Here is a 288,358-nt window from a genome sequence, read left to right as displayed (position 1 = left end):
ACTTCTATTATGAATTAATTTTTGTGCAACACGGTCTCAAAGCTTGTACATCCTTTCACACCATAACTATACCTGATGAATATATATTTCTCAGCCTTGTTCTCCAACTTTTTTTTCTTCTCCTTTGACACGTTTGCATATGCCTCGCAACCAAAAACTCTAAGATGTCTTAATGAAGGCCTGTGACCCAAGCATGCTTCCATAGGTGTTTTATCGACAAGCGCTGATGTAGGAGACCTGTTAATTGGGTAGCAATCCATGGTAATAACTTCAACCAAAAATGTTTTCTCTGGACCAATACCACTCAACATATTGCTAGCCTTCTCCATCAGTTTCGTGTTCATTCTTTCTTCAACTCCATTCTTTTGTAGAGAATATGGATTTGTCATCTATCTGTTAATGCCACAGTCTTTACAGAATTCATCAAAATCATTAGAGAAAAATTCACTGCCATTATCAGTCCTCAAACATTTAATTTTATTCCCAGTCTGCAACTCAACCATTGCTTTAAATTCTTTAAATCAGCTGCAAATTTTAGATTTACTATTTAGAAAATATACCCATGTCCTTCTACTAAAATCATCAATAAATGAAACATAATATGTGGATTTTTGAATCAAAGGAACATCTACAGAACCAAACACATCAAACTGAATAAGATCCAAAAGACCACAAGATTTATGAGAACTTGAGTAAAACTAAACATGATTTTATTTTCCATAAATGCAATACTCATAGAAATCAAAGTCAAAATTATAATCATTCAAACCTTCAATGGGGTTTTTTATTTTTCAAGGTCCTTAGACCCTTTTCTCCAATGTGGCCAAGCCTTTGGTGCCATAACATATTCTTCTCTGCAGGTAACTTTGATTCAAAAGAAAGAGCACCCTCAGGTACTCAAAATCCATTTCCATCTGCTGAAGGTGAAACCCTCAAATCTTCTGATGAAGTATCCACAGATTTACTTTTTACAGAACTGCTATTACACTCAACAATGTATGCATCTAGCTTATACAAAGTGTCAAACCTCACACCTCTAGCAATTACCATAATACCCTTAATAATCTTACATCCTACTTCAGAAAAGACTACCTGCCTACTAGCATCTATCAGTTTTCTCACAAATAATAGATTTGATTTTAATCTAGGGATATGCACCACACCATTAATCCTTTTTATTCTACCATCAGAAAACCTGATCCTAACTTTACCTTGACCAATAATTTCTAAATGTGAATCATCACCCAAGTACACCTTACCTCCATTAAATTCTTCTTACTCAGCAAACCAATCTCTATTGGAAGTCATATGAAAAGATGCACCTATCTCAATTAACCAGACATCATTACCTGCATGAGTCGCTAAAGCTGTAATAAATGTATCACCATCTTCCTTCTCGTACTCAAAATTGGAATCAAACTTCTACTTTTTCTTCTTTTCTTCTTTGTAGTCCTTACTGAAGTGACCTGGTCTACCACAATTCCAGCAAATGTCTTTGGACTTTCTAGGAGATTTCGATCTCCCTCTCGATTTGGACTTATCGCGCTTGTCATTCTTCTTGCCTTTCTCCTTAGGTCTTCCACGAACCATTAGGGATTCATTTGAAATTAGAGATACTTTCCTCCACATCTCTTCAACAATTAGGGCACCCACCACATATTTAGACTTTAAAATAGTAGAAGTACTATCGATATCCATAACAAGAGAATCCCACGAATTAGGCAAAGAACAGAGCAAGATCTAGCATTTCTCCTCTTCGTTCATCTTAACATCGATAGATACTAATTGAGCCACCAACATATTGAATGCTTCCAGGTGGTTTGTAATTTCTCCACCCTCTTCTATCTTCAAAGAATACAATTTCTTCCTCAAAAAAATTTGATTTAATAAATATTTTTCTTGATACATTTCACCAAGCTTAGTCCATAGCGTCTTTGCAGAGTTTTCTTTGTGAAAATTGATCAGAATAGAGTCTTCCAAGCACAATCTAATTAGATCCTTGTCTTTTCAGTCCATAAAATCATACTAAGTCATCGTAGTAGGATTTGAGGGTCTTTGAACATTCCCATCAACAACATCCCACAGATCTCGATCTATTAACAGATCTTCAATCTTCAACTTCCACATCTCAAAATTTGTTCCATTAAATTTATCCACTTCTATTTTCCCTGATAAAATTTCCATCTAAAAATTCCTGCAACAAGATCAAAAAGTGTCTTCTGTAGGATCTCCCACTCAAATCTGGATTAATTCAAAAAACCCAACAACCAACAACTAAAACCAAAGGTGATCAAGCTCTGATACCACTTATAAGGAAGTTAAGTAGAAGAACAACTTCCTACACTAACCTTGAGAGGAGGGTAATGTAAAAGCATTTACAGATCATCACAACAGTTATAGAAACTTAACATAAATACTCATAAATAACATTCATACCACAACACAATGATTTATGTGGGGAAAACCCTTTTAGGAGAAAAACCCCACTCCAAAAGCCACCCAATATATTAATCAACAATTAAAAATAGATTATAATATACTTGCAGAGCAAGCTCTTCATAGGAGCACCACTAATCAGGGATTCAGAGGTAAATCAATAGTCATAAGACTCTTACACACAATCTCTATTTCACACACCTCATATATAGGAGATACAATACAAGAAACCGTCAAACGATATTACAAAACCATGGGCTAAAACCACCCAACAAAGTATAGCCAACCTTATCTCCAATATAGATACCTTATGACTTGTTAAAATGCATATCAACACATGACCTTCTCTTTTACAGCTCATTTATGTGTCCGATACAAATTATATTTGCTATTTCAGAAGTACAAACTTCTGGAGGTCATAACTTGTGAACTGTGTGTTTGATTGATAAAACGTTTGAAGTGACAGAAAGGTCGTAAAGTGATCTATCACCTCATAAATTGTGACATCATTTACACCCACTTTTTAGGATGTTTCAAGGCCTCTAAAGTCCTCAATATTAAGTTTAAACCTTTCATTCTAGCCCTCAAAAATGAAAACTTTAATATCTTCAAAACTACTTGTGATCTTGTGACGAAACTTTACTAGAATTCTTATCTAGCAGACCAGAAGCTTTGGGGATAATTTCACACCATTTTGTGCTGAAATGAAAAATTACTATAAATAGTAACCTCATGTAAATGCAAGGTTGAGACACCATTTTCATAACAAAAATTAGGAGTACAACGTTATCAACACATAAATCCTAAATCACAAACCATAAGACCAAATATTCAAGAATGGAGGAATGTGAAGAATTCCCCAAGATAGACTTAAAAGCACCTTTCTACACTTCCACGCTCCATCAACCTATAGAAACCTAAAACATCATTGTAGCACCATTTCCTTACATAGGAGCACCAAGAGAGATAAAACAATAGCTTATTGTATGCAAAATACATCATCACCATATCCACTTCATCACCATGATTCTTATCCTCATCTTAATGCTTATAATCCTCAACATAAAACTTCTAATCCTCATGTTAATAGGATATCACAATGTGAACATCTCTGTTGACAACAGACAAGGCATGATACCCAATCATGAACCTCATCAACATAACACATCATTGCATCATCAGTGCATCATCACCTCATAAAAAATATCAAACAAGATATAGACATCAAAAACATGAGGGTTGACATCCAAGCATGAAAATCAATGAAAACATACATTTGATAAAACAACTATCAACCATCTGCACCATCTCCCTAGCTCATATTTACATTATACAATAATGACAATACCACAGTTTCCAAAACATAGAAGGCCCATTGTGAACTGGAAATATTTGTGGCCATCACATTCATATATTATCAAAGATATTGATTAGATTTAGGTGAATCTTATTGTTCCTAAAAGACTAATAATAATAATGGTAGATAGAAACTTATAGAGCGAGAAGATTTTTAGAGAGAAATAGTTAACATGCTTTAATATGCTTGATACTTTGGGAGAATCGATAAGCTCTAAGGGATTTGTAGAGGTGGGAATTTGTTACCTCTAAGATGATGAATCTCAGAGAACAAACTATCCACCGCTACCTCACTTAAACTAGCGCTTAGGATGAGCCAAGGGATATGAGATATAGAACTAAGATAATACAAGACAGACAAACCTTCTAGATAGCTTTGGCAACTCTCTGTGACTAGGATGAACATGTGTTACTAGGACTCCAGCGCAGTGCACTACCATCCTATATGGACAAAAACCAAGAATTGTACATAGAAGGGACTGACAGTCATATAGATAAATGAAAGAAGTATGATAATATAAAAATATAGACAACTAGGAAATAAAGTGAAATAAGAGAAAATGGAAGAAAGTAAACAAAAAATAGGTCCATGTTATGAATCCTCTAGCCAGATAAATATTCTCTATGGCAACCTGTACACAAGCCAAAAAGGAAAATTTTTTGGGGTTGCTTGGGGACTTGCCTTAGTCAAATCCCTATTTTTGTATTTCCACCTCCATAGACAGCCATATATATTGATAGAATAAAAGATAAATGCAAGATAAGATAAATGATAAATGATAAATGATAGAAGAGGGATGTGATAAATCCCAAGATGTCCAAAGACAGGATAAATAGATAGATATTACCAAAGAGGCTTGAGAAAGCCATGAGAGATGCAAAAGAATATTGTGAGAGCTTGAGAGTGCTGTAGAAAAATAGAGACTATTGTAGCAAGCAAGAGAGAGCCGGAGAAAGTTGTGAGAGTCCAAAGAATAAGAGACATTGTCCAGAATCTAGAGAACTTGAATGAAGAGAGAGAATTGATTTAAAAGAGAGAAGAGGGAGGAAAAGAGGGTTGGCAAACCATTTAAGAAATTCCGGGCCATTTCCATCGACGTGTGCAAGTGACAAGTGGAAAGGCATTTTTAGAACTGTCATTCAAACATTAAGATGTCGTGGGATGAATGCATGATGCACAGTCATCCACATGACACGCTAGTGTCCAAATGAATCACGCTTGAAAACAATAGGAGACGAGGTAGACACATGCCTAACAAGACTGATACCATGAGGGAGCTACTAAAAATGGGTCTTAAGAATCTTGAGAGGGAAAAGGTTGATGCAAGGTCTGAAGTAAGACTACTCAAGTACTAGGGGAATGGACACGAAAGTGGTTACCAAAGATGTAGGTCAAAGTATAGAAGGGTATACAATTTTGACACTACAGGATTGAAAAATTACTTGGAAACCATTTCATCAAAATTAATCTAATAAAAGTGTGCCTAAAATTGAAATCTCAGTATAGTTGAGGTAGCATTTGAAAGATGCAACTATTTACTTGATGCAGGAGCATCCCCGGTTCACAACAATCTTGCATCAACCAAAAACATTTTCTTTTTTGTTTTATTTTTGTTTGCAGTTTCAGTTTTCCTTTCTCTGTGTCTCGGTTTTGGCTCACTGGAGTTCGATTATACTTGAGACTTTATCATATTTCTTTCTTTCAAACCGCATCTCAATTGGATCATTTATCAGCAAGATATCACTACCGGTTTTGATGATAGTTTCTTGTTACTAGTTGTTCCTTTGTTACCGATTGCCTGAGACCTATTCTAGTGATCTACCGGAGCCCATTCCAAAGCTTGCGGAGCCTTGGATGTTGATCTTGATGTTTCTTGGCATGTGGTTGACCTTCTAGATTCATTCTATGGATTTTCTAGAGGAATCTCTTGGCAGAGGCCGACCTTGTTCGTTTTGCACGTTAGGTCTTGTTCTTCGGGTTTTGATCCTTTTTGGTTGAATGGATCCTTTGGATTGATATATATATTTGAATACATTCTTTAGAATGTATTAGAATGAATTGAAGATCAATTAGAATCAATCAGAGATAGACTATGCCTAGAAGATGGATCTTTCGATTCAAGGTCCCGGTGTGACCTATTCTACCAAGTTTGTGTGTCGGTATGTTGTAACCTGGTTGTTACCGGTTGGATGTAATCAAACTTCATGCAATAAAACTATATGTTCTACATTGCCTGCATCATGTCTATTTTTTCCCATTGTGTTTACTCTTTCTAACCGGTTTGGACTGATCTTCTTGAGGTCCCTCATCACCAGTGACTGCTTCATTACATATGCATTGAATAGGTAGCAAGCAAGAAACTTATTATTATGTGTACAATATATTATTATTATTTTATTCTTAATGTCCATTCTCACCACCTTGATTGTGCATAGTATATATGGAATTCCTACATTCCTCGATAGGACCATGTTGCACAGACAATCTATCTTTTACTTTGCAATTTATAATCAATTTACATGTCAATTCTTTGTTGTATGTTGTCCCCTTTACAATATATTTTTAATTTGATTATGCATTGAATGACCAATGATGATCCCCAAGAAACTAAATATGTAATTCTACTTGAACGTGTCTCTATCAAGTAATCAATACACATTGACTCATACCTTCTGCATTTGAGATATTAAGCCCAAATTGAACTTTGAAATTGATTATAAGTCTAATAGTGAAATGTCCTAAAACATGAAACTGAATACATAATAAAAATATAAATATAAATCAAGAAAAAGAAAATTAAAAGACTTAAACTTAAAATATTAATAAAACTATTTTACAAAAGAATTCATTTAAAACTCCAATATCTAAATATCCATACAACTTGAATTGGCTTTTTATAAAATAACTTAAACACAACTAACACCCATAAATTAATACAATAATATTTTCCTAAAACCCTTCAACTAAATCTTTCATTCCTTATCAAAATTAAATTCAAAACCTTCCATCCAAAGCTTTAAAAAACCATAAGAAAACCATCCAAATGAAATAATATAGCCATCTCAATGTGTTTAGCCTACAAAATATTGTCAATTTCATACATTTCAGTTCTTAAATTAGTTACTAACGATTTATCCAGCTTTTTCATTATATAATGACAACTCACACAATATCAGAGGAGGAGAGTGAGACCCATCCCTGCAGGAAGACGCACATTGCATCCCTTCACTTAGTTTTTATAGCCAATTATAAACTCAATGATTGAGCTATATTGCATCCCTTCCCTCAATTTTAATATTCAATTATTAACTCTATGATTGAGTTATACTTCTTTTACAGCCAATTGCTGCTAGTAGTTCAGATCCTCCCGTGCATTCATATATAAACGTGATGGTTGCCATGACTTAAGCTGTTACAAATTTTTGATAGCCATGACAACTGCTAGTTTAGCAGCTCTTAATAGACTTTATCAACAAAACAAAATTGATAGCCATGACATAACACTTAAGCTGTTACAAATTTTTGATTTGAGAATAAGGAGGTCATTAAGAGCACAGTTGATTCAGAAAACATGTGCTCCAGATCGTCATGATGCTTCCCCCATTAGCTGCTCTTATGATATGCAAGTTTTTTAAGTTGTTAACAAGTTTGTGAATCGTTATCGTCTGCCACACGCTATATGTTAACTCACTTCCATTTTTCACCACTCGTTCTAGGATTAAATGTACTTCTAGAACACCATGCATGAAAGGCTAAAAATGTCGATTTTCACACATTACAATTATCAACATTAATTCAACTGAAAATATGAAGAATACAGCTTGAAACATAAAATAAAAACATCAAACTTCAGAAAAACTGTTTAAGAAGACCAGCTAATCGCAATACAATGGGAGTCTTATTTGGATCGATCAATTCATGTACACTTTATTTATGTACAGTTTAGGGCTGCCAAAAGTAATTACTCACGACCATATGTGAAGTAGCCGTCATGTGCTTTAGAGTTTAATGTTCATATGAAAATATCAATTGTGGAGGTAGCTGATGAAAATATCAATTGCTGATGAAAATATCCTTGAAGTATCTTAACAAATTTCTGCTAAAGCACTCTAACAAATATGGATATCCCATGCAATACAAAACCAACCCATAATGCTGTTATTGCTGCAATGGACTGTAATAAAATGGCCAAAGGAAGAAAGAAAACTATTACTTATGTGATTCAACGAAACTAAATCTTACAAGAAATTTTACATCGATTTTACACGCCACAAGGGAGGCCCCAACAAGAGAATATGTATCAAAATCAACTCACATTAGACATCAGCACTGTAAAAAATGTTGCAGTTGCAATGTAAAGATCAAAAATGAAAACATTTGTTTTTTCAAAGCAATATTAGTGTTCTCAGTACCTTCCAATATACTTACAAACGATTTCTTGTAGAAGGCCTGAACCTTCATAGGAACAGCCTCCAGCTTGATGGATTTTGTGTTCATCACGTGACCCCAATAGCTGCCCGGAGCTATGTGAAGGCAAGGCAAGGCTATGTGGATTGATAGCCCTGCTAGTTGAAGGCAAGGCGATAATGACATTGTTATTGGGAACAATGCTTCCATTTTCAGGCATTTGAGAATTGTTCTCCATGGGTTCTGGAGAGCTAGAGAGGTTTCTATGTGCCTCTCTATGCCATACATAGAAACCTCTAGCTCCTCTTGTTCGTCTAATGTCAGGCACTGGAGGCCTCGGAACAATGTCTCTACCCCTGGACTTGCCGCTACCTCAGCCTCTAGGGTTTGCAAAGGCGTCACCTGTCACCTGTAGATGGAAGGGTGATATATCAGGCACTGGAGGCCTGGGAACAATGTCAATGTCTCTGCCTCTGCCTGTACCCCTGGCCCTTCCTCTACCTCTGCCTCTAGGGTTTGCAGAGTTATCGAAGGGTGATATAGCAGCACTTCCTCCATTTGAAGTAATTGTTTGACGAACTGCAGGGACTGGAGCTCCAGTATTGTTAATGGCGGATTGAAGCCCCAATGAAGTGTTGGGTGCATGGTTCTCTAACTTGTCCATAGCACCCTGAACAAGATTAGGACTTGTTGAAATACAATCCTATCACCGGTAGATAAATGTTAAGGGTGATATAATAACTCTTCCAGTTATATAATCATAAATGTATAATATTATATTATTTTTTTTAAACCCTAAATCAAATGGAGAAGGATTCCATTAGTCAACTTAACATTACAGCTAATTTTGGTGGATCAGATTTTGAGATTTTTTTCGTTGTCAACTTAAAGCTCCTAAAGCTATTGTTTTAGCTTTTGGGGATTCACTATGCACACAAGGATCAAAATGTGGTCATTTTGTATTGAGGTGTCATACATATTCCCTATTGTCCCATTAATGATTTGCTTTGACCACAGCATTATTTGCACAATGCATGCAATACTTATGCATATATACTCCAACAATCATGCCTATTAGTACCAGTTAAATTATATAATTGATCTAATTAGTAACACGTTTTACAACTATTGGATATACCAACGGAAAAGTATTGACACAAGATGATTTTTTAGTGGGCTTTTAATTAAGCAGATCTAGTCAACACTAATTGAAACATAAGATGGCCCCTTCACCTTATAACTTTATTTTTTAGAATAAAATATCAGAAATTTAAAAGTATAATAGAAAAGATTTTATTATATTTCTTGCATAATCAATTTTGTGTGATAAAGATGAAGAAATCTTTGCATGATCAATGTTTATTCTTTAAAAATAAATTGTAGTAATATTTGAAAATATTTTTCCTATTCAATTGTATGGTTTTATCAATATCAATATATTTTTTGTATTTAAATAAAACAAATCTGTAAAATACAAATTTAAAAATATAATATAAATAGTTTTATTCTTATTATTTCCATCATCAATTTTGTATGATGAAAATGGACAAATCCTTCCAAGATCAAAGTTGAAGTTTTAAGATAAATATTTTTCATATTAAATTGTATGAATTTATGAGGAAAATTAAATTTTTTTTATTTAAGTCAAGCTAGAAAAATATATAAAGACTCATTCAATTCAATAGAATTGTTTATTTATTTGTGTTTTATTTTGATTATTTTATATTTTACTTCATAAATTTTGAAGAGCATTACTATCATACACATTATTTCATCTAAAATAATCATTTTTTTTTTTAAATACTAAAATTGTATGGTTCTAAATAATAAAAAGATAGTATATTTAAAAAATATACTATTAATAGTCAGTTTATTATAATCAAATTATATTATTTTCTTGCCACAAAGATACAAACCTCTATATGATTGCTATTGTTTAGTAGTCATGGTTGGGATGAAGTCATGATTCAAAATTTATCAGAAAGCAAAAAAATAGAGAAAGTATTTCTTTTTAATTTCACAATTTGATTATTAAAATTATGAAAAAAGTTTAAATATAATGAAAAAAATAATTTTATATATACAAATTTAAGAATTAATTAGAATTCTATTAGTTAGAACATATAATACACATATTGAGGGATATAGATCTAAACAAAAACAAAAAAAATTACAAAAAAAATTAAAAATCTGACATTTTGAATACAAATCTAAAAATAATACAAGAAATATTAACAACAATCTCTAACAATCTCTAATTTATGTTACTTTGGATTTGATTTTCTTTTTGTAATTTATAATGCTATCAAATTTTCTTGTCCATTCTAATAATAATATACCAAAATTTTTAACACAATACAAAAGAATGAACATTTGACTAACTTCTTTTTAATTAAGAAATTCTATTATTTATATGTCATTACAAAATTGAAATTTTAAAACAAAGTTTGGGATATTCAATTTTTAATATCATACCAATTAATGCCTTTACCTCTCATGTAATAATGAGCAAACCTTATAATTAACTTTTCTTATATATTAAATTAAATATAAAAAGCAGGATGATAAAATGATGATGTGTTGGTTAAGGATTATACATTGTTCTTATGAATGGAAAGAAGAATTTGAACAAGTGCTGCTAAAAATTATTGAAATCATGATGAGGAAAACGTAGACACCTAAAAGTATCCTAACCCAAATAAATAAATATTTATTATTTATTTAATTATTTTTCATTATTCTACTATTAATTAAAGAAGTATTTTTTATATATTTAATTAATTCATTAAAGTTTTCCACTATGAATTAAATATATATTTCTATTTATTAATTGATTTATTAGCCTTTTTCTATTCTAAATTGAAAAAATATTTATTATTTATTTATTCTCTCTCTTTCTTAAATTAAATAGATATTTTTTATTTACTTAATCTAACCTCCTTTCCTCTATTAATTAAATAAATACTTTTATTTATTTAATTAATTCATTATTTTATTCCTCTTAAAATCGTTGCCCTCCAACTTGTTCACAAGGATCATAAACTAAATCTATAGGCATGTGACAAGTTCCAAATTCCTCTTAACCTAGTTTTTCCCTTTCTTTATCTCCATATGACAACACATTTCTCTAGATTAACTATTCCTCAATCTCATCCCTACATTTGAAATTAACCTCTTAATCTTATTCATTTTCACCTACCACTCAACCTCATCCCTTTATCTCTACCTACCCCTCAATTCTATTGATTATCTTCTAACTATATGATCATGGCCATTGATCTTTTAACCTTTAATCTAAGCCCTTGATTCTCTTGGAGATTTCTATAAAAGACGGTTCTTCCTTTCATCACTTTCATTATCATTGCATCTTAGACTATCAAACCAATTAGACTCCATTATTTCATGACCTCTTGTGTTTGTGCTTCATAGTTGAAAGCAAATATCATTTTCTCGAGATCTTGGAGGATAGGAGAATAATGGAGTCAAGCATATTGTGTGTGTGAAGGTATATCTTTTGATTATTTATTTTTATTTTCATGTATGGTAGAATACTTTATTTGCATTACTGGATAGCTTTCTGTAGATCTAGACTAGTGGTTGGGTTCTTTAGGGTTTAAAAATAGATTCAGTTTTTAGCATACGCAGATATAACTTAGAATTGTAATTTTAAAATAAAAACTTGTAATGAGAGAGATGATATAATATATAAGTTATAACTTTAATGAAGATACTTTTCTTTATATTAAGAGTGTTGATATAATGTGATCATAGACTTTGAAAATTTAAAATAGAAAAAAGTAATGAAATTACAAACAACTTAAATTAGAAATTGTCTTTTATCTTTTGAATTTCTAAATATTAATTAAATACATAAATTTCTATTAAAATTATCTTACAAATGAAAACATAAGTTAAAAACCTTAAATTAAAAATTATTTGAAAATATCATCAAATTAAAATTAATAATTTTTTAAAATTATTAATTATAAAATATTTATATGGATTTGTTTGCTTATTATTACATGCCATTGGCTCCTTTAATATTAAAATTTAATATATTCCATTTTTTTAAAATTTAAATAAGGAAGTAACTTTTATGATGTTAATTGACGAATTTTTAATTTGACCTAAATTAAAAGATGCTACGAAGCCCTATTGCTCAATGGCTCAATGAGAGTTTAAGTCTTTCTTGATTAACCCACACATATGATTTTGCCTTCTTCACTTTTATATTTAATTCAATATATAAAATATTAATTATAATCTTTGGTCAAATGTAAAGGGATTAATTGGTACCATATTAAAAATTGGTAATATCCCAAAGTTTATTTTGAATTCTAAATTATGTAATGAGAGGGAAAATATATTATCATCATATAAAAGAATAGAATCTGCTAATTAGAATGAATTAGGTTAAATTTTGATTATTTTGAGTTGGTGTATTTTGATTAGACTGGACAAGCAAATTTGTCAACCACTTGAACTACAAAGATCAAATCAAATTAAGGGCAACATAAATTAGAAGGTACTTTTTTCCTTTAGATTTGTATTCAAAAAGTTAATTCTTCAATGTGTTTTGTGCGTGATCTTGTATCCATCTACCATTTTTTTTCAAATGTATATTTTCTGATCAATAGAATTCTGATGCACCTATTTAGATGAAATACTGTTAATTCTTAAATTTGTACATACAAAACTCTTACAACAATAAATAAACATTTTTCTTTTAATTTTAGATAGATTGGTAATATTATTATGTAAATCATTATAGCAATGTCAAATAAAGAAATAAATATTTTTTTGTCTTCCTTGCATGAATAAATATATTTAGAAGTAAATTTTATTATTTTCGATTTACATGACTGGCAGAGCTACTATATCACCCTTAATCTATATGCAGGTGACAGCTGAAGCTTCTACAGATCCAAGGTACAATGGACAATATGGACCAAGAATTCAACAATACAATGGAGCTCCACATTAACAATACTGGAGCTCCAATCTATTCAACTGGGTTGATAATTATTCCACATGGAGGAGCTGCAATAGCACCCTTAAATCTGCAGGTTAGAGGTGAAGCTTCAACATATTCTAACATCCTTGATGCTACAACAAGCCCTAGAGGCAGAGGCAGAGGGAGGGGTAGGGGTAGAGGAACTGTTCCCATGGAGAAAGATCCTCCATTGCCTGAAATTGATAGGGGCAGGGGTAGAGGTAGAGGTAGAGGTAGAGGAATTGTTCCTATGGAGAACAATACTCAAGTGCCTGAAACTAATAGGGGTAGGGGCAGGGGCAGGGGTAGAGGTAGAGGAACTATTCCCATAGAGAACAATCCTCCAATGCCTGAAACTAACAGGGGCAGGGGTAGGGGCAGGGGAAGAGGAACTAGAGGAACAACACCCATGGAGAACAATCCTCCATTGGACGTTAGCAGGGGAAGGGGAAGAGGAACTAGCGGAGCGATATCCATGGAGGAAAAACCTCCAACCAATCTACATAGCTCTGGGCAGATATTGGGCTCTAGTTTGGAACATGAAATACATCAAGCTGGGGGTTGTTCCTATGAAGGCTCAGGCCTTCTAGAGGAAATAGTTTGCAAGTATATATAGATTTGTTTTTGCAAGCTACATATTTTAAGTATTTTGGACAAAATGGTGAAATCTTGCTTGTTGTTTCCTTGATAGGAGCTGATTTGTGATATATAATGTAGATCTTTGGTTATTTTCATGTATTCTACAACTGCAAGAAATTTATAAGACTGGAGAAATAAGTTGACAGCACTAAGAAGACAGATATTGCTTTTACATTGAATTTTGAAAAACAAAAACTGTTAGCATTTTTGTTCCTCATTTTGCAAGTACAACATTATTTACTGTCTAATGTGAGTTGATTTCGATACATGTTCTCTTGATGGAGCCTTTCTTGTGGCTTGTAAAATCACTCTAGAATGTTTTATATAAGATTTTAGTTTTGTTGAAGCAGATAAATAGTAGCTTTCTTTCTTCCTTTGGCCATTTCATTATAATCCATTGCAGCAATTACTAACTATTCGTCAATATTTCAGCACTAACAGCATTATGGGCTGGTTTTGTTAGAATGTTAGCAGAAATTTGTTAAGATACTGCAAGGATATTTCATCATCTACTTCCACTAGCATTATTATCACAATTGCCAAGCTGATGAAAAAAATTGTCCACAACAATAAGACTATCACATGAACACTAACTCAGTAGCTCCCATATTTGAATAGACTATCACACCATTTATTTGACTATCACTCCAGCGGGCTTTCTGTGAAGTGGACGTGCATCTTATCAGATAAAATTCTAAGTAAAAAACATTTTCGTTTTACCTTCTTTATGCAAAAACCTTCCCTGACGTCAAAAAAATCAATGCTTTGCTGTACACAAATACAGTGGACATGTCGAACTGTACACAAATTCATGTCGTTTTTTATTTTATATTCAAACTGGCAATATAAAACCCACTAGCAGAGACCAGGTATTGCGGTTAGCCTGTCTTGTTATACAGTTTTCTGAAGTTTGATGTTTTTATTTTAGGTGATGTTTTTATTTTAGGTTTCAAACTGTATTTTTCATATTTTCAATTAAATTTATGCTGATAATTATAATGTGAAAGTGGAGATATTTAGATTTTCATGCATGGTGGTCTGTATAGATAAGTGGTAGAAGTAAATGTAGTCCGAAAACCCTAAAAACAATACCTAAGAAAACACTAAAAAACTTATCTAAGAAAACCCTAAGAACATATAGCATGTGGCAGACGTGAATTAAACTTATTAAACTTAGTAAACTTGCATATCATAAGAGCAGCTAATGGGGGAAGCATCATGACGATCTGGAGCAAATGTTTTCTGAATCAACTGCGCTCTTATTGACCACCTTCTTCCTCAAATCAAGGCTGCCAGAAATTTGTTACAGCTTATGCAAACCCCTTATTATGTTCATCACATAGTAGGTTGTCATGGCTGTATTTTTTATATTTTTTTTTTTAGAAAATCTAGGCTCTATAAGAATTTTCTAATTCAAAATAATACTATTTTGCTCTACAATCATAAAAATAAGGTAGAAAAGGTGTGAAAAGAATATTTCCATAATTTGAGACACAAAAATATATATTCATATATTTCTGTGTATGCACATAGGTGTATACACATGCACATATATGCATCCATATAGAGATATCAACTATAGAGTTGAATTTGAAAACAAGTCTACAAGTATGATATAGTTTCCATATATTTCATGTTAATGGTGAACAATTATCAATATAAGATGATTCCATTTTGATAATGTCTATAGAGATTTAGATGATATGCATAATATAGATTCACATACATACATGCATGTGTATATGTGAATACATATTATATATTTTAACAAATCGATTTTATAAAGACTAAAACAACTTTTTTGTCACCCTTGAGGTAAGGGACAAACCTACCTTCGCTCTACCTCACTTAAACTGGTGCTAAAGGTAAGCTAGGGGATGAAAATGCAAAACTAAACTAAACTGGGACACCAGCAGAGCGTGCTAGGCACGCTAACATTCTATATAAACAGAACACAAAAGTCGTATGAAAGAAACAAGTACGACTAAAATACTAAACAAATGATACAATAATAAACTAAGCAGACAATTCAAGATTTGAAACACCAAAATAAGATGAGAGGAGCAAGAGGAGCTTATAACCAGTCCATGATTGAAGCCTTCTCCAAGATGAGTATCTTCCTATGATCACAAACCTACACACAAATAAGAAAGGAAAATGTTAGGGGTTGTGTTTAGAGGTTTGCCTCAGTCAAACCCCTCTTTCAGTGTTTCCACCTCCACAATAACCTAGATAGTAGCAACGATGAAAATGAAATGATAAAGATAACAAATAAATAATTAGATAATAAACAATCTAGATGAAAGACAATAAAGAAATAAGCTAAGAGAAGAGAGTGAAATCCCCTCTAACATTTGTAAAAATAGCACCATGAGTTCTCCAAGGAGCTACAGCAATGGTGGTCTTCAAATGCTGGAATAACCTATGTTTGATAAAAAGATATGAATACCAAGAGATCAATAAACTTTCAAATGATCAAGAACCCTCAAGAAAGAGTCGAAATGCAAGAGATATAGCGTCCAAAGTGAATCTGGACATGGGTGCCCATGAACATAGGTGTTACAACTCTTCTGGGTGTAGGCGTAATGCTCAAATGGCCACCTATGGACTAACAAATTTGTGGGACACTAGCCTCACGTGTGGATGTCTCCGCGGTGTGCTAGAGTCCATAGGTCGATTGCTCAACATGCTCGATAAAAGACAAATACTAAGCTGGCAAGACAATCCATGTGAACAAACGAATAAACAAGCAATGATTGTTCCCAATCAACTTCAAGTGAAGTATGTAACATGGAATTACATAGGGTGCAATTTATGATGTTACAATATGAAAAACTGAAATAATCAATGCTCAAATTAATTATCCATATGCAAGTCAAGCTGCTCAAGCTTCAGCTTTTCTCATTATCTGAGACCATGTTCCTATCTCTGCTCTCAATCTCTTTGATTCTCTATACCTAATGGACTTGAGAAGACATATGATGAGTGGAAAGAAGAATTTGAACAAGTGTTGCTAAAAAAATATTGAAATCATGATGAGGAAAAGGTCACAGACACTGTGAGTATTCATTTGGACAGGTTATATGCACTTTAATATGGGATGAAATAGACCAATATTGTCAACATCATGTATGGTCAAGAATGAACTTATTTATCAAAAGATATGTTTGAGTAGGAGAAGGAAAGAATGCATTTGAATTATACTCTGCAGAATATAAAACCTTGTCAAACCTCTGGGTCATGAGTGCCTAGTGAGCTTCAATAGAAAGAGGGTATAGAGATTGCATTCTTATCATTTGTTCAGTTTCTAGTTTCTTTATGTTTCTTTCATGTTCTTGGTTATTGTTCATGTTCTTGGCTATTGTCATAGCTACGATTAAGCAGAGAATTACATTATATGTCGTTTATCATGGATGCGACTCTGATCATAGGTGCGCTAAAATTAGCAAAGGCAACCAAATATACGTAATCTTAGCACTAACAGCATTATGGGCTGGTTTTGTTAGAGTGTTAGCAGAAATTTGTTAACATAGTGCAAGGATTGTTACATCAGCTACTTCCACGAGCATTATTCTCACAATTGACAAGCTGATGAAAAAATTTATCCACAACAATAGCACTAACTCAGTAGCACCCTACTGAACAACTGCAGCAGGCTTTCTTTAAAGTGGACTTGCCAGGCCCAGCAAACTATATAATACCATTTATGTGATAAAATTCTCAGTAAAAATCATTTACGTTTAGAAGACCACAAGCTTGGGAAGTAAAAATCATCTGCGTCAAAAAATCTTCTCACGTCAAAAAATGAATGCCTTGCTATCAATACATTAATAAGGTATTCATAGAGTTTTGCTGAATTTCGATGCTTTTTACTCATATTTCAAACTGGCAATATAAGAAGTATACCTCAGTCAGAGAATATATAATTGGCTATAAAAACTAACTGAAGTATAAGCCAGTGATAGAGTCAGAAAATGAATGCATTGAAGAAGTTAATACATACACCAGCCACCGTCCAAAGAAAACTCCTTATACAGGTTTGCTGAACTGGGATGTTTATATTTTATGTTTCAAACTGTATTCTTCATATTTTCAATTAAATTTATGTGGATAATTATGATGTGAAAGTGGAGAATTTTTAGATTTTCATGCATGGTGCTCTGTATAGATAAGTGGTAGAAGTAAATTTAATACCAAAATGAGTGCTGAAAGTGGTAGGATGGAAGCAAGTTAACAATAGCGAAAACCCCAAAAACATATAGCATGTGTCAGACGATCTGGACCAAATGTTTTCTGACGATCTGGAGAAAATGTTTTCAGACGATCTGGAGAAAATGTCTAGGATGTTATGGTATATCTCTAGGGATATGCATACAAAGTCAAAAACCTCAAAATAACCCAAGAAACTTGTTTTGACAAAATCATTGTTTTGTGCAATGGAAATGTAACCCTTGTTGCAAATTCACTCAATATTGCAACAAACCCAAGATCACCCTAGCAAAAACATTATCATTGATCTAACAAAAGCAACAAAAACATCATAGTACATAAGACCGCAAGAATGTAATGCGTTCTTTTTAGCATTTTATCTTTCATTCTTTTTGTGTGGGATGGTACTGATGAGCCATGAGCCTCTTGATAAGAGAGGGGAATGCATGTTGAGCATTGGAGAGTTTGGAATCCTTATTGTAAGCCTTCTTTGGTGCATTCTTGCATGACCATGTGAAAGAGGAAGGTATTGAAGTTGCTGAGATTAAATGTAGTCATTAGTAGTTGTTGCAGCTCATTTTTTATTTTGCATATGCCCTAGGGTATTGTAGCACTTGTCAAAGTCCAAGACATAGTGGATTGTATCACTTGTCAAAGTCCCAGACATAGTGGATGAGAAGCTTTGCTCACTCTTACTAGATTTTTTACCCTATTCGAGGGTATCTCCAACAATAATTCATGTGTTTCAATTATGTCACAATGTATCTTTGTTTTACTTTGTTATGCTCTTTCATGAGTGTTGCAAGTTTGATTGAACTACAAATATTGTAGCTTTAAACATGGCTAATGGTGAAAACAATGGTGAACATGTGAAGAATTTTGTCCCTATTTATAGATCAATTCAAACTGAGTTTTTTTTAATATGAAGGGAAAAGATGGAATATTTTTTTTAAATAATAAATTTCCTTTTAACAAAGGAAAATATTATAATAGTTTAGAACACAAAATGTTTGGCCATCATTCTAAGAACAGCATACATAACAGTTGGGCAGCAAACATCACATAAAAGTTGATGGGTTTTATAGAAGCCAGATGAGGCATTATCAGATATTTGCAATGAGATAGAATTCCAAACATACGCATCGATTATTTGCTAATAAACCTACATCCCCATACATCCACATTCATACTGAAATGAATAGACATGAATGCTGGAAACTAATTATCATTGGACATACTTCAATGGTATGGTAGGCATTTTCTGCAATGACTTGGTTTCAAGAGACCACAAGCATGCTCCTTATGCAACGTACAAAGAAAAGGAAAAGAGGAAAAGAATTTCAAAATCACCAAACTACAAGATTGTAGCAAGAATTCAGATTGTAAAATGTTTAAGGGCAGCAATCAACAATAGAAAAGAACACTAAAAATGGGTTTTTCTATGGAGAGAAAACAAAGAGAACTCAATATGATACTACACTTGCTGGGCAAAGCAATATATATAGCGAGGAAGGTTTGCTGTCTAAAAAGGAATCATTCTTTAAAAAGAATTAAAGAAAGCAAAGATAGGTGTCACTCCAACTGTTCTGGGTCCAAATAATCCAAAATGTTAAGACGCTAATTCCTAAATGCCATCCATTTTTTATATGTCCATTTCAAGCTCTTGATAACGAGATTTCTAAATATAGTGAAGTTTTTATTAATTTGATTGTGTCCATAAATTAGAGAAAATATTCTGCAAACCATGCATGAAGATGCTATTTGTAATAAGACATCTATGGCAGATGTATACAAAAAATATTAAATGCTTTTCCCCATTTGAGGGTATCCATGTTACAAAAAAGAATTTATGCAGGCATAGAAGAGAACCATTAACTTTAATTCATAAAATAAGGTATATATAAAGTTTATATTGACAATTGTCCTGAATTGTCAAAGCTGACCATTATGACCGAGCTAAGAAATATGCATAAGAGGGGTTATATGAACAGTGATACTTCTAATATTGGATTATGCTTTAGTGTGCTGTTGATCACACCATATATCTCCATTAGGAGTATTTACAGTTGCACAACTAACAAAATATTTACTTCTGTACATTGTTTTTATGATTCGATGGTACTAGTATGACGACCACAAATCTTCAATAGATGCTTTTGGTCTACAAAGAAACGTCTACTTTATGAAATTACATGTTCTTCCATAGAGTTATAATGCAAATCACACATAACAACCTAAGGCCTTGAGCAAAACATATACAACAGTAAATAGAAAATATTTCAACAATAGAAAAGAATTCAGATTGTAAAATGTTTAAGGGCAGCAATCAACAATAGAAAACATTTGCTCCAGATTTTTATAGACTTATAACCAATTTGAAAGTTAGATCTAGGATTAATATTTCAAATGCATAGGATATGAGTCAATGTGGGTTCATGATTGGATACATGTTCAATAGAATTACATCTTTAGTGCCTTGGGGCTCACCATTTGTCATCCAATCCATAATCAAATCAAAAAATTATTGAAAAGGTGACTAAGTAATTGATTACAACTGGCAAAGTAAAAGATATATTTTCTACATAACATTGTTCTATCAAGGCATCTAAGAATTCTACATATACCCTGTGTAGAATCAAGGTGATGACAATGAACATTAGGATAAAAAAATATATTGTATATATAATACCAATTTTCTCGCTTGATAGTCTAACGTCGTAAATTGCACCCCACACAATTCCACACTACACAAGCGCCTCCTCTTTAAGCCGATTGGAGAACCCCATTAGCTTTTTCTTTCTTGCTCACTTGGCTTGCCTTGTCAACCTTGCTTTTTTCCTTGAGAGACATTCACGAATCACACTAGCATCCCACAAAATGCATTCCATAGGTGGTCGTTGGAGCATTATGCCTACGATTAACAATAGTTATAACATCTCCTGCAACACACACCTATGTCAATTTTCCTTCTGAGTTGCGAATCTAGCCTTTTTGGAATTCATTTTACAATTTAATCGCTCACTAATCAATCTAATTACTCACTCATGCATTCTAAATCTATCTTGGCTCTCTAGTTTCTCTTTGTGCTTGAGACTCCATCACCATCACCATTGCTTTGTTCTTCAAAGGGTTTCATAATTTGTTTTCACTCCAACAAGCACTCTACTTTTTGGGTGTGGAAGGGGAGTTTGTTCTCTCTTGCTATTTCATTTCATCATTTTTTATCTTCATAGCATATCAATTATCGCATTCATTTTGTATCTTGTTTATCATATTATTCAAGATCTATCTATTCAGTTGTTCATGGAGGTGGAAACACCAAAATTGGGGTCTAACTATGGCAAACCTCTAGAAAATAGCCCCAACATTTCTTTCTTTATGTCTTATATGCATGTTATTGAAGAAGAGTCATATTTGATAGTCTTCATTCGTGGACCCATTGTGATTATTTTCTTCCTTCCCCTTGTCTTTTCATTTCATATTTACAATTAGTTAACTTTTGTTATTTGGATATCACATTTAAATGCATCAAAACCCATGTACTTGTGATTCTAAATTTTCCGATACATATTTTCATACTCTGTTTGTACAAGATCCTGATGTGTCATGATTTTGTTCATGACCCACACATGTGTCCTTGGGTAGAGATCCAATAGAGGTCACTATAAAATATCTGTGACTTGTACTGTCATATTCTATAATTAAAACTTTGTTTTCTACTAGCACTTGCAGCAACCACACTTTGTAATTATCTTGAGTGGAGAATTAGATTAAGTGAGTCCCTGAGAGATCACCAAAGGCCTTTCAAGGTAGTTTACTTTTACCCCCTCTACAAATAGCTATTCAATGCATAAAAAAATAGTTTCATCTATAAAATGCTACCTCAACCATATTGCGAGCTCAATTTAAGGGACACTTTCATTATATTAAAATTGGGGAAAAGGTTTCCAAGGAATTATTCATTCCCTTAGAGCTTACCAAGTCTCACAAAATATCAAGCACATTAAAGAATTGAATGACCCTTTATCCTTTCCATGTGTATTTCCCTTGGTTTTGTTCCCAATTTTCTTTATTTTATTCAAGTATTTTTGTATAGATGTCTCTATATTCTTTCACCATTGATTAATTATTTGGGATTTTCATTCCATTAACCAAGGTTGGCATCTATTCTAAGCCTTTGTGTCATGTCCAAGCTAAATGATTTGACTAGTTTCTCTCCAATTTCGTCTCCTAGTAGCATGTGAAATCTATCTCTTCCTAATTAATCTCCTCTCTATCGTGTTAATGACCATTTCATTAATGATTCATTAATGAATTCTTCCTCATTCTTTTGGACAAGTGAGATAATGTTAGCTAATATTTGTAATGCTTCAACACTTTATTTCTTGTATTTGTCTCTACCATCTATTGGTAAAGAACACGGTGTTCTGATCAATATTTCTTGTTAAACTTTATTTGCTTTCAACTATTATGGATAGATATAGATTTATTAGGAAGGGTACTTATATTTATCAGTATCCAATTTTCTTTTCAATCTTCTTTCACGACTCTTTCCCAAATAATGATCTTGCATATTGAAAATAAGTGATTCTTCAATGTTTCCAAGCTACTCTTATAATGTTTAGATTTACTCTAAAATTCTCATTGTGACTCATGTTTACTACTCTTCCTATTAGTCTCATTCCAATACCTCCTACAAAAATATAGAATGATTTCTCATATATTTTATTTATTCCTCCTCATGTAGTGAATAAAATGATTATATCAAGTTGCCTAGAAATTATGTTGTCATTGCTATTATTGTTGTGAAAAAGGTATCTAACCTTACCAATTTTACTTTAGGATCTATAAATAGCTTATTACTTAAGATTACTCAGGTCATTTACTTTTTTGTCTCTGTTCAAGTGATTGATGCACTTTTCCTTATCTTAATTCGTCCTGGTGTTTCATTTAGGTTTGACTATTTCCTTTATAGAAAGGTTATCTTATTCTTTTAGATTGATTTCATCACTTGGTATTATTTTATTTTTTTAGATAAAGTGTTGAACAAAAGTTGTCATTGATGTCAAAAAGGGACTTATCTTAGAGGAAGATGGTTGGGTTGATGTCTTCAGTCCTGTTGCACTCATGTTGCTTACTTGTATTGTATCCAGATGGTTGGAGAATTGTGTTACTATCATTTTTATGTTAGAGAATTTTGAGTAATGGTAGTATTATCCAGTCTGATTGATTGATATGACTGCAAAATTATTTAGGATATGTCTGCATCTTCACAATTCATCTTTTCTTCTTGATGGAAGTGTGTTCCATAAAGTTGGTTGCAGTTATCCAATTTGTATGCTTGATTTGAAAACTTGCGTAGGTTCACATTTTCTAATGTTGGAGAGTTACAACTTACAATTTGAATGTTGAGTATGCCTACACATGCTTTCGTAGTGTTGGGTAAAAATTTTCTAAACTTGAAAGGTTTACAAAGAGTTTCAACTATAGTACATGAGATTTAATCTATCCTCATAGAGGGGATGTTTCCTTCTTAATTATTTATAGCAATTAACTCTTGACTAAAAAAAAAAACTAAACTAATTATTTGGGTGTTACAATCATCAATTCCTCTTATTTTAGGATTGATGTTTCTCTGATACTCTTACTTTAGAATAACTTATCTCTTCTCAAGGCTTAAAATAATAATTGATACCATGAGATTAACCGAAAGAGAAACCCCATGTGCACCAATGCAATATATAATTACAAGTGCTAGCATGAGGTCAAAGACTTATGCAACCCTTTTTGGGTGAGTGAACCAAGATGGGGAACCAAAAAGGTGCACATTTCCATAATTTGAGACACAAAAATATATATTCATATATTTCTGTGTATGCACATAGGTGTGTACACATGCACATATATGCATCCATATAGAGATATCAACTATAGAGTTGAATTTGAAAACAAGTCTACAAGTATGATATAGTTTCTATATGTTTCATGTTAAAGGTGACAAATTATCAATATAAGATGATTCAATTTTGACAATGTCTATAGAGATTTAGATGATACGCATAATATGGATTCACATACATACATGCATGTGTGTATATGTGAATACATATTATATATTTTAAAAAATCGGTTTTATAAAGACTAAAACAACTTTTCGAAAAAGAATAAATTATATATGTAAACAAGTGCATGAATTAAAGGGATAGATCTACATATGTGTAGAGAACTGGATTTGTCACCCTTGAGGTAAGGGACAAACCTACCTTCGCTCTACCTCACTTAAACTGACGCTAAAGGTAAGCTAGGGGATGAAAATGCAAAACTAAACTAAACTGGGACACCAGTAGAGCGTGCTAGGCGCGCTAGCGTTATATATAAACAGAACACAAAAGTCGTACGAAAGAAACAAGTGTGACTAAAATACTAAACAAATGATACAATAATAAACTAAGCAGATAATTCAAGATTTGAAACACCAAAATAAGATGAGAGGAGCAAGAGGAGCTTATAACCAGTCCATGATTGAAGCCTCCTGCAAGATGAGTATCTTCCTATAATCACAAACCTGCACACAAATAAGAAAGGAAAATGTTGGGGGTTGTGTTTAGAGGTTTGCCTCAGTCAAACCCCTCTTTCAGTGTTTCTACCTCCATGGATAACCTAGATAGTAGCAACGATGAAAATGAAATGATAAAGATAACATATAGATAATTAGATAATAAACAATCTAGATGAAAGACAATAAAGAAATAAGCTAAGAGAAGAGAGTGAAATCCCCTCTAACATTTGTAAAAATAGCACCATGAGTTCTCCAAGGAGCTACAGCAATGGTGGTCTTCAAATGCTGGAATAACCTATGTTTGATAAAAAGATATGAATACCAAGAGATCAATAAACTTTCAAATGATCAAGAACCCTCAAGAAAGAGTCGAAATGCAAGAGATATAGCGTCCAAAGTGAATCTGGACATGGGTGCCCATGAACATAGGTGTTACAACTCTTCTGGGTGTAGGCGTAATGCTCAAATGGCCACCTATGGACTAACAAATTTGTGGGACACTAGCCTGACGTGTGGATGTCTCCGCGGTGTGCTAGAGTCCATAGGTCGATTGGTCAACATGCTCGATAAAAGACAAATACTAAGCTGGCAAGACAATCCATGTGAACAAACGAATAAACAAGCAATGATTGCTCCCAATGAACTTCAAGCGAAGTATGTGACATGGAATTACACGGAGTACAATTTGCGATGTTACAATATGAAAAACTGAAATAATCAATGCACAAACTAACTATACATATGCAAGTCAAGCTGCTCAAGCTTCAGCTTTTCTCATTATCTGAGACCATGTTCCTATCTCTGCTCTCAATCTCTTTGATTCTCTATCCCTAATGGACTTGAGAAGACATATGATGAATGGAAAGAAGAATTTGAACAAGTGTTGCTAAAAAGATATTGAAGTCATGATAAGGAAAAGGTCACAGACACTGTGAGTATTCATTTGGACAGGTTATATGCACTTTAATATGGGATGAAATAGACCAATATTGTCAACATCATGTATGGTCAAGAATGAACTTATTTATCAAAAGATATGTTTGAGTAGGAGAAGGAAAGAATGCATTTGAATTATACTCTGCAGAATATAAAACCTTGTGAAACCTCTGGGTCATGAGTGCCTAGTGAGCTTCAATAGAAAGAGGGTATAGAGATTGCATTCTTATCATTTGTTCAGTTTCTAGTTTCTTTATGTTTCTTTCATGTTCTTGGTTATTGTTCATTTTCTTGGTTATTGTCATAGCTACGATTAAGCAGAGAATTACATTATATGTCGTTTATCATGGATGCGACTCTGATCATAGGTGCCCTAAAATTAGCAAAGGCAACCAAATATACATAATCTTAGCACTAACAGCATTATGGGCTGGTTTTGTTAGAGTGTTAGCAGAAATTTGTTAACATAGTGCAAGGATTGTTACATCAGCTACTTCCACGAGCATTATTCTCACAATTGACAAGCTGATGAAAAAATTTATCCACAACAATAACACTAACTCAGTAGCACCCTACTGAACAACTGCAGCAGGCTTTCTTTAAAGTGGACTTGCCAGGCCCAGCAAACTATATAATACCATTTATGTGATAAAATTCTCAGTAAAAATCATTTCCGTTTAGAAGACCACAAGCTTGGGAAGTAAAAATCATCTGCGTCAAAAAATCTTCTCACGTCAAAAAATGAATGCCTTGCTATCAATACATTAATACGGTATTCATAGAGTTTTGCTGTATTTCGATGCTTTTTATTCACATTTCAAACTGGCAATATAAAACCGACTCGCAGAAACTGGCAATATAAGAAGTATACCTCAGTCAGAGAATATATAATTGGCTATAAAAACTAACTGAAGTATAAGCCAGTGATAGAGTCAGAAAATGAATGCATTGAAGAAGTTAATACATACACCAGCCACCGTCCAAAGAAGACTCCTTATACAGTTTTGCTGAACTCCGATGTTTATATTTTATGTTTCAAACTGTATTCTTCATATTTTCAATTAAATTTATGTGGATAATTATGATGTGAAAGTGGAGATTTTTTAGATTTTCATGCATGGTGCTCTGTAGAGATAAGTGGTAGAAGTAAATTTAATACCAAAATGAGCGCTGAAAGTGGTAGGATGGAAGCAAGTTAACAATAGCGAAAACCCTAAAAACATATAGCATGTGTCAGACGATCTGGAGCAAATGTTTTCTGACGATCTGGAGAAAATGTCTAGGATGTTATGGTATATCTCTAGGGATATGCATACAAAGTCGCATACCTCAAAATAACCCAAGAAACTTGTTTTGACAAAATCATTGTTTTGTGCAATGGAAATGTAACCCTTGTTGCAAATTCACTCAATATTGCAACAAACCCAAGATCACCCTAGCAAAAACATTATCATTGATCTAACAAAAGCAACAAAAACATCATAGTACATAAGACCGCAAGAATGTAATGCGTTCTTTTTAGCATTTTATCTTTCATTCTTTTTGTGTGGGATGGTACTGATGAGCCATGAGCCTCTTGATAAGAGAGGGGAATGCATGTTGAGCATTGGAGAGTTTGGAATCCTTATTGTAAGCCTTCTTTGGTCCATTCTTGCATGACCATGTGAAAGAGGAAGGTATTGGAGTTGCTGAGATTAAATGTAGTCATTAGTAGTTGTTGCAGCTCATTTTTTATTTTGCATATGCCCTAGGGTATTGTATAACTTGTCAAAGTCCAAGACATAGTGGATTGTATCACTCGTCAAAGTCCAAGACATAGTGGATGAGAAGCTTTGCTCACTCTTACTAGATTTTTTACCCTATTCGAGGGTATCTCCAACAATAATTCATGTGTTTCAATTATGTCACAATGTATCTTTGTTTTACTTTGTTATGCTCTTTCATGAGTGTTGCAAGTTTGATTGAACTACAAATATTGTAGCTTTAAAAATATTGTAGCTTTAAACATGGCTAATGGTGAAAACAATGGTGAACATGTGAAGAATTTTGTCCCTATTTATATATCAATTCAAATTGAGTTTTTATTTAATATGAAGGGAAAAGATGGAATATTTTTTTTAAATAATAAATTTCCTTTTAACAAAGGAAAATATTATAATAGTTTAGAACACAAAAAGTTTGGCCATCATTCTAAGAACAGCATACATAACAGTTGGGCAGCAAACATCACATAAAGTTGATGGGTTTTATAGAAGCCAGATGAGGCATTATCAGATATTTGCAATGAGATAGAATTTCAAACATACGCATCGATTATTTGCTAATAAACCTACATCCCCATACATCCCCATACATCCACATTCATACTGATATGAATAGACATGAATGCTGGAAACTAATTATCATTGGACATACTTCAATGGTATGGTAGGCATTTTCTGCAATGACTAGGTTTCAAAAGACTTTCAAAATCAGCAAACTACAAGATTGTAGCAAGAACTCAGATTGTAAAATGTTTATGGTAGCAATTAACAATAGAAAAGAACACTAAAAAAGGGTTTTCCTATGACGAGAAAACAAAGAGAAGTTGATAAGATACTACACTTGCTGGGCAAAGCAATATATATAGCGAGGAAGGTTTGCTGTCTAAAAAGGAATCCAAATAATCCAAATAATCCAAAATAATCCAAATTGATAAGACACAAATTCCTAAATGCCATCCATTTTTTATATGTCCATTTCAAGCTCTTGATACGAGATTTCTAAATATAGTTAAGTTTTTATTAATTTGATTGTGTCCATAAATTAGAGAAAATATTCTGCAAACCATGCATGGAGATGCTAGTTGTAATAAGACATCTATGGCAGATGTATACAAAAAATATTAAATGCTTTTCCCCATTTGAGGGTATCCATGTTACAAAAAAGAATTTATTCAGGCATAGAAGAGAACCATTAACTTTAATTCATAAAATAAGGTATATATAAAGTTTATATTGACAATTGTCCTGAATTGTCAAAGCTGACCATTATGACCGAGCTAAGAAATATGCATAAGAGGGGTTATATGAACAGTGATACTTCTAATATTGGATTATGCTTGAGTGTGCTGTTGATCACACCATATATCTCCATTAGGAGTATTTACAGTTGCACAACTAACAAAACATTTACTTCTGTACATTGTTTTTATGATTCGATGGTACTAGTATGACGACCACAAATCTTCAATAGATGCTTTGGGTCTACAAAGAAACGTCTACTTTATGAAATTACATGTTCTGTGTATGCAATATCTTTAAAGCTTCCTTAGAGTTATAATGCAAATCACACATAACAACCTAAGGCCTTGAGCAAAACATATAAAACAGTAAATAGAAAACATTTCAACAATAGAAAAGAATTCAGATTGTAAAATGTTTAAGGGCACTAATCAACAATAGAAAACATTTGGTCCAGATTTTTATAGACTTATAACCAATTTGAAAGTTAGATCTAGGATTAATATTTCAAATGCATAGGATATGAGTCAATGTGGGTTCATGATTGGATACATGTTCAATAGAATTACATCTTTAGTGCCTTGGGGCTCACCATTTGTCATTCAATCCATAATCAAATCAAAAAATTATTGAAAAGGTGACTAGGTAATTGATCACAACTAGCAAACTAAAAGATATATTGTCTACATAACATTGTTCTATCAAGGCATCTAAGAATTCTACATATACCTTGTGTAGAATCAAGGTGATGACAATGAACATTAGGATAAAAAAATATATTTTATATATAATACCGATTTTCTTGCTTGATAGTGTAACATCGTAAATTGTAAGATAGAGTTATAATAGAAAAGAATTCAGATTGTAAAATGTTTAAGGGCAGCAATCAAGAATAGAAAACATCTGCTCCAGATTTTTATAGACTTATAACCAATTTCAAAGTTAGATCTAGGATTAATATTTCAAATGCATAGGATATGAGTCAATGTGGGTTCATGATTGGATACATGTTCAATAGAATTACATCTTTAGTGCCTTGGGGCTCACCATTTGTCATTCAATCCATAATCAAATCGAAAAATTATTGAAAAGGTGACTAAGTAATTGATTACAACTGGCAAAGTAAAAGATATATTGTCTACATAGCATTGTTCTCTCAAGGCATCTAAGAATTCTACATATACCTTGTGTAGAATCAAGGTGATGACAATGAACATTAGGATAAAAAAATATATTGTATATATAATACCAATTTTGTTGCTTGATTGTGTAACATCATAAATTGCACCCCACACAATTACACACTACACAAGCGCCTCATCTTTAAGCCAATTGGAGAACCCCATTAGCTTTTTCTTTCTTGCTTGCTTGGCTTTCCTTGTCAAACTCACTTTTTTCCTTGAGAGACATTCACGCATCACACTAGCATCCCACAAAATACATTCCATAGGCGGTCATTCGAGCGTTATGCCTACGATTAACAATAGTTGTAACATCTCCTGCAACACACACCTATGTCAATTTTCCTTCTGATTTGCAAATCTAGCCTTTTTGGAATTCATTTTACAATCTAATGGCTCACTAATCAATCTAATTACTCATTCATGCATTCTTATACATTCTCACATCAATCTATTTTCTCTTTTGCATTCTAAATCTATCTTGGCTCTCTAGTTTCTCTTTGTGCTTGAGACTCCATCACCATCACCATTGCTTTGTTCTTCAAAGGGTTTCATAATTCATCTTCACTCCAGCAAGCACTCTACTTTTTGGGTGTGGAAGGGGAGTTTGTTCTCTCTTCTATTGCATTTCATCATTTTTTATCTTCATAGGATATCAATTATCTCATTCATTTTGTATCTTGTTTATCATACTATTCAAGATCTATCTATTCAGTTGTTCGTGGAGGTGGAAACACCAAAATTGGGGTCTAACTCACTCTAGAATGTTTTATATATATAGGGGAGAGGCTATGAGGAATATTAGGAAAATGTAAAACTAACTATGACTTAGTCAATAGTACAATCCAAGTTAACTTTGACTTGTAATATGGCTACATGTAATTACATTTTTTTGAATGACATGTAGAATTAATTTCATCAAATTTCCACAATCCATAACTAAATCAGTAAGCTATTTCTGGATTTGATTGTGTGTATCTCTTTTGCATCAACATTTCGGATCACACTTTGTAGTCCATCATCAAGATGAGAGAGAGTGTCAAGAGATGTAAAAATAAATTGCAGACAAATGCTCACTTAAAGGGTAATTAAAGGGGTCAAACTAAAATTACATGAAGTATATGCTAAGAAAAATAATCTAAGTATCATGGGGTTCTTCATCATATCCATTCTTGACCATGAATTCCTCAAACTTGCATAGTCCATCTTGAATCACTACATCATCAGATCCAGATATGTGTTTTGCAATTTCCCTAACTCATGTGATGGTATCCTCCAAACCAATGAAAGACTTATTATAGCAACCCAAAATGCACTTCAAATTATCAAGAGCCACTTGAAGATCTACAAACTTATCAATAGAAGATATTGAGAAATCATCTAAATCAATCTCCTTTTGAATGAGAGATGTATAATATTATTGTACTATTATATCTTGAGGAAGAAGTTTTTAACTTTCATCAAAGATTTTACAAGGGATCTGTTCAATTTTGGCAACAATGTCTCGCCCTTTCTCTTCACTCCTCTCCAAAGCCAATTGCAAATATTTTGTCAATTCCTGAGTAACTAACTTCCTGTTTCTCATGAGTTCTCTAAACTCAATGTAATTTTTCCTAGATGGGATAACACCATTGTCAACTAGAATCTTCAAATCCATATCCTTGAATTCGGTCCAACTTGTTAGATCTAAGATTTATGACTCTAGATCTTGTGATGGGACTTCCAATGTTTACACAAGTTGGGATTCATTGTCTTGATTTTTCATCATCTTGAAAGCATTTTTTAATCTATGTGAGTGCCTTATTCCATCATTATTTCTGACCATACATCATCTATTGTTTCTTGGCTACCAACCCTTTCAACCTTCTTGATTGATTCCTCAGTAATGGATGTATTCATAGGCACGATCTTTTCAAAAGACAATGATTTTAACAAGCACTAAAGTAAGCTCCTTCTTGGTGTAAATAATTATTCATCTTGGATATTATTACACCTTACTTAACTTTACATAGGAAATGCATTTCATAGTAGTTTGGGTATGAGACACTTGGGTGTTTGTGCCACATTGGAATAGTGTAAATAGGTGAATTTCCACCTTTTATGGTGTTGATCTTGTTACTACTCTATCATATCCACTTATTGTGGAGTGATAATTCCACCTTCCATGGGTAATCCACCTCATGTGGAATATTTTATTTGTTTCTCCTACCTACCCACACCTATTTCCTACCAACCATTTCTTTTAATTGAGCCACATGTCATGTCTGTGTGTTCACATATCCATATAGCCTTGCCTATATATGCAGGCTCATATTTATTGTATGCAACATGTGATGATCCAGTTGATCAGTATTTTCATCAGTTTATTTATATCATCTATTTTGTTCTCTCTTATTTGTGCTTTTCATTGCCTCTAGATCTTGGCAAAATCTCACATGGTATCGGAGCCATTAGAGTGTCATTGGTTTGCCAATTGAGAGAAATTTGGGGTTTTGCATTTTGGAGCTTTCTATTGCAAGTTTTTATTGGAGCTTCTTGGGTTAAATATGAGGTCACCATTGGATTGAGGAGGTTTGATAAAGTTAGTTTTGCCTTTGGTTTCATCCAAATCGTACTTTAGAGGCTAAATCTAGAGGCATTTGAAGTTTGAAGCTGCGTCGGAAATTTTCCAAAAATTATAATTTTGCAGGCAATTTTCAAAAAGTGATATCTCACTCATCCGGAATCCTTTTTTTGAGCAATGTTTTTTGTTTTGGGGTATAATTTCATGATCTATACAGTGCTGCGAGAGTTTTTGTATTTTTGGATAGAGACTTTTCTAAAATCATGAAATCCCGATTTTTACAACTTTGGAGGCTTCGTTTGGGCTCATATGGACTCCTTTTCAGGTACCGTTTTTTTTGAAAGTGCATAATTTTTTTTCTACTTTCATTATCTGCCATTTGTTTGTAGTGATTTTGAGTAGAAATTGTACTTTTAGTATTTGGTCATTTTTCGGCCTATTTTGCAATTGTAAATGCTTAGATCTCAATTGGATCTTTTGCATAATTAATTTGAGTTTATGAGAGCTTCATTGGGGTAGTTGTAATCATTAAAATCAGAAGCCCACTTTGCCATTATTTGCAAGTGCCAACATGATCTTTTTATGGGGGGTCGGTTGTTCATTTATATCTCTTGGTGAAGTTTCATTCAGAGGCATCTTCATCTGCAATAATCTATAGGACTTCTTTATTAGTGGCATCATTTTCAAGTTTCCACATTGGAATATTTTATCATGATGTATGCTCTTGCTTGAGAATTGTTGTACTTGCACTATCATAAAGTGCCCCACCTCTTTGTATCTTGTCATTGTTGACTATTCGATGTAATTCTCTTGTACAGGTAGATTAGGAATATCTTGTGAGACTTGGTGCATGGATCCAGTTGAGACTTAGATTGTACACATTTGTACATTTTTCCTGTGAGACTTAGATTGTACTAGTATTTCTGCCATTTACAAGTATCAAAATGATACTCAAAGTAGTTTGTCTCCATGCCCAATCTTTATTTTGTTGAAGCGAGTGATTCATCATCATCGACATTGGTACCTGGTTTTGTCACACTTTGACATTATTGGTGCAACATATGCTCTCATTCTTCCTTATGGGGACATATTTTGGTCAATATCATAGACCATCCTTGCAGGAGATTTGACATTGAGGGGGGGGCTTCATGGTCTCTTCTTCTCTCTTATGGAGGGGACATCTTTTTGTTCTTCTCATTCATCATTTAGAGCATTGTGTGCTTTCATCATATCTCTTTTGAGGGAGGGTTTTTTCCCATTGGGTTTTTCTCTCTTTCTCTGTTTATGGGAGATTGCATTTGCATTTGTACATGGGTACCTAACATGGCCTTGTAGTCAAGACCCATATTGCATTGCTTAGTTGCATTGTAGAATTTAGTGCATTCCCCTAAGTTGCACTTAAGAGGGGATGTTGGTGTAAATAATTATTCATCTTGGATATTATTACACCTTACTTAAGTTTACATAGGAAATGCATTTCATAGTAGTTTGGGTATGAGACACTTGGGTGTTTGTGTCACATTGGGATAGTGTGTGTAGGCAAATTTCCACTTTTTATGGTGTTGATCTTGTTACTACTCTATCATATCCACTTATTGTGGAGTGATAATTCCACCTTCCATGGGTGATCCACCTCATGTGGAATATTTTATTATTTCTCCTAGCTACCCACACCTATTTCCTACCTACCCTTGTTTTTTATTGAGCCACATGCCATGTTTGTGTGTTCACATATCCATATAGCCTTGCCTATATATGAAGGCTCATATTTATTGTATGCAACATGTGATGATCCAGTTGATCAGTATTTTCATCTTGATAGAATACAGTTTATTTCTATCATCTATTTTGTTCTCTCTTATTTATGCTATCCATTGCCTCTAGATCTTGGCAAAATCTCACACTCCTCATTCCTAGGTTTTAATTTATCTTTAATGATCTTATCTTGATCATACCTATAAATCAATGCATCCATTACAACTTGGGAATCCTGCTTGGCACTATCATGTGTCTATTTTTTTATCTTAACCCTTCTTATCATATAGTCTAAAAGTTGTACATCTTCAATAGTCTTGTTAGGAGGAGGTTTAACTATCTCTGCATACCTTGTTCTATCTTCATCTATTTTAATCCTTGAGATAGTCTTAGCCCTATTAGCAACTTTAGCGTTGGTAGGAGTCAATTGACTAACATCAAAATCATCTGGGTAGATGACATGTTTCTTCCTTTTGAGTACAACGGTTTCCAACCATGGAGGAAGATATGATTTGTCTTTCTCTATACCTACAACTAGATTTTGAACAATATTGGTTTTATTTTGTACCTCAGTGGATACAATAGAGGGTGTCTAAGTTTAAATTGCAGCTATAGTCTCAACATTTGATACTTAAGGCATAAAAAAATATATTAGCTTATCAAAATCTAGAACATTAATTTATCAAGCATAGAAATGGAAAAATTAGACAAACTTGGAAAGGACGAGTCAAAAAAATTCTCAAGATTGTCATGAGGAGTGTCTAGGATAGACTTAGTAGTAGATGAAGAAGGAATATACTAGATAGAAACAAAGGGAGTCAAAGATTCTACAACTATATAGTGGAAAAGGTATAAACATTGGTATCGAGAGAAATAATTGAAATGACAATAGGAGTGGATATGATTATGACAACAAGAGAAGATATTTGTAGTGCTTCCGCAGGGATAAGTTAAATGTCTAGAATAGCTTGGGATTCTTCTAAATCCCCATCCTACACTTGAGCTTGTTTTCTCTTGTCAGAATTTTCTCCTTGAACTTATATATCAAAATCATTAGAACAACCAAGTGAAATAATAAAGATCTTAAGTGCGTCTGATTGTTCTCTATCTCCAAAGATCTTTCAAATCAAGGTGGCTCTCAGCTTGTAAGAGCACTTGACCTATAGGATGCCTACCAAAAGATCGAGGAATATGTGATAATTCTAAGATCAAAATTGATGTAACTATGATCCGAGTGAGTGCTCTAGATATGAAACTCGACAATGATATGGTGCAAGATATTGATATGAACTAAAACTAACATGAAAATGGTATTAAAATGACATTAGACTAGCATATAGATGAAACTAGCATGATATTGATAATATGATATTTAAAACTAAATGATCTAATTACTATTATCAAAGAGAGGTTAACAAGGCTTGATGAAATGAGACTATAAGTTTGATGCACAAAAGACTTGATTATATGGAGATTGAAGAATGAGAACTCTATTTATAGTCAAAATAGGGAAATGGAGGGTTGAGATTGAATAATATCAACAAGGGCTAGGATTCAAAGTTACTCAATCCATGTTTACAATTTTCACCAATGAAATGGTGACAATTGTCAACAAGAGGTGGCTTGAGAGGATATGCAAGAGGCATTAAATGCTTGAGAAGACATGAAGGTTAGCTTAGGAGGTAATGGTTAAGGTTAGGTTAGAGTTATCCATTGGGTAAAGCTTTTATCCAAGGGGTAAACTCTTGTGCAAGGGTTAATAGGATATCCAGGGTCAAAGCCATTAATGCTTGATGGGACCCATGGGTTAGATAAGGGTTAAGTTAGAGAGAAAGTCGCTAACCAGGGTGGGAGGGTTGAGTTAACCATTAATGGTTAGGAAGACTTTGAAGGTTAACTTGTTGAGGACATAAAGCCTTTAATGCATTTCAAAGACTTTGAGGCATTTTTGAGAGGTGACTTCTCTTAAGGAATTTGCAAATGTTTAAGAGATGAATTAGGCTAATTAAGATGATTAGAAGAATCTAGAAGGCTCTAGAAGAAATTTCGGAGGAAAATGGGAGATGTAGGATTTTGCAAGTGGGTGGGAAAAATGAATTTAATTAAAAAAAAAATTAATTTATTTTAATTATTTGTTAGAACTTGCATTTGTAGGATTTAAATAAATATTGATTTATTTAAATGTGATGTTTAATTTTGCAAGTGGGTGGTTTTAATTAAATGGACTAGAAGGGGGATTTAATTAAATGTAAATTTAATTAAATAGCTAGAGGAGGAATTTTCATTAAATATAAATTTAATTAAAAATGGTTAGAAGGGGGATTTTAATTAAATGCAAACTTAATTAAAAATGGCTAAGATAGAAAAAAGGGAAATATTAATCAAATATTTAATTTGATTAAAGGTCAAAATAGAAGAATAGGGATATTAATTAATTAATTAATTGGAAGAATTAAGGATAATTAAATGAATAAAATTCACTTAATTTGTTGTGCAAATTTTAGGTGTCTACATTTACCTCTCTTTGAGTTAATGTCTGACCACATGTTGATTCAAAGAAAAACGCTCAATTTGTCGTCAAAATTTTGCGCTATGATGATGTTGCCAAAGTTGTCGACATGATTCTCTGGATATGAAAAATTGATTTCATTATGAGATGTCGATATGGAACCAATGTCGATATGAAACTGATATGATAATGATGATATGCCCCCTTGGGTGATAAATTGAGAAAAAAGTGCTTTTAGAGGAGATGACATGAAGTACAATGACATTTTGGAAAAAAATGTTGATCATTTTGGATTTAAAAATGTTGATCATTTTGGATTTAAAAAATGTGCTTAGCAAGAAACAAGGATGCATTTCACAGTCAACAGCTGAAGCTGAATATGTCACTGAAGCATTGAATTGTACCAATATAGCATGGATCAAACAACTGTTGGAAGGTATGAATGAGATAGTTACCAAACCAATATCTATATTTTGTGATAATACAAGTGCTATTAACATTTTAAAGAATCTGGTAATGTACTCTAAGACAAAGCATATTTCTATAAAGTATCATTATCTAAGAGAAGAAGTTCAAGAAAAGAAAGTTGTGCTGGAATATGTTAGCACAAAGGAACAAATAGCAGACATCTTCACAAAGCCACTGCCAAGGGATACTTTTGAGTATCTTAGAAGCAAGTTAGGGGTCCTACCCCTATCTAGTACTCACTGACAGAGTTCGGTGAAAGCATCAATTCTATGACTCTACAAACAAATATTTATGAGTTGATGCTAATTTACACACTTTAGGTGGTTGCCTAAAGTTGTACAGGGAATAGTGAATGATTACAAGATGCCCTGATCGAGACTGAGATGATACATTTGTATATGCTTTAATAAACAAGGAAATTACTTCATAGGGGAAGTAATCATGGATCAGTTTTACTTTTGGCATTGTTATCAAAGGGGGAGAAGGCTAATGACAGGGGGAGAAGATTACAGGAGAAGTTTACAGCTCAAGGATATAGTAGTTCAAATCAATAAATCAGAAGTTGATATATATTGCCATCAATGCCAAAGGGGGAGAATGCAGGCATTGCAATAAGTTTGTTGGTATGAGGATATTGAGAAGGTTGTTGGAGACTGATGATATAATTAATAAAGGATGATTACTATCTTAATAATATTATTTTGTCATTGATGTCAAGCAATTGATTTTCTGATTCAATATGATGTTGCCATATCTTAAAGAGTATGTTTTGATGAGTATAAAGATGTCGGTAATTGACACAGAAAGAATGTGAAAATGAAGGGGAGTAATAAGTTATTCAATGGGCAACTATTACCGAGTTAGACAGTGATGAGATTATATTATTTTGATTGGTTTGATACCTATATATGTGTATTCGAAGACTGAATAGGAAGGAGAAAAGATTTCATGGAATAGAATGAGTAAAAGTTTGATACTATTCTATTTTATAGAGCAAGGAGCCAGTCAATAAATTCCAAGGTTATCGATGTCGGTTAAACAAGAAAAAAGTCAACAAGTGTCATCAGCAAGAAAAGCTACCAAGACAGTAACCGAGACGAATATAGAATGTCTACCGAGTAAAGTTCAGAATTAACCAAGCAGTAATAGAATGCATTGGATGAATAAATACATTATTAAATGAAGGATGCCAATGAACTGGAGATTTATAGAAGATTGGAATTTCATGCAAGAAGTTTGTTAAGGATCAATGCCAATGAAACTTCAAGAGTTAGATCTATAACATAGATTGAACAATCATAACTAATCTCAAGTACCAAGGAAGGAATACAAGTTTCAAGGCAAGATAAAACATTTTTTAGTTCGAAGGATTCAATGAACCTAGTCAAGTTTGAAGATCTGATGGCTAAGATTAATCATGGGAAATGTGATTAAGGAGATTAAGTGGTTAGGAATTGCTTATAAATAAGGAAAAATTGATAAACAATGAATGCAGGCAAATAGAAGAATAGTGATGCTGCTGAAGTGATTACAAAGTACAAAAGATTGAAGATCTGATTGAAGGACAGAGTGAGAAGCCCAACAAGGAGGAAGATAAGTCTTATGACAAGATGATTTTGAGCACATAGAGTCTACCATAACATTTCAGATGTGAAGTTGCAGATATATTTTATTACTGTTATTTATTTTTGTAAGTGACAGGAAATCTATTAACCGAGTGGACCTAATAGTCTTATTTGTAAATCCTCTAACAAGGTAACATTCTAATTGAGTATTTGAAATCCTTTGACAAGTTCACTTCTAACAAAGTGCAAGATTCTGATAGATCTAAGGGAAATCCCTTGACCAGGTCACATCTAGCAATGGGTTTATGTAATCTTTAACATGATTGGCTTTTAACCGAGCATACTCTAGAAGAGTATATTTTCTTTTTGGGTCAGAAATCCCACAGTGGTTTTTCCCTATTTGGGTTTCCACGTTAAATCTGGTGTTAAATGTGTTTTGATGTTTCAAGTTTATGAGTTTATGAGTTTGAATGATTTTCAGTCATAGTTGCATATCAAGTAAGTTCTACTGAGGTTGAATCTAATTAAGAGGATGAATTGTGAGTTTATTTGATTCACCCCCCCTCTCTCATTAAACTAACAATTGGTATCAGAGCTACAACTCCGAAAGAAAATTTTAAAGGAACTTGAGGCAAGATCCAGAGATGTATAAAAGGGATGCACCAAAGTTGAACAAGTCAAGTTTCTCCACATGGCAGAAAAGGATGAAGCTGCACTTATTAGGAATTGGAGAATATGCAACATATTATCTAGAGAATGTTTAAACTGCACCTAGCAACTACCCTATGACAATAGAAGAAATAAAGGCAAAGCAAGAACATATTCAAGCAATGATTGAAATAACATCAGCATTGACCGACTCAGAGTTTAATGATCTAGAAGGTTGTAATAATGCCAAAGCTATGTGGGATAAGCTTATGTCTATGTATGGTGGTGATGAACATGTTCAAAGAGAAAAAGTAGATAGTCTAAGAGGTCAAATTGAATCCATGAGAATGAATGAAGGTGAGAACATAATCCAATATAGTACAAGGTTAAAGTAAACTATCAATCAAATCAAAGGAGCAGGAGGAACTATTGAAGAAAAGGATGTAACAAGTAAGTTGTTGAGAACACTTCTACCTGCTTATGCCATTTGAGTCTCTGCAATTAATGAATTAAGGTCTGTACCAAACATTCCAGTCTCTTTGGATGCTACTATCGGTAAGCTACATGCTTTTGAGTTAAGTAATTTTGATAACAGTGGGTCTCCAGTAAACAAAGTTGAATCTGCATTTAGTTCTTTTCATCTTGGTCAATCTAATGATTACAATGATAGAATATATAAGTATGCTGAAGGAAATCACAGTGGAGCAAGTGAGAGATTTCACAAAAATATGGAAGAAGTACACAAACTATATGAGGAAATTAGAAAGCAAGAAGAGTTTGAAGAATTATTGGCCAGAAGGTTACCGAGAGGCAAAGGTAAGTATAAAGGAAAGTTACCTTTAAAATGTTTTAACTGTGATAAAATTGGATATATTGCTTCTAATTGTCCTGACAAAGAATCTAGTGAAAAGAGAGAATAATGAGATGACAAACAGAAAGACAACCAATACAAAGGGCACCGAGACTTCAAAAGGAGAGATAGAAAGACATTCGTAGTAGCCGATGAGGAATTCAATGATGATAAATCTGATGGGACTGAGACAGAGGAAGTTGTATATGTAGCTATCAAAGATGGATCAGATGTAGAAAGGTATGAAGAAAAATCCTTAATATAACACATAAATAATAATGATTCTTGGATCATAGACAGTGGATGCTCACATCACATGAGAGGTGATAAACATAAGTTTGTTAAATTAGAAGATTATGATGGAGGTTATGTAAGATTTCGTAATGATGCACCATCTCTTGTGAAAGGTAAAGGTTCTATCACACTTCTTGACAATGCTAGATGTGATGATGTATATTCGGTTCAAGGTTTGAAATACAATTTGTTGAGTGTAACACAACTAAAAAATACAGGATACCAAATCAAATTTCAGAAAGGAATTGTCAAAGTTCATGACAAAAATGGAAAGTTGGCTGCTACTAGGACTCAAACAAGAGGTAATACATTTCATCTTGACTCAACTTAGAACGATTGTCTATATGCAAAAATAGAAGATACCTGGTTATGGCATAAAAGGTTTTGTCATGTAAATTTTGATAACTTGATCAAAATAAGTAAGAAGCACCGAGTAAGAGGTCTTCCGAGCTTGGAAAAACCTATGAATGCAATATGCCGAGGATGCCAGATGGGTAAGATGACAAAATCAATCTTTACAAGTAAGTCTTACACTTCTAAAGGAATTTTAGATCTTGTGCACATTGATCTTTGTGGTCCTATGAAAGTTCAAAGTTATTATGGTGATAAATACTTCATATTATTTGTGGATGATTACTCAAGGATGATGTCAGTTATGTTTTTAAAAGAGAAATCATAATCCTTTCAAATGTTCAAATGGTATAAGGCAAGAGTTGAAAATGAAACAACAAGACAGTTGAAATGTCTAAGATCTGATAGAGGAGAAGAGTTCATTTCAGATTAATTTAATTTATTTAGCAATGATCATGGTATAAAGAGACAAGTGTCTACACCGAGAACACCACAACAAAATGGGATAGCTGAAAGAAGAAATAGATCAATTGTAGATTGTGCCAGAACCTTGATGATAGAAAAGAGAGTACCTCAAATATTTTGGAGAGAAGCAATAAGCACTTCAGTTTACACCCTGAACCAAGTACAACTGAAGAAAGGAACTATGAAGACACCGTATGAAATCTGGTATGACAAGAAACCAAATGTAAGTTATTTTAAAATATTTGGAAGTAGATGTTATGTTCAAAAATATGATAGAAATGAAAAATTTGATCAGAAAAGTGAGGAAGGAACATTTCTTGGTTATTCTTCTAGAAGTAAAGCATTTAAATGTCTGATAAAATCATCTAACCAAATAGTGGAAAGTGCAAATGTGAAAATTGATGAATTTGTAGAAAGGAATGATGTAGGAAATTCCAAATAACTAGAAGATTATGAAGAGTTTGTATATGTACAACCGAGACGTCCTACTGAGAAAGTCGATGAAGAAAATACTCAGTTATCGAGTGATGAAGAAGATCATACAAAGCCTACCGAGCCTATATTAGAAAAATATGTTAGAAGAAATCATGCATCAAGTTAGATTATAGGAGATAAGGATGCTCCAGTAATGACAAGAAACAAACTGAGACAGAACACATGTCTGATATCTAAGTTTGAACCAAGGATAGTAACAGAAGTATTAAGCAATGAAGAATGAGTGAATGCTATGATAGAAGAGATTGAACAAATCAAGAAAAATGAAACATGGACACTGGTCCCAAGACCAAAAGAGAAAAATGTAATTGGTACAAAGGGGATTTTCAGAAATAAGCTAAATGAAAAAGGTGAGGTCATTTAGAATAAAGCAAGGCTAGTTTGCAAAGGTTATGCTCAAGAAGAACGAATAGACTATGGTGAGACTTTTACACCTGTAGCAAGACTTAAGTGAATGAGAACATTGCTGGTATATGTTGCTTACAAAAATTTCAAGGTATATCAAATCGATGTTAAATCTGCATTTTTGAATGGTATACTAGAAGAAGAAGTCTATATTGAACAACCTGAAGGATTTATTGAAGAGAAGAATAAAGATCAGGTATGTAAGTTGAAAAAAGATTTATATGGCCTAAAGCAAGCACGTAGAGCATGGTATGAAAGGTTGTAGTACTCTTACTTAATAAAGATTAGATTTATAAGGACTAGTGAAAATAACAACATGTATATGAAGAATGATAAGGAGAATGGAATACTGATTTCAGCCATATTTGTTGATGATATTATTTTTTGTGGAAATGATTCTTTATGCAAGAACTTTGGAAATGAAATGTGCAAAGAATTTGAGATGTCATTAATTGGTGAAATAAAGTATTTTATAGGTTTACAAATATTGAAAATGAAAAATGAGATTTTCATTACTCAATCCAAGTATATAAAGAAAATCTTGAAGAAATTTGGAATGGAGGATTCTAAACCTGTAAATACTCCTATGACTACTAATTGTAAACTATCAAAGAATGATGAATCTGCATCTATTGATGAGACATTTTACCGATCTATGATTGGAAAGTTGCAATATGTAGTTCACAAAAGGCCTTATATAGCACATGTAGTACGTATAGGTACAAGATTTTTTGCAGATCCCAAAGAAACCCATATGACAACAATCAAGAGAATTTTCAGATACTTGAGAGGCACTGAAGATTATGGTATACTATATAAAAAGAGGAATGGTTTTGACTTAAAAGTCTATACTGATGCTGATTGGACAGGAAACATTGATGACAGGAAAAGCACAAGCGGTGGAGCTTTCTTTTTGGGAGAAAGACTAGTGAGTTGGCTTAGCAAGAAACAAGGATGCATTTCACAGTCAACAGCTGAAGCTGAATATGTCATTGCAGCATTGAATTGTACCAATATAGCATGGATCAAACAACTATTGGAAGGTATGAATGAGATAGTTACCGAACCAGTAACTATATTTTGTGATAATACAAGTGCTATTAACATTTCAAAGAATCTGGTAATGTACTCTAAGACAAAACATATTTCTATAAAGTATCATTATCTAAGAGAAGAAGTTCAAGGAAAGAAAGTTGTGCTGGAATATGTTAGCACAAAGGAACAAATAGTAGACATCTTCACAAAGCCACTGCCAAGGGACACTTTTGAGTATCTCAGAAGCAAGTTAGGGGTCCTACCCCTATCTAGTACTCACTGACAGAGTTCAGTGAAAGCATCAATTTTATGACTCTACAAAACAACTATTTATGAGTTGATGCTGATTTACACACTTTAGGAGGTTGCCTAAAGTTGTGTAGGGAACAGTGAATGAAGACAAGAAGCCCTGACCGAGACTGAGATGATACATTTGTATATGTTTTAACAAACAAGAAAATTACTTCATAGGGGAAGTAAACATGGATTAGTTTTACTTTTGGCATTGTTGTCAAAGGGGGAGAAGATTACAGGAGAAGTTTACAACTCAAGAATAACATGAGAATATTAACAACAGTTCGAATCAATAAATTAGAAGTTGATATATATTGCCATCAATGCCAAAGGGAGAGATTGTTGGCATTACAATAAGTTTGTTGGTATGAGGATATTGAGAAGGTTGTTGGAGATTGATGATATAATTAATAAAGGATGATTATTGTCTTAATAATATTGTTTTGTCATTGATGTCAAGCAATTGATTTTCTGATTCAGTATGATGTTGCCATATCTTAAAGAGTATGTTTTGATGAGTATAAAGATGTCTGTAAGTGACATAGAAAGAATGTGAAAATGAAGGGGAGTAATAAGTTATTCAATGGGCAACTATTACCGAGTTAGACAGTGATGAGATTATGTTATTTTGATTGTTTAGATACCTATATATGTGTATTCAAAGACTGAATAAGAAGGAGAAAAGATTTCATGCAATAGAATGAGTAAAAGTTTGATACTATTCTATTTTACTGAGCAAGAAGCCAGTCGGTAAATTCCAAGGTTATCAATGTCGGTTAAAGAAGAAATAAGTCATCGAGTGTTGTCGGCAAGCAAAGCTACCGAGACAGTAACTGAGACAAATACAGAATGTCTACCAAGTAAAGTTCAAAATTAACCAAGCGTCAACCGAGCAGTAAAAGAATGCATTGGATGAATAAATACATTATTAAATGAAGGATGCCAATGAGTTGGAGATTTATAGAAGATTGGAATGTCGTCCAAGAAGTTTTTTAAGGATAAACGACAATGAAACTTGAAGAGTTAGATCTACAACACAGATTGAATGGTCATAACCGAGCTCAAGTACCAAGGAGGGAATACAAGTTTCAAGGCAAGATAAAATGTTTTTCAGTTCCAAGGATTCAATGAACCTAGTCAACTTCGAAGATCTGATGGCTACGATTAATCATGGGAAATGTGATTAAGGAGATTAAGAGCTTAGGAATTGCTTATAAATAAAGAAAAGTTGATGAACAATGAATGCGGGCAAATAGAATAACAATGATACTACTGAAGTGATTATAGAGTACAAAAGATTGAAGAATAGAGTGAGAAGCCCAACAAGGAGGAAGATAAGTCTTATGACAAGATGATTTTGAGCACATAGAGTCTACCATAACATTTGAAATGTGAAGTTGCAGATATATTTTATTACTGTTATTTATTTTTGTAAGTGACAGGAAATCTCTTAATTGAGTGGACCTAACAGTCTTATTTGTAAATCCTCTAGCAAGGTAACATTCTAATTGAGTTTTTGAAATCCTTTGACAAGATCACTTCTAACAAAGTGCAAGATTCTGATAGATCTGAGGGAAATCCCTTGACCGGGTCACATATAGCAATGTGTTTATGTAATCTTTAATAGGATTGGCTTTTAACCGAGCATACTCTAGAAGAGTATATTTTCTTTGTGGGTCTGAAATCCCATAGTGGTTTTTCCCTATTTGGGTTTCCACGTTAAATCTGGTGTTAAATGTGTTTTGATGTTTCAAGTTTATGAGTTTATGAGTTTGAATGATTTTCAGTCATAGTTGCATATCAAGTAAGTTCTACCAAGGTTGAATCTGATTATCTGATTCACCCCCCCCCCCCCGCTCTCATTAAACTAACAGTTTTGCACCCTTTCAAAGTGTCATTTGGAATCAAATGTGTTGATTTTGGTCTTTAATTAATGTTTTTCATTATGAGTCTATTGTGTCAATTTGATTGTTGGTAAGGATCAATTTGGGTCAAAGTCGATATGAGTCTATTTGCGATATGGGTTCGATTTTGATATGGGTTTTGCTATCATTATGAGTCAGTTTTTCATTATGGGTCAATTTTTCGTTATGGGTCAACTTGTCATTATGGGTCACCTTGTCATTATGGGTCAACTTGTCATTATAAGTCTGATTTCCATATGGGTCCTGCTTTGTCGATATGAGTTTGATTTCGATATAGGTCCTGTTTTATTGATATGAGTGTGATTTTGATATGGGTCCTATTTTGTCGATATGAGTCTGATTTTGATATGGGTCAATTGTTATTTGATATGGGTCTGGTTTCGATACAGGTCCTGATTCAATATGAGTCTTGATTTGTCAATATGAGATGAATTTGTTTGATCTCTGATATGAGTATGGATTGATTGGAACTTAATTGATTTGTTTTTGAGATTGATTGTCAATATGGAACTTCATTTATTTGTTTTTGAGATTGATTTTCAATATGGAACTTCATTGTTTTAAAATAGTATTTGATTTTCCATATGAGCCCTGATATGAAGCATGTTATTTGAATGTCGATATGAGGTGTAATTGATTGATTGGATACTTGATTTGTTGATTGTTGGATTGTGTAGGATAGATGTATCTGAGAGGATGTTATCCATGTATTGATATAGGTCCATCGAGGAGAAATGATGATTTGGCAGTCATAGAGGCTTGCAGTCTCATCCACTTGTTACACTTGTCACCCTATCAAAAGAATAGGGCACTACTCACTATACTAGCCGAGAGGTGGCACAACGAGCATAACACCTTCCATTTACAGATGGGTGAGATCACAGTGATGTCGGAGGATGTCTATCAGATTCCAATTACAGTTAAGCTTGTGGAGTACAATGTGGAGAAAGACAACGTGATCAAAGCTCTGCAGGAGGTGTTTGTTGATCCCCATATTACAGGTTACTCAATGGCGTGGCAAGATATGGTAGACAACTATGCCCCACTCCCTTCCATTTTGGCAAGTTTGAGTGGCACCATCCTGATTCGGGACAGGAAGTCATATGGTTTATCAGTTGGATGGGGACGAGTGCTTCAATAGATGGTGCAATCATGCACATGATATGCGTGGGGTATTTTTTTAGTCACCCATTTATATCATGAGCTTCATCAAGTGGTTTATGATGATGCAACCAGCCTAGCTTACAGATGCACTCTACTATAGATTTGGGCATGGGAGCACATAGTCTTGGCCCGTCCACTTGGGCTGAGTTTTAGACTAGAAAGGGCACCTTTTGTGATGATGTACAACTAGGTTGCTTCCCAGCCGATGCTCGGGAAGTTAGAGTATTGGAGGCAGGCTTTATACGATATGGATACAGTGGTGTGGAGGCCCTATTGATTGTGTGAGCCATGGTTGGAGGATGCTTTTGAGGTGCCACATTTATTCATCAGCAGATTCCTTTTGGATCACACCCCGTATGTGATAGATAAGTTTATTGTTTCTCGAGTTTACTGATAGTTTGGATGCGTGCAACCGATGCCATAGGGGATGACTATGTACACTCGAGTATACAAGGAGAGGACAAATTGGGGACCCACATTGGATTTTGTGACACCCTAGGTTAAGTTCTATTCTTGGCTCTTTTATGTATGGAAGATGTTTGAGGATATAGAGGATGCAGGGATGACTATGGAGTATCGTATGCTAAAATTCATCTTGTAATCAACTAGGAATCAAAGGGAAATCACGAATCCCTATCTGAATAGAATTCAAACAAAAACATAATGCAAAAGTAAGAAATAGGAATGTAAAATTTATCAATCAATTCTCCCTATTCTATTACTGCATATAGCTTCCATTCCTCTTTTCCTCTTTGTGGTATGATGGCTCTCAGATATCATGCTGGCAACCTGCAAAGGACACAAAGATTCAAAGTTCGTGATTGTTAAAAATTCAGATTGAATGCTCAGTTTATATATAATTGGAGAGGATTGAATATGAGGTGGAACAGATTGATCAAGAGTTGGAACTCAAGTGAGATCACATGCTGATTGATAGTTGAACTACTGATTTGGAGGTGGAACTCAATAGGTTGAATAGATATATGAGTTAACTAATTGAGAAAAAAGTTGATTGAAAGACGAAAAAAATGATTGGGGGATAATTAATTGATGACAAAGAAAGCTTTATTTAAAAAAAGCTAACTAGAAGATAGAAAAAGAATGCTTAGAGAGAATTAAAGAAAATATGTAATTCATCAATAAGGATTGATAGAACAGTTAACTATGAAAGCTTTTTGAGAGATTTATTCATAAAAAGCTAACTAAAAGATAGAAATAGGAATTGGAAAGATAATGATTGAATTAATTAATTTAGCATGTGCATGCACTATGACTTTGATTTTTATTTTAATCTTTGCATGAGATTTAATTCTGTAGCATCCTAAAATTGTGACACTTGCAATTTTGACTGCATTTCGGTCTTCACGATGGCGACGCAACACGCAACCTGAATGGAGACCCCGAAACCTGATTACGACACTGAAAACTGCATTTTTCAAGCACCCTGGCCTGAACCTCCTTGCACCATGCTGTCCCGGGAGGTGGGACCAGAGCGCCCAACGCCCTGGTCCTTCAGGACGAGGGCGCCCAGCGCCCTGGTCCCTGGGTCCTATTTTGGGCCCAGTCTCCTTTGGACTCCGGGTCTTTTTGTTTGCAAATTGGAAATTAACTTTCCTGGTCGGCCTAAGGTCGGGAAAATTAGTCTATCAGCCCTAATTGACAAGTATATAAACTACATTTTTCTCTCTCATTTTGGCATGAAGGGGATATGTATACAAGCATGGAAACTATACTCAAGCATTCAAGCATTCAAACATTCAAGTATTCATTTCAAGTCTCCATTCAAGGCTAAGTGTTGCATTCAAGACAAGGATTCAACCATTGAAGAGGAGATCACATACTACATGCTACAACATACAACATCTATACCTTCGCACATAAGGATACAAACATCCTTAGAACAAGGTATTAGTACTTGTTTTACAGTCATTTACATTTACAACACTTGCTCATTTCTTGGTTAATTCCAAAACCGGGGTTTGACCTAAAGGCAAACCCCTAATCCCTAACCCCCCAATCGTCTTCACTTTTCTATGTGTAGGTTGCAGGTACGCAGCTGAAATTGAAGATCTGGAATCCTTGTGCAGAGACGAACAGATCCCCCTTCGTTTCGTGGATTTTTCGGAGGACCGTGGCACCGGGCGCCATCGTCCTGACAACTTTTGCTCAAATTTGCAGGACAGCGCCGTATCGACATTTTACTGCTAATTCCAGGTCCGCAGCTTCATCCTATATCCCTATCTCAGTTTATAAGCGAATCTTTGTCACTTTCTATGCATTCCTAGCTTAATTCTTCTATGCACATTCTTTACAAAAGAGGGTAGCCTTGCTTTCTTAACCCTTGAAACACATTTAGCATCCAATCTTGCGTTGCGTGGGATTGGATCTTGTGGGTTTCAACCCCTCTTTTGAATGTAAAGTCTCTCCCCTAAGTGAAAACCATCAACCCTAGTGAATCTCCCTTCTCTCTCCTCGGAGTTGGAAGAGGGGAGAGCAACTAGGGTTCGATCGCGATTTTCCACTTTACATTTTGGTGAACCCGACGTGAACATCCTTTCTGATTATTCATGGTTGGATCTAAAAATTGGATTCCTTGATTACATTTCCATGTTTGATCTTTTGCAAATTTTAGAGGTTAATTGCATAAAAACCCTAAATTTTCTTTTTAGTAATCAAGCTTGTGAAATGTCTAAATGTTAATGCTTGTTTCAGATCTGCCCTTCTATTACAAATTATCAATTCATATTTGTGCTTTAATTTTGAAAATTAAGTGGTTAAGTGTCAAAACCTTAATTTTTGAAACCCTCTTGATTCAACCTTTGTCCGACAATTTCACTGATCAAAACATCTCCAAATCAGCTGTAACTTTGGATTCCGCAATAAAATCGCAATATCTTTCATCCCTGAAAATTTGGAAAAAAGTTGCGAGGACCGTGTGCACTCCGAGTGCCATCGTCCCCGACATTTTTTCCAAAATTTCGGGAGCGAGATCTTACTGTATTTTCCTGCTAAAATCTAGAATTTTGGCTGATTTTATCAATTTTAACACCTTCAAAATTACAGTCAAAGTTGTTCTTGTGATTGCTTGGATTAAGGCTTCTAAACATTTAAAAATCATCGAAACTGAAATTTTGTGTCAAAATTGTGTTCTTACTGTCCTAAATCTGAAAAGTGTGTTATCATTCATTAAAAATTTCAGTGCTTTATTCAAATTCTTGCAATTTGTGACTTTTGAAATTAAATGCTTAATTACAACAACTTTGATTTCCGCTTTCAAAATTGAATTTTGCGTGAAATTGAGTCAATTTTCAAATTTCAAAACTTGCATTGCTCTTGGCATTCCCTCTAAAATCATAAAATTCAAAATTTCAGTTTCCCTCTCTTTTTCAAAATTCAAATTTTTGCATTTTTCGACAATCTTGGTAGGGTTCAATTTCGAGATTGCAACTTTAATTTGGCCTATCTACAGATCGTAAAATCACTCAATTTTTTCAGATTAGCTTTAAAATCATCATACCTTTCATCCCTGCAAATTTCGAAAAAAGTTGCAAGGACCGTGTTGCACTCCGAGCGCCATGGTCCTGGACATTTTTTCCGAAATTTCGGTAGACTGTTGTGATTGCATTTAACAACCTAAATCCAGAAGATTGGCTGATTTTACTGAAAATTGCTACCTCTAAATTCAAAATCTTCTCTCTCTCTCTAGTGCATGAGTTTTACAACAATAAGCCCTACTTCCACTATTCCCGTTAGACGAAGCTGTAGAATTAAGTCTTTCCGAGGTTTAATTACCGAGGAGATGGAACCTAATTTGAATACCCTTTTTAACGAGGACATGGGTAATTCCTCTAATCCTCCTAATGATGAAGAAGCTCTCCATGAGGTTTCTGTAGAACAACTTTCAAAATTGGATAACCAATTTGACGGTTTTCACCAATGGATGTCTCATGAATACCCTGATAGTCAAGCTCTTCCTTTAATTGAGGGTCTAAAACATATGCTTCAAAGTGATAAGAATGGAATTGATATTTTGCGTGGTATTGCACACATTGTGGATTCGAATGTGATGCCTATGAAGAGTTGTGCTGAAAATTTGGGTTATACACAACCTCCTACTCAAGTCAATCATTCTATTCCTTTAACAACTTCTATTGCTAGCATACCTACCTTTACATCAAACATAATGACTACTTCTATACAAGACATTCCCCCTATGATCACCAGTCATGGGGGCAATCCTTCTTCTTCAATTAACCCTCTTCCTTCATTTATTCCGACTTCTTCATTCATTCCTTCAATGAATGTTCCTATTACATCTCCACAAATGAACATGACGTAAGGGGGCAATTCATTTAACCATTCCATCCCTCCTTGTAGTGTTCCTCTTGTCCAATCATCTCCTATGACTGACTATCATAGGGTCCCACCACCTTACTCTTTACCTTCTTTCAATAACATAACACCTCCATCTCAATCTAACACATCTAATATGAATTCTTCGACTGAAGCGACCATTAACAATCTTGCACAAACTGTCTCTTCTTTACAGCAACAAATTGCCTCTATGAATCAATCTAAGTTTAGTGTGCCCACATTTGATGTTGTGAGCCCACTTTCTCTTGACATTGTTCGAGCTATCCCTCCTAAACATGTTGAAATCCCACATTTGGAGCTGTATAATGGTAAAGGTGATCCTCTAACACATGTTAAGACTTTTCAAACAATTTGTACTGATTTTGCTTATGACCAAAGGTTGCTTGCAAAATTGTTCACTAGAACATTAAGAGACAAAGCCCTACAATGGTATTTCTCGTTGCCTTCTTATTCTATTACTTCTTTCGAACAACTTGCAAATGCTTTCATTCAGCAATTTCAAAACAATATAAGTCCTAAAGTTACTTTGATTGATTTAATGCATTGTAAACAAGGTGTTAAAGAAAAAGTGACTGATTTCATTGGTAGATATAAGCATTTGTATGCTCAAATTTCTTTTCTAGTGCCTGACAATGATATTCAAAGAATCTTTATTTCTAATTTACAAAAAGATATTCGAGACAAACTTCTGTTTTCTGAGTTTACTTCTTTCCAATAGTTGTGTGCAACTCTTCACAATTATCAACTGACTGTGAGTCAAATGGAACAATCACATCCTATGGCTCTGAGTGATAAGGGTGATAGCAGTCAACAACCATTTGGGAAGTTTAAACCGAACAGAGATTCCATCAAATTCAATGAAAACATCATCAACAACAATGTGAATGCAGCATCAGGTGTGCCTCCTATTTCTAAATTTTTCAAGAAAGAAAGAAAGTATACTCCTTTGAATGAATCATTGCATAGTATTATGAATAAGTTATTGGAACAAAATGTGCTTACTCTTCCTCCTATAAGGCAAATTGATCCCGCAAAGATTAATTCACCTTATTTTGATAACAAAGCTTTTTGTCAATTTCATCGTCAGCCTGGGCATGATACTGAAAAATGTTTTTCTTTAAAGGGTAAAATTCAAGATCTGATTGATAATAATACTATTTCTGTTTCTGGAGTGAATGATAAAGGCAATACATCTGTAGCTCCTCCTAATCAAAATCTTCAGATTTTCACTGATCCATTACCTTCTCATACCTCTAATGCAATTGAGGCTAATGATTCCTCTCTCTCATCTGATGGTCTTGTGTCTATGGCTCCGAATGTGATTAACTTTGTAGAGCAGCAAGAAATCCCTAAAGAACCTTCCATCACATTTGATTCCAGTGAAACCATTAGGGCACCTGATGGTCCTTTATACATAGTTGCAAAAGTCAAGAATACACCTTGCCGTGGAGTGCTTATTGATCCTTCGTGCATGGTTAATGTTATTACTGAAGAATTTCTTTTTACTTTGCAATTGAATCAAGTTATTTATGACAAAACAGATGTGGTTTTGAAACTATTTGATGCATTTTCTTCTCCTACAATTGGTTCTATTACATTACCTATTGAGGTCCATAACAAATCTCTTGATGTGAACTTTGCTATTATTCCATCTTCCGAACAATTTCATGTGAAGCTTGGCTATCCTTGGCTATCTTCCATGAAAGCTATTGCTTCTCCTATTCACAAGTGTTTGAAATTTCCCCATAATGGTGAAGTTGTTACTGTCAATCATAGTCTCTTTAAACCAGCTGAAAGAACTTCTAGTGTTCCTATTGATTACTTTTGGCCTAAACAATTCTAATCTCTTCCTCTGTGAAGTGATCATCTTTTCAAATCTTATCAAAAGTGGAAAAAAGATATGATCCTATCTCTAAGTGAACCTAGAACACCCAAACTTGACATTCCTATCATTCTTGAGAAGGAAGTTCTTCCTTTGAAAGATAAAACTAATGTCTTTCCTCAAGAAGATTCCCAACCCATCCCTATGGATGTGACTATGTCTATGCCTAATAAACCTTCTAAAAGTAGACCTATCCCTCCTCATCATGATGGACTTGGTCTCCTTCCTAAACCGAATATTCCTCCCTTATATGGAGCAGTTCCTCCTCCTTTTTATAGAGAGAAGAGACCTTCTTCTTCTCCTATTATCCAGCCTAAGAGACCACAACTTAAACACCCAAGTGATAGGGATGAGAACATTCCTCCTCCTCAATCTTCGCAACTTCCTACTAAGACTAGACGAAATCATTCTGCACATGAACACCGGCGAAAGCATCGTCTTAGAGCTCAAACTTTGCAATCTCCAAAAACACCTTCAACAAGCATTATTCCATTTTCTCCTCAGCCGGACGTTGAGCCGAAATCTCCTAAACATAAGATGCATGATGGTCTTGATCCTGTGCGAGTTAAAGATCCTATTTTTATAAATCTTGATGATGATATAGATGAAAATGTTATTCATGATGAAAATGCTACTTCTCCTCTTGCTTCTGATAGTGAATATGAACTTGTTGATATTGATAACCATTTATCTAACGAATTTTCTAAAGCACTTATCCTAGCTCCTAGACAAGAACAACGTGGCTCGGAACATGAACATAGCCCTTGTTTGGATCTTGTGATAGCTCCATCTGTTGTGTTGGATGTTCCTCCTCTAGTGTGTTCCCTGCCTTCCCGAAACATTGATCAGCAAGATCGGGGGGTAGATGACGTGCTAGACTAGTTAAATTAGCATAGCAGATTCTCTCCCCCTCTCTTTTGTTACTTCTTCTATATGTTATTCTCATTCTTCTATTTGTTGTCCTTAGTGTTGTCTACTTGAGGACGATGCAAAGCATTGAGATCTCTCGATCTCTCTCATGTTGACTCAAAAGACACGTGTTCCCTTCTTCTAGGTGACCTTCCTTGATTGGGGAATGAAGAACAATTATGCATACATACATATGATATATATACATGAATTATCATACAACATACTGACCCCGAGGAAAGCGAAGTCACCTTGTGCTTTGTGTTTTGTGTCTATTATCCTTGGGCTTATCTCACACTTGGGGGCTAAATCCTTGTGATAACGTGCTCCTTTCTCATTTCTTATATGTATCACTACCTTAAAACAATCACCCCCGGTGAGGCGTGTGCGATCGCTTTAACGTAGGGGGGCATACATCCCGTTCATATCTTTTCAAGATACTGGAAAATTTCTTGGCAAATTTAACCTTGCCTTGAAAATTTTTGATATCTTTCTTGCATGACTCATAGTGAGGGAACCTTACTACTGATAGTCATGGTTCTCCCTCGTGATCTTCCCTTTTACTTTGTCAATCGAAGTCGTAAGATCCTTAGTCCACTGGGGGCTTGGTGTGTCTTGCCTCCTTGACGTGGTGAAAGTCTTTCAATATTGTTTCCTTGTACTTTACCGGAAGTATGAGCATACATACTCCCGCTAAAGTGGGGGCTAAATGTAGCGTCCTAAAATTGTGACACTTGCAATTTCGACTGCATTTCGGTCTTCACGATTGCGACGCAACATGCAACCTGAATGGAGACCCCGAAACCTGATTACGACACTGAAAACTGCATTTTTCAAGTACCCTGGCCTGAACCTCCTTGCACCCTGCTGTCCCGGGAGGTGGGACAGGACCAGGGCGTGCCCAGGACCATGGTGCCCAGTGCCCTAGTCCCTGGGTCCTATTTTGGGCCCGGTCTCCTTTGGACTTCGGGTCTTTTTGTTTGCAAATTGGAAATTAACTTTCCTGGTCGGCCTAAGGTTGGGAAAATCAGTCTATCAGCCCTAATTGACAAGTATATAAACTACATTTTTCTCTCTCATTTTGGCATGAAGGGGATATGTATACAAGCGTGGAAACTATACTCAAGCATTCAAGCATTCAAACATTCAAGTATTCATTTCAAGTCTCCATTCAAGGCTAAGTGTTGCATTCAAGACAAGGATTCAACCATTGAGGAGGAGATCACATACTACATGCTACAACATACAACATCTATACCTTCGCACATAAGGATACAAACATCCTTAGAACAAGGTATTAGTACTTGTTTTACAGTCATTTACATTTATAGCACTTGCTCATTTCTTGGTTAATTCCAAAACCGGGGTTTGACCTAAAGGCAAACCCCTAATCCCTAACCCCCCAATCGTCTTCGCTTTTCTGTGTGTAGGTTGCAGGTACGCGGCTGAAATTGAAGATCTGGAATCCTTGTGCAGAGACGAACAGATCCCCCTTCGTTTCGCGGATTTTTCGGAGGACCGTGGCGCCGGGCGCCATCGTCTCGACAACTTTTGTTCAAATTTGCAGGACAGCGCCGTATCGACATTTTACTGCTAATTCCAGGTCTGCAGCTTCATCCTATATCCCTATCTCAGTTTATAAGTGAATCTTTGTCACTTTCTATGCATTCCTAGCTTAATTCTTCTATGCACATTCTTTACAAAAGAGGGTAGCCTTGCTTTCTTAACCCTTGAAACACATTTAGCATCCAATCTTGTGTTGCGTGGGATTGGATCTTGTGGGTTTCAACCCCTCTTTTGAATGTAAAGTCTCTCCCCTAAGTGAAAACCATCAACCCTAGTGAATCTCCCTTCTCTCTCCTCAGAGTTGGAAGAGGGGAGAGCAACTAGGGTTCGATCGCGATTTTCCGCTTTACAAATTCAAATATTGAATTAATTTTAAATTCAATTTATTTTTTGAATATATTTAGAATTTGACTTTGATTTTCAATTTGATTTTTGAAATCATGCACATATATTTGAAATTAGAAAAAAATAGAAGAAATTAGAAGAAATGGAATATGAATTAGAATTTGAAAGATTAATGAAATTAAATGAAATTAGAATTTGCAGATTTCGAATATGAAAAATTAATTAGTTAATTAAATAATTTAAAGAAATTATTTAATTATTTAGAAATCAAATTAATTAAATAATAAAAATTATTTAAATTAAAGGATTAAAATCATAATTAATTAAATAATAAATATTTAATTAATATTTAGAAGAGGGTTAATGATTAATTGAATAGAGATAGAAATTGAAAATGAATTTATTTAAATAATAAAGATTATTTAAATTGAAGATTAAAAATCACAATTAATTAAATAATAAATATTTAATTAACATTAGAAAATGGTTTAAATGATTAAATGATGATAGAATTGAAATTGGAATAATTAGTAAGATGATGAGGAAATATGAAATTAGAAGAATAAGATTAATTAACTTAATTAAAGAATTAAAGAATTATTTAACTAATTAGAGGAATAATTAGTATATGATTAATGAGACATTTTTAGGTGTCTACATTTGCCCCTCTTTGAGACAATGTCGAAATGATGTTGTTTCAAAGATAATAAAAAAACAATTGCCCCAGTATGCCCTAGTAATACTTAGGGTGTAATGCCCCCCTCAAGAGATTGTTTATGCATTAAAAGTATGAATGATCTCTCGAAAAAAAGAAGAATGTTAGATAGAAGAATAGTTAGTTGATTAGAGATAGAGATAGGTGATTTGAAGATGATATTGAGATAGAATATGAGATAATGAACCTTAGAATGAAATAGAATAATGTTAGATGATAGAAAATGATTTAGAAAGAGATGATGAGAAAAGAATCAACCAACTAGCAATAATCAAATGAGATGAAATGTGAATGATTGATTTATGAACCTGTGTCATTATTTATTGCACAATATATATTCATCACTAAGCCTTATTATTTAACAATGGAGCTTATCACATTAGGGTATAAAGAACCAAGATGTAAAGATATCTCATTGAAGAAACAAACACATAGCTGACAAGGAGTGAACCCTCCATTCTAAGAATAATGCTAGGGGTCGAGGTATGTGGGATAGTCACAAGCATAACTATCCTTGACTTTTGCATAGGATATTTGCCGAATGAACTTACCAACACAGACACCCACTGGAACTATTACCCCAGAACTTCATTGGTTCACACCACAAATAACAAACAAAGAAAAAGATAATGCCCATCCCGACTCCTCTAGTCACTTGTGGACATCCTTGAGTAGCATAGGAACATGACCTGTCCCCAAATGATAAAAGATAAAAACTAACTAGGACAAAATCCAGCAGCCATATCGATCTGTGTCTTTGTTTTGATTGTTTGATGTGATAGTTGATAATGTTTGATCTCAGAAAGTTGCAGACCCCGTTTAAGACTAGCCTATTTGGTTTTGAGTGTATCCTCTTTTGTTTAACACAAGATAATGATCACTTGATATGGATATGATACAATTGATAAGACAGTTTGATCAGAGGACTGCAGATGTTTGACTGGATAGTTGTATCCTTTGTTAACTTCATGCAAAGTGTTTGCTAGATATCAGCTAGGGTATTTGTTTCTTGCGAGACATTTTATTGCAAGTTTTTTATTGATTTTTTATTGTTTTTGGATTATGTAGATTGATATTTGAATAGTTTTGATTGATTTCTTCAGGATATTATATGGATGTTTTTTGTTGATTTTTTGAGGATCATATTTGAATGTTTTTTGATTGATTTTTTGCTATTTTTAAATTTTTTTCAGGACTTTTAATGATTTTTTTGGATTTTTTTTCAAGACATTTTTTTAATCATTTTTTGGGATTTTTTCAGGACTTTATATGGATGTTTTTGATTGAATTTTTTGTGAATTTGTTTTGACTGTTTTTTGTTAATTTTTTTAGTATCGTATTTGAATGTTTTTGGATTGATTTTTTTTAATTTTTTGTTGTTTATGGATTGATATTTATGTTTCTCCAATGTTTTTGAATTTTATGTTTTTCCACTGTTTTTGAATTTTGTAGGACTCTATACGATTTTTAGGATTTTTTCAGCTATGCCCTCAGTATGCATACCTATATGACATGATGATCCACATAATACATTTGGAGACAATGAATTTTTAACATGACCTATGTTAATGCAATATGCATGATGAAGATGCATTTCCTATTCGAACAAGGATGATTATGTTTTTTTAGCATTTTGTAATAGACCAATTGAATTGGAGGTACAAAATATTTAGTAGATAAGCGATCAATCGATCCTTAAGGTCCCTTGGAACTTCCAAATTAACACAATTAGTGACTAGGATTTACAAATGGAGATGCGGAAAACTTCCCCATTGGTTCTTGAAACTTTGATCTTGTTTTGCCCATGTGTGTACAAATGAGTTAATTCCTGATCTTGTGCTCACTAAAGATCCTTAGCATCCTATATGACTAGCTATGTGGATTATTCTAACTTCAAAAGCATCTCAAATAGAGCCTAGCCACCAGTAAGCTTTAAGAGCTTCGACGAGGTTATAGACTGTAGTTTGTCAAATATTGCTCCATTGCCATTAGGCGTTCATAACCCTGATGGAGTTACTTGCATGTTCCCATAGTCAATTTTTTTGTCCCATGACTTTGTATGTGTGATATTTCAGTTATATATCATTGCTTTCTTGCCTTGAGATGAATACTTGGCATAGCACTTTTTCTTTTATATTTTCTTACCTTGACTTGTAAGTAATGGAACCTACTTGGGTGTGATAATTATAGGGGTAGTGAAGTAGAATTTTAGATTTTTCACTAGTCATATGATCAACTATATGTCTCAAATGAATTAGATATTTTGTTAATGTGTTTGAGATATAGAAATTGATAGATTTTGGCTTAACAAGTCTCAAATAGTGAAATCACTACCCAACCATAAGTAAAGCATCGTCATAGGGTAATGTTGAAAATGAATGACCTTGGGACCTCAAAGACTTCATGTCTGAATATCTAAGAAAAGAGATGACCCTTGTTTCTCTTGAATGTAAACAAATGATAAACTTGGATAGTTGCCTTGTTTTATTGATTCTGATATATGTAAATGCAGAAAATTATATGCCATGAAATCTGTGAATATGATGTGCTTGAAAAAGAAACTATATGTGATGTAGTTCTTTGAATAAAATGAGATGCAATGTGGAAAGAAAAAACCTAAACTAACCCAAACCTTAGATATAATATCGTTTAAGGTGCATGTTGTTCATAGGGTCAGAAAGTTTTGTGTAGGTAGTTCATTAGTCTTTGTTTGAAGAGTAGGATAAAGATATATTTTTCAGTAGGATATAAGGACTTAGCTAAGCATACATGTTCAACATCTCCAATGTTGATTTCCTTAGTTTTTGAATTTTGTGGATCATCAGAGGGAAATCTAGCTCTAGAACACATGGTTAATTAATTGAATAGACATAGAAATTAAAAATAAACTTATTTAAATAATAAATATTATTTAAATTGAAGACAAAAAATCACAATTAATTAAATAATAAATATTTAATTAACATTAGAAAATGGTTTAAATGATTAAATGATGATAGATTTGAAATTAGAATAATTAGTAAGATGATGAGGAAATATGAAATTAGAAGAATAAGATTAATTATCTTAACTAAATAATTATTTAACTAATTGGAGGAATAATTAGTACATGATTAATGAGACATTTTTTAGGTGTCTACATGGAGTATAAGCAATACTTTTTGACACACAGGGATTTTTTCTTGCTACTGCTACTAGTAATGATTTAGAGGTTGAGAAAATGGATGTGAAAACTGAATTGCTTCATGGTGACTTGGAGGAGGATATTTATATGACACAGGTAGAGCATTGCATGGTAAAATATAAAATTTATTTGGTTTGTAAATTAAAACAATATTTGTATGGACACAAATAGAGTCCTAGGATACAGTATGTCAAATATTTGATACATAGGTGTTGAGCTTTTGGATTTGAGCATTCTAAATCAGATTATTGTGTTTATTATAGGTTTGATAGTGAGAATTTCCTATACATTGCATTATATGTTGATGACATGTTATTCTTGTTAAAGGGAAAGGTATGATTTCATAACTAAATGAAAGATATTGGTGCAGCGAAGAACATTCTTGGGATGGAATTAAGAAGATATGGAGAACAAAATGCTCTGGGTATGTCAAAGTAAGTATGTGAATTCAGTTTTTATAGGATTTCAGCATTTTTTTTTCAAGGGAGAAAAATATATAAAGACTCAGTCAATTCAATAGAATTGTTTATTTGTTTGTGTTTTATTTTGATTTATTTTATATTTTGCTTGATAAATTTTGAAGAGTATTACTATCATACATTTTATTTCATTTAAAATAATTAATTTTAAAAAAAAAATACTGAAATGCTATGGTTCTAAATAAGAAAAAGATAGTGAATTTTAATAGTCAATTTATTATAGGCAAATTTATTATTTTATTGCCACAAAGATACAAACCCCTATATGATTGCTATTGTTTAGCAGTCATGGTTTGGATGAAGTCTTGATTCAAAATTTACCAAAAAGAAAAAAAATAGAGAAAGTATTTATTTTTAATTTCATAATTTGATTATTAAAATTATGAAAAAAGTTTAAATATAATGAAAAAAATAATTTAATATATACAAATTTAAGAATTAATTAAAATTATATTAATTGTAACATATAATATACATATTAAGGTATATAGATCAACTGAAAAATTTGACATTTTGAATACAAATCTAAAGAAAAAAAAATACAAGAAATATTAACAACAATCTCTAATTTATGTTATTTTGGATTTGATTTTCTTTTTGTAATTTATAATGCTATCAAATTTTCTTGTCCATTCTAATAACAATACACTAAAACTTTTAACACAATACAAAAGAATAAACATTTGATTGACTTCTTTTTAATTAAGAAATTCTATTATTTATATGAATAATATATTTTCTCTCTCATTACGAAATTGAAATTTTAAAACAAACTTTGGGACATTCAATTTTTAATATCATACCAATTAATGCCTTTACCTATCATGTAATAATGAGCAAACCCTATAATTAATATTTCTTATATATTAAATTAAATATAAAAAAGAGGATGATAAAATGATGATGTGTTGGTTAAGGATGGTAATTTGTTCTTACCAACAAGATTTAAAAACTATAGAGTTGGATTTGAAAACAATCTACAAGTATGATATAATTTCCAAATATTTCATGTTAAAGGTGACAAATTAGCAATATAAGATGATTGAATTTTGATAATGTCTATAGATATTTAGATGATATGCATAATATGGGATTCACATACATACATGCATGTGTGTGTATTTGTGAATACATATTATATATTTTAACAAATAAGTTTTATAAAGACTAAAATAACTTTTCGAAAAAGAATAAATTATATGTAATCAAGTGCATGAAATAAGGGATAGATCTACATATGTGTAGAGGACGGGATTTTTCACCCTCGAGTTCATGAACATCAATGGACAAACCTACCTTCGCTCTACCTCACTTAAAATGATGCTAAAGGTGAGCCAGGAGATGAAAATGCAAAACTAAACTAACAAGCAACAAACAAGAATTCTAGATGACTCTGTTAAGTCTCTGTCCTCAGGACAAACACGTAGAACTAGGACACCAACACGTCGCACTAACATCCTATAAAAACAACACAAAAGTAATATAAAAGAAACAAGTATGAATAAACTACTAAACAAATGATACGATAATAAACTAAGAAGACAATACAAGATCTAAAACACCAAAATAAGATGAGAGGAGAAAGAGGATCTTATAACTGGTACACTATTGAAGCTTCATGCAAGATAAGTATCTTCCTACAATCACAAACCTACACACAAATAAGAAAGGAAAATGTTAGTGGTTTTCTTTAGAGGTTTTCCTTAGTCAAAGATTTTCCAACGGATATGCTCAGTTTTGTCAACAATGTCTTGCCCTTTCTCTTCACTCGTCTCCAAAGCCAACTGCAAATATTTTGTGAATTTCTCACTAACTAATTTCCTGTTTCTCATGAGTTCTCTAAACTCAATGTAATTTTTCCTAGATGGGATAACACCATTGTCAACTAGAATCTTCAAATCCATATCCTTGAATTTGGTCCAAGTTGTTAGATCTAAGGTTTATGAATCTAGATCTTGTAATTGGACTTCCAATGTCTACACCAATTGGGACTCATTGTCCTTCCGATTTTTCATCATCTTGAAAGAATTTTTTAATCTATGTGAGTGCCTTGTTCCATCATTCTTTCTGACAATACATCATCTACCATTTCTTTTCTACCAACCCTTTCATCCTTCTTGATTGATTCCTCAGTAATGGATGTATTCATAAGCACGATCTCTTCAAAAGATAGTGATTTTAACAAGCACTAAAGTAAGCTCCTTGTTGGTGTAAATAGTTATTCATCTTGGATATTATTACACCTTACTTAAGTTTACATAGGAAATGCATTTCATAGTAGTTTACATAGGAAATACATTTCATAGACAGTGATTTTAACAAGCACTAAAGTAAGCTCCTCATTCCTAAGTTTCAATTTATCTTTCATGATATTATCTTGATCACGCCTCTAAATCAATGCATTGATTTCAACTTGGTCATCCTGCTTGGCACTATCACGTGTCTATTTTTTGAGCTTAACCCTTCTGATCATATAGTCTAAAAGTTGTACTTCTTGAATAGTTCCTGTTCGAGGAGGTTCAACTATCTCTGCATACCTTGTCCTTTCTTCATCTATTTTAATCCTTGAGATAGTCTTATCCCCTTTTGAAACTTTAGCTTTGGTAGGAGTCAATTGACTAAAATCAAAATCATCTGGGGAGATGACATGTTTCTTCCTTTTGAGTATAATGGTTTCAAACCATGGAGGAATATTTGATGTGTCTTTCTCTATACGTACTACTAGAGTTTGAATAATCTCAGTTTTGTTTTGTACCTGAGTGGATACAATAGAGGGTGTCTAAGTTTGGATTGTAGCTATAGTCTCAACATTTGATAATTAATGCATAAAAAAAGATATTAGCTTATCAAAATCTAGAACATTAATTTATCAAGCATAGAAATGGAAACATCAGACAAACTTGGAAAGAAAGAGTCAAAAAAATTCCCAAGATTTTCATGAGGAGTGTCTAGGATAGACTTAGTAGTAGATGAAGAAGGAATAGACTAGATAAAAACAAAGGGAGTAAAAGATTCTACAACTATATAGTGTAAACGGTATAAACATCGGTATCAAGAGAAACAATTGAAATGATAATAGGAGTGGATATGATTATGACAACAAGAGAAGATATTTGTAGTTCTGCTGCATGGATAAGTTCAATGTCTAGAATAGCTTGGGGTTCTTTGAAATCCCCATCTTGCACTTGAGCTTGTTTTCCCTTGTCAAAATTTTCTCCCGTTGTCTAGTTCTGATATATATATGTGTGTGTGTGTGTGTGTGTGTGTGTGTGTGTGTGTGTATGTATATACATCTATATGTATACATGTATATATATCTATGTAGTGTATATACATAGATATATATACATGTATACATATAGATGTATATACATATACATATATATATATATATATACATATATATGTATATTCACACACAGACACAGATATATATATATACATATAGATGTATATACATATAAACACATATACATATATACACATATATACATATATATACATGTATATACGTATATATATATGTATATACATATATATGTATATACATATATATATATATATAGATGTATATATATATATAGATACATCTATATAAATACATACATATATATATATATGTATACATGTATATATATGTATACATGTATATATATGTATATATACTTATATATAGATATGTATGTATATATATATACATGTATACATGTATATGTATATATATGTATATATGTATATATAAATATATACATATATATATATATGTATATGTATATGTATACATATACATATACATATATATATCTATACATACATATATATATATGCATATATATGTATATATATAGTGGTACTTGCATGACAGAGGCAAACAACACAAACACACTAATGGGACATTATGTTAGAGATTAAAATCATTAGAGCAAACATGTTAAATAATAAAGATCTTAAGCGTGTCTGATGGTTCTCTATCTCCAAAGATCTTTCAAATCAAGGTGGCTCTTAGCTTGTAAGAGCACTTGACCTATAGGATGACTACCAAAAGGTCAAGGAATATGTGATAATTCTAAGATCAAAATGGATGTAACTATGATCTGACTGAATGCTCTAGATATGAAACTAGATAATGATATGGTGCAAGATATTGATATGAACTAAAACTAACATGAAAATGGTATTAAAATGATATTAAAATAGCATATAGATGAAGCTAGCATGATATTGATAATATGATATGTAAAACTAAATGATGTAATTACTATTATCAAAGAGAGGTTAACAATGCTTGATGAAATGAGACTATAAGTTTGATGCACAAAAGAATTGATTATATGGAGATTGAAGAATGAGAACTCTATTTATAGTTAAAACAGGGAAATGGAGGGTTGAGATTGAATAATCTCAACAAGGGATAGGATTCAAAGTTACTCAATCCATGTTTACAATTTTTACCAATGAAATGGTGACAATTGTCAACAAGAGGTGGCTTGAGAGGAGATGCAAGAGGCATTAAATGCTTGAGAAGACATGAAGGTTAGCTTAGGAGGTAAAGGTTAAGGTTAGGTTAGAGTTATCCATTGGGTAAAGCTTTTATCCAAGGGGTAAACTCTTGTGCAAGGGTTAATAGGATATCTAGGGTCAAAGCCATTAATGCTTGATGAGACCCTTGGGTTAGATGAGGGTTAAGTTAGAGAGAAACTCTCTAACCATAAAGGGAGGCTTGAGTTAACCATTATTGGTTAGGAAGAATTTGAAGGTTAAATTATTGAGGACATAAAGCCTTTAATGCATTTCAAAGACTTTGAGGCATTTTTGAGAAGTGACTTCTCTTAAGGAATGTGCAAATGTTTAAGAGATGAATTAGGCTAATTAGGATGATTAAAAGAATCTAGAAGGCTCTAGAAGAGGTTTACGAGGCAAGTGGGAGATGTAGGATTTTGCAAGTGAGTGGGAAAAAAGAATTTAATTAAAATAAAATTAATTTATTTTAGTTATTGGTTGCAACTCGCATTTGCAGGATATAAATAAATATTGATTTATTTAAATGTGATTTTTAATTTTGCAAGTGGGTGGTTTTAATTAAATGGGCTAGAAGGGGGACTTAATTAAATGTAATTAAGTGGCTATTGGAGGAATTTTAATTAGATGTAAATTTGATTAAAAATGGTTAGAAGGGGGATTTTAATTAAATGTAAATTTAATTAAAAATGGCTTAGATAGAAAATGGGAAGTATTAATTAAATCATTAATTTGATTAATGGTCAAAATAGAAGAATAGGGATACTAATTAAATCTTAGTTTAATTAATTGGAAGAATTAAGGATAATTAAATGACTAAAATTCCCTTAATTTATTGTGAAACTTTTAGGTGTCTACATTTTACCTCTCTTTGAGTTAACTTGTGACCACATGATGATTCAAAGAAAAATGCTCAATTTGTTGTCAAAATTTTGCGCTATGATGCTATTGCTAAAGTTGTCGATATGATTCCTTGGATATGAAAAATTGATTTCGATATGAGATGTCGATATGAAACTAATATGATAATGATGATATGCCCCCTCAGACAATAAATTGAGAAAAAATGTTCTTTTGGAGGTGATTCCATGAAGTACAACGACATTTTGGAAAAAATTGTTGATCTTTTTGGATTTAAAAAAATTGTTGATTTTTTTTTAATTTTTAAAAAAACTTTATTTTTTTGGATTTTGAATTTTTTTGAATTTTTTTGGATTTTTAAAAATTTATTGCCCAATAGAATTATTAAAAATGATATGGAAAAATGGAGTGAAGAATATGTGGGTATAGTGCACGTACATGCCCCACACGTCTGCCGAGGCATCACAACTGCCTATGTCTGCATGGGCTATATAAGCCTCCAAGCACCCATTTCTACCTCATTTGCACACTTGTCTTTGGAGCATTGGACCTTGGAGGAGAGAGAGGATATGGCACCCCCCTATCACCATCACCGTTTTGAGTGAGTTCATTAATTTGAGAGGCCAGTGGAGTATGGCCCACTAGTGAGTTCAATTTTCTAACCCTGCTTGTTAATTTTTAGCTTATATTTTAGGTGTTTTTGCAAGATTTTCAAATTTTTTGGGCTAGTTAGCGTTTTTCTCACGTTTTTCTTTTTTCACTTCTGTTTTTGTGCATATAATTTTTCTTTTATCGCATGTGATGAATTTTGTTGCGCATTTGACAATTATCATAGCACATTGATTTTTCTCATGACGCATATGATGTTTTTATTAGTGCATAGGAGTTATAAATTAGCGCATATGAGAAATAGTATTGCACATATAGGAAATAGTGTTGTGCATACAACATGTATTTTAGCACATTTGATGATTTTAGTCGTGCATATGATGGATGAAATAGCGCATATGAAATTTTGCATTTGATGACTGTTTTGGTGCATATGAGACAGTGAGCATTTTGTTTGATTTTTGAGAAATTTGAACATGTGCAATTTTGATGTTTAGATTTGTTATGAAGTTTTGCATCCTTTCAAAGTGTCATTTGGAATCAAAGGTCTTAATTTCGGTCGTTAATTGATGTTTATCGTTATGAGTCTGTTGTGTCAATTCGATTGTTGAGCAAGATCAATTTGGGTCAAAGATAAATAATATTTAGAACTTGATTGATTTATTTTTGAGATCCATTGTCGATGTGGAACTTGATCATTTTAAAATGGTATTTGATTTTTGATATGAGTCTTGATATGAAGCATGTTGTTTGAATGTTGATATGAGGCGTGATTGATTGATTGGATACATGATTTGTTGATTGCCGAATTGTGTAGTATAGATGTATCTGTTGGCATGTTATCCATGTATTGATATAGGTCCATCAAGGAGTGTTGATGATTTGGCAGTCATAGAGGCTTGTTGTCTCATCCAATTGTTACACATGTCATCCTATTGGAAGAATAGTGTACTACTCACTGCGCTGACCGAGAGGTGGCACAGAAAGCATAACACCTTCCATTTACTGATGGGTGAGATCACAGTGATGTCGGAGGATGTCTATCAGATTCTGATTACACTTGAGCTTGTGGAGTATGATGTGGAGGACGCCAGTGGGATTGGTGCTCTGTGGGAGGTGTTTGTCAATCTCCATATTGTAGGTTACTTAGTGGCATGGTAGGATATGGTAGATAGCTATATCCCACTCCCTTCAGTTTTTGTAGGTTTGATTGGCAGCTTCCTATTTCCGAACAGGAGGTCACATGGTTTATCAGTTGGATGGGGATGAGTGCTCCGACAGATGGTGTAGGCACGCACACGATATGCGTGGGGTATTTTTTTGCTCGCCCATTTATATCATGAGCTTGATTAGGTGGTTTATGATGATGCAGCCAACCTAGCTTTCAGATGCACTCTACTATAGATTTGGGCATGGGAGCACATAGTCATGGCCCATCTACTTGGGCTGAGGTTTAGACCAGTAGGAGCACCCTTTTTGATGATGTACAACTACGTTACTTCCTAGTCGATGCTTGGGAAGTTAGAGTATTGGAGGCGGGCCTTGGATGATATGGATACAGTGGTGTGGAGGCCCTATTGATTGTGTGAGCCATGGTCAGAGGATGCTTTTGAGGTGCCATATTCATTCATGAGAAGGTTCCTTTTGGGTCACACCCCATATGTGATAGAGAGGTTTATCCTTCCTTGGGTTTACCGATAGTTTGGGCGTGTGCAGTCGATGCCACAAGGGATGACTATGTACACTCGGGTACACAAGGAGAGGACAAATTGGGGTCCCATATTAGATTTTGTGATAGCCTAGGTTGAATTATATTCTTTGCCTTTTTTTTTTTTGTATGGAGCATGTTTGAGCATATAGAGGATGTAGGGATGACTGCAGAGTATATGCAGTACTTTTTGACACATAGGTTCCCTCGATTGACAGAGCCAGGAGAGTCGATTCCTGCACTAGAGGAGGTTGATGTGTAATGCCCCGCCAGGAACCCTAAAGGAAAACAACACAACTAGGAAACTAAAGGGTGAAATGTATATTTTTTAAAAAGATTAAGTGCATTAATTATAACAATAACATGTTTAATAACACAATGGAAGTATAACACATGATTTCCTAAGGGTTACCAACAAAGATCAAATTCATAGATTATATTAACACCATGGTTAATCCTATTGTCCATCTAATTAGGAAAATTAAATGCTTAAGATAAAACCTACACATACATCTAAATTCCATAACGAAAGAATCAAAGTATTCCAATGTATTTATTTTCCCATAGATCATATATACAAAAGATTAAAGCAACTGAGTTTACATACATTCCACTGATATAATATTACAATATCCATAAATACATGGCTTCCAAAAATACCACAGAATCCAAAATTTACAATATCAAGGTTACATAAAAGTTTGATACAATGACCACATGGTCTCAACTGAACAATGATCATGAAAAAGAGTTGGTACATGAACCACAAACCAAGAAACACCAGCGAACCTTTCCTCATCTGAAGATACAATCCAAAACATCTGATGGGAAGTGGAACTAACACCTGACCATGTGATCCCAAAATAAAACCACTCCACCGTGCTAGGAGATAGTAGAGACCCTCAGGTGAGCAAAATAAGACAAGTACGATAGAACTACATGACTCTACAAACATCCATGTGACTCAACTCACAAACACTAGTGACTCTAAGGAGAGAGTGTCATAGCATGCCTTAAGGTGGTTACCCTGGTAGGCCTCCATAGGTCCTGGGCCCCATCTTGGGTTATCCTGGTAACCTCTCCTGAACCTCCGGCTCCATCTAAGCCTCATGCGGACCCTACAAATCCTTTCATGAAGACAAGGTGGTAAGTTTGCCATTCCAGGCCTTCTCACCACATCCTGAGCCTATACAAGCACTCAACCATGTGCGAGGTACATTATCTTAATTAATATTTTAACCTACCCATCCCTTAATCAATTATTAGGTTATCATTTCTTAACTGACTTTCAAGGGGTTATCCTGCCATCCACTTCGGGCATGGCCCCCACCCAAAAGACACTCTCTCTCATAGGACACTAATAGGAAAGGTTTCTCTATGAGAACTCTATGGCGAAACTGACAACCATATCTAATCTTGACAAATCACAGGTGAAGGATACAGAATCACTAACCCAGGCTTGACCATTTGGAAACATAACACACAATGACTCACATCAACAGGGTTATACAACAACACCTGACCAAGGAGATATATCAACATATGACATAACGACAACTCAACCAGAATTGCAACGAAATTAAGCTTGACTGTAAATACCATTTACACAAGATCCTAATATAGTCAATCTTTTCTTTAAATAGCCAAAAGCATAAAATTCTTGCAATTAAAGATTTTCCAGGACATAAGAAAATACAACTATACTAATACAAAGAAATCAATGTTGTCATTTGTCGAATAAGGTTAAATAAAATTGCATTAAAATTAAACCCCTAATGTATTTCCAAGCATAAATATAGAACCTTAAATTATAAGCTTTTCTGAAAATCGCTAAATTCTGAATTAATTATATATATATATATATATATATATATATATATATAAACTCATGAATTAATTTGTACAGTATTAAAATAATACTTAAATGATATAATTTTCAAAAAATAAAATAAAGTTATATATATATATATATATATATATATATTATATAATAAATTAATTAGAAACCAATTTTTATAACTCTGGCATGGAAATCCGAAAGTACCATATTTCGATTTGCACGAGAAATAACCAAGAAAAGTGAATTTATAATATAACCCCTACTACAACACAGTAGCAGGTACTACCATCGGTAGTACATGCTACCTTACAATAGTAGGTGCTACCATCGATAGTGATGCTACCGCCGGTAGCATGCTACCATATGTTAGCCGTACTACCGTCGGTAGCAACTCCTGACCTACCCTACATGCATTTTTTTATTTATTAAAAGGTTCAATAACCTATAAAAAAAAGTTAAATTTTAATAACCTAAAATATTAAATTTCAATAACCTAAAAACATTAAATTTTATTTTCAATAAAATTTATTTCCAATTAAATTTATTTCCAATACAATTTATTTCTAGGGAATTTAATTAATACATATTTTCCCCAAAATAATATAATAAAACATTTTTCCCTTACTTTTATTAACCCAATAAATTTAATTAATAATTAAATTTATTTCTATAGCAACTAAATAATTTCATAAAGATGCACAAATATTAAAAAGGACTGTCATAGCCAAATATCGAAACAAAAATCAAACAAGAGGGAAGATTTTCTCTGGTAAATCCCATTTCTCCCAAATCTTGCAATTTTCATGCACAATAAAAATCTTGGCAAAATTTGCCATATTAACTTTTCCCAATTTTCTCAAAATTTTAATCTACAAACACCCAGGAAATAACTTCTTTCCATAAACTAGAAACTAATTTTAGGAATGGACTTTAGCCAAGAACAAGAAATAACCAGAAAGGATTTTGGATTTGACAAATATTTTAACACACACGTCATTTAGAAAGAGGGAAGAAATAGAAATATTTTATTTTAAAAACAACCAGAAGAAGCCACCCAACCTGGTATAGCTTTCCTAGAAGACCTTTGTAGGAGAGATTTAATCCTTCAACAAGCTTCCAGTAATTTTTCTTCACCAAAATCTAAGCTTCCAATAATTTTTCTTCACCAAAATCTTTGCCTCTTTCTCGTGACTTTTTTCAAAAATAAAAAAATATATTCCCCTTTTAAACTAAAATTCTAGGTTGCATATATTTTTCCCCAAAACCCTCATAAACCCTCATATTTAATTTTAGTAATTAAAAGCAATTTTATTTTTCTTTTCTAATTCCTAACAAAGGAATAAATTAACATGCAATAAGCAAAAATCATTTTTTTTCTTTTCTTTTCTCATGCAAATTAATTAATTTCCTAAAAAAGGAATTAAAGCAATACTTTAATTCTAATTTATTCTTTTATTAATTTATTTATTTTGTTATTCTTTTATTTATTTAAAATTGTAGGAAACAATAAATGAAATTAAAATAATTTATTTTTCACTACAATTTAAATAAAATATATTTCTAATATCATACAACTTGCAACTTATTTTAATAACTTCTTTTAATTAGTTAAATTTATAATCTCAATGCATAAAATACATAATTGAAAAATACCAACTATGAGATAACTCTATAAATTTAATTAATTAATTAAATCCACTAAAACACACAAACTGAACAAACCCCAAGAAAAGACTCAAAAAAAGTCCAATGACAAAATATGAAGGCCGAATAAACTGATAAGGCAACCAAGTGATGACACTCACAAGAGTGTAACTGGGTAAAATAGGTTCAACTAATACCTCCTCCACTTCCATCAGACAAATATAAGGCACACTCAGACTTGTGAAGCCAGGTGGAGATGATAACCCGTACCTACCTGGTACTTGTGCCTGCAATATCTCGCATCACCGAACCACACATGCATATATACAATATAGAAAACATGACATGCACACCAATGAAGGAGAATCACGGCATTCCCTATCTCATCAGAATAAGTGAAGGAAAATCATCCCTTGCATCCAATACACTCGTAGACATGCAACATATAATTTCACATTGCATAGATAAAATAAAGTGTCAGTACATAGCAATAATCCATAAAATGCCATAAATCACAAGTACTAAAATACTGCAAATAAATTATGCATCTCATATCGAGGTAAAGCATGAAATAATGTCATATAAGTCTGAATAACACATCATGGTAATGTATCCACTAAAAGTAAACAATAATAAAATATGAGTCTAATGAGTTCAAACGAGGAGGGGTACTACACGATGATGATGATTAGGGTGGAGCTCGTCGAGGTAGGAGGAGGCATAGAGGGAGGATTAGAGGGAGGAGGGGTGGTAGGATTTAATTCCAGTTGTAAAGGGAACACATAATTGTCTATAATAATGCATGTTAATCCTATGTAAACTAAATTCACATACTACTTTGACATACCTAGAGTATTTTGTTCTCCATCTCTTCTTAATTCCATCCCAAGAATGTGCTTCACTGCACCAAGATCTTTCATTTAATTATGAAATCATACCTTTCCCTTTAACAAGAATAAAATGTCATCAACATATAATGAAATGTATAGGAAATGCTCACCATCGAACCTACAATAAACACAATAATCTGATTTAGAATGCTCAATTCCAAAAATTCAACACCTATGTATCAAATTCTTGACCTACCATGTCCTAGGACTCTATTTGAGTCCATACAAATATTTTTTCAATTTACAAACCAAATTTGTAATGCCCCGCCAGGAAACCCCAAAGGGATTAAGCCAAAACACAAGAATAGAGTGCAAATATTTCTTTTTAAACTTAAACACAACATTAAGATACGATGAGATATCAAAAGTCAGATTACATCAAAGAAGACATCAACTAACACCTAAAGGGTTTCCCAACGTGATTACTTAATTCACATTTCACTTAACTCACACAAATAAATCCAATAAGTTGATTATCTTATAATGAGATAATTCTTAAACAAGGATAATTTCTTTTAGAAGATGAAAATATATGGATTACAAGATAAGGTTCATCCATTAAGATCTATTCATATCTTACGTTCAATCTTTTCATTAAAATATAAGTCATGCATCTAATTTAACAACACACTTGAATTTCATCATATACTAATGAGAGATTCCCATGCATACTTAATTTCCTTAGCAATAACTAAATATTTTCCAATGTTCTAATCTACATTCATTCACGATCCAATCTATTGCATACATGCATTTAAGAATAATTTCTTCTAAACTACTTTAAACAATCTAACATGATGCCATCCATACATGCTATAATTAAATAGGAGACATAAGATAATAAGCATCACATAGAACCAAGATGATCTTAGAGTTCACCCCTAAAGGGATACATCTTCGGGTCTGCTCAACTGCAAGACCCCTCTAATAATTAATAAAGTTAAGAATACATGAGGTTCTCATTATTTACAATCTTGCCATCAAGGCGAACATAACCAATATACAAATGACCACATTGGTCAAAAAAATACATAAATGATCCCTGAATACAAAAGGATCCATCTGAACATAATAGAAGCAAATATAATGGTCCACTGGAGCATCCACAAAACTAAGTCATCGTAACCCAGGGACCAACATGACAATCAGGTACTCACAAGGGCATAAGCAATAGGACGACTCCACAAAAGTGCTCCTATCTAGACAATACAACAACAAACTAGCAAACGTAGTGACAAGTTTCATCACATGACCTGGTATGGCTACCATGGCAGGCCTTCATAGGTTCCAGCCCCATCCACTGGGTTACCCTAGCAACCTAATCCGAGCCTCATGTGGACCCACACATCCTTTCATGAAGACAAGAACGATGGTTTGTCATTTCAAGCCTTCTCACACCATGTCGAGTCTGTGTTAGCACTCATCCCATGTGTGAGGCACAATTATCTTACTTAGTGAATCATTAACAAAACTCTAATATACTATTAGGTTATCACTTATTAGACTCACTTTTGATGGGTTACCCAGCAACCACTTTGGGCGCGGCCCCCAATCGAAATCCACTTTCCCATACGACACTATACTATACTCTAACGAACTCAAAAACCAAGGAATACACATGGTCAAGCAAATGGAGTTCAAAATGGAGGAAACAACCATTTGGTCAAACATGGCTCCAATGAGGTGCATTGACAGACGATACTCTAACTAGAGACTTGACCTGCTATGGTCAACCACAAAACATCATTCAACACCCACATAAAGGATATGAATAATTACGACACCACCACAAAACAATAGTCAAACTCGAGAATGAGGATTGAAACAGGTACCCCAAATCAATCCATATGACAATGTCCTATCAAACAAAACAAGGCTTGCCATTACATAAGCAAAAGCGAATACATAAATGAAATTTGCATAGGCAACAGTTGGTAGATACAATCTTTTTCCAAAATGGTTTCAACATTACATGTCGATCAAATTTTCTAAATGATCTAAGTTAGATTGCAGTTATCTACTCATCTAGGTATAATTCATTCTTGGTTTTCTAACTCCCTAAGGTTCATTAGCATCGAACATACATAAATATGCCATTATGAGTTCTTAAACCAAGTTCACATGAATATAATGAAAAAAACATTATCCGAATAAACATGCTATTTAATATCTAAATGAAACAGCATGGCCATACTAGCACAAAAAACAATCTTTCCAAATTCGTCTTTTCTAGAGCCCTGTTACATTATATAGATCAAGGGAACATATACATATAAGGAACCCAAATAAAGATAGTTTGTTCCCAACTTAACAATTATTTCCTTATGCATATATAGAAAATTACCAAAATTAAATATTAATTACTATATATTTATTAATCCACAATTAATAAAATATAAACAATTAATAATTAATAATAAAATAACAAATTAAGTATCTAATTAGAAAAATATGCATTAATAATAAAATACAATTTGAAAATTAATTAATGTATATTGCCACTTATACAATTAATTAATTACAAAATAATCATAATTTATTAATTGAATGCCATATTTAAACTTTATTAAAACTTAATTTAAAAATTTACATTTAGTAATATTAAATCATTATTATATATTTTTTTTGATAATAAAAAAAAAATATTTATAAAAAAACAATTTTTTTTTTTTTAAATAACAAAAAAAGGGGGGAGGGTACCCATGTGGGGCCCCCTCAGGTAGCTCACGCTACCTATGGTAGCGCTGCTACCAAAAGGTAGCAAGCGCTACCCTTAGGTAGCACTGCTACCCAAATGTAGCACTAGCTACCAAGGGCAGCGATGCTACCCCAAGGAACACGCACTACCCCTCCACATGGTGGGGGAAACTCTGCCACGTGGGGGGGGTTTGCTATTTATTTATATTTTTGTTTTATTTTTATTTTAAATATTTACTGTCAAAACATACAGTAAAAAAAACAGTCTCCAAGAGACGTTAAATTTTAATTTTATTTTCAGAAAGCATGGGTTTCTAACATTTCCAAATACCCAGATTTAGGAAGGGTAATCTTTCCAAAACAATACCATATTGGCATAATGATAAGGATTAACATCCATTATCCAAACCCAGGCAGATTTCTCTGGTTGAACCTTGAATTAGAAATCATTAATTTAGAATTTTATCAAATTTTCATTGTAACCAGCCAATCTCAAGTTTATTTTTTATTTTAAAACAACTAGAGAAACCATAATCTAAACTTGGAATGGAAACAAAACAAGAGGGGATTGGATTGGAATTAAAATTACAAATGTTTCATTTCCCCCAAATAGATGAGATTTTTAATCTTCACAAACAGATTTCTTCAAAAATCCAAAACAAATTCTTTAAAACAAGAAGCCAATGAAATAAACCAGAGGCCTACCTAGCTCAGCAATCCTAGCAAGATTGAAGAAGAGCCCAATTCTCCAGCTCAAGAAATTCCTTCTCCTCCCAAAACCCCCAAATTTTCCATCCAAAAATATTTTCCAAAAAAAACAATCTCCCATATTTTTCCCAAAACCTAGGTTAAATGGGAGAACTTTGACCAAAATTTTATTTTTGGAATTAAAATATTTTTATTTAAAATCAATCACAAAATCATTATTTTCCAACTATATCAATATATTGACTTGCTTTTCAATCTAAAAATTGATTTTCTCAATTAACTGAAATTAATCTTTCTATTTCAAAAATTTCAAAAGATTAAATTAATTCTATTTCAATTAAATTTAAATCTTTCTTTTCCAACAACATAAACATATTAAATTTAATCATTAAAATTAACTATTTAATTGAACTTGCTCCCAATTTAAATCGAGCAATTCAAATTAATGATAATCGCATAAAGAAACCCTGTTTAATTTAGTCCCTTAATCTTTAATGCAAAAACACATTTTTAATCAAGTTAAATACTAAGAACTAATTACTCAATTTAACCATACACACAAAACACACAACCCAAGAAAGTCAACCAACCAGACGACATGCATACCCAACCAAAGGGAATACCAATGACGACTGATGATGCTCACTTGAGCACAACTATGGTCAAACGAGGATATCATGACCACCTAATCCAAATCTAAGGATTAAAGAGGTACAATCAAACCTACAAAATCATGTGGACATGAACCTTGCACCCATGCGATACTATACCTGAAACCTCCTACAACCAAGAGTCATACATGCATACATATATAAACTTAACGAAAGGGTTAGCCCGAGATTATTAACACGAAATAGGAAAACTAATCAACTTACATACAAACTGGTGCGAAAACCACATTAACAGATATGCACTAAATCAAAACATCTGACTATAACCTTATATTATGATAAACTAACCAAGGTTAAACCGAGATTAGAAACTGATTAGGACAGGGGTACTACATTCTTCCCCCCTAGGTTCCGACTTACTCCTAGAAGTCGTAAGGCTAGATAGTGAACATGTCGCATGCTTTAGCCTTGAAACGCATTCAACAAATATCAAATTGCACATAGGAATCTTTCCATAAATAAATGAAACATTATTGCTAAATCCTTTACAGATGCCATTATCCATTGGCAAAATGCATCTAAATCCATACATTTCTTAATTATTCTAGGACTTATCCACAATCATAGTAGGGAAACAAGAATTTTTTTCCTTTCCTTACACCAAATTAATGCATTACAAAAGGTAAACAAGAATTACCATACTCATATATCAAATATGACTAGAAAACATGTCATCATGATCAATTTCTTTTACCAACCCATCTCTTTTACAAAATTTTATCACCTAGAACTAGCTCCAAATATCAATTTCTACAACCAAGTTAACTTTCAATAAATAAGAGCAACATAGATAACTCAATTATTTACACTTACCAGACATATGAAAAACTTTATAAAGACTATGTCCCATAACATAGTGACAAGTTAACACAATTTAATCCATGATGCACATAATAACTATCCACATAACTGGAATGCACAACTCAGAAGGCCACATACACACTCTACCAAGACCATCTCATACGTCCTTGGAGAGGAATTTCACATTTCTGCACAAGACCAGCATATGAAAACAATAAGGATAAACCAGTTTAGCCACCAAAGTAAGATGAATAAAGATAATAAATCATCAATTCCAATAGTAAGGCAATAAAATAATCCAGAATTGCAACACCAAATCAAGTATGCAAAAGATCACAAGATCGTGGCTAAACCCTCAAAGTCAAAGTAAAATAAATTGGTGGTCCCCAAAGAAATAAATAAGAATATCACAATTGTACATAACAACACTATGTGACTAGCATCTAGCCACCAACAAGAAAGGAATGAATAATCATCTAGCTATCATAGTAGCTCATCATGTCGTGCGACATAGTCACACTACCCACATGGCATAGCAGTGTGCACCTTGACAGCACCTCGCATCATGTCATCACGTAGCATGGCAATACCCCAAGTGGAGAACTTTGGGTACTTGAACTTGGGGATTCTCACATGTGACCCCGTTCTTGAGCCTTGGGTTTCATCTCCTCCTATTGATATCACATCACCTTGTTGGCATTTCAATAGAAGGAGATTGTTGATATTCATTAAGGATATTGAGAAGGTTGTTGAAGATTATTTATATAACTGAAGAAGGATGATAACTATCTTTATAACATTATTTTGTCATTGATGTCATGAAATTTATATTTTGATTCAGTATGATGTTGCCACATCTTGAGAAGATTGATTTGAAGAGAATTAAGATGTCAGTAAAAGACACAGAAAGAATGTGATGAATAAGGGGAGAAATAATTTATTCAATGGGCAACTATTACCGAGTTAGACAATGATGAGATCATGATGTTTAGATTGTTTTGATATCCTACATATGTTATTGATTGTAAGGTTAATACTATACTATGTCACTGAGCAAAGAACCTAGTCGGTAAATCCTAAGGAACCTAGTTAGTAAACCCTAAGGTTATCGATATCGGTTAATGAAGGCGGAATGTCTACTGAGTGAAGTTTAGTATTTACTGAGTTTCAACTGAGTTATGACAAACATCATTGAAGGAATGAAAGCATTATTTAATGAAGGAAGTTGATTAGCTCGAGTTGATTAAATGATTGATATGACATGCAAGAAATTTGTTAAGGATCTATGGCTTTGAAAATTTAGGAGCTAGATCTACAACACAGATTGAACCACTTAACCTAGCACAAGTTCCAAGAATGGAATGCAAGTTCCTAGGCAAAGTAAAATGTTTCTCAGATCGAAGGATACATTGAACCTAGTGAAGATTGAAGATCTGATAGCTCTGATTGATCATGGGAAATGTGATCAAGGAGATTCAATGGTTAGCAAATTGTTTATAAATAAGAAATTATTGATGAATAATGTATGAAGGCAAGTATAAGCATAGGGATGCTACATAGTGATTACTGAGCATAGAAGCTTGAAGACCTGTTTGAATAATAGAGTAGGGAGCCCAACAGAGGGACAAGATAAGTCCTATGACTAGACAGTGTTGAGCAAATAAGAATTTGCTTTAGCATTTTAGATGTGAAGTTGCAGATATATTTTTATTACTGTTATTTTGTAAAGTGATAGAAAATCTCTTAACTGAGTGGACCTAATAGTCTTATTTGTAAATCCTCTAGCAAGGTAACATTCTAATTGAGTGTTTGAAATCCTTTGACAAGGTCACTTCTAACAAAGTGAAAATCCTAACAGATCTGAGGGAAATCCTTTAACCGGGTCACATCTAGCAATGTGTTTGTAATCTTTTACAAGATTTGCTTTTAACCGAGCATATTCTAGAAGAGTATATTTCTTAGTGGGTCCAAAATCCCACTGAGGTTTTTCCCTATTTATGTTTCCACGTTAAATCTGGTGTTACATGTGTTATGATGATTATGTGTTTATGAGTTAGCATGTTTAGTAGTTTTTGGTTATATTGCTGAAGTATAAGTTACCGAGGTTGAATCTGTTGATTTTATGGAAGATTAAGTTTGTATGATTCACCCCCCCCCCCCCTCTCATCTTATTAGCTATTGGCATTAGAACTTTACAATTGGTATCAGAGCTTTGGACTCCAGAAAAAAAGTTTGAAGGTACTTAAGTTAAGATCCGAAGATGTATAAGAGGGATGCCCCAAAGCTGAACAAGTCAAGTTTTTCCACATGGCAGAAAAGGATGAAGCTACACCTATCAGGAATTGGAGAATATGCTACATACTATCTAGAGAATGATTATGTTGCACTGATCACCTACCCGATGACTATGGAAGAGATAAGAGTGAAGCAAGAACACACTCCAGCAATGATTGAAATATCATCAACATTGACTGACTTAGAGTTTAATGATCTAGAAGGCTGTATTGATACAAAGGCAATGTGGTCTAAGCTTATATATGTTTATGGCGTTGATGAACATGTACAAAGAGCAAAAGTGGACAGTTTAAGAGGACAACTTGAATCTATGAGGATGAATGAAGGAGAGAACTTAACCTAGTATAGTACAAGACTAAAGGAAATTGTCGATCAAATCAAAGGAGCAGGAGGAACTATTGAAGAGAAGGATGTCACAAGTAAGTTATTGAGAACCCTTCTATGTGCTTATGCAATCTGAGTCTCTGCAATCAATGAATTGAGGTCTGTACCTAACATGCCAATTTCTTTAGATGCTACTATTGGTAAGCTACATGCATTTGAGTTAAGTAATTTTGATAACAGTGGGTCTTCGGTAAATAAAATTGAATCTACATTCAGTTCTTTTCATCTTGGTGAATCTAATGATTACAATGATAGAATGAGTAAGTATTCTGAAGGGAATCACAGTGGAGCAAGTGAAAGATTTCGTAAGAACATGAAAGAAATGCACAAACTGTATGAGGAAATTAGAAAGCAAGAAGAGTTTGAAACATTGTTGGCTAGGAGGTTACCGAGAGGCAAAGGTAAGTATAAAGGAAAGCTACCTTTGAAATGTTTCAATTGTGATAAAATAGGACATATGGCCTCTACCTGCCTTGACAAAGAATCTAGTGAAAAGAGAGAATACCAAGATGACAGACAGAAAGACAATCACTACAGAGGATACCGAGATTTCAGAAGAAGAGATAGAAAGACATGCCTAATTGCCGATGAGGAATCCAATGATGATAAATCTGATGAAACAAACATAGAGGAAGTTGTTTATGTGGCCATTAAGGATGGATTTGATGAAGAAAGGTATGAAGAAAAAGCCTTAATATCTCACATAAATAATAATGAATCTTGGATCATAGATAGTGGATGCTCACATCACATGACGGGTGATAAACACAAATTTGTTAAATTAGAAGATTATGATGGAGGCTATGTAAGATTTGGTAATGATGCACCATGTCTAGTAAAAGGTAAAGGCTCTATCACACTTCTTGACAATGCAAAATGTGATGATGTTTATTGGGTTAAAGGTTTGAAATACAATTTGTTGAGTGTAGCATAGCTAGACAACACAAGTTATTGAATAGAATTTAAGAAAGGAATTGTCAAAGTTCATGACAAGCATGAAAAGTCAGCAGCTACCAGGACTCAAACAAAACATAACACATTTCACCTTGACTCAACTCAGAATAAGTGCCTTTATGCAAAGATAGATGATACCTGGTTATGACAAAAAAGGTTTTGTCATGTAAATTTTGATAATCTGATCAAAATAAGTAAGAAGCACCAAGTAAGAGGTCTACCAAGTTTGGAGAAACTTGAGAATGCTATATGCCGAGGATGCTAGATGGGTAAGATGACAAGATCAAGCTTTACAAGTAAGTCCTACACTTCTAAGGGAATTTTAGATCTTGTGCATATTGATCTTTGTGGTCCTATCAAAGTTCAAAGTTATTATGGTTATAAATATTTCATATTATTTGTGGATGATTATTCAAGGATGATGCCAGTTATGTTTTTAAAAGAAAAATCAGAAGCCTTTCAAATGTTTAAATGGTACAAGGCAAGAGTTGAAAATGAAACAGGAAGACAACTGAAATGTCTTAGATCTGATAGAGGAGGAGAGTTCACCTTTGATGAATTTAACTTATTTTGCAATGATCATGGTATAAAAGACAAGTCTCTGCACTGATAACTCCATAGAAAAATGGGATAGCTAAGAGAAGAAATGGATCTATTGTGGATTGTGCCAGAACCCTGATGATTGAAAAGAGAGTGCCACAAAAATTTTGGAGACAAGCAATAAGCACTGTTGTTTACACCCTGAAACAAGTACAACTGAAGAAAGGAACTTTCAAGACACCATATGAAATCTGGTATGACAAGAAACCTGATGTAATTTACTTTAAAATCTTTGGAAGTAGATGCTATGTGCACAAAGATGACAGAAATGGAAAGTTTTTTCAGAAAAGTGAAGAAGGAACATTCCTGGGTTATTCTTCTAGAAGCAAAGCATTTAAATGTCTGATCAAATCATCTAACAAAATAGTAGAAAGTGCAAATGTGAAAATTGATGAACTTGCAGAAAGAAATTATGAAGAAAATTCCAAGGAACCAGAAGATTATGAAGAATTTGTCTATGTTCAATCGACAAGTCCTACCAAGAGAGTTACTCAAGAAAATGAAGAGAACATCCAGTTACTAACTGATGAAGAAGATCATACCGAGCCTACCAAGCCTGCACTAGCCAAATATGTCAGAAGGAATCATGCATCAAGTCAAATTATAGGAGATAAGGATGATCCAGTGATGACAAGGAACAAACTGAGACGGAACACATGTCTGATATCTGAATTTGAACCAAGAATAGTAAAAGAGGCATTTAACAGTGAAGATTGGGTAAATGCTATGATAGAAGAGATTGATCAAATCAATAAGAATGACACATGGATACTGGTCCCAAGACTGATGGACAAAAATGTAATCAGTACAAAGTGGATTTTCAGAAACAAGCTAAATGAAAAAGGTGAGGTCATTCGAAATAAAGCAAGACTAGTTTGCAAAGGATATGTTCAAGAAGAAGGAATAGATTATGGCAAGACCTTTGCACCTATGGCTAGACTTGAAGGAGTAAGAACATTGTTTGCATATGCTGCTTTCAAAAATTTCAAGGTATATCAAATGGATGTCAAATCTAGATTTTTGAATGGTATACTAGAAGAAGAAGTTTATATTGAACAACCTAAAGGATTTGTTGAAGACAAGAATAAAGATCAGGTATGTAAATTGAACAAAGCTTTATATGGTTTGAAACAATCACCTAGAGCATGGTATGAGAGATTGCACTCTTACTTAATCAAGATTAGTTTTGTAAGAACAAGTGAAAACAACAATATGTACGTGAAGAATGATGAAGACAATAGAATACTGATCTCAACCATATTCATTGATGACATTATATTTTGTGGAAATGATTCTCTATGCAAAAACTTTGGTAATGAAATGTGCAAAGAATTTGAGATGTCACTAATCAGTGAGATAAAGTATTTTATAGGTTTACAGATAATGCAAATGAAAGATGAGATTTTCATTACTCAATCCAAGTACATAAAGGAAATCTTGAATAATTTTGGATTGGAGGATTCAAAACCAGTAAGTACTCCTATGACTACCAATTGTAAACTATCAAAGAATGATGAATCTGCATCTATTGATGAGACACTTTACTGATGCATCATTGGAAAGTTACAATATGTTGTGCACTATAGACCAGATATAGCACATGCAATAGGTATTGTTGCAAGATTCTCTACAGATCCCAAAGAAACCCATATGACAACAATCAAGACAATTTTTATATACCTGAGAGGCACTAAAGATTATGGCTTAGTATATGAAAAGAGAAATGATTTTGATTTAAAAGTTTATACTGATGCTGATTGGGTAGGCAACATTGATGACAGGAAAAGCACAAGTGGAGGAGCTTTCTTTTTAGGAGAAAGACTAGTGAGTTGGCTTAGCAAGAAACACGGATGTATTTCACAGTCAATAGCAGAAACTGAATATTTTGCTACAACATTGAATTGCACTAATATAGCATGGATAAAACAACTGCTGGAAGGTATAAATGAAAAGGTTACCAAGCCAGTAACTATATTCTATGATAATATGAGTGCCATTAACATTTCAAAGGATCCGGTAATGCACTCTAAGACAAAACATATTTCTATCAAGTATCATTATCTCAGAGAAGAAGTTCAAGAAAATAAAGTTGTGCTGGAATATGTTAGCACAAAGGAGAAAATTGTAGACATCTTCACAAAGCCACTACCAAGAGACACTTTTGAGTATCTCCAAAGCAAGTTAGGGGTGCTACCCCTATCATCTACTCACTGATAGAGTTCGGTGAAAGCATCAATTCGATGAATCTACAAAATATTATGTGTGGATTGATGTTGATTTACGCACTTTAGGAAGTTTTCTAAAGGTGTGTAGGAACGTGACCAAGGAACATGATACAAGAAATAGTATTGAAGGAAAGATTGCTTTGATCGAGTTTTAGATGTTACATTTGCATGTGTAACTAAGCAAAAGCAAGCACTTCACAGTAGAAGAGTTCATGATTTAGTTCTTTTAAATTTTGGCATTGTTGTCAAAGGGGGAGAAGACTAAATGGTAGACTAAATGGTAAAGCCCTAAATGAAGAAGATAACAAGAAGGCTAATGACAAGGGGAGAAGATTACTGAAAAAGGGAGAAGACTAAATGCAAGATAACAGCTCGAAGAAGACTAAATGCAAGATAATAGCTCAGAAGACTAATGAAAGAGGGAGAAAGCCTAGAAGACTTCAGAAGAAGAAAACAACTCAAGGATAACAGGAGAACTCTCCACAGCAATCTGAATCTGAATCAATTTGAATATCTTGTTGGTATTACCATTTAAAAGCTGGTATTGCCATCAATTCCAAAGGGGGAGATTGTTCACATTTCAATAGAAGGAGATTGTTGATATTCATTAAGGATATTGAAAAGGTTGTTGAAGATTATTGATATAACTGAAGAAGGATGATAACTATCTTTATAACATTATTTTGTCATTGATGTCATGAAATTGATATTTTGAATCAGTATGATGTTGCCACATCTTGAGAAGATTGATTTGAAGAGAATTAAGATGTCGGTAAAAGACACAGAAAGAATGTGATGAATAAGGGGAGAAATAAGTTATTCAATGGGAAACTATTACCGAGTTAGACAATGATGAGATCATGATGTTTAGATTGTTTTGATATCCTACATATATTGTTGATTGTAAGGTTAATACTATACTATGTCACTGAGCAAAGAACCTAGTCGGTAAACCCTAAGGAACCTAGTCGATAAACCCTAAGGTTATCAATATCGGTTAATGAAGGCAGAATGTCTACTGAGTGAAGTTTAGTATTTATCGAGTTGCAACCAAGTTATGATAGATAGCATTGAGGGAATGAAAGCGTTATTTAATGAAGGAAGCTGATTAGCTGGAGTTGATTAAATGATTGATATGACATGCAATAAATTTGTTAAGGATCTACGGCTTTGAAAATTCAGGAGCTAGATCTACAACACAAATTGAACTGCTTAACCTAGCACAAGTACCAAGAATGGAATGCAAGTTCCTAGGTGAAGTAAAACATTTTTTAGATTGAAGGATACATTGAACCTAGTCAAGATTGAAGATCTGATGGCTATGATTGATCATGGGAAATGTGATCAGGGAGATTCAGCGGTTAGCAAATTTATAAATAAGAAATTATTGATGAACAATGTATGTAGGCAAGTGTAAGCACATGGATGCTACATAGTGATTACCGAGCACAAAAGCTTGAAGACTTGTTTGAATAACAGAGTAGGGAGCCCAACAGAGGGACAAGATAAGTCCTATTACTAGACAGTGATGAGCAAATAAGAATCTACTTTAGCATTTTAGATGTGAAGTTGCAGATATATTTTTATTTATGTTATTTTGTAAAGTGACAGAAAATCTCTTAACTGACTGGACCTAATAGTCTTATTTGTAAATCCTCTAGCAAGGTAACATTCTAATTGAGTGTTTGAAATCCTTTGACAAGCTCACTTCTAACAAAGTGAAAATCCTAACAGATCTAAGGGAAATCCTTTAACTGGGTCACATCTAACAACGTGTTTGTAATCTTTAACAGGATTTGCTTTTAACCGAGCATTAAGTGTATTCCCCTAAGTCGCACTTAAGGGGGGGTGTTGGTGTAATTATTTATTCATGTTGGATATTATTAGACCTTACTTAAGTTCACTTAGGTACATGCATTTCATATTAGTTTGGGTATGAGACACTTGGGTGTTTTTGCCACAATGCGATAGTGTGTGTAGGATAATTTCCACCTTTTGTGGTCTTATCTTGTTGTTACATTCCACCTTAGGTGGGTGATCCACCTCATGTGGAATATTATATTGTTTCTCCTACCTACCACACCTATTTCCTACCTACCCTTTCTCTTATTGAGCCACATGTCATATTTGTGTTCTCACATATCCATATAGCCTTTCCTATATAAACAGGCTCATATTCATTGTATGTAATGATTAACAATTGATGATCTAGTTGATCACTATTTTCTTGATAGAATACCATTTATTCCTATCAAGGTATCAGAGCCTCTAGATCTTGGAAAAATCTCACATGGTATCAGAGCCCTTAGAGGGTCATTGATTCGTCTTTGAGAGGCATTATTGCAGTGTCAAGAGGTAGATCTCAGAAGAAGCATCTTTTGGAGGCATCCTAGACCAGATATGACCTTGCCATTATGTGCAGGTGGTCGTTTCCATGAATTTTGACTATAAGTTTGCCTATATTAGGTGAAAGTCAAATTTGGGCCTTAGAGACTAGAGCTATAATTGCCACTGGGGTGGTTGATCATGCATCTCGGTTATAATCCTTTTCAGATTTTGTTGATGATGGTGATTTCACATATGATGATTCTACACATGATGATCACACTTCTTGTGATGATTCAGATTTTGAGGAGAACTTTGGGCACTTGAACTTGGGGATTCTCACATGTGACCCCGTTCTTGAGCCTTGGATTTCATCTCCTCCTATTGATTTCACATTACCTATTGCACCTGATGATGCAGATAGTGTGATACTTTTTCCTTCAAGTGATTCAGTGCAGCATTATATTCCTTGTCTTCTAGCTTCAGTTTCATGGGATGATTACTTTCCAGACATTGCAGGTTTGTTTGCGGAATCCTACATTGCATATTTGGGAGACATCATCGATATTATTCATCTTCTCTTTGATGAAGATGATCCTTCTTCGATTGTTGTGAGGGAACACTCTGAACATCTTGTTCATTCTCTACATGATCATTCTTTTGAGGTTGATATGATTGTGGATACTTATGTATAGTAATTGCACGATTTCTCTTTATCCTTTGAGGAGACATGTGAGTCTTTGGATATTGTTCTACAGTATTCTCCATTAGATCTTGGAGTGCCTTTCTCAGCAGTGTCGAGTAGTTTGCCACCTTTGGAGGGGGTATCTTTCAGCATCAACATGGGGACACTTGAGCATTTTTCAGAGACTTCATTCATCATGAGTTTTTTTCATACATCTTCCCTTCATGATTGAGGATACTTCATGGATACACCTTTGGTTTTGTTTCTTCCTAAGGGAAGTAATGTTGTTTGACATTCATGGAGCAGTTTCTTCATTCATTCTAGAGCTTCTATCATTGGCGTAAATTCTATATTGAGGGGGTGGCTTCCTAGGTTCTCTTCATCTCTCATATGGGGGGGAATTTTTCCTCACATGGGGTTTTCTTCCTCACATGCTTCTATGAGAGTTCTCTTGTTTAGTTTTTATCTCTCTTTTGGGGGAGGGTTTTTCCCATTGGGTTTTTCTCTCTTTCCCCACTTTGTTGGAGATTTCATTGCACTGGTTTGCATATATTTGCATTTGTACATGGGTATCTAACATGACCTTGTAGTTGGAACCCATCTTTCATTACTTAGTTGCATTGCAGACTTAAGTGCATTCCCATAAGTTGCACTTAAAGGGGGGTGTTGGTGTAATTATTTATTCATGTTGGATATTATTACACCTTACTTAAGTTTACTTAGGTACATGCATTTCATATTAGTTTGGGTATGAGACACTTGGGTGTTTGTGCCACATTGGGATAGTGTGTGTAGGAGAATTTCCACCTTTTGTGGTCTTATCTTGTTGTTACATTCCATCTTCAGTGGGTGATCCACCTCATGTGGAATATTATATTGTTTCTCCTACCTACCACACCTATTTCCTACCTACCCTTGTTTCTTATTGAGCCACATGTCATATTTGTGTGCTCAAATATCCATATAGCCTTGCCTATATAAGCAGGCTCATATTCATTCTATGTAATGATTAACAATTGATGATCCAACTGATCACTATTTTCTTGATAGAATATAGTTTATTCCTATCATCTATTTTGTTCTCTCTTATTTGTGTTTTCCATTTCCTCTAGATCTCGACAAAATCTCACACATAGCAGTAAAAGATAGTTTTGAAAAGAAAAATATTCCCTCTATGATTCCACATTCAGCACCCATCCCAGAAGGTAATCTTTCCAGACACACAAGCATATCTACCTTTTCTAATATTCATATGAAATCATAACTAAGTATATGGAAGACGATCTTTCTTTTCTCAACTCTTTCTTCCTATTATTCACATGATAAAATTATAATATTTAAATAAAACAATCTTTTGTTAAATAGGTATAGAAGAAACAATCTTTCGTTGATAATTAATTATATCCAATAAGAAAGCAATCTTTTGCTTCTATCTTTTCAAGTAAATAAAGGATAAGAATTTAAGAATAAGAAGGTGTAAGACATGTATGCATATTTAGCATATAGATAAAAGAAAAATTCATAAATATAAATTATGTGTACACATTCTTTTATCTTTTCTCATAAAATCCAAATAAGTAATCATGCATCTTATGTTTCAAGTATCTAATTTTAAAATGCATAAGTTCTCTATCTTTCCACATGTTCTTGACTACCTACTTCTTTTCTCTCAAATTTGATACTAACAGATGTTTTCCATGATCCAATTTGATAATTCTAATTTGCACATACCTATATGGCTTTTTCAAACAAAATTTCACATAATCATTGTGGAATGTAAATCAATAAACTATTCAAAAATAAAACTCTTTTCTTCACTAAAGATCTTAAACAATCACATCTCAAGAGAATTATACTCTTATAAAAATAAATAATTGCTCATTTAAGACCCTATCTCTAAAATTCGACCCAAGTCTGATATGATCAATGATGATCTTCTCCAAATCTGTCTGCAACACATCTAGATTTCAAATTCTTTTCCTTCTCTATGTTGTTCTATCACTTGAGTTCTCTCCTTTCTAATCTCTCCCTCTCTTTTCTACTTACTACTGTATATTCCATTCTCTATTCTTTGTTCTATCTTTACTATACTCTGCAAATTTCTCTCTTTTCCATAATATCGTCTTTTCTCTCTTCTATTTTGTGTCTTTTTTCTATGTGCTTTATGTGTACTAATGCTCCATATTTATGCTAAATGTATTCTATATAATCTACTATGTTTCGGGCTTACATACTGTGTTATTAAAGTTTTCCATGGCACCATCCAGCATGTCTAACATTTCTCTTGACCACGTAGGCTTTTTTGAATGGTATGCACCATGTATGTAGTTTGTGTTCTATCTGCAAACCATTTTTGAATTCCATACAAAAACTTAAGTGCTTGTTCCGTGGCATGGTCGATGTTAATATTGTTTTACCTTTGCAATTTTTTTTTTCTAAGTCTCTTTGCCAAGTCGATTAGTATTGACTCCTTCATAAACTCGCTTTATTTGACTATGACTTGTATTACATACACCCGCCACCATATCGGTTATTTTGCTTCATAGTTGACATACTCTCCTATTTGCAAGGTGTTTAGTTATGCGAGAGAGTCCCCGTAGTGTCCATGTTTCACACACATAGTCCTCTTCTCATTCAAATGCAATGAGTTTGACATGGTGTTTAGATCGATATTAATATCGATCTCCCTATGCACATCATTTTCTACAAGTCTTAGTGGTATTAAGGATCATGCCAAGTTGATTTTAATTATGTTGGCTTCATCAACATTGCTTAATTCAATGTATTAATAAATCCGCCACTATCCCAAGCAAGTTGATATATATATATATATATATATATATATATATATATATATATATATATATATATATATTAAACTCGTTAAACATGTTCTTTAATAAATCACTTTCCATGATTATATATATATAAAAACAATTAATTTACATAAACTAAAATAATTTAATTTCATAAATATATTAACATATACAATAACTACATATGTATTTATAGGTATATGATCAAATTGTTATTCGAACTCATATACATATAATTATATATAAATATAACTATAGTAATAATTCAATTAAATATAATTATATATTCTTTTTCTAAACATTATATAAATCTTATACGTATATGTGTGTGTATATACTTCATATATACATACACACACACACACAAATATATATATATATATATATATATATATATATATATATATATATATATATATATATATGTCACTATCTAGAAATCATAAAGTAGAAATATAAGTACACAAAAGTCTCATTCAAACTTCAAAATACACGTATAATCATTTTTTTTAATAATTAACTTTAAAATTCAATCTTTCTTCAAATTAAAGAAATGTCAATGAAAAATACTTGTACCAAATTAATCATTCAAACAAACATTCAAATAAAGTCATTTAAATCATCTATCTTTGCAATATGCAAATTATAAATTCTGATGTGGTGTGTGAGATTCCATGGGTGGCTGCAAGAAGTTGAGTCCCACTTTTGGGCAAAAAGTGGAAGTGATTTCTCTATTTTTCAAACTTTCTATCGATTGATGTCAAAATTTGATGCACTTAGAGATTGAATCTCAAAAAACTTCAGTAATAGAAAATGTAGTGCTCAGAATCTACTTTTCAAATATGCAATTTATTTTAATACCCACATGCTAGAAATCCCTTTTTAGTAGGCATGTTTAAAAACCAGTTTTTCAAAATGCCTGTTTCAGGACCATACCACACATGTGTATGACCACCCTTTTTTGATGTGAAATAAATGAATTTTGCAAATCCTTCTCAAAAATGATACCTAAGACACCAAATATTGATGAGAATATTTTTTCTTATTTTTTTATTGAATTTACTTTTTTTATTAATTTTTAACTGACAATAAAGTATATTTTCAAAACATCGGGTGTACGACCACCATAATTTGATGAAAATTTCATATTTTTTAATTTTATTTTTTAAATATTCAAAATAATTGTATGTAGATTGATGTCATATAATTTAGTTTTCTAAAATCCTAAAAACAAAAAAGTTATTAAAGTTTTAGTGAACCTTGATATTTTAGGTTTAGGTTCCACTTTTGATTAATAAATAATATGAAAATAGTAAAAATAATCTTATCACTATGAAATTTACATTTCTGAAATCAAGATGCTGAAAACTCTAATAGGTTTTCATTTCGTCAAAAAATTCAATCAGAAAGGCCCTCAAAAAATTAGGCCAAGGTAGAAATCTGATGTCGTTTTACCTTAGTCATTTTTTTGGAGGTCCAAGCATAGGCTTGGTGGAACCAAGCCTATCTTGAAGAAAAAAACAATGCTAAGGGTTGTTTCCTGCCCCTAATTTTAACAAACGGGCACCCATTTTTTAAATTCAAAAAATAGGCACCCGTTTCGCTTTGTACCATTGAAAGCAAAGCAGGCGCCCATTTTTAAAAATGGGCACCCGATTATAAAATGGGCACCCATTACATTAAATAACAGGTGCCCATTTCTGAAAAGATCCATTGGGCTAGAATCTGGCCCACAGGCACAAATCCCAATGATTGAATGATTTTTCAATCATTGCCTGACAGGTATGATCTGCAAAGAGAATATTTTGATAAATCATTCTCTTTGTTTGTCTTATTGTTGATTTGGTAAGGAGATCGAGTTGAATTCAAAATTTGGTGTAGCCATGGTATCAAATCAATGTAGGAAGAGGAAAAGGAAGGTTTTGACAACTGAGGATATTGCAACAAATAGGGAGGAGGCAATGCATCAATGAGAGAGAAGATCAAGAATGAGACAAGGAGCTTCAAGTTTCATAATCATTTCAGAAGAGGAGAACATCAATGAGACCATAAATGTTGATGAAGGAAACACAATAGAACCATTTAATTCAGGTGCATCTTCTAATCCATTATTGGATACATGTATGTCTTCACAGCCCTATGTTTTTTCCTCATGAAGACATTGGTGATTTAGTAGAAGCAGGTTACTTATTAAATGAAATTCCAATTGAAAATAAAACCCCAAATGAAATTAGAACTCAAGTTGAAACTGAAATTGAAATCCAAATTAAAACCCCAAATGAAACTAGATCTCAACTTGAAACTGAAATTGAAACCGAATTTGAAACTCCAAATGAAATTGGACACATGCAAATAGATTGTTTAGACATTTTTTTATAATAAGAAATTTGGGTTTCAATGTCAATTAATGGTACAACTAATGAAAATGACTATAATTTGAAAAGTTATGAAGAAGTTAGGCTTTTATGTCAAACCCAAGAAGAAGGACGAGTCTTTAAAACAAGTTGTATTGACTGTTGCTAGCGCCTTTGATACAATTGGAAAGAAAAGTCATTCTAAAGATAAAAATGTGATACGACGGACAATAACAACAACTTTAGTAAACCAAACAACTTCTAATAAAATAATGACGAGTAACATAAGTGGATATCTTAATGTTCATTGCAAAACTTTGTCAAGAGTTGTAAAAAGAAGAGTTAATTTTGAAAGTGATCTGGCAAACAAATTGTGGACTTTTAGTGGTAGACTACCAAGGTCTGATATGAAACTTATTGGTGAAGTCAAAAATTTAATCAAAAAATTCTGGCACGATAATACGAGAGTATCACCTAATGTTAGAGATGTTCTTAAATTAAGAGTTGGGTCAAAAATTCGTGATCCACATCCAAAACATCTATTGGACATGACTCAAACTGAATTGTACAAAAAAAAATTGGATGATAAAGTGTTGACTATTAGCATTTGTCAAAGGTCTTTTGAAAAGTGTAAACCTTGGTATGTTCGAATTAACAAGGAAAGAGTCACATGTTGTCGCAAAACTCATGTTCAATTTCGCTACCATTATGATGTATTTCGATATATACATGTTATGATGCATAGTAATGGAATGTTCAAAGAATGTGGTATAAATATACCTCCTAAAACTATAAAGGAGTTTATATCAAGTTTGTTTTGCAACCTAGTAAATGAGCAAAATTTTCTTTTCAATGCATGTGTTTCTAGTGTATGTGCTATATGCGGCAATCTTGCATTGTTGGATGAATGTTTGCATGAAAATATTTCAAATGATTTTGGACAACAATTAGTTGATGTTAAAAGATTTAAAACTATTGAGTATCCACTGAAGGATGGAAAGGTTGGAAAATGATGCGATCTAATCACTGAAAAAGTTAGTGTTCATCCATTTATGAATGAATGTAAGAGTAACATCGTACCTAAAAATGTTAAACACACTCAAAATTCTAGATGGCTCGATGGTCAGTTTCAAATATGTAAGGATACATTTCCTGTTGGTAGTATACTTTCAGTTGTTGACTTTGTAGAGAACTACACGCTTACACCACAAGATGAGGTCCAATCACAGTACTACAATTCAGTGCAAGTATCGATTTTTGTCCATATTGTCTATAGGCATGCACCAAATAGTACATAAGAGGATTGCAAAATTTTGAGAGAGTACCATTTATATATGAGTGATAATAAATTACACTCATCTGATTTTGTCCAGTATTGCTTCAAGACCTTTTTTCAGAATTTGAGGGAGAGAGAAATTCAGATGACACAACATCTAATATGGTCTGATAATTGCACAGGGCAATTCAAGAATGCTAGAATGTTTTATTGGTTGAGTAGGATTCATAAAAAACTAATATCGAACACATGTGGAGTTTTTTCGAGGCTGGACACGAGAAAGGAGAACATGACGGTGTTGGTGCATGTGTTAAGAGAGCCCTTTGCAGAGAGCAACTCAAATTCGAGGAAAAGGTTAAATTTAAAAATGCAAGTGCAATTGTGGATTGGTGTAGTGCAAATTTATCCACAGGATCAAGTCGGAACTCTACAATTAGACGTTTCTTCTGACTAGTTAAAGAGGAGAATATCCTTCAAAGATATGATTGTGATACAATCAATGGGTCAGCTAGATGGCATTCATTTAAGAGTTCTAATTATAACACTTGGAATACATGGACTATAGAGCTTGCATGTTTTTGTCAATTTTGTGTTGCAGGTGAATGGGAAGAATGCAAGAATATAGAATGGGTTGAAGAATGTAAACACAAATCCTTAACACCTAGTGAGACACAATATGAAGATGTTAAAAGAAATGAAGACCCAGATCATGCATTTGCATTAGAAGATTATGATCGTGTTTCAGACCTCATACGACCTGGTAATTTAATTCAATTAGTTGTTTATAACTTTAAATTATATATTTTTATATATTGTCATATAATTTATGATTACATATTTGAATTATAAATTCTAACAAGTTTTATTTCTACATGTACTTAAATTTGTTTTCTAGGACATGTGTATGTTGTTGTTGCACCCGAGGATAATGATGAGAAGGTTGAGAATTGGCTAGCTAGATGTGTAGAACCTAAGAAAAAGTTGATATGTGATGAAGTAGATGATGATGGTTTTCAGTATCCAGTTGAAAGTGTTGTGGTAGTTGGCACATGGCTACACAAATACTTAACAAGAAGGAATGGCTTACCAACTTATGAAGAATACCAACCAGAAAAGAAGATTATACACTATTCTCATTTGGTGGTGGCAACAAACATCAAATTAGAAAGATACAAAGGTAGACCTACTAATAAGGTATTGTGGAAACTTTCAATAGAAGAGCATGAGGCAATCATAGACGCATTGCAGAAGAGAGAGGATGCAGATGGTACATTAGGTTGAATCAAATTTATATGCATGTAAGTTTGTGTTACCTGTGTGAACTCTTTTATATTTAATCATGATAATTGTTTTTCTTTGTCCCTTTAACATTATATTTGTCTACATTTGATACAATTTTGGTTTCATAAACAACATTGTATTGGTTATCTTCTTCTTAATGTTATTTTGTGCACATTGTAATTGTCTTACAATTAAATTCTAATTTTTTATGGTATATTTATTTTATCATAATCTCTTCATAGATTAATTGTAAGTTCAAAGATAGAATTATGTCTAAAATATGACAACTCTATATTCATCATTGTATGACAAATCTATATTTATAGTGTGATTTTTTATTTTAGTACCATTCTATTGCCTCCTATCTCTCACTCTCTTTAGCCATCCTCTATTATATCCATGCTTTTCATACCACTACTATCCACACTTATAAACCTTCAATACACTAGTAAAGTAGTGTGGTCAACTTAAGAGGAAAGTGGATACTATGTTTGTAGCTCTTACTCTATTACACATTTTGTATTTCAAGTTGTTACACACTCATTGCCCAATGGCTTTGTTATAGCTATATAAATGAATTATATTATGGAAAAGGAGGTCACAATGTTCACCTACCATCTTTCAATGTAATTATTCCATATAGCAGGGCTTCCTTTACATATTCCAACCCTTCAAACTGTCAAAATAATTATGCATATCAAAAAGAAATTGACAAGAAAGAATCTATGTCTACTTTCAATCAAATATCTATGACATCTAATTTTGTATCACTCAAACATCAAGGGCTAGGAAATTTACAAACCTTAGCAAATCATTGAATAATGTTCTTCAAACCTTCCTAATAATTTAGTTAGCCTTAGTTCCATCAATCTATTGGATTCCTCTATGAGATTAATTTATAATTAATAATCCTTTTATAAATTTCATATCAAATTTATATGCATGTAATTTTGTGTTACTTGTGTGAACTCTTTTATATTTAATCATGATAATTGTTTTTCTTTGTCCCTTTAACATTGTATTTGTCTACATTGGATACAATTTTGGTTTCATAAACAACATTGTATTAGTTATCTTCTTCTTAATGTTATTTTGTGCACATTATAATTGTGTTACAATTGAATTCTAATTTTTTATGATATATTTATTTTATCGTAATCTCTTCATAGACTAATTGTAAGTTCTTGATTTTATTATTATTTTAAGAATAGGATGTTATTGTAAATTGAGATAATTATTTTATTGAATTATAAACTATTGCACTATAAGATGATCAATCACAATGTTAAAATATAAAGTCATAAATAGATCACATAACAAGTCATAACTAAAAAGTCCTATATACAATCACATAATAATTCCTGAAGACATAATAACAAGTCTTGAAAAAATAATAATAAGGAAATGACATTAAAACAAGTCCAAATAACATAATAACAACACAACATCACATATATAGTCACTAGAGTGCACCAAATCACATAACATGACCTGATATCATAATAGCAACCAAATGACATAATAAAAAGTCCTATATATAATCACATAACAACAAGTCCTATATATAATCACATAATAACAAGTCCCAGGATAGCATAACAAGTGTCATCATAAAAATTCCATAATACAATAACATGACGTGATCTAAAATGTATAATCTAAGAACTTGAGTGCATCTCATCTACAGTCCTCTTCACTCCACGTGAAGGTGGTTGAGATGAATCATCCTACTGCATGTGGTCCTGAGATGCACCATCCTATGTGTGTGCAATATCAATGTCTCCACCCTCCTGTACAGTATCAGTGACTCCACCCTTCTGTGTAGTATCAGTGTCTCCACCCTCTTGTACAAGAAAAGTGGTTGCAGTCAAGTCCTGTAAAAAAAAGCATTGTACATCAATTTTGATAATCCCTATAAAAGCCAGGTACATAGTATAAACAAATAAGAAATTATTTTTCTAATCATCACCACAAATGACAATGTCGATGGTTGCATCTGGCTCAATCCCATATCCATACTAATACGTGAAGAGCTACCCACCTCGGTGCTACACGAAGCACCCTACAAAATTGAAAAAACATATAATACACGTCATTACATTAAAAAATTTATTGTTTATTTTAAATGTACATATCAATACAATGTATCTAGATGAAAGTGCATACCATAAATGGGGTACCAACATCTCTAGGCATTGAGGTAACATGATGTCAGTTCCTCAATGATGTGGTATGATCCCCTTTGTTTAGAAAAAAATGACTCATGTTATGGCTTATATGTGTATATATAAGGAATTTAATATTGCACTGCAAATTATATAAATAAATTTGTACCTCTTTAGGCTGATCATCGTCTGCCCATAGGAGATCAACATATGAAGAGATGACATCAGCATGTGTAGCCTCCTCGGCATCATCATAACCACCATGGGCAGCATCAACATCATCAAAATCACCATCTCCTCTAGGGGCAGCCTCACTCTGTGGACCGGTACATACATCCCCATAGCTCGTGCAAACATGTGTTGAGCTGGGGGCAGCCCTCACCTCGTGCAAGTGTTGTACAAAATTGCCCGATAGGGCACTCAATGAACCTAGAGCAGAATCCACTTCTTGATGATGGGAAGGTGCTATAACAACAGGTTATGGAAGAGGAACCAATGGATCATCGTGCACACAGTTTCTAACCCTGTCGCTCAATTTTGCTCACGGCCTATCCTGGGGTCCTTTCCCAACCCCTTGAAATGATCTAATATCAAAGTAATTGTGCTTTTTGCCCAATTCAAAATCGACCCATAATTTATTCAAAAAATACATCGGGACCTCATGATTGGAGTGTGATGGATGGTCAAAGACCATCCACCTCCGCTCCCAAAAGTGTCTAGCTATGCCTGGGTGCCTACACCATCGAATTGAGATATGTGGCTTCTTCGGATCTATCTCTTCATGCATCTTAGGGTTCACAAAATATTGTTTCAAATCCATTTTTGTTATTTTTTATTCACTAACTATTTTGAATGTTAGGCCATCAGTGTAAAATGCACACAATCCCTCCCACCAACTACGATAGCTATCTAGCTCGCTATCTAAATCCTTTACAGATTGTACAATCTCTTGCATACTATCTACAAGGTGTAACAACTGTACAGGTGCATGAGGCTCACATCTAATAGTATGGATATCTCTATCAGAGAATCAATATTTGTCCTAATTGTCTACCTCAACTGATCGGGTGGAGGCGGAGGTGGAGGTGGAGGGGGTGGAGGTGGAGGTGGTGCTAGACCTAATAGCTCATCTATCTCAAACTCATCCATTTTGTGAAAATAATTTGCATGTATATACAAACATGAAAAATTTACAATTACAATTACAAACATGAAAATTTACAGTTACAATTACAAACATGAAAAATTACAATTACAATTACAAACATGAAAATTTACAATTACAAACTATTTAATTTACATTTCACCTTCCAAAAAAACTTATATTTAAATACAATTTAGCAACTTAAATATAAAAAAAGGAAACTCACATAGATGTATACTAGTATTAGTAGGTGGGTCTATTTTAATAATAAGCAACATTTAAGAAATATTATCCACTTAAATCAAAGTATAAGAAATATTCTACAAAATAAAACATCATAATGCCCATGCAACTCAAACAATACTTTTTAACATCTAAAGATGCATTAGTATAAGTTTCATCAAAATCATAAAAATAATCATGAGAGAGAGAGAATAGATAATGAATAAATGACTCTAGTAATCTAGATAATGAAGGTAACTTCCATGGAATTACAATTTAGCACCCTTTCAATATTTAACCATTATCGTCAATTAGGCTACCACTTTATATTTTCAACTTGATAGGATTCTATTCAACTACTCTCTTTTGGTTAAATTAACTAAATTAATTAAAGTCATTAGTTATATCTATGAACTTGTCAATACATGTACTGCTTTGTTATGTTCTTTGCTCGAATCATTGGATGATTTAGTGATAGAAACTAGTAGTACTACACTAAGTTGAAGCTTGAATAAATAGTAGGTTCTCTACTCTTGGAGGAGTTAAAACAAAAAAAGCTCTATTTTTTTATATTCAATTTTATATTGGTATTTTCTTGTTCAAAGTCGCAACCCACAAAATGTGATTCCAATATTGATCTATATTTGATTCTTATTTTTATTAAAGCTGCCACTAGTGTGATTTATTGTCCTCTTAACTTAAATCAAGCTATGTAAATTTAAACCCTTGTAACTTTTGATAGAGAACATATTTTTTCATGCTTCATGTGACATTGAAAAGGTGGTTCATAAATCTTCATAGATCACACAATTATTTTCTAGAATATTCCCTCGTATTTTATATTTTATTTTTTGTGATTTCACATTCTATTCATTTACTTGGACATCTTGGCACTTGAAAATGACCGTCTTACATGAGATGAATTTGTTTGATATGTTTTATATGTATTGATTTTATTGATCTTTTAATTTTTTATTTGAGGAGGTATCATAGGTTTCTCTATCCATCCTTTTGTGGTAAAATTAGAAAGGGATAACTATGATTCTTTTGTAAAATGATATCTTGATAAGTTTTAGGTGGTGTAGTCATTTTCCTTTTATGTATGGACTCATACCTAAACTACAAACACTAGAAATTATATAATCTTGGTGTAACATCATTGACCATGTAGGAGTGATTTGATCTAGTATCAAGATCATGATTTTATGTGTATTGCATTGGATATTGATTTCCCCCACACACTTTGGAATAGACTTTAGGAGATCCATGGAGACCCTCATATCTCTCCATTCGTAAAGGATCCTATTGTAGATTGTTTCATTCCCTTTGTAGATGAAGATCACATACCCTTTGATGGTGATACTTTAGAGGAAATTTATTATATCATAGGTCTTGCATGTTTTGAAAATTTAGAGGCTTGTCTCATTCTTCAACTACTCATCCTATCAAGACCTAATATCCATCTTAAATATTTTTTATTATTTTAGATTGTTATCACCAATTCCATAAACCCAATTGATTTAGTCTAGCATGGCATTAATCACCTTCTAAACATGACCACTTGGGATTCATGTCTTTTGAATATATTATCCTTGTATGCGGAGTTTAGAATTACATATGTTAAATATTATTTTGAGGATAATGATATCCTCTTTCAAGATAGCTATGCCATCATTGGAAACCCATCATATTATCTTCGGCACTTATTCTACTTCGATCCTAACAAGATTCTTTATCATCATTTTGTTCCAACATGTGAATATTTGTGAAGTTTTTAGAGACACAAGTCTATTTAGATTTGAATTTTGTATTTACCCAACTTATTACAATGACATTTCCAGTCACCAATGTATTTATTTCTTCCTAAAGGAAAAAAAATATCATTTGCAAGTAATGGATCATGTTTTTTCTTCAATCTTTCATCATTAGCACATGACCTACTTCTTTATGGGAAGTTTTGTATTCTCATTTTATCTCTCTTATTAGGGGGGTATTTACTATAAAAAGGAGGCATTGGTTATTAGAGGAAGATAAAAGGATAAATCAAAGATAAGAAAAAAGAAAAAGAAAAAAAGGACATGTTATCATGTTTGTTAATATATAGTATATCTTTAGAGATTGGGCTAAGTTAGGAAGTAGTGAGGATTAATAGTGATAGTTCGAGTATTATCAAATTTAAGAACCCTATTTTTCACACAAACAAAAAAACACATTCATATTCATTATCATTTTAAAGTTCAATTTAAACATAAATTAAACATCTAACTTTTACAAAAGAATCCTATAATTAAATACAACATTTAGAAATATAAATTTAAACATTCAAAATTTTACACATGATAGAGAGAGAGAGAGAGAGAGAGAGAGAGAGAGAGAGAGAGAGAGAGAGAGAGAGAGAGAGAGAGAGAGAGAGAGAGAGAGAGAGAGAGAGAGAGAGAGAGAGAGAGAGAGAGAGAGAGAGAGAGAGAGAGAGAGAATTTGAGAGAGAGAGAGCGTAATGATAGAGATGGTAACGTGTACGCGTGAGAGAGAGAGAAGGGGGGTTTATTGTTGATTTTAATCTAGGGTTTATTGTTTGTTAATTTTTTAGGGTTTTTTGTTCGTTTATTTTCTAGGTTTTATTGTTCATTTTTTTCTATCTAGGGTTTAGTGTTCGTTTTTCTGTTTAGGGTTTATTATCTGTTTTTTGTGTCTAATGTTTATTGTTCGTTTACGTTTTTGTTTTTTTGTTTTTTTCCTATGGTTTTTACTATTCATGTTTTTATTTTTTTCCTACAATTACTACTATTCATGGTTTTTGCAATATTTAAAAACTAAAAACAATTTTAAACATGAAATAAAATAAAATAAAATAAAAAACGTTTTTCAAACTTTAAAACACTAAAATTTAAAAATAACAATAACTTAACATTTTTTTATGAAAAATAATAAAAATAAATAAAACAGAATATAAAAAATAAAACTAAATACTTGGAAGGAGGAAAAAAATGGTTTGGGGGGTCAGCTGGAGTGAAAAAAATGGGTACCCGTGCTCCTCTGAAACGTCTACCCATTTTTGAAAGAGTGAAAATGATGGAAAATGGTTTTAAAAAAAAAATACATTTAAAAAACAAGTGCCCATTTAGCTTTGGGCATCCGTTGCAAAATGGGTGCCCGTTTTTTAATGGATCGGGCACCCAAAGCAAAACGGGTGCCTAATTTATAAATATTGGGCACCCATTTCTAGTGGGCTCTTTTCCCAACCCGCAAACTTCCGCGGGATTGGGACCCAACTTTGTGCATTTACCCTCATCTATTCTAACAAAGTCCAAGAGCTAAAGGGTAAGTGCACGATCAAGTGGGGCCAAAAAGTGGCAATGTGAAAAAAATAGCCTTCCTCACTTGCCTAAAAACATGAAAATCTGTGTTGACTTTTTTCTTGGTGTGGGTGTAAGAACACCATGGCCTGGTAATAACCTATGCAAATTGGATATCTGAATTTTATTTGTAATTTTAATTTTAAAAATATATTATATGTTACATATTATATAATATATAATATATATAATGTAATAATATATTATATAATATATATTATATAATATATTATTATATTATATATATTATATAATATATTATATTATATAATATATTATTATATTATATTGTATTATATTATAATATAATAATATATTATATAATACGTATTATATAATATATTATTATATTATATTGTATTATAATATAATAGTATATTATATAATACATATTATATAATATAATATTATATTATATTATATTATATTATATTATATATAAAATAATATTATATTTCATTATATAATATATTATAATATATATAATATAATACAATACGTGTTATATAATATGATAATATATTATATAATATATTATTATATTATATATGTTATTTGAAAATAATTTAAGTATAAAAATCTGATATTCGATTTTCTGAGACTTTTATATTTCGACAGTGATAGCCCGTGAGTCATTTTTAACTCACGGGCCGTGCGATTTCATCAAAATATGATATCCGGTGCACTCGATATCCGGTGTTTTGGAAAACATTTGCTAAAAAATAGATTGAGAGGTAAGAATTTTATCATTTTCATTCATTTTTTGTATTTTTTGTTAATGTTTATTTGATTTTTCATTGAAAATATGGGGTTTTCATGAAAACTAGGTTTGTTTAAATCAAATACCTAATTGTTTAAATTTGTTAACTAAATTTAATTGTTTACATTCAATTAGGTTAAAAATGGGGGATAATAATGAAAACCCTGACCAACCACAACTACAACAACCAAACCCCCCCTCAATTCAGGATTTGATTGCACAAAATTTGAATGAATTGAAGGGGATTGAGAAGTATATCGTAGGATCCCTCATCTATGTTTGATCCTCTCATGTCAATCATAAAAAGTATGGAAACCATGACTGAGGAGCATAATGCCACCCTTTTTGTGGCGAGATTCTATGAGGGAAAAATATGCAGATGGCTTGTCATATAAGGATATCAAGGATCTCGAGATATCCAAAGCTGAAATCACCTCATTGTTTGTCAATCCCCATACTGGTCAGTCCGTAGATCCCAACAAAATAAAACATGATGGGATTGTGAAAAACTTTTGGGATCGTTGGTGGATGGTTTTCGACAAACCACCCAACAATAATCTTGATATCCCCTTCTATTTCATAAAAACATTGTATGCTGAGTTTGGTTTAAACAAACATGTGAACTACTTTGACATCCAATATTTCCAGTGTGTAGGTTTAGGTATGCCCCAAAATAGACCTGGGGCAGTCAAAGTAGTCCAAGGCCCATATGTCCCCCCTCCTCCTGTTGATCCCCCACCTACAGTGCAACATCCTTATATCATTTGTGAGGTGACTTCATGGACCATATCGGCTATTCACTTTTTGAGTAGCCTTTTGGTTTCTCAGGTTGCGTCGGTAGCTCAGCCTACTCTTGATGGTAGCGGTGCATTTGGTGCCGTTGACAAATCATCCTCGGTGTTACTACTTACTAAGTTGCCATTAGTTTTATGTCCAAAGTCATTCTATATACTCTAGTCGGTTACTAGTACTGGAATATTCAGTCGGTAATAGAAGAAAGTAGTCACAAAGCCTAGTATACACCAAGCTATCTACCAAGTAACACTCTATGTCTACTGAGCAGCGAAAATGATATACTGAGCGAAATGTGTTACTAGATTTATTGAACCTAGACACACATGGGAAATGTGCTACAAGATCGAGGAACAAAGAATCGTTATCACATTGGAAATTGCACTTAAAGAATTTGTATGATTTTGAGGTCATCTAGCCAATGAAATATTTTCTATGGTTAGTCATTCGATAAATCATGTTTGTAAGATCGAAGCAATGAACAGATCATCGACATAAGAGATCTATTTATACAGCATGGATTAAAGATAACAATATGGAAAACAGAGATATATGAAGCAAGACATGTGTGATAGATAAGGAAGCACTGAGTAATGCGACTATTAGAGACACAGAGGTCACCGAGAAGGATTTCAGAGAACAGTCAAGGAACAGAGTAAACAGAAGGATTTATCGAGTTAATCTATGGATTACCGAGGTATGCTATAAGCAAGGTAATCTTATTTTGAGAACATAGAATCTGCTATAACATTTCAAATGTGAAGTTGCAGATATTTGGAAAGATTTTATTGTAATATTTTGAGTTGTAAGAGAAACCTTTAATAGGGTAAAAGACTCTAACAAAGTCTATAAATTGTAAAGCCTTTAACCAAGTGCAGCATTTAGAATAAGTGTTGTAAAATCCTTTAGCAAGGTAGATCTAACGATCTTGATACTCCTAACAGGGTAAGCTATCAGAAATAGCTAAACATGTAGCTCTAACCGAGCAACCTTTATTATTGCAGTAGTGAAGTTGTGGGTGCCATCCCCACCACAGTTTTTCTCTCTAACCAAGAGTTTTTGCGTAACCAAAATATATGTGTTATGGAGTGAATCATGTATGATTGTTATTTATTTGCTTTAACTTTATGTTATGTTACAACAGTTTTTGGTTTATGCATAACAGTAAAGTTATTGTTGAAGAAATGATTTGAAGTACTGATTCAGCCCTCCCCTCTCAGTACATTAGCTTTCCATATTGGGCCTAACAATTGGTATCAGAGCTTCAATCTTGGAAAAGGGTTTAACAGCCTAAAGAAAAAGATCTTATCAATGGAAGGCTATAAAAAATCTCAGAGAATCGTGTATATGCAAGAAGAGTTGGATCATGCTAATCAAGTGATTGCAGACATGCAAAGACAAATGCAAAAATCATTGAAAGTTAGAAGAAGTTTATCTGATGATTTGCAGGACTCTCAAGAGTTAGTGGAACAAATTGAAACATCATTTGAGAAAAGTAGATCTGAAGAGACTAAAGAAATGATTGAAGAATTGAAGGAAAAGAGCAAAGAAATGACTAATAAGCTAAAAGCAATGAAAAGAGGACATGAACATTTCAGCACAAAGATGACTGAAAATCTTGATGCATTAAGGACAATTGAGGATAAAGTAAGAGATCTAGAAAGATAAAAACAATAGCTTAAAGCATTAGTATCTGAAAAGAATGATGAAATCACAAGGTTGACTGGGATTCAACAAAATCTGTCAGATCAATTGGGTTATGCACATCATGAATCAAATCTGAAAGATGATGAGAATCAAGAATTGAAACTTGAAGTATCAAGGTTGACCAATGAACTTGAAACGGAGAAGAAATCCAAAGAAACACTGAAAAAGAGTTATAAAGCATCAAAGATGTTGGATGAGCAACTGAATACAAAAAGACCCAACAAAGTTGTAGGACTTGGTTACGAAGGAAAAGACTCTACCGAGAAGGGAATCCACACTATCGGGACAGGAGAATCATCAAAGCAAGCTGGAAACAAGAAGAACATCAAAGGAAAGAAGCCTATTTGCAACTATTGTGGAAAAAAAGGACATACTACTAATATGTGCCAAATCAGAAAAGGTAAGCAACTGAATGTCACTAGGTCTAATGATTATTGTCACAATTTTAATAAATATGGTCACAAATCTAACCAATGTAGGACAAAGTCTACTAGCAATTACCAGAAGGCAAAATTCAAAGGATTTTGTAAAAACTGCAATAGATATGGACATAGTTCTGAGAAGTGTTGGTTTAAGCAAAAGAACTATATGTGGTCTACACACCGAGCAAATACTAGAGGCTACTGAACTCACACATATCCTAACTGACAGTATTCTGCAATACTATGGGATTACAATGCAAGGATATGGTATGAATGTTGTGGAAGATATGGACATATAAGTGCCAACTTCTTTATAAGGTTTGGAATGAACAACTGAAGATCATGGAGAAATCTTGGTATGACATGTTTTCATTGTCACAAAGTTGGACACTTGGCTAGAGATTGCAGAGATCAACCTAGAGGAGACACTGAGGAAATAAAAGGCAAATTACAGATGATTTGGAGAAAGAAGGAAATTGTGTCAAATGAAGAAAGCACCTTATCTACCGAGTTAGGTGCACCTATTCCAAATTAATCGGTAAAGATATGAAGGGACTCCATTCTCTCAAAGGTTAAATCTTAACAGTTCCTATTTTATCATGTACTTAATTCAAAATCTGCATAACTAAAGATGCATTAGGAAATTTGAAATTTTATCAAGTTTTTTGGAAGCCTGTCTAGTCGGTAAATACAGGAATTCTGGCTACTCGGTAAAAGCATAAAAAGGAAGTGATACCGAGTGCATTTAATTTTTTCTGACCTAACTACATGAAGCCCGATAAGGTATATTGTGTACCTTACACTTACCAAGTTTTCAAGAAAGCAGAGAAAAGTGATTCTAAGGTGATCAAACCTCCTCTGAAGCGAAATTCAAGGTATTTACATCAATCACAACACATTGTCAAGCTAGTTTACCGATCATATTAGTTGTGAATATCAGTTTTATATTTGCTAAGTGAAAGCGTCTATCATTTAAATGTTTTCAAACCCTAAGGATCTTTTGTTAAGTGTTTATCCAAAATCTGCAATGGCACCTAAGATCCAAAAGCCTGTTGTTGTTGAGAATATTGAAAAGCCCTCACTGAAATATTCTCTAACTCCTAGAGTAGCATTTGAACTGGATGATAAAACTGCATTTTCACTCATTCCGGATAGAGTTTTACTATTTGAGGATGTCAGATTCTTCACTAAGTGTCGTGTTGAGAAACTAGGTCATGTTGAAATCAAGGATACATATGATGAATTGTGTACCGATGGGAAATTGGATAGCAAGTATGAACACATTAAAAAAAAGGGATTGAACGAAGCCCTAACCTATCCCCGTGTATTCAAACCCCAATGGGTCAAGTTTGTTTTGAGCAGAGTTCATGATGATTTCATGTGGTTAGAGGAGCAACCATTCAAGATCACCAAGGAAATTATTCATTTGATCACTGGTTACCCTATTTTTGATCATGCCCGAGCTCAGAAAATGATATCACAAAAGGAATTGATCACTTTACCCAGAGTTGAATCTGATTGCAGAGGACTTAAATTGAACAATGTGACAGATGCAGAGCTGAAGTTTTCCATTAGAGCAATTGGTTATTATTTCTTTCAATCGGCAAGGGAAAACTGTGTACCCTGTGCAGCAGTTGATTTAGCATATAAAATTGTGAAGAAAGGAATGAAAATTGATCTATGCGAAGTATTGTTGAAAAACCTGTTTGAGAATCTAAACACCATAAGGAAGCTGAAGAAGAACAACTCGGCTAACACACTGAAGTTTGGATCACTTTTGGTATGCATGTTTTTCTATTTTGAGAAATTCTTTCCATTAGTCGGTAATGTAGTTTGGGAGCTACACCGACCAATCACCTATCAAATCAATGACTTCATCAAAAAGCTAGGTGATAACTTCAATGATATCATGGATGATTACTTTAGCAAGTTTCAAGAAAAGATGCATAATAGGCATAGAATTCCACCCAAGTTAGTGGAGAAATACAAAGATGATATATGCTTTGAAGTGGACACCAACTACTACTATGTCAATGTTGTTGAACTGAGAACTCAATCTTTGCCACCTATGGGTTATGAGATTGATTTTGACATCACACAATAGCAGATAGATGCTTTTCTTACATTACCATGGCATGCTACCAAGCTGAGATACGATACATATGAAGAAGTTAAAGAGAAAGTTAAGATGAGTATCGTAGTACCAAAGGCTACAAGGAAAGCAACAAAAATGATCAAGGCATTAATGGAGAAATTTGGAGAAGGTTCATCCTCCACACCTATCAAGGGCACTCTAGTCATCACCAAGGAGGAATCTGATGCCTAGGAGGCAGCTATTACATTGAGCACCAAGTTGCCTAAAGGAAAAGTTTTGAAAAGGAAGAAACAGGATACATCAAAGGTATCACCGACTCCTCCAGCAAAGCGCCCTAAGACAAGAGCATCTGCAACATCATCGAGTAAGAAACCAAAGAATGTTTCCACACCAAAGGTAACAAAAACATATAAGAAATCTACTCAGAGACTGATTTTGGCTAAAGAGTCTAGTGACACCGAATCTGAAGACAAAAGTAAATTTCAGATTGTCAAGAGTAAAAAGGAAGATGTACATAGCGTTGATAATTTTTGTGCTAATCTGAAGCAATATGGTGGATTTGGATCATTTAGATATGTTAAGTATGAATCTAGAAATGATGCAGAAAAGAGACAAATTGAAGAAGCCGTAATCTACACTCTTCTGAAATTTTGATTGGTCCCATTGGAAGTAACTAATTCTCTTCCAAAAGAATTGTATATGCATATTGATAATAGGTGGACATATGCCATGGACTCAGAAAAACAAGTGAGAGAAAGAAGTCTGGTACATCTCTTTCCAGACATGTCAGTAGATGAGATCAAAGAACATCTGAAAAACTACCACAAAAACTTCCTAGTCAAGCAAAGAGCCTTGAAATTGATGAATGGACTTTATCTGGATGTAGAGAATGAGACCAAGGAAATGTGGTAGGAAATCTTTCGAATCAAGAATGCTGGTGAGCAAGCTGAAGTTGAAATAGTTGATGTCACTGAGCAAGATCCTGATATCACCGAGCAAGACCCTGCTAACACTATACAAATTGATGAGGATATCATGGACACTGAGGCACTAGAATAGGAAATGATAGAAGGGAATGCATATACCAAACTAGTATCCAGTGAGTCAGTTTTGGACCAAGTTCAGCCCTATCCTCCGATCACTCAACCTATTTCAACTGAGGCCCCTCAGGATACTGAACAAGGAACAGAGGGTCACAAGTCTACAGAAGGACAAGCGACCTCTGAGGCCACTGGGGAACAGAATTCTCAAGCTCCTTTTAGCACTGAAAATATTACAACTAAGACCCCGAGCAAGGATTCACCAAAGGACACTACAGAGGTTCAAGAAATTGACAAAAGTGTTGCCTCTACCAAGCAACCTACCGAGAGTCAACAAACCTCTCAAGCCCTTGTATTAGTTCAACTGGTGAAAACTAAAGAAAAGAAAGTGAAAAACCATAGTTTCAAATTAGATTTGTCAAAACCAATAGTGTTGCCAAATGTAAACATATCCAAATTAAAAGGGCAAGCACTCATTGAATTCGATGAACTATGCAAAGCCAAAGCAGAATAGGAAAAACAAATGGCTATTCAAAAGAAAAACACAAAGTACTTCAGAAGGTGAAAGCACTATTAACAAATATGCTACTTGAAGCTATAGTGACAAAAGATGCAACCATCCATATTCAACTAGATGAACTCCTAACTAAAATAGAGACATCTGGAGTAGACGCATCTGAATATTTGAGCAAGTTAAAGGACAAAGAGCTCACTGCTAAAATGATTGAAGAGGTATAGAAAGCTATTGCTATTGGTAAAGTAAATCTTATCAAATTTATTGTTGAGTTGTCCCCTCAACTCAAGCACATTCTTTATTAATTTTAGAAACTCTGTACATTCTCTTTATTCATTAAAGATATCAAAAATAAAACATAAGTGATTGAGAAAGAGATCACCGATCTCTGAAATAAGTTGACCAATGAGTCAAATTCTATTTAGAAATTCTATACAAAGTTATAAAAGCTCATGGCTCAACAATTGGAACTTAGGAATGAAGAGCACCAAATCAGAATGGACATTATGACTCTTCAAACCTTATTCATTCCACACTTGTCATCCGTTCAAGAGCAGATCACCAAGGCTACCTCCCTATCCACTCAGCTAGAGGGAAGCACCTTAGATGGACTAATTTCATTATTAGCTGACATTACAGCTCAGAATTCACTCATGGATAGTGTCAAGGATGCCCTCTCTGTTGCTCTTACCGATGCAAGGACAAAATATAAATCCATTTTTGACCAGTTGCCTCCACTGAATGGTAACTAAGTTTTGATGTTTGTCAAAAAGGGGGAGTATAGTATCAAAGTAATCAAAGTATCAAAGGGGGAGTGTAGTATATAGGGGGAGTATACCAAGCAGAACAGAGTATCCAAATGCACAACTAATTTTGATAGTGAACCGCACAATGCACCGAACAGTGACAACCGAGTAGTTAATATAGAATATTGATCAAAGCGCATGCATAATCAGAGTTTTGTACAATATATTGATAAGGGGAGTATATCTAAATATACTATTTTGTTGACAAATGTATATACTGTCTGATTAGTCAAATTTTGTAAGTATATAGATTTTTGAGTTATGACTTTGAAAGAAGTTTTGTCAAACATCTCAACTAATGTCAAAAGGGGAGATTGTTACTACTTGCTAAGTTGCCATTAATTTTATGTCCAAAGTCATTCTATATACTCTAGTCGGTTACTACTACCGGAATATTCAGTCGGTAAGCACAAAGCAGTCGGTAATAGAAGAAAGTAGTCATAGAGCCTAGTATACACCGAGCTGTCTACCAAGTAACACTCTATGTCTACTGAGTAGCAAAAATGATATACCGAGTGAACACTTACTCAGTGAAACATGTTACTAGATTCATTGAACCTAGACACACATGGGAAACATGTTACAAGATCAAGGAACAAAGAACCGTTATCACATTGGGAATTGCACTTAAAGATTTTGTAGGATTTTGTGGTCATCTATCCAATGAAATATTTTGTATGGTTATTCATTCAATAAATCATGTTTGTAAGATCGAAGAAATGAACACATCATAGACATAAAAGATCTATTTATACAGCATGGATTAAAGATAAAAATATGGAAAAAAAAGATATATGAAGCAAGACATGTGTGATAGATAAGGAAGCACTGAGTAATGCGACTATTAGAGACACAGAAGTCATCGAGAAGGATTTCAGAGAATAGTCAAGGAATAGAGTAAACAGAAGGGTTTACCGAGTTAATCTATGGATTACCGAGGTATGCTATAAGCAAGGTAATCTCATTTTGAGCACATAGAATCTGCTATAACATTTCAGATGTGAAGTTGCAGATATTTGTAAAGATTTTATTGTAATATTTTGAGTTGTAAGAGAAACCTTTAACAGGGTAAAAGACTCTAACAAAGTCTATAACTTCTAAAGCCTTTAACTAGGTGCAACATTTAGAATAATTGTTGTAAAATCCTTTAGCAAGGTAGATCTAACGATCTTGATACTCCTAATAGGGTAAGCTATCAGAAATAGCTAAACATGTAGCTCTAACTGAGCAACCTTTATTATTGCAGTAGTGAAGTTGTGGGTGCCATCCCCAGTGTAGTTTTTCTCTCTAACCAAGAGTTTTTGCGTAACCAAAATATATGTGTTATGGAGTGAATCATGTATGATTGTTATTTATTTGTTTTAGCTTTATGTTATGTTACAACAATTTTTGGTTTATGCATAACAGTAAAGTTATTGTTGAAGAAAGGATTTGAAGCACTGATTCACCCCTCCCCTCTCAGTACATTAGCTTTCCATATTGGGCCTAACACCCGGCTCCACACATATGCATGCCCCTTAGTTGTGTCATGTGTGGGCACGTATGCTTGGGTCCAATTGGACAACCCGCTGATCCTCCTATGGACAGTGCAGATTATGAGGTGCATGAGATGCAAAATGCACCAGATGTTATTACATAGACTGGAAGATACCCTGGGGAGTCCTCACATGCTAGAGGCGAGGAGGCACCATCATCATACATTGATGATGTAGTGGCAAGATTTGTATTTTCACAGTTCATGTTATATTTTAATTAAATATTTATAAATTAGATAATATTAAGTACTAATTTTTATTTACATGGTCTATTTAATAGTTGATGACCGAGGATGAGTTGAGATAGATTCAGGAGGGCACCTTGTTGGCAATTTCATTTGGCCTTGATAGCTTGACAGTACATATATTATTGCACCTAGTCGTTTGTATTTTATTGTACATACATGCTCATCATTTATATTGGTATTAATTAGATTATGTAGTAACTTGCATGTATATCTTATTTTACTCTTGTAGGGCACAAGCAACATGAGTGTGGGGCAATGCGATTTAGGATTTGGTAGTGCAGTTGGAGACAAGGGAAAGGTAATTGAATGCAAATATGATTGAATAAATAGTTTAAATAACTTATAATGATTATACATGTCTAGACATAGATTGATAGTTTCATATACTTGTTGTGTATATATACAGAGAATTCTTGGCTTCACATCCTTGATGACTACACCTAGTATACCTGAAGAAAAAGAAGAAGAGATGCCTCGAGTAGATGTGTGTTTATTTTATTTTTTGATTAGTAGATATAATTTGTTATTGTTAGTGACAATTATATGCTAACTTGTATCAATGTCATGTTTCTGAGCATATGTAGGTTGTATATCAAAATATTCAAAACATACCTCCTCTATTGAAGACATACATCAAGAGTCCTGCAAAGTTGAAGAGAAAACGTAAAGATGAAGTAAACATGAATAGTTAAATTATAGTTCATTTTTATATTAACTTTTTAAATGTGAATTATATAATATAACTAATATTAATCATGGTTTGTTTTTCTTGTGCAGGATCCTTCAGAGCCAAGCAGTGCGGTGAAGAGGATTAATTTTGATGATCCATCAGCAACTTAGGATGTTATAGATAGTTTTGGGATGCTTACATGTTTAGTTGGCATGTATATTTTGTATATGGACATACATTCACGTATTTAGACATACATTTTGTTTCAGTTGGCGTTTATGCCATATTTGTGTATGGACATACATTTGTAATCATTTGAAATTTCTATATATACACAAGTTGATATTTGATCATATAAATTGTTTCTCATCTGTGCGAGGTGTTATCATGGAAATCTTTAATCTTCATTCCAATAATTAACAATGGTTAATAATGGCTATTTAATGAACAATATAATTCATTTCATTTCATCATAAGTGTTTTTTTTATAATGAACAATATAATTCATTTAATGAACAATACAATACAATTCATTTAATGAACAATACAATTCACTTAATCAACAATACAATACAATTCATTCAATGAACAATATAATTCATTTAATGAACAATAATTTTTACAATTCATTATTACCCTATGCATGGTCCTATTTTTCCCCCCACCTCGGTCGAACGCTCAGGGTTTTATTAGGGCAGCAATTTTTTGGTTGGCGAAAAAATCGTCAGTCTCACTCAATCGAATGTTGTCGCGTGGCTGATGTCTCATTCTGCTCATCACGATGATGATGTTGGCATATGGACACTCCAATGAGACATTCTATGTGATTGAAGGTTTTGTCATTGATGGCAACCTTGCAATCATATGGCACCAGCAAGACATTATACCGGCAAAGCATTACATAGGCAACCTTGCAATCCTATGGCACTGAGAAGACATTATACCAGCAAAGAATTACATAGGCAAGACAATGCACCGACATCAATAGATCACTCTACACTAGCACCAGCACAGAAGAAAATATGTATACCGACACAGAGGCCGACATGATTTTTGTTATGTAATATTTTGTTTATTATTGTAAGCGGACTTGGCAAATTGTAAAATGACTCTTGTATATAAAGAAGATCATTATAGACATTTGATATAGGTGATGTGAAGGGCATAAAGAAAATTAATAGGCAGACCTAATATGCGAATTATAGGTCAAGGGTATATATAAAGAACAAAGCAAGAACCGGTACTGAATCTGGCATTGGAGATGCTATTGTAAAGCAGTACAAGTCATTGGATTAGTATAATCTTTATTGTAAGTCAGTGTGACTTCCCATTGAGTAGTGAGCTCTACGCAGTTGGCCTTCCTGCATGTGCAGGCCCCTATTGTAAGTAATATTCTCTTATTGGCTAGTGAGTGAATATTGTGGGTCACAAATCCCACCAAGGTTTTTCCCACACCGGGTTTCCTTGTTAAACATCTTGTGTTATGGTGTACTTTTCATGTGGATATTCTTGATTCTATTTATTGCATTATTTCTTGCATACCGGTACACTGTTATATTATGTTCTACATGTTTTAACTTAAGAAATTCTTATTACCAGTTAGATACTGATTCACCCCCCCTCTTAGTATCTGTGGGACCCCTAACAATTGGTATTAGAGCTTGGTCCTCTATTTTCAGAAGCCTAATAGCTTGAGGAAGATCTTGACACCGGTAAAGATGGAAAATCTGATGAAGCAACTTGAAGGAGCTCTTACAAACTATGATGCAGAAAAATTGAAAAATATCAAATTAGAAGATGATTTGAGAGCAGCTCAGGATATCATTCAGGCACTTCAAGAAAATTTTACTGTTGCAAGAAATAAGAGAAGAGAACTCTGTGAAAATATGCAAAATGAGAATGATGAAAAGGAATCACTTAATGATATGATAAGCAAGTTGAAACAAGAGATCATGACAACAAAAAATGAAATGCAGGATATGACTATGAGATTTTGCAAAGAGATTGAGGATAGAAAGAAGAATGAAGAAGAATTGACCAAAAGAGTAAGTGATGCAACAAATGAAAACACAAGACTTAGCTATGAAAATGACATGTTGAAGACAAATCTGATGCATACTCAGAATGACTCAAATGAATTGATGAGACAAAAAGAAATCTTGGAAAGGGAACTGGAAACTGCAAATCAACAAAAAGAAAAATTCAAGAAAAGCTCAAAGGAACTTGGTACCTTTCTAAAGAATCAAAAACCTAAAGGTGACACTTCTAGAATTGGCTTTGAAATTGGTGAAAGCTCTGGTACTGCAAATACTCAGGATCACAGCAAACTGGTAAGACAACCTAATGCTTATAAATTCAATGGAAGATGCTTTAACTGTAATAAGTATGGTCATAGAGAAAATTAATGTAGTTCTAGGAATTATCAAAATATCAATACACCCACCGATCAATGTTCAAAAGGCAACAAAGCTGGTCATAACTCTGAAAACTACATAATGAATGTGAGATGTTATGTTTGTGGAAGATTTGGACATTTATCAAATCAATGCAGAACACAAACTGGCATAGGTTATGGGAAAGCTATTCAGAAGAATAATGTAACCTGTTATGCATCTAACAAGATTGGGCATATTTCTAAATTTTATAGAAGTAAAGGTACACCGGTAGACAACAAAAGTGCTAGCTTGAAAGGTAAGGAAAAAGTTGAAGAGGTTAAGCAAGAATTCTCAAAGCAATGGATTAGAAAAGAAGATCTAAATATTGGGAATACTTCTCCACTGGTAGAACCAATCAATGCTCCACTGGTATGACAAAGTGATGCTTCACCGGCAAGACAGAGCAGTGCTCCACCAGCAGGAAGTTCTTCATCTAATTGAAGAAAATTTTCTTGAGGGTTTGGCAATCAAATGACACAAGTGCTAATTATTCCCTCAGTTAGAGATAAGAAGTTGAAAATTACTTATTACCGGCAGACAATGTTAAGTGAATACTTAACTGGCATGCAATTAATGTGGTAGATGGCGAAAAGACATTATAAAAATAAGGTTTTGGCTCCATTTCATTTCACCGTGATTTCAAATTTTCAGAGAGCACGAAGATTCTGAGCTAAGGCATGTCGAGCAAGAAGCAAGCACACTACAAGCAATCATCCATCCAAGGTAGTAAAAGGTATTTAATCATGGCATCCACCTCTGCAATTGAATACATAGCAAACCCTACTATTGTGGAAGTAATTAAAAGACCTAGGCCCATATTTCAGTTAGTCCCCGAGATAGCAAAGAAGGATGATACCTTAGGTGCTTTTTCTCAAATCCCTAAAGGTGTTGTGTATGTTGAAGACCCTAAAATGTACATCCACTGCAACATTGAAGAGTTAGGAGATGAGGAAATCAAAACCATGTATAAAACCGTAATATGTGATGATACTGGAAATATTAAAGATGAACACAAGGTTATTGAAACCCTAGGATTCACAAAAATCCTTAGCATTCCTTAATTTCCAAAGGATGTGATTAGGATAGTGTTAAGCAGAGTTCATGGAGAATTTTTCTGGCTAGATGTAATCCATAAGATCACTAAGGAAGCTGTGAAAGCTGTCACAGGGTTACCGACCACTGGTAAGAGACCAACCAAAACCAACAAGGTTCCAAATGACCTAGTTACAAAACTAACAGGTGCAACATTCGATAAGAGATCTCTAAGGGTTAATGATGTAAAAGATATCAATGTGAGATTCATAAGTATGATATTAGGTTACAAAGCCACTCATGCTAACAGACTTAACTCAGTTTCAAGTTTATGCATTAAGAGTGCTTATGATATGGTAACAGACAATGCAAAAATTGACATCTGTGAATGGTTAAAGGATGAACTGATTGACAACCTTGGAAAAATCAAAAAGGACAAGAAAGGAACTTTCAGATTTGGAAATCTGTTGGTATGTCTAATGCTACACATAACAAAACAGGTTCCTGATATAGGTTATAAAGAACTTGGATATGACATACTGGTAGGAAAACAATTGATAGAACTGTTCAATACCATGGGTGAAAACAAGGAGAAAAATATTCATGACTTTTTTCAAGCATTGAAGACCAAAATGAAGCAAAGAATAAGGTTATCACAGAAAATAGTAGACAAATACAAAGATGATATATGCTTTGTTATTAAGAAAGATGAAATCTAGATGGAAGCAGTCATCCCAAGGACAATTTGGGTAACCGAAATGGGCTATGAGACAAATGATCACATAGTTGTAACGTATGCTAAAGCACTTCTGGAAGCCCCAAATGAACCCAAGGAAGAAGTATTTGGTAGTGTTGAAACCATAGAAAGCCAAATACAATCAAAGAAAAGAGTAAAGAAGGTTGAGGCATTTGTGAGGAAAGGATCCAGGCAAGCAAAGGCCATTAAGGAAGATGTACTAAAGAAAACCAGCATAACAGAGGATGAGTTGGCAGCCCCACAACCTGAAACTCACTTATCACCAGTAGGTACTTCTTTGGAAGGTGACATGCCAGCAACTTTTAAGAGAGTTGTTAGAAAAAGAGATCCTTCACTGGCAACCACTCCTTCACCTAGAAGGACAAGGCAGAAGCAACAAGCAGTGAGATCTCTGGTTAGAAAGGTCACACCCAAGAAGAAGCTGACACCAAAGAAAAAGAAAAGGACAAACAGTGACTTGGCACCTCTAGATATATTGTTAAATGAAATCATAGAGGAAGGAAAACTGAAAAACATAAGAAAAATTTATGACACTCTATCTGTTGATGAGAAAGAGCAAGTTGAGGTTCAAGTGTTATACTACATATGGACATGTACAAGAAATTTTTGATGGAAATAGGAAATGAAATTCTTGATGATTTGTACAAAATACTTGAGGCCAAAAGACAAGTAGTGATTGAATTAGATAAGAAAATAAAAACAGAGAAACCGGCAGAGGATACAGAGAAAAAGGCAGAGCCTGAGGCACAGATAGAGACAACACAACATATAGAGAAACCAACAGAGCTAAAGGCTCTAGAACAGGTTCAAAAGGAAACAATGCCACCGGTAAGTAGTGAAGTAGGAAAACCAGTGCTAAAAGAAATACAGACACAAACTAACCTACGAGAGGTCAATACTAGCATGGTTACTTCCACCGATACTCAGATTGTTGGGTCATCATCAACATTCAAGTCAACAAATGTGACTGAGGTATTATTAGAATCTATAAAGAAAATAACTGATTACAGTTCACAGGCTTATAAAGCAATAGATGATTCAATACCAATTTTGAAGGCAATAGCTCCAAACTATAATATAGATAATAAAGATTCTTTAGGACAATTGGACACATTGTGTAAATATATTTCTGAAAACATTGAGAAAATAAAGGAAGAATCAGTAAAGGACAAGGTAGAAAAAGAGAAACAAAAATTCTTTGATGAGGAAATAAAGAAGTGTAATAGAAATTTTGACACACTTCTACCGGAACTATGTAGTTTGTTGAAAGAATACAAAAATCTATATAAAGATACATGTAAAACAAACTTTTTGACTGTAGATATTGACAAGAAAATAAGCAAGACACAGGATGAGATAAATAAGCTTGTAGACAATTTTGTCAACTCACCGGATTCATTATCAGTTTTTGAAGAGAAAATAGCAAATTTTGAGGAAGAATTGCTCAAACTAGAAAGAGAAAAAGAAAGAATAATAAACAAGGCAAAACATCTGAGGTCTAAACTAAGTCCAAGATTGGACTATTTAGCATCTTTGCGGAAGGAGATTTCAAAGGCACTAATACAGGGAAGCAAAACACTGGCAAAGCATTTGCAGCATCTCACTAGTACAGTAAAGAGGACTAAAACAACAATAAAAGATAGTAAAAAGTTTATGGATAGTATAAACTTAATTTTGGGAGATATTTTTTAGATAATAACTACCCAGCTATAGGGTTGAGGATAGATGAACCTACAAACTCTACTGACATCTTGACAACATTTGTCATTGATACCAAAGGGGGAGTAGTGGGATGAGAAAGTTCAAAATACATGAATCATATGCTCAAGGGGAGCTCTCATATTTTTGGTAACATTTTTTTTGGACTACACATTTTGGATACTTTTTGAAATTTCTCATGAGTGTTGCCATCAATGCCAAAGGGGGAGATTGTTGGCATATGGACACTCCAATGAGACATTGTATGTGATTGAAGGTTTTGTCATTGATGGCAACCTTGCAATTCTATGGCACCAGCAAGACATTATACCAGCAAAGCATTACACAAGCAACCTTGCAATCCTATAGCACTGGCAAGACATTATACAAGCAAAGCATTACACAGGCAAGACAGTGCATCGGCATCAACAGATCACTCTACACTGGCACCGGCACAGAAGAAAATATGTATACCGACACAGAGGCCGACAAGATTTTTGTTATGTAATATTTTGTTTATTATTGTAAGCCGACTTGGCAAATTGTAAAATGACTCATGTATATAAAGAATATCATTATAGACATTTGATATAGGTGATGTGAAGGGCATAAAGAAAATTATTAGGCAGACCTAATTTGCAAATTATAGGTCAAGGGTATATGTAAAGAATAGAGCAAGAACCGATACTAAATCTGGCATTGGAGATGCTATTGTAAAGCAGTACAAGTGATTGGATTAGTATAATCCTTATTATAAGTCAGTGTGACTTCCCATTGAGCATTGAGCTCTAGGTAGTTGGCCTTCCTACATGTGCAGGCCCCTATTGTAAGTAATATTCTCTTATTGGCCAGTGAGTGAATATTGTGGGTCACAAATCCCATCGAGGTTTTTCCCACACCGGGTTTCCTCATTAAACATCTTTTGTTATGGTGTACTTTTCATGTGGATATTCTTTATTCTATTTATTGCATTATTTCTTCCATACTGGTACACTGTTATATTATGTTCTGCATGTTTTAACTTAAGAAATTCTTATTACCGGTTAGATACTGATTCACCCCCCCCTCTCAGTATCTATGGGACCCCTAACAGATGAACCATCGGCTTTGACATGTCTAGTTAGGCATTATTACACTACGCATGCTCCTATTTTCCCCCCCTACTCAATCCAGTGCTTGGGGTCATACCCTACCGGCGTCTTCCCTTGAGTTCCCTAAGTGCTCAAAATTGTCAAACGTTGACGGGCCCTAACTCGGAATCCGTGGTACTTGCGAATGATATTTTTGAATCTACATGGCCATGAGAGGGGTCCCTACAAAATCCTATCTCAATTTTTCAAGTTGCCCTACGGTTTTATTAGGGCAGCAATTTTTCTATTGGTGAAAAAATCGTTAGTCTCACTCGATCGAATGTTGTCGCATGGCCGATTTCTCGTTCTACTCATCATGATGATGAACAATCAGCTTCAACATGTCTACTTAGGCATTATTACCCTATGCATGCTCATATTTTTCCCCCCACTCGATCCAACGCTTGGGGTCATACCCTACCGACATCGTCCCTTGAGTGCCTTAAGTGCTCAAAACTGTCAAACGTTGACACGCCCTAACTTAGAATCTATGGAATTTACATACGATCTATTTGAACCTACGGGGCCATGAGAGGGGTCCCTACAAAATCCTATCTTGGTTTTTCAAGTTGGCCTATGGTTTTATTAGGGCAGCAATTTTTCTGTTGGAGAAAAATCATCAGTCTCACTCAATCGAATGTTGTCGCATGGCCGATTTCTTGTTCTTCTCGTCACTATGATGAACCGTCGGCTCTGACATATCTAGTTAGGTATTATTACCCTACACATGCTCCTATTTCCCCCCCCCACTTGATCCAACACTCGGGGTCATACCCTACCAACGTCATCCCTTGAGCGCCCTAAGTGCTCAAAATTATCAAACTTTGACGGGCCCTAACTTGGAATCTGTGGCACCTGTGAATGATGCATTTGAACCTATGGGGCCATGAGAGGGGTCCCTACAAAAGCCTATCTTGGTTTTTCAATTTTCCCTATGGTTTATTAGGACAGCAATTTTTCGGTTGGCAAAAAAATCGTCAGTCTCACTCAATGGAATGTTGTCGCGTGGCCGATTTCTCGTTCTGCTCAATGCAATAATGAACCGTCGGCTCTGACTTTTCTAGTTAGGCATTATTACCCTACGCATTCTCCTATTTTTCTCCCCTACTTGATCCAACGCTTGGGGTCATACCCTACTGGCGTCATCCCTTGGGTGCCCTAAGTGCTCAAAATTGTCAAACTTTGACGGGCTCTAAATCGGAATCCATGGCACCTACAAATGATCCATTTGAACCTGTGGGGCCACAAGAGGGGTCCCTATAAAATCTTGTCTCATTTTTTCAAATTTCCCTATGGTTTTATTAGGGCAGCAATTTTCCGATTGGCAAAAAAATCGTCAGTCTCACATAATTGAATGTTGTCACGAGGCCGATTTCTCGTTCTGCTCGTAGCGATGATGAACTGTCTGCTCTGACATGTCCAGTGAGGCATTATTACCCTATGCATGCTCCTATTTTCCCCCCCCACTCGATCTAATACTCGGGGTCATACCCTACTGGCATCGTCCCTTAAGCGCTAAAATTATATATAAACAAGCATTACACTATAGACACATAATGATCATGAATATTTCTATGTATTGTATACACATAATTACCATTACACTTGCATGTGACATCCATGAAGGGATATGCAAACATGATTTTTTTTTCATTATCAATACAACTATACCAATGTACTCATGTACAGATACATGGACATTATCATCAATATAACTAAACCAATTTTCTCATAGACATTGTATATCATTATAACAATGTTACATCAATTCACATCCATATACAAATACAACATCCCACTTCATCTGCATCAGACATCCTCATGTCCTGAGAGAAAAGATTACGTAAAACAATGCCTGCATATAAATGAAGACCAAAATAAGTAACCTTTTTGTGCGAAATGAATGTGCTACAAGAAACAAATTATAACACTTAATACAAATTAGTTTGGCAAATTATAAATAGACCATTTCAAACATTTTTAAGATGCACAAGATTGTATAATTATGAAACTTACTAGTTTCTCTGGAAAGTATACAAGCATAACTTTGAAGAAAGACGCATGTTGATTAAAGCCCTTCTCACTACATTTCTCTGTATGTTTGAAGATGATGGTAGATATGGTCATTTCTAAATAGCAATACATTCACTTGACTTAATGTTTATGCACAAAATTTTATCTCGATAATGCACAAAATAATATGTACCATCACCAAGAGAGGGTCTTGTCAATGGCGAATGATCTAGCATGAACCTATATATCATCAAAAATCATAATGTGATGTACTATTGTATATCATCAATAAAGACCTGCATGAGCATAAAGGTTTTGTGATAATTATATCATCAGAAATTGTAAAGCTCATCAAATGCACGATAATAAGTCATGTTGCAAAAATATGTCCCTTCCGATTATATCATGTACTTGCTATGTGCATGCAAAAACCGTGTTGCCAAAAAAAAACGTACATCAATAGACCTGCATTTTTAAGACATCCTTAATATACACGTAACAAACTTGATCATTAAGGTTTAATGATCATTGTTCGAAATGAAATGCATGATAAAAAAAATAAGGCACCATTAAAGACCTACTACTCAAGTTTTCCTGAAGGGTCATCTCTTTGTTTAAGAGTATCTAGTATTGCTTCATGATGAGCAGTAGTCACTGTCCATACCTCTTTGGTCTTTGGTTTTGCTTGATGCTTCATCAACTTGACATTTATAGCTATAATAAGGTGTGAATACATTATAATGGTTTTGTGTCTCTCATAGTCTTTAAATGTAGGTATGCCATTCTTTCTAATTATGTATGTTTGCAACCAAGTTCCCACAACAACAACTAAACCTGTAGGATATGTGAACCTGTCATCATCTGTCACTGGTTGTGTTAGCTTTTGTTTTCCCTATACACGTCATGCCAATCACTATTTTGATCTCTCTTCATTCCCTTACGGTGCAACAACTGCAAAAACATGTCCTGGCTGTACAAGATCTGATAGACGATCATACTCAAGTGAACTTTCCATGTCATCGTTTGACAATGATATTGTTTGAGATAAAGGAGTTAGATAGTGGGGAACCCACGTATCAACCCACTCACTTGACTCACACTGATCCCAATCACACCGAACACAACTCTGACAAAAACAAGCGAATGCTCGTGTCCAAATGGTCCATGTACTTGTATCTGAGTTGAGAAATGAATGCATCTTTAATTGTTTTACAATCCAATCTATCTCCCACTGTTCCCTCCTCAATCAACCAAAAGAATCTGCTCACTGTTGAATCAAGAGTACCTCCATGTGACAATGCTGAACTACACCAATCAACAATAGAACATGCATCAAAGAAATTTGCACCTGAAATCCTCAATTGCTCCTTAATTAGAGCTCTCTTCAAACATGCACCTGCTCCACCATGCTCTCCCTTCCCATGCACTACCTCAAAAAAACACCAAATATGAGGTATACGCCTCTCCACATGCATTCTACTCAACCAATAAAACATATGGGCATTCTTGAATTGACTCGTACAGTTATCTGACCATATTATATGTCAGTCAATTGCAATATCTTTCTCATGCAAGAACTCAAACAAATTATCAAAAGAATGTTGCACATACTCGAAGGAGTGTGATCTATCATCACTCATATAAAAATGATACTCCCTGATTATCTTCCTATCCTCTTCTGTACTATCTGTAATACCCTAAAAATGGTCATCTAAACCATAGGCCCCTAATCTCGACAACGTCACCAAGGTCCTAACCAAAGGCAATTAAAATAAATCTTGAGCACACAATTAATTCTAAAATCATCCAATGTCACATGGCAAAATCAATCATCAATATTAATTAAATATTTATTTAATTAATTAAATCATTCCAAGTAAATCATTTTAAACAATTATCTTATTTATTTTAATTAAATATCCTAGCATATTTAATTAAATAAATCAAATTGCCACAAATCTTCAAAAAAGGAAACAAATCAAGAAAGAGGAATTAATTCAATTAAATAAATCAATCGAGCACAAATCTTCAAAAATGGAAATAAATCAAAAAATGAATTAATTGAGAAAAAAGAATTAAAATTTGAGAAAAGAAATCAATTGGAGATAATCTTGAAAAAAACAAATTAAAAATTGATAGATAATCTCAAAGAAAAGAATTAAAACAATTAAATATTAAAATTGAATGAAATAGAGAATAAATCAGTTTTTTTCTGATTTTAATCTTAATTTTAGTTCAATTTCCTTTAAATCAGTTTTTTCTTGATTTAATCTTATTTTTAGTTCAATTTCCTTTAAAACTGAGAAAAGCATCCAATCACATCAATTCACCTGGATTGTGCTTCCTCTTGGAAAATCTTGACCGCTCATCATCAGTTGATCTTAGCCATTGTTTTCTATCTGAATTTTCTATAAATTCAAGCCCATCTCTCATTCAAAGAGAGGCTGGAGAATATATTGTTATTATACTATTTTTGCTCTAGGTTCATTGAATATTGCATATTAATTATTTCATATTGATTAAATCATTTAGTTTAATATTGCAAAAATATTGTTAGATTAATATTGCATCCATCTAGCATTCATCATGTTCATATAGATAAAATCCTTCATCTTGATGTTGTCTAGTCACTGGTATTGCTTATAATCTGAGAGCAATCTTATACTCGCATCTTTTAGAAGGCAATGGGTCGATTTGTTATGGTTTATTTTTTCATTGATTATATCTGATTAACCATGCATGTATTGACTTAATTGAAGTGTTGTGTCTTGCAGATATAGATTCTCATACCACTTTTCACACACCCATGAAAAATCCCACCCCTTCCTTAGAAGTGACTCCATGTCAAGAGGATAATCTGGAAAATGGAAGAATAAGTCCTATCATAAACCAAGATCAAGACACCAAAACTCCTCAATCCCATCTAATGATTGAAAAAGATCCTATTTCACTAGAATCCCATGATGATCCCCTTATACCTTTCCATTTCTTCCAAGATGACCCCCTTCCATCTCAAGAGAAAACCATCCTTCCAAATCCCATTCCTAATCCACTTCCTAAGTAAGATCATGATGCCTCTTCCACCTTTTCAAATGATCATTTTCAAAATGAAGAGTCAAACACCCTTCCTACTCTATCCAATGATCCTATTCCATGTCAAGATCAAAGTATCCCTTCATCTCCTTGTCATAATCCTACATGTTCACTTCGTGATCCTATCATTCCTTGCCTTCCACCTCCACCTCAAAATGAACTTGCCTCTAGCATCCAAAGTAAGAAGAAACCCTTTGTTAAAAAGATCTTTCAAAGCATGCATTATCAAAGAAAAGGGTTAGACATTCATGAACGAGGTATATTAGAACCAACTGCTATTAAAGAAAATGTTAAAGGTCATGGCCTCAGGGAAATTTCTCAAGATGTTGGTATCTCTCATAAATCCTACATTTCTCCAGTTAAATCCAAATACAAGCTTTCCCCATCATCACTTCCATCTATTCTAGGTCCCTATATCTCTCCATCCCTTATGAAAGATCAACAAAGGCACACATCTTTGAGTACCTTCCATCAATATAAAAGATCTCCATATCATTCCTATATATCCACACATCTTTCTCCAAGCAATTTGGATGCCAAGCATAAAAGTCATAAGTCAAGTAATCCATGTGTATTCAAGGATCAACATGTCCCATCTAATCGACATGTCAAAACAAAGAAAAATATGATCCAAAAAGAAAAAGAAAAATACAAAATGCCACAAAGGCCAACAAAGAAAGAAGAAAAGTCAAAAGTTATATGGGTTCCTAAGGCACTTGTACAAGCAATGTGCTCTAAGGAACTACAAAAGAATGAAAAATCAAAAACCGTGTGGATCCCTAAGCGGCTTCTTGAAGCACAACAGTCTAAAGAAAAATCAAAATTGGCATCCAAAATTGTTATTCCTCCATCCAAACCTTCTGAGTCTATTCCTCCATCACCTCCTTCATCCATTTTGGGTTCTTATGCCCCAAAATATGTAACCTTTCCTCCATCCAAATCTCAAAATCTGAGATTCAATTCTCTTCCATATGTCCACCATCCTTCAAGGCGTGTGCCAATGTTGATCTTTCTAGCATTTCCATCTATTGATAAACAATTCTTCCAACATCCCATCCATTATCCAACACCTCTTTTTCACCCTTCCATCCCTCTTATCCAATCCTTTGCATAAGTCCTTGCCCTACTTTCATTTCATTATCTTGCCAACATCTTTGAGCATACCTTCATAGCCATGGTCTATTGCAACTCATATTCTAAGGGTACCATCCAAAGCAACGAGATGTTTGGGTACTTCTTCCATCCCCTATCATGCCTCTATTATCTTCCCAAAAAAAAAAAAAAAAAAGAAAAAAATGATGAAAAAAAGTAAAAAAAAAAAGAAGTAAAGAGAAATGAATTCGTCCTTGTGTGAAAACCACTTCTTGTGGTGCCTTGGGCAAGTACCATGATGAAAACTTGGCAAACAGGCATCATGCATAATCCATTATCCTTTTGCACTTTACACTGGGGGCAAGTTCCATCCATGTACATCCATCTATTATCCATCTTCCTCCATTATCCTTCATCCTCCATTATCCCTCATTCTCTCTATCTACATTCATATCCCTTTTCCACCTTTGATCTTGACAAGGTTAAGGATCTTTGTAGGCTTCATGTGTCCTATCTATTACACTTGATCTAGACCCTTTATCTCCTCTCCATTTCTCACTTACATCCTTCATTACCACCTTTGATCTTGATTATCCTATCTGCCTCCTATCTAGATCTATTCCTTGATCTTGATCAACACTATGAACAAAATGCAAAAACATGCTTTCCACAAACCTCTTGACATGACCACTTCTTTGGACCATATGGCTTCATTACACTATATCCTTGCTTCGTTGCGCTATATCCTTGCTTTACATCGCTAAAATCCTTGGTTTGCATTGCTATACCTGGACCCTGTGCTTGGAATAATGTTGTGAGATAGTCCTTGAAAGCGTCCACCATTATTCAATTATCCATTCATGTACTCAAAATCCCTTTTGCCTTGCTAGACACTAGGGGCAAACATTAAAAAATCCTAAAAATCAAAAAATGTCCTAAAGAAATCATAAAAATCAGAAAAAGTCCTAAAGAAATCATAAAAATAAAAAAAGTCCTGAAAAAATCCTAAAAATAAGAAAAAGTCCTGAAAAAACAAAAGGAATCTCTACCAAGCAGGTGAAAACCTGGTAAATAGGTGCCTCTTGTACTCAAGCACTCCATCTATCAACGCAACATTGGCATTCTTGCTTTCCTGCATATTTTCTTTCGCTTGTACATATTTCAGTCACTTTTGTGACATCCTGGTTCGTTGGAACCCTCATGGCTTGAAATCGATCAATGTCCTAGTCTTAGGTAATCCACAGAGTACATTATATGTCCTAAGCAGTATCAACCAAGTCAACCTTATGTCAGTGAAACCTGGTCATCCACTCCGAGTCAGTTACCTATCTCCTGACTACTAAAGAGTTTTATCACTGAATTAACAAGCAAAACAAAATAACGGAAAACAATCACTAAACTATTTGAGCTATGAATGAAAATTGTATTTGTGTGTTGTCTTTTATATTGGTTTTCAATTATTATCCCTCTGAGTAACTCGAGGAAGTCTATCTTGACTAAGAGGAGCAAGGATTGGGGGCATAATATTTTTCTTGTTTGCTGCTTCAAGGAATGATCCCAATGATCTGGAAACATCTAAATTAGCTGGGTGTCTGTGATAAGAGCCTTCACATCAAGGTGGAATCGCCTCACATACCTCAACTCCACTTATTTGAATGCTACAGGGAGGTTCCCATCATTTCTTTGTTTGTTTTGAGGGAATTTCTTCATTGTGCAATCTGGGTCCATGCGTAATTTGTCCAAGGATATGAACGAAAAAAGGGTCATTGCGGACAAGATAATTAATATTGCACATGAAAAGAAATGAACTCTATTCTGCTTGCTATAATTGTAAAACACTCAATGATGACAATTAAGCATTTCAAAGTCCAGTGACTAGGCTTAGGTTGCATCTCATTTTGCTTCTCATCTTGCATTTCATTCTTCATTTTGTGAATTTGGAGTGATTTCGGTATAGTAACAATGCTTCCTCTTTGTCTACTGAATGAGAGTTGGAGCGTCCTCATTTCTTCGCTAAGTGGTCTCTTTTCATCATTTCTCCAATCGAGTACTTGTGTTTTGAGATGTTAGCTGCATACATGAGCATTTCATATAAATTCATGCATTCATTATCATTTACATCCATCTTATTGCATAGGAAAATGAAAACATTGCATCATTCATTATCATTCATTTGCATTCATCTTATTGCATAGAAAAATGAAAAAATTTGCATTACTCATTATTCATTACTCATTTGCATTATCATTTATTTGCATATGAAAAGAAACAAAAATAGACATCCATGATCATTTGCATTGCATACATTCATGCTGAAAAGAAATGCATACATATAGAATAAAGCATATAGAACAACATCTCATAATCCATCAACACAAGTACGATGAAATCAAATCAAGAGCTTGTAAATCGGTTGTCCTGAGTCCATTTTCGGGATCGAAATCGAAAATTGAGATCATTTTGCTAGTCAATTTCAAAATTCGGACCACTTAATGCTTTTCATCAAAAGTTCATTCTCTCTTCTAATTGCGCTCAATTTCTCGTTAATCAATGCTGAATCTCAATTTAATTTCTACAAATCAACTTTGCGCTCAATTTCTCGCTAAAATTTCAAAAATTCCTCTGAATCATTTGTGCTCAAAACAACTTATCATCGCTCAAAATTGCCTATAATCATCATGAACCCTCGCTATCTTTCGATTTCTCTCCCGAGGGGGCATACTCATGACCTTATGACCTCACATTCTTCAATGTCGAGAAAATTTTTAAATCTTCATCGAAAGTCGGGCAAAAATCTTTTCAACTAAAGAAAATCAAATAAGACCTCATCGCTAGGGGCATCTCAACTTCATCGCTTTATATCAAGTTGAGATTTCTCGATCATCTCATCCAAATCAATCTCTAGGGGCATATCAGTTTCATCGCTTCATATCAAGCTGATATTTGTCTTTTATCTGAATCAAACTCTTTACGTTAATCAGTTCCATCGTTTTTCATCAAGCTGATTTTTCGTTTAAACTCAATCAAGGGTTTAAAGAGTATCTTCTATCATGCTAAATCTAAATAGGTGTTACATTTTATTCGTTTCTTGATCAAGATAAACAATTTATCTTCATCGTATCTTGATCAATCAAGTTCAAGATTGATTTTTATCATCACTCATTGTATCTAAGTTCAATCAAGTTCTAGATCAGTAAGATCCGCTTCTTGATCAATCAAGTTCAAGTTCGGTATCTTTTGATTTCTATCGTTCCCAAGTTCAATCAAGTTCCGGAATGGTATCACGTTAATCAGACTTTATTCAGCTTTATCGCTTCGAATCAAACTAAACACCTTGCTTTTTTATGTAGTTCGTGATCAATCAAGTTCAGAACTGACATCTCCTAGACATCAACTATTCTTTGAACCAACGCGCTGCTCGCACATTAATTCAAAGAGGGGCAAATGTAACACCCTAAAAATGGTCATCTAAACCATAGGCCCCTAATCTCGACAACGTCACCAAGCTCCTAACCAAAGGCAATTAAAATAAATCTTGAGCACACAATTAATTCTAAAATCATCCAATGTCACATGGCAAAATCAATCATCAATATTAATTAAAAATTTATTTAATTAATTAAATCATTCCAAGTAAATCATTTTAAACAATTATCTTATTTATTTTAATTAAATATCCTAGCATATTTAATTAAATAAATCAAATTGCCATAAATCTTCAAAAAAGGAAACAAATCAAGAAAGAGGAATTAATTCAATTAAATAAATCAATTGAGCACAAATCTTCAAAAATGGAAATAAATCAAAAAAGGAATTAATTGACAAAAAAGAATTAAAATTTGAGAAAAGAAATCAATTGGAGATAATCTTGAAAAAAAACAAATTAAAAATTGATAGATAATCTCAAAGAAAAGAATTAAAACAATTAAATATTAAAATTGAATGAAATAGAGAATAAATCAGTTTTTTTCTGATTTTAATCTTAATTTTAGTTCATTTTCCTTTAAATCAGTTTTTTCTTGATTTAATCTTATTTTTAGTTCAATTTCCTTTAAAACTGAGAAAAGCATCCAATCACATCAATTCATCTGGATTGTGCTTCCTCTTGTAAAATCTTGACTGCTCATCATCAGTTGATCTTAGCCATTGGTTTCTATCTGAATTTTCTATAAATTCAGGCTCATCTCTCATTCAAAGAGAGGCTGGAGAATATATCGTTATTATACTATTTTTGCTCTAGGTTCATTGAATATTGCATATTAATTATTTCATATTGATTAAATCATTTAGTTTAATATTGCAAAAATATTGTTAGTTTAATATTGCAAAAATATTGTCTTGATGTTGTCTAGTCACTGGTATTGCTTATAATCTGAGAGCATTCTTATACTCACATCTTTTATAAGGCAATGGGTTGATTTGTTATGGTTTATTTATTCATTGATTATATCTGATTAACCATGCATGTAATGACTTAATTGAAGTGTTGTGTCTTGCAGATATAGATTCTCATACCACTTTTCACACACACACTATCAGGAGCATGTCTATATGTAATGTGAACAAAAATAGCAATCTGGACTGAATTGTAGTACTGAGATTGTACCTCATTCTGTGGTTGCAATGTATAGTTCTCTACAAAATCAACCACCGATACAATAGTGCCGATTGGGAAAGAGTTCTTACACATCCTGAACTGTTGATCCGACCACTGATACCTATGGGTGTGCCTTGCATACTTGTAGAAAAGATTTTCCTTAAAATCCAAAATAAAATCAGCAATACTCACTTCTCTTGAGACTAATTCACATCTACAACCTTCACCTCCACTCTTCAAAGTATATTTCACTGTCTCGTATCTTTTTTTCTCAACATAATTATTTCCAAACTCGTGTTCACTGCCCTCATGAAAACATGAAACAAACTCTGACAACCCACTGCATTCTGAGCACTTCTCATTCAAACAATCATTTCTATAGAAATAGCAGCCATCATCTCTAGGGCATAAAAGTCGATCTTGCAAGTCTCTTGATGATCTCGGAAATAGCATTGCACCACACTCCTACAACATCTCATTAGTATGCATCATAGAATGAGTATGACATAAAATTTCATGGTACATTGAAAAGTCCACATGGTACTTGCAACAACAAGTATTGCAAATCTTAAGAGGAACACAATAAAATGGTTTCAAAGATTCAAAGGACCTTTGTGATATTTGCAAAGTTGTATGTAATTGAAAAAAAAATTTGTACAACATTGTTTGGCTTGATTCCAAGAAATGTTTGGGATGCGGTGTGCGGTCTCAGTTGTCAATTATTAATTTCAAAACGTCCTTTACATTGGGTGACACTCTAGAATTAGAGTGCCAAAATTGTTGAATCTCTTCCTTCACATTGTCAGTCAACTTTCTATCAACACGTGGAAGCCTCCCACCAAATGCCCATGTATCTTCTTGAAGTGGATCATCAAGTCTTTGTCTTCGTGGAAGTGCTCGATCCAAAGTTTTATGGTTTATGTTAAAATCAACACAAGTTTATCTCATTTGATGAGCCTTCCTCAATTGATGGCTTACTAAGGAGGTTGTAATCACTCTTCGAGCGACTCTCTTATCTCTTTCTTTGGTATTCTTTCCAATAGAATTGAGAGCATCAAATAGATTTTTTGCAATAATAGAAATTCTCTCCATCTTCTTGTTCATACGAACTTCAATCTTTTATGCAATGGTCTCATCTTTATCATTTTTAGCAATTGAACAAAGAGTTGGCATTGCTTGGTCAATGTCTTATTGCTAAAATTTTGGTTGAAAAGTTGTCTATCCCACAACCGAACGGTTCTTGTTCACCTCTTGCCTTCAAGATTCGCAATAATGTTCTCATCGATTTCAAATAACCATTTTGGGGTTCTTGAAGGTCTTGGATTTGGAATTTGTCTTTCATCCATGAGAGGGTCTTCATTTCTAAAGTAATTAGGTGTTACATATGGTTCACTTGGTTGAGCAATTCCACCTTTAATGTTTAAGTTTTCCACATTTTCACCTCCTATGTCAAAATTTTCCAGATGTTGAGCATTTTCATTATCACTTTCAACATTTTCAAAATTTTCAATATTTTCACTTTCAAAATCTACATTTTCATTTTCAATAACTTGTGGCACATTTTCAAATTCAATTTCCTCTTCAGTTGAAGTAACATTAGAAATATTTAACATATCTTGTCTTCTCCTCCTATGATATTCTCTATCTCTTTCTCTATACACTTCAATTTGGTCATTTGAAAGTTTTCTTTTGCATATATACTTCTAATGACTACTACTCCCCATTTCCCTCCACACATATGCTCCTTCATGATTGACAATGTAAGTTTTCACTTTAAGAATCTCCCAAAAGCACAAATTTGTCTCTAGCTATCTGAAAACCAGTGACCCTCGACAAAAAATAGAATATGCAGACTGTGGGCCGTTGGAATCTACAAAATGGCCCACAAATCCTTTTCTTCCTAGTTTTTTGTACTAAAATCGGATATCCGATTTTCATACAAAAATTTGTGGCCCCCAAAATTTTTCCCATTGCTGCCATTTATTTAGTAAACTGCCACATGGCAGAAATTTGATATCCAATTAAATCAAATATTGTATTTTATTAGTCATATTTTAGAGAGAGAGAGAGAGAGAGAGAGAGAGAGAGAGAGAGTAGGAGAGGGAGGGAGAGAGAGAGAGGGAGAGAGGGAGAAAGAGAGGGAGGGGGGAGAGAGAGAGAGTGAGAGAGAGAGAGGGGAGAGAGAGAGAGACCATATGACCCCTAACGACATGATTTAGTGTCTTAAGGGGTCCTGTGGTGTTGTTAGGGGTCATATGGTGTCCATAGGGGTCATATGGTGTCTTGGGACACCATAGGACCCCTTAAGACACCAAATCATGTCGTTAGGGGTCATATGGTGTCCCATGAACCCTTATGACCTCTTAGGACACCATATGACCCCTAATGACACCATATTGGGTTGCTTTGGGTCATATTGTGTCCTAAGGGGTCATATTGTGGCCTACGACCCCTTAGGACACCATATCACCCCTAACGACATGATTTGGTGTCTTAAGGGGTCCTATGGTATCGTTAGGGGTCATATTGTGTCCATAACAGTGTCATAAGGAGTCGTATGGTGTCCCAAGACACCATATGACCCCTATAGGTAACATAGGACCCTTTAAGACACCAAATCATGTTGTTAGGGGTCATATGGTGTCCATAACAGTGTCATAATGAGTTGTATGGTGTCCCAAGACACCATATGACCCCTATAGGTAACATAGGACCCTTTAAGACACCAAATCATGTCGTTAGGGGTCATATGTGTCCTAAGGGGTCATATGGTGTCCCATGAACCCTTATGACCTATTAGGACACCATATGACCCCTAATGACACCATATTGGGTCGCTTTGGGTCATATTGTGTCCTAAGGGCTCATATTGTCTCCTAAGGGGTCCTATGGTGTCTAAAGACACCATATGACCCCTATGGACACCATATGACCCCTAATGATGCCATAGGACCCCTTAAGACACCAAATCATGTCATTAGGGGTCATATTGTGTCCTACGACCCCTTAGGACACCATATGACCCCTAATGGCATGATTTGGTGTCTTAAGGGGTCCTATGGTGTCATTAGGGGTCATATGTTGTCCATAGGGGTCATATGGTGTCTTGGGACACCATAGGACCCCTTAAGACACCAAATTGTGTCGTTAGGGGTCATATTGTGTCCTAAGGGGTCGTAAGACACAATATGACCCCTAACGACATGATTTGGTATCTTAAGGGGTCCTATGGTATCGTTAGGGGTCATATGGCATCCATAGGGGTCATATGGTGTCTTGGGACAACATAGGACCCCTTAGGACACAATATGACCCCTTAGGACACAATATGACCTAAAGCAACCCAATATGGTGTCATTAGGGGTCATATGGTGTCCTAAGAGGTCATAAGGGTTCATGATGTCTTAATCTCTCTCTCTCTCTCTCTCTCTACCCATAATGTCATAAGGGTTCATGATGTCTTAATGTCATAAGGGTTCATGATGTCCTATGATGTCTTAATCTCTCTCTCTCCCCCTCTCCCCTAATCTCTCTCTCCCTCTCCTTCTCTCTCTCTCTCCCTTAATCTCTCTCTCTCCCTCTCCCCTAATCTCTCCATCTATCTCTCTCTCCCCTAATCTCTCTCTATCTCTCTCTCTCTCCCTTCCCCCTCCCCATCTCTCTCCCTCTATCTCTCTATCTCTCTGTCTCTTTCTCTTTGTCTCTGTCTCTGTCTCCCTCTCTACCAATCCCTTTATCTCTCTCTACCTTCCCTCCCCTACCTCCCTCCCTCTCTCTCCATCTCTCTCTCCATTCCCCCGTCTCTCTCTCTCTCTCTCTCTCTCTCTTTGTCTTTATCTCTCTCTCTCTCTCTATCCCTCTCCCCTATTCTCTCTCTCTCTCTCTCTCTCTCTCTCTCTCTCTCTCTCTCTCCTTCTCCTTCTCTCTGTCTGTCTATCTCTCTCTATATATATATAAACTTTGACTAATATCAGGTTTTATCGGATATCCGATTTCTACCATCACCATTAATGTGGCAGTTCAGTAAATAAAAGGCAGCAATGGGAAAATTTTTGGGGACCACAGATTTATATATTAAATCGAATATCCAATTTTTGTAATCAAATTTTCAAATTTCAAATTTTAGCTTAGGAATGCTTTGGTATTTGGCTTGGAAGTGACAAGCCTGGAAAGTCAACTGAAAAAATGTGTTTTGTAGTATTCCTTGATTTTCCAGACTTTACACTGGTAGCTGAAGACTTTTTTTGTAGCCAAAATTGATAAAATGAAAAGGGTTTTTTAAGGATGTTCCTAGCTTTCCAATAGTATAAGGCTTGTCTTATTTCGACTTTAATAAATAATTATTATTTATTTTCTAATTGAATTCTTACAATAGTCTTGATTGATATACTGATTGAAAAACACTCATAACTTTCAAACGGTATAACATTTTTTGAATCTAAAACATGCATCACATCCTATGCTTTGTCTACTATAGGGAAAAATTTAAAAAAAATAAAAATTTCATAAGGTTTTGACCAAGTTAAGGTGGTCAGACATAGGAGTTTCTGAATTTCTGAAAAGTTGTAGTAAAAAATAGACAATTATTTACTTTATAAAAAATTAAAAAAATATGTGTCACATCCGAACATGAGTCTAATACTTGTATTATAAATATTATAAAAAAATATTATGATTTGATTGTGATTAGGGTGGTTAGACATACGTCTACTTCTTATTTTTTCCTAAAATTTTAGTTCCACTGCATTGAAATTTGAAATTTTCATCAAATAGGATTTTTTTTTCCAAAAAACAACTAGTATCTTAGAAACTAAATTCAATTTTCTATATATTCTCTTCTTACATATTTTAAAAATAATGTTCACAACTTATTAAAATTTTCATGTCAAGTTGCATAACTTTGATTTTCTGAAACTTCATTGCCACTTAAGGGCTTGTTTTGGCACACCATGATCCTGCAAATACCCTAAAACAATTTTACCTGAACCATGTTCTTGCCTTCATTCACATTCACTTATTTCTATATTCACTTGCACTCAATTGCTCATTAGCAATGATGATCCCAATTCCATAATAAAAACAACACTGATCATTCACTTGCATGTAAATCATTTCATTGCATTTGAACTCTTATTTCATTATCATCTATTTCATTAAAAATTCCCTTACCATTTCATTTCAATTTCATAAATAAAAAATAAGCATTATTTTCCTAATAAATAATTATAAATAAATATGGTTCGTGACATCCTTCCCCACTTGGAAGAGACATCGTGTCGATGTCTTATTATTCTATCAATAAGCACATAGTATTTCAACATCATAAATTATTAACCATAGATCATAATAACAATAACAGTAGCATCCATGCTATCCAAGTTCACAACATGTAAATCTAATCAGAGTATCAAAGTATCTCATGCAATAAGTAAATACTACTCTAAGAAAACAAATGAGGGGAAATGATGATCAATCATCTCAGCGTCCTCCCATGTAGCACTATCCTTGGAATTTTGGTCCCAATGGACCTTATACTTAGTGAAATCCCTACTATGTAGCTTCTGGCTATGTTAATCTAGGATTTAGATGGGATCCACTAGCACCAACCCTGAATCTTGTACCCATAAGTAACTGGATATATAACTTCTAGCACACCTCGCAGTCCCACATTCCTTGGTACTAGCTTTGATGATTTCCAAAATGAGATAGAGCTCTTATGAGGCTTGACCCTGAAAAAGACTTTTATCAGAATAACTTTTCTGTCTATTGGCTACCTCTTTGAATCTTGTCTTGATCAACTTCATCTACTCATCCATTTTCTTGAGCAAATTAGGACCAATAATGATCCTATCTTCCATTCTATTCCAACTAATTGTTGTGTGACACTTTCATCCATAGAGTGTCTCGTAAGGTGATATCCCTAAAGATGCATGAGAAGATTTTTTGTATGCAAACTCAATAAAATAAAAATACTCCACTCACTTGTACTGTTGATCCATGTAATACATCCATAAAAGATCTTCCGCAATCTGATTAACCCTTTCTGTTTGGCCTTCAGTATGAGGATGATATGCCGAACTTAAATTTAGTCTAGTTCCCAAGGTTTCATTTAATGTTGTCCAAAATCTATATATCATCCTGGTATTCCTCTCTGAAATAATGGTTTCTAGTACACCGTGCAATCGAAATATCTCTTGGACAAATTTATTTGCAAGAATAAATGATCCGTCCTTAAAGATTTCTAGGTATGAAATATACAACCTTTGTCAATATATCGACAATAGCCAAAATAGTATCATGCTTGCTTTTTGTTATAGGTAACCCTTGTATAAAATCCATATTGATTTCTTGCCACTTATATTCAGGTACATGACATGTTGTAACAAAAGTACTGCCGGATGAACATGCTCAGCATTCACTTGCTGACATTCAAAACACTGTGTCATATACTCAATCACTTCTTTCTTGAGTTTAGGCCAAAAATACAAAGTTCTTAATTCAGCTACCATTTTTGTCACTTCCAAAATGTTCTAAATAAAGTGTATTGTATACCTTATGCAATATTAATTTCCTTAAGTTTCCACCTCTAAGTGAGTACATCCTTCATCAACATTCCTAGTCACCATCAAGTCTTATCTCATATCTATCTATGATCCATAAAATCTTCTTCCAAAGCTTTCTTATCCTTTAGGTAATGTTTCTCTTCCAACTGATTCTAGAATAATTTCTATCTTAATTTTGACTTTAAATTAACTATGGTAGATAAATATTTTTTTGGTTTAAGAGAATCCGTCATTTGACTCTCTTCGAATTCTAAATATTCCAATATTTTGACCAACTAACTATGTTTCAGTCCTCTGACTTTTAACAACCCATTAAGATTTTGGAACTACTATGTATTTCTTTAACTGACAACTAACAAGGTAATCATAATAATAAAAAATTTAATGTAATAGCATATGTTGAGCATCTACTAACACAACCTATACTTAACTAACTCTAAATATGTCTTTTCGTCAAAGACCACTTGTACTTGGATGTCCAAGACTCCATCACCAACTTTGAATTAACAAAAGGCATCATACATGATCAAATGATCTCAAGGATAGTAAGAACGCAAATTTGTCTATCTTCTAAGTATATATACCTTTGCGATACCTACACACTTGTTTCTCATATTGAAGTCACTCAAACTAAAAGTTATACACATACATGGCATTTTCTCCTAACTAACACAAACAAGTATGCTTGGCACACTTTCCGACTTCTACTCCCTTGTACATTCTATCAAGGGTTCACTATGAACATAATAGGGAATGAATGCAACATACAAATCGAAAAACACTAGTTTTTTTTTTAAATATTAGACTAGCCACCATATGGATTAAGAGAAAAACACAATCAATTCCAACAATAAATTATAAAATGTTCATAATGAAACAATAATTCAAGCATGACCAGGGGCCACAAAAATAGTAAATTGGTGACTCGTCTGATTTCAAAATTAAAAAAAATATGATTGGCTTAAGAATTCAAACAAACCCAAAAAATCAGAAGTCAAAGAATTCATCAATAACCCAAATAAAACATCAAACTAGATGCATATCACATGAACGTTGTGACTAAGGATAGTCACATGTGAGGGACTGTCACAACACCTTGGGGTATCCTTTCCAAAGTATGCTAGAGAGAATATCAACTTAGTACCAACAATTTTGCAAATGTGTCAACAAGGAACACAAAACTCAGGAACAAAATAGGAAGAAAAAGCCCTTATAAAGGTTTCATCCATAATATCCAAAGTTCCTATCCAAATAATATCTTCCTATAATATCTACCTTGTACACTATAGACATAGAGTATAATAGAATAGTATCTATATCTTTCACAAAGAACAAGATAGAATAATACTAGTTTAGGAACATAGTAAGTAAATCAAGCATCTAGTGCGTCTAGGTTCTCAAAATATCTATCATAGTTATATTAAATAAGGTTCCAACTATAGTTATATTGTATAAAAAACATACTTACAAAGTGCTCATCTCCACTCAAGAGACTATTATCCAATATAGGTGTCCATTTAAATGTGCTAAGTCTAGGAGATACTCTTCCTCCACCTATTCTAGCATCATACTAGTTCAACAAAAAAAAATGACATCACATAAATATATATCTCTACTCATGGAATCAATGGGGTATATATTTCCAACTCATCTGAACTGATTACTATGAACTCAGAAGGAAGATGCTCATATATACATTCTTTGTTTTCTTTCATCTCCTTGATAAGGATAGTCAGACTAGTCTTGTTTCCAAGAAATTTGGTAGGCGAGATTCCCTTTCCCTTCTCAGATTTCTCATTTTCCCACCATGTCATAGCTTCTCCAGTAAGCTGATAAGAAGCCCGTACTGCTTTAGTTTCATTTGACATATTACGAAGTTCAAAATACTTCTCCATCTTCATTACCCAAGTTTGAACACTATCACCAATGGTCTTACCATCGTACTTAGGTGGGGCTATTCTTTTCAAGTCTTTGGCTAACTCCTCTTCAATCCTATCTCGATAATCAGGTTGTTCCTCAGTTCTAGGAATTTAATTTCTAGGTTGCTCTTCCTATCTAGGTTGTTCATTTCGAACCTCACCAACTCTTTGAACTTTTTTCTTCATTCCCTCCATCCTAGCATTCTACTGATTCAAAAGATCAAGAATTTAGTCAAGTATTTCATTCCCATTGCTTGATCTACCTCTAATATTTCTAGAACCCATTGCAATTCCACAATTCATGTATCAAGGAATGTTTCTTTAGCGTAGTTATCATAGGCCCTATTTATAAACCTGACACTCTGATACCAAAATGTAAAGACGTAAAATGTTCTAAATTCAATAATAAAATGAAATACTCTTTATTCTTAAATAACCTCATAATTCCTTTAATAAGTCTATTATCTTCCATTATTCCATTCTCAGCTCTAAATGATCATTCCAATGATATCACAATAAACAAGAGATTTCTTAAAGAGATAAAGATTCTTTATTCAATAAGAAAATGTAAGTAGTATCTCAATCATATCTACATACAATACTTAGGTCTTTCAAATGACTTAAGTTCATATAACAAGATAAATATAAAGTAAAGGATGAGATGCGTCCTTTGATCTACAATCCAAGGTATCTTCAATGCAATTGTTAGAATGAAGATGAGAACAAGATTCAGGTGATTTTTCCAACCAACCTTGAATCTTACACTTTCCCGGAATTCTTGGTCAATCAAGAATACCCGACCCTCCATGAATTTCTTAGCAAAAATAATTCGGTAGACAAGATGGAATCTAGTGAGTGCCTAGAATGATACACACATTTTCTATTTTCTAATTCCATTAAGAAACAAGCAAGATCAATTGAGGATATGGTAGAGAGCATAAATAAATCAATCTATTTCAATGGTCAATAAGTTACTCGAGTAAAATGTCATGCATAACAGTAAAAGATAGTTTGGAAAAGAAAACTATTCCCTCTATGATTCCACATTCGGCACCCATCCCAGAAGGTAATTTTTCCTAACACACAAGCATATCTAGTTTTTCTAATATTCATTTAAAATCAGAACTAAGTACATGGAAGACAATCTTTCTTTTCTCAACTCTTGCTTCCTATTCTTCACATGATAAAATTATATTATTTAAAGAAAACAATCTTTCATGAAATAGGTATAGAAGAAATAATCTTTTATTTACAATGAACTATATCCAATAAGAAAGAAATATTTCACTTCTATCTTTTCAAGTAAATCAAGGATAATAATTTAAAAATAAGAAGGCGTAACACATGTATGCATATTTAGCATATAGATAAAAGTAAAATTCATAAATAGAAATTATGACTACACATATTTTATCTTTTCTCATAAAATCCAAATAGCGTAATCATGCATCTTATGGTTCAAGTATCTAAGTTTAGAATGCATAAGTTCTCTATCTTTCCATATGTTCTTGACTATCTATTTCTTTTATTTTAAATTTGATACTAACAAATGTTTTCCATGATCTAATATGATAATTCTAATTTGCACATACCTATTTGGCTTTTTCAAATGAAATTTCACATAATCATTATGAAATCTAGATCAATAAACTATTCAGAAATAGAACTCTTTTCTTCACTAAAGATCTTAAACAATCAAATATCAAGAGAATTCTATTCTTATAAAAACAAATTATTGCTCGTTTAAGAGCCTACCTCTGAAATTCGACCCAAGTCTAATATGATAAATGATTATCTTCTCCAAATTTGTCTGCAACATGTCTAGATTTCGAATGCTTTTCCTTCTCTATGTTGTTCTATCACTTGAATTCTCTCCTCTCTATTCTCTCCCTCTCTTTTCTACTTACTACTCTATATTTCATTCCCTACTCTTTGTTCTATCTTTACTATACTGCAAATTTCTATCTTTTCCACAATACCATATCAGTTATATTGTTGCATAGTCGATATAGTCTCCTATTTGCAAGGTGTTTAGTTACGTGGGATAGGCCTCGTAGTGTCCACATTTCACACACATAGTCCTCTCTTCATTCAAATGCAATGAGTTTGACATAGTCCTCTCCCTATGCACATCATTTTCTACGAGTCTTAGTGGCATTAAGGATCATGCCAAGTTGATTTTAATTATATCGACTTCATCAACATTGCTTAACTCAATGTATTAATGAATCCACTACTATCCCATGCAAGTTGATATTTATATATCGACAAATATATATATATATATAACTCATTAAACATGTTATTTAATAAAACACTTTACATGATTATTTATATATATATATATATGTGTGTGTGTGTGTGTGTGTGTGTAAGCAATGAATTTACATAAAACAAAATAATTTAATTTTATAAATATATTTACATATACAATAATTACGTACGTATTGATAGGTATATTATCGAATTATTATTCGAACTCATATACATATATATATATATATATATATATATATATATATATATATATGTATATATGTATATGTATATATACTTACACATATGTATATACATACATATATATCTATATATATGTATATATATGTATATAATATATATATATATGTATATATATATATACATATATATATACATATATATATACATATATACATATACATATATATATATATACATATACATATATATATATATACATATACATATATATATACATATATATATAGATATATATAGATATATATACATATATATATATATATACACATATATATATATATATATATATATGTCACTATCTAGAAATCACAAAGTAGAAATATAAGCATGATTTGAAATTTATACATTATCTGCACACAAAAGGCTCATTCTGACATCAAAATACACGTATAATCATTTTTTTTAATAATTAACTTTAAAAATCAATCTTTCTTCAAATTAAAGAAATATCGATGAAAACTACTTATACCAAATTCATCATTCAAACAAGCATTCAAATAAAGTCATTTAAATCATCTATCTTTGCAAGATACAGATTATAAATTCTGATGTGGTGTGTGAGATTCCTTTTGGGAATGTGAAGCCCAACGTTCACATGACTATTTGACTTCTCCAAACTCTTCAATTCGTATCTGATATGTTTATATAATGGATGTGTGTAGCGCATGTATTTGAGTTAATTAATGAAGTGATTCCCTGCTTTGAGTGTGGATGCAGGCAAATTTGCCGAACCATGATAAATCGTGTGTTGTATCTTGTTATTGCTTTTGTTGTTTTTGTTATCGTTTTCTCTGCTTGTTCTAATCTTTACAATTGGTATCAGAGTCGAGGTTGGTTTGAGCATAGAGTAATGTTATACAAATGGAAGCTGAAGTGAAAACAATACTGATCATTCACTTGCATGTAAATTATTTCATTACATTTAAACTCTTATTTCATTGTCATCTATTTCACTAAAAATTCCATTTCCATTTCATTTCAATTACATAAAAGAAAAATAAGCATTGTTTTCCTAACAAATAATTACAAATAAATATGGTTTGTGACAATGTGACATGGAATTGCAGAGGGTGTAATTTAGGATGTTACAATATGAAAAACTCAAATAATCAATGCTCAAAATAATTATACATATGGAAGTCAAGTTGCTCAATCTTTAACTTTTCTCACTATCTAAGACCATGTTCTTATCTCTACTCTCAATCTCTTTGATTCACTATCCCTAATGGATTTGAGAAGACATATGATGAATGGAAAGAAGAATTTGAACAAGTGTTGCTAAAAATTATTGAAATCATGATGAAGAAAAGGTCACAGAGAATGTGAGTATTCATTTGGACAAGTTATATGCACTTTAATATGGGATGAAATAGGCCAATATTGTCAACATCATGTATGTTGCCCAGAGTTACATCGAGCACCTATCAAGAATGAACAATTTTATTAGAAGATGTGTTTGAACAGGAGAAGGAAAGTATGCATTTGAATTATACTATGTAGAATATAAAACCTTGTCAAACCTCTAGGTCATGAGTTCCTATTGAGCTTCAATAGAAAGAGAGTATGTTCAAAATTGCATTCTTATCATTTTCTAGTTTTTAGTTTCTTTCATGTTGTTGGTTATTGTCATAGCTATGATTAAGAAAATAATAGAAATGGATGTAGAATTACATTATAAGTTAGTTATCATGGATGGGACCTTGCTAGGTCAGTCTGATCATAGGTACGCTACAATTATCAAAGGCAATTGAATATACGTAATCTAGGTGCCAATGATTTGTCATCAAACTTTAGTGCCTTGGTTATTTCATTTCCTTCTTGTTACATGTCAACTTTCAAATGTCATTTTGGTTACACATCAGCAAAGATAGTTAGAAGAGAATGATTAGTCTACACCAAAGCTCACATTATCTTAATAAACCAAGTTTTCCCTCCAACGATACAAATGGATTTTTTCTTCATATGTAAGAAAAGATTATCAAATCAAATTTTTATACATATAAATAGTTTGAAGCTTGTTTGCTCCATTGTTTTATAAAAAGAAAATCAAGACCATTGCAAAGGGTACATAAATTCATTTTTGGGTAGGTAGATAGAGAATATTGTATAGCATAGAAGTAGAAGTCATTTGTAGAGAATGTATATGTTTTGATAATAATTTCAATCAATTTTGAATGAACAATGAGAATATTACAAAATCTTCTCCACTTTGTAATCTTGAACTTTTTATGAATTAATAAAACTAATGGTATTATAGTTTGAAACTCCAATTTTCTTGAGGTTTTGTAAATTGTATATGGGTTTATTTCAAGTAAAGAACTAAATTCTATTTGTAGATTGTTGTGAGTTTGAGGAACAATATGGATCTATAAGTAAGATTTTGTGATTACATGAGTAGATTCATTTATTTAATGCATAAGTATTAATAATCTAATGATTAGAATTGGTTCTATTAGATGAATATATATCCATGATCTAAACTTGAATCCTTACCCTATGATCTAGGCACCAATCTATTGAAGTGTCTATGTTTGATTATGAAACAATCAAATAATTGAAATTAGTTTTACTTTCTTGTTGTTAGGATTGGGTTTAATTTTAAATTTTCTCTCAATTGCTAAATGAACGGTGCTAAACCAAGACTATAGACAAATTTAAGGTTGATCAATATTTCCTTGGTATATTTTCATTGGGATTTATCTACTATAAGACACAATATGAATATAAAATGCATTAAATCCATAGGCATTGTAAAGGGAGGTCCACCTAGGTCCTATAGAGTCAAAAGTGAGAGATATCAATCTGGCCATTGAACTTTAAACCTATTGATAGAACATGGCTAATTCTTAGGATTTATAGGATAATCAGTTGGAAAAACCAACACATTCCTATCCATAACTACTTATATGACCATCAATTTTCCATCTCCTTATCCATACCCCTCTTTACTACCCACTAAGTTTTAAATTTTATTCTTTGAAACAATGTGATAAACTGTATTACCTCAAAGAGGGGCAAACTGTGGACACCTAAAATTATCCTAACCCAATTAAATAAATATTTATTATTTATTTAATTATTTTCATTATTCTACTATTAATTAAATAAGTATTTTTTTTTATTTAATTAATTCAATAGCTTTTCCACTATTAATTAAATATATATTTCTATTTATTAATTAATTTATTAGCCTTTTCTTTTCTAAATTGGAAAATATTTATTATTTATTTAATCTCTCTTTCTTAAATTAAATAGATATTTTTATTTACTTAATCTAACCACCTTTCCTCTATTAACTAAATAAATACTTTTATTTATTTAATTAATTCATTATTCTCTTCCTCTTAAAATCATAACCCTCCAACTTGTTCACAAGGATCGTGATCTAAATCCATAGACATGTGACACGTGTCAAATTCCTCTTAACCACTTTTTCCCTTTCTTTATCTCCATATGACAACACATTTCTCTAAATTACCTATTCCTCAATCTCATCCCTTCATTTGAAATTAACCTCTTAATCTTATTCATTTTCACCTACCACTCAATATACCCTCAATCCTATTGATTCTCTTCTAACTATGTGATCATGGATATTCATATTTTAACCTTTAATCTAATCCCTTGACTCTCTTGGAGATTTCTGTAAAAGAGGATTCTTCCTTCCATTTTGATATATCCCGAGATCTTGGAGGATAAGAGAATAATGGATTCAAGCCTATTGTGTGTGTGAAGGTATATCTTTTGTTTATTTATTTTTATTTGCATGCATGGTAGAATACTTTATTTGGATTGCATGGTAGATCTAGACTAGTGGTTGGGTTCTTTAGGGTTTACAAATAGATTCAGTTTTTTAGCATACACAAATATAACTTAGAATTGTAGTTTTAAAATAAAAACTTGTAATGAGGGAGATAAAATAATATATAAGTTATAAATTTAATGAATATACTATTCTTTATGTTAAGAGTGTTGATATAATGTGATCATAGACCTTGAAATTTTAAAATTAGAAAAAAGTAATGAAATTATAAGCAACTTAAATTAAAAATTGTCATTTATCTTTTGAATTTCCAAATCTTAATTAAATACATAAATTTCCATAATTAAATTTTGAAAATTATATTACAAATGAAAAAAAAAATTAAAAACCTTAAATTATAAAAAAAATTATTTGAAAATATCATCAAATTAAAATTAATTAATTTTTTAAAATTAATAATTTTAAAGTATTTATATGGATTTGTTTGCTCATTATTACACGCCATTGGCTCCTTTAATATTAAAATTTGAAATATTCCATTTTAAAAAAAATTAAATAAGAAGGTAACTTTTATGATATTAATTGACAAATTTTTAGTTTGACCTAAATTAAAAGATGCTACGATTGACTCATTAAAACTCAAGAGTGTTAATTACTATTGGAGACACATGCTTTAATAATGTTGGGTAAAAAAATTGTAAACTAGAAAGGTTGACAAAGAGTTTCAACCATAGTACATGAGATTTAATCTATCTTCATAGAGGGGAGGTTGCCTTCTTGTTTCTTTATACCAAATAACTCTTGACTTAAAAATAAAACTAAACTAATTATTTGGGTGTTACTATCATGAATTTCTCTTATTTCAAGATTGGTGTTTCTCTTATACTCTTATTTCAGAATAAGTTATTTCTTCTCATGACTTAAAATAAGAAAGGAAACAAACAATAATAATTGATACCATGAGATTAACCGAAAGAGAAACCCCATGTGCACCAATGCAATATATAATTTCAAGAGCTAGCACAAGCTCAAAGACTTATGCAACCCTTTTTCCCAAATTAGGTAACAAAGATGCAATATATATCAGCACAAAGATTTCCAAGTATATTGCAGCTCTAAACTTAGAAAGGAAATAAAATTTGCAGCTCAAAGACTTCAAACCTTCTCTAATTAAGATGTTGATCACTATTTATAAATCTAGAATTACAACTAAAATATTGCAAAAATTATATTTAAAACTACTTTAAACTAAACAGGCACAACATAATACCTCGAACAAATTCTAATTTATGTAATCACAATGACATAAGATCACTATAATCTCATTTGAAAATGTTCCAACACAAAAATTGAATGCACAATTGCTCCTTTCTATTCACTTTAAATTGAGTTTCAAAATAAAATCAAAGTCTTAAATTGCTACACAAACTGACAGAGTTTTATTGCTATTCATAAAGATGATTAGTTACAAATGAGAACCCTCATATATATAGGAGAGAGGCTATGCGAAAAATTATAAAAAATGTACAACTATGACTTATTCAATAGTACAATCCTAGTTGACTTGACTTGTAATACTGCTACATGTAATTACATTTTTTTGAATGACATTAGAATTTCAAAACAAAATTACAAAATGCATATACTAAGAAAAATAATCTATATCATGAGGTGCTTCTTCATCATCTCCATTATTGGCATGAATTCCTCAAATTCGCGTAGTCCATCTTGAATCACTACATCATCAGTTCTGGATATGTTCTTTACAATTTTTCTAACTCGTGTGATGGTATCCTCCAAATTGATGAAATACTTCTTATAGGTACCCAAAATCCACTTCAAATTATCCAGAGCCACTTGAATATCTACAAACTTATCAATAGAAGATATTGAGAAATCATCTGAATCAGTCTGCTTTTGAATGAGAGATGTATATTCTTGTACTATTGTATCCTCGGGAAGAAGTCTTTGACTTTCATTGAATATTTTACAAAGGACCTATTCAATTTTGGCAACAATGTCTTGCCCTTTCTCTTCACCCATCTCCAAAGACAACTACAAATATTTTGTCAATTCCTCTGTAACTTCTTTCTTGTTTCTCACGAGTTTTCTAAACTCAAAGAATTTTTTCCTAGATGGGATAGCACCATTGTCAACTAAAATCTCCAAATCCATATCCTTGAATTTGGTCCAAGTTGTTAGATGTAAGGTCTATAACTCTAGATCTTGTGATAGGACATCCAATGTCTTCTCCAATTCAGACTCAATGTCTTTCCAATTTTCCATCATCTTTAAGGCAGTTTTCAAGAGGTGAGTTCCTTGTCCATCATTCTTTCTGACCACACATCATCTATTGTTTCTTTATTGCCAACCCTTTCCTCCTTCTTGATTTATTCCTTAGCAATGGAGGTATTCAAAGGTACAATCTCTTCAAAAGATGGTAATTTTAACAAGCACTAAAGTAAGATCCTCATTCTTAAGTTTCAATTTATCTTTAATGATCTTATCTTTGATCATACCTCTAAATAAATGCATCCATTTTAGCTTAGGCATCCTTCTTGCCACTATCAAGTGTCTATTTGTCAAGCTCAACACTTCTTATCACATAATCTAGAAGTTGTACTTATTCCAAAGTCTTGTTAGGAGTAGGTTCATCTATCTCTGCATACCTTGTTATATGGATAATCTTTCCCTCTTAGCAAAATTAGACTTGGTAGGAGTCAATTGACTAGAATCAAAATCATCTAGGAAGATGACATGTTTCTTCCTTTTAGCTGCAATGGTTCTGAACCATGGATAAATATTTGATGTATCTTTCTCTATACCTACAACTAGAGTTTGAATAATCCTAGTTTTATTTTGTACCTAAGTGGATACAATAGAGGGTGTCTAAGTTTGGATTGCAGCTATAGTCTCAACATTTGATACTTAAGGTATAGAAAAAGACATTAGCTTATCAAAATCTCAAACATTACTATCAAGAATAGAAATGGAAATATCAAACAAATTTGGAAAGGAAGTCTCAAAAATATTCTCAAGATTATCATGAGGAGTGTCTAGGATAGACTCAGTAGCATATGAAGAAGGCATAGACTTAGAGATAGAAACAAAGAGAGTAAAAGAATCTACAACTATACAATGGAAAAGGCATACACACTGGTATCAAGAGAAACATTTTAAATGACAATTGGAGTGGATACCATTTTGAAAACAAGAGAAGATATTTATAGTGTTGCCCTCGAGGTGATGCAGCCATAATCGGTGAATCCTCAAAAGATAACTGATCAACTTATGCAACAGGAGTAACACAATGGAAGAAACAATAAAACATAGAAAGATTACAGAAATAGATCATATTATTGTCTTAGGACCTCTGGTAATCAATTGGTTATCATCATATAGTCATCATAGACCATCTAGTAGTCAACCAGTTGCATGCAGGCTAACATGCCAGATACAATCCATCTCTAATCTCTAATCAATCAGATCTCTAATCATGAATCTAAATCCTTATTCCGATATCTACTTCCCTACAAATGATTATATAATGCCATATATATACCCTCTGAAGCATATCTGGGTTGGCCACACAAGATTACATTTACCAATACAAGAAAAATGAAATGTGTAAATAGGTCGGCCCAAAGAATGGAAGGTAAATTTCTGGAAAAGAACCACCAAGAACTGCGGATCAACAAGAAGATTGGCCAAGTACTTAGGAACATTAAACAAGACCCAAAATAGATCCACACACCAAGAAACCGCTCTAGAAAAGAAGAATCTCCAATCCATTAGCCCAAAACTGCCTTGAAACCCATAAACAATCAAACTGAAAGCAATATCATGTCGGAAAAGAATGCAAATAGACTTAGAATATGGAATAAAGCATATAAACCAGCCTGAAAACTGAAAATGTGATCTGCAATGAAAATCAAGCTGCGATCGGAACATACTAGTAGGAACACAAAAAACTACACACAGAATATAACAAGAACTAAATTGAAAGGAAATATTTTTGGTTAATGCAAGATTTCTCATAGACTCGAGATACTCTTGCATCGGAAACCCTAGGTAGAAAGAGATGTTCCATGACAGGAAACTCATGAACATCGAAAAAGATTCGGGATATAGATTCCATGCTCATTTCTGATCCAACTATCTTCCTTATTTTCAAACCTCTTCCTTAGTTCCTCTGAAACCTCAACCGGATTCTCTAACTCCTAACTCTCTTTATTTTTCTTCCTTTGCTTCAGACATGCACATTGTCTCTGCTTATTTCTCTCTTTCTTCTACAACTTTGACTTATTTTTGCCACAATACTTCATCCAGTTTGTCACCATAAGCTTCGTGTCATCCTGATCTATCTTGTTATTAGACTTATCTATCAGATCCTTCTACAAATTCATGCCTTTCTGATATAACCTCTGCAACCAGTTTCTCAGCACTAGAACTTCTCTCAAAACTCAAATTCTTCAGTTCCTTCTCTTTCTCCTTCAAAGAAGCCAATGTGAACTTCTCCCCATCCTTCTCAATAGTGATCAGGTTTCTTCTACAATAATAAATAGCTCCTCTATCAAACTGCCAAGGTCTTCCCAAGAAGACATGACAAGCACTCATAGATACAACATCACACAGGACATCATCCCTAGAAGGCCCAATATTAAATCTCACCAAACACTGCTCCTTTATTTCTATCTTTTGATCATCTTTTAACCAACCTACCTTGTAAGGACAAGGATGCTCAAGCTTCTTCAATCCAAGCTTCACTACCATCTCCTCAGATACCAAATTATTCGTACTTCAACTATCCATAATAACCTTGCAGTACTTACCACTTGATTTGCACATAGTCCAGAAAAGACTCCTTCTCTGAGTAGGTCCAGTATCTTCACTGTTCTGCTCCATTATGACTCTTTTGAATATAAGGAATTCTCCTTGCTACGGTGCATAGTCAGTTCTGATAACTTAGCCTTTTGATTCCTCATTTTCCACACAACTTCTTGCCATTCCCTGCTTACATTCATAAAATCTATGTCTGATTTCTCCACACTTGAAATATTTGCTAGGGAATTCTCTGTTCGTATTTCCACTCCGTTTCCTCTACATTTTCTGATCTAGTTCTTTACTCCACTTAGGTTTTGACTCATCTTCCACATTATGCTTTTCTATACTCATCTGCCCCTTGAATCTCTCCTTCCCTCTAGGGTTATTTAGTTGTCTTCTCCTCACCTTCTCCTCAGCCTTCAAAGCATACTAGCAAGCTTCTTCAACTGTGGAAATCATCAACATAGTCATCGCATCCTTAATGTTAAATGCAAGTCCATTTATGTACCTCATCGCCTTTTCTCTATCCATCTCTCTATGTCCAGATCTAATCATCACCTTGTAGAATTCCTTGGTATACTCTTTCATAGTCATTTTTCTCTGCTTTAGGTTACGCAACTTCTTAAACAATTCCAAATCATAGTATCCCGGTATAAACTTGATCTTTAATATTGCAACCATTTGTCTCCACAGGGTGATCTTTATTTCACCATTCTCCACTCTGTCTCTCTGCAATTATTTCCACCATAAGGCAGCATGCCCTTTTAACTTAGTTTGTGCCAACCAGACTCTTTGCGGGTCCTTAACAACCTCAAACTCAAAGTAATCCTCCAACTCTCCTATCCAATCAATCAGAGCCTCCAGGTTCAGCGTTTTGAAAATTTTTGAAACCTCCACTTTATGAACTTTACTTTCTTGTGCCACTGCTCTCATAAATATTTCCTCTCTTCCATCTTTCGGCCCTTCAGCCTCTTCCCCCTAAGATCTTCTCTAGCTTCTTCATATTCATCCTCAGACTCTGGATTCCTCCACAAACCAACCAATGCATTCTAGATCTTTATCCTCATCTCATTCTTAAAATCCTCCATCATCTGCTCTAGCCTCTGGGGGTTCATCCTTCTAGGTGGAATCTCCTCCTCTACTCTGGTGAACTGCCTCAACTCGGCGATCTAACTATGGCTTTCAATTGCCTCACACTCGGTGATCTATTAAACACACTCGTAGCTTGCTTCCACTTGGTGATATATTCACCCAAAGGAATGCCTCAAGGTTCATAACTAGCTCTTCCACCAACCGGTTCATAACCAGCTCTAATACCACTTGATGCAGCCATAACTAATGAATCCTCAAAAGAGAACTGACCGCCTTATGCAGCAAGATTAACACAACAAAAGAAATAATAAAATATAGAAAGATTACAGAAATAGATTATATAATTATCTTAGGACCTCCGGTAATCAATCGGCTATCATCATACAGTCATCATAGAACATCTGGTAGTCAACCAGTTACATGTTGGCTAACATGCCAGATACAATCCATCTGGAACCCTCAGAGTCAACCGGATCTCTAATCACAAATCTAAATCCTTATTCTAATATCTACTACCGTACAAATGATTACATAATTTCATATATATACCCTTCAGAATGTATGCGGGTCAGCCACAAAAGATTATATTTATCTATGCAGGAAAAATAAAATGTGTAAATAGGTCGGCCCCAAGAATGAAAGGAAACTCTCTCAAAAATAACCACTAAGAAGTGTGGATCAATAGGAAGGTTGGCCAAGGACTTAGGAACATTAAGAAAGGCCCAAAATAGATCCACATGCCAAGAAACCGATCCAGAAAAGAAGAATCTCCAACCAGTTAGCCCAAAAATGCCGTGAAACCTAGAAACAGTCAAACCAGAAGCAATTTCTTGTCAGAAAAGAATCCAAATAGATTGGAAATCTAGAATTAATCACATTAACCAGCCTAGAAATCGAAAATGTGATCTGTAATGAAAAGCAAGCCGCCACCGGAACATACCAGTAGGAACACAGAAAACTGCACATAGAACTGAACAAGAACTAAACTGAAAGAAAATAATTTGGGTTGATGTCGTATTGCTCATAGACCAAGGATGCTATTGCATCAAGAGGTAAGTTTAGTGTCTAGAATAGCTTGGGATTCTTCTAAATCCTCATCCTGCACTTGAGCTTGTTTACCCTTTTCAGTATTTTCTCCTTCAACTTTGTTCTTGTCTTTCCCTACTGTGAACTTGAACTTTATTGCCTTATTGGAAGGAGAAGGATATTTTATGTTCTTTATTCTAAGTTTAGATCTCTTTCCAACTAGCTCTGCAATGTCATCCTCTAATCCTATTCTAAAATCCTTCAACCTTATTCCCTTGATTTGTAGCCAAGTGTTGGTATTAGAAAGGATTGGTTAAAATATCTCTCTGATTAAAACACACTCTTTATGTGACCACTGAATAGAATGAAGACGTGTATCTACAATTGTATAACTTATATATATAGGGTCAAGAACATCTTCATCATCCTCCATATCATTAATAATGTCTGCAAGGTCAAGATCCATGATTTGTTGCAAAGTAAGATAAATATAATCTAGTCTCTTGATGTCCTCATCGGTGTGAAGATCAATCTAAATATTTTCCACCTAATGCAAATAAGTAGGATTTCTTGAATTTGTCCTTCTTTCCACTATAATAACAATATTTTCTCCCTTTGAACTTCTTGAGAGTAATAACCTACAATTTTGTTTCCATAGACTTGGCTTTGATGGATGTCAATAAAGAATACCTCCCAATAACAAGAGGGAATTAAAAACTAGTCTTGTGAGCTTCTGATTGCCTACTATGCACTATTATAATCTTTCTTGCAAGGTCCATCATTATGATTTTGTTAGTAGGATACATTGGGAGCATATATTAAATTCCTTCATAACACCTTGCTCGAAGATAGTTGAAAGTTGGAAATTGTAAAACCAAGCAACCATACTCATTTACTTTCTTCTAGGTCACCTCTGATACTCTTGCCTTCTGAATTTTCTTATCAAACTGACACATAAAAGAACCAAATAAAGCATTTTGGACCCTTCTATAGTGATTTTAATTGGTCATCAAATTCAATTGCTTATACACTGGAACATTTTTCATGTCACCCTCTGCAGATAACCCTGAAAATAACCTCATCAAGGAAAATGTCTATACCAAGTATGAATTCATGTAGATTTTGAGGGTGGTGTTTACTTTGGAGGGTTGTTCACAAATGGATTCACTGATATGTTCACCCCTGAAGATTTTTTGGGTACCTTTCCTCATGATGATAATGTACTTGTACATATATTCCTTGAAGGCATTTGAGTTCTTTATCCCCTTGATCCTATTGAGCAATGTAACCATGTCACTAATTTCTTCTTTGAAATCATAGAGGAATAACCTAGGCCACATAATGGTTGTGACTCTCAACTTCACTAGCCAGTTAGTGTTGATATTCTTCTTACAATTGTCCTCATTTTTATTGTAATATTCCTGAGTAAAATTCATAGATACTTTTTTGTTATATGGAGCCTAATCAAACTTGAAGGTTAAATTTTCCTTACTTCTATCAACATGATTTTCCTCCATATTTTTAATGGAGGTTTGAGGGAAGCATCCCCAAGATGGGCTCAAGGGGCGGTGCCCCTTGCCGAGTCCAAGGGTAGCACCCCGTGACACCAAAAAGACATTATTCTATAAAGGCGTCTGATGTTATTTTTCTATTGGTTAACATGTTGTAACTCTAATTTTGTAATTGACATAATTCTTGATAAAAAGGCTAAGGGTTAGGGTTTTCTGTAGAAAATTTTGTAGCATTTTGTCACGGTATTGAGTTGCAAGGCGATTGCTAGTTGTAATTGGTTTTGATTGTACTAGATAATATTATTGGACTCTTTGTTTGGTGGATGTAGCCCAAGATTGGGTGATCCATGTTAATTATTGTCTCTTCGTTGTTATTATTTATGTGTTTTTCGTTCCCGTGTTTAATATTTATCTGCATATAATTGATATTTTTTGCATTTAATTCCTAACAAATGGTATCAAAGCTACTTGTGTTCGATTATTATCTGCAGGAAGATCTCACAATTGAGTGGGAGTCTCATAGTTAAGTGAGAGAAATGGTAGATGAGGGTAAATTTAAGGTAGAAAAATTCAATGGGCAGATCTATCAGTTATGGAAAATGTAGATGAAGGATTATCTCTATTGGAAGGATTTATGGAGGTCGTTGGAAGGAACAACCAAGAAAGTCAAAATGAGTGATGAGGATAGGAATATTTTGAATAGAAAGGCACTTGGAACCATTTGGATGTGCCTGGCATAGTCTGTAGCATTCAATATAACAAAAGAAATAACAATTACAAAACTGATGTCGACATTGGCTAAATTGTATGGAAAACCCTCAACCTCAAATAAGGTATTTCTCATGAAGCATATATTTAATCTGAAGATTATTGAAGGTGGATCTATGACAGATCATTTAAATGAGTTTAATATGATTACTAGTCTAGTTGACTTCTCTAAAGGTAAATTTTGATGAAGTTAGAGCTCTCCTGATATTATGTTATTTGCCTGAAAGCTGGAAAAGTTTGGTAATTGCAGTTAGTAACTCTATTTCTGATTCAAATATCCTAAAATTTGATGATGTTTTTGATGTTAATTTGAGTAAAGAAATTCATAAGAAAAGCTCAGGTAGATCCACATCAAGTATTGTTTTGAATGCGAAAAGAAGGGGTAGACCAAAGGAGAGAGGAAAAGGTTCTGGAGGTCATCTAAAGAAAGATTGTTGGTCTCAAAATAATGTAGTAAACTAGGTCATATAAAGAAAGATTGTTGGTCTCAAAATAATAAAGAAGGAGACAAACAAGAAGGTAACAAGGAGGCAAATGTGGTAAGTAATAAATCTGAAGAATATGCTCTCATTCTTTCCCTAGATAATGTTGACGACTCGTGGGTTTTAGATATAGGGGCTTCATTTCATGCTATAGCCCATAGAAGTTATTTTCTTGATTATGTCCAAAGAGATTTTGGGTTGGTTTATTTCAGAGATAATGAACCCTGTTAGATTGTTGGAAAGGGAAGAATTAAGATTAAGTTATAGATTGGGAAACATTGGCTACTACAGAGGTAAGGCATGTTCCAAGGCTAAGTAGGAATTTAATTTCAGCTAGGAAACTAGGTGATCAAGGTTGCAGAGTTACCTTTAATGATAAAAATTGGAAGGTTTCAAAGGCTGCCTTGATAGTAGCAAACCATGTGAGAGTAGGCACCTTATATCTTTGTACAGGTCATATTGATCCTTCTACTTTAGTTGTTGCAGAGAAAACCCAAACTCATTTAGCAACAATTACTATAGGTTTGCATGAAGAACTAAAATAGTTGTTGCAAGTTCTAACACAACACTATGGCACAACAAACTTGGGCATATGAGTGAAAAAGCTATGACGATACTTCATTCTAAAAAAATTTTACAAGGTCTGAGATGCATTAATATAGATTTATGTGAAAGTTGTGTGTATGGAAAGGGTGAACTCACAAAGCTGGTTCCCACTTTTTGGTACATCCTGATTTTTGCTGAAATCATACATTTTTTAGAAAATATAATGATTTAAGCTTTAAGAGGTCCCATTTTAAGTAATTAATTGAAGAGAGTTAAATCAAAGGCTCTTACATCAAAATTTCTTGGATAGAACTTCTCTACTTCTAAATCATACTTGCAATGGAGTCTCCTTTGCATCTATCAAATGCTGATAAAAAACCAATTTTACATTAGCTTTTGGGGGGTCAGATTAATTCATTTAAAAGTTTTTTTTTAAAAGTAATTAGTCCTTATTATAAGCTTTTCAAATAGTATAACTTTTAATATATTTAATTTCATTAATATTATTTTATTTTATTTCTTATGAATGTAGGTTTTTCACCGAACATGAACTTCTTTGTTCAATGCATTGGGAAAAATAGTAAACTAATTCAAAAAAAATCTGAAAAATATCTATGCCCTAGGTATTGATGTTTTCTTTCTAACAAAAAAAAGAAAATTCAATTTTGATATATATAGAACAAGTTATGTGTTCAAACGTACACCTATATCTAAATTATAATTAGTCGAACTTCAAAACTTAATAAAATAAAAAATATTCAACATATCACTATCAAACCAACTGCATGCCTTGGGTATTGATGTTACAAACCAAAATTCAAAAGAATTAAGTATTTATCATTTATAGAAAAAAAATTATGTGTTTCGGGATACACATAACTCTTAAAAAATGTTGTTTGCTGTAAAAAATTACCTTTTGAGGGAGATGGAAAAATCAATAAAATTTTATTAAAACAAATTTGAAAAAAATATATTTAGAATCTAAAAACAAGATGTTAAAAATCACTAGTTTATATCATCTTCAAATTCTTAATGGTTTAAAAGTTATAGGTGTCGGAAAGTGAAAGTTTTTTTCAAAATATTCATATAAGTGTCAAAGTTGGTCAAAAAGTGGGAACCAGTATTGTGAGTTCACCCGAAAACAAAAGAGAATTAGTTTTCTCAAGGATGGAAAGAAAAACAAAGATGAAAAGTTGGAGCTTGTGCATACAGATGTATGGGGACCTGCTCAGGTATCTTCTCTTGGTGGCTCTCGGTATTATGTTTCATTCATAGATGATGCAACTAGGAAGGTTTGGGTTTACTTTCTTAGGTAGAAACCTAATTTATTTGAAACATTTAAGAAATGGAGAAGCTTGGTTAAAAATGAGATAGGTACAAGATCAAAATGTCTCAGATCTAATAACAATGGTGAGTATTACAGAAAATAATTTGAGGATTATTGCTCCATTAATAGAAATCATAGGCAAAAAAACTAGTGGTGTAAATATCACTATTGACTACATCCCAAATGGCCTTATAAAATCTACATGTGAATCCATCACATTGAAAAAGATTTATAATTTTTAATATAGAGAATTACTTCTTAGAGTTCCAATAGAGTGAGTTGTTCTTCATATTGTTGAACACACTCCAAGTCTAAGAGAGGAGTGAATTAGTCTTAATAAAAACTTAAACTTTTTATCGCAATTCAAAATTCAAAATTCTTAATTTGATCAATATCAATGAAAGATAAAATAATGAACACCAATACACTAGAGAATGCTAGATTTGTATTTAAAACCCAAGAAGGGAAAAACCATGGTGAGAGCTATCTCACAATACATGAACACAATTACAATTTTGTTTTAAAGCTTGCTGCCTAATGAAGCAAATTTCTCTAAAAAAAGACTTTTAGAGGAAGTTCACTATCTCCCAAAAAGATACAATGGAAATACTAAAGAGATTCTCTATATCCAAGAAAGGTACATGAAAAATATGAATTACAATAAATACTCCTTTAGCTCAATAATTCCAGCATTCTCCTTGCATGTAGCTTCTCTTGACTCGCTATATCAAGTAAACATTAAGCAAAATTTTAGCTCTAGTACTTCCACCACATACATTTACTTACTCAACTTGACATATTTCACAATCCAAACCCTTGAAATTAATTTGATCTTCTATATATACCATCCATGAGACCTCAAAACACCAATTAAGCTGGTTAGAACAGGGGATGGGTAATGACTGGAATAAGTCTTTCACAAAATCATATTTCAACTTGAAAGCAATCCAAGCTAGGAGATTGAGAGGATCTAAAACATCCTATTACATCTTTCCATGTAGCCCAAAAAATCAAACATGTTGGCACAAATCCTCTCAATTTAATAAAATGGTAACGTATAGATAAAAAGTATAGCACAAAACCTAGTCAACCCAAAACACATCTTCCAAATAAATTCCCAATGCAGATTAGAACAAGGCATAGTACAACCCAAATACAACTCATCATGTCCTCTAATGCTAGTGTATTTTACAAGTGTGGTTGTCGTTGCATCAAAATATCAACCTGTAAATGTCTGATACAACCACTAGACTTATAAAATCTATAGGAGGTGGTTAAGACATGTCACAAACTCGAGTGTTGCGCTGCACAACATAAAGAGACCAAGGGCTCACACCTTGCAACAATCCTCCCTAGTGCAAGCAAGGTGTTTAAACCTATGACCAAGCTCTGATACCACTTGTTACAAGTTTGATTGTTGTTGCACTAAAATATCAACTTGTTAATGTCCGATACAACCACTAGACTTATAGAATCCATAGGAGGTGGTTAAACCATGTCACAAACCTTAGCGTTGCATTGCACAAGATAAGGAGACCAAGCATGCACACCTTGGAACAATGTAAATCCCCAAATTCAAATCACCATCAAGAGAGTAGGCCCTATTAGCCAAATGACCACAAAGATGCGACAATAAAAAGATAAACCATAGTAATGTGGATCACATAGAGACATTCCATAAACATCCAACTACAATCCCAATTTGTTTTCTTAAACTATCATACCAAAGCAAGATACTACAATCAAATTGATATAGATTTTGTCATATCTGGAAGCCCAAACAACAATGACATGAGATAAATCAATGTCAAATCAATTTGTGGATCACTTCATCACCTAGAATATAAAATAAGGTATAGATAATATAAACACATCGACCAAGCCATAGTATAAGAAACATTAATGAAGAGAATTTTTCAAACTAGTCATAACCAACAACAAAACTACCAACATACTAAATTCACCAGAGACCATCTACAATAACATCAGTGACCTAAAAAAATGTAAAGAAATTAAGTAGCAAAACAACATCCTACACTAACCTTGAGAGGAGGGTAATGCAAAAACTTTTACAGATCATCACAACATTTACATAAAATTAACAAAAATAATCATAAATAACATTCATACGACAACATAGTGATCTACATGGGGAAAACCCTTTCGGGAGAAAAAACCCACACTCCAAAAGTCGCCCAATATATATTCAACAATAAAAAATAGATTACAATATACTTGCAGAGTAAGCTCTTCGTAGGAGTACCACTAATTAGATATTTAGAGGTAACTCAATAGCCATAATAATCTTGCACACAACCTCTATCTAACGCACCTCATATATAGGAGATCCAATACAAGAAACTGTCAAATGGTATTACAAAATTATGGGCTGAAACCACCCAGTAAAGTATAGCCAACCTTATCTCCAATTTAGGTATCCTATGACATGTTAAAACACACATCAACATGTGCCCCTCCCTTTTACAACTCATTTATGTATCTAATACAAATTATATTTCCTATTATGGGCCCTCTAATGTCCTCAAAACTAAGTTTAAACCTTTCAATGGACCCCTCCAAATTAGAAACTTTAATAACTTCAAAACTAGTAGTGATTTTGTGACAAAACTTTACCAGAATGCTTATCTAGACAACCAGAAGCTTGGGGGAGAATTTCACACAATTTTGTGATGAAATGAAAAATTACTATAAATAGTAACCTCTTATAAATGTAAGGTTGAGACACCAATTTCTCAACAAATCTCCCACTCTTCAAACACCTTGCAAGATCAAAGGGAGTATCAACACAATGAATCAATTGCTAGGGGCCATAAGACCCATAGACTCTGAACTTCTCTGTTCTCATAGCCTTATTTAAAGAATTTGCAACATTCATCATGTTTTCTACCTTAATGAGCTTCACCCTATCATCTTCGACCATATCTCTAACAAGATGATACTGAACATGAATGTACTTGGTCTGGGCATGAAATGTCGGGTTCTTAGCTAGGAAAATCACACTCTGACTGTCATAATAAACCATCACGACTCCTTGTTTTATTCCAATGTCTGAACATAGTCTCTTAAGACAAATGGCTTCTTTACAAGCATGAGTAGATTTCATATACTCTACTTCAGTAGTGGATAAAGAAACCACAGCCTGTTGCTTACTCATCCAACTAATTGCACCACCAAATAAAGTAAACACATAAGCACTGGTGTATCTTCTGCTATCAATATCACCTGCTTAGTCAAAATCCACATAACCATGAATATCAAGGGAAATCACGTCTCCAACTAAATTACCATGATAACACAAAGAATAATATAAGGTGCCCTTCAAATATCTGGAGACTCTTTTGACTGCATCCCAATGAACTCTACCAGGATTATACATATATTTGGAAAGAACTACTTCTTGGGCAATGTCTGGTCTAGTATACCATAGCATACATCAAACCTCCAACTGCACTCTGGAAAGGAACTTTCCTCATGCCTTCCATCTCTGATGGGGATGTAGGACAATCTGTAACAAATAATTTTGTTCCAACTGTAAAAGGAACACACAATGGTCTACAATCCTACATGTTGAACCTCTGTAGCAATGAGTTGACATACTTACTTTGTCCTAGCCACAACTTTCTATTCTCTCTATCTCTTATAATTTCCATCCCAGGAATGTTATTTGATGCACCAAGATTTTTCATTTCAAATTTAGCAGGGAATTGAAACTTTAGTTCTAAAATCATACCTTTCCCTTTACCAATGAATAACATATCATCAACATACAATGCAATGTATAGGAAATGACTATCATCAAATTTATAATAAATACAGTGATCTGGTTTAGAATGCTGAAATCCCAAACTCAACACATATGTATCAAATTTTTGGTACCACATCCTAGGACTCTGTTTGAGGCCATACAGGGATTTCTTTAATTTATAGACCAAATTACTTTTACCTTTTACCACATAGTGGTCTGGTTGTGTCATATAAATATCCTCCTCCAAATCACCATGAAGGAAAGCAGTTTTCACATCCATTTGCTCAACCTCTAAATCATAAGCAACAGCAATAGAAAGTAAAATTCTAATGGATGACATTTTTTCAACAGGAGAAAATATCTCACTATAATCAACACCCTCAACCTCAGAGTAGCCTTTTGCAACCAACTTTGCTTTATACTTCTCAATGCTTCTATCTAAACCAATCTTTTTCTTGAACACCCATTTACAACCAATAGGTTTCTATCATTTAGGAAATGGTATAAGATCCCATGTGTCATTCTTCTTCAAATCTATCATTTCTTCTTCCATAGAAATCATCTAGGATTCTATATCATTCATGCCTAATGCCTCTTCTATAGATTTTGGTTCATCCACATTAGTATTCAAAGAAAAAATACATCTCCAATGATCAGTTGAATACCTTTTAGGTGGTTGTCTATGTCTTGTAGACCTTCAAACAAGCTGAGTTGGAGGTTCTTCCTCCTCTTCTAAAGATTTAGAGCTAGATGAGCTTTCCTCAACTTCCTGCCTATCTAGGGGTCTCAATTCAACTCTTTTGGGTGTAGAAGGGAATTGAATCACATCTTCCTTTTTAGTCTGTCATGGCTGCAATGTAACAAAAGGAGACTTAATTTATCTAAAAATAACACTTCTACTATGAATTACCTTTTGTGCAACATGGTCTCAAAGCTTGTACATCCTTTCACACCATAACTGTACCCAATAAAGATATATTTCACAGCCTCGTTCTCCAACTTTGTCTGCTTCTCTTTTGACACGTGTGCATATGCCTCACAATGAAAAAATCTAAGATGTCTCAATGAAGTCTTGTGACTGGAGCATGCTTCCATAGGTGTTTTACCAACAAGGGCTGACGTAGGAGACCTGTTAATCAGATAACAAGCAGTGGCAACAACTTCAGCCCAAAAACTTTTCTCTAGACCAACACCACTTAGCATACTCCTATCCTTCTCCATCGGTGTCATGTTCATTCTTTCTGTAACTCCATTCTATTGTGGAGAATATGAAGTTGTCTTCTATCTATTAATGTCGCAGTCTTTACAGAATCTATCAAAATCATTAGAGCAAAATTCACCACCATTATCAATCCTCAAACATTTAAATTTTTTTCCAGTCTACAACTCAACCATTGCTTTAAATTCTTTAAATCGACTGAAAACTTTAGATTTACTATTTAGAAAATATACCCATGTCCTTCTACTAAAATCATCAATAAATGAAACATAATATGTGGATTTTTCAATTGAATGAAAATCTACAGGACCAAACACATCATAATGAATAAGATCCAAAACACCACAACATTTATGAGAACTCAAGTAAAACTGAACACGGTTATGTTTTCCATAAATGCAATGCTTACAGAAATTAAAGTCAAGATTAAAATCATTCAAACCTTCAACAACGTTTTTTTATTTTTCAAGGTCCTTATAGCCTTTTCTCCAATGTGGCCAAGCCTTTGGTGCCATAACATAGTCTTCTCTACAGGTAACTTTGCTTCAGAAGAAAGAGCATCCTTAGGTACCAAAATCCATTTCCATCTACTAAAGGTGAAACAATCAAATCTTCCGATGAAGTATCCACAAATTTACTTTTTACAGAAGTGCTATTACACTCAATATTGTATGCATCTAGCTTATACAAAGTGTCAAACCTGACACCTCTATCAATTACCTTAACACCCTTAATCATCTTGCATCCTGCTTCAGAAAAGACTACCTGCATACCAACATCTAGCAGTCTTCTCATAGATAATATATTTTATTTTAATCCAAGGATATGCAGCACACCATTAATCCTTTTTATTCTACCATCAGAAAATCTGATGCTAACTTTCCCTTGATCAACAATGTCTAAATGTGAATCATCACCCAAGTACACCTTAACTCCATTAAATTATTCATATTTAGCAAACCAATCTCTATTGGAAGTCATATGAAAAGATGCACCTGACTCAATTAACCAGACGTCATTACCTGCATGAGTTGCCAAAGCTGCAATAATTGCATGACCATCTTCCTTCTCGGACTCATTATTCTTTTTCTTCTTCTTTTCTTCTTTGTAGTCCTTACAAATGTGACTTGGTTTACCCCAATTCTAGCAAATGTCTTTGGACTTTCTAAGAGATTTTGATCTCCCTCTCGATTTGGACTTATCACGCTTCTCATTCTTCTTGTCTTTCTCTTTAGGTCTTCCACGAAGAGTTAGGGCTTTCTTACAACTAAGAGATACCACATATTCAGACTTTAAGACAATAGAAGTACTATCGATAGTCATAACAAGAGAATCCCACGAATCAGGCAAAGAACAGAGCAAGATCTGGCATTTCTCCTCTTCTTTCATCTTGACACCGACAAATACTAATTGAGCCACCAACATATTGAATGCTTCCAAGTGGTCTGTAACTTGTCCACCCTCTTCCATCTTCAAGGAATACAATTTCTTCCTCAAGAAAAAATGATTTAATAAATATTTTTCTTGATACATTTCACCAAGCTTAGTCCATAGCATCTTTGCAAATTTTTCTTCATGGACATTGATCATAATAGAGTCTTCCAAGCACAATCCGATTAGACCCTTGGCTTTTTGGTCCATAAAATCATACTGAGCTCTCATAATAGGATCTAAGGGGCTTTGGACATTTGCATCAATAGTATCCCATGCATCTTGATCTATTACCAGATCTTCCATCTTTAGCTTCCACATCTCAAAATTCGTTCCATTAAATTTTTCCACTTCTATTTTCCCTGATGAACTTTCCATCTAAACATTATTGCAACAAGATCAAAAAGTTTCTTCTGCACAAGCTCCCACTCAAATCTGGATTAGTTCAAAAAACCCAACAACCAACAACTAAAACCAAAGGTGATCAAGCTCTCATACCACTTGTAAGGAAGTTAAGTAGCGGAACAACTTCCTACACTAACCTTGAGAGGAGGGTAATGCAAAAAATTTTACAGATCATTACAATAGCTACAGAAACTTAACAGAAATACTTATAAATAACATTCATACCACAACATAATGATTTACGTAGGTAAAACCCTTTTGGGAGAAAAACTCCACACTCCAAAAGCCGCGCAATATATTATTCAGCAATTAAAAACATATTACAATATACTTGCAGAGAGAGTTCTTCATAGGAGTATTAGTAATCAAAGATTCAGAGCTAACTCAATAGCCATAAGACTCTTACACACAACCTCTATCTCATGCACCTCATATATAGGAGATACAATACAAGAAACCATCAAACGATATTACAAAACCATGGGTTGAAACCACCCAATAAAGTATAGCCAACCTTATCTCCAATCTAGATGCCCTATGACATGTTAAAACACGCATTAACACATGACCCTCCCTTTTACAACTCATTTATGTGTCTGATACAAATTATATTTCCTATTTTAGGAGTACAAACTTATGGAGGTCATAACTTGAGAACCGTTTGAAGTGACAGAAAGCTTATGAAGTCCTCTATCACCATCTAAATTGTGACATCATTTACGCCCACTTTTCAGAATGTTTCAAGGCCTCTAAAGTCCTCAAAATTAAGTTTAAACATTTCATTGTACCCCTCCAAAATAAAAAATTTAATATCTTCAAAACTAGTTGTGATCATGTGAGGAAACTTTACTGAAATTCTTATTTAGCCAACTAGAAGCTTTGGGGAGAATTTCGCACCATTTCGTGCTGAAATGAAAAATTAAAATAAATAGTAACCTCATGTAAATGCAAGGTTGGGAAACCATTTTCCCAACAAAAAAGAGGAGTACAACGTTAACAATACATAAACCTTAAATCACAAACCATAAGAGCAAATATTCAAGCATGGAGGAATGTGAAGAATTCTCCAAGATAGACTTGAAAGTTCCTTTCTACACTTCCATGCTCCATCAACCTATAGAAACCTAAAACATCATTGTAGCACCATTTCCTTACTTAGGAGCACCAAGAGAGATAAAACAATAGCTTGTTGTATGCACAATACATCATCATTATATCCACTTCATCACCATGATTCTTATCCTCATCTTAATGCTTATAACCCTCAACATAAAACTTTTAATCCTCATCTTAATATGATATTACAATGTGAACATCTCTATTGACAATAGATAAGACATGATACCCAATCATGAACTTCATCAACATAACACATCACTGCATTGTCAGCACATCATCACCTCATCAAAAATATCAAACAAGATATAGACATCAACAACATGAAGGGTTTTGATGGCTCTGATCCTAATGAAGATTCTTCTAATCTTCCTCTCCATAAGAAATCAAGGGTTAATGATGAATCTAAAGAAGATATGGAAGAGAATGTTGGTTCTGAGCAGGAGCAAGGGAAGGAGGTGGACGAAGAGGCAGAGAATGAGTAGGAGAAGGACGTTGAGGGTGATGAAGGGGATGAGCAGAGAGAAGAGGATGTTGAAGAGTCAGAGGTGAACGATAATCACTATGTCTTGAATAACAAAGATGATGTTCAGCATAGCATGGAGGAGGGAAACCCTAGGTCCGTGGACTCTGCCCCACTTTTGGAGAACGCAAAATCCATTCTGAATGTTGCTAGAAATAGTACCCTGCAAATGTTCAATTTTCAAAAATGGGTCATTGATAACATCACTAGCATTCAGGATAATCAGAGAGAGCTCGATTTTAAAATTGAGAATTTGATTAAGGATATCAACATTAAAGGTAAATAGGATGATGCAAAGGATACTAGTGATGCAGAGGATGAAGATGAAATTTTGGACTGGCCAAAAAAAGAAATTATTAAGGGAGATTTGAAACACCTTGAGGATGTGGTGAGAATTATCAAAGAAAAGGGTGAGGCTGATAATGATCTGATAAACAATCAGATTCAAAAAACTGAGAATGCTTTGAATAAATTCATGGAGCATAGTCTAGCAGTGTTGAAGGTGTCTTCTCAAAACATGAATGTGTTAGTTGCTTGCCTGGAGAAGAACAAGAAGAATAAAGAAACAGTGATCATTGATGACGAGCCGGTTTCTAGTTCTGTTCTACACTCCTCCAAACGCAAAACCAGGCAAAATACAAGTGAGCTGGAGTTGAAGACCAAAGACAATCAACAGATGCAGAAAAATAAAGAATTGAAAGAGGCAACTAATGCGATCATGATGTTGGTCAAGGATGCGGAAGAGACTATAAAGATCTTCATCTGATATGTAATTTGGTTTTAGGCTACCAGTCTCTTGCTAGCCTTGAGTTGTTCTTTTCTTTGGCTGTCATTCTTTCTGTTGTTCTTTTGCAGCCTTTCTGTCTTTGTTCTATTCTTTCTAGTTTCTCTTTTTCTTATCTCTTCATTATGTAAGCGGGTTTTGGGTCCCTTAAAACCTGATTTTCCTTAATAAAAAACAACATGAGGGCGGAAATCCAAGCATGAACATCATTCACAACACACATTTGATAAAACAACTATCAACCATCTGCACCATCTCCCTAGCTCGCATTTACATTCTACAATACTGACAATACCATAGGTTCCAAAATATAGAAGACTCATAGTGAACTAGAAATATTTGTAACCATCCCATTTACATATTATCGAAGATATTGATTAGATTTAGGTGAATCTTATTGTGCCTAAAAGACTACTAATAATGGTAGATAGAAACTTATAGAGAGGGAATATTTTTAGAGAGAAATAGTTAACATACTTTAAAATGCTTGATACTTTGGGAGAATCGATAAGCTCTAAGGGATTTGTAGAGGTGGGAATTTGTTACCTCTAAGATGATGAATCTCAGGGAATAGACTATCCACCTCTACCTCACTGAAATTGATGCTTAGGATGAGCCAAGAGATATGAGCTATAGAACTAAGATAATACAAGATAGACAAACCTTCTATACAGCTCTGTTGGCTCTCTGTGACTAGGATGAATATGCATAACTATGACTCGAGTGTGGTGCACTACCATCCTATACGGACAAAAACAAAGAACCATACAGAGAAGGGACTAAGAGTCATATGGATAAATGAAAGAAGTATGATAATATAAAAAACATAGACAACTAGGAAATGAAGTGAAATAAGAGAAAAGAGAAGAAAGTAGACAAACAATAGGTTCACGCTATGAAGCCTCCAGCCAAATAAATATTCTCTATGGCAACCTACACACAAGCCAGAAAGGAAAAATGTTTGGGGCTACTTGGGGACTTGCCTCAATCAAATCCCTGTTTCGGTGTTTCCAACTCCACAGACAGCCAGATAGATTGATAGAATAAAAGATAAATGCAAGATAGCATAAATGATAGAAGAGGGATGTGATAAATCCCAAGATGCCCAAAGATAGGATAAATAGATAGATATTACCAAAGAGGCTTGAGAAAGCCAAGAGAGATGCAAAAGAATATTGTGAGAGCTTGAGAGTGTTGTAGAAAAATAGAGACTATTGTAGCAACCAAGAGAGAGCCGGAGAAAGTTGTGAGAGCCCAAATAATAAGAGAGATTGTCCAGAATCTAGAGAGCTTGAATGAAGAGAGAGGATAGATTTAAAAGAGAGAAGAGGAGGGAAAAAAGGGATGGCGAGCCATTTGAAATATTTGGGGTCGTTTCCACTGACATGTGCAAGTGACATGCGGAAAGGCGCACTCAGAACCGTCATTCAAACGTTAAGATATCGCGGGATAAATGAATGGCACACAGACGTCCGCATGACGTCCTAGTGTCCAAATGAATCACACTTGAAAACAACAGGAGACAAGGGAGACACGTGGATAACAAGACTAACACCATGAGGGAGCTTCTAAAAAAGGGGGCCTTGAGCATCCAGAGAGGGAAAACGCTGATTCCAAGGCTGAAGTGAGCCTACTCAAGTGCTAGGGGAATGGACACGAAAGTGGTTACCAAAGATGTAGGTCAAATTAGAAAGGGGTATACAATTTTTGACACTACAGGATTGAAAAATTACTTGCAAACCATTTCACCAAATTTAATCTAATGAAAGTGTGCCTAAAATTGAAATCCCAAAATAGTTGAGGTAGCATTTGATAGATGCAACTATTTACCTATGCATTGAATAGGTAGCAAGTAGGAAACTTATTATTATGTGTACAATAAATTATATTCTTTTATTCCTAATGTCCATTCTCACCACCTTGATTGTGCATAGTATATGTGGAATTCTTACATTCCTCGATAGGACCATGTTGCAAAGACAATCTTTCTTTTACTTTACAATTTATAATCAATTTACATGTCAATTCTTTGTTGTATATTGTCCCCTTTACAATATTTATTTGATTTGATTATGCATTGAATGACAAATGATGATCCCCAAGGAACTAAATATGTAATTCTACTTAAACGTGTCTCTATCAATTCATCAATACACATTGATTTCCTAAAACATGAAACTGAATACATAATAAAAATATAAATATAAATCAAGAAAAAGAAAATTAAAAGACTTAAACTTAAATTATTAATAAAACTATTTTATAAAAGAATTCATTTAAAAATAACTTAAACACAACTAACACCCATAAATTAATACAATAATATTTTCCTAAAACTCTTCAACTAAATCTTCCATTCCTTATCAAAATTAAATTCAAAACCATCCATCCAAAGCTTTAAAAAACCATAAGAAAACTATCCAAATGAAATAATATAGCCACCTCAATGTGTTTAGCCTACAAAATATTGTCATCCCTGCAGGAAGACACACATTGCATCCCTTCACTTAGTTTTTATAGCCAATTATAAACTCAATTATTGAGCTATATTGCATCCCTTCCCTCAATTTTAATATTCAATTATTAACTCTAGTAGACTCTATCAAATTACCACCGAATAGGTTAGCGTTAAGACTCTTAATTCACCATACATAATCATTCTGATAGTAGTTCAGATCCTCCCGTGCGATCTTCGTAATAGACTTTTACGAATAAATGCATTCATATATAAACGTGATTGTTGCGAATGCATTCAGATCCTCCCGTAGCAGCTCTTAATAGACTTTATCAACAAAACAAAATTGATAGCCATGACATAACACTTGATTTGCATGAGTCCTGGGGAAGGAAAAATCCCTAAAGAAATTCGGTATACAGCCTAGCTTAAGGTGTCACCAATTTTTGCCAGCTATCAAACATAATCTAACAGTTTGATTTGAGGAATAAGGCGGTCATTAAGAGCACAGCTGATTCAGAAAACATGTGCTCCAGATTGTCATGATGCTTCCCCCATTAGCTGCCTATTAGCTGCTCTTATGATATGCAAGTCTCTCCCTCTACCTCTGGCCCTTCCTCTACCCATGGCCCTTCCTCTACCTCTACCTCTAGGGTTTGCAGACGTATGGAAGGGTGATATAGCAGCACTTCCTCCATTTGAAGTAATTGTTTGACGAATTGCAGGGACTGGAGCTCCTCTTGTTCATCTAATGTCAGGCACTGGAGGCCTCAGAACAATGCCTCTACCTCAGCCTCTAGGGTTTGAAGCCCCAATGAAGTGTTGGGTTCATGGTTCTCTTACTTGTCCATAGCACCCTGAATAAATTAAATATAATAGAATAATAGAATAAAATATCAGAAATTTAAAAGTATAATAGAAAATATTTTATTATCATTTCTTGCATCATCAATTTTGTGTGATAAAGATGGAGAAATCTTTCCATAATCAATGTTTAATCTTTAAAAATAAATTGTAGTAATATTTGAAAATATTTTTCCTTTTCAATTGTGTGGTTTTATCAATATCAATATATTTTTTGTATTTAAATAAAACAAATCTGTAAAATACAAATTTAAAAATATATTATAAATAATTTTATTGTTATTATTTCCATCATCAATTTTTTATGATGAAAATGTAGAAATCCTTCCAAGATCAAAGTTCAAGTTTTAAAATAAATATTTTTCATATTAAATTGTATGAATTTATGAGGAAAATTAAATATTTTTTTATTTAAGTCAAGGGAGAAAAATATATAAAGACTCATTCAATTAAATAGAATTGTTTATTTATTTGTGTTTTATTTTGATTATTTTATATTTTACTTCATAAATTTCGAAGATTATTACTATCATACATTTTATTTCATCTAAAAAAATCAATTTTTTTTTTAAAAATACCAAAATTCTATGGTTCTAAATAATAAAAAGATAGTATATTTAAAAAATATACTATTGATAGTCAATTTATTATAATCAAATTATATTATTTTCTTGCCACAAAGATACAAACCCCTATATGATTGCTATTGTTTAGTAGTCATGGTTGGGATGAAGTCATGATTCAAAATTTATCCAAAAGAAAAAAATAGAGAAAGTATTTCTTTTTAATTTCACAATTTGATTATTAAAATTATGAAAAAAGTTTAAATATAATGAAAAAAATCATTTTATATATACAAAGTTAAGAATTAATCAGAATTCTATTAATTAGAACATATAATACACATATTGAAGGATATAGATCAAAACAAAAACAAAAAAATTAAAAAAAAACTAAAAATTTGACATTTTGAATACAAATCTAAAAAAAAAAATACAAGAAATATTAACAACAATCTCTAACAATCTCTAATTTATGTTACTTTAGATTTGATTTTCCTTTTATAATTTATAATGCTATCAAATTTTCTTATCCCTTCTAATAATAATACACCAAAACTTTTAACACAATACAAAAGAATAAACATGTGACTGACTTCTTTTTAATTAAGAAATTCTATTATTTATATGAATATTATATTTTCTCTCTCATTACAAAATTGAAATTTGAAAACAAAGTTTGGTATATTCAATTTTTAATATCATCCCAATTAATGCCTTTACCTCTCATGTAATAATGAGCAAACCTTATAATTAACTTTTCTTATATATTAAATTAAATATAAAAAGGAGGATGATAAAATGATGATGTGTTGGTTAAGGATGATACGTGAAAACAGGTCTATAAGTATGATATAATTTTCATATATTTCATGTTGAAGGTGACAAATTAGCAATATAAGATGATTCAATTATGATAATGTCTATAGAGATTTAGATGATTTGCATAATATGGATTCACATACATACATGCATGTGTGTATTTGTGAATACATATTATATATTTTAACAAATCAATTTTATAAATATTAAAACAAATTTTTTTAAAAGAATAAATTATATGTAAACAAGTGCATGAATTAAAGGGATAGATCTACATATGTGTAGAGGATGGGATTTGTCACCCTCGAGTTGATGAAACTCAATGGACAAACTTACCTTCTCTCTACCTCACTTAAAACGATGCTAAATGTGAGCTAAAACAAATTTTTTGAAAAGAATAAATTATATGTAAACAAGTGCATGAATTAAAGGGATAGATCTACATATGTGTAGAGGATGGGATTTGTCACCCTCGAGTTGATGAAACTCAATGGACAAACTTACCTTCTCTCTACCTCACTTAAAACAATGCTAAACGATGAAAATACAAAACTAAACTAACAAGCAACAAACAAGACTCCTAGACGACCTCGTTAAGTCTCTATCCTTGGGATGAATATGTGGAACTAGGACACCAATACATCGTGCTAACGTCCTATACGGACAGAACATAAAAGTCGTATAAAAGAAACAAGTATGACTAAACTACTGAAAAAATGATACGGTAATAAACTAAGAAGACAATACAAGATGTGAAACACCAAAATAAGATGAGAGGACCAAGAGGAGCTTATAAACGGTCCACAATTAAAGCCTCCTGCAAGATGAGTATCTTCCTACGATCACAAACCTGCACACAAATAAGAAACGAAAATGTTGGGGGTGTTATTTAGAGGTTTGCCTTAGTCAAACACCTATTTCAGTGTTTCCACCTCTATGGACAACCCAGATAGTAGAAATGATGGAAATGAAATGATAAAGATAACAGATAGATAATTAGATAATAAACAATCTAGATGAAAGACAATAAATAAATAAGCTAAGAGAAGAGAGTGAACTCCCCTCTAACATTTATAAAAATAGCACCATTAGTTCTCCAAGGAGATACAAAAATTGTGGTCTTCGAATGTAGGAAAAACCTATGTGTGATAAAAAGATATGGATACCAAGAGCTCAAGAAAATTTCAAATGATCAAGAACCCTCAAGAAATACTCAAAATGCAAGAGCTATAGCCTCTAAAGTGAATCTCAACATGGGTGGCCACAGATAGAGGTGATAGAAACTCTTCCAGGGTGTAGGCATAATTCTCAAATGACCACCTGTGGATTGACAGATTGGTGGGATGCTAGCGCAATGCGTAGATGTCTCCATAGTGTGCTAGTGTCCATAGGTCAACTAGTCAACATGCTCGATAAAAGACAAATTCTAAGCTGAAAAGGCAATCCACATGGACAAAAGAACAAACAAGCAACAAATGTTCCCAATCAACCTAAAGTGAAGATGTGTATGTGACATGGAATTGCACAACGTGCAATTTACAATGTTACAATATCAAAAACTCAAATAATCAATGCTCAAACTAATTATACATATGCAAGTCAAGTTGCTCACTCTTCAACTTTTCTCACCATCTGAGACCATGTTCCTATCTCTACTCTCAATCTCTTTGATTCACTATCCCTAATCGATTTGAGAAGACATATGATGAATGGAAAGAAGAATTTGAACAAGTGTTGCTAAAAATTATTGAAATCATGATGAGGAAAATGTAGACACCTAAAATTATCCTAACCCAATTAAATAAATTTTAATTATTTATTTAATTATTATTCATTATTCTACTATTAATTAAATAAGTAATTTAATATATTTAATTAATTCATTAGCATTTTCCACTATTAATTAAATATATATTTCTATTTATTAATTAATTTATCATTACAACTTAGACTAGTGGTTGGGTTCTTTATTTAGCATAAGCAATATAACTTAGAATTGTAGTTTTAAAATAAAAAGTTGTAATGAGAGAGATGATATAATATATAAGTTATAAATTTAATGAAGATACTTTTCTTTATGTTAAGAGTGTTGATATCATGTGATCATAGACCTTGAAAATTTAAAATTAGAGAAAAGTAATGAAATTACAAACAACTTAAATTAGAAATTGTCATTTATCTTTTGAATTTCCAAATATTAATTAAATACATAAATTTCTATAATTATATATTTTGAAAATTATCTTACAAATGAAAACATAAGTTAAAAACCTTAAATTAAAAATTATTTGAAAATATCATCAAATTAAAATTAATAAATTTTTTAAATTATTAATTATAAAATATTTATATGGATTTGTTTTCTTATTATTACATGCCATTGGCTCCTTTAATATTAAAATTTAATATATTCTATTTTTTTAAAATTTAAATAAGAAAGTAACTTTTATGATGTTAATTGATGAATTTTTAGTTTGACCTAAATTAAAAGATGCTACGATTGACTCATTAAAACTCTTGAGTTTAATCAATAGTGGAGACACCAAGCCCTATTGCTCAATGGCTCAATGAGAGTTTAAGTCTTGGTGACAAGAACAACACTTTCATTTTTAACTCGCACATATGATTTTGCCTTCTTCATTTTTATATTTAATTCAATATATAAAATATTAATTATAATCTTTGGTCAAATGTAAAGGGATTAATTGGTACCATATTAAAAATTGGTAATATTCCAAAGTTTATTTTGAATTCTAAATTATGTAATGAGAGGGAAAATATATTATCATCATATAAAAGAATAGAATCTGCTAATTAGAATGAACTAGGTTAAATTTTGATTATTTTGTGTTAGTGTACTGTTAATTCTTAAATTTGTATATACAAATCTCTTACAACAATAAATAAACATATTGGGCTCTAGTTTGGAACATGAAATCCATCAAGCTGGGGGTTGTTCCTATGAAGGTTCGGGCCTTCTAGAGGAAATAGTTTGCAAGTATATATAGATATATTTTTGCAAGCTACATATTTTAAGTATTTTGGACAAAATTGTGAAATCTTGCTTGTTGTTTCCTTGATAGGAGCTGATTTGTGACATATAATGTAGATATTTGGTTATTTTCATGTATTCTGCAACTGCAAGAAATTTATAAGGCTGGAGAAAGAAGTTGACATCACTAAGAAGATGGATATTGTTTGGCATGCACCCTATTTAGTGCATGCCAAACAAGCTTGGTGTGCCTAACCTAAGGTTTGGGCATGCCAAATCTAAATGGCGTGTGCCAAATAGGGTGCATGCCAAATAAGGTGAGCACAAAATTTGGCATGTGCCAAATGTATTTTCATTTTGACAAGTGCACTTTCAATTTGAAAATCACAAATTATCCTTCTCTTTCAGTTTCTCTATCTTTGAATATATACATAAAATATAACATTTAAGTATAAGTCACATTTCTATTTCTATTTTTTATTTTTCCTTTATGACTTATAATTTAACATATATTTTACGTATATATTGTTAGGATGTTTGAGAGTGGTTCAAGATCTCTAGGAGTTATAATGCAGATTCTAGTTTTTAGAGTATTCGTATAAATTTTAGGCTTAGTCAAATTTTCATAATCAACATTATCCCTCTTTTGTCTCTTCCTTGACCCCTAACTCTCTCTCTGTCTCTCTGTCTCTCTCTCTCTCTCTCTCTCTCTCTCTCAGGTGTCTACCTCTCTTTCCCTCATTCCCTCTCTTGCACTTGGACTCTCTCTCTCTCCCTCTAGTCTCTCCTTCAAACCCCACCTTCCTCCCTCTCTCTTTCTCAATTTTCCCCCCCCATCCCTCTCTTCACCTCTCTTTCTCTCCCTCTCTGTGATGGAAATAAATAAAAATACCAGGGAGATAGAGAGAGACATAGATAGAGAGAAAGGAAAATATCTAGCTCTCTCTCTCCCTCTCCCTTCCTCCATCTCTCTCTTCAACTCTCTCTCAACCCCTCCCTTCCTCTCTCCTTCTCTCTCACATGGTCTCTCTCTATCTCTATCTCTAGTCTCTTCATCTCTTTCTATCAACCTCTCTCTCTCTCTCAACCCTTTCCTTCCTCTCTCCCTCTGTATCACTTGGGTTTTCTCTCTAGTCTCTTAATCATTTTCCATCCCTTCCTCCCTCTCACTCAGGGTCTATCTCTCTATCTTAGTTCTCTCTCTCTTAGGTTAGGTTTGGGAGGGAGAGGGAAGAGAGAGGATGGGTGGGGGAGAGATGGAAAGAGATTGTGAGAATGGGAGATACTTGGGAGAGAAAGAGAAAGGGGACAAGATAGATAAATATAGACTATTAGAGCAAAACAAAGAGAGACTTCAGAAAGAAAGAGAAAGGGAAAGAGGGAGAGAGGGATAAAATATGAGAGAGAGAAACTTGAGATAGTGGGAGAGAGATAAAGAGAGAGGGGAAGGAAATAATGGAAGGGAGAGAGAGAAATATGGAGAGAATAGGAAATAGATACACCTAAGAGAGAGATAGAGAGATAAAGAGAGAGAGAGAGAGCCCAAGGAAGATGGGAGTTGAGGGAGAGAGAGAGAGTAATTAGAGGGGGGAGAGGGGAGGAGATTGAAGTATCGAGAGAGTGACTAAGAGAGAGAGAGAGTGAGAGAGAATGAAAAAAATGGGAGAGAGATAGAGAGAGGGGGGGAAGAGAGAGGGAAAGAAGGAGAGAGAAAGAGAAAGGGATGGGGAGGGAGAGAGGGAAAGAATGTGTGTGTGTGTGTGAGAGAGAGAGAGAGGAAATAGAGAGAGACTTGAGAAAGAAAGAGAATTAAAGGGAAGAGAGAGAGAGAGAGAGAGAGAGAGAGAGAGAGAGAGAGAGAGAGAGAGAGAGAGAGAGAGAGAGAGAGAGAGAGACTTGAGAGACAAAGAGAAAGGGAGAGGACAGAATGAACAAAATGGGACAAAGACACCAGTGAGAGAGAGAGAGAGAGAGAGAGAGAGAGAGAGAGAGAGAGAGAGAGATAATGGAGGAGATAGAGATAGATATAGAGGGTGAGAGGGAGAAGGGGATTCGGAGGGAGAGAGGAAAAAAGAGTTAGAGGGAAAGAGAGAGAGACTTGAGAGAGAAAGAGAAAGGGATGGGGAGGGAGAGAATAGACAGAGGAACTAGAGAGTGAGAGAGAGAGAGAGAGAGAATTAAGAGATAGGATGCTCAAGATAGAGAGATGAGGGAGAGGAAGAGGGAAAGTGTAAGAGAAAGAGAGAGCCTGAGTGAGAGAAAGATATGGAAAGATAGTAAGAGACCAGAGAGAGAGGTGAAGAGAGGGAGAGCATGAGAAAGAGAGAGAGAGGGAGGAAGGTGGGGGTTGAAAGAGAGAAATTCCAAGTGAAAGAGAGGGAGGAGGGGAAAGAGAAGGAGAGACCTAAGAGAGAGATGTAGTGATTGAGGAACAGAGAGAGGGGGAATATAGGGAAGATACTAGAGAGATAATTATAGTATGATCATGTTGATTACTGAAATTTAACTAAGTCTCAAACTCATATAAATACTCTAAAAACTATAATCTTTATTATAACTTCTAGAGATCTGGAACCACTCTCAAATAGCCTGACAATATATGCATAAAATATAACTTAAAGTATAATTCACATTTCTATTTGTCTTTTTCCTATGTGACTTATACTTAAATATTATATTTTATGTATATATTCGGAGAGAGAGAACACTTTGCTTTCTATGATGAAAATTTTCTATTGAATACATTTGGAATGCGTCTTATTTGGCATGTGCCATATTGGCGCACGCCAAATGTTTTTTTGCATTTGTTTTTTCGTTTGGTTCACGCCAAATTTGGTGTGAACTATATTTGGCATGTGCCAAACATTTTGCCTTCAAAAACACCAAGCCAAAGGCTTGGATTTTCCCTGGGCATCCAACCCAAAGGCTTGGATGCTCTTCTCAAGCCTAAGACATGTTTCCTAGCAAATATTAATTTTTTTCTCTTTTTTTGTTCGTGCTCTCCTTCAGGTTTGCACGTGTTTCAATGCAAACAAAAAACACCATACAATCATCAAGCTCTATCTTAACTATCCAACCATACAATTATTTTCAAATTTTGACAATGTTAAGGTCTTCATCCATAATTTATTTTGTTAGTGTGTCTATTTTTTTTCAAAAACCAACATGTTGTATTTCGGCCATAGATTTTTACCCATTTATCAAATTTTGAAACAAATTACTTTTTTTAGAAACTAGACTCCATTCTACATAATTTTAAAAAAGAAAAAAGAAAATTTGATTTTTATTAGTTTTCACAAATTTTATGGGGGAGCACGCTCAAATTTTTGTTTTTCAGGATGTTTCCTCTTTGAATTAGTAAAAAATCATATATTCATTAAAAAATTAGCCAAACCATCTGGCATAAACTACAATTTGTTAGCTAATTTCCCACTAGAGAAATTTAAAAAATTCCCCCATAAAGTTGAAATTTTAGGGGGAGCACACTAGATGCTATGTTAAAAAAAGGACCAATTTGTGTGCTCCCCATTTTTGAAATCCTTAATCTACACCATTTTCAAAAAAAATTGTAGTTCAGAAAGTAGACTCTGAGCACTACAACTCTTGTTCTTGCTGCATCCTCATATTTTGAGTGTGACTATCTTCATTTTCTTGTTGAAGTTCAAACTTTGTTGATTTCAAAAGAAAAAAAAGTGGCATCTTAACACCCCTTTTTGGTATCCCATCTTTCTACACTTACCCTTTTACAAATTAGGTTATAAATATGCAATATATAGAACCACAAATATATCCAAGTTTATTTGAGCTCTTAACTTATAAAGGAAAGAAAATTTGCAGCTCAAAGACTTAAAACCTTCTCTAATTAAGATGTTGATCACTATTTCTTAATCTAAAATTACAACTCAAAGATTGTAAAAATCATATTTAAAACTAGTTTGAACTAAATAGCCACAACATAATACCTCCATCAAATTTCATGTTATGTAATCACAATGACATAATAACATTGTAATCTCATAAGAAAATGCTCCAACAGAAAGATTGAATGCACAATTACTCCTTTCTATTCACTTGAAATTGATTTTTAAAATAAAATAAGTGTCTTAAATTGTTACACAAACTGCAAAGTTTTGTTTCTATACATAAAGATGATTATTTACAAATGAGAACCCTCATATATAGGGGAGAGGCTATGAGAAAAATTAGAAAAATGTACAACTAACTATGGCTTAGTCAATAGTACAATCCAAGTTAACTTTGACTTGTAATATGGCTACATGTAATTAGATTATTTTGAATGACATGTAGAATTAATTTCATCAAATTTCCACAATCCATAACTAAATTAGTAAGCTATTTCTGTATTTGATTGTGTGTATCTATTTTGCATCAATGTTTCGGATCACACTCTATAATCCATCATCAAGATGAGAGAGAGTGTCAAGAGATGTAAAAATAAATTGCAAACAAATGCTCACTTAAAGGGTAATTAAAGGGGTCAAACTAAAATTACAAGATGTATATGCTAAGAAAAATAATCTAAGTATCATGGGGTTCTTTATCATCTCCATTCTTGACCATGAATTCCTCAAATTTGCATAGTCCATCTTGAATCACTAAATCATCAAATCCAGATATGTGTTTTGCAATTTCCCGAACTCATGTGATGGTATCCTCCAAACCAATGAAAGACTTCTTATAGCGACCCAAAATGCACTTCAAATTATCCAGAGCCACTTGAAGATCTACAAACTTATCAATACAGGATATTGAGAAATCATCTAAATCAATCTCCTTTTGAATGAGAGATGTATAATATTCTTGTACTATTATATCCTCAGGAAGAAGTTTTTGACTTTCATCAAATATTTTACAAGGGATATGTTCAATTTTGGCAACAATGTCTCGCCCTTTCTCTTCACTCGTCTCCAAAGCCAACTGCAAATATTTTGTCAATTGCCCAGTAAATAATTTCCTATTTCTCATGAGTTCTCTAAACTCAATGTATTTTTTCCTAGATGAGATAACACCATTGTCAACTAGAATCTTCAAATCCATATCCTTGAATTTGGTCCAACTTGGTAGATCTAAGATTTATGACTCTAGATCTTGTTATGGGACTTCCAATGTTTACACCAATTGGGACTCATTGTCCTTCCGATTTTTCATCATCTTGAAATTATTTTTTAATCTATGTGAGTGCCTTGTTCCATCATTATTTCTGACCATACATCATCTACTATTTCTTGGGTTCCAACCCTTTCAACCTTCTTGATTGATTCCTCAGTAATGGATGTATTCATAGGCATGATCTCTTCAAAAGACAATGATTTTAACAAGCACTAAAGTAATCTCCTTGTTGGTGTAAATAATTATTCATCTTGGATATTATTACACCTTAATTAAGTTTACATAGGAAATGCATTTCATAGTAGTTTGGGTATGAGACACTTGGGTGTTTGTGCCACATTGGGATAGTGTGCGTAGGTGAATTTCCACCTTTTATGGTGTTGATCTTGTTACTACTCTATCATATCCACTTATTGTGGAGTGATAATTCCACCTTCCATGGGTGATCCACCTCATGTGGAATATTTTATTGTTTCTCCTACCTACCCACACCTATTTCCTACCGACCCTTGTTTTTTATTGAGCCACATGTCATGTCTGTGTGTTCACATATCCATATAGTCTTGCCTATATATGCAGGCTCATATTTATTGTATGCAACATGCGATGATCCAGTTGATCAGTATTTTCATCTTGATAGAATACAATTTATTTGTATCATCTTTTTTTTTCTCTCTTATTTGTGCTTTCCATTGCCTCTAGATCTTAGCGAAATCTCACATGGTATCCAATTGAGAGAAATTTGGGGTTTTGCATTTTGGAGATATCTATTGTAGGTTTTTATTGGAGCTTGTTGGGTCAAATCTAAGGTCACCATTGGATTGAGGAGGCTCTATAAAGTCGGTTTTGCCTTTTGTGTCACTTCAGAGGCTAAATCTAGAGGCATTTGAAGTTTGAAGTTGCGACGAAAATTTTCCAAAAATTATAATTTTGCAGGAAATTTTCAAATAGTGATATCTCACTCATCCGGACTCTTTTTTTCAAGCAATGTTTTTTGTTTCGGGGTATAATTTCATGATCTGTATAGTGCTGTAGGAGTTTTTGGATTTTTGAATAAATATTTTTCTGAAATCATGAAATCCTGATTTTTACAACTTTGGAAGCTTTGTTTGGGCTCATATGGACTCCTTTTCAGGTGTCGTTTTTTTTTAAAGTGCATAATTTTTTGCCTAGTTTCATAATTTGCCATTTGTTTGTAGTGATTTTGAGTAGAAATTGTACTTTCAGTATTTGGTCATTTTTTGGCCTATTTTGCAATCGTAAATGCTTAAATCTCAATTTGATCTTTTGCATATAATTAATTTGAGTCTATAAGAGCTTCATTGGGGTAGTTGTAATCATTGAAATCAGAAGTCCACTTTGCCATTATTTGCAAGTGCCAACATGATATTTTAATGGGGGTCCAGTTGTTCATTTATATCTCTTAGTGAAATTCCATTTGGAGGCATCTTCATTTGCAATAATCTACAGGGCTTCTTTATTGGTGGCATCATTTTCAAGTTTCCACATTTGAATATTTTATCATGATGAATGCTCTTGCTTGATAAATGTTGTACTTACACTATCATAAAGTACCACACCTCTTTGTATCTTGTCATTGTTGACTATTCGATGTAATCCTCTTGTACACGTAGATTAGGAATATCTTGTGAGACTTGGTGCATGGATCCAATTGAGACTTAGATTGTACACATTTGTGCATGGCTCCCATGAGACTTAGATTGTACCATTATTTCTGCTATTTACGAGTATCCAAATGATGCTCAAAGTAGTTTGTCTCCATGCCTGATATTTATTTTGTTGCAGCGAGTGATTCATCATTATCAACATTAGTACTTGGTTTTGTCACACTTTGACATTATTGGTGCAGCATAGGCTCTCATTCTTCCTTATGGGGACGTATTTTGGTCAATATCTGGGACTATCCTTGCAGGAGATTTGACATTGAGGGGGGGGCTTCATGGTCTCTTCTTCTCTCTTATGGAGGAGGCATCTTTTTGTTCTTCTCATTCATCATTGAGAGCATTGTGTTCTTTCATCATCTCTCTTTTGGGGGAGGGTTTTTTCCCATTGGGTTTTTCTCTCTTTCTCCATTTATGGGAGATTGCATTTTCATTTGTACATGGGTACCTAACATGGCCTTGTAGTCGGGACCCATATTGATTTGCTTAGTTGAATTGTAGACATTAGTGCATTCCCCTAAGTTGCGCTTAAGGGGGGCTGTTGGTGTAGATAATTATTCATATTGGATATTATTACACCTTACTTAAGTTTACATAGGAAATGCATTTCATAGTAGTTTGGGTATGAGACACTTGGGTGTTTGTATCACATTGGGATAGTGTTGTAGGCAAATTTCCACCTTTTATGGTGTTGATCTTGTTACTACTCTATCATACCCACTTATTGTGGAGTGATAATTCCACCTTCCGTGGGTGATCCACCTCATGTGGAATATTTTATTGTTTCTCCTACCTACCCACACCTATTTCCTACCTACCCTTGTTTTTTATTGAGCCACATGTCATGTTTGTGTGTTCACATATCCATATAGTCTTGCCTATATATGCAGACTCATATTTATTGTATGCAACATGTGATGATCCAGTTGATCAGTATTTTCATCTCGATAGAATATAGTTTATTTCTATCATCTATTTTTTCTCTCTCTTATTTGTGCTTTCCATTGCTTCTAGATCTTGGCAAAATCTCACACTCCTCGTTCCTAAGTTTCAATTTATCTTTAATGATCTTCTTATCTTGATCATACCTCTAAATCAATGTATCCATTGCAACTTGGGTATCCTGCTAGGCACTATCATGTGTCTATATTTTAATCTTAACCCTTCTTATAATAGTCTAAGAGTTGTACATCTTCAATAGTCTTGTTAGGAGGAGGTTCAACTATCTCTGCATACCTTGTTCTATCTTCATCTATCTTAATCCTTGAGATAGTCTTAGCCCTCTTAGCAACTTTAGCGTTGGTAGGAGCCAATTGACTAACATCAAAATCATCTAGGGAGATGACATGTTTCTTCCTTTTGAGTACAATGGTTTCCAAACATGGAGGAAGATTTGATGTGTCTTTCTCTATACCTACAACTAGAGTTTGAATAATCTCGGTTTTATCTTGTACCTCATTGGATATAATAGAGGGTGTCTAAGTTTGGATTGTAGCTATAGTCTCAACTTTTGATACTTAAGGCATAAAAAAATATATTAGATTATGAAAATCTAGAACATTAATTTATCAAGCATAGAAATGGAAAAATCAAACAAACTTTGAAAGGAAGAGTCAAAAACATTCTCAAGATTGTCATGAGGAGTGTCTAGGATAGACTTAGTAGTAGATGAAGAAGGAATAGACTAGATAGAAACAAAGGGAGTAAAAGATTCTGCAACTATATAGTAGAAAAGGTATAAACATTGGTATCGAGAGAAACAATTGAAATGAAAATAGGAGTGGATACGATTATGACAACAAGAGAAGATATTTGTAGTGCTTCTGCACGGATAAGTTCAATGTCTAGAATAGCTTGGGATTCTTCTAAATCTCCATCCTCCACTTGAGCTTGTTTTCTCTTGTCAGAATTTTCTCCTTGAACTTTTATATATATATATATATATATATATATCTATATATACATATATATATATATATACATATATATATACATATGTATACATACATATGTATATACATATGTATACGTACATATGTATATACATATATATATACATATATGTATATATATGTATATATATATATGTATATGTATATACATATACATATATATATATATGTATATGTATATACATATACATATATATACATATACATATATGTATATACATGTATATACATATATATATATATATATGTATATACATATACATATATGTATATACATATACATACATATACATATGTATATGTATATGTATACATATATATACATATACATATGTATATATATGTATATGTATATACATATATGTATATGTATATATATGTATACATATACATATACATATGTATATGTATGTATATGTATATACATATATGTATATGTATATATATATATATACATATATATGTATATACATATATATACATATACATATATGTATATATATACATATATATACATATACATATATGTATATACATATACATATATATACATATGTATATGTATATACATATATATACATATGTATATGTATATACATATATATACATATGTATATGTATATGTATGTATATGTATATACATACATATATATATATATATATATATATGTATATACACACACACACACACACACACACACATATCTATTGCGGTACCGGCATGAGAGAGGCAAACAAGACAACCACACTAATGGGACATAATGTTAGAGATTAAAATCATTAGAACAAACAAATGAAATAATAAATATCTTAAGCGTGTCTCATTGTTCTCTATCTCCAAAGATCCTTCAAATCAAGGTGGCTCTCATCTTGGAAGAGATCCTGACCTATATGATGACTACCAAAATATCGGGGGATATGTCATGATTCTAAGATCAAAATGGAGCAACTAGGATCCTATTGAATGGTCTAGATATGAAACTAGATAATGATATGGTGCAAGATATTGATATGAAGCTAAAACTAACATGAGAATGGTATTAAAATGACATTAAAGTAGCATATAAATGAAGTTAACATGATATTGATGATATGATATGTAAAACTAAATGATCTAATTACTATTATCAAAGAGAGGTTAACAATGCTTGATGAAATGAGACTATAAGTTTGATGCACAAAAGACTTGATTATATGGAGAATGAAGAATGAGAGCTCTATTTATAGGGAAAATAGGTCAGTGGAGGGTTGAGATTGAATAATATCAACAAGGGTTAGTATTGAAAGTTACTCAATCCATGTTTACAATTTTCACCAATGAAATGATGAAAATAGTCAACAAGAGGTGTCTTGAGAGGAGATGCAAGAGGCATTAAATGCCTGATAAGACATGAAGGTTATCTTAGTAGGTAAGGGTTAAGGTTAGGTTAGACTTATCCATTGGATAAAGCTTTTATCCAAGGGGTAAGTTCTTGTGCAATGGTTAATAGGATAACTAGGGTCAAAGCCATTAATGCTTGATGAGACCCTTGGATTAGATTAGGGATAAGTTAGAGAGAAAGTCTCTAACCAAGAAGGGAGGGTTGAGTTAACCATTAATGGTTAGGAAGACTTTGAAGGTTAGTGTGTTGAGGACATAAAGCTTTTAATGCATTTCAAAGACTTTGAGGCATTTTTGAGAAGTGACTTCTCTTAAGGAATTTGCAAATGTTTAAGAGATGAATTAGGCTAATTAGGATGATTAGAAGAATATCGAAGAAATTTACGAGGCAAATGGGAGATGTAGGATTTTGGAAGTGGGTGGGAAAAATGAATTTAATTAAAATAAAGTTAATTTATTTTAATTATTGGTTGCAACTTGCATTTGTAGGATTTAAATAAATATTGATTTATTTAAATGTGATTTTTAATTTTGCAAGTGGGTGGTTTTAATTAAATGGGCTAGAAGGGGGACTTAATTAAATGTAAATTTAATTAAAAATGGCTAAGATAGAAAAAAGGGAAATATTAATCAAATATTTAATTTGATTAAAGGTCAAAATAGAAGAATAGGGATATTAATTAATTAATTGGAAGAATTAAGGATAATTAAATGAATAAAATTCGCTTAATTTGTTGTGCAACTTTTAGGTGTCTACATTTTACCTCTTTGAGTTAACGTGTGACCACATGTTGATTCAAAGAAAAACGCTCAATTTGTCATCAAATTTTTGTGCTATGATGATGGTGCCAAAGTTATCGATATGATTCTCTGGATATGAAAAATTGATTTCGATATGAGATGTTGATATGGAACCAATGTCAATATGAAACTGATATGATAATGATGATATGCCCCCTCGGGCGATAAATTGAGAAAAATTGTACTTTTCGAGGAGATGACATGGAGTATGGTGACATTTTGGAAAAAAATGTTGATCTTTTTGGATTTAAAAAATTTGTTGATTTTTTGAATTTAAAAAAAAAAAAAATTTGGATTTTCGGATTTTTTTGGATTTTGAAAAATTTATCGCCCGATAGAATTATTAAAAAGGATATGGAAAAATGGAGTGAGGACTATGTGGGTATAGCGCATACATGCCTCACATGTCCACCGAGGCATCACAACCGCTTGTGTCAGCATGGGCTATATAAGACTCCAAGCACTCATTTCTACCTCATTTGTGCACTTGTCTTTGGTGCATTGGAGCTTGGAGGAGAGAGAGGAGATGGAACCCCCCTATCACCATCACCAATTTGATCAAGTTTGTTGATTTGAGAGGCTAGCAGAGTATGGCCCATTGGTGAGTTTAATTTTCTAACCCTGCTTGTAAATTTTTAGCTTATATTTTAGGCATTTTTGCAAGATTTTCAAATTTTTTGGGCTAGTCAGGGTTTTTCGCGCTTTTTTCTGTTTTAGCTTTTGTTTTTGCCCATATAATTTTTTTTTTAGCGCATGCAATGAATTTTGTTGCGCATTTGACAATTATCATAGCAAATTTGATTTTTCTCGTGACGCATATGATGTTTTTATTAGCGCATAGGAGTTGTAGATTAGTGCATATGAGAAATAGTATTATGCATATAGGAAATAGTGTTGCGAAAACAACATGTATTTTAGAGCATTTGATGATTTTAGTCACACATATGAAATTGAGCATTTGATGAGTGTTTTGGCAAATATGAGACAATGTACATTTTGTGTGATTTTAGCCTTGGTTATGAGACATGAGACATGAGTGTTTTAGCCTTACTCTTTTATTTGGATGAACTGCCAAAGCAACTTGAGCATCTTTTATCTGACCAAGCAAGGGGACCTGTTTTGAATCCATTGAATAACATTTCCCAAAGGTTTTAGTGAGAGGGAGGCCTAAAGCTTTGGCAATTGCAGAGGGCATTATATTATCAGAAGCTCCTGAATCGATGATGCAATTATTGAGCTTATATCCATTAATAAACAAAGACACATAAAATGGCTCAGGTTTTGGATCAGATATGTGCAATGGTTCAACTGGTTCATCAACAGATGTCTTAGATGTAGAAGCAGCAAACAATTTCATAGTTTTGACCTCCTTGTTATATTGTGAAGTTTCAAGATTAACCAATGGCAAGCTTGTGGGTTTCAGCTAAGAATTTCCTTCTTGCACATACTTAATTAGTTTTTCTAATTCTTTAGGGTTTAGCTTAAGGTATTCTGCAGGCGAGATTTGAATTCTTAATGATTTGCAAAATTCCATGATATCAAAAGAAGTATCAGACTCAGACCGCTTGAACATTTGAACTTCTTGAACCTTTGAACCATTATCAAAATTTTGGTTCATGGTTTCTTTACCCTTAGTTAAGATTTCAGAAGAAGTAGGGATACTTGTAGTTTTAGAAGGACACTGACTCCTAGTAAGAACAACACAAGAGGGATCTTCAAGGGTCACCAATATATCACCTCCTCTATCTGAATCAGATTCATATTCAAGAAAGTGTATTCCAGAGTCGCCAGGCTACCCATGAACATCTCCTTTTGAACCCAGCTCACTTATGACTTCTCCTGCACTAAGCATTTGTGCATGTACCATTTTAGGGCATGAACTACCATCATGATCATCCATTAAATGAAACATACACATGTTTCCCCTATGAGGTGGTGGTTCAATGGCCAGTCTTTGTTGAACTGGAGGTAGTTGTAAGGTTTTATTCCCAATCCCTGTGGGTTGATTATTAGTTCTTCTTGGAACATCTTGATAAGGCTGAGGATAGGAAGTACTAGTCTTAGGTAACTTCCTTTTAAGGTTAATTACATCATTCATCAGTCTCTAGATTACAGGGTCAGATGAAGTTGTGGAATTTGATGACTGTGAGATGGCAGTTTGAGCTTCTCTTTTCCATTTACCCACATTAATTAAATCATCTTTTAACTCCACTGCAAAAGTTTTGGCAGCGGCCAAATCTTGCACTCTCTGCCTACAAATAAAGAAACTTATTTCTGTAGGCATTGCATTAATAAAGAAACACTTTAAATTATCATTAGAGGGCCTTCTATTAGCTGGAATCTTATGAACAATTTTATCATATTTTGCCACAACATCCCTCATTGATTTAGGAATCTCTTTTTTTAATTGGGCTAACTGGGCTATGAGGGAATGCTCATCTTCTGCTACTTTGAACCTAGCCTCGAACCTGGTCTTCAAATCTTGCTAATTTGTTATTACACCATTTGGCAAATGATAAAACCAATCAACTGCTCCTTCACTTAATGTCTAGACAAATAACCTTATTGCTACATCTTCATGTTGAATAGCTAAAACCCCACATACAACATTAAATGCATTCAAATGTTCATCGACTATCACCCTTCCATCACCATTGAACTTGGGTAAGTGTTCTCTAGACCCTTTAGGTAAAGAATGCAAATTAGCACCAAGAGCAAGTGGTCCTACAGCTGGACCCCATGGATTATTTCCAGCCATGGGAAGCACAATATTCAAAGGAGTAGGATTAATTACAGAGGGAAAAGTAACACCATGCAAGGTTAAGGCCTAACAAACAGAAGTTTGGGGAAAAACAAGGGAAGAGCTTGGGGGTCTACTTCTTGCTCTTTTTCTGGGTGTAAAAGGAGGAAAGAAATTCAAATTTTGCAAGTCTTGAAAAACTGGATCAAATATCCCTTCACGCCTTTGAGACCTAGTGTACCTTCATGACTCCAGTGTGCTCACGATTCACAAGTTTAAGCAAACTGAAACAAATCACTTATTTTCTTGTGGCTATATAACTAATCTTATTATTCGACTCCCCAACAGAGTCACCAAAAATCTGTTGGTTAACAGATTGTATCTCTCAAAATTTATAAATAAATACTCTTGTTGCCCAATAGAAAACCAATGAGAACCAACAGTTGGGTAAATAATTATTATTTTACCCTCTACATAAAGGTACAGCTCCCTATATGATATTCAATGAATCTTGAATAAATTTAATCATGTAATTCACTTTTAACCAGAAAGCAAACAAAATGCTTTAACATTCACTTGTCAACACAACGTGAACGCTTCGTGATAGATAATGAAATTCATATTAAGACATTAAACTTCAAATAAAGATTAACTCATAGGATGATCAAAAATATTTGAACTCTGATTGATACTCGCTCATGTCTCACAGGACAAGGGGAATCAGAATATTCAAATGCTTTCAGCTAATTTCATTCATCCAATTGATTCACAGACTTAAAATGAAAAATCAGAGAAAGGAATCCGATACATGAACACATAATTATTCCAACAGAAATCTTTATATATTCAAACTCATGGGTTTTCTAAAGCTGTATCATATATTCCATTCCATTCAAAGATGGGTATTTCACTAAAATTAACAAGTAAAACTAGTTTGCTCTCTTAATTTTTACAAAATTTTTATCGATCCACGCCAAAACATCCATAACTAATATTTATAGCCACCAGGCTAAATTGTCTCTTTTTTAGCAAATGAAACTGACCCATTAACTAAAACCAAAGTTTCAAGAAACAACCATTCGTAACTGAAATTAACTAAACGACCAAGAGCCGTAAATAGAGCTATAATGATAAGAACAGAAAATGGCTTAAATTGTCTCATGGGTGTGTGTGGTGCCACGTATATTTCGCCACTCCATATGAGCCACAAAGAAGTTATTGTTGGTGTAAATAATTATTCATCATGGATATTATTACACTTACATAAGTTTACTTAGGAAATGCATTCCATAGTAGTTTGGGTATGAGACACTTGCGTGTTTGTGCCACATTGGGATAGTGTGTGTAGGAGAAATTCCACCTTTTATGGTGTTGATCTTGTTGTTACACTCCACATTCAGTGGGTGATCCACCTCATGTGGACTATTATATTATTTCTCCTACCTACCCTTGTTTCTTATTGAGCCACATGTCATGTTTGTGTGTTCACATATCCCTAGCCTTGCCTATATAAGCAGGCTCATCTACATTGTATGTAATTTGATATTATTGATCATTTTCTGTTGATGAGAATATAGTTTATTCTTGTCCTATATTTTGTCTCTATTGTACTTTTCATTGAGCTCTTAATCTTGGCAAAATCTCACATGGTATCAGAGCCATTGGGGCTTCATTGATTCATCTTGAAGAGGCATTATTGCGACGTCAAGAGGTAGATTTGAGGAGCAGCATCTTTTGGAGGTGTCCTAGACCAAATCCAACCTCGCCATTGCGTCCAGGTGGCTGTTTCCATGAATTTTGACTACAAATTTGCCTATGTTTGGGTAAAATTGTTTTTTGTAGCAAAATTTTTTTAGTTGGAAGGCCATTAGACCCCCTCTCCCTAATAGCATCTTGCAGAATTTATTTTCTATGAATATTTCATTTATTCAATTTTTTTCTAGATCTGGGAGTATTATCATTATTCTGGCAAATTAAAGAGGCAAAAAAAATTTTGGTGCTCTTTGGCTCGTATTGTTATTTCTTGTACAATTTTGCAGGTCTTTGTTTTCCCTAGCCACATTCTTCATTATCGCATCTAAGTCTATTTGGAGTGTTTGTCAGTTGCAAACCTCTATTTTTTTTGGAAATTTATATTTGTTTGCAGACAGGGTGGTTCATCTTTGTTGGCCAATTTGTATGCTGGCCACAATCTTTCCTTCACATCCGATTGGAAGCTTCATACCTTCTGTCTACAGACCCGTGCATCCTTTTTTGATCCACTGCTCATTGATCCCAATTCTATTGGTTGTGCACATATCCAAACGAAGGCTGTGACTAGGTGATTCCATTGCCGATTGATTTCTTTGCTCAGCGCATCGTATACTTCTCTTGTCTACATATTGGTGGCTCCATTGGTCAGTGTGGGCATGATCCCATTTGATCAGTAAGTCTTTGCTTTCTATCAGATTCCTTTCTACATCAGTGGATAATTACAGAAGTTCACCTTGCATCAACTTTATATTGGCTCGTGTTCCATTACTTCAGCAGCTCTCGTGGAGTCGTCAATTTCCATTTGCGGGAAAGGGTTCATATGTGTGTGACCCAATTCCACATTGTGCGGTGGTAATTTCATTTGTTTGCAAACTACATACTACTTATAGAGATTTTGATTTGGAAGTGTGGAGTGAGGAGGCCCCACGTGGGTCCCTCCACTTATCTCTTTTAAAGTTTATTTTAGAAGCTTTTTTAATCAAATTTTTTAAAAAGAGTGGGAAACAATTTTTTATTACCATGAGGTATATGCTGAAAATCAGGGAATATTCTCTGCTGATATGATGCTGATGTCATCATTTGAAAGAGTATTTTTGGCCCCTCCATTTGCATTTTCAGTTTGATAGGTGAACTTCAAATGGTGATATCTTGGGCATATGACATCATTTTTCAGTGTAATTGTTTTTTGAAATGGGCTAGAATTTTGTGTACTTTCACATGGTGGAATTATTTTCTGATTTTGATGGACAAATTTTTCAAAATTCTCAGTTTTTGGTGACTGTACCTGTCCAATCTCCCTTTCTACAACTTCCAAGTCTCCGTTTGGGCTCATATGAACTCCTTTTCATGTGCTATTTTTTTTGAAAGTACGTTATTTTTTGTCTACTCTCAGAATATGCTATCAATTTGCAACAATTGTGGGTAGAAATTGTACTTTCATCATATGGTCTTATTTGGCCAATTTGGCATTTGTATTGCATAGATCTATTTTTCTGATCTTTTGCTTTGTAGTTCTCAGCCTATTGGGGTAGTTGTAAAACAAAATCAGAATTCCACCTTGCCATTATTTGCAAGTGGCCTATTGTACACGCACTACATATAAAGTGCCGAAATCATCATTTTTGGGGGGTACTTTGATTGAGTTAATTTGGGGGGGGTGTATCTTGTGCTTTTGTGCTATTGTGTTCCTTCCTTTTTGCTGCTATGGGTTCTTCTAAGTTTCCTCTCTTAACTCTTCATAATTATGCTACCTGGAAAATTGATGCATGGAGTAAACTTATGGAAAAAGGACTCACTCATTACATTGATGGAACTATTGTTGCTCCCACTGATCCTAAGGTTGATCCAGTTGGTCACTTGGATTGGCTCACTAAAAATATCATGGAAATTGGTACCTTAAGAAAGTATGTATCAAAGGATATCATTTTTCATATTGAGAAGTGTACTCTAATCAAGGATGCTTGGCAAAAGTTTCAAGACTTGTATGGTCAAGTTGATGAGATTAGGGGATATCAAATTGATAGTGATCTCACCATGTTAGATCCCAAGAACTTTGATACTATACAAGATTATGTCACTAAGGCAAATGAGTTGAGGGCACAACTCAAAAATTGTGGCATTGATAAGAAGGATACTCAATTGATATTCAACTTGATAGGCAAGCTTCCACAAGAATATGCAACATTTGTTTCTAGTTTCCAAACCCATAGAATGACAATGGGTTCAAGCTACACAATGCCTACATTTGATGCTTTCAATGAAATGTTGATGATGGAACAAACTAAGTTGATAAGCATGGGCATTCTTAAGGCTTCTAAGTCTCAAGCATTAGTGGCAAATCAAGGGAACAAAGGAAATCAAGGAAAGGACAACTCACACAAGAAGAAATGGCAATCAAAGCCTAAGGAAAAAGCACCATCTTCTCCACAACAAGGAGATTCATCCTCTTCCAAGAGAGATAATTCACCAAAGAGGGAGAGACCTACTTGTGCTTATTGTAAAAAGATTGGTAATGAGGAGCATTGTTTCCATTCTAAGAAGATTGATGAGCTCACACATATCCTCAAAAAGCATAACATTGATTTGCCTAAAGTCTGCAAGAAGGATGATTCATCAACTTCCATTTCCTCACATTCAAAAGGAAAATGGCAAGCATTCATGGCTTCTACAAGTGGGAAGACTCAATCTTTTGGAACAAGAAAAGGAAAAGCTCTATGTGCTACTATCAATCATGATTCAGAGAGATGGCCTCTAGATTCAGGGGCTTCTCATCATATGGCATCTTCACAGTCTATGTTCTCTACATTTGAGCCTTGCACCATGCCACAGATTTTGATGGGAAATCATACATACATGGATGTGATTGGGAAAGGATCTATTCACATTAGGGATAATTCCTTCAATGATGTGTTGTGTGTACCCCACTTGACAAACAATCTCCTTTCTATCTATCAAATCACACATGGCGCAATGAAGAGAGTTGTGGAGTTCACACCTGACTCAGTTTTCATTAGAGACTTGGAGACTAGAGCTATCATTGTGACTGGGGTGGTTGATCATGCATCTTGGTTATACTCCTTTTCAGATTTTGTTGATGATGATGATTTCACATTTGATGATTCTACACATGTTGATCACACTTCCTGTGATGGTTTAGATTTTTAGGAGAACTTTGGGCACTTGAACATGGGGATTCTCACATATGACCCCATTCTTGAGCCTTGTATTTCATCTCCTCATATTGATATCACATCACCTATTGCACCTGATGATGTAGATAGTGCGACAGTTTTGCCTTCATGTGATTCAGTGCAGCAGGATATTCATTATCTTCTAGCTTTAGATTCATGGGATGATTACTTGACAGACATTACACGTTTGTTTGTGGAATCCTACATTGCAGATTTGGGAGACAACATTGATGACATTCATCTTCTCTTTGATGAAGGTGATTCTTCTTCGATTGCTGGGAGGGCACACTCTGACCCTCTTGTTCATTCTCTACATGATCATTCTTTTGAGGTTGATATGATTGTGGATACTTATGTACAACAGTTGGAGGAGGTCTCTTTATGTTTTGAGGAGACATGTGAGTCTATGGGACATGTTCTACATCCATCTCCACTTGATCTTGGAGTGCCTTTTTCAGCAATGTGGCACAGTTTACCACCTTTGGAGGGAGTATCTTTCAGCATCAACATGGGGACACTTGAGCGGTTTTCAGAGATTCCTTTCATAATGAGTTTTTTTCATACATCTTCCCTTCATGAGTGGGGAGACTTCATGGATACACCTTTGGTTTTGTTTTTTCCCAAGGGGAGGAATGTTCTTCGACGTTCGTGGAGCAGTTTCTTCATACATCAAGCTTCTATCATTGGTGCAGATTCCACATTGAGGGGGGGCTTCCTAGCTTCTCTTCTTCTCTCATATGGGGGGGGACATTTTCCTCACATGGGGTTTTGTCCTTCACATACTTCTATGAGAGTTCTTTGTATCTAGTTTTCATCTCTCTTTTGGGGGAGGGTTTTTTCCCATTGGGTTTTTCTCTGTTTCCCCTCTTTGTGAGAGATTTCATTGCATTGGTTTTCATGCATTTGCATTTGTACATGGGTACCTAACATGGCCTAGTAGCCGGGACCCATCTTGAATTGCTTAGTTGCATTGTAGACTTTAGTGCATTCCCCTAAGTTGCACTTAAGGGGGGGTGTTGGTGTAAATAATTATTCATCATGGATATTATTACATTTACTTAAGTTTAATTAGGAAATGCATAACACTTGGGTGTTTGTGCCACATTGGGATAGTGTGTGTAGGAGAAATTCCACCTTTTATGGTGTTGATCTTGTTGTTACACTCCACATTCAGTGGGTGATCCACCTCATGTGGACTATTATATTATTTCTCCTACCTACCCTTGTTTCTTATTGAGCCACATGTCATGTTTGTGTGCTCACATATCCCTAGCCTTGCCTATACAAGAAGGCTCATCTACATTGTATGCAATTTGATATTATTGATCATTTTCTATTGATGAGAATACAGTTTATTCTTGTCCTATATTTTGTCTCTATTGTACTTTTCATTGAGCTCTTGATCTTGGCAAAATCTCACAGTTATGAACAACCTAGTAATGTGGGAGCCCAATGTGCAGGATGTGTTCCTTCCAAACTTCTTTGTCCATACTCACTTGCATAACTTTAATTTTGTGCACTTCCAAGTGATTTGAATAGACAACTAACATAGATTCAATTCGAGCTACTCTGGTGAAGTCATCTCTAGTTAAAGACTTTGATTCTTTAACCAAGTTCATCTTTCCTTTGAAACTCTCCACCATATCTACTGTTTTCTCGATGGTCTGTCCATCTTCCTTAAGAAATTGTACATCAATGCACTTTAAGTCTTTCTACATCACGGCAATGAGTTCTTTCAATTCTTTCAACAGCTTAATGGACTCTTCGTGACCTTGCTTTATGATTGAATTTCTCCATTCAATATTTTCCTTGGCCACATACAGTACCTTGTCATCCAAATCTTTTACTGCCTTTTCTGCGAGAAATTCATGACACCATATTTCTGCACATCTCTCATCTGAATCAATACTGCAGCCCATTTGTTCCTTTCCTTCTCCCATGCCGACACCTCTGTTTCAAGCTCTTGAGTTATAGTTACAGCATCCTCGTACACCGTGATCAGATTGGCGATATACCCTGTTCCTTGCTGAATTATGGATTCAAGCCACTCCTCGAAGGTTTCTGCCATCATAAGATTCCTCTGAACCTTATCCAATAAATTTTGGTTCATGGGTGATTTAGGATCAAAACTCTTAGAAACCTGTGACAGGGGCTGTGGATTGGGATGATGTATGGCATTGATGTACTCTGCCATCTGCTTTACAACCTATTTCAACTCTCGTTTGTCCTTCTCATCCTTCCATGTTTTGGATAACATTCTTTTAGTGGAGGAATCTAGGTGTTTTGTGTCAGCAACCCTTGAAGCAGTTCCTAAATCAACCTTTTCAACGGCAAAATCCTTCTCAGTAGCATTCTCTGGATGTTTGTCTGAAATTGGCCTAGCCACTTCAGCTACCCAATGGCCTATATTCTCATCCACTTCCAACATAACTTCTTCTTTTAGCTTCTTAGACTTAGGTTTTTTCCCGAGGCATCTACTCACCATATCCTCCATTGGTACACTGATAGGGACTGCATTTCGTTTCTTACTAATTGAAGCTCCCAACCACCTTGAAACATTTGGAGATTCTTTTGCTAGTGGCATCTGATATTTAGATGAATCCATGATAGCCAAAGTAGTCACTTGATTGGGGTTTTCCTCAGGTTGCTCCTTTTCTTTACTTGCATCTTGAGCTACAGGGATGTTTGCTTCCGGTTCACCCATAATCACTTGCGTCTCTTCACTATCAAGAATTATGATAGTTTCTTTTCCTGAAATTTCTTTACTTTTCTTCTTACTTCTGGAACGGGTGACTCGAACTGATGAGGGGCCAAATAGTGATTCTTTAAATCTCCTAATTTGAACCTTCTCACTTTGTGTATCAGTGACACCTACAATATCAACAATAATGTCAGAAGAAGAAATTGGTACAGAAGCATGAGGTTGCTCAACTGATTTCTCGACTGAGGTAGTGGTCAATCTTATTCCAAATGTATGGTCTCTTAACCATTTTTATGTTCTCCTTATAACATTAAAGGTTCTAGATTGAATATTTTCTTCTTGTCTCCTATCCCAGTCAATTTTAGGAATAGGTTGCTCATGAACTCTTTCATTGAACTTTGGGTCCAATACATCTTCACCTTCCTCTTCTTGTATTCCTGCTATGTTCATTGACAATTTCAAAGTAATGATTTGCCGTATAGTGAACCTTGACCATAATCTTCTCTGGACTTCAAATTCACCATGACAATCTTCCCAGTAGTCTTCTAACTGGGGTATATGTGAAAATTTCACATCAACATTCAGGTATTTCATTGCATATTCTTTGCTGTCAAACCCCTGTCAAGAAACATAAGGCTGCAAATTCATTTTCTTGAGCTCCACTTCTAAGTTCAATGCATCAGAAACAATTTTGCAACTATAATATCCAAGCTCAACTGCAAAAATTGCTTCAGACTCAGTTTTCATCCCTAATTTCTTATCAACATGAGCTAACTGTCTGCAAACTTCTAAGAGTACATAACTATCAAGAGAATATCTGGGCAATTTGAAAGGTTCATCTTCAAAGCCACCAATTCTAATATAAGTAAATCTAGGAAATTGAATAAAACAACTCCCATATGTACTGACCAACTTTAATGCTTCAGGTGACATTCTATTATTCAAATTTCCCTACAGTTCAAAAGTTAATCTTCCCACAAAGATATCATTCCATCTCAAGAAGTTTTTTGTGTACCTCTGTATCTACAAATGTGGATAGAACTCATAGACCTTCATTCCATCAACCCAAGGTTCTTGATATAATCCTGACCATTCTCTGATACAGGCTAAAATATAAAACAGGTAGGAAGTCATATGAAAACTAGCTATTCCAACAAAATTACTGAAACCTTCGTGCAATCTCTCAGCAATTACTTACACCCAGACAAGGTATTTCTCACTAGATAATAATACTTGAATGTAAAAAATACATCCAGTCTTCCCAATAGAAGGCATGCAAATTCCCCTTAAGACTATTCAAAAGAATCACAATATCTCTTACTTCTGTAATAAAATGCTCTCTTGTCAAAGGATAAGGCAACCTAGAACCTCCCTTCTGTATTTTAAGGATCCAATTTCTAGCAATGATGCTCTGATAAACACTTTTCTTCTCAGAGGTTCCTATGGACCAATCTTCATACGGCTCTTTGTGAGGAATTCCAATTGCAGCCATTACTATTTCTCTGTCAATCCGCACTAGCATGTCTCCATTATTGGCCCTAATACACCTATTACTAGCATCATATCTGTTCATGCATGCATATACTAATTCTGGGCAAGGAGCAGCAATTGGGAATGCAGCGGCCTCAACCAGACCACTGTGAACTATCTTTCCCATCATGGAATTGGCTTTTGGGTTCTTAGCCCTTTCTAGAAAATTATCTAACTCATCTTGAACGAAGGCTGTATCATCTAATTCCGGGAGGGTACTAATCAAGCATGATGTTCGACCCAATTTTGGAAGAGTCGGTCTCATTTTTTCTTAAAATTGCATCAATCAGATAGCATTCAACTCCGAGGCAAAGAATTACACTTTTCCAATTTCAGAACTAAAACAGAGTAGGGGGAAATAAGCAATTGAACTCATTGTCTTCACCATCAAACTGTGTAACCCTCAGAAAAACTGAGCTAAATTACCTTCTGCATCTCTACTCTTTTCCAGCGGCAACAATAATTGTCTTACCTAAGAAGCATCATATTTAAGGACAAAAAACACTGTAAAGTACCAAAACATGCTTCGCCCCAGCTCATTTATCCGTGTAAAACCCCTCATGATTTGATATAGTTCTGACATGCTCATTAATTAAAAATCAATTTCACACAGTCGACATGCTTTCTCATGATTGTTTAACATAATTAAAATTTGAAAACATGGAAAACAAGGAATATTCTGTTTCCATCGCGCTGCCTTTTCTTCCTAAACACCATCGGGCTGATTCGAAACACCGCTTTGAACCTTGAACTATTTTAAAAGAAGTTCATTGGTTCAAAGTTCAATGACAAAAGAGCAACATTTGCGAATAGGCAGAAAGAGACAAAAGGAACATTCAATGACACGGGAATGAACCTTGAACCTTGAACCATTTCAAAAAAAGGTTCAATGGTTCAAGTTCAAAGCAACCACAAGACTAGTACTAAAGAGACAGCCACAAAACACAAGACAAAAGACCGATTGAACCTTGAACCTTGAACCAAAAAGGTTCAAAGTTCAAGTTCAACGACTATACTAATGAAGATTTAGAACTTAATGGATTGCATTTCCTTTGAACCCGAATTTTGAACTTTATAAAAGGTTCAACAGATGAGTACGAAACTCGATTGATGAAGACTTAAGCTCTGCAAAAATGATGACCCTTATTTTTGATGGGCTATAAGCGGAAAAAAAAAAAAGGGGTAACACCTATCACCCTCACACTGATGGGAAAATAGAGGTAGTCAACCATAGTTTGGGAAACCTTTTAAGGTGCATTGTTGGAGAGAAGCCCAAGTAGTGGGATTTGGCATTGCCCCAAGTAGATTTTTCTTACAATATCTTAGTGAACAGATCTATAGGTAAATCCCCATTTCAAATTGTTTATGGTCAAAATCCTAAGGGTGCTCTAGATTTGGTGCAATTGTCCCTTGGCAAAATAATCAGGGATGATGCAGTAGCATTTGTAGAACACCTTCACCAATTGCAGGAAGAAGTGAGACAAAAGTTGCAGGAAAGTAATGTGCAGTACAAATCTATAGTAGATTTTGGTCGACGACATCAAGTGTTTAAGGAAGGTGATTTAGTGGTGGTTTATCTGCGGAAAGAGAGGTTTGCTACAAGCAAATACCACAAGTTAAAATATAAGAAATTTGGTCCCTGCAAGGTTCTCAAGAAGATCAATGACAATGCTTATCAGGTTGATTTACCATTTGATCTTGATATCTCTTTTGTATTTAATATTTCTGATCTATACACATTTCATGGTGACATTGATAATGATGGCGCTGAGGACGAAGTAGATTGGCAGTGGACACTCCCTAGTAAGAAATGGGAGAAGATTGCACAGATTCATTACAAGAAGACTATTCGCACTCGACAAGAAGAATACCATAGATACTTGGTACAGTGGGATTGATTAGCACCAATAGAGAGAACATGGATTATAGAGTGGGAATTTCAACACTTGGATCGAGGTTAGTGGCAGAAATTTGAGGACACCAACTTGGAGGAGCTGTGTTCTTTTCAACTAGAGGAGATTGATGTAGGGACTTCACGAGGTCATAACTTTCGACTCGGTTGTCCGATTGGGCTGAAATTTTATGTGGACGTGTATCTTGAGGATTTGATTGGATTTTCGACAAACCTATTTCTCTATGGCCTCCAACAATTCAAATTTTCAAGTCCGGATCCCTTCTTCTAAGGCCTCAAAATTGGATTTTACTTTCTTTTTCGATTTTTTAGTTAATTTTGAGCTCGTAATATTTATGAGATTAGAAAGTTTGTTTTTTGTGTCGTGGGATTTTTTTTAGATTTCTATAAGATTTCATGATTTTTGGGATAGAATTGAAAATTTCCATAAATGGCAATTTTTGGATTTTGTAAAAATCTGCCCAAAAAGAAAATTTTTGGTGATTGTTTAAAATGGGGACTTTTTCATTGTAATGGTAGAATGGTTGGAGTTGCAAAATAACAATGAAGAACATTCGATTCATACTTGTGTTTATTTTCGATTATTTTTTGTTATATTGGTTATGTTTTAATTGGCTACATCATCTAGTTTCATATCTAGACCATTCACTAGGATCATTACATCCATTTTGATCTTAGAATCATGACATATCCCTTGATATTTTGGTAGTCATCCTATAGGTCAAGTGATCTTCCAAGTTAAGAGCCACCTTGATTTGAAGGATCTTAGGAGATAGAGAATAATGAGACATGCTTAAGATCTTTATTATTTCACTTGTTTGTTCTAATGATTTTGATCTTTAACATAATGTCCCATTAGTTTGTTTGTGTTGTTTTCCTCTCTCATGCAGGTACCACAACACACATATATATATATATATATATATATATCTATATATATATATATATATATATATATATATATATATATTTGTGTGTGTGTGTGTGCATATACATATATATATTTGTGTGTGTACATATACACATATATATACATATATATACATATATTTATACACACACACACACACACACACACATATATAACTCACAAAGCTAGTTCCCAGTTTTTGGTATGTCCTGATTTTTGCTAAAATCAAACATTTTTTAGAAAATATAATGATTTAAGCTTTAAGAGGTCCCATCTTAAGTAATTAATTGAAGAGAGTTAAATCAAAGGCTCTTAGATCAAAATTTCTTGGATAGAACCTCTCTACTTCTAAACCATACTTGCAATCGAGTCTCCTTTGCATCTATCAAATGTTGATAAAAAATCAATTTTACATTAGCTTTTGGGGGGTCAAATTAATTCATTTAAAAATTTATTTTTTAAAGTATTTAGTCCTTATTATAAGATTTCCAAATACTATAACTTTTAATATATTTAATTTCATTAATATATTTTTATTTTATTTCTTATGAATGTAGGTTTTTCACCGAACATGAACTTCTTTGTTCAATGTATTGGAAAAAATAGTAAACTAATTCAAAAAAATTCTGAAAAATATCTATGCACTAGGTATTGATGTTTTCTTTCTAGCAAAAAAAGAAAATTGAATTTTGATATATATAGAACAAGTTATGTGTTCAAACGTACACCTATATCTAAATTATAATTATTCGAACTTCAAAACTTAATAAAATGAAAAATATTCAACATATCACTATCAAACCAACTGCATGCCTTGAATATTGATGTTACAAACCAAAATTCAAAAGAATTAAGTTTTTGTCATAAACAGAAAAAAAATTATGCATTTCGGGATACAAATCACTCTTAAAAAATGTTGTTTGCTGTAAAAAATTACTTTTTGAGGGAGATTGAAAAATCAATAAAATTTTATTCAAACAAATTTGAAAAAATATATTTAGAATCTACAAACAAGATGTTAAAAATCACTAGTTTATATCATCTTCAAATTCTTAACGGTTTAAAAGTTATAGGTGTCGGAAAGTGAAGGTTTTTTTCAAAATATTCATATAAGTGTCAAAGTTGGTCAAAAAGTGGGAACTAGTATTGTGAGTTCACACACACACACACACACACACACACACACACATATATATATATATATAAGTCCAAGGAGAAAATTATGACAAGGGAAAACAAGCTCAAGTAAAGGATGGGGATTTAGAAGAATCTCATGTTGTTCTAGACATTGAACTTATCCCTATGGCAACACTACAAATACCTTCTCTTGTTGTCATAATCGTATCCACTCCTATTGTAATTTCAATGGTTTCTCTTGATACCAATGTTTATACCTTTTCCACTATACAGTTGTAGAATCTTTTACTCCCTTTGTTTCTATCTAGTCTATTCCTTCTTCATCTACCACTAATTCTATCCTAGACACTCCTCATGATAACCTTGAGAATGTTTTTGACTCTTCCTTTCTAAGTTTGCCTGATGTTTCCATTTCTATGCTTGATAAATTAATGTTCTAAATTTTGACAAGCTAATATCTTTTTTTATGCCTTAAATATCAAATGTTGAGATTATAGTTGCAATCCAAACTTGGACACCCTCTGTTATATCCATTGAGGTACAAAATGAAACCGAGATTGTTCAAACTCTAGTTGTAGGTATAGAGAAAGACACATTAAATCTTCCTCCATGGTTGGCGAAAAATGTACTCAGAAGGAAGATACATGTCATCTCCTCAGATGATTTTGATTTTAGTCAATTGACTCCTACCAAAGCTAAAGTTTCTAAGAGGGATAAGACTATCTCAAGGATTAAAAAAGATGAAGCTAGAACAAGGTATGCAAAGATAGTTGAACCTCCTCCTAACAAGACTATTGAAGAAGTACAACTTTTAAACTATATGATAAGAAGGTTTAAGATCAAAAAATAGACACATGATAGTGCCAAGAAGGATGCCCAAGTTGCAATGGATGCATTGAGTTAGAGGCATGATCAAGATAAGATCATTAAAGATAAACTAAAACTTAGGAATGGGGAGCATACTTTAGTGCTTATTAAAATCACTCTCTTTTTAAGAGACCGTGCCTATGAATACATCCATTACTAAGGAATCAATCAAGATGGCTGAAAGGGTTGGTTGAAAAGAAATGGTAGATGATGTATGGTCAGAAAGAATGATGGGACAAGGAACTCACATAGATTAAAAAATTATTTCAAGATGATGAAAAATTGGAAGGACAATGAGTCCCAACTGGTGTAGACATTGGAATTCCCATCACAAGATCTATAGTCATAAACCTTAGATCTAACAACTTGGACCAAATTCAAGGATATGGATTTGAAGATTCTAGTTGACAATGGTGTTATCCCATCTAGGAAAAAATACATTGAGTCTAGAGAACTCATGAGAAACAAGAAATTAGTTACTGAGGAATTGATAAAATATTTACAGTTGGCTTTGGAGACGAGTGAAGAGAAAGGGCGAGACATTGTTGCCAAAATTGAACAGGTCCCTAGTAAAATCTTTGATGAAAGTAAAAAAATTCTTCCTGAGGATACAATAGTACAAGAATATTACACATCTCTCATTCAAAAGGAGATTGATTCAGATGATTTCTCAATATCCTCTATTGATAAGTTGTTAGATCTTCAAGTGGTTCTGGATAATTTGAAGTGCATTTTGGGTCTCTATAAGAAGTCTTTCATTGGTTTGGAGGATACACTCACACGAGTTAGGGAAATTGGAAAACACATATCCGGATCTGATGATGCAGTGATTCAAGATGGACTTCACAAATTTGAGGAATTCATGGCCAAGAATGAAGATGATGAAGAACCCCATGATACTTAGGTTATTTTTCTTACAATATACATCTTTTAATTTGGTTTTGACCCCTTTAATTACCCCTTAATTGGGCATTTGTCTGCAATTTATTTTTACATCTCTTGACACTCTCTCTCATCCCGATGATGAATTACAGAGTGTGATCCGAAACATTGATACAAAAAAGATACACACAATCAAATCCAAAAATAGCTTACTGATTTAGTTATGGTTTGTGTAAATTTGATCAAATTAATTCTACATGTCATTCAAAATAATGTAATTACATGTAGCCATATTACAAGTCAAAGTCAACTTGGACTATACTATTGACTAAGTCATAGTTGTACATTTTCCTATTTTTTCTCATAGCCTCTCCCCTATATATATGAAGGTTCTCATTTGTAAATAATCATCTTTATGCATAGAAACTCTGCTAGTTTGTATAACAATTTAAGACACTGATTTAATTTTGAAAATCAATTTCAAGTTAATAGAAAGGAGCAATTGTGCATTCAATCTTTCAATTAGAGCATTTCCTTATGAGATTACAGTGTTCTTATGTCCTTGTGAGTACATAACTTGAAATTTGATGGAGGTATTATGTTGTGGCTATTTGGTTTAAACTAGTTTTAAATATGATTTTTACAATCTTTGAGTTGTAATTTTAGATTTAGAAATAGTGATATACATCTTAATTAGAGAAGGTTTTAAGTCTTTGAGCTACAAATTTTCTTTCCTTTATAAGTTAAGAGCTGCAATAAACTTGGATATATTTGTGCTTCTATATATTGCATCTTTATTACCTAATTTGTAAAAGGGTATGTGTAGAAAGATGGGAGACCAGAAAGGGGTCTTAAGATTCCACTTTTTTTTCTTCTAAAATCAACAAAGTCTAAACTTCAACAAGAAAATAAAAATAGTTACACTCAAAATATGAGGATGTAGCAAGGAAAAGAGTTATTGTGCTCCGAGTCTACTTTCTAAACTACTTTTTTTTTTTTAAATGGTGTAGATTAAGGATTTAAAAAATGGGGAGCACACAAAGTGGTCCTTTTTTTAACATAGCACCTAGTGTGCTCCCCTTAAAATGTCAATTTTTTTTGGAATTTTAAAAATCGCTCTTGTAAGAAATTAGCTGAAAACTTGTAGTTTATGCTAGATAGTTTGGCTAATTTTTAAATGAATATATGGTTTTTAACTAATTTTTGAAGTGGAAACATCCAAAAAATAGAAATTTGAGAGTGCTACCCCTAAAATTTGTGAAAACTAATAAAAACAAAAATCTTTTTTCTTTTTTAAAATTGTGTAGAGTAGAGTCTAGTTTCTAAAAAAGTAATTTGAAATTTGATAAATGGGTAAAAATCTATGGCCGAAATACAACATGTTGGTTTTTGACAAAAAATAGACACACTAACAAAAGAAATTATGGATGAAGACCTTAACATTATCAAAATTTGAAAATAATTATATGGTTGGATAGTTAAGGGAGAACTTGATGATTGTATGGTGTTTTTTGTTTGCATTGAAACATGTGCAAACCTGAAGGAGAGAATGAACAATAAAGAGAATTTTTTTAATATTTGCTAGAGAACATGTCTTAGGCTTGAGAAGGGCATCCAAGCCTTTGGATTGGATGCCCAAGGAAAATCCAATCCTTTTTATTGGTGTTTTTGAAGGCAACTAGTTTGGCGCATGCCAAATATGGTGTAGACCAAATTTGGCGTGCACCAAATAAAAAAAAATTGCAAAAAAACATTTGGCGTACGCCAAATATGGCACATTGCAAATAAGGTGCATGCGAAATGTATTTCATAGCAATTTTTCATTGTAGAAAGCATAAAGTGTTCTCTCTCTCTGAATATATACATAAACTATAACATTTAAGTATAAGTCACATAGGAAAAAGACAAATAGAAATGTGACTTATACATTAAGCTATATTTTATGTGTATATTGTCAGGATGTTTGAGAGTTGTTTCAGATCTCTAGGAGTTATAATGCAGATTTTAGTTTTTATAGTATTTATATGAATTTCAGACTTAGTCAAATTTCAGTAAGCAACTTGCTCGTATTAGCATTATCTCTCTAGTCTCTTCCCTATATTTCCCCTCTCTCTCTTCCTCAACCCCTACATCTCTCTCTTAGGTCTCTCCTTCATTTTCTCCTCCTCCCTCTCTTTCACTTGGAATATCTCTCTTTCAACCCCCACCTTCCTCCCTCTCTCTCTTTCTCACTCTCTCCCTCTCTTCACCTCTCTCTCTCATCTCTTACTCTCTTTCCATCTCTTCCTCTCACTCATGCTCTCTCTGTCTCTCACTCTTTCCCTCTTCCCCTCCCTCATCTCTCTATCTTGGGCACCCTATCTCTCTCATCTCTCTCTCTCTCATCTCTCTCTCTCTCTCTCTCTCTCTCTCTCTCTCTCTCACATTCTTTCCCTCTCTCCCTCCTCATCCCTTTCTCTCTCTCTCTCTCTTTCTCTCTCTCTCTCTCTCTCTCTCTCTCTCTCTCTCTCTCTCGATACTTCAATCTCCTCCCCTCTCCCCACCTCCAATTACTCTCTCTCTCCCTCAACCCCCATCTTCCCTGGGCTCTCTCTCTCTCTCTCTCTCTCTCTCTCTCTCTCTCTCTCTCTCTCTCTCTCTTATCTCTCTATTTCTCTCTCTTAGGTGTCTCTATTTTCTATTCTCTCCATTTTTCCCTCTCTCCCTCCCCCATGCTCTCTCTGCCCTCTCCCTCCCATTATTTCCCTGCCCCTCTCTCTCTATCTCTCTCCCACTCTCTCAAGTGTCTCTCTCTCACATTTTATCCCTCTCTCCCTCTTTCCATTTCTCTTTCTTTCTCAAGTCTCTCTTTGTTTCCCTCTAACACTCTATATATCTCTATCTTGTCCCCTTACTCTTTCTCTCCCAAGCATCTCCCATTCTCACATTTCTTTCCATCTCTCCCTCCCCCATCCTCTCTCTTCCCTCTCCCTCTCTCCCTCACAAGCCTAACCTAAGAGAGAGAGAACTAAGATAGAGAGATAGAGCTTGAGAGAGAGGGAGGAAGGGATGGAAAATGAGTAAGAGACTAGAGAGAGAGCCCAAGTGAGAGAGAGGGAGAGAGGAAGGGAATGGTTGAGAGAGAGAGAGGCTAATATAAAAAGATGAAGAGACTAGAGTGGTGCAGGAGCACCTGAGCACCTGAATGCTCAAATCCTAGCAGGTATAACATTTTATTACAAATTAAGCATGTGTGTTTATTTTATGCTTCTAGTAGGTTTAATAGGTTTTTTTTGTGGTGTAATAAGGCTTGGAACTCATTTGTGTTTAAGAGTTTCCAAGATTTTTGTTTTTTTGCTCGGTACGCTAAAAATTGTCAATTTTGGGTCCAAATGAGCATTTTTGAATTTTTGATGTTGGAAAGCCTTGAAAGGCATTGGAGCATGTTTATTTAGTGTTTATAGATGATTTTGAGTCATTGTTTTGAGTGCCAAGTCATCGGAAGTCAAAATGCAATTTTTGAGCAACAAAAGTTGTCAAAAGTTGTCAAAAAAGTGGTTTTTGGTGGTTTTGGTTAGTTCCAGCCTGTACCTATCCGTACAAGGGCTTCAAAAAGTTGGCACATGTATATAAACCATGTTCCAATCATTGTATGGGTTGTTCATTTTGGAAAATTAAGAGAAATACTTATTTTGCTCACATTTTTGTGAGTTTTTAACTAATTTTCTGCACTTTTGAGAGTACAGTCCATACCATGGCTCCATGAGTCCGTACTACTCCTGTTTTTCATTTCTGTGATCTCTCTTGATGTTTTAGTAGTGATCTCTGATCTTTTCGTGGGGTTTGGAACAAGTTTTGTTTGAAGTGCTCTTGAGAAAGGCATTGTTTTGTGGTTCCAATGGAAGACCATTCATGGTCCAACTAATTTCTTCAAAGTCTCTTCACCCATGGCTTTGAGGGAATTTGTTGGATCTGTACATACTATACCATACATCCATTTTTCTCTTCTAGCAATGCACAAGTGTTTGTAAGCCCATGGCAAGTGTGTGGAGTGAGCAACTTGGCTTGGGTATCCTTAAAGTTGTTTGAATGGTACTTTCCTGTTCATAGCATTGTACTTTGATAGTTTGATGAAGAATTAAGTTGGAAAGAGTCTTCATTGTATTCCACCATCCTTGTCTCTCTCATGACTTGGTTGGTTACAAGAAGCAAAGGTGTAATCAGATTGTAAAAATAGTGTGTCACTGTTTCATGGATAAAACCTCATTGCCAACCTCCCAAATGGATAGCATGGAATGATGGATTTCTCTTTATGCATCATGGGAATGTATTTGTAAGTTTTTTCAAGGTTAAGAAGACAGGGTACACCATTTGATTGTAAAGGACCTAAATAAGGATCCTAGAAAGGTGTATTTCTTTGTCACAGTCTCATAATGCTGTCATGTTTTGAGGCATCTTCTTAAGTGTTCAAATTTACAAGAGCCTTGAAGAGGATATATATATTGTTTTACTTGACATTGACACCTTTTTGCAGGCCAAGGATAGAGTGAAGAAGTGAATTAAAATAAAGAAAGCAAGTGTAACAGTGTTAATACTGTCAAAGTGCAGTGATGGCGGTTTAGGAACAGCAGTTATAAAGATCCCTTCTTATTTGCTTTGCAGGGTGTTCACACTCATTCTAAGTCTTTGTTGCATCCATATATGATATACTTTCATTGTATATGGTTTACAAATGTTCAAAATAAATGCAAAACCTTAAAAACATTGCTGTCCCAGGCCTCTAGACTGTTATTTCTGTGTAAGGGCAGCAGTATGGCATTTATTTGTCATAATGTCAGTGTTCTAAGATAAGATTTGAATAGTTGGGAGTGTTTGGTATATATCATAGCAAGTTTTGAGACCTTTAATTTGGGTCTAGCATCATGGAGGAAACCTTTAATTCGCAAACCCTCACCAAAACTCTTAAAAACCCTTGAAAAGTGCCTATTTTGTGGGGCAGCACTAAAACAGTCCGTACAGTACTTTCCATAGCAAAAATCCTTGAGCTTTCAACATCAAATGACCACATCTCCAGGGGTTTGTCATGAAGTTTAGCAGGTTGAGCAAGGTGAACAAATTTCACTAAAAACTAGGGCTAATTCTAGTAGCCTTTTTGGAGCAAATTTGACCAATTCATGAAATCGATAAGGAAGGGGAAGAAATTGGTTGTTTCAAATCATCAAAGTTGATGAGTAGAGACCTAAGACACCCTACTAAAACATCCAAAGCATTGTATTGAGCCATTTGATCAAATTGACCTTTTGCACCTAGAAAGTTTAACCCTACGTTCCTTGTCTCAAATTGAGAAATTTCCATTCTTGAGAAGTGAAGGACAGTCATCATACCTTGTAGACCTGTCCAGATGTTCAGTCAACAGATTAATATGATTGAAATCCTTAAAGGAGCAAATAAGATTAGGTAAACCATGGTTCTCCAACATTTGCCCATTCTGGGAAGAGAGGAGATTCAGCCAGTTGGACAACCAAACTTGTTCATTTTTGGTGACACTCAAGAGGACCTCATTTCAGACTTGAATGCCTTAGCATAGAAGGTAAGGAGGAGTGATGTCCAATACAATAGGGTGCAAGTAGTGTTGAATAGAGAGGAGGAGATAGGAGAAAGGTTTAGAAGAATCCCATTTGTGCCTAGGGATTGATTTGGGAAGAACATTGAGAACAAAAGCCCACCAACCTCAAAGAAGACTAACCTTCTGTCATCCCTCCTCATCATAGTGGTATCAGAGCCAATTTAGATTTGGGTTGAGAGATTAGCATATGTCTGGTAGTGAGTCAGTGGGAGACAACACCGACAACATGGTGACCAATGCAGAGTTAGCAAAGAGGATGGTGGATCAGGGTGAAGAAAATAGACTCCTTAGGGAAAGATTACAACAACTTGAAAGAAAGTTGAACCAAGTAGAAGTCAAGACTGAAGAAGTCAGTGAGAGAGTAGAAAGTGTTGAAGATAAGAAGGAAACTTTAGAGGAAGAAGTCCCAGAACCAGATCCAATCTTGGATAAAGAACAAGAAACCTTTTTACAAGCTTTGAAAGCTTTGACTGGAAAGGCCCTAGATGGAGTGTCCCTTTTTAGTGGCAAGATGGAACCAGAAGCACTAATGGAGTGGATAGAGGGTCTAGAGAATCACTTTGAATGTGATGGTATTACTAAAGCACAGAAAGTGAAGGTAGCCAAATCCAGAATGAGAGGGGTAGCCTTGACTTGGTGGAAATTCATCCAAGAGGAAAGGGTGAAAGAGGGAAAGAAACCCATAACCACCTGGAAGACAATGGTAACTAAGATCAAAGACACCTACATGCCTGAAGATTATGAAATCTAGTTACATAGGAAGAGACAAAACTTGAGACAGAAGGACCTAGATGTCAGTAGTTACACTGAAGAATTCCAAAAACTAAGCCTTAGATCTAAGGTACAAGAAGATGAAAATGTCAGAGTAGCTAAGTATCTCAATGGGTTAAGATGGAATATTCAGGAAGAGTTAAGCCTATGGTGTCCCAACACATTACAGAAGTGTTATCAATTAGCATTGAAGGTAGAAGAGAGAAACAAGAAGAAACAAGAACATAATGGTAGAGGCAGAGGCAGAGGAAATAGAGGCAGTCATAGAGGCAATTTTGGGGGAAGATACACAGATCATAGGTCCCAGGGAGAGTCTAAGCTTATTGAGCAAAGCGGGGATTCTCAGAGTAGACCCAACTATAGGGGTAGGGGATCAGGCAACCCAGGAAGGGGTAGATTTAATGGACCTGGAAGAGGTTCATACTTCTCCACAATGAAGTGTTACAACTGTCAGAAACTAGGCCATCTGGCATATAGATGCCCAGAAAAGCCAAGCTCATCTCAAGGAGGTGATAAGAGAGTCCATTTTGTGCAAGAGGAAACCACACCAAATCAAAGGTGTCTACCATCAGAAGAAGGGGAAAACCTCATGATCAGGAGGATCCTCATGAAAGAGCCATCTCAGAAAGATATGTCTCAAAGGAAAGCTCTTTTTAGGATCAAATGTAAGATCCAAGGAAAGGTGTGCAAAGTTATCATTGACTCAAGATCAACTGATAACATCATATCAAAAGAAGCTGCTACAAAACTTCATCTACCTAGAATACAACACAATGAGCCCTACAAGGTCACATGGTTGGAAAAAGGGCAGCATGTATTAGTGAGTGAACAAACATGGGTAGAGTTTAACATAGGTGAGTACCAAGATAAGATTTTGTGTGATATACTACCTATGGATGCTTGTCATTTGCTTTTAGGAAGACCTTGGCAATTTGACAGGAAAACACAATATGATGGAGAAAAGAACTCATACTCATTTTTCAAGAATGGTATCAACTATAAAATTCAGTCCATTAATGAAGGAAGTGAGGGCAGCAAACCACAAGTTCCCAACACTTTGTTAGTTGGTGAAAAAGAGTTCATCCATACCCTAAAAGAAAGTGATGGCATAGGTTTTGCATTGGTAATGAAACCAATTGATGAAAAGAAAGAAAGGAAGATAGAAATCCCAAATGAGGTACAACAACTTCTAGATCAGTTTAAGTCAATTGTTAATGATGGTCAACCAACCTCTCTACCTCCTCAGAGAGCCATTAGCCACCAGATAGATTTCATCCCAGGTGCATCCTTACCAAACAAAGCTGCTTACAAAATGACACCTGAACAAAATCAGGAAGTGGCAAGACAAAGCCAACAGCTATTAGACCAAGGAATGATTAGAAAAAGTATTAGTCCATGTGCACTACCCATAGTGTTAGCACCTAAGAAAGGTGGGGCTTGGAGACTTTGTATAGATTCAAGAGCAATAAACAGGATCACAATCAGGTATAGATTCCCCATTCCTAGGATAGAAGATCTTATGGATTGTTTAGGGGGAGCAAAATATTTCAGTAAGATAGACCTAAAAAGTGGTTATCATCAAATCCGCATCAAAGAGGGAGATGAATGGAAAATAGCTTTCAAGAAAAATGAGGGGTTGTATGAATGGCTAGTCATGCCATTTGGGTTAACAAATGCACCCAGTACATTCATGAGATTGATGAATGAGGTGTTACATGACTTCATAGGTAGGTTTGTAGTTGTGTACCTTGATGACATCTTAATTTTCAGTCAAACCAAGGAAGAACACCTCCAACATTTGCAGATTGTCTTACAAAGATTGAATGATGAACAACTTACTAGCAACCTAGAAAAATGTGATTTCCTTAAGCAAGAGCTAGTCTATTTGGGTTTTGTTGTTTCAGGGGGTGATTTGAAGATGGATCCAAATAAGGTAGAAGCCATAGTTAATTGGCCAACCCCTAAGAATGCTAGTGATGTCAGGAGTTTTCATGGACTTGCTCAATTTTATAGGAAATTTATCAGAGGTTTCAATGAAATATGTGCACCTATGTTAGAAACCATTAAGGGTGGTGTGAAAGTGAAATTTCAGTGGACAGAAGCAGCCAACAGGGGATTTGAATTGTTGAAAGCCAGAGTTGCTACCCAACCAGTGTTGATTCTACCTAGTTTTGACAAATTGTTTACCTTAGAGTGTGATGCAAGTAATATTGCTATTGGTGCTGTTTTGAGTTAGGATAATAGACCTGTTGCATTTTTCAGTGAAAAGCTTAATGATGCTAAGAAGAAATATTCTTCATATGATCTTGAAATGCATGCTTTGGTTCAGGCACTTAGGAAATGGAGGCATTACCTTCTTCCTAAAGAATTTGTGGTTTACACTGACAACCAGGCACTTAATTTTCTCAATTCACAGGATAAGCTTAGTCATAGACATTTTAAATGGGTAGAGTCTTTACAAGCATATACCTTTACTTTGAAGCATAAGAAAGGATAGTGCAATAAAGTAGCTGATGCATTGAGTAGAAGGTTACTTACTGTTCAAGAAATTCAGATTAGAAGTATTGGTATAGAATGTTTTAAGGATTTATATCCACATGATTCTGATTTTGCTGATATTTACAAGGTTTGTCAAGATTTTCAGAATACTTTTCATAGTGAATATGCTGACTATACTTTGCAGAATGGATTGTTATTCAGGGGTGGATAGCTGTGTGTGCCAAAAGGTTCAATGACGGAGAATCTGATACAGGAAAAGCACAATGGTTGCTTGAGTGGTCACTTTGGTCTTAATAAGACTTTGGAATTGGTTCAGAGGCACTATTTTTGGCCTAAGATGCAGGCAAATGTCAGGAAATATGTTGAGCAATGCATGGTATGTCAGAAAGCCAAGGGTACTAGCACAAATGCTGGTTTGTATCAGCCTCTTCCCATACCTTCTAGGCCTTGGGATTGTATCAGTATGGATTTTGTGGTAGGTTTGCCCAGGACTAAAGCAAGATGTGATAGTATTTTTGTGGTTGTTGACAAATTCAGTAAAATGGCACATTTCATACCTTGCAAAACTACTAATGATGCTAGTCACATTGCTTTTCTTTTCTTTAAGGAAGTTGTAAGAATTCATGGTTTGCCATCCAGTATTGTATCTGATAGAGATGCTAAGTTTTTGGGTCATTTTTGGAAAACTTTATGGAAGAAATTGGGTACTAACTTGTCTTTTGGCTCAGCTTACCATCCATAGAAAGATAGCCAAACAGAAGTGGTGAACAAAACATTGGGTAATCTACTCAGATGTCTTACCAAAGAATATGGGCAAAGTTGGGATCAACTCATCCATCAGGCAGAGTTTGCATACAATGACAGTGTAAATAGATCCACTGGTAAGAGCCCATTTCAGATTGTTTATGGAATGCATCCTAGAGGTGTTTTTGAGTTAAATGATGTAACTAATTTGCAGCATGTGAGTGGTACAACAGAAGATATGGCACAGTCTATGAAAGAAATTCATGAGCAGGTACAGAAGTCTTTACAGGAAACTACTCAAAAAGTTAAGGAGAGAGTTGATGCTTCAAAAAGAGATGTTCAATTTTCAGTGGGTGATTATGTGATGGTCCATCTCAACAAGTCATGGTTACAGAAAGGAGTTCCTACTAAGTTGCAAATGAGAAGAGTAGGACCATGCAAAATCTTGGCTAAATATGGCCATAATGCTTACAAAGTTGATTTGCCTAATGAAGTTTCTTTGTCTCCTATTTTCAATGTTACAGATTTGGTGCCATTCAAAGGGGAGCTACCAACAGATTCACAAAGAGTTTCAGATCTTTCTCATTCCCTTTCTGATCTTTCTCTCCCCTCTTCTTCTACTCCCATTCCTCAGCAGGTACTAGATTCAAGAATCATCAAAAAGACAAGACACCATACCTACTTGGAGCATCTCATCAAGTGGAAGGATAAACCAGCTTCTAAAGCCACATGGATACTTGAAAGTGACTTTCTCAAAGCTGGAATTCCTCTTTCTTTACTGCCCAAAGGAGTCACATGACTTCTTTGTCCTTAGGGGAGTATGGTGCAGGAGAACCTGAGCACCTGAATGCTCAAATCCTAGCAGGTATAACATTTTATTACAAATTAAGCATGTGTGTTTATTTTATGCTTCTAGTAGGTTTAATAGGTTTTCTTTGTGGTTTAATAAGGCTTGGAACTCATTTGTGTTTAAGAGTTTCCAAGATTTTTGTTTTTTTGTTCGGCAGGCTAAAAATTGTCAATTTTGGGTCCAAATGAGCATTTTTGAATTTTTGATGTTGGAAAGACTTGAAAGGCATTGGAGAATGTTTATTTAGTGTTTATAGATGATTTTAAGTCATTGGTTTGAGTGCCAAGTCACCGGAAGTCAAAATGCAATTTTTGAGCAACAAAAGTTGTCAAAAAGTTGTCAAAAGTTGTCAAAAAAGTGGTTTTTGGTGGTTTTGGTTAGTTCCAGCCTGTACCTGTCCATACAAGGGCTTCAACAAGTTGGAACATGTATATAAACCATGTTCCAATCATTGTATGGGTTGTTCCTTTTAGAAAATTAAGAGAAATACTTATTTTGCTCTCATTTTTGTGAGTTTTTAACTAATTTTCTGCACTTTTGAGAGTACAGTCCGTACCATGGCTCCATGAGTCTGTACTACTCCTATTTTTCATTGCTGTGATCTCTCTTGATGTTTTAGTAGTGATCTCTGATCTTTTCGTGGGGTTTGGAACAAGTTTTGTTTGAAGTGCTCTTGAGAAAGGCATTGTTTTGTGGTTCCAATGGAAGACCATTCATGGTCCAACTAATTTCTTCAAAGTCTCTTCACCCATGGCTTTGAGGGAATTTGTTGGATCTGTACATACTGTACCATACATCCATTTTTCTTTTCTAGCAATGCACAAGTGTTTGTAAGCCCATGGCAAGTGTGTGGAGTGAGCAACTTGGCTTGGGTATCCTTAAAGTTGTTTGAATGGTACTTTGTTGTTCATAGCATTGTACTTTGATAGTTTGATGAAGAATTAAGTTGGAAAGAGTCTTCATTGTATTCCACCATCCTTGTCTCTCTCATGACTTGGTTGGTTACAAGAAGCAAAGGTGTAATCAGATTGTAAAAATAGTGTGTCACTGTTTCATGGATAAAACCTCATTGCCAACCTCCCAAATGGATAGCATGGAATGATGGATTTCTCTTTATGCATCATGGGAATGTATTTGTAAGTGTTTTAAATGTTAAGAAGATAGGGTACACCATTTGATTGTAAAGGACCTAAATAAGGATCCTAGAAAGGTGTATTTCTTTGTCACAGTCTCATAATGCTGTCATGTTTTGAGGCATCTTCTTAAGTGTTCAAATTTACAAGATCCTTGAAGAGGATATATATATATTGTTTTACCTTGCCATTAACACCTTTTTGTAGGCCAGAGACAGAGTGAAGAAGTGAATTAAAATAAAGAAAGCAAGTGTAATAGTGTTAATACTGTCAAAGTGCAGTGATGGCGGTTTAGGAACAGCAGTTATAAAGATCCCTTCTTATTTTCTTTGTAGGGTGTTCACACTCATTATAATTCTTTGTTGCATCCATATATGATATACTTTTATTGTATATGGTTTACAAATGTTCAAAATAAATGCAAAACCTTAAAAACATTGCTGTCCCAGGCCTCTAGACTGTTATTTCTGTGTAAGGGCAGTAGTATGGCATTTATTTGTCATAATGTCAGTGTTCTAAGATAAGATTTGAATCATTGGGAGTGTTTGGTATATATCATAGCAAGTTTTGAGACCTTTAATTTGGGTCTAGCATCATGGAGGAAACCTTTAATTCGCAAACCCTCACCAAAACTCTTAAAAACCCTTGAAAAGTGCCTATTTTGTGGGGCAGCACTAAAACAGTCCGTACAGTACTTGCCATAGCAAAAATCCTTGAGCTTTCAACATCAAATGACCACATCTCCAAGGGTTTGTCATGAAGTTTAGCAGGTTGAGCAGGGTGAACAAATTTCACTAAAAACTAGGGCTAATTCTAGTAGCCTTTTTGGAGCAAATTTGACCAATTCATGAAATCGGTAAGGAAGGGGAAGAAATCGGTTGTTTCAAATCATCAAAGTTGATGAGTAGAGACCTAAGAAACCCTACTAAAACATCCAAAGCATTGTATTGAGCCATTTGATCAAATTGACCTTCTGCACCTAGAAAGTTGCTTTGAGTAACCCTACGTTCCTTGTCTCAAATTGAGAAATTTCCATTCTTGAGAAGTGAAGGACAGTCATCATACCTTGTAGACCTGTCCAGATGTTCAATCAACAGATTAATATGATTGAAATCCTTAAAGGAGCAAATAAGATTAGGTAAACCATGGTTCTCCAACAGTTGCCCATTCCGGGAAGAGAGGAGATTCAACCAGTTGGACAACCAAACTTGTTGATTTTTGGTGACACTCAAGAGGACCTCATTTCAGACTTGAATGCCTTAGCATGGAAGGTAAGGAGGAGTGATGTCCAATACAATAGGGTGCAAGTAGTGTTGAATAGAGAGGAGGAGATAGGAGAAAGGTTTAGAAGAATCCCATTTGTGCCTAGGGATTGATTTGGGAAGAACATTGAGAACAAAAGCCCACCAACCTCAATGAAGACTAACCTTCTGTCATCCCTCCTCATCATAGAGATAGAGATAGAGAGAGATCATGTGAGAGAGAAGGAGGGAGGAAGGGAGGGGTTGAGAGAGAGTTTAAGAGAGAGAGATGAAGGAAAGGAGAGGGAGAGAGAGAGAGAGAGAAGTGAAGAGAGGGATGGAGGGACAAAGTGAGAAAGAGAGAGGGAGGAAGGGTGTAGCTGAGGGAGAGACTAGAGGGAGAGAGAGCCCAAGTGCAAGAGAGAGAATGAGGGAAAGAGAGATGTAGATACCTGAGAGAGAGAAAGAGAGAGAGAGAGAGAGAGAGAGAGAGAGAGAGAGAGAGAGAGAGAGAGAGAGAGAGGTCAAGGAAGAGAGACATGGGAGGAATGTAGGGAAAGAGAAGGATAGACTAGAGAGGGATAATGTTGATACGAGTATGCTGATTACGAAAATTTGACTAAGCCTAAAATTTATACGAATACTCTAAAAAATAGAATCTGCATTATAACTCCTAGAGATCAGAAACAACTCTCAAACATCTTGACAATATATACATAAAATATAAGTTAAATTATAAGTCAGAAAGGAAAATTAAAAATAGAAATGTGACTTATACTTAAATGTTATATTTTATGTATATATTCGGAGATAGAGAAACTGAAAGAGAAGGATAATTTGTGATTTTCAAATTGAAAGTACACTTGTCAAAATGCAAATACATTTGGCACATGCCAAATTTGGCGCTCACCTTATTTGGCATGCACCATATTTGGCACATGCCATTTAGATTTGGCATGCCCAAACCTTAGGTTAGGCATGCCAAGCTTGTTTGGTGTGCACTAAATAGGGCACACACCTTATTTGGTGTGTGCCAAAGGGCTTGATGGGGGCCAAAAATGTTTTTGGCACCTTTTTGGTCTCCCATCTTGGTTCAGTTACCCAAAAAGGGTTGCATAAGTATTTGAGCTTGTTCTATCACTTGTAATTATATATTGAGGTTTAGATATTTCGGTTAATCTCATGATATCAATTATTATTGTTTGTTTCCATTCTTATTTTAAGTCTTGAGAAGAGATAACTTATTCTGAAGTAAGAGTAAGAGAAACATCAATCCTAAAATAAGAGGAATTGATGATTGTAACACCCAAATAATTAGTTTAGTTTTATTTTTTATTCAAGAGTTAATTGCTATAAATAATTATAAAGGAAACCTCCCCTCTATGAGGTTAGATTAAATCTCATGTACTATAGTTGAAACTCTTTGTAAACCTTTCAAGTTTACCAAATTTTCACTCAACACTACTAAAGCATGTGTAGTCATACTCTCCATTCAAATTCTAAGTTGTAACTCTCCAACATTAGCAAATATGAGCCTATGGAAGTTTTCAAATCAAGCGTACAAACAGGGTAACTGCAAACAACTTTATGGAACAAACTTCCATCAAGAAGAAAAGATGAATTGTGAAGATGCAGACATATCAATCAATCAGACTAGATAATACTACCACTACTCAAAATTCTCTAACATAAAAATGATAGTAACACAATTCTCCAATGATATGGATACAATACAAGTAAGAAACATGAGTACAACAAGACTAAAGACATCAGTCCAACCATCTTCCTCTGAGATAACTCCCTTTTTGACACCAATGACAACTTTTTTTCAACACTTTATTTATAAAAAAAAAAATTAATACAAAGTGATGAAATCAATTCAAAAGAATAAGATAACCTTGCTATAAAGGAAATAGTCAAACCTAAATGAAATACTAGGACAAATTAAGATAAGGAAAAGTTCCTCAATCACATGAACAGAGAAAAAAAAAGAAAATGACCTAAGTAATATTAAGTAATAAGCTATTTATAGATCCTAAAGTGAAATTGGTAAGGTTAGATACCTTTTTCACAACAATAATAGCGATGACAACATAATTTCTAGGCAACTTGATATAATCATTTTATTCACTAAATGAGGAGGCACAAATAAAATATGTGAGAAATAATTATATATTTTTGTAGGAGGTATTGGAATGAGACTAATAGGAAGAGTAGTAAACATGAGTCACAATGAGCACTTTAGAGTAAATCTAAACATTATAAGGAAGAGTAGCTTGGAAACATAGAAGCATAACTTATTTTCAATATGCAAGATCATTAATTGGGAAAGAGTCATGAAAGAGGATTGAAAATAAAATTGGATGCTGATAAATATAAGTACCCTTCCTAATAAATCTAATTCTATCCATAATAGTCAAGCAAATCAAGGGTATGTGTAGGATCATGGTGTGCCAAAACAGGCCCTTAAGTGGCAATGAAATTTCAAAAAATCAGAGTTATGCAACTTTACATGAAAATTTGAATAAGTTGTGAACATTATTTTTAAAATATGTAGGAAGAGAATATATAGAAAATTGAATGTATTTTCTAAGCTACTATTTGTTTTTTGGAAAAAAAAAATCCTGTTTGATGAAATTTTCAAATTTCAATGTAGTGGTACTAAAATTTCTGGAAAAAAATAAGAAGTAGACGTATGTCTGACCACCCTAATCAAAATCAAATCATAATATTTTTTTTTAATATTTATAATATAAGTATTAGACTCATGTTCGGATGTGACACATATTTTTATTTTATTTTTTATAAAGTAAATAATTATTTATGAATTGTTTACTACAGATTTTCAGAAATTCAGAAACTCCTACATTTGACCACCTTAACTTGGTCAAAACCTTATGAATTTTTATTTTTTTAATTGTTCCCTATATTAGACCAAGCATAGCATGTGATTCATGTTTTGGATTCAAAAAATGTCATACAGTTGAAAAGTTATGAGTGTTTTTCAATCAGTATATCAGTCAGGACTATTGATAGAATTCAATTAGAAAATAAATACTAATTATTTATTAAAGTTGAAATAAGACAAGCCTTATATTGTTGGAAAGCTGGGAATGTCTTTAAAAATACCCTTTTCATTTTATCAATTTTGGCTACAAAAAAAGTTGTCATCCACCAGTGTAAAGTCTGGAAAAACAAGGAATACTGAAAAACATGTTTTTTGAGTTGACTTTCTAGGCTTGTGACTTCTAGGCCAAATACCAAAGCATTCCCGAGCCGAAATTTGAAATTTGAAAATTTGACTACAAAAATTGGATATCTGATATAATCGGATATCCAATTTTAATCAGTAAATTCTCTAACTAGATTTACCCATAATTAATCTAATGTTTATTAATATATTACTTTCTAAATAAACTAGTATATTATTTTAGGAAGAGGGAGAGGGGGGACTGGGGAGAGAGAGAGAGAGAGAGAGAGAGAGATGGGTAGGGGGAAGGGAGAGAGAGAGAGAGAGAGAGAGGAGAGAGAGAGAGAGAGAGAGAGAGAGAGAGAGAGAGAGAGAGAGAGAGAGAGAGAGAGAGAGAGAGAGAGGGGTAGAGAGAGACAGAGAGATAGAGAGATGGGGAGAGGGAAGGGAGAGAGAGAGAGGGAGGGAGGGGAGGGAAGGGAGAGAGAGAGATAAATAGATTACTAGAGAAAGAGAGAGAGAGAGAGAGAGAGAGACAGAGAGAGAGAGAGACAGAGAGACAGAGAGACAGAGAGAGAGAGATGGAGAGAGAGGGAGGGAGGGAAGGGAAGGGAGAGAGAGGGAGGGAAGGGAAGGGAGAGAGAGATAAAGAGATTAGTGGAGAGAGAGAGAGAGAGATAGATAGATAGACAGACAAACAGAGAGATACAGACAAACAGAGAGAGAGATGGACAAGGGGAAGGGAGAGAGAGATAGAGATAGAGAGATAAAGAGATTAGTGGAGAGAGAGAGAGAGAAAGAGAGAGATAGATAGACAGATAGACAAACAGAGAGATACAGACAAAGAGAGAGAGAGATGGACAAGGGGAAGGGAGAGAGAGAGAGATAGAGAGAGATTAGGGGAAAGAGAGATAGATGGATAGATTAGGGGAGAGGGAGAGAGAGAGATTAGGGGAGAGAGAGAGAAGGAGAGGGAGAGAGAGAGATTAGGGGAGAGAGAGAGAGATTAGGGGAGAGGGGGAGAGAGAGAGATTAAGGCACCATAAGACCCAAAGCAACCCAACATTGTGTCATAACGGGTCGCATGTTGTCCTAAGGGCTCAAAAGGGTTCATGGGACACCATATGACTCCTAAGGACAACATACAACCTCTTATGATACTATATGGTGTCATTAGGGGTCATATGGTGTCCATAGGCGTCATATGGTGTCCTAGGACACCATATGACCCCTTAAGACACCAAATTGTGTCGTTATGGGTCATATGTTGTCCTAAGGAGTTATAAGACACAATATGACCCCTTAGGACACAATATGACCCAAAGTGACCCAATAGGGTGTCATTAGGGGTCATATGGTGTCCTAAGAGGTCATAAGGGTTCATGGAACACCATATGACCCCTTAGGACACCATATGACCCCTAACAACACAATTTGATGTCTTAAGGGGTCCTATGGTGTCCATAGGGGTCATATGGTATCCTACGACCCCTTAGGATACTATATGACCCCTTAAGACACCATATTTGGTTGTTATGGGTCATATTGTGTCCTAGTGGGTCATATTGTGTCATATGACCTCTTGGGACACCATATGACCCCTTAAGACACCAAATTGTGTCGTTATGGGTCATATGTTGTCCTAAGGGGTTGTTAGACACAATATGACCCCTTAGGACATAATATGACCCAAAGCAACCCAATATGGTGTCATTAGGGGTCATATGGTGTTCTAAGAGGTCATAAGGGTTCATGGGATACCATAGGACCCCATAGGACACCATATGATCCCGTAGGACACCACATGACCCCTAATGATAGAATTTGGTGTCTTAAGGGGTCCTATGGTGTTCATAGGGGTCATATAGTGTCCAATGACCCCTTAGGACACCATATGACCCCTTAAGACACCATATTTGGTCGTTATGGGTCATATTGTGTCCTAGTGGGTCATATTATGTCATATGACCCCTTTAAGACGTCATATGACCCCTTAGGACACCGTATGACCCCTAATGACACCATATTGGGTTCCTTTGGGTCATATTGTAACGTATGGGGTCATATTGTGTCTTACGACCCCTTAGGACAACATATGACCCATAACGACATAATTTCGCATCTTAAGGGGACATCTCTCTCTCTCTCTCTCTCTCTCTCTCTCTCTCTCTCTCTCTCTCTCTCTCTTTCCCTCTCCTCCTCTCAGATATTGGATTTTTTCCATTGCCATTAATGTGGCAGTTCAGTAAATAAAAGGTGGCAATGGGAAAAATTTTAGGGACCACAAATTTATACATTAAAATCGGATATCCGATTTTTGTACAAAAAAAAAGAAAAAAAGCCTTGTGGGCCATTTTGTGGATTCCAACAGCCCACAACCTGAATATTCTATTTTTTGTTGAGGATCATGGGTTTTTAGATAGGTTGATTCAAATTTATGCTTTTGGGAGATTATTAAAGTCAAAACTTACATTGTCAATCACGTAGGAGCATCCGTGTGGAGGGAAATGGGGAGTAGTAGTCATCGGAAGTCTAAACACAAAAGAAAACTTTCAAATGACCAAATTGAAGTGTATAGAGAAAGAGATAGAGAATGTCATAGGAGGAGAAGACAAGGTATGTTAAATATTTCTAATGTTACTTCAAGTGAAGAGGAAATTGAATTTGAAAATGTGCCACAAGTTATTGAAAATAAAAATGTAGATTTTGAAAGTGAAAATATTGAAAATTTTGAAAATGTTGAAAGTGATAATGAAAATGCTCAACATGTGGAAAATTTTGACATAGGAGGTGAAAATATGGAAAATTTTAACATTGAAGGTGGAATTGCTCAACCAAGTGAACCATATGTAACACCTAATTTCTTTAGAAATGAAGACCCTCTCATGGATGAAAGACAAATTCCAAATCCAAGACCTTCAAGAACCCCAAAATGGTTATTTGAAATCGATGAGAACATTATTGTGAATCTTGAAGGCAAGAGGTCAACAAGAACCATTCAGTTGTGGGCTACACAACTTTTCAACCAAAATTTTAGCAGTAAGACATTGACTAAGCAATGCCAACTCTTTGTTCAATTGCTAAAGATGATAAAGATGAGACCATTGCTAAACAAATTGAAGATTCGTATGAACAAGAAGATGGAGAGAAATTCTATTTGACGCTGTCAATTGTATTGGAAAGAATACCAAAGAAAGAGATAAGAGAGCAGCTTGAAGAGTGATTACAACCTCCTTAGTAAGCCATCAATTGAGGGAGGCTCATCAAATGAGACAAACTTGTGTTGATTTTAACATAAATCGTAAAAATTTGGATAGAGCACTTGCACGAAGACAAAGACTTGATGATCCACTTCAACAAGATACATGGGCATTTGGTGGGAGGCTTCCACGTGTTGATATAAAGTTGACTGACAATGTGAAGGATGAGATTCAATAATTTTGGCACTCCAATTCTAGAGTGTCACCCAATGTAAAGGACGTTTTGAAATTAAGAATCAGCAACCAAGACCACACACCGCATTCCAAACATTTCTTGGAATCAAGCCAAACAATATTGTACAAATTTTTTTGTGAATTACATCCAACTTTGCAAATATCACAAAGGGCCTTTGAATATTTGAAACCATTTTATTGTGTTCCTCTTAAGATTCGCAATACTTGTTGTTGCAAGTACCATGTGAAGTTTTCAGTGTACCATGAACTTTAATGTCATATTCATTCTACGATGCATACTAATGAGATGTTGCAGGAGTGTGGTGCAATGCTATTTCCAGGATCATCAAGAGACTTGCAAGATCTATTTTTATGCCCTAGAGATGATGGCTGCTCTTTCTATAAAAATGATTGTTTGAATGAGAAGTGCTCAGAATATGGTGGGTTGTCAAAGTTTGTTTCATGTTTTCATGAGGACAGCGAACACGAGTTTGGAAAGAATTGTGTTGAGAAAAAAAGATATGAGATAGTAAAATATACTTTGAAGAGTGGAGGTGAAGGCTCTAGATACGAATTAGTCTCAAGAGAACTGAGTATTGTTGATTTTATTTTGGATTTTAAGGAAAATCTTTTCTACAATTATGCAAGGGACACCCATAGGTCTCAGTGGTTGGATCAACAATTCAGGATGTCTAAGAACTCTTTCTCGATTGGTGCTATTGTATCAGTGGTTGATTTTGCAGAGAACTATACATTGCAACCACAAAATGAGGTACAGTGTCAGTACTACAATTCAATCCAAATTGCTATTTTTGTTCACATTACATATAGACATGCTCCTGATAGTATAGAAGAGGATAGGTAGATAATCAAGGAGTATCATTTTTATATGAATGATGATAGATCACACTCCTCCAAGTATGTGAAACATTCTTTCGAGAAATTTTTTGAGTTCTTGCATGAGAAAGATATTGCAATTGACTGACATATAATATGGTTAGATAACTATACAGGTCAATTCAATAATACCCTTATGTTATATTGGTTGAGTAGAATGCATGTAGAGAGGCGTATACCTCATATTTGGTGGTTTTTTGAGGCAGGGCATGGGAAGGGAGAGCATGATGGAGCAGGTGCATATTTGAAGAGAGCTCTAGTTAAGGAGAAATTGAGGATTTTAGGTGTAAATTTATCCGATGCACGTTCTATTGTTGATTGGTGTAGTTCATCATTGTCACATGGAGGTACTCTTGATTCAGCAGTTACCACATTCTTTTGGTTGGTTGAGGAGGGAACAGTGGGAGATAGATTGGATTGTCAAACAATTAAAGATTTTTTAAAGATGCATTCATTTCTCAGCTCAAATGCAAGTATGTGGACCATTTGGACATGAGTGTTGGCTTGTTTTTGTTACAGTTGTATTCGGTGTGATTGGGATCAGTGTGATTCAAGTGAGTGGGTTGATACGTGGGTTCCCCATTATCTAAATCCTTTATCTCAAACAATATCCTTGTCAAACAATGACATGGAAAGTTCACTTGAGTATGATCGTCTATCAGATCTTGTATAGCCAGGACATGTTTTTGCAGTTGTCACACCGCAAGGGAATGAAGAGAGATCAAAATATTGGTTGGCATGATGTGTACAGGGAAAACAAAATCTAACACAACCAGTGACAGATGATGACGGGTTCACATATCCTATAGGTTCAGTTGTTGTTGTGGGAACTTGGTTGCGAACATACATGATTAGAAAGAATGGAATACCTGCATTTGAAGACTATGAGAAACACAAAACCATTATAATGTATTCACACCTTATTATAGCTACAAATGTCAAGTTGTTGAAGCATCAAGAAAAAATGAAGACCAAAGAGCTATGGACAGTGACTACTACTAATCATGAAGCAATACTCGATACTCTTAAGGAAAGAGATGACCCTTCAGGAACACTTGAGTAGTAGGTCTTTAATGGTGCCTTATTTTTTTATCATGCATTTCATTTCAAACAATGATCATTAAACCTTAATGTTCAAGTTTGTTACGTGTATATTAAGGATGTGTTGAAAATGCAGGTCTATTGATGAACGGTTTTTTTTGGCAACACTATTTTTGCATGCCCATAGCGAGTACACTTGATATAATCGGAAGGGACATATTTTTGTAGCATGAATTATTATCATGCATTTAATGATCTTTACAATTTTTGATGATATAATTATCGTAAAACCTTTATGCTCATGCAAGTATTTTTTGATGATATACAATAGTATCACATTATGACTTTTGCGTCAACATAGTGGGTTCTGTTGATATAATTCGAAGGGATGTATTTTTGTGGTATATAATCCCACCTTTTCATTTATTATCATGCATTTCAATTGAAGTGATTATCATGAAGCCTTTATGTTCATCTATGCATTTTATGTGTAGACTAACAATTCTTAAAAATACAGGTTCATGCTAGATCATTCGCCGTTGACAAGACCCTCTCTTGGTGATGGTACATATTCCATTGTGCATTAATGAGATAAAATTTTGTGCATAAACATTAAGTCAAGTGAATGTATTGCTATTTAGAAATGACCATATCTACCATCTTCTTCAACCATGCAAAAAATTGCAGTGAGAAGGGCTTTAATCAACATGCATCTTTCTTCAAAGTTATGCTTGTATACTTTGCAGAGAAACTGGTAAGTTTCATAATTATACAATCTTGTGCGTGTTAAAAATGTTTCAAATGATCTATTTATAATTTGCCAAAATAATTTGTATTAAGTGTTATAATTTGTTTCTTGTAGCACAATCATTCCGCATAAAAAGGTTACTTATTTTGGTCTTCATTTATATGCAGGCATTATTGTACATAAGCTTTTCTCTTAAGACATGAGGATGTCTGATGCAGATGAAGTGGGATGTTGTATTTGTATATGGATATGAATTGATGTAACATTGTTATGATGATATACAATGTCCATGAGAAAATTGGTTTAGTTATATTGATGATAATGTCCATGTATCTGTACATGAGTACATTGGTGTAGTTGTATTGATAATGAAAAAAAAAATCATGTTTGCATATCCCTTCATGGATGTCACATGCAAGTATAATGGTAATTATGTGTATACAATACATGGAAATATTGATGATCATTATGTGTCTACAGTGTAATGCTTGTTTATATATAATTTTAGCACCTAGGTCGCTCAAGGGACGACGTCGATAGGGTATGACCCCAAGCGTTCGATCAAGTTGGGGGGAGAAATAGGAGCACACATAGGGTAATAATTCCTAACTGGACATGTCGGAGCTGATGGTTCATCATCGTGACAAGCTGAATGAGAAATTGGCCATGGGACAACATTCAATTGAGTGAGACTGACGATTTTTTTGCCAACCGAAAAGTTCCTTCCCTAATAAAACCATAGGGAAAATTGAAAAAATGAGATATTCTTTTGTAGGGACCCCTCTCGTGGCCTCGTAGGTTCAAATGGATCATTAATAGGTGCCACAGATTCTGAGTTAGGGCTCATCAAAGTTTGATAATTTTGAGCACTTAGGGCACTCAAGGGACGACGTCGGTAGGGTATGACCCCAAGCATTCGACCGAGTGGGGTGGGGGGAAATAGGAGCATGCATAGAGTAATAATGTGTAACTGGACATGTCAGAGCCGATGGTTCATCATCGCAATGAGCTGAATGAGAAATTGGCCATGCAACAACATTCGATTGAGTGAGACTGATGATTTTTTGGCCCATACAAAAAATTTCTTCCCTAATAAAGCCATAAGGAAACTTGAAAAACCAAGATAGGATTTTGTAGGGATCCCTCTCGTGGTCCCGTAGGTTCAAACAAATCATTCACAGGTACCATGGATTTCGAGTTAGGGCCCGTCAAAGTTTGACAATTTTGAGAACTTAGGGCGCTCAAGGGATGACGCCGATAGGGTATGACCCCGAGCATTCGACCGAGTGGGGGGGTAAAATAGGAGCATGCATAGGTTAATAATGCCTAATTGGACATGTCAAAGCTGACGGTTCATCATCGTGATGTGCTGAACGAGAAATTGGCCACGTGACAACATTCGATTGAGTGAGATTGAAGATTTTTTTGCCAACTGAAAAATTGCTGCCCTAATAAAACCGTAGGGAAAATTGAAAAACTGAGATAGGATTTTGTAGGGACCCCTCTCATGGCCCCATAGGTTCAAACAGATCATTTGCAAGTGCCACTGATTCTGATTTAGGGCTCGTCAAATTTTGACAATTTTGAGCACTTAGGGTGCTCAAGGGATGACATCGGTAGGGTATTACTCTGAGCATTCGAATGAGTGGGGGGTTACAATAGGAGCATTCATAGGGTAATAATGCCTAACTGGATATGTTAGAGCCAACAATTCATCATCATGATGAGCTGAACGAGAAATTGGCTACACGACAACATTCGATTGAGTGAGACTGATGATTTTTTCGCCAACTAAAAAATTATTGCCCTAATAAAACCCCAAGCGTTTGATCAAGGTGGGGGGAAAAATAGGATGATGGATAGGGTAATAATGAATTGTATCAAGTATTTCTCATTAAATGAATTATATTGTATTATTCATTAAATGAATTATATTGGTCATTAAATGGATTGTATTGTATTGTTGATTAAATGAATTGTATTGTTCATAAATTGTATTGTTCATTAAATGAATTTTATTGTATTGCTCATTAAATGAATTATATTGTTCATTAAATAACCATTATTAACCATTGTTAATTATTGGAATGAAGATTAAAGATTTCCATGATAACACCACACACATATGAGCAACAATTTATATGATCGAATATCAACTTTTGTATACATAAAAATTTCAAATGATTACAAATGTATGTTCATACACAAATATGGCATAAATGCCAACTGAAATAAAATGTATGTCTAAATACATGAATGTACAGTCCATATACAAAATATACATGCCAACTAGACATGTAAGTATCCCAAAACTATCTATAACATCCTAAGCTGCTGATGGATCACAAAAATTGATCTTTGCTGTAGTGCTCGGCTTTGAAGGATCCTGCACAAGAAAAACAAACCATGATTAATATTAGTTATATTATATAATTCACATTTGAAAAGTTAATAGAAAAATGAAGTATAATTGAACTATTCATGTTTACCTCATCTCCATGTTTTCTCTTCAGCTTTGCAGTGAAAGGAAACTTAGGTGCAGAAATAACTTCCTACACTAATCTCTAGAGGAAAGTATTGTGCAAATTCTTTTAAATCCTTACAATTTCAGATTCGTTAACTACTTTAACAAAGATATTGCAGTCATATACCATGCATATAGAAAATAGAGAATGACACAATGATTTACCCTAGGGAAAACCTTTCAGTAAAAAGCCCCAGCACTCCAAAACTTGCACAATGTATTATCTTCAACACAATGGTTACAACACACTTCCAATGCAATTTCTTTCAAGAGACAATCGACACTTAAAGACAAAATCCAGTAGCACGATCTATCATACCAACGATACACTCTTTTCATATCACAGTCTATAACCCTAAAAAATGCTTATGCACTTTCCTTTTTAGGGCAACTTCCAAAGATAGCCGTATTAGGGTTTTACCATTCTCCAAGAAAATAGGAACCCTAAAATTTATCACAGTCTGTAACCCCATAATTGAGGAAGAGTGTATAGTACTCAACTTTATGAATTGCCACATGTCTTGCATGTCTTCACCCGTCATTGAAATCTCCTAGAAATGGCTCTTACGTGTCATAGGAATCGATCATAACTGTTTCAGCCATGATCTCCTTACACACAATTCAAGATGCCGACACATCAAGTGGAGTGACACATCAACATGCCAACTAGACATGTACACTCACACTTCATTACATTATCTGCAAGAAATACATTTTACAAAACAAATAATAAGAATAGGAATTATCCAATGTTGAGACACCTTATTCCTAACATTCTCCCACTTGTCGAACACCTTGTAAGAGCAATAGGAACATAACAGGAAATAACCACTATAGGCCAAAAGGCCCATAGACTCCGAACACCATCTGAACTTCGCAGTGCCCACTGGTTTCGTTAATGCATCTGCAATATTCCTCACAGTATCTACCTTCTCCAAATTTACCTTTCCATCTTCCACCATATCTCTCACAAAGTGAAACTGCACATCAATGTGCTTTGTTCTGGCATGGAAAGTTGGATTCTTCGCAAGGCAAATAGCGCTCTGACTATCACACCAAATAGTAATCTGTTCTGCATCAACACCAACATCAGAACACAATCTCCTAAGCCAAATGGCTTCCTTACAAGCATGAGTAGCAGCCATGTACTCAGCTTCTGTAGTGGACAAAGCAACCATAGGTTGTCGCTTACTCATCCAACTGATGGCACCACCAAACAAAGTGAACACATAAGCACTGGTGGATCTCCTACTGTTAATATCACCTGCCCAATCTGAATCCACAAACCCATGAATACAAACTGAATGTGGAGATCCAGAAGAGTTACCATGGTAACATATGGAGTAATCTGGTGTACCCCTCAAATATCTGAATACTCACTTAACTACATCCCAATGTACCCGTCCAGGGTTAGCCATAAACCGACTCAGGACTCCCACTGCTTGGGCAATGTCTGGTCTAGTACAGACCATAGCATACATAAAATTGCCAACTACACTAGCATAAGGTACTCTACTCATGTCCTCCACCTCACTAGGAAATTTTGGACAATCATCTACAGATAACTTTGTTCCCACTGAAACGGGAACACATAGTGGTCTACAATTTGCCATGCTGAACCTGTCCAACACAGACTTCACATACTTACTCTGACTCAACCAAAGTTTTCTGTTAGACCTGTCTCTACTGATTTCCATACCCAAGATGTACCTTGCTGCCCCAAGATCTTTCATCTCAAACTGTGCTGACAACTGAGATTTAAAATCAGAAATCATACCCTTACCCTTCCCAAATAGCAACATATCATCAACATATAATGCAACAATAAGAAGGCAATCATTTTCAACTCTAAAATAAACACAATGATCTAATTTTGATCTTACAAATCCAATTGACAACACAAAGGCACCAAACTTAAGGTACCACATCCTAGGAGATTGCTTCAAACCATATAGAGATTTCTTTAATCTGCAAACTAAGAATTCTTTACCTTTAACAATGTAGTGCTCAGGCTGTGACATATAAATCTCTTCCTCCAAATCACGATGAAGGAAAGTTGTCTTCACATCCATCTGTTCTATCTCTAAATCATATGATGCAGCAAGAGATAACAAAAATCTAATGGATGTCAACTTTGCAACAGGAGAGAATATTTCACCATAATCTATTCCCTCTACCTGTGAATACCCCTTTGCAACCAATCTAGCTTTGTACCATTCAACACTGCCATCTGCATAGAATTTCTTCTTGAACACCCATTTACAGCCAACAAATTTTCTCCCTTTAGGCAAAGGTACAAGGTCCCAAGTTTTGTTTTTCTCTAATGAAGCCATCTCATCATCCATAGCCTCAATCCAGGAACTTGCATCTTCCATGCCCAAAGCCTCTTTCATAGATCTACGCTCATCAGTGTTAGTAATCAAAGCAAAAGCACAACTGGAATCTAACATAGAATAACCAAACCTTTCTGGTTGCTTTCTTTCTCTCATGGATCTCCTCAAGGGCTGAGGTTGAGGTTGTTCTTCCTCTTCTTCCGAACTATCAGAGCTGCTAGAGCTCTCCTCATCATTAGACCCAACATGGTCTCTCTGTTCAGTCTTCTTAGGGGTAGGAGGAAACTGAACAACATCTTTTTCCTTTTCTTTTTCATCTGGTTGTAGCACAGAAGGAGAAGATGTTAGCTCTCTGAAAATAACATTTCTACTATGCAACACCTTACTAGTCACAGGATCCCAAAGCTTGTATCCTTTCACACCAACACTGTATCAGATAAAAATACATTTGATAGCTTTGCTTTCCAACTTAGATCTTTTCTCCTTTGGAATATGTGCATAAGCTTCACAACCAAAAACACAAAGATGTCTTATTGAAGGCTTCTTACCAGACCACACCTCCATGGGTATCTTACCAACAAGAGCTGATGTGGGAGATCTGTTAACCAGATAGCAAGTAGTGGCCACAGCTTCGGCCCAAAACCTTTCTTCTAAACTAGCTCCACTAAGCATACTCCTAGCCTTCTCCATCAGTGTCCTGTTCATTCTCTCTGCAACTCCATTTTGCTGCACGGTGTAAGGAGTTGTCTTATGTCTCTCGATTCCTTGTTCTTTACAGAACTATTCAAACTCTATGGAACAAAACTCACCACCATTATTAGTTCTCACACACTTGATTCTTTTACCAGTCTGATTCTCCATGAGAGCCTTAAATTCCTTGAACCGATTGAAAACCTGTGTCTTACTTTTCAGGAAATATATCCAAGTCCTTCTACTATAATCATCTATAAAAGATACAAAATATATAGAACTGGAGATAGAAGGAACTTTTACAGGACCAAATACATCAAAATGAATAAGATCCAAAAGTCTAGAAGACTTGTGAGAACTGGAGTAGAACTGAACATGATTTTGCTTACCATAAACATAGTGTTCACAGAAATCGAATTCGAGATTACAATCATTTAGCCCCTTGACAAGATTTTTAGTTTTCAAGGTCCTAAGACCCTTCTCACCGATGTGGCCAAATCTCATATGCCACAACATTGTCTTTTCTATAGGAAGCTTGCCTTCCAAAGTGTTTGCACCCTTAGGTACACTTACTGCACTACCATTAGAACCCATTACCATAGTCTTCTTTACAGCTCGTTTAGATGGTGGGGATGAAGTGATAGTCGCTCTCTTCTTTGAAACAAAAGAAATATTGCACTGATCAATGCATGCATCAAGCTGAAACAAAGTACCTCTCCTAGTACCTTTAGCGAGCACCATAGAACCTCTCATCATCTTGCATCCATCTTTTGAAAAGACAACTTGCACACCTACATCATTCAGCATACTTATAGATAATAGGTTTCATGCCAAACCCAGAATGTGCATAGCTTCATTGATTCCCTTTACTCATCCATCAGGAAATCTGATAGTGACCCTTCCACGTCCAACTATCTTTAGGTGAGAATCATCACCCAAGTACACCTTTCCACCATCAAACTCTTCATATTTTGAGAACTAGTTTTGATGAGAGGTCATGTGAAAAGAAGCACCCGAGTCTACCAACCACACATCATCAGATGCATGGGCTGCCAAAGCTGCAATAAAAGCATCTCCATCTTCTTGAGATTTTTTGGAAGCTGAATCTGAGCCTTTCTTCTTCTTCTTCGGTTCTTTGCAGTCCCTCCGGAAGTGCCTAGTTTTATCACAGTTCCAACATTTTGCCTTGGACTTTCTAGGAGTCTTAGAACTCCCATGGGATCTAGATCTGCCCTTCTTTGACTTATTGTCATTCTTCTTTCCTTTGTCATTGGATCTCCGGTGAACAGCAAGGGCTTCCTTAGACAAATCCAAAGTCTTTCTTCGCATCTCCTTAGATAGCAGCGAAGACACCACATCATCCATACGGAATGTGACTATAGTACTTCCGAGAACCATCACAAGATGGTCCCACGAATCCGGCAAGGAACAAAGTAGGGTCATACATCGATCCTCCTCCTCGATCTTGGCACCGGATGATGCCAACTATGCAATCAATAAATTGAATGCATTGAGATGATGAGATACAGATCCACCTTCCTCCATTCTTAAAGAATACAACTTCTTTCTTAGGAATAAGTTATTCACCAGAGATTTGGCCTGATACACAAACCCAAGCCGTGTCCACAAAGAATTTGCAGTAGTCTCATCAAGAACATTCAGAAGAACGACATCTTCTAGACAGAGTCTGATGAGATCCCTAGCCTTCTGATCCTTGATCTCCCAATCCGCTAGAGATATCACTGCAGATCTCACATCAAGTGAAGTAGCCTCCCATAGATCGTGGTCTTCAAGCATGTCTTCCATCTTGAGTTTCCACAACTTGAAATTAGTGCCATTAAATTTCTCCACCTCCACTCTACTGTATGAGGAACTTGCCATCTCAATCTGCAAATAAGATTCAAAATGCTTTGCACAAAAAAACTCCCACTCAACTTGAGATTAGCTCAAAAAACCCTACCCAACAACTAGGATCAAAAGTTGATCAAGCTCTGATACCACTTGAAAGGAAACTCAGGTGCGGAAACAACTTCCTACACTAATCTCTAGAGGAAAGTATTGTGCAAATTCTTTTAAATCCTTACAATTTTAGATTTGTTAACTACTTTAACAAAGATATTGCAGCCATATACCATGCATACAGAAAATAGAGAATGACACAATGATTTACCCTAGGGAAAACCTTTCGGTAAAAAACCCCAGTACTCCAAAACCTGCACAATGTATTATCTTCAACACAACGGTTACAACACACTTGCAATGCAAGTTCTTTCAAGAGACAATAGTCACTTAAAGACAAAATCCAGTAGCATGATATCATACCAACAATACACTCTTTTCGTATCATAGTCTGTAACCCTAAAAAATTCTTATGTGCTTTCCTTTTTAGGGCAACTTCCAAAGATAGTCGTATTAGGGTTTTACCATTCTCCGAGAAAATAGGAACCCTAAAATTTATCACAGTCTGTAACCCCATAATTGAGGAAGAGTGTATAGTACTCAACTTTATCAATTGCCACATGTCTTGCATGTCTTCACCCGTCATTGATATCTCCTATAAATAGCTCTTATGTGTCATAGGAATCCGTCATAACCATTTCAGCCATGATCTCCTTACACACAATTCAAGATACCAATACAACAAGTGGAGTGACACATCAACATGCCAACTAGACATGTACACTCACACTTAATTAAATTATTTGCAAGAAATACATTTTACAAAACAAATAATAAGAATAGGAATTATCCAAGGTTGAGACACCTTATTCCTAACATGCAAGACTCTTGATGTATGTCTTTGGTAGAGGAGGTATGTTTTGAATATTTTCATACACAACCTACATATGTTTAGAAACATGACATTAATACAAGTTAGCATATAATTGTCACTGATAATAACAAATTATATCTACTAATCAAAAAATAAAATAAACACACATCTACTCGAGGCATCTCTTCTTCTTCTTCAAGTATATTGGGTGTAGTCATCAAGGATGTGAAGCCAAGAATTCTCTGTATATATACACAACAAGTATATGAAACTATCAATCTATGTCTAGACATGTATAATCACTATAAGTTACTTAAACTATTCATTCAATCATATTTGCATTCAATTACCTTTCCCTTGTCTCCAACGACACTACCAGATCCTAAATCACACTGCCCCACACTCGTGCTTCTTGTGCTCTACAAGAGTAAAATAAGATATACATGCAAGTTACTACATAATATAATTAATACCAATATAAATGATGAGCATGTATGTACAATAAAATACAAATGACTAGGTGCAATAATATATGTACCATCAAGCTATCAAGGCCAAATGAAATGGCCGACAAGGTGCCCTCTTGAATCTATCTCAACTCCTCCTTCGTCATCAACTATTAAATAGACCATGTAAATAAAAATTAGTAATAAACACACATCTACTCGAGGCATCTCTTCTTCTTCTTCAAGTATACTGGGTGTAGTCATCAAGGATGTGAAGCCAAGTATTCTCTGTATATATACACAACAAGTATATGAAACTATCAATCTATGTCTAGACATGTATAATCAGTATAAGTTATTTAAACTATTCATTCAATCATATTTGCATTCAATTACCTTTCCCTTGTCTCCAACGACACTACCAGATCCTAAATCACACTGCCCCGCACTCGTGCTTCTTGTGCTCTATAAGAGTAAAATAAGATATACATGCAAGTTACTACACAATATAATTAATACCAATATAAATGATGAGCATGTATGTACAATAAAATACAAATGACTAGGTGCAATAATATATGTACCATCTAGCTATCAAGGCCAAATGAAATGGCCGACAAGGTGCCCTCTTGAATCTATCTCAACTCCTCCTTGGTCATCAACTATTAAATAGACCATGTAAATAAAAATTAGTACTTAATATTATCTAGATTAGAACATGTCCACTGTATTAATGTATTGATAGCAAGGCACTCATGTGCTACTGAGTTAGTGTTATTGTTGTGGATAAATTTTTTCATCAACATGTCAATTGTGAGAATAATGCTCATGGAAGTAGCTGATGAAAATATCCTTGCACTATCTGAATGAATTTCTGCTAACACTCTAACAAAGCCAGCCCATAATGTTGTTAGTGCTAAGATTATGTATATTTGGTTGCCTTTGCTAATTGTAGGGCACCTATGATCAGAGTGATCAGGCAAGGTTGCATCCATGATAAATGACATATAATGTAATTCTACATCCATCTCTATTCTCTGCTTAATCGTAGCTATGACAATAACCAAGAAATTGAAAGAAACATAAAGAAACTAAAAACTGAAAAAATTATAAGAATGCAATTTTGAATATACTCTCTTTCTATTGAAGCTCACTAGGCACTCATGACCAGGAGGTTTGACAAGGTTTTATATTCTGCAGAGTATAATTCAAATGCATTCTTTCCTTCTCCTACTCAAACATATCTTTTGATAAATAAGTTCATTCTTGATAGGTGCTCAATGTAACTTTGGTCACCATACATGATGTTGACAATATTGGTCTATTTCATCCCATATTAAAGTGCATATAACCTATCCAAATGAATATTCGTAGTGTCTAATCATTTTTTAGCAACACTTGCTCAAATTCTTCTTTCCATTCATCATATGTCTTCTCAAGTCCATTAGGGATAGTGAATCAAAGAGATTAAGAGTAGAGATAGGAACATGGTCTTAGATAATGAGAAAAGTTGAAGCTTGAGCACCTTGACTTGCATATGTATAATTAGTTTGAGCATTGATTATTTGAGTTTTTCCTATTGTAATATCGTAAATTGCAACCCGTGCAATTCTATCTCACATACACATCTTCACTTCAAGCTGATCGGGAACATTCATTGCTTGTTTATTCTTTTGTTCACATGGATTGCCTTGTCAGCTTAACCAGTCGACCTATAGACCCTAGCACACTGCGGAGACATCCATGCATCACACTAGTGACCCATGAATTTGTTAGTCCATAGGTGGCCATTTGAGAATTACGCCTCCACCGAGAAGAGTTGTAACACCTCTATCTGTGGACACCCATGTCCGGATTCACTTTGGAGGCTATATCTCTTGCATTTTGAGTCTTTCTTGAGGGTTCTAGATCATTTGAAAGTTTCTTGATCTCTTGGTATTCATATATTTTTATCAAACATAGGTTATTCCAATATTTGAAGACCACCATTGTTGTAGCTCCTTGGAGAACTCATGGTGCTATTTTTACAAATGTTGGAGGAGATTTCACTCGCTTCTCTTAGCTTATTTCTTTATTGTCTTTCATCTAGATTGTTTATTATCTAATTATCTATCTCTTATCTCTATCATTTCATTTCCATCATTGCTACTATCTAGGTTATATGTGGGAAAGAGGGGTTTGACTGAGACAAACCTCTAAAGACAACCCCCAACATTTTCCTTTCTTACTTGTGTGCAGGTTTGTGATAGGAAGATACTCATCTTGTAGAAGGCTTCAATCGTGGGCAAGTTATAAGCTCCTCTTGCTCATCTCATCTTATTTTGGTATTTCACAACTTGAATTGTCGACTTAGTTTATTATGTATCATTTGTTTAGTATTTTATTCATACTTGTTTCTTTCGTACGACTTTTGTGTTCTGTCATATAAGACATTAGCCTGTAGTGCTGGTGTCCTAGTTCTACAAGGACAAAGACTTAACAGATTCATCTGGGAGTCTTGTTTATTGCTTGTTAGTTTAGTTTTTCTTTTTCATCCCCTGCCTTACCTTTTGCACCAATTTAAGTGAGGTAGAACAAAGGTAGGTTTGTCCCTTGAGGCTCATCACCTCAAGAGTGACAAATCCGGTCCTCTACACATATGTAGATCTATCCCTTTAATTCATGCACTTGTTTACATTTATAATTTATTCTTTTCCGAAAAGTTGTTTTAGTCTTTATTTGTTAAAATATATAATATGTATTCACATATACACACATGCATGTATGTATGTGAGTCCATATTACACATATCATCTAAATCTCTATAGGCATGATCAAATTGAATCATCTTATATTGATAATTTGTCACCTTTAACATGAAATATATGGAAACTATATCATACTTGTAGACTTGTTTTCAAATTCAACTCTATAGTTGATATCTCTATATGGGTGCATATATGTGCATGTGTATACACCTATGTGCATACATACAAATATATGAATATATATTTTTGTGTCTCAAATTATAGAAATATTCTTTTCACACCTTTTCTACCTTATTTTTATGATTGTAGAGCAAAATAGTATTATTTTGAATTAGAAAATTCTTATAGAACCTAGATTTTCTTTAAAAAAATAGTTTCTAAGTTACTTTGTAAATGGCTGAAATTAGCTCCTTCATAGTGTAGGGCTATTTCATGAGTAGGTGTATATAAATCATATGTATGTATGTATCTATGTGTGTATATGTGTCGTTGATGCTCATGCTAGTTCAGCAACTTAATACACTTTATCAACAATACAGCAGTAACAAATTTCTGCCAGCCTTGATTTGAGGAAGAAGGCGGTCAATAAGAGCGCAGCTGATTCAGAAAACATTTTCTCCAGATCGTCATGATGCTTCCCCATTAGCTGCTCTTATGATATGCAAGTTTACTAAGTTTAATAAGTTTAATTATCGTCTGCCACATGTTATATGTTCTTATGGTAAGTTTTCTTAGGTAAGTTTTTCAGAGTTTTTCGTATTGTTAACTTTCAGCACTCATTTTCGGATTAAATTTACTTCTACCACTTATCTATACAGACCACCATGCATGAAAATCTAAAAATCTCCACTTTCACATTATAATTATCAACATAAATTTAATTGAAAACATGAAAACATCAAACTTCAGGAAAACTGTATAACCTGGTCTCTGCTAGTGAATTTTATATTGCCAGTTTGAATATAAAATAAAAACATCGAAATACAGTTTGACATGTCCACTGTATTTATGTACAGCGAAGCATTCATTTTTTGACGTGAGGGAAGGTTTTTGCATAAAGAAGGTAAAACGAAAATGTTTTTAACTTAGAATTTTATCTGATAAGATGCACGTGCTATTCTTTATCAAATAAATGGTGTGATAGAGTTTTTTGGGACTCGCAAGTCCACTTCACAGAAAGCCTGCTGGAGTAGGCTATTCAAATATGGGAACTACTGAGTTAGTGTTCATGTGATAGTCTTATTGTTGTGGACAATTTTTTTCATCAGCATGGCAATTGTGATAATAATGCTAGTGGAAGTAGATGATGAAAATATCCTTGCAGTATCTTAACAAATTTCTGCTAACATTCTAACAAAACCAGCCCATAATGCTGTTAGTGTTGAAATATTGACGAATAGTTAGTAATTGCTGCAATGGATTATAATGAAATGGCCAAAGGAAGGAAGAAAGAAAGCTACTATTTATCTGCTTCAACAAAACATTCTAGAGTGAATTTACAGGCCACAAGAGAGGCTCCACCAAGAGCACATGTATTGAAATCAACTCACATTAGACATCAGCAGTGTAAGAAATGCTGTACTTGCAAAATGAGGAACAAAAATGCCAACAACTTTGTTTTTCAAAATTCAATGTAAAAGCAATATCCGTCTTCTTAGTGCTGTCAACTTATTTCTCCAGCCTTATAAATTTCTTGCAGTTGTAGAATAGATGAGAATAATCAAAGATCTACATTATATCTCACAAATCAGCTCCTATCAAGGAAACAACAAGCAAGATTTCACAATTTTGTCCAAAATACTTCAAATGTGTAGCTTGCAAAAACATATCTATATATACTTGCAAACTATTTCTTCTAGAAGGCCCGAACCTTCATAGGAACAACCCCCAGCTTGATGGATTTCATGTTCCTCACTAGAGCCCAATACTTGCCCAGAGCTATGTGGATTGATTGGAGGTTTTTCCTCCATGGTTATCGCTCCTCTTGCCCTGCCCCTGCTACCATCCAATGGAGGATTGTTCTCCATGGGTGTTGTTCCCCTGGTTCCTCTACCCCTGCCCCTCTTAGTTTCAGGCATTGGAGGATTGTTCTCCATGGGAACAGTTCCTCTACCTCTGCCCCTACCCTTGCCCCTATTAGTTTCAGGCATTTGAGGATTGTCTTCCATAGAAACGCCTTCCCATACCCCTCCCTCTGCCTCTGCCAAGGATGTTAGAATATGTTGAAGCTTCACCTCTAACCTGCAGATTTAAGGGTGCTATTGCAGCTCCTCCCTGTGGAATAATTGTCACCCAAGTTGAATAGATTGGAGCTCTAGTATTGTTGATGTGGAGCTCCATTGTATTGTTGAATTCTTGGTTCATATTGTCCATTGTACCTTGGATCTGTAGAAGCTTCAGTTGTCACCTGCATATAGATGTAAGGGTGATATAGTAGCTCTTCCAGTCATGTAATTGTCTGTCCAATCGAAAATAATATTCATGCAACCAAGAGAAAAAATTATTTATTTCTTTATTTGACATTGCTATAATGATTTACAAAATAATATTATCAAAATATCTAAAATTAAAAGAAAAATATTTATTTATTGTTGTAAGAGTTTTGTATATACAAATTTAAGAATTCACAGTATTTGATCTGAATAGGTGCATCAGAATTCTATTGATCAGAAAATATACATTTAAAAAAAAATGGTGGATGGATACAAGATCATACACAAAACACATTGAAGAATTAACTTTTTGAATACAAATCTAAATGAAAAAAGTATCAAAGAGATTGAAAGTACCTTTTAATTTATGTTGTTCTCAATTTGATTCGCTCCTTGTAATTCAAGTGGTTAAAAAGTTTGCTTGTCCAGTCTAATCACAATGCACCAACACTTCAAGACAACACAAAATAGTCAAAATTTGACTTAGTTCATTCTAATTAAAGGATTCTATTCTTTTATATGATAATATATTTTCCCTATTATTACATAATTTAAAATTCAAAATAAACTTTAGGATATTATCAATTTTTAATATCGTACCAACATTTGACCAAAGATTATAATTAATAATTTTATATATTAAATTAAATATAAAAATAAAGAAGGCAAAATCATGTGTGTTGGTTAATGATGAAAGTATTGTTCATGCCACCCAGACTTAAATTCTCATTGAGCCATTGAACTATAGGGCTTGGTGTCTCCAATAGTGATTAAACTCATCAGCTTTAGTGAGTCAATCGTAGCATCTTTAATTTAGGTCAAACTAAGAATTCGTCAATTAACCTCATAAAAGTTACCTTCTCATTTAAATTTTAAAAAAAATAGAATATAATAAATTTTAATATTAAAGGAGCCAATGGTAGGAAATAATGAGCAAACAAATCAATAAAAATATTTTATAATTAATTAATTTTAATTTGATGATATTTTCAAATGTTTTTTTTATAATTTAAGGTTTTCAATTTATTTTTTCATTTGTAAGATAAGTTTTAAAATATAATTACAGAAATTTATATATTTAATTAAGATTTGGAAATTCAAAAGATAAATGACAATTTCTAATTTGAGTTGCTTGTAATTTCATTACTTTTTTCTAATTTTAAAATTTCAAGGTCTATGAGCACATTATATCAACACTCTTAACATAAAGAAAAGTATCTTCATTAAATTTATATCTTATACATTATATTATCTCTCTTGTTACAAGTATTTATTTTAAAACTACAATTCTAAGTTATATCTGTGTACGCTAAAAACTAAATCTATTTGTAAAGCCTAAAGAACCCAACCACTAGTCTAGATCTACACAAAGCTATCTAGTAATGTAAATAAAGTATTCTACCATGCATGCAAATAAAAATAAATAAACAAAAGACATACCTTCACACACACAATAAATAATGGAGTATAATTGGTTTGATAGTCTAAGATGTAATGATAATGAAAGTGATGATATATGGCTCAGAGAGATTTTGGCATTATGTAAGTACTTCAATGATTGTGGATATATCAAAATGGAAGGAAGAATCATCTTTTATAGATATATCCAAGAGAATCAAGGGCTTGGATTAAAGGTTAAAAGATGAATGACCATGATCACATAGTTAGAAGAGAATCAATAGGATGGAGGGGTAGGTAGAGATAAAGGGATGACGTTGAGTGGTACATGAAAATGAATAAGATTAAGAGGTTAATTTCAAATGGAGGGATGAGATCGAGGAATAGGTAATTTAGAGAAATGTGTTGTCACATGGAGATAAAGAAAAGGAAAAAGTGGTTACGAGGAATTTGACACTTGTCACATGCCTATGGATTTAGATCATGATCCTTGTGAACAAGTTGTTTTAAGAGGAAGAGAATAATGAATTAATTAAATAAATAAAATTATTTATTTAATTAATAGAGAAAAGGAGGTTAGATTAAGTAAATAAAAATTTCTATTTAATTTAAGAAAGAGAGAGATGAAATAAATAATAAATTTTTTTCAATTTAGAAAAGAAAAGGCTAATAAATTAATTAATAAATAGAAATATATATTTAATTAATAGTGGAAAATGCTAATGAATTAATTAAATAAATAAAAATACTTATTTAATTAATAGTATAATATAATAAAAAATAATTAATTAAATAATAAATATTTATTTAATTGGTTTAGGACAATTTTAGGTGTCTACATTTTGCCCCTCTTTGAGGCAATACAGTTTATCACATTGTTTCAAAGAATAAAATTTAAAACTTAGTGGGTAGAAAAGGGATAAGGACTACAAGTATGATGCCCTAGTCATAGGAAAGATGATGAAGGTTGAAGAGTTAGCATGATGATGCATGCTTGAGAGGATAGGTACATTAAAAGAACACACATGTGCTCTCTAAAGGAATGGCTAGAAGTAAATGAAAGAATTGATGCTGAATAAAGAGGGGTATGGATAAGGAGATGGTAAATTGATGGTCATAGAAGTAGTTATGGATAGGAATGTGTTGGTTTTTCCAACTCATTATCCTAGAAATCCTAAGAATTAGCTATGTTCTATCAATAGGTTTAAAGGCCAATGGCCAGACCTAGGTGGACCTCCCTTTACAATGCCTATGGATTTAATGCATTTTATATTCATATTGTGTTTTATAGTAGATAAATTCGAATGAAAATATACCAAGCAAATATTGATAAACCTTATATTTGTTTAAACTCTTGGTTTAGCACCTTTCATTTAGCAGTTGAGAGAAAATTTAAAATTAAACCCAATCATAACAACAAGAAAGTAAAACTAATTTCAATTATTTGATTGTTTCATAATCAAACATATACACTTCAATAGATTGGTCCCTAGATCATAGGGTAAGGAGTCAAGTTTAGATCATGGATATATTCATCTAATAGAATGAATTCTAATAATTAGATTATTAACATTGATGCATTACATAAATGAATCTACTCATGTAATCACATAATCTTACTTATAGATCCATATTGTTCCTCAAACTCACAACAATATACAAATAGAATTTAGTTCTTTACTTGAAATAAACCCATATACAATTAACAAAACCACAAGAAAATTGGAGTGTCAAACTATAATACCAATGGTATTATCAATTCATATAAAGTTAAAGATTACAAAGTGGAGAAGATTTAGTAATATTTCTATTGCTCATTCAAAATTGACTGAAATTGTTATCAAAACATATACATTCTCTGCAAATGACTTCTACTTCTCTGCTAGACACCATTCTCTATCTGCCTACCCAAAAATGAATTTATGTACCCTTTGCAATGCTAGGATAATCGGTGAACAACTGAGAAGAGGGGGGGGGGGGTGCGTGAATCAATTAAACCACTTTATAACCTTTAACCAGATCACATAAACATTAAGTACTAGAATAGAAGAAATAGATACCAGTAAGCAATAAAAATTAAGAATGAAACCAAGAATTAACACAATGCAACCATACTACATAACACCATGATTTGTATGTGAAAAATCGGAAAGGGAAAACCCATGGTGGGAAGTCTACCCACGGTCAGATGATACTTCTACAAAAAGTATGTGATACAATTAGGGGCCTGCACATGCAGGAAGGCACACTACCTAGAGCATACTGCTCATTACAAAAGAGTCTCACTAACTACAAAGAGGTTATAACCACCTTAAGATAATTGGACAACAATCCAAAACAATGAACTACCAAAGATAGCATCTACCATGCATGATTACATACCTGATTAAGCTCAATAGCAGAGGCTTTTTACCTCTTTTTTAAACCCAGTTCAATCCTCAATGATCGACAAAAAATCCTTCGTATATGATATTACATTTCCATTCCATACCCTGATCTACAATGAGATCTTACATCAATTTATACAACCCTAAGGCCTAAACCAATTAAGTCATCCACCTAAAAGATATTACAATAAGATCATTACATACATCCATATTACAATGATATGCCATGTCAGCTTGAGACGAAAACAACAATAATCAATCAATAAATCATCCTGGTAACGTGTAGAGAACACTTTAACATGATACCGATCCATAACCTAGATACGTACCAGACCTAATCTGGGTCGACCATGCCAAAGTGATGTCTTAAATTAGTTGAGGCACGATCAAAGAACATCTTCAGCATCCTGAAATCCATCTAGAAGCCACACCAACACCACTTATGCATCCTGTCCAAGACTCTCAATAAAAGCCCTGCCAGTAAAACCTTCAACCCATATCAGTAAGGGTTTATAAGAGTGTATGATAGCATCGATCACCAAGTCAATACCAACTAACCAAAAAATACTCTGTGAACATGTAACACATAAAATCAAACATACTCCATTGATCCAAACATGTCGGAAGTGTCCAATAGATAGTCCCTTTTGTCGGTAACACTAGATCTTCTGTCGATAAAAAAAACCTCTCTATCGGTAACCAACCATAATAGCTAGTGGTGACATCAATGACAAAACATCAATGCAACACTGTTAGCGCCCCCCACAATTTTTCATTTAGAATGTTCAAGCTTGCGGGTTATGTTATGATGTCTTTATTTATTTCGGGTCTTTTGTACCTTTTTGTTTTGAACCAAAGTCGTTGAAATTTTAAAAATAGTTCAATAGGTTCAAGGTTCAAGGTGCATTTTAGGAAAAATCCTTTAGTAGCCTTTATCTCCACTAAAGCAAGCGCGTTATTGTTATGCGTTATGAACTTTGAACCCGTGAACCTTTTTGGTTCAAGGTTCAAAACGTCTTTTTGTGAGTCGCGGCTATGTAATGTTTCTTAATGAGCGGGTGTCAATATGTTTTAAGTCAGCTTTGAAGTTGAACCTATTGAACCAATTTTTTTTTTCGGTTCAATGGTTCAAATTTCTTGCTTGTTAGTCATGATCATTGCTCGTTCCCGGTATTGTTTTGAGTCGCTAGTTTATTGTTGTTCTTCTCAGATGAACTTGAACCATTGAACTCTTTGTAACATGGTTCAAGATTCATAAGGTTCACTTCAAGCTGATTCTAAGACTTTGTTAACACTGAAAGTGACATGATGAGAAGGAATATTCCTGGCATCTAACAAGTTAAAATTTTAAATTTGGAAAGTAATCATGAGAACATTAACTATTTGTGCAAAAGTGATGGACAATTAAGAAGGGGTCATATTTTCGGTCATTTCACTATTACTTCACACGCTTAAGTGAATCATCATGAAGCATGTGTGCTTTTCTTGGTATTTTCCCATCTATTTAAAGGGGATATATGAATTCATTTCCATAATTTGTAAGGGTTGTAGCTACTATAATTGAGAAAATTGGAGGTGCCGAAGGTAAATTCAACTCTACTTTCCTGAGAAGGTTTCCAGATTCATGGTGGTAACAGGTAAGTTTAGACGATTCTCCTATGATGTATTTCTTTAGTTCTGAGGATTTATCAGTATAGGAAGAAAATATTTAGCTTATTGGAGTAGAATTCTACCCTGTTTTAGAATTGCTTGATTAAAAGTATAGATAGGTAGTATGAGGCCGGTATTACCGAAGCTTGGTCGGACTTCATGTTTAGTGAGCATATTACCAGAGCTAGATGATAATTCCTTGGCTCATGCCAATCTAGAGGATTTCCTAGAAAGAACCAAGAACCCTCAAGTTGATTCAATGATGGAGAAAATAGTGAGAAGTGGTCTCGTTGAAGCCGCTACATTTCCACCTGCCGCACCATGTCCAAATTTGGTGATAGCCTGCATGAATAGGTATGTTGCAAAGAATATATGCATAAGAAGTAGTAATGGTGAGCTACTAGTTGGTATCAATAGAAAAATAGCAATGGCAGCGATAGGAATCCCACACAAGGAATCATATGAGGATTGGTCTATTGGGACCTCATATGCCTTCTTCTCAGAGAAAAAGAGTATGTATAGCAGTGTAATTGCAAGAAACTGGCTCCTTAGAGTTCAAAAAGGAGGGTCAAGACTGCCAAAGCCCCTGACTAGAGAGCACTTCATCATAGAAGTGCGAGACATTGTTATACTACTGAATAGGCTAAAAGGGAATTCACACTCTTTTTACTAGGAATATTGGATGTGTTTTTACATTCAAGTGTTGTTATCCGGTGATAAAATCTTGATTAGGCCCATGTTATTGCAAAGAGACTCCATGTAGGTTTGAGTAACTTTGTGGGTATATCTAGTTTTTTAATCTCTTCTCATCTTTTCTACTTAGTAGCTTGTACCAGAGATTGGTCTGGTTTGCTCAATAAAACATGGGTGCATGGCATGAAGGTGTATGATTACTACCCTTTGTTACAGAAGCAGAAACATATAGAACATATTGCTAGATGGAATGGTGTCTTCGGAGGGAGACTTACTTTTGAACTTCAGAGGGATGTGAAAAAGAGGATGTTAGTTGAAACAATGGAATTAATAAGTATATATGGTAGCTGCTTCATTCAATTTCCTAGGTTCACCTATCTTCAGGTAGGTGGTTTCGAGGTCGAACCATTCAAGCTACCAAGGTATGCCTTTGATAGCTATGTACTTATAGAGGTGAGCACACAACTAGCTCATATTGATAAAAGGTTGGGGGAAAAAGGCAAATCTGGAGTTGCCTTTCCTATTGAACTTGGATACTATAGCTATAAGTTAGTATCTGATACTTTAAATTTGGAATTGGAACTTAAGAGAATGAACCTGTAGCCCTATGTTGCTAGACGTAGGTTTGATAGCAGAGGTTACGCCATGGAAAATCTAAATGTAGATGACCATTTCCATCATGAGCCCCAGTTGGAAGATTACTGAGAGAATTGAAGTGATGAATATGAGGTAAGGAGACTGTGGTCAAGATTTACTCTGTAGCAGATAGTCACCATGAAGCTTCCTATCAATATATTCAGAGTTCAGAAGGAAATAGGGGAAGATATTCTGGATCCTAAATTCAACAAGGAAGTTCAAGGAAAGCCAATCCTTGAGATTGACTAGAATAAAAAGGAAGATGATAATGTTCAAGCTAAAACTTTCAATGTTGTTAGTAGAATTGAGAAGTGGTTGAGAGACCAAAAATTTAAGAAAGGATCGCTCATATCCTCCCATGAACTAAGAGTTGATTCACATACTGTGACTCAACTTCCTATTTCTTCCACTAATGAAAATGTTGATGTTGTAGGTGGTTCAAAGCCAAGTGTTGAAAAAATCTAGCCTAGGAGATCAAACAAGTCACCATTAGGTTCTACAACAGTTCGAGTAACTCGGTCAAGGAGCAAGAAAAGAGTAAAAAGCCAACATTGAGCTAGATTGTTGTGGACCTGGATCCTAGTGAAGAGGTAGAAGCAATAATGGATCAACAAGATTTAGGTGAGCCTGCGGTGCACGAAATGGACATAGGTAAAGAAACAGAGAGTGAATTGGACCCCATGAACACTCTGGTTATTGTTAATTCACTTGATACTTAGAAAACTCCTCCAGCTAAAGAACTTACAAATACACCGTGATGGTTGGAAGTTGTTGTTGGGAAGAAATGAAGTATGGTTCCAATTACAATCCCTATTGAAGACATGGTCAGCAACTGTCTTGGAAAGGTATCCAAGCTGAAAAGACTCAAGATGTAGACAATGCTTGAGGTGGATGAAGCAATAGGTCATTGGGCGATCGAGATAGCCAAGCCTATTATAGATAGAGACACAGGAAAGGTTATTGAGGATGACTTCACAATTGAAAAGATTGATCTGGGGGTTGCTTCGCGAGCTGATGATGTTAAACATTTGGAGTCTTCCATGAAGAGAATGATTTCTAGAACATGGAAGGATGGGAAGGATAAAAGGGCGCTAAAGTAAATCATCACTCAAATGGTTGAGTACATCCATTCCATTCATCATCCAAATCCTCAACCCTTGTCATAGGTGGCAGTATCATTTATCCCAAATCTCCAACAAATCAAAAGATGTTTAATCAAGTCCAAAGAAATAGAATGGCCACGGAGATGTTCAATAAGTGGCTGGATCTTATAATTCAGCAAGGTTCAGACTATATTATCAGTCTGGTGAAAGTATATGAGGATGTTGTGACTGTGAGAAAAGAACTAGAATTAGAGGCTATTGCCTGGGAGAAAGAAAGAACCAAATGGGTGGCAGTTCTTGCACATATGAATGATATACAAAAATACGGAGTGATGAAGTTCTTGGCTGAAAAACTTGTGGAAAGCCTAGATGATAATGTATTATGTGTTTCAAGGATAAATGTGGAGTGGCATAATTCAATTATCAAATAGGACCACGGAGAATCCACTAAACTGCTAAAAGGATTGACATATTTAATTGATACAATGCAAAAGGATCTCAAATGAATTGACATCTAGCTTATGAAAGATGATGCTCAGACAATTGAAGATGCCATAGAGATGACAAAAATATTCCAAGAAAGGATACAACTTATTCAAAAGACAAAGTATTTGACTACAGAGGACTTATCAAAAATAGCCAGGATTGAGTCAATGCTCGCGGTCTGTTCCGATCATCTAGAAGCGCACAAGGAATGGGTGACACAAGTGAATATGGACAAGGAGGTTTCGAAGCACTGAATCCAACATATTGGACTCCATTACTTTCAGGTCATCCAAAACTTCTTAGTAGCACATTTAGAGTGGCATGGTGTGCACAGTTCTGCAGCAAAGCAAGATAGACCAGTAGCTTCCCCTGCCATGGTGGAGTCATGATTAATTAGAAGATGAGCTATCAACATTTATGTGGCTTTTATTTTAGTTTCTCTTGTTTTTAACAAACAGTTTCTTTAACCTCTGGTTAAAGTAAAGTTTTAATGATTATGTAACAAACTATGAGCCTAGCAGCTATTTAAGCTAGGAAGTTAGTTTATGTTAAGGTCAGAAAAACTATGATTTTTTCACAAACAAACAATATCTATTTTTAGTGAATTTTTTAAATCTGGAACAATTGGTTTAATAATGAAATGTTATGGTGTGCAGTCTTTGAATTTGTGTGCTTAAGGATTGGCTATGATTCTTGAGAAAGTAGCTAATGTGCATGATATCATTTTGTTATTAGTTATTCCTATGTTTTCTAAATTCGTTGTTACCATTATTTGCAAGTAAATTTATTGTGGATTGAGTTGTGTTGATCCCCCTCGTCATGTGAGGCACGAGAGAGAATCGATAAAAGTTCATACTGCTATGCAATTTCTTTTTCTCTAGATTTATGTGATGAATATGTGTGAAAATCGGAGTCTATGAGCTCTTATTTGATCTTCAAAATATTCTTTTCGTTTTATTCTAAAAGAATTCCTTTGTGTTGATAGATGAATGCTAAAGCCTTTCCACGCTTTCTAGTTAAAAGTGTCTTCATTTCAAAGTTTTCTACATAAGATTTATTGCAAATCATACGAGGAGTTGCCCTCTAATGTAGAGGATGGATTTTAATTGATTCATCCAACTATTGGTTTATTTGTTTCCTTTTATAAAGGGGTGTATAAGAGTCATATGATTATTCAAAGAAATAAAACACTATAATCTGAAGAAAGGGACAAATCTATTAACCAACAAACACACAATCAATTCATCCATAATGCCAACAATCTCCCCCTTTGGCATTGATGGCAACACTAGATGTGAAAAACATCTAAGTACCAAGAAATGCCAAACAAGTCTCACCCTGTGGAAGACAACCAATAATCTTCTGAATATCAATAACTCTCCCCCTATGAATAATATCTTTGTTAAAGTTCTGAATTTATTTTTCACATCACTATCACTCCCCCTTTGACATCGATGTCAAAAGTGTGACAAAAATATAAAAGAAATTATATAAGCCTCTGAATCTCAAAGCTAACTACTCCCCCTGAGTAGTAGCACCACTCATCAGTGCCAGAATGAATAGTATCTTTGATAATGCATGTCGGACTGATGCCAAACTGCATCAATCAAGTCTCTATCGGAGGGGAAGAAACCCCTAACCTATCTCTCAAATACTCAAATGATTCCTTAGACAACAATTTAGTGTATATCTGAAATCTACTCTTTACTATGCACATAAACCAATTTAACTTCCTTTTCTTCCACCTTGTCCTTCAGAAAGTTATACTTTATTGATATGTGCTTAGTCTTAGAGTGAAATACCCATTTCTTAGACATGTCAATGGCTACAGAGTTATCCAAAAAGATAACTACCAGTTCACTACAATTTACCCTGATATCCTTCAACATTTGCTTGATCCACAAGACTTGCGTTCAATTAGTTGCTTCTGTAACATACTTAGCTTCTGCAGTAGATAAAGAAATGCATGATTATTTTTTGTTGATCCATGAAACCAATTTCTTTCCAAGAAAGAAAGCTCCACCAGAAGTTCTCTTCCTGTCATTAGTATCTCCTACCCAATCTGAATCAGTATATGCACATAAAGTGAAGCAATCATCTGTAGAATACCATAAGCCATATTTTATTGTTCCTTCCAAATATCAAAATATCCTCTTTACTGCATATTCATGATTTTCTTTTGGATTACTTTGATATCTTGAAATAATACTCACTGCATTCATAATATATGGTCTAGTCTGAGTTAGATATAACAAGCCACCTATCATAGACTTATACCTTGTCGAATTTACTAGAGTAGATGTATCTTTGATAGATAATTTCTCACTTGTCACCATAGGAGTACTTATCGGTTTGGAATTTTCCATACCAAACTTCTTCAATAATTCCCTTAGATACTTAGTTTGACAAATAAAGATGCCTTTGTCAGTTTGAGTAATCTGCAAACCTAAGAAAAATCTCATCTCACCAATCATGGACATTTCAAATTCATTCTTCATATTATTAGATAATTCCATGCACAATTTATCTTCTCCTCCAAAAATGATATCATCAAAAAATACTTTAAAAATCATAATATCGTCATCAATGATTTTATAATATAAATTACTATCAGCACTACCTTTAGTAAAACCAAGCTTCAAAAGATATTTATCCAACCTTTCATACCAAGCTCTAGAAGCTTGTTTCAATCCATATAAAGCTTTCCTCAATCTGCAAACCATATCTTTATCATATGCTAGTGAAAATCCATCAAGATGTTCAATGTATACTTCTTTCTCAAATTCACCACTCAAAAATGCACATTTAACATCCATTTGATAGACCTTATAATTCTTATAAGCTGCATAGGCATGAAATAGTCTAACAAGTTCAATTCTAGCTACAAGTGCAAATGTCTCACCATAATCAATTCCTTCTATTTGAGAATATCCTTTACAAACAAATATAGCTTTATTTCTTACAACTTGACCATCCTCCTTTAGTTTATTTCTAAAAGCCCATTTAGTTCCAATAACATTCTTATTTTTAGGCCAGGGAACTAAAGTCCAAGTCTTATTTTTTCTCTATCTGATATAATTCATGTTCCATAGCTTTTAACCAATGTTTATCTTTATAAGCTTAAATAACATATGCCCGTCGAATTTGAGAAATACGGCATACCTCTTCATTTGTCAGTCTTCTTCTTGTCATAACTCCCTTGTTCCTATCTCCAATGATCTGATCTTCAGAATGATTTAATCTTACATACCTTGGTGTCTTCTGAACTTCAGTTTCACTATTTTGATCATTAGTCACAATTGAATTTTCTTATTGTGCTGATGTAACTGTCTCAGTTTCCCATACCGGTTGAGGCATTGTAAATTTAGTTATGATCATTTCCATTACCGGTTCCCTGTCATGTGATATAGATTGATTTTTGTATTGCTCATCCACTTTCACATTAGCACTTTCCACAATTTTCCGCAATCTTTTGTTATAACATATATATGCTTTGCTTTGAATTGAATAACCAAAAATTATCCCTTCATCACATCTAGGATCAAACTTCCCAATTGAATCATCCTTTTGATATAACATTTACTTCCAAAAATTCTGAAATATTTAATAGTAGGTGTATGTCCAAACCATAATGCATAAGGGGTCTTACTAGTTTCACCTTTGATGTGAACTCTGTTGAATGTGTAGACTGTTGTACTCACTTATTCTCTCTAGTAGATGTAAGACAATTTGGCTTCCATCATCATAGATCTTGCTACATCCAAAATGGTTATATTCTTCCTTTCCACTACTCCAATATGCTGAGGAGTCTGAGGTACAGATAATTGTCTCCTAATTCCATTTGTCTCACAATAATTGTTAAATTCATGAGAAGTGAACTCACTGCCTTGATCTGATCTTAGACGTTTGATTTTCAATCCAATTTTTGTTTCAACCTTTTCTTTAAAGATCTTGAATTTTTGAAAAGCTTCAGACTTCTCCTTTAGAAATGTTACCCACATCATTCTAGAATAATCATCAATTATTAGCATGAAATACCTATCACCTTGAAAGCTTCTAGAACTTGATGGACCACACAAGTCAGTGTGAATCAAATCAAGAACACCATTAAATTTATCATTTATGCTCTTAAAAGAAGTTATAAATTGCTTTCCCAATTGACATTCCTTACATACCGAATTATGAGGCTTCATAATCTTAGGTATATCTCTAACTTCCTTAGTTGAACTAATCTTAACAATACAATCAAAATTAATATGACATAACCTCTTATTCCATAGCCAACTCTCATCAATATGAGAAATCAAACATTTCTTGTTACCAGTGTTCAAGTGAAAGATATTACCTCCAGTCCGAGTACTAGTTGTAATCTCCAAACCAGTCTTGTTAATGATTTTTCTTTTTCTATCTTTGAATTGAAGTTGGAACCGCTTGTCAACCAATTGACCAACACTCAAAAGATTATTCTTTAAACCTTCTACATAATAGACATTATCAGTATTATTCTTACCATCTAGAGAAATAGTACCTCTATCTTTGATCATACATTCTTTGTCATCTCCAAATCTGACTTGACCACCATTGTATTCTTGCAGGGATAGAAATTTCTTTTTATCTCCAGTCATATGATGTGAGCATCCACTATCAATTACCCATTCATCCTTATCTTCAACGTTTTCTTCCAGGGCCTTTTCTTCATTCTTGATAGCCGGCTCCAGTTCATCTTCCTTTAAAATATAGAACACCCATTCCTTTCCATTGCCGAATCAACTAGTAGAGTCTACTACCGGTTCATCTCTCTTAAAATCTTGTATTACTTTCAAGACATCTAGATGCAAAATGACCAATCTTATTACATGCAAAACATTTAAAAGGTGCTTTTCCTTCATACTTACTTCTTGTCGGTCCTTTAGGTACTCTTCTAGCAAATAGGGCTTCAAGTTGCTCAAATTCTTCATCCTCTTTCCTCACATCTTCCAATTATTTTGCATATAGGGTTTTCCAATCATTCTTGTAGGTAGATGATGATGATGAATGAAAAGCAGGTTCAGACTTTGCAGCTCTAGAATGTCCAAATTCTTCAACATCAAAAGCAGATAATTTCCCAATCAAAATATCTCTATTAATTGAAGTGTTTTCCATTGTTCTCAATTCATTAATTACAATTGCCTTCATCTTGTAAGCTGGTGGAAGGGCTCTCCATACTTTGGAAACTATCTCAACTTCACTCAGAGATCCTCTACAACATGGAATTCCAATGACAATCTCATTTACTCTTTCCATAAATGTAGCAATTCTTTCATCGTCATCCATCTTCAAGTTTTCATATCTTACCCGGTAACCATCAAGTTTAGCAATTTTGATAGTAGGGTCACCTCCATTGAAAGTTTACAATTTATCCCACATAACCTTTGCCAATGATTTATTAGTCAATCCCATGATTTGCTGACCAATAAGTGCACACAAGAGAGCTTCTCTAGCTCTGCAATCATTTTCAATATTTTTGTCCAAGTTTGCACGAGCAGGATTGCCAGATGCTGCATCATAAGGTGTGTATCCTTTCTCAGTGATCTCCCAAATATCCTTGCCAAGATATCTAAGATGAATCTCCATTCAGATTTTTCATATCCCATAATTTGTTGCATCAAGCTTAGGGATTTCTCATGAAAATAGTTGCTGATGGATTTAAAATGTTATTTGCCATAGGATCTTCCTCAAGTGGTTAAGCTTATGTAAAAGAGGACCAAAACTCTGATACCAATTATTAGGATAACCAATGAACAACTGAGAGGGGGGGGGGTGAATTAGTTATTAATAGATTATATCAGTTAAACCACTTTATAACCTTTAATCAAATCACATAAACATTAAGTATTGGAATAGTAGAAACAGATATCGGTAAGAAATAAAACTTAAGAATGAAACAGAGAATTAACACAATGCAACCATACCACATAACACCATGATTTGTATGTGGAAAACCCAGAAAAGGAAAAACCACAGTGGGAAGCCTACCCGCATTCAGATGATACTTCTGAAGAAAGTATGTGATACAATGAGGGGCCTGCACATGTAAGAAGGCACACTCCCTAGAGCATACAACAATCCAAAATAATAACCACCTCAAGGTAATTGGAAAACAATCCAAAATAATGAACTCCTAGAGATAACATCTACCATGCCTAATTACAATCATGGTTAAGTTCAATACTGGAGGCCTTTGACCTCTTCTTTAAACCCAGTTCAATCCTCAATGATTGACCAAAACTCCTTCGCATATGATATTACATTTCCATTCCATACCTTGATCTACAATGAGATCTTACATCAATTTATACCAGCCCTAAGGCCTAAACCAATTAGGTCAACTACCTAAAAGATATTACAATAAGATCATTACATACATCCATATTACAATGATATGCCATGTCGGCTTGAGACCAAAACAACAATAACCAATCAATAAATCATCCCGGTAATGTGTAGAGAGAACGTTAACATGATATCGGTTCATAACCTAGATAGGTACCCGACCTAATCTAGGTCCACCATGCTAAAGAGATGTCTTCAATCAGTTGTGGCATGATGAAAGAACATCTTCAGCATCCTGAAATCCATCAAGAAGCCGCAACAACACCACTTATGCATCATGTCCAAGATTCTCAATAAAATCTCTGCCAGTAAAACCTTAAACCCATGCCAGTAAGGGTTTATAAGAGTGTATGATATCATCAATCACCAAATCAATACCAACTAACCAAAACATACTCTAGAAATATGTAACACATAAAATCAAACATACTCCATTGATCCAAACATGTCGGAAGTGTCCAACAGATAGTCCCTTCTGTCGATAACACTAGATCTTCTGTTAGTAACCAAAACCTATTTGCTAGTAATCAACTATAACAGCTAGTGTTGACATCTATGACAAAATATCAATGTAACACATAATCAATTCATCTATAATGCCAACATGCAATGGTCTTCATTTTCCTTTTATAAAACAAAGGAGCAAACAAGCTTCAAACCATGTATATGTATCAAAATATGATTTGATAATCTTCAAAATAATAGAATATGACTTAAAGAGTCTTTTCCTACATATGAAGAAAAATTCCATTTACATCGTTGGAGGGAAAACTTTATTTATTAAGATAATGTGAGCTTTGGTGTAGACTAAGCATTCTCTTGTAACTGCCTTTGTTGATGTGTAAATAAAATGACGATTGAAAGTTGACATGTAACAAGAAGGAAATGAAATAACCAAGGCACTAAAATTGAATGACAAATCATTGGCATCTAGATTATGTATGTTCAGTTGCATTTGATAATTCTAGGGCACTTATGATCAAAGTGATGTGGCAAGGTCCCATCCATGATAACTAACATATAATGTAACTCTACATCCATTTGTATTCTTTTCTTAGTTGTAGCTATGACAATAACCAACAACATGAAAGAAACATAAAGAAACTAAAAACTAAAAAATTATAAGAATACAATTTTGAATATACTCTCTTTCTATTGAAGCTCACTAGGCACTCATGACCTAGAGGTTTGACAAGGTTTTATATACTGCATAGTATAATTCAAATACATACTTTCCTTCTCTTGCTCAAACATATCTTCTAATAAATAAATTCATTCTGGATAGGTGCTCGATGTAACTCTGGTTAGCATACATGATGTTGAAAATATTGGCCTATTTCATCCCATATTAACGTGTATATAACTTGTCCAAATGAATACTCACATTCTTTGTGACCTTTTCCTCATCATGATTTCAATAATTTTTAGCAACACTTGTTCAAATTCTTATTTCCATTCATCATATGTCTTCTCAAGTTCATTAGGGATAGTGAATCAAAGAGATTGAGAGCAAGGATAGGAACATGGTTTTCAGATGGTGAGAAAAGCTGAAGATTGAGGAGCTTGACTTGCATATGTACAATTATTTGGAGCATTGATTATTTGAGTTTTTCATATTGTAACATCATAAATTGCACCATGTGCAATTCCATGTCATATACACATCTTCACTTCAAGCTGATTGGAAACATCCATTGCTTGTTTGCCCTTTTCTCCACCTGGATTGCCTTGTCATCTTAGAATTTGTCTTTTATCAAGCATGTTGACTAGTTGACCTATGGACTCTAGCACACCGTGAAGACATCTTCATGTCATGCTAGTGTCCCACAAGTCTGTCAATCCACAGGTGGCCATTTGAGCATTATGCCTACACCTGAAAGAGTTTTTAATACCTTTGTCTATGGCCACCCATGTTGAGATTCAATTTGGAAGCTATATCTCTTGCATTTTGAGTATTTCTTGAGAGTTCTTGATCATTTGAAAGTTTCATGAGCTCTTGGTATCCATATCTTTTTATCACACAGGTTATTCCTGCATTCGAATACCACCATTGTTGTAGCTGCTTGGAGAACTCATGGTGTTATTTTTACAAACATTGGAGGGGAGTTCACTCTCTTCACTTAGCTTAGTTCTTTATTGTCTTTCATCTAAATTGTTTAATATCTAATTATCTATTTGTTATCTTCATCATTTCATTTACATCGTTTCTACTATCTGGGTTGTCCGTGGAGGTGGAAACACCGAAACAGGGGTTTGACTAAGGAAACCCTCTAAACACAACCACCAACATTTTCCTTTCTTATTTGTGATCGTAAGAAGATACTCATCTTGTAGGAGGCTTTAATCATGGACCGGTTATAAGCTCCTCTTGCTCCTCTCATCTTATTTTGGTGTTTCACATCTTGTATTGTCTACTTAGTTTATTATTGTATCATTTGTTTAGTAGTTAAGTCATACTTGTTTCTTTCATACAACTTATGTGTTATGTCCATATAGGACATTACTATGACGTGCTAGTGTCCTCGTTCTACCTATCCATCCTAAGGAGAGAGACTTAATAGAGTTGTCTGGGAGTCTTGTTTGTTGCTTGTTAGTTTAGTTTTGCATTTTCATCCCCTGGCTCAACTTGAGCATCATTTTAAGTGAGGTAGAGAGAAGATAGATTTGTCCATTTAGGCTCATCAACTCAAGGGTGATAAATCTGGTCCTCTACACATATGTACATCTACCCCTTTAATTCATGCACTTGTTTACATATAATTTATTCTTTTCCAAAAATTTATTTTAGTCTTTATAAAATTGATTTGCTAAGTTAGATAATATGTATTCACAAATACACACACATACATGTATGTATGTGAATCCATATCATGCATATCATCTAAATCTCTATAGACATTATCAAAATTGAATCATCTTATATTGCTAATTGGTCACCTTTAACATGAAATATATGAAAATTATATCATACTAGTAGACCTATTTTCAAATCCAACTCTATAGATTTTAAATCATGTTGGTAAGAACAAAGTATCATCCTTAACCGACACATCATAATTTTATCATCCTCATTTTTATATCTAATTTAATATATAAGAAATATTAATTATAGGGTTTTCTCATTATTACATGAGAGGTAAAGGCATTAATTGGTATGATATTAAAAATTGAATATCCCAAAGTTTGTTTTAAAATTTTAATTTTGTAATGAGAGAGAAAATATATTATTCATATAAATAATAGAATTTCGTAATTAAAAAGAAGTCAGTCAAATTTTTATTCTTTTGTATTGTGTTAAAAGTTTTGGTGTATTGTTATTAGAACGGACAATAAAATTTGATAGCATTATAAATTACAAAAAGAAAATCAAATCCAAAGTAACATAAATTAGAGATTGTTTTTGATAAAGATAAACATGTTTTATAGGACCTGAAACCCAAAGTATTATAGACCAAGACCAGCAGCCAACTAGACCAAAAAACTAAGTAGAACAGGGGAGAGACCCCACATGGATCGACAACAAAAAGCAAACAAAAAGTTGAACCACAAAACAGGACCACGTAATCAACTAAGAGAGTCCATCAATTTAGTATTTTTCTGAATAATACTCCTATTAATTTTCTCCAAGTCCTCCATGATGAATCTGGAGGTTCCTAGGTCCTGGCTCTGGCTCTTGGTTCTAGTACATGAACCTAAACTAATCTTCCCACCCGTAACACTCTATCCACCATCCGAAGCAATCTTTTTCTGTTTTCTCCCATGGGAGGGTCACTGGTGAGGGTGGTCCTGTAATCAGTCATCATGAAATTAATCTTTTCCAAACCATCAACACTATTGTTCATCCCCTGCCTACTAATTTCCACTAGATTGTTTAGGTTTTTCTTGATCTCACTCACGTCCTCTTCCTGCTTCTCAATTTTGCGGTCTTGGTTAGCCTTCCTAGTTTCCACATCCTGAGAAATTTTCTGGCTCATACTCATGATCTTCTCAGATTTATTGGGCCCAGGGTATTCCGTGAAAGTTTCAACAATTACTTTAATCCCATCTGTTAGGGATCCAATTTCCTTCTCCACCCAATTCCAACAGTTCTCCTAACTTCTAGTAGCCTCCAATAGCAGATTTCCCATCACCCTCTCCTCTTTTATGTCGCCTTTATTTTCTTTAATCGCAAGCCCCTGTATTTTATTTTCCTGCTACTCTTAGTACACGGGGTCACCATAAACTCGCCTTCTTTCTTTGGTCTATACTTAGGGTCCTCCATATCCTTGATATCCCAACAATCCATGGTCATACCAATGTCATCCTCATCCATCTCTGTATCAAAAACCAACTACACATCAAGGTTAGAAGAGGAAATGTGGATTTTATCCTTGGGGGAGGGTTTCACTTCATGAGCTTGGCCATAGTCCAATAAAAAATAAAAAAATTGTTGTTAATTTTTTTTGTAATTTTTTTTTCTTTAGATTTGTATTCAAAATGTCAAATTTTAATTTTTTTGTTTTTTTTTGTTTTTGTTTTGATCTATATCCCAAAATATGTGTATTATATGTTCTAATTAATAGAATTATGATTAATTCTTAAATTTGTATATATATAATTATTTTTTTCATTATATTTAAACTTTTTTCATAATTTCAATTATCAAATTGTGAAATTAAAAGGAAATACTTTCTCTATTTTTTTCTTTTAGATAAATTTTGAATCATGACTTCATCTGAACCATGACTACTAAATAATAGCAATCATATAGGGGTTTGTATCTTTGTGGCAACAAAATAATATAATTTGACTATAATAAATTGAATATTATTAGTATATTTATTAAGTATACTATCTTTTTATTATTTAGAACAATACAATTTTAGTATATTTTTTTTAAATTGATTACTTTAGATGAAATAAAATGTATGATAGTAATACTCGTCAAAATTTATGAAGTAAAATATAAAATATTTCAAAATAAAACACAAATAAATAAGCAATTCTATTGAATTGAACAAGTCTTTATATATTTTTCTCCATTGACCTAAATAAAAAAATATTTAATTTTCCTCATTAATTCATACAATTTAATATGGAAAATATTTATTTTAAAACTTCAACTTTGATTTTGGAAGGATTTCTCCATTTTCATCATACAAAATTGATGATGGAAATAATAATAATAAAATTATTTATATTATATTTTTAAATTTGTATTTAACATTTTTTTTTTAATTTAAATAAAAAAAAAATATTGATATTGATAAAACCACAGAATTGAATATGAAAAATATTTTCAAATATTGCAAGAATTTATTTTTAAAGATTGAACATTGATCATGGAAAGATTTCTCCATCTTTATCAGGCAAAATTGATGATGCAAGAAATGATAATAAAATATTTTCTATTATACTTTTAAATTTGTGATATTTTAATTTTAAAAAAATGTTATAAGGTGAAGGGGCCATCTTATGTTTCAATTAGAGTTGACTAGATCTGCTTAATTAAAAGCCCACTAAAAAATCATCCCCTGGGTCAATACTTGCCCATTGGTACATCCAATAGTAGTAAAACGTGTTACTAATTAGACCAATTATATAATTTTACTGGTACTAATAGGCATGATTATTGGAGTATTTGTGCATAAGTATTCCATGTATTGTGCAAATAATGCGGTGGTCAAAGCAAACCATTAATGGGGCAATAGGGAATATGTATGACACCTCAATACAAAATGACCAATTTTTGATCCTGGTATCTATAACGAATCCCCAAAAGCTGAAACAATAGCTATAAGTACTTAAGTTGACAACGAAAAAATCTCAAAATCTGATCCACCATTTAAGAGCTTAGAATATGCCAAATTAACTGTAAGACTACTGGAATCATTCCCCTATATGATTTAAGGTTTTAAAAAAATAATCTAATATTATACATTTATGATTATATAACTGGAAGAGTTATTATATCACCCTTAACATTTATCTACAGGTGATAGGATTGTACTTCAACAAGTCCTAATCTTGTTCAGGGTGCTATGGACAAGTTAGAGAACCATGAACCCAACACTTCATTTGGGCTTCAATCCGCCATTAACAATACTGGAGCTCCAGTCCCTGCAGTTCGTCAAACAATTACTTCAAATGGAGGAAGTGCTGCTATATCACCCTTCCATACCTCTGCAAACCCTAGAGGCAGAGGTAGAGGAAGGGCCAGAGGTAGAGGCAGAGGCATTGGCAGAGGCAGAGACATTGTTCTCAGGCCTCCAGTGCCTGATATATCACCCTTCCATCTACAGGCATCACCTGACGCCTCTGCAAATCCTAGAGGCCGAGGTAGAGGCAGGTTGAGGGGTAGAGACATTGTTCCTAGGCCTCGAGTGCCTGACATTAGTGACGCCTTTGCAAACCCTAGAGGCCGAGGTAGAGGCAGGTCGAGGGGTAGAGACGTTGTTCCGAGGCCTCCAGCGCCTGACATTAGACGAACCAGAGGATCTAGAGGTTTCTATGTATGGAATAAAGAGGTACACAGAAACCTCTCTAGCTCTGCAGAACCCATGAAGAACAATTCTCAAATGCCTGAAAATGGCAGCATTGTTCCCAATAAGAATGTCATTATCACTTTGCCTTCAACTAGCAGGGCCATCAATCCACATAGCCTTGCCTTGCCTGCAACTAGCAGGGCCATCAATCCACATAGCTCTGGGCAGCTATTGGGGTCTAGTGAGGAACAACAAATCCATCAAGCTGGAGGCTGTTCCTATGAAGGTTCAGGCCTTCTACAAGAAATAGTTTGCAAGTATATTGGAAGGTACTGAGAACACTAATATTGCTTTGAAACAAAAAAATGTTTTCATTTTATATCTTTACATTGCAACTGCAACATTTCTTACAGTGCTGATGTCTAATGTGAGTTGATTTTGATACACATTCTCTTGGTGGGGCCTCCTTTGTGGCCTGTAAAATCGATGTAAAATTTCTTATAAGATTTAGTTTTGTTGAATCACATAAATAATAGCTTTCTTTCTTCCTTTGGCCATTTTATTACAGTCCATTGCAGCACTAACAGCATATTGGGTTGGTTTTATATTGCATGGGATATCCATATTTGTTAGAGTGCTAACTAAATAAGGTTTAGCAGAAATTTGTTAAGATACTTCAAGGATATTTTCATATGAACATTAACTCAAAAGCACATGACGGCTACTTCACAGCTGGTCATGAATAATTGCTTTCGGCCGCCCTAAACTGTACATAAATAAAGTGGACATGAATTGATCGATCCAAATAAGACTCCCATTGTATTGTGATTAGCTTGTCTTCTTAAACAGTTTTTCTGAAGTTCGATGTTTTTATTTTATGTTTCAAGCTGTATTCTTCATATTTTCAGTTGAATTAATGTTGATAATTGTAATGTGTGAAAATCGATATTTTTAGCCTTTCATGCATGGTGCTCTGTAGAGATAAGTGGTAGAAGTACATTTAATCCTAGAATGAGTGCTACAAAAATGGAAGCAAGTTCACTATAGGGAAAACCCTAAGAAAACCCTAATAACATATAGCGTGTGGCAGACGATAATGATTCACAAAGTTGTTGATAACTTAAAAAACTTGCATATCATAAGAGCAGCTAATGGGGGAAGTATCATGACGATCTGGAGCACATGTTTTCTGAATGAACTGTACTCTTAATGACCGCCTTCTTCCTCAAATCAAACTCTTAGATTATATTTGATAGGCGACATCTACAGCTGGCAAAAATTTGTAACAGCTTAAGCAAGGCTGTATACCGAATTTCTTTAGGGATTTTCCATTCCCCAGGACTAATGCAAATCAAGTGTTATGGCTATCTATTTGGTTTCGTTGATCAACACATTTATTCTTCACATAGCTTTTATGATTTGTTGTAACATCGTCTGGAAGATTGCACGGGAGGATCTGAACTACAATCAGAATGATTATGTATACCAAAAGAAAACATAGAACCATCATTTCCGAACGTTTAGATTCATATTGTTCAAGGTAAATTAGAAGTTTTATGCTAACCGATTCGGTCTTAATGCAATTGACTGTAAAAACTAAGTGAAGGTATGCAATGTAGATCCTTCCCATACCTCTTAGTGTGTTTTCCTGCAGGGATGGGTCTCTCTCTTTCTTTGATATTGTGTGAGTTGTCATTGTTTAATGAAAAACCTGGATAAATCGTTAATAGCTAATTTCAGAATTGAAATGTATGATAGTGACACTATCTAGTAGGCTATATTATTTCATCTCAATGGTTTTATTTTTTAAAGCTTTGGATGGAAGGTTTTGAAATTAATTTTGAGAAGGAATGGAAGATCTTACAGACAAGTTTTAGGAAAATATTATTGAATTAATCTATGTGTGTTATAGTGTGTTAAGTTATTTTATAATTGTTAAGTTATTTAATAATATTTTAAGTCTTTAAATTTTTTTTCTTTTTATTTTGATTTATATCTTTACAATGTATTCATTTTGATATTTTAGGACATTTAACTATTAGATTTGTAACCAATTTCAAAGTTAGTTTTAGGCTTAATATTTCAAATGCATAAGGTACAAATCAATGTGGGTTGATGACTTGATAGAGACATGTTCAAGTAGGATTAGATCTTTAGCTCCTTGGTGCTCATCATTTGTCATTCAATGCATAATCAAATAAAAAAATTAGTGAAAAGAGGACAATATATAGCAAGGAACTCAAAAGTGATTGATTATAACTCACAAAGTAAAAGAAGGATAGTCTATACAACATGGTCCTATCTTGGCATATAGGGATTCCACATATACCACACATGATCAAAGTACTGATAGTGAACATTAGGATTAAAAAAATACTAATTTATTTTACACATGATACCAAGTTTCTTGCTTGCTAGCTATTCAATGCATAGGCAAATAGTTATATCTATCAAATTCTACCTCAACCATATTGAGATCTCAATTTAAGGCACACACTCATTAGATTAAATTTGTGGAAATGGTTTTCAAGGAATTTTTCAATCCCTTGGAGCTTACCAAGTCTCAAAATAACAAGGAAATTAAAGCATGTTAACTATTTCTCTCTAAAAATCCCGTCTCATTCTACAAGCTTCTATCTACTATTATTAGTAGACTTTTAGGCACACTAAAGATTCACCTAAATCCAATTGTCATGCCTGTGAAGTGTGATACCTGCAGCTGCAACACAAACACTCAATAGATCATTACAAGCATGGTTAGCAAATAAGAAGCAAATGAAAGAAGAACCACGACAAAGCGACCAACTGCCTCCTAAGATATGCGAGTATGAATTTTCTCTAAGATCTAGATAAGAAATCCCAGTGACTTGACTACACCTAGATGGAGGATTTGAAATGATAATGATATGCAAAGATGAGATTGATTATGCTATATTGATCCAAGAGACTAATTAAGCTAATGATATGCATGATTAAGCTATGATGATGATGCAATTAAGCTAGAAAAGAGATTGATTAAGCTACATGATTCAACAATTATGCTAGAAAATGATCAAATTAAGCTAATGCAATTGCCTATAACAACAATGCTCAAATGATATGCCTATAGTAACAATGCCTAAATTAGGGGATTAGAAGAATTGATTGAAATGGATTGTTTATAATTAATTAGGGGATTATAAGAATTGATTGAAATGGGGGGAAGATTAATTAATTTGAATTAATTAATGAAAGGAGACCATGGAATGAGCTTAATGAATAAATCTTTAGATTTATTAATAAGTAGATGAAAGGGAGAATTTAATTGAATTTCCTAATGAGTTCAATTAAATTAGGAAGGGGAATTAATTAAATAATTTCTTATTTAATTAATTTTCTTCAGACCATTTTTAGGTGTATATATTTTGCCCCTCTTTGAAGCGATGTGTGATGACGCGTTGATTCAAAGAATAATCTCATTTTGATGATGATATTGGTTCAATAGGATGCCCCAGCTATTGATTGATAAATTGTGATACGATGATGCCCCCTCGGGAGATCAATTGAGATAATTGACCTTTGGAGTTTTTGGATCTTTGCGAAATTGATATCCCGATTAGAAATGATTTGATTTTTGCAACTGTGGTTGATGAAAGTACGAGTTCTACAATCACGGTGATGTGGTTCTTAATTATTGATAAATCTTGATTGATTAGATTGATAAGATTGATATTCAGACTAGTTTCAAGAATGATACCTCCTGTATAAGACAAAGATGATCAGAACATCTGGTTTCAGGAATGATATATCTTGTATAAGACTTGATCAGAACGTCTACTTCCAAGAAAGATACATCCTGTATAAGACATAATAGGATATATTAGATGTGATCAATTGATAGAATTGATAAGGTTGATTGCATAAAGAACTGACAGTTTGTTGATATCAAGTTTCGAGAAGATTCAGATATGCTGATGTTGGTTATGTTGAGGGGGGGATATACAATTTTCACTGGGTCAACATTATCTAGAGAGAGATGAGTCATCAGTCTGATTTGTAAGGAAAGAAAGTGTGGAAATTCTCTTCCCTAATGTCAATTTGCAGGGGAGAATAGACTAGTGTATACAAATCTTCAACATTTATAGAATATGGCAAAAGCATGAGCATACACAAATAAACAACATAGAGATATAACACATAGAGTTAACGTGCGAAAACCCTTTTGGGAGAAAAACCCACAACCAACAGATAATCGACTTTATTAACAATATGTCAAAAATAATACAATAAAGTCCAGTCTATAGACTTCCTTCACTCTGTCATACAATCATTCTAAATTAACATACAACACTTAGATCACACAACAGTTACAGAAAGCTCAATAAATATCATAACTTGTAACCTTACATTCATTTCACATTTGGCTTCAAATACCAAACTGGTCAATGGTTCATCTAAGCAACTGTACCAACAGCTTGAATTCTAACTGTCTGCTTGTGTGGGTCTACATTCATGGAAAATCAATTATCCCACATGCAGGAAGGAGTCGGGTTAGTTCATATTCAAATACACCGACAGTCACATCCTTAGTGTCCGAGAGTTAACCTTTTTGGATCTTAGTTCGATCTCACTCCCGCAGTCAGTCTCCGCTCCATTGGCCATTGGTATAGCTTTCAAACAGTAAAGCTGATCGCTCGATGATACCCGATTGCCAAAGGAGACTCGATCGGGTCATCGGTAAGGCATGTAAGACGTTATCCCGATCTCCGATAGACAAGAGAAGACCTCATCAGGACATCGACACAAATCCTTCACAGTTACACCGGCATGAAATGTTATCCCAATAACCTAAGGTGGTCTCATTGGGACATTGGTACAAGCACTGCGAGGTTACTCCGATCTCCGATAATAGAGAGCAGTCTCATTGGCTCATCAGATCAAGCCAAAAAATACTATCTCGATGAGCGAAGCACTTCGAGATAGAACAAGAGGGACTTATCGAAACTTCAGTGTAACCTTTAGCATATTAACCCAATAGGTTATATCAACCTGATCGCTTAAGGTGACTTCATCGAGTATCGGCTTAACTCCAGATTGGAACCCCCAATAGCCGATGTCAACTCGGACCACCTAAGACAGCTCCATCGGATCATCGACACAACTTCAATGCAGTCTTCCACTATGTTGTTCCATCATTGTAGGCTAGCCCGATCAACCTGGACATGTCAAGTGAATTAGAGGTACATTTCCAACAAACTCCCACTTGACGACGAATTCACTAGACCATATACCATTTCAGATGTTACTGAAAGACGTGGGTATGAAGACCCATAGAATTTGAACACCACCTTAACGTGTGCATGCTCATTGGTTTTGTCAAGGCATCTGCAATATTTTCCAGAGTTTCTACCTTGTTAAGATAATTTTTCCATCTTCCACCATGTCACAAACAAAGTGATACTGAACGTCAACATGTTTCAATGTGGCATGGAAAGTAGGGTTCTTTACCAAACATATGCGACTCTGACTGTCACTCCAAATTTCAACCTACCCTACATCAAAACCAATATCTGAACTCAAACACCTAAGCCAAACTACTTCTTTAGAAGCATGTGCGACCGCCATGTATTCTACCTCTGTAGCGGACAAAGTGACTACAACTTATCACTTGCTCATCCAACTAATTGCTCCACCATTCAGGACAAAAATATATCCACTAGTGGATCTCCTGCTGTCCATATCCCTTGCCCAATCAGAATCCGTATAACCACAAATGATGAGAGTTCTCTTTGAATCCTTCATATTACCATGATAACACAATGCAAGGTCTGAAGTACCCTTTAGGTATCTGAACACTCTCTTTACAACATCCCAGTGTGGTTTCCCTGGATTCGACATAAACCTGCTAAGTACTCCTACTGGTTGGGCAATGTCTGGTCTTGTATAGAACATAGCATACATCAAACTACCTATAGCACTTGCATAAGGTACACTTTTCATGTCTTCAATCTCTTTTGCAAATTTTGGAGTGTTCAACACAGACAACTTAGTTCCCTGCAAGATGGAAACAACCTATGGTTTATAGTCAGACATATGAAACCTGTCAAGAACATTGGCTATATATTTCCTCTGGTTGAGCCAAAGTTCCCTCTTAGATCTATCTCTTTTGATCTCCATTCCCAGAATATAATTTGCTGGTCCTAAATCCTTCATTTAAAATTTCATAGAAAGTCGAGATTTTAAATCCAAGATCATACCTTTTGTGTTTCCTATGAACAACATATCATCTACATACAAAACTATGATAAGAAGATCCTATCACCATCAATTTTGTAGTAAACACAATGATCAACTTTTGATCTCGCAAATCCCAAGGACAAAACAAATGTATCATACATTTGATACCACATTTTGGGAAATTGTTTCAAACCATACAGAGACTTCTTGAGTTTGCATACCAGATGTTCTTTACATTTTTCCACAAAGTGCTCAGGCTGGGAGATATAAATTTCTTCTTCAAGATCACCATGAAGAAATGTTGTCTTCACATCTATCTACTCAATCTCCCAATCATATGCTGCTGCAAGTGACAAGATAAATCTGATAGATGTCATCTTAGCTACAGGAGAGAAGATTTCCCCGAAGTCAATACCTTTCTTTTGTGAATACCCCTTTGCAACCAGTCTTGCTTTGTACTTGTCAATGCTACCATATGGAGCACACTTCTTTTTTAACACCCACTTGTATCCTACAAGCTTTCTACCTATAGGAAATGACACCAATTCCCAAGCTCCATTTTTATCCAATGATGATATTTTATCATTCATGGCTTCCAACTAGGAATCTGAATCAGGCATTTCAATTGACTCTTTGATAGTCCTAGGCTCATCAGTATTTGCAAGTAAATCATAAGCACAATTAACATTCAACATAGAATTACTGTACTTATTAGGTGTATACCTATTAGGTTGCCACCTCTCTCGAGTAAATCTTCTCAAATCCGGTGTTGGCGCTTCTTGAGGTTCCATAGGAGGCTCATCATCATGTTCTTCTTCAAAACTACTTGAAATTCTTGAAATCTGCTCATCTTCAGGTATCTCTGGAGACTCTTCTTTGGTTGGAGGAATTTCAACCTCAGCTTCTCCTTTCTTTCCTATATTATGATCTAGTGACATAGGCTTCAGCTCATGAAAAATCACACTTCTGTTGTATACAACCTTACCAGTCACTGGATTCCAAAGTTTGTATCCTTTCACACCAACTCCATATCCAAAGAAGATGCATTTAATCACTTTGTTATCCAATTTAGATCTATTAACATCAGGCACATGAGCATATGCCTCTGCACCAAAAATACGAAGGTGCCTTAAAGAAGGTTTCTTACCAGACCATGCTTCCATAGGTGTTTTGTAAACCAATGCTGAAGTAGGAGAACAATTCAGCAAGTAACATGCTATAGCAACTGCTTCAACCTAGAATGTTTATTCCAGCCCATCTCCACTCAACATGATTCTTTCTTTCTCCATTTGGGACCGATTCAACCTTTCTGCAACTCCATCCTACTATGGAGTGTAAGGTACAGTCTTATGTCTCTTAATTCCATGATCAACATAGTACTTGTCAAAATATACACTGCAAAATTCACCACCGCTGTCTATTCTTAAACATTTAATCTTTCTCCCAGTCTGATTTTCAACAAGGTTCTTAAACTCCTTAAACTGACTGAACACTTCTGATTTACTTTTAAGAAAGTACACAAATGCCCTTCTTGAATAATTGTCTACAAAGGATACATAGTATTTAGACTTAGACAAAGAAGGTACATCCATTGGACCAAACACATCAGAGTGAATATTATCCAGAATACCAGAAGACTTATGAGAACTAGAATAAAACTGAACACGGTTATGTTTTCCATATATGTAGTGTTCACAAAAATTGAACTTAAAACTACAATCATCCAGACCTTCAACCAGATTCTTATTCTTCAATACTTTTAAACCTTTTTCACCTATATGGCCTAACCTATTATGCCAGAGCATTATTTTGTCAACAGGAAGTTTATCTTCCAATGAATTAGCATTATGCATCGTTACAGTTGTCTTAACAAACTTTTCAGGAGTTAAATTAGAACATATAGGTTCATCATTTAACTTATACAGTCTACCAATGCGATCATCCTTTACCAATACAATAGAACTCCTAGCCATCTTGCAACCACCAGACACAAATGTAACTTGTACTCTAGCATCATTAAGTTTACTTACAAAGAGAAGGTTTCTTGCCAGACCTAGTATATGAAGAACTCCATTGATCCCCTTCACTCTACCATCTGGGAATTGAATTTTAATTCTATCTCTCCCTACAATCTCCAACGTAGAATCACTAGCCAAATATACCTTTCCACTAGCATATAGTTCATACTTAGAGAGCCACTCCTTGTGGGAGGTCATGTGAAAAGATGCGCCAAAATCTACCAACCAAGTGTCATCTGATGTAGGTACTGCCAATGCTGCTACAAATGCATCTGCATCACTTTGAGAAGATTCAGTGTCAAAATACTTCTTCTTCTTCTCCTCCTCCTTGCAATCCTTTCGGATATGCCCTTTCTGCCCACATTTCTAGCACTTCACCTTTGACTTCTTACCTAGAGATTTAAATCTCTCTTGAGACTTGGACTTCTTGTCTTTCTTCTTGTCTTTGTCCTTTGATCTTCCTCGATTAGAGACTGCATCTTTTGTCATCTTAGAAGAATTCTTTCTCAATTCTTCTAATAAAAGAGTATTAACCACAATATACACCTTGAACTGGGTCGTAGTACGACCAATATCCATCACTAAGTATTCCCAAGAGTCAGGCAATAAACACAACAAAAACATGCAACGTTCTTCTTCCTAGATGGACACAACAATAAAATTTAACTATGCAAGAACCATGTTGAATGCATTTAAGTGATCTACCAATGGTGTTCCTGCATCCATCTTCAGAAATTACAACTTCTTCCTCAAGAAAATTTTATTCACCAAGGATTTGCTTTGATAAATATCTCCCAACTTATTCCAGAGAAGATGTACAATCTTCTCCTCATGAACGTTTAACAGAACAAAATCAGCAAGACATAGCCTAATTAGATCCCTTGCCTTCTGATCGGCTAAATCCCAAACTTCTTGCTTCATGCCTGAAGGCTTAAAAGTTGCAGTCACAGCACCCCAGAGATCTCTATCGACTAGCAAGTCTTCGATCTTGAGTTTCCAAAGTTCAAAACTGGAACCATTAAACTTCTCCATGTCTATGCAGCCTGAGGTGATTGCCATCTCAAACTGTAAAACAAGTAGACACTCTGCAAGACACCCATTGAAACAAAACTGACACAAAAAACCAACCCTACCCAACAAGGATAACAAAAATGGGCCAAGCTCTGATACCACTTGTAAGGAAAGCAAGTGTGGAAATTCGCATCCCTAATGTCAATTTGCAGGGGAGAATAGACTAGTGTATACAAATCTTCAACATTTATAGAATATGGCACAAGCATGAGCATACACAAATAAACAACATAGAGATATAACACAGAGTTAACATGGGAAAACCCTTTCGGGAGAAAAACCCACCACCAATAGATAATTGACTTTATTAATAGTATGCCAAAAACAATACAATAAAGTCCAGTCTACAAACTTCCTTCACTCTATCACACAATCATTCCAGATTAACATACAATAGTCATATCACACAACAATTACAGAATGCTCAATACCTATCGTAACTTGTAACCTTACATTCAGTTCACATTTGGCTTCAAATATCAAACTAGTTGACGGTTCATCTGAGCAACTGTACCAATGGCTTGAAGTCTAACCATCTCCCTACATCAATCTGCATTCATGGAAACTCAATTATCCCACATATAGCAAGGAGTCGGGTCGATTCATATTCAAATACACTGACAGTCACATCCTTAGTGTTTGAGAGTTAACCTTTTTGGATCTCGGTTTGATCTCGCTCCTGTAGTCAGTCTCCGCTCCATTGGCCATCAGTATAGCTTCCAAACAGTAAAGTCAATCGCCCGATGATACCTAATCGTCGAAGGCGACTCCATTGGGTTATCGGTAAGGTATGTAAGATGTTATCCTAATCTTTGATAGACAAGAGAAGACCTCATTGGGATATCGACACCAACCTTGGGCAGTTACCCCGACATGCAATGTTTTCCCGATAACCTAAGGTGGTCTCATTAGGACATTGACACAAGAATTGCGAGGTTACTCCGATTTCCGATAACAGAGTGCAGTCTCATCGGATCAAGCCCAAAAATGCTATCCTGATGAGCGAAGCACTCCAAGATAGAACAAGAGGGACTTATTGGAACTTCGACGTAGCCTTTAGCATATTAACCCAATAGTTGATATCGAACCGATCGCCTAAGGTGACTTCATTGGGTATTGACTTAACTCTAGACTGGATCCCCTGATAGCCGATGTTAATTTGGACCGTCTAAGATAGCTCCATCAGATCATCAACACAGCTCTGATGCAGTCTTCCACTCTGTTGTTCCATTGGTGTAGGCTAGCACGATCAACCCGAACATGTCAAGTGAATTAGAGACACATTTCCAACATGATTGCGTATACAGCCATGATGATACCTTGATGATTCATGTGATAGATTTAACCGTGGATAGAATGAGCATGTAGGATCCCATGCAAGAATGAAATGTATGATAAATTCAAATGAAATGCAAAGCTACAACCAGACCAGTCACTGGGTCATTGCGTTTTGTCATCATTGAGATTTTTAAAATGTGGGTAGCGAGTGCAAACATTGACAGTATAATTAAACCATGATGACCTAAGCACTACTTTCCTAGATTTTGATATGCTAAGTTAGCACAAGCATCAAGGTATAATTGAGCCAAGATGACCTGAGTGTCACTTGCATAAAACATACAATATTAACCATTTCAATACACAAATAGGAAATGTCTTCGATGATCATGTCCCGAGACAAATTTGCACATCTTAATGATTAATTTACAGACAACAAACATGAAAAATATCATGTTCCTTCCTTGTTCCTCTAGTCAAAGACATCCTGGAGTCACTCAGAAATCATGGTAGCGAAAATCAAGATAGAAAAGTTAAAAAATCATGTTAAAATCATTTTCCAAAAGATACCATCCATTGAAAAGTGTGTGATATGTGTGAGATTTTGCCAAGATCAAGAGGCAATGGAAATTACAAATAAGAGAGGACAAAATAGATGATAGAAATAAACTGTATTCTATCAAGATGAAAAATATGATCAACTGGATCATTAAGCATTACATACAATGAATATGAGCCTGCTTATATAGGCAAGGCTATATGGATATGTGAGCACACAAACATGACATGTGGCTCAATAAGAAACAAGGGTAGGTAGGAAATAGGTGTGGGTAGGTAAGAGAAACAATATAATATTCCACATGAGGTGGATCACCCACTGAATGTGTAGTGTAACAACAAGATCAACACAATAAAAGGTGGAAATTCTCCTACACACACTATCCCAATGTGGCACAAACACCCAAGTGTCTCATACCCAAACTAATATGAAATGCATTTCCTAAGTAAACTTAAGTAAGTGTAATAATATCCAAGATGAATAATTATTTACACCAACACCCCCCCTTAAGTGCAACTTAGGGGAATGCACTTAAGTCTACAATGCAACTAAGCAATGCAAGATGGGTCCCGGCTACTAGGCCATGTTAGATACCCATGTACAAATGCAAATGCATAAAAACCAATGCAATGAAATCTCTCACAAAGCGGGAAAAAAGAGAAAAACCCGATGGGAAAAAACCCTCCCCCAAAAGAGAGATGAAAACATACAAGAGAACTCTCATAGAAGAATGTGAGGAACAAAACCCCATGTGAGGAAAAAGTCCCCCCATATGAGAGAAGAAGACAAGCCAGGAAGCCTCCCCTAAATGTGGAATCTACACCAATGATAGAAGCTCGATGTATGAAGAAACTGCTCCATGAATGTCGAACAACATTCCTCCCCTTAGGAAGAAACAAAACCAAAGGTGTATCCATGAAGTCTCCCCAATCATGAAGGAAAGATGTATGAAAAAACTCATGATAAAAGGAATCTCTGAAAACTGCTCAAGTATCCCCATGTCGATGCTAAAAGATACCCCCTCCAAAGGTGGTAAACTGTGCCATACTGCTGAAAAAGGCACTCCAAGATCTAGTGGAGATGGATGTAGAACATTAGGCAAATCAATGTTATGTTTTTTGAGGATATGTGTGAGCTCATCAATCTTCTTAGAATGGCAATGATGCTCCTCATGACCAACCTTTTTACAATAGGCACAAGTAGGTCTCTCCCTCTTTGGTGAATTATCTCTCTTGGAAGAGGATGTATCTCCTTGTTGTGGAGAGGATGATGCTTTGTCCTTAGGCTTTGATTGCCATTTCTTCTTGTTTGAGTTGTCCTTTCCTTGATTTCCTTTGTTCCCTTGATTTGCCACTAATGCTTGAGACTTAGAAGCCTTAAGAATGCCCATGCTTATCAACTTAGTTTGTTCCATCATCAATATCTCATTGAAAGCATCAAATGTAGGCATTGTGTAGCTTGAACCCATTGTCATCCTATGGGTTTGGAAACTAGAAACAAATGTTGCATATTCTTGTGGAAGCTTGCCTATCAAGTTGAATATCAATTGAGTATCCTTCTTATCAATGCCACAATCTTTGAGTTGTGCCTTCAGCTCATTTTCCTTAGTGACATAATCTTGTATAGTATCAAAGTTCTTGGGATCTAACATGGTGAGATCACTATCAATCTGATATCCCCTAATCTCATCAACTTGACCATACAAGTCTTGAAACTTTTGCCAAGCATCCTTGATTAGAGTACACTTCTCAATATGAAAAATGAGATCCTTTGATACATACTTTCTTAAGGTACCAATTGCCATGATATTTTTAGTGAACCAATCCAGGTGACCAACTGGATCAACCTTAGGATCAACGGGAGCAACAATAGTTCCATCAATGTAATGAGTTAGTCCTTTTTCCATAAGTTTACTCCATGCATCAATTTTCCAAGTAGCATAATTATGAGGAGTTAAGAGAGGAAACTTAGAAGAACCCATAGCAGCAAAAAGGAAGGAACACGAGCACAAAAGCACAAAAGACACCCCCCAAATTCACTCAATCAAAGTACCCCCCCAAAAATGATGGTTTTGGCACTTTATATGTAGTGCGTGTATAATAGGCCACTTGCAAAACAAGGCAAAATGGACTTCTGATTTCAATTTACAACTTCTCAAAATGAGATCTAAGAGACTTCAACAAATACTGCTAGTGATCTAAACTAAGATCCAAGCAAAATGCAAGTACCAAATGTGCCAAAAATGGCCAAATAATGAAAGTACAATTTCTACTTAAAATTATTGCAAACAAATGGCAGATTATGAAAGTAGATGAAAAAATATGCACTTTCAAAAAAATGGCACCTGAAAAGGAGTCCATATGAGCCCAAATGAAGCCTCCAAAGTTGTAAGAATCGAGATTTCATGATTTTTGAAAAACCTATATCAGAGAAACAGAAAAATCCTGCACCATTGTACAGATCACAAAATTCTACCTCAAAACAAAAAAACTTGCTTGAATAAAGGATTTTGGATGAGTGAGATATCGCTATTTGAAAATCGCCTGCAAAATTATAATTTCTGGAAAATTTCCGTCACGGCTTCAAACTTCAAATGCCTCTAGATTTGGCCTCTGAAGTCTGATTTGGATGAAACAAAAGGCAAAACTGACTTTCTTGGACCTCCTCAATCTAATGGTAACCTTAGATTTGATCCATCATGCTTTAATAATAACCTGCAATAGAAAGATACAAAATGCAAACCCCAAATAGCATCAAATTTCTCTCAATTGGCAAACCAATGACACTCTAATGGCTCTGATACCATGTGAGATTTTGCCAAGATCAAGAGGCAATGGAAAGCACAAATAAGAGAGAACCAAATAGATGATAGAAATAAACTGTATTCTATCAAGATGAAAAATATGATCAATTGGATCATTAAGCATTACATACAATGAATATGAGCCTGCTTATATAGGCAAGGCTATATGGATATGTGAGCACACAAACATGACATGTGGCTCAATAAGAAGCAAGGGTAGGTAGGAAATAGGTGTGGTTAGGTAGGAGAAACAATATAATATTCCACATGAGGTGGATCACCCACTGAATGTGGAGTGTAACAACAAGATCAACACCATAAAAGGTGGAAATTCTCCTACACACACTATCCCAATGTGGCACAAACACCCAAGTGTCTCATACCCAAACTACTATGAAATACATTTCCTAAGTAAACTTAAGTTAGTGTAATAATATCCAAGATGAATAATTATTTACACCAACAATATTCTTAGACTTGCGTTGTGATAGTTTGATGGTTGACAATTTGATCTTCTGTTTGATGTTCGATGTGTCTCAATTTTCACTTGATAAGAGTTGCCTAACTATTTTTCTACCTATTTGATTAAGCTCAAAATGATCAAAAATTTTGCCCCCAACTAGGTGTAGGATTTTTCCCCAATCCTAGAAACAAATTCATTATGATATACCCAATGATCCAAACCATGGCGAGAAGCCACCCGGGATGCCTATGTATGTACTAAGGCTTTATTATGGATATGAACAACGCTGACAGAAAAGAATGAATGCAAGCAGAAGGAAGCATGAATGAATAGATGGAAGATATAGCAAACAGATAGTGCCTGTCCGCCAGGTTTTTCACTATCTATTTTTATTGCACTTTTTCTCGTATTTGATTTTTTTTTTCTTCTGATTTTTTTGTTTTTTCACTGTTTTTGGATTATTTGTTTTTTTACTTTTTTGGGATTTTTTTGCTTTTTCACTAGTTTTGGATTTTTTAGCTTTTTCACTGTTTTTGGATTTTTTTGCTTTTTCACTCTTTTTGTATTTTCTGCTTTTTCATACATAAAACTTATTCAGATGCATGCTATTGATGGGTTCCTCGAGCTGATCCCCATTTTGTGTTGATAGCTAATATGCTTCTGACCCAAATACTATTGTGACCACAAATGGACCTAACCAGTTTGGTTCAAACTTTCCTTTCTTTTTTCGATTTGACTAGTTTCGTGGATTTTCTTTTAGTACTAGTTCCCCAACTTGAAAGACTCATGGTTTGAGCCTATGATTATAACTTCAGCACATTCTTTGCTAAAATACCTTTAAATGATCAAAGGCATTTTGTCTTCATTCATGGATTAATTCTACCTCCTACAATCGAGACACTCATTCTTCATCTGGGATAAGACCTTTTAATGATACTCGTAGAGAAGGTATCTCCACTTTTATTGGTAGTATTGAGTCTGATACATAGATAAGAAAGAAAGGTGTGGCACCTATTATTGTGCAAGTACTAGTACCGTAGGCCAATAGAGAATGGTTCATTGAATATGCCAATCTCTTCCAGCATCATTCACTATCTTTTTAAGGATTTTTAGAATAGTTTTGTTTGATGCTTTTGCTTGCCCATTCCCTTGTGGATAGTAGGGTGTGAAAAATCTGTGTTCGATCTTGAATTTCTCACATAGTTCTTGGACATCTTGATTCTTGAATGGTCGCCCATTATCAATGATAATGGTCATGGTATTCCATAGCGACAGATGATGTAGTTCAAGATAAATGCAACAATTTGTTTTCCTGTGATATTTGTCAGAGGTATTGCCTCAATCCATTTTGTGAAACATTATGTAGCTACCATGATGAATTTGTGACTATTGAATGATGACGGATTTATCTTTCCTAGTAGATCAAGACCCCATTGATAGAAAGGCCAAGATGTTGCCAAAGCATGAAGTTCTTGTGCTAGTGCATGAATCAAATTCCCATAGATCTGACATTGTTTGCATGTTTTAGCTATCTGAAAAGAATCTCGTTCCATAGTTGGCCAATAATAGCCCAAGCATATGAGTTTTTCGAAAGGGTAAGACCACTTGAATGAGTGCCACAAATGTCATTATGGACTTCATTTAAGGCCTTCTCAGATTCTTCTTGTTTAAGACATCTTAAAAGAGTATCGTCTAGACCTCATTTAAATAGGGTATCCACGACAAGAGAATAATGGGAGGATTGGCGAATAAATTTTCTCTTTTGATTTTTTGATAAGTTAGGAGGTAGGGTATTATATTTTAGGTATGTGTAAGTTTGTCCATAACGGGAGGAATAATTCCCAACAAGGTGACAAATGGTTTGGTAACCACGATAACTATGAGTAGGGTGAAACAACTCTTCCACTAGGAATTCATAATGTTGTTTATTTTCTTATGTCTGAAGGAGAGAAGAAAGTGTTGCCATGGCATCTGCTGCTTTGTTGTCATTCCTTGGAATCTGCTGAAAAGTTATTTCTACAAAGTATTTCTTGATATCATCAACCATGTTTTTATAAGGCATTAACTTTTTGTCCCTTTTTTGATAATCGTCATTCATTTTATTAATGACAAGCTGAGAGTCTCCAAAGAATTGAAGTTGTGTAATGTTACATTCTATAGCCATTTTGATACCTATAACCAAAGCTCCATATTTTGTTGTATTGTTGGTGCATGGAAAACTTAATTTGTATGCTTTTGGAATTGTATGACCTTGTGGTGTGATGAATAGAATACCTACTCTTGATCCATGTTGTGTATATGAACCATCAAAGTATAATTGCCATGTTTTTGATGTGACTGTTAGGATATCAACATGGGGAAATTCGATCTGCAAAAGATGATTATCCTAGAGCAGTGCCTTGACTAGTTGGTCTGCAATGACTTGCCCCTTTATAGCTTTTCTTTCAACATACTCAATATCAAACTCACTCAGAATCATGATCCATTTTGCTAGTCATCCTGTTAATGTTGCCTTGCTGAGTAAATACTTCAACAGATCGATTTTAGCTATCAACTTGATGGAGTGAGATAGTAGATAGTCTTAATTTTTGAGAAACAAAAACTACCACTAAGCATGCTTTTTCTATTGGTGAATAGTTGATCTCGTATCCCACTAATGTTCTCCTAATGTAGTAGATAGCTCATTCTTTTTCTTCATTATATTGTTGTGCAAGCAGAACTCCTAATGATACTTCAGTGGTTGATACATAGAGTAACAACGGCTTTCCTAGAATTGTTGACATTAGGATAGGTGGTTGCATCAGATATGCCTTGATCTTGTTGAATGCATCCTCACATTTATGGTCCTACTTGAAATGAACATTTTTGCGTACCAGATGAGTAAATGGTGGACATTTATCTGCCAGTTGAGCAACAAATCTTTTGATTGACTCAAGTCTGCCTTGGAGTGATCTGAGTTGACTAATATTTCTTGGAGATACCATTTCCATGATTTCTTTGAACTTAGTTGGATCTACTTCTATACCTCTAGCTGAAATAATGTATCCCAATACCTTGCCTGAAGTGACACCAAAAGCACATTTCTTAGGATTTAGTCATAGTTGATACTATTCTAACCTGTCAAAGATATTTTTGAGTATTCCTATATGATCTTCTCTATTGTATGATTTTGTGAAGATGTCATCCACATAATATTCCATGAGTCAATGCATCATGTCATGGAATATTGTTTTCATAGGTCTCTGATATGTAGTACCTGCATTCTTTAATCCAAAAGGCATGATGTTCCAACAGAAAGTACCCCATGGGCATGTGAAATATGTCTTTTATTGATCTTCAGGTTCTCTTTTAATCTAATTGTATCTAGAAAAACCATCCATTAGAGAAAACATGGAGTGTCAAGCAGTTAAATCTACAATGATGTCAATGTTAGGCAAAGGAAAGTCATCCTTTGGAAATGCATTATTAAGATCTTTGAAGTCTATGCATATTCCGATACTTTTATCTAGTTTGGAAACATGAATGATGTCATTGAGGATAAGCTATAGGTCTGATGAATCTTACATCCAATAATTTCTTTAGTTCTATTTTGACTAGAAAAGCAATATGTGGATGTAGTTCCCTTAATTTTTGTTTAACTAGTTTGCCTCCTAGACTGATATTTAAGTGATGCATAATAAGCTCTAGATCCAACCCTGGCATGTTTACATATGACCAACCAAAATTGATTTATTGTCGTTTGAATAATTCCATATATTATTGCATTTCTTCTTCTGATAGAGAAGTTGTTGGATGTAGGATCTTTGGTTTCTTTGTTGTCCCAATGTTAACTGCCTCTGTTGGTTCGATCAAAATGGATGACCTTTCTTGATAGTGCGCAATAACAGGAGATGAAACACAAGTCTCGAGAATGGGGTCACATGTGAGAATCCCCGAGTTCAAGTACCCAACTTTCTCCTCAAAATCTGAATAATCACAATCAATGTGATCATCATATGTAGAATCATCATCTGAAGAATCATCATATGTGAAATCATCCTCATCAACAAAATCTGAAAAGGAGTATAACCGACATGCATGATCAACCACCCAAATCACAATGATAGCTCTAGTATCCAAGTCTTTGATGAAAACTAACTCAAGTGTGAACTCCATAATTCTCTTTGTTGCCCCATGTGTGATTTGAAAGATGGAAAGGAGATTGTTTGTAAAATTGGGTACACACAACACATCATTGAAGGAATTACCGCAATGGAAATAGTTCCTTTCCCAATCACATCCATATATGTATGATTTCCCATCAAAATCTGTGGCATTATGCAAGGCTCAAATGTAGAGAACATAGATTGCAAAGACACCATATGATGAGAATCCCCTGAATCTATAAGCCATCTCCCTGAATCATGACTTTTAGTAGCACAAAGAGCTTGTCCTTTTCTTTTCCAAAAAAAGTGAGTCTTCCCACTTGTTGAAGCCATGAATGCTTTCCCTTTCCCTTTTGACAGAGAGGAAGTGGAAGTTGATGAATCCCCCTTCTTGTAGGCATTAGGCAAATCGATGTTGTGATTTTTGAGGATATGTGCGAGCTCATCAATCTTCTTAGAATGGCAATGATGTTGCTCATGAAAAAACCTTTTACAATAGGCACACATAGGTCTCTCCCTCTTTGGTGAATTTTCCCTCTTGGAAGAGGATGAATCTCTCTGTTGTGGAGAAGGTGGTGCTTTTTCCTTAGGCTTTGATTTCTTCTTGTTTGAGTTGTCTTTTCCTTGATTTCCTTTGTTCCCTTGATTTGCCACTAATGCTTGAGACTTAGAAGTTTTAAGAATGCCCATGCTTATCAACTTAGTTTTCTCCATCATCAACATTTTGGCGAAAACATCAAATATAGGCATTGTGTAGCTTGAACCCATTGTCAACCTATGGGTTTGGAAACTAGAAACAAATGCTGCATATTCTTGTGGAAACTTGCCCATGAAATTGATGATCAATTGAGTATCCTTCTTATCAATGCCACATTCCATGAGGTGTGCCCTCAACTCTTTTGCCTTAGTGACATAATATTACATTGTATCAAAGTTCTTGGGATCTAACATGGTGAGATCACTATCAATATGATATCCCCTAATCTCATTAACTTGACCATACAAGTCTTGAAACTTTTGCCAAGCATCCTTAGTTAAGGTACATTTCTCAATATGAAACATGAGATCCTTTGATACATACTTTCTTAAGGTACCAATTGCCATGATAATTTTAGTGAGCCAATCCAAGTGAGAAACAGGATCAACCTTAGGATTAGCCAGAGCAATAATAGTTCCATCAATGTAATGAGTTAGTCCTTTTTCCATAAGTTTACTCCATGCATCCATTTTCCAAGTAGCATAATTATGAGGAGTTAAGAGAGGAAACTTAGGAGAACCCATAGAAGCAAAAGGAACGAACACAAGAGCACAAAAACATAAGAGAAACCCCTCCAAAATTCAAGCAATAAAAGTACCTCCCCTCCCCTCCCAAAAAAGAAAAACATGATTTTGGTACTTTATATGTATAATAAGCCACTTGCAAACAATGGCAAGGTGGACTTCTGATTTTTTGGACAACTGCCCCAATAGGCTGAGAACTACAATGCAAATGACCAGAAAGATAGATCTATGCAATACAAGTGTCAAATTGGCCAAAAAAGACCATATGCTGAAAGTATAATTTCTACTCAAAATCACTGCAAAATGATAGCATATTATGAAAGTAGACAAAAAAGTATGCTTTTAAAAAAAAATGACACCTGAAAAGGAGTTCGTATGAGCCCAAACGAAGTCTTGAAAGTTTTAGAAATGGGGATTGGACAGGTATAGTCACAAAAAACTGCAATTTCTTAATTATATGTCTATAAAAATCAGAAAATAATTCCACCACGTGAAATTACATGAAAAATTAGCCCATTTAAAAAAAATGCACCAAAAAAGGAGCAAAAATGATCAAGATATGGCCATTTGAAGTTGAACTACAAAGCTCAACAAGAGGGGGCTACCAGATTTTCAAAAAATGATGATGGCAATGAACCACTATGTTAAATTTGATGGCCATATGGCCTTCACTAAAACTTCGCCTCCTAGACTATGTGGCATCTGTACAGTACGGACTGTTGACATGTCAAAATGTGGTTGCCCAAAAAAGATGATGTGGCAGTACAAAAAATCTGATGTGTCACTGATTTGGTGCTGACATGGAACTTGCGTGGGTGATGACTGTGCATAGATGATTAGGCCAGGGTACGCTGACTGGACTGTATGGTCAGGATGATGTGGCAACGTAGGTGGCTATACAGATTACTAAGTTGTCAGATTGCATGGCAAGTCACATGGCCGCTGACGAGGCAGATGATTGTGTTGACCGTACACTACGTGGCATGCCAAGTTGGCACTCGTGACATTCTTGGGAGGTGACTATGTGGCAACCAAGTAGAAGCCGTGTGGCAATGGGGCCCAATAGAAGTTGTTAGTAGTGGAAGTAGAGTAGCCACTAGTGAAGGAAGCGTGAGTGCCGTAGAATGGAAGCCAAAGGACTACAACCAGGAGGAACCATGCAGAGGGTTGCATGGGTGTTGGGAATTATGCCAAAGACACACTAGCTCGCGGCACTAAGGTAGGTATGGGCAGCTGGAAAGAAAGCACCAAAGCAAGAGATGTCAAGGTGTTGGGATAATGTCAGGAGACGCTGACGGTGGTATGATGGTCAGCAAAAATCACCTACAAAATCTTTAGACCTTGCCAAATGTGCAAGGGGCGGGGTAAATTAACCCCCCCACAATACAAATATAAAAATTTTGAACTTTTTTTTTCAAATGAAAATTTTACAATTTAATATTAAAAACTACGAATATTAATAAAATGGAAATAAAAAAAATTTGCGTAGTTTTTTTTTTAATTTGTTTTTTTTTTTGAAAAAAAATCCATACCACCTATTAGCCAAATTGGCTAAATTTTTTCTCCAAGCCCCAAATTTGACTTTCACTCAGTATAGGTGAATTTATAATCAAAATTCATGGAAACGGCCACTCAGACGCGATGGTGAGGTTGGATATGGTTTACGATGCCTCCAAAAGATGTTGCTCCTCAAATTTGCCTCTTGACGCCTTCAACAATGCCTCTAAAAGACAAATCAATGACACTCTAATGGCTCTGATACCATGTTAGATTTTGCCAATATTAAGAGCTCAATGAAAAGTAAAAAATAGAGTGACAAAATATAGGACAAGAATAAACTCTATTCTCATCAATAGATCAATAGTTATTACATACAATGAATATGAGCTTGCATATATAGGAAAGGCTATATATGGATATGTGAGCACACAAACATGACATGTGGCTCAATAAGAAACAAGGGTAGGTAGGAAATAGGTGTGGTGGGTAGGAGAAACAATGTAATATTCCACATGAGGTGGATCACCTACTGAAGGTGGAATTATCATTCCACAATAAGTGGAATTATCACTCCACAACAAGATTACAAAAGGTGGAAATTCTCCTACATACACTATCCCAATGTGGCACAAACACCCACGTGTCTCATACCCAAATTACTATGAAATGCATTTCCTAAGTAAACTTAAGTAAGGTGTAATAATATCTAACATGAATAATTAATTACAGCAACATTATCTAACCTAAGAAAATTGGTTTCATTAAAAGTCGTAATGTCCTTGATAGCATTATTCCTATCTAAGAAGGCATGGAGTGGGAAGATAGTTCATAGCAATAACCCAATTTAATAAAATTTTATTTTATTAAAGCTTATTGTTGAATTGAATGACCTCTCATCCTTGCTATGTGCATGGCCCTTGAATTTGACCACAACTTTTTTACTTTATTCAAATCCTTTTTATGGATGCCTGTATTTGTCTCATCATTTATTATTATGGATTTTCATTCCATTCACTAGGGATGTCCTCTATGAAGTGCACACAATACATTGAGAGAGGGGGTATGAATCATTATATGCAAATTTTACTAATTCATTGACATTAATTACTCTAAATAACTTCTTCATGTAAACACTAGATCTACCTATCTAATGTAAATCCATGATGCAATACATAGACCATGTAAATGAGCACACACACATAAGTAACACTAGATATACGTAGAAAATGACAAAAACCATGGTGAGAATAACTGCTTGGAACTAGTACCCAATTTTAACCTCAGAAATAAAACATCATTTACATTTATAATTTTGTAGGAACCACCCTACTAGAGACATCAATCCCCTTGAAGTATAGCGAGCATCAACCCACTAGAGACACCAATTTTAATTTCCTAGGTCTAAACAAAATGTTAGGAGTCAAGTCTTCAATCTCAACAATATGTATTTTTTCTTTGAATGCTAGTGTGAATGAACCTAGAATTCTAGAAGAGGCATTAGGTATGAATAATGCAGAATCCTAGAAAATTGCTATGGATGAAGAAATGACAACCTTGAAAAAGAATGATACATGGAATCTCGTACCATTTCCTAAAGGATGAAAACTTGTTGGTTGCAAATGGGTGCTCAAGAAAAATATTGGTTCAGATGAAGGTATTAAAATGTATAATGTAAGGCTGGTTGTGAAAGGCTACTCTTAGGTTGAGGGTTTTTATTATGGTGATATATTTTCTCCTATTGTAAAAATAACATCCATTAGATTTTTTCTTACTATTGCTACTACTTATGATTTAGAGGTTTAGAAACTGGATTGGAAAACAAAATTCCTTCATGGTGATTTGGAGGAGGATATTTATATGACATAGGTAGAGCGCTACATGATAAAATATAAAAGTAATTTGGTTTGTAAATTGAAAAAATATTTGTATGGACTCAAATAGAGTCCTAGGATACGATAGGTCAAAAATTTGATACATAGGTGTTGAATTTTTGGATTTGAGCATTCTAAATCAGATTATTGTGTTTATTGTAGGTTCGATGGTGAGCATTTCTTATATATTGCATTATATGTTGATGACATGTTATTCTTGTTAAAGGGAAAGGTGTGATTTCATAACTAAATGAAAGATCTTGGTGCAGAAAAGAACATTCTTGGAATGGAATTAAGACGATATGGAGAATAAAATACTTTGGGTTATGTCAGAGTAAGTATGTGAATTCAGTTTACATAGGATTAACATGCATTATTATAGACCACTATGTGTTCCCTTTACAACTAGAATTAAATCCTACCACCCCTCCTCCCTCTATCCCTACCTCTACCCCTCCTCCCACCTCGACAACCTCTGCCTTGATCATCATCATCATCGACCTCCTCCAATGCAGGAATTGTCTCTCCTGGGCTTGTCAATCAAGGGGGGCTGTGTGTGAAAAAGTATTGCGTATACTTTGTAGTCATCCCTGCATACGCTATATACTCAAACATTCTTCATACACAAAAAGGAAAATAATAGACCTCAATCGAGGCTATCAGAAAATCCAATGTCGGCCTCCAATTTGTCCTTTCCTTGTGTACCTGAGTGTACACAGTCATCCCTTATGGTATTGGCTGCAAGCACCCAAACTATTGGTAAACCCGAGGAAGGATAAGCCTCTCTATCACATACGAGGTGTGACCCAGAAGGAATCTGCTCATGAATAAATGTGGCACCTCAAATACATCCTCTAGCCATGGCTCACACAATCGACAGGGCCTCCACACCACTGCATACATATCATCCAAGGCCCACCTCCAATACTCTAACTTCTTGAGCATTGACTCAAAAGCAACTTGTTTACATCATCATAAAATGTACCCCTTCTAGTCTAAACCTCGGCCCAAGTGGACGGGCCACAACTATGTGTTCCCATGCCTAAATCTATAGTAGAGTGCATTTGGAAGCTAGGCTGGTTGCATCATCATAAACCACCTGATGAAGCTCATGATATAAATGGGTGAGCAACAAAATACCCCATCCATATCATGTGCGTGCCTGCACCATCTATTGGAGCACTCATCCCCATCCAATAGATAAACCATGTGACCTCCTATCTGGAATCAAGAAGCTGCCAATCAAACTTGCTAAAACTTAAGGGAGTGGGGCATAGTTGTCTACCATATCCTACCACGCCACTAAGTTACCACAATATGGGGATCGACAAACACCTCCCACAAAGCATCAATCCCGCTGGCCTCCTCCACATCATACTCCATAAGCTCAACTATAATCAAAATTTGATAGATGTCCTTCGGCATCAATGTGATTTGACCCGTTGGTAAATGGAAGGTGTTATGCTTGTTTTGGCACCTCTCGGCCAACGTGGTGAGTAGTGCCCTATTCTTCTGATAGGATGGAATGTGTAACAAGTGGATGAGACCACATGCCTCTATGACTGCCAAATCATCAACACTCATTAATGGACCTATATTAATACATGGATAACATCCTATCAGATACATCTATCCTACACAATCCAGAAATCAACAAATCAAGTATCCAATCAATAAATCATGCCTCATATTGATATTCAAACAACATGATTCATATCAGGACTCGTATCGAAAATCAAATACCATTTTAAAATGACCAAGTTACATATCGACAATAGATCTCAAAAAAAAATCAATCAAGTTCTAATTAATCCAGACTCATATCGCAGATCAGTCAAATTCATCTCATATCGACAAATCAAGACTCATATTGAGTTAGGACCCATATCGAACAACAATTGACTCAAATCAAAATCAGACTCATATCGACAAAACAGGACACATCGAAATCAAACTCATATCGACAAAGCATGACCCATATCAAAATCAGACTCATATCGACAAAGAGGGACATATATCAAAATTAGACCCATAACAACAAGTTGACCCATAATGACAAGGTGACCCATAATGAGAAGTTGACCCATAACAAAAAATTGACCCATAACGAAAAATGACTCATAATGATAGCAAAACCCATATCGAAATCGAACTCATATCGCAAACAGACTTATGCTAACTTTGACCCAAATCGAATTAAAAGAATAGACTTATAACGATAAACATCAGTTAACGACTGAAATCAACACATTTGATTCTAAATGACACTTTGAAAGGGTGCAAAACTTCATAACAAATCTAAACATCAAAATTGCACATGTTCAATTTTTTCAAAAATCACACAAAATGCTCACTATTTCATATGCACCAAAACAGTCATCAAATGCACAATTTCATATGTGTTGTTTGATCCATCATATGCGCGACTAAAATCATGAAATGCGCTAAAATACATGTTGTATGCACAACACTATTTCCTATATGCACAATACTATTTCTCATATGCGCTAATCTACAACTCCTATGCACTAATAAAAACATCATATGTGTCACGCGAAAAATCAAATGTGCTAGGATAATTGTCATATGTGCAACAAAATTCATCGCATGCGCTAAAACAAAATTTATATGTGCAAAAAAAGAAGCTAAAAAAGAAAAACTCGCAAAAAACCCTAACTAGCCCAAAAAATTCAAAAATCTCGCAAAAACGCCTAAAATCTAAGCTAAAAATTTACAAGCAGGGTTAGAAAATTGAACTCACCGGTGGGCCATACTCTGCTAGCCTCTAAAATCAATGAACTCACTCAAAACGGTGATGGTAATAGGGGGGTGCCATCTCCCCTCTCTCCTTTAAGCTCCAATGCTTCAAAGACAATTGTGCAAATGAGGTAGAAATGGGCGCTTGGAGGCTTATATAGCCCATGCCGAAACAGGAGGTTGTGTTTCCTCGGTAGATGTGTGGGGCATGTACGCGCTATACCCACATAATCTTCACTTCATTTTTCCATATCCTTTTTAATAATTCTATCGGGCGATGAATTTTAAAAAATCTAAAAAAATCCAAAAATTTCAAAAATCCAAAAAAAAAGAAATTTTAAAAATGAAAAAAAAATCAACAAATTTTTTAAATCCTAAAATATCAATATTTTTTTCCAAAATGTTGCCATACTTCATGTCATCTTCTTGAAAAGAATATTTTTTCTCAACTTATCGCCCGAGGGGGCATATGATCATTATCATATCTGTTTCATATCAACATTGGTTCCATATCGACATCTCATATCGAAATCAATTTTTCATATCTAGGGAATCATATCGGCAAATTTGGCAACAACATCATAGCGCAAAATTTTGATGACAAATTGAGCATTTTTTTTGAATCAACATGTGGTCACACGTTAACTCAAAGAGAGGTAAAATGTAGACACCTAAAAGTTGAACAACAAATTAAGTGAATTTTATTCATTTAATTATCCTTAATTCTTCCAATTAATTAAATTAAGATTTAATTAATATCCCTATTCTTCTATTTTGACATTAATCAAATTAAAGATTTGATTAATATTTCCCTTTTTCTATCCAAGCCATTTTTTATTAAATTTACATTTAATTAAAATCCCCCTTCTAACCATTTTTAATTAAATTCATTTAATTAAAATTCCTTCTCTAACCATTTAATTATATTTACATTTAATTAGGTTCCCCTTCTAGCCCATTTAATTAAAACCACCCACTTGCAAAATTAAAAATCACATTTATATAAATCAATATTTATTTAAATCCTACAAATGCAAGTTGCAACCAATAATTAAAATAAATTAATTTTATTTTAATTAAATTCATTTTTCCCACCCACTTGCAAAATCCCACATCTCCCACTTGCCTCCTAAACTTCTTCTAGAGCCTTTTAGATTCTTCTAATCATTCTAATTAGCCTAATTCATCTCTTCAACATTTGCACATTCCTTAAGAGAAGTCACTTCTCAAAAATGCCTCAAAATATTTAAAATGCATTAAAGGCTTTATGTCCTCAACAAGTTAACCTTCAAAGTATTCCTAACCATTAATGGTTAAATCAACCCTCCCTTCATGGTTATAGACTTTATCTCTAACTTAACCCTCATCTAACCCAAGCTTCTCATCAAGTATTAATGGCTTTGATCCTATTTATCCTATTAACCCTTGCACACGAGTTTACCCCTTGGGTAAAAGATTTATCCAATGGATAACTCTAACCTAACCTTAACCCTTACCTCCTAAGGTAACCTTCATGTCTTCTCAGATATTTAATGCCTCTTAAATCTCCTCTCAAGCCACCTCTTGTTGATGATTGTCACCGTTTCATTGGTGAAAATTGTAAACATGGATTGAGTAACTTTCAATGTAACTTTCAATCCTAGCCCTTGTTGAGATTACTCAATCTCAACCCTCCATTGCCCTAATTTCCCTATAAATAGAGCTCTCATTCTTCATTCTCCATATAATCAAGTCTTTTGTGCATCAAACTTATAGTCTCATTTCATCAAGTATTGTTAACCTCTCTTTGATAATAATAATTAGATCATTTTTTACATATCATATTATCAATATCATGTTAGCTTCATATATATGCTAGTTTAATGTCATTTTAATACCATTTTCATGTTACTTTCAGCTTCATATCAATATCTTGCACCATATCATTATCTAGTTTCATTTCTAGACCATTCATTAGGATCATAGTTGCATCCATTTTGATCTTAGAATCATCACATATCCCTCGATCTTTTGGTAGTCATCCTATAAGTCAAGTGCTCTTCCAAGTTAAGAGTGCACTTAAGATCTTTATTATTTCACTTGTTTGTTCTAATGATTTTGATCTCTAACATAATGTCCCATTAGTGTGTTTGTGTTGTTTGCCTCTCTCATGCAGGTACCACAATATATATATATATGTGTGTGTGTGTGTGTGTGTGTGTGTGTGTGTGTGTACACGTATACACACATATACATATATATATATATATCTATATATATATATATATATATATATATATATATATATATATATATATATATATATATATATATATATATATATATATATATATATATATATATATATATATATATAGATATATATATATATATATATATACATGTATATATATATATATATATTTAATATATGTATATATATATACATACATATATGTGTGTGTGTAACAAACACACACACACACACACAGAAACACAGACACACACACACACACACACACACACACACACACACATATATATATATATATATATATATATATATAAGTTCAATGATAAAATTTTGACAAGGGAAAAAAATCTCAAGTGGGGGATGGGGATTTAGAAGAATCTCAAGCTATTCTAGACATTGAACTTGTCCCTGCGGCAACACTACAAATATCTTCGCTTGTTGTCATAATTGTATCAACTCCTATTGTCATTTCAATTGTTTCTCTTGATACCAATGTTTATACCTTTTCCACTATATAGTTATACAATCTTTTACACCTTTTTTATCTATGTAGTCTATTCCTTCTTCATCTACTACTAAGTCTATCCTAGATAGTCCTCATGGTAACCTTGAGAATGTTTTTGACTCTTCCTTTCCATGTTTGTTTTATGTTTCCATTTCTATGCTTGATAAATTAATGTTCTAGATTTTGATAAGCTAATATCCTTTTTTATGCCTTTAGTATCAAATGTTGAGACTATAGTTGCAATCTAAACTTAGATACCCTTTGTTGTATCCACTGAGGTACAAATTAAAACCAAGATTGCTCAAACTCTAGTTGTAGGTATAGAGAAAGACACATCAAATCTTCCTCCATGGATAGCAACCATTGTACTCAAAAGGAAGAAACATGTCATCTCCCCAGATGATTTTGATTTTAGTCAATTGACCACTACAAAAGCTAAAGTTTCTAAGAGGGCTAAGACTATCTCAAGGATTAAAAAAAATGAAGATAGAACAAGGTATGCAAAGATAGTTGAACCTCATCCTAACAAGACTATTGAATAAGTACAACTTTTAGACTATATGATAAGAAGGGTAAAGCTCAAAAAATAGACACATGATAGTGCCAAGAATGATGCCCAAGTTACAATGCATGTATTGATTTAGAGGTATGATCAAGATAAGATCATTAAAGATAAATTGAAGCTTAGGAATGACGATCTTACTTTAGTGCTTGTTAAAATCACTATCTTTTGAAGAGATCATGCCTATTAATACATTCATTACTAAGGAATCAATCAAGAAGGATGAAAGGGTTGGTAGAAAAGAAACGGTAGATGATGTATGGTCAAAAAGAAAGATGAAACAAGGCACTCACATAGATAAAAAAAATTCTTTCAAGATGATGAAAAATCTGAAGGACAATGAGTCCCAACTGGTGTAGACATTGGAAGTCCCATCACAAGATCTAGAGTCATAAACCTTAGATATAACAACTTGGACGAAATTCAAGGATATGGATTTGAAGATTCTAGTTGAAAATGGTGTTATCCCATCTAGGAAAAAATACATTGAGTTTAGAGAACTCATGAGAAACAAGAAATTAGTTACTGGGGAATTGACA

This window comes from Cryptomeria japonica, chromosome 1 (assembly GCF_030272615.1).
Source record: "Cryptomeria japonica chromosome 1, Sugi_1.0, whole genome shotgun sequence".
Taxonomy (NCBI): domain Eukaryota; kingdom Viridiplantae; phylum Streptophyta; class Pinopsida; order Cupressales; family Cupressaceae; genus Cryptomeria; species Cryptomeria japonica.
Note: the sequence above shows the minus strand (reverse complement) of the source record.